The sequence below is a fragment of the Onychostruthus taczanowskii genome, unplaced genomic scaffold, assembly GCF_017590055.1.
Source record: "Onychostruthus taczanowskii isolate IOZ18803 unplaced genomic scaffold, ASM1759005v1 scaffold6, whole genome shotgun sequence".
NCBI lineage: Eukaryota > Metazoa > Chordata > Aves > Passeriformes > Passeridae > Onychostruthus > Onychostruthus taczanowskii.
Genome location: NW_024503679.1, coordinates 4674311 through 4890501, shown reverse-complemented (window position 1 = coordinate 4890501; position 216191 = coordinate 4674311). Strand labels below are relative to the sequence as shown.

The 216191-nt window shown below is 38.9% G+C and overlaps 4 protein-coding genes across 7 annotated transcripts; 3 read left to right on the top strand and 1 right to left on the bottom strand.

Annotated features, from left to right (window-relative positions):
- Nucleotides 1–10290: 10290 nt before the first annotated feature.
- On the top strand, nucleotides 10291–37864 carry AQP9 (aquaporin 9). Of its 2 annotated transcripts, none has more exons than XM_041418933.1 (6): nucleotides 10291–10543; nucleotides 21335–21461; nucleotides 24988–25125; nucleotides 27206–27324; nucleotides 28924–29141; nucleotides 34370–37864. In XM_041418933.1, the coding sequence occupies exons 1-6, from the start codon at nucleotides 10442–10444 to the stop codon at nucleotides 34530–34532; spliced, it is 867 nt and encodes a 288-aa protein (XP_041274867.1). In that variant the 5' UTR covers nucleotides 10291–10441; the 3' UTR covers nucleotides 34533–37864. The 2 variants fall into 2 exon arrangements, with proteins under 2 accessions (XP_041274867.1, XP_041274868.1); XM_041418934.1 differs by lacking the exon at nucleotides 10291–10543 and adding an exon at nucleotides 10555–10687.
- A 27435-nt stretch (nucleotides 37865–65299) lies between these two features.
- Nucleotides 65300–138033, top strand: LIPC (lipase C, hepatic type). Of its 2 annotated transcripts, none has more exons than XM_041419005.1 (10): nucleotides 65300–65396; nucleotides 82470–82582; nucleotides 121378–121565; nucleotides 123120–123299; nucleotides 125674–125791; nucleotides 127749–127982; nucleotides 129336–129578; nucleotides 132825–132945; nucleotides 133642–133860; nucleotides 134604–138033. In XM_041419005.1, the coding sequence occupies exons 2-10, from the start codon at nucleotides 82504–82506 to the stop codon at nucleotides 134707–134709; spliced, it is 1488 nt and encodes a 495-aa protein (XP_041274939.1). In that variant the 5' UTR covers nucleotides 65300–65396; nucleotides 82470–82503; the 3' UTR covers nucleotides 134710–138033. The 2 variants fall into 2 exon arrangements, with proteins under 2 accessions (XP_041274939.1, XP_041274938.1); XM_041419004.1 differs by having other exon boundaries at nucleotides 65304–65381.
- Nucleotides 138034–138948: 915 nt separating this feature from the next.
- ADAM10 (ADAM metallopeptidase domain 10) lies at nucleotides 138949–180881 on the bottom strand. The gene is made up of 16 exons (XM_041418589.1): nucleotides 180575–180881; nucleotides 172268–172418; nucleotides 160157–160275; nucleotides 158815–158973; nucleotides 152773–152876; nucleotides 150837–150986; nucleotides 149640–149732; nucleotides 148830–149013; nucleotides 147024–147187; nucleotides 145780–145963; nucleotides 144774–144924; nucleotides 144288–144471; nucleotides 143003–143111; nucleotides 142516–142736; nucleotides 141679–141805; nucleotides 138949–141227 (listed from the first exon to the last, which is right to left on the bottom strand). Exons 1-16 carry the CDS (start codon nucleotides 180627–180629, stop codon nucleotides 141133–141135), a joined length of 2250 nt encoding a protein of 749 aa, XP_041274523.1. The 5' UTR covers nucleotides 180630–180881; the 3' UTR covers nucleotides 138949–141132.
- Nucleotides 180882–182214: 1333 nt separating this feature from the next.
- Nucleotides 182215–214842, top strand: MINDY2 (MINDY lysine 48 deubiquitinase 2). Of its 2 annotated transcripts, XR_005953728.1 has the most exons (10): nucleotides 182215–182965; nucleotides 190539–190596; nucleotides 192778–192842; nucleotides 195354–195512; nucleotides 196349–196451; nucleotides 197002–197144; nucleotides 204482–204655; nucleotides 205595–205768; nucleotides 207153–207628; nucleotides 209734–214842. XR_005953728.1 is itself a non-coding variant. In XM_041418881.1 (9 exons), exons 1-9 carry the CDS (start codon nucleotides 182306–182308, stop codon nucleotides 207270–207272), a joined length of 1656 nt encoding a protein of 551 aa, XP_041274815.1. In that variant the 5' UTR covers nucleotides 182215–182305; the 3' UTR covers nucleotides 207273–214842. The 2 variants fall into 2 exon arrangements, 1 of the variants encoding a protein (XP_041274815.1); XM_041418881.1 differs by having other exon boundaries at nucleotides 207153–214842.
- The last annotated feature ends 1349 nt before the right edge of the window (nucleotides 214843–216191 follow it).

Here is a 216191-nt window from a genome sequence, read left to right as displayed (position 1 = left end):
CCCCCCGCGGCCCCGCCGCCCCGCCGTGCCCCGGTGCCGAGCGGCCCCGAGCGGGCCCCACCTGCCGCCGCCACAGCGCCATCGCCGGCCGCCTGCTGCCCCCTGCCGGCCGCGCCCGCCGCCACAGAGCGCGCGGGGAGCGGCGCCTCACGGCCAGGGCAGGCCCGCCGCGGCCGCGCTTTTCCTGACGGTTCTCTGCAAAAGAGGCTTAAAGGGCAGAATAATTTGTTCAAGCAACAGCCACCTGATGCCAGCTATTGGTTTTGGGGGGCCCTCTTAGCGGGAAGCCACGTCATGCAAGAGAAGAGGCTGGGCAGTGCCGTACAGCAGGTTACCGGGAAGGCAGCGGCCAATGGAGCCACATCCGAGCTGACAGGCATCAGAAATTCATTGTCAAAGCCCTACACGCTCCCTGGTCAAACCTTGTTGGCAGAAAACATAGAAAGATCAGGCCGTTTTCATTACCTTAGGCAAAATCAGTGAAGTTCTGCTTACTGATGCAAACACTGCCAGTGTTTTGAACCTGATCAGATGTCATGTTTTGAAGTTATCACATACCAGATAGATGAACAAAGAAAGGACACCAAAGCTACAGCTGTCCAAAGTTGGCAAAACAGAGCAACAAGAAATACACCACACGACCTTTTCATTGACATAGTCAAAAATAAACAATGGGATCTGGCCATGTTTTGATTTTGTAACAGTATTTGTTTGTTGATGCCCTTTATATTCCTCACTCCATGACAAGTTCACAGACAATTGAAAAGATTGTCCCAGCATTCTCTAAGTGTTTGTACAGGAGCATGGAATGAAGATTGCTTGGGCACAGACAGGCAGCACAGGGTAGAGAGAGCCAGTTAAGTAATTTCAGGGTTAACATGTATATTTCTGTAAATTTCCATCTCACTAATGAAGAAGACTGCAGATTTTGCTTTCTCTCATTTTCAGTCTTTTTTTTTTTTTTTGACCTGACAGAGGAAATGGATTCATAATATTCTGCTGTAATGTGACATGCAGAGCTGTCAAACTGTGACACTTGGGATGAGTGAGAGATTTAAACGTCAGAAATTCAATTTTTAATGGCACACTGGCAACATAGTCCTAACACTTCATCACAAGGATGACACCTTCTAAAAGCCATTTTAAAATAAATCAGAGTGGGGATGTGCTCCTTCGAAAAAAGAATGCATTTAAACAAGTTTCAGGAATGAGGAAACTGTATGACAGTTTCATTATTAGATCAATAAAATTCAGGAGATTTTGGTGAGAAGGGATTCCAGTGTGTGTGGAGATCCAGCTCAAACCCACACAATCTGGAGCTGCTTAAGTGACCTTCATCCACTTCTTGGTGTACAAACCACATTCCTCTTACATTTCAAAGCAATTCAGTTTGCAAAAGCCCTCAGAGACCTTTAGCCCAAGGGCTTGTTGGCATTCCCAGATGGAGAATGGGACTGCACTTACCATTCCAGGGGGTCCTGGTGTGCAGCCACCCTCAGAGGGCTCCCCACAAGACGTGGCACGCGTGTCCTTCTGCTCTTCCAGACGGGCAGGGACTGACTGGAGTTCTTCTTCCACCACCTGGGAAGATGCCAATGCTCAGTCTTTGGTGCCCAGGCCAAGGTGGGCTCTCACCAAGGACAAGAGCAGCTCTGCCAAGCAGAGTGAGGAATGAGGTCTTAGAGATTTTGGGGGCACTGATGGACCCAGCCTTGGGAGCTGCTTCCAGAGTCAGCATCACACTGGTTACTTTGTGATAGCAAATCGAGTCATGGCTTAAAACATGCAAGCAAATATTTAATAAATAATTTACCATGGAAGGGATTGCCTTGGACATTAGGACAATAACCCAGTAAAAACAATGAATATGAAAGGAAATTAATTAATTTGTGAAAAAAGGATGAATTAAGAAAAAGAAAATAAAGAACAGAAACAATACTCGGGGTTCAGTCCAGTGGTCCCTAAACACCTCCATACAACAGAAAACCACTTAATGCAGTGCTGTAGTTTCTGGTTTGGTTTTTTTTTTTTGTGGTTTGTTGGGTTTTTTGGTTTTTTGGGGTTTTTTTTTTGGGGGGGGGGGGGGTTGGGTTTATTTGTAAATTTGCAAAACTAAATCAACTGTCAATTAAGTCAGACTGGCTTATTCTCTCTCACATGATTGGGTTTTAATTAAAATTTTACTTAGACAGCAAATCAGGAAACAAATATGTTCTGTTTCAGATTGCAATGACAAAGTCTTCACACTTTGTGATGAAATGGTTGTCAATAAAATGAAGAACAACCAAGTGACTCTGTTTCTTGTTTCAGTCTTAGAATTTAAGCTAGTATACAGCCAATATCAAAATTGTTCCTGGAGGGTTTAATTTTTTATATTTGGTGCAATCTGAATGTATAATTTGAAGATAGACCTTTGTTACATTTAGAAGTCTCAATTTCTCCACCCATCCCCAACAAGTGGTATTATCTATAGATAAGGATACAGACCTGGCTTATACAAACACCATCAGGGAACAGGACCTGTGGTGGCCAGACAGGGTGAAAAGACAAAGCTGCAATGTAGAAGACAATAGAGATGTAATTAAGGCATTCCTGGGTTTCTCAGTCAGAGTTTTCTGGTCTATGTTACTGTGTACCTGTTGTCTAAAGGAAATTATAAAACTAGAGGATGAGGTGGAACTCTTTGTATCTCAGAACGTCTTTTGGGCAATTTAGCTGTGCCAGAGCACATATGGACACACCACTGGAACGGGCAGTGGATGCAGCAACTCCAACAAGGCTCCAAGCAAGAGCTCTTCGTTCTCGCTACTTCTAATCCGTGAACATTTCTTATGCTCCTGAGTGAGCTCCAGAAAGCACTGTCACACACAGGAACTGAGTCACATCACTCTATCAGACACTTCCAATGATTCCTCTCAAGATCAACTGCAAATTCTACCCCAAAATTATTTCAATATGACCCATAAGTTCTTTTATATATAACTTTTTCTCTCAGCTGTTCCACTACCATTTAGCAAGGATATTCCTGGTTCCTCATACAAATTCAGTATTGATTGAGAGATCCCACTCCTCTGTACCCTTTGCCTCCTGCTTCAGTAAATGTCTCTTCCTCTTTCTTGTGTGCTTTATAAATTGCTTTTGGAAGAAAAGTAGAGATTGAATAAAAACTTCCCCTAAGTTATTTTTCAGCTCAGACTTCCACTTAGGAAATCTGAACTTCATTTTCTGATCTATACATTAAAGCTTCAACCTCAGGTGTTCTATTTTAATTGCCTGCTATTTTCATTACCGACCATGAGGGCAGCAAATGCTCTTCAGGAGATACTTGTATTTTAATTTATCTGCAAACATAAATCACACATTATAGCACTTTTTTCCTCTAGGTTAATTGAATCAATTCTCTAAATGTCTCTATGCCTGACCATTGCAAAAGGCTCACTGGTTGAAATCTCTTTAAGAATTATGGCCCTTGAGCTGTGTGCAGGATGGGAGCAGTCCTTGCTCCAGACAAAGCTATGTTATACATAGGAAGTAAAAAGGTATTGTTATCCACCTAAGCAATATGACCTGTGCAGCAACACCCACAATGCTGTGAGGAGCCTCTAAAATATTATTTCAGAATTTTTCATGTATCTCAGTGAATCAATTGTTTTAGAATTATAAATCTTAGTAACAACTGAGCCTAGATATATCTTAAGTTATAAATAAACAGAATAAAATCTACTTCTACTTTCCTTATTTCTACATTACCTTTAACACCAGGAAAAATGCTGATATCAAGAACAATTATTTTATTACTGAATATTCAAAAATATCTAATGATGAAAACTCGATTTAACATTTTTCTTAATAAAAATTTGTTAAATTGATAATTTTTAGTAAAATGAGTCAAACAGATCATATTAGCCATTTTATATCCAGTAGAACTGTTAAATGCTGGCAAAATTAACAACTGGTAAATTTGCAAAATTTGCAAAAGGAAGAGGCCTAAAGAGCAGAATAATTTTTTCAAGCAACAGAGATCTAGATACAGTTAGTAAATTTACCAGTTGATGGCAAATTTTTGGTAAATTTAGTCCAAAACTGAAATGCAAATTTAAGGATTTAAGCAAGCTTCAAATAATTCAGTGAGAGTGACAAAGCAGAAAATGCTTGAAAAAGTTCCATGTTTGACTCATTTTATAAGTAGGTCAGTTTTAAAAATTAGCATTTTAGTTTAAGCCAGCAGCTGAAATGTCACCTGTCCCTCACTGGCCAGAGTGACCTCAGCAGTGCTGCGAAGAGCATGTGCTGGTAACTGTGAACTTATAGGGAAAATGTTCTTGGGTGTAGGGATTTTATTCTGAATTTAAATATATTAAAAAAAACCTTTGTTTTGAATTTCTCTTCAATTTACCTGTTGAAATTTATTATTTGTAAAACACATCAAGCCTGAAATGGATTGACCTTCTGCTAATGTATATCACCTAATGAATGGATGCAATTAACTAATTCATATTGGAATATTGCACTTTCCAGCTCACATTCATCATCACTAAATGTGTGATCTAGTTTGCAAGTTTAAATTTTTTATTATTACCCTTTAAACTAAAGAAATAAGTCTTGTATTTAATTACCTGAACTTACATATTCAATTAATAGCTTCATTACCTTAATGAACATAGATACCATGCAGAAGTAACAAAAGATTGCTGCTGGGGCTGCTCACAGGTACACCCTATAAAGGGTCAGCTGTGAAGCTCAGAACACCTTTTATTTATTAAAAGGTCTTGATTGTGGAGTTTCAAAGGAATTGGGCCTGGCAATCTAATATTCTTATACAGGGGCCTGAGATAAATGTTCTAAATATTTAACACATAAAAGGAATCCCAGAAACAAAACTTGTATCTGGAAAGACAGAGGATTCAAACAATCAAATGTGGATAATTCTGAATGAAAGGGCATTAAAAGAATGAAAACCAGGCAGACTGACAACTCACCTGCTACAGGATGAGGGATGAGTGGAACACAGAGTGAAACAAACATGCTCTTGTTGTGGGAGAGATGGGATTGGGATCAGCAGCTCTTACAGAATATTGTTCTCCAACAGAGGGTCAGATTGTGGCTGGATGGCTTCCTTGGAAAGCCAAGAAGAGTGGGAGACAGGTGGAAGTAGGTGGGTTGGTGAGTCAGGTACAGGAAACACTGTCACTTTCCCAGTGGAAATTAGGTTTTAGAACCATGAATCAACTCTCCTAGTTAGCTCCCTGTATTTGCCACATGCACAGCTTTGCTTTTGTGTGTCAGTAGAGTCAAATCTGTCATTATCTTTGGCTTTCATGTTACATTCCTTTTATCAGTTAGGTAGTCTCAGATCTCCTCCTCTTCACAACCCTACAAGTAGCCATAATAAGTCTCAGGGCTGCTACAGGGAACCTGTGCCCTGCAGAATGATGAAAGGTTTTGATCATGTATCCCATTCCGTTTAAGAAAACATAGGACTCAGATCCCTGAAAAGTCCACTGGATATACTTGGAGGCTTTCTTCATGCTGCATTAATGTATTTAGCAAGATGCCTTTTGTTTTTAATAGCAAAGCTATTTAAGAAAAGGGAATTTGCAGAAAAAAAGAGCAGGGAATTGGCTAAAACAAGGCATTCTACTGTATTAAACTGATCTACGCTTTAAAAGCAAAATTCTTTTTATACTTCAATGGTCTTTCTCTGGATGCATTCAGAAAGTAAGACTTGCCCATAGCATAAGCTACCAGATAAGCTCCTCCAGAGCTGAGAAGGCAGCACAGCCCAGTGCAGCTGATAACAGTGGTGCACATAAGCATGTGTCCAGCATTGCCCTGACACTTCCACCTGGTGCCAGCACTGACAGCCCTGTCACGGGGCCCTCTGCAGTGGAATGTTATCTGTGCCCCTCTGTGCCAGCACGGCTGCTGAGAGATTAACCTGGCTCACAAACTCTCAGGCAGGACCTGTGTTACACATACAACAGACTTTGAAATTTGCTATCATCACTGATACAACTATACATAACCTATACATGTGCAGTACCATCAGCCAGGCACTGAAGCCTGATGGTGTGCCCAGTCAGTCAAGAACAAAGCAAAATCCTGGGTCCTGCTTTAGAGAAAGTCCAGTTTAGTTCTCCCTGAAATCAGTGCCAGCAACAGCAGACATATATATGTCAGGCCTTAAAGATTATGAGCAAAAAGCCTGAAGTACACATATATGGTAAAGGTTTGATCTCATATTCATGATACAGAAATGTTTTATCTGGACACTGAGATCACAGAGAAGAAAGAACAAATTCTCAGGGAGTTCCCTTGTGTGCCGTGCCCCTTCTCCAAGGTGGGTTTAGCTAAACCTGAGCTGCACATTGCAAATATTTCTCACCTTGAGCACCTTTTTACCAGGGACTACAGCAGAGACAGAGGGGTGATCAGGAAATAGAAGAAATAAAGAAATAGAGGGTTTATGTACTAAAACACTTAGAATACTGAATTACAATGCGTTCAGATCTTCCTCACCTGAATTTTTCCTTTGACTTCCCCAGCAGAACCAATCTGTAAAACAGAGAATGCCCTTTATATACCATGCATCAGTTTCTGTATGAAAATTGAGATATAAATTAAGCAAAGGCATTTGACCAGGGACCTGAATTAGACGTACACAGTCAGAGTTAGTCTAATTCAACTAAAATCAGCAGACTTTAAAATAATTTGGCCCATATTATTACAATACAAAAAATATATGGTGTATTTACAACCTTGGTCTCTCCAGCTGTGTTGGTTTAGGTTTTATTACATCAGTAATAACAATTTATGTGATACTCTGAATAATGTGCTATTAAAAATTCAGTACACTATATATTGTTACCCATGGGATTTAAACTGTGGGAGCTATGTGCATTATTCTCTACTTTGCTATTTCTATAGGAGTGAAGATTACTATAAAAATGGTTAGGTTATATACATCATGTGAATTCCTGCTCTGCATGAATCCAGGTGAAGAGAAGAAATAGCTCAGTCCAGACTGCCTCAGGGGTAAGGGTCCCAAGAGTCTTAGTCTTGCAATCTAAGGTTACACTGCTCCCACATTCAAGCATGAAAATAGTATCAATGTGCTTTTTGATGTCTTTAAAGGATGCCAGCAGATTTGTGAGGCATAACCTCCCTTAACAGAATCCATTTGATGCTTCTACAGAGCACCAGCTTTATCTCTGTGTCTATTGATTTTATTTTTTACAGCAGTTCATCTGATTTTCCTGGCACAGAAGTCACACTGACAGTTTTGTAGCTCCTGTGATCACCTTTGAAGGACTCTCCTGAAGCACCAGCAGATCACTGGTACATTTCCTGTGTTCTGTTTTGCTGACCTTAGGATCAGGATCAGCAAAAAACCAACCCACTGGCACTAGCACTTGAGAAGCTGAGCATTTTAACCCCTTGGTGGAAATGCTGCATAGCTCCAGCAATTAGTTACTGGTTAATTTATCAATTTCTCTTGAAGTGTTTCCTGATAACAATTTATTTTAGAACAGTTGGTCACACTCAGCCCACCAAATCTAGCAAGGCAAATAATTCTTTTAGCTGTGGACACAGGCACATTGAATGCTTCTTCTGTGCTTCCATCCTCCATAGCTTTACTTACAGGCTCACAAGACTCCTCTGGTAATGGAATTTGAAAACATCTAGACTGTTACTTTCATATTCTTGGCAAAACCTTAAAATCTTTTTGGTGACCTTTCTTGTGGTTCTACATTTAATATGTATGCTCCTTACTTACTTATATAACTTCCATTTTTGGAAGATGTCTTCATTTTCTTCCCTCAGATGACACAGTTTCAATATTTATGGGTGGCACTGCTGGTATCCTTATCATTCTGACTCTGGCAGCAGGGCCCAGGTGAGGGAGCAGTAGAAAACAGTATTCACAGTGCATTTTCTTTCCCTTTTTCAACCAGATCTTCCATTGCATACAACTAAAAGGCAGTAAAACAGAGGATTAATCAAATAGATAGTAATTAAAGTCAAAGGTTTCATGGTGTTTATATTCACACTTTACTTCTCTTTCTTAAAATGCTACATATATTTGTTAGATTTGGTAAATATCTTAGAATCTCTTTCTTAAATATAAGAAAAGGAGAAACTGAATTCAAATGTTCTGAGCTGCCCCCTTTTCTCTTTGGAAAGTGAGGCAGTGCCTTTAAATTGCCACATGTCAAAAGCTGGAAGGATTTACCAAGGGAGCAGTCTTCCCCTGTGTACTCTGTTCTTCAATACTTTCTTAGAGCACCTGCTTGAGTCTCATTATGGAGCTGAGGAGAACCTTTGGTCTAACTTAGCATCCCAGTTCTTATTAATGGAGTTAAATCATTTGATTTTTATAAAGTATTGAAGAAAATCTGATAGGATCAAATGTGAAATAGATGCTGTTGTGCCAGTTCTCCACCCTGCAAAGACAGAAAATTCATATACGGAAGTCATAATGATCTGAACAAATGAGTATGAATTTCTGTCTCTGACATATTATCACCCCACTATTAGTTGAAAAATAGCATTAACGTTTTTATATCTGCTATGAGACCAAAGTCAGAGATATCTACATACTACTAGGTGAGCAAGACTTGCATCTGCTTAAGAGAAAGAATTGCTGTGGACAAACAACTAAAAATTGCTTTCATAAACATGTTTCTTTATTTATCATTTTCCTGAAAGAGAGGAAGTGGTTTAATCTCATTCCTGCTGTAATGGATGCCCTCCCAAGCATCCTCCCTCAGTTCTAATGTATACATTATTCTGAAAGAATTCTCTCACAGACATAACATACACTCTAGCACGCTGTGATAATTAAGGTCCTGAATAATATGTTTGTTCTTGGTGGTGTGGGGTAAAGGTTTTCCAGCTGCCATACACAGGCTATTTTCAGGGGCTCCCCAGAGGCAGGCCCAGCTGCCTGTGCCACAGGCAGGACCTGTGGAGCAGGACCTGGAGCTGTCCTGCAGCAGTGTCACCGCCTCCGCACGGGTGTCCCCGGTCAGGCAGCACCAGCACAGATGCTGCCATCTGCTGCTGCATCAGCTCCGTGCTGCTCCACAGGCCAGCGCCTCCAGAACCACCTGGGGACACACTGCTCTTTGGATGCAGAGGTAGAGAAAGGTGAGTAAAAGGACACAGAAAAGCAGTTAAGGATGAAAACTGGGTGGGGGAGAACTGGAGGGTTAAGGGATGAAGCTGGTGGTGGTAAGTGCTGCAGGGAACACGCATCAGGAGCTAGCTGGAGGCCAGGAGGAACACTGAGGGCATAACAAGTGGCTCATTGCCCTAACCCTGTAAGGCTCTGCCCTGTTTAGGACAGATACAAACCTCAGCTACAATACATGCCAAAATAATCTACCGGAACCGGACTGAGGTTCTGGTGTCAAGTCAAACAGCGGAAAATACCTGTAAATCAACCAGACAGTGTCAAGTCTGTATCACATCTGATAAAACTGATCAAGATGCTGAAGAAATAAAGGTGTCATATTTTTCTCTAGGAGGCGCAGTTCTTTGAGATATTTGGCAACTTCAAGTCTTAAGACCATGGAAAATAATATTATAATGCTCCATATTATAGCAACCATGCACTTTTAAGCTAAACATACAGGAAATATACAGTAACTCAGTGCTTCACTTCCCTGTTCTGCCTTGTAGGGAGCCACTGGACCAAAGCAGATTTCATTAAATGTTCTTAATTTATTCTGCCTCGTTGCTCTTTTGTAAACAGGGAAGTTCACTAGAGAGCAAGGCATTTAGTCCAAAAAGAGTATTGTGAGTGAATATGCAAATTCAACACACATCACCAAGGTAAGATTCCTCATTAGCCACTGAAATGTCTCAGAAGTTATGGGCTTTTGTGTGCAGGGTACAGCACAGCATTCTCCCAGGCGTTCGCTCTCTTTACAACTTCCCCTTGAAAAATTCTTTGACAACCAGTAGTAGCATGGTTTAAATCCCAGTCTAGGTCAGAGAGAAATTTGCAACTATATATTGGTTCCTTACTTTGTGGTTTATCTTTCTGCCTTTCTTTTTGATCAGGGTGATAGAAACAACATTTTATTCATTCTTACCAGGATTTAAAAAAAAAAAGTAACATATGAAAGGTAATGATTAATCCATTCTGTAAGAAAAAAGAAGAAATCTGATTGTGAACTTACTGGTATTATCTAACCAGTATAAATAGAAGTGCACTCAGAGAAGGCATAGAATGACAAACCCATGAATTGTCAGGGCATGTTGAGTTGGTTCTGTCAATGCCTGCAGTCAGATGATTTCACTGGCTGTACAAGATGAAATCTCATATTTCAGTGTTTAAGTAAAAGTGTCAAAGTTCAGCTGGAGCGGGGACGAATACAGAACAAATTTTGTGTGTATTTGTAACCAGGGCACCAGAGCAATAGAGGAAGCCAAAATGAGCCGGAAAAACAAAAGGAGTTTAAAGGAGAAATTTTCCTTGAAGAACAGCCTGGTTAAAGAAGCCCTCTCAGAGTTCCTGGGAACTTTTATACTGATAGTAAGTGTCAGCTGCTTTCCTTTCTTCCTACTAATCTAATGTTGGACAGTGCTTGAAAGGGGACATGTACGTTTTTCTTGTACTGTGCCAGCAGTGAGGTTACAGCCTGACCGTGCACAGCTTGAATGAATTGCTCCTATGATGGTAAGTTTGTAATTCCTTTCTTCACCCCATGTAATTATCACTGCCTATAAAAACCAGATTGTTTTATGTATTACAATTGTCTGATTGGCATTAGATTTCATCTAGGAGTAGAATTTCAGTGAAGGAGCACGCTCTGAACAGTCCAGATATGTACAATGGATGTTGCTAATACTCTCCTGGTTTTTAAAAACTCAGCAGCTCATTTTATGCACAGATTCTGTTTACATTAACAAACATATTGTACTGCATGTTTAGAAAATTTTAGTTGAGTTGTTTTCCTGTGTAATATAGGAATTTAGCTTTGTGATTTGTAGTGAACTTATTGGGAGTTGCATTGCCAAACCTTTGGAGATTTTGTAAGTTAAAAGTTAAAATTTTTTTGTTTAAACTGTACTATTTTTTTTTTTTTTTTGCTTGGTCCTATAGTACTGCTACAACTTAGATTAACACCTAAATTTCCCATTTTTATAACCCCAGATTTTATTTTCTTTTTTTACTTAATTTCTTGTGCAGTTTTTCTGTGCATTTTGCACTGGAACTGTGACTCACCAGGGGAGAGAGCAGGCTCTGTAGCAGAGCCAGAAGTCAAGCAACTAGACTATTTATGCCAAACTTTCTTTCTTTCTTCTTTTAGTCTGGACAAAGCAGTATTACTTATTGCTAAATATTTCATCATAGTGAAAAAGTGGGGGGGGAATAGCAGGCACAGTACTGACATAGGTTTTATAACTGTAACTATATCAGCTAAATTTCAAGTAAGTCATCTAAAAATTCCAGTAGCTCATAAAATACTGGAAATTATGGTCTTTACTACAGTTCAGCTGACTGAAGTGCACCGGCACTAAAATAACATTATTCTCAAATTTAATACCATCCATAAGATGTTATTACAGTAAGGAGCACATTTAGAAGCAAGGAGCACAGAGCACTTTACAAACATTAATGAATTAAATGTCACAACACCCTGGTAAGGAGGGGAAATGTCATTATCTTCATTTTGTATATTAGCAAACCTGATTACAGGAGCCTGCACAGGAAGCCTGTGGCAGAACTCTGAATATAACCCACATCACCTGACTTCCAGTACTCTGTCCTCACCACAAGATCCTCCCCCTCTTTCCATTAATAAAATTAAGCAAGAGAAGAAAACATATTAAAGTGCAGATTAGACTGCAAATGCTATTATTTAATATTATGCTGCACAAGGCTAGAAAGGAAATGCAAACCCAGATCCTATTGTCTAGTATATTCACCATATGAGTGTAGTAGAAAATGAAGCTACAAAATTGTTGTTGACAATCTGAGTTTTCTCATTTCTCTTACTCTTTCTAGTTTCAGTCTTGGTTTAAAGCAGAAAGAGCCTCACCTGGATTAAGCTGCAGTTTTCTCAGTGCTTGGATACCTCAGCTTGTGTTCAGACTGCACAAGTGACAGCAGTACCAAGTGTTTATTGTGAAGAAACTGCTTTTTCTGCTGTTGTCTTAAGCTGCGCAGGGGGAGTTTAGGTTACACATCAGGAAGAAATCTTCACTGAAAAAGTGATTGGGCACTAGAATCACCTGCACAGGGAGGTGGTGGAGTCACCGTTCTGAAGGTGTCTAAAAAAAGATTGGACATGGCACTCAGTGCCATGGTTTAGTTGTTGAGGTGTTGTTAGGTGATAAGTTGGACTTGATGATCTCAAAGGTCTTTTCCAATCTAGTTTGTTCTGTGATTCTGTGATTCTATTTATTGCTGTAGCTTTTAAACTGTATCAGCTAGTAAGCACTTAAAGCACAGATAAATATTAAACCCTTAATTTCAATTGGAGCTAATGAAAGAGGCACCCTAGTGAGTCAGAGGACAGAAATCTTTGAAGAACAGCATGTATGCAAAAGAAGCCATAGTAATAGGATAGTGGAAGAACTCTGTGTTAAGGCTGTTACAAATGGAGAGTTCACGGCCTACAGCACAGCTGATTCATGTTTTTGCTGAAAGCCACTTGGGGTTGCTGTGATGGTGTTTAGAGACTGTGGAGAGCACCTGTGCCACGGAGTGAGGCTGAGACAGCATTTCTGTTAGCTACAGGCTCTGTCTGGAAGCCAATGCTAACTGACCACACCTAAATCTGGGACCCACTGCTGGGAGTTAGCCGGGTGAAACTCTGTCCCTCCAAATCACCTATTTCTATTTTTTCTGGAAAATAACATGAGAGGCCACTTACTAATAGGAGCCTAAGCTACCATCTTTGGTAACTCCCAGTCTTGCAACATTATTTTCCAAACAGGAAATCTAGGAAGTGGAATCACTCATCAGACAAAAACCCAGCCTTCACCTCAGGGTGTGGTTTGCAATGTTAGACAGATTTGACACAACAAGCCTTGAGAAAGGCACTGGGCACAGAGTTTGGATAAAATCTCCTGGTCAGCCCTACTCAGCATACTGCAGTTTGCCTTGCAACATGGATTCAGTGCACGTAGACAAACTTCTTTCCAGGTGAAAATAAAGTAGAAGATGAGCTCCAGAATCACAAGAAATGTGCTGACCATTAATGGATGCTCAGTCCAGTGAATCAGACTGAAGATGCTCCAAATAAGTAATCCCTCCTGAGAGATCCAGAGTCAGGTTCTCAGGTGCTTACATTACACGACATGATAATACAGGCACAGCCCACATGAGCCACGCTTAGCAAAGCACCCAATTTTGGTAAGAAATATGAAACTCCAGGAGCCTGGAAGCATCCTGAGCTGGGAGAACACCTGCCTGTTTGCACCATGGTGGCTGAGAGCCCAGCCTCAGACAGTCTCAGCCTCCTGCAGCTGGGACTGGCCCCAAGGTTTCCCTTGAGGAAGAGCTCTCTAGGGAGCTTTTAGTTCTCCAGCATGTTTCCTGGTTCAGTGCAATTCCTCTGGGGACTTCTCTGAGTTAATCTGGGGGACAACACCTGTGTGCTAGCACAAGAGAGTCAGGAAGCCATGCTGCATCAGATAGATGGTTTATGTGGCTTTTTAGTGAGTCTGGTTGGAACTCTCCTATCCAACTGCCTCTCTGTTTTTAATCATGCTCCTCTCCATAATTCCTCTTTGGAACTTGACTGCATTGCTCTCAACCAAAATGGGATTTACTCTGACTTACACCATTAAGTATATCTGAATTGAAACAGTTCCAAAAGGAGATGCCAAATAGGCCATGTGGCTTCCTTTAACAGCTACTGCTCACCTAACACAGTTTCTATTTCATTTTCACTCTCAAAAGCATCTTACTGAACAGAGCTTCCCAGAAAGGAGCTGCACAGGAGCCAGGATCTCCAGAGGCCACAACAGCATTCACTTCCTTGCTGAGACAAAACACAGGCTTCCATTTAGCACAGAAATACAAGTGGGGAGTATATATGCTGCTAATAGATACCTACATATGTATTCCTATGTGCATATTCCTATAAGCCTGGTCTCCAACTGGAGGTGGGGAGCCTCTTGCAACTCCCATGGAAGCAAATGTTTGTGTGTGTTTAGAAGATTCAAGGCACAAGCATTAACTGAATACATGACAGCCCTGAAATAGTTCAGCTAATGAGGAAGGCTATTTATCATCAAAATATTTTAGTCTTGTTTTCATATTCTGACCACTTCATTATGCAAGTTATTTGTCCTGCTCTGTTGCAGAGTTGAGTTGCTTCAGAAAAATCTTCAAGATTGGCATTACATGGATTTGCTCAGTCCATAAGATTAAAATTTAAACCATTTTTCTATATCTACTTTTTGTGGCCCTACATTCCAGTGCACCTTAATTGCAATACCGCAGGGTAACATATATCCCTTATTCTAAACATGCATTAGAATTCTCATTGCATTATGTTACTGCATGAAAGAGAACATAGCTTTTGATCCTTTGCTCCTTAAATAAGTGTTTAACATTTAACACAAAACCACTACTTAGAAATTTTAAACAAAGATAAATCCCAAGCCCTAAATTTTTGTGAAAGGGAGACTTCTTTTTGTATAGGATGAAATTACAGCAAGTTTTGTCTAAGGTAAAACATTAAATATCAGCATGTTCTAACAGCTGTCTTGTTTGCTATCAGCAACGAATTTCCTGGAGTACAGAATCTTGTATAATTAGCTGTTAATGAACTTAAGTTTGTCAAAGCTAGATAAGTGGGTATTAAAACTTATTTATAATTGATATTTTGATCTGTCACTCAGCTTTTAAAATATTACATAACGTTACAAATACCATGAGCCTTAGCAGTGTTTGCACTTTGAAGAGCAGCTCTTATGTCAGAGATCCATACATTTGGTTCTCTGGCAGCACAAATATAGTACAACCAACAAATAATAGATGCCACTCATGAATCTAATGTTATATAGTTGCATATATTTTGATGGCATTACTAATTTTGCTAATTATTCTGGTGAAGACATACAAACTCTTCTTCCTTTTGAAACTGTATTAAATCAGCATTGCAAACAGAAGATGAAGTTGTTACAAATACCCTTAGTTGTACTGAGGTTAAGGAGGGGTTTTGCATACTGTTGTTATTTTTATAATCTTATTATTATCAGAGTCAGTTTTTTTTTTCTGGACAGCCCTTCTGTTTTAGAAGTCATTCTTTAATTCAGCTGAATATTAAGCAGTGTGAAAGATTTGAAAGGAAGGTTAGCTAATTATTCTTTTATCCCAAAATATTAATGCAGCAAAACATTCTGAAAAATCATGGGAATCTTTTGTTTTCCATCCAAACTTAGGTTCCTCAGTATATGACATTTCAAACTTTTAGGTGACTCAGATGTTGTGTTACACAAAAGCTTTGAAGAAAATTATTTTCATTTCTGCAACGTCCACCCCAGCACGTAACTCAACACTCATGGTTTAACCAAGAGGTTTCAGTAAGTTGAACTAAATTTCCCAAAACCTTTTTCTGTGGATACCCTTCTCCCCAGAAAGTTTGCATCTATAGGACTGAAGCATAGGCACCTCTGCCTGAGACTTACAGAAGACTTGCATCTCTCCAACCTTCAACTGTGAGTGCAAAACTTGAATTTGTGTTTCACAGACACAAATTTACAAGGTGTTTTTTCAAAAGTTTCACCAAATAAAAGAAAGGTAATAAAAGTAATAACTTTTTAAAGCTGTCATAAACAGTTGGAGAACAGAATAAAAGACAATAAATGTAGTTTGTGCTATGCAGTGAGTTTATATCTTTGTGATCTCAACAATTCCATAAACCATTCTGGTTGAAAGTGAATTCTAGGGAGCTCTCCAATCCATGTTTAAAGGCAAATGTGACTCTGTTCCTCTAACCCATTCCTCACAGGTTTCTTTACTATTAAGAGCATTCAGATTTCTTTTTTTTTTTTTCAACAGCAAACAGCTTAGATTTTAATTACTCCTAACCATGTACCTCTAACCATGAGGACACAGCAGAGATCCAGCTCCCCTGTTTCTGCAGGCAAAGGAAGGAGTAAAAGAAAAGGAACAGGCACCCTTATACTCCAAGGAGAGGACAGAAAACCTCCTTTCTCTGAGTCTGCAATGCACAACTCTTGCACACTTTCTCAATACTAAGTTCCCTGAGAATTGGTGCAGAAACTAAACATATTTTAGGAGTTTAGAAAGGTTTAAAGCTTTTCAGCTGGGGTAGGAAGCAAAGCATCATAGCTCAAGAAGAAATGAGTAAGGTGGGAGGGAAGCAACACTGAACAGGTTCTTTTTCTCTTCAAGGCTGCTAGGTAAGATTTGGTTCCTCTGCCTGGCCTTTTCTTTCTAGCCCAACAGGCAATTTTTTACTCCTGAAAGTTTGCATCTGAATATTACATTTTATTTTCTTATGAATTTTTAGAAATTCAGGAAAGAAAATGAAAACAGCTTCAGTGAAGAAACTGACTCAAACCAGTTGCCCTCTATAATTCAGGAAAGAAAAGCATTTAGCATTTCAGGATGGAGTGTGCAATATTGATCATAACAAAATATGAGAAAATGCAGACTTTTGCATTCTCTCTAGGTGACTTCAAACTTTTATTTGTCTCCTATTGTATATGCAAAAGCAATCATAAAATTTAAAAGCATCAGTTTATATAACACAGCATAGTCTGTCCCTCAATATTTTCACTATTTTTTTCCCACAAAGCAATTTGAACCTGATATTTATATGTTTTTAAAGCTTTATATACACAAATCATCCAAAGTTTTATTAAATTTACAGTCATGTCTCCAAGTAGTAATGTCTCCTTCTGTCACTAGAAAATGGTTTCAAAATGCCAATAATTTGAAGGCTTATGTCTATACTACTCAATTAACTAAATGTAAGGGCTTGGGGGTTTTCGCACTCCTTATTTATGAGATAGCAAGCCTGAAAAAAATTAAAATCCATCTGAACTCAAGAGGATATTGGTTGTTTCCCAGAAGAACATCAGGAGAACGGATATAGTGACTTTTTATTACTCTAAGCTTGATTAAATCATAACGTACAGAAATCCTCCCCAACTCACCAAAACATTTCATTAATGATAAAATAAGAGCTGTGACTGGTAAGCTTGACTGGTAAGCTGTATTTTTTATCTCACCTTTAAAAGTTTAAGTACTCTCTGATTTAACAAAATATAGCAAATATTAAACATTAAATTGGATGAGGACTGGTCTTTCCTGAAAGGGTTTTCTTGTAACCTGAATTCTTGCAGAGCTAATGCCCTGAATTTTAGAAGATCTAACATGTCTCTGTTTTTGTTACTTTTAGCATTACTGTCCCTGGTGAAAGAATGCTTAGAAACCCTATCTGAATTAAGATCCTATGTAATACACAGCAAAAATACATCTATGTATGGAAAGAGTTTCTAATATTATAAAACATCTTATTATGAAATTCAATAGGTAAATTCTTAATCAGACTTGCTTTGTAAATGAAAGGGGTGGAAATAAAAGTGAGTTCTAAAACACACTCCCCTAGGAAGACACCACCAATTTAGCACACCTCAAACTGAAAAGCTTATTTACTACTTTTTTAAGTAGCTAATTCTATTTGGAAATATTAATGTTGGGTAGGGGAACTGCACAAGACTACAGTACAACATGAAGAATGCTGTAAAGTTTTCATAGGCACAGATCCCTACCTGCACAGAAGGGCAAGTACAGACACTATTTTTCTAGGATTTCATGACTGAAGTGAGCAGTTTATGATTAAATACTAAATTTTTTTGCACCTGCTGACTGTATTCCTTATAACACACTGAGTTCCTGTACTCATGCAGAGCATCATCAGCTGTGCAGCCATGGAGGCCACCCTCTGCCTGCAGGGACACCTGTGGAACCCACTGCATGTGTGTGTCTCACCACAGCTGGAGCTGGGGATGAACAGAGTCCAGCACTGCACAGCTCATTGCCTCCACACTGCTCAAAAGCTTGGTTGCCTCTTTAATGTGACAGGCAGAAGGTGTGGCTATAAATGCACACCACTTCTAGGACTGTGTGATTAGAAAGGGGCTTTTTATATAAGCATTCTTTAAGATGTGTAAAACTTTACTGGCCATGTAGAAAAATAGATTCCCTAAAATTGTAGTTTCTTGCAGAAATCCTATTTACACTGAAAAATGCTGTTACAAGCATTTGGAAAAATCCTGAAAATAGTAAGATGGAGGGAAAATGATCTTTAGTCTCTCTGGTGAATGGGATACAGAAAGTCCTGCAAGCTTCCAGACAGTAACAGGACCTTACCCTCCTTGAAGGCCAGTTGTTTTCCTTTCCTAACATTAGCCTTGTTATTCAAGACAAAGAGAATGATGTAATGGGCTATGAAGCAAGTTTTTTTGGTAGAGAAGGTTCAGACAGCTACTCCACACCCAAGCATATTCTTCAGGGCAGTAATGACTTTATGAACAAAAAAAAAAGTCAGTGCTGAAAGTACTCCAGTAATTTTAAGCAGATCAGGCTATGCACAACTGCTAAGAGGAAAACATGGCAACATAAGATAGACCAGATAAGATAAAGAGATCTGGCTATATTCTACGTAAATTAAACTCCCATTTACTCCATGTGCTTCAATCAATGAGTGTTGTGGGTGCAACTGATGGCTGAGCTTGGCCTAAAACCTTAGAATATTTAATTACAACTTAATGATCTAGTTGGTCTTAACGCAGTCAAGCAAAGACTTACAAGGTATTAAATTGTTGTTTGTGTAATTACATGACTAGGTGATAGTTTCCAGTTGCACCAACCTAGCTACAGTAGGTATGAGGCAACTCTTTTCTCTCCTTCTTAAAAGGTCAGCAAAAGGAGAGAGTATTACAGTGACACAGCTCAGACCTGCAGGCTCAGCTCCCAGTTTTCCCATTCCTGGATGGGCACACACTGACTGTACCTGCAGCAGCATTTAGTCATTGTACATGAGCAGGTTCACCGAGTGCAGCTGTGTTCCAGCTGGCTCACATGTTTTCTCTGTAGAAGAGAGACTGGTTAGCACAGAAATGGATCATCTGTAGTTGTGTATTTCCCTAAGACATGCAGAGCAGGAGCTACAATGCAAGAGGACTACACAGCTGTTCTGTATGACTCTCCTCAGTGCTGGTAATAAAGAAAGGGAGCCCACAGCCTCCCTCCATTATTTCCTTCCCTTCTCTTGTGAATTAGTAGTTGATATACATAGATGTTGCTATTCCCTATCCTTTTCTATAACCATCTTCTCAACCCTGTTCTCTTTTTCATCGTCCTTACAGAAAGGGGTAATGTTTTCAAAAGAATGGCCTTTGAATCTGCAAAACTTTGCCTGTGCCATTTCAGAACACAAGTACACACTATACTTGTAGATTGAGCTGGTTGCCTGAATTCAACCTGCACCCCAGTATGTGCAGGGGCCCAGAGCAGCCTACTGAACTTGCTCTTCATCTGAGTCATATCTTTCCCAAAATCTGCAGTTTCTGGAACACTCCTTTTAAGAAATCTGGAAAGTGAGAACTAGAGCATGTAAGGAATCTGGAAAGTGAGAACTAGAGCATGTTAATTCCACATCCTCTAGATTCTTATGAATTCCAGCAACCCATTCTTTCCATTTAAACATACAAACGCATTATGAATTGTCTCATATGAAGTTTAAAAATAGATGTCATTTCAGCTGTGACCAACTCCAATGTGTGATATTTTGGTTTGCTATCTGTATGTGCATTTGTGCTTATCACGTGCATTGCAGGTTAGAGCAGGGCTAACGCAAGCGTGGCTTGTCTGTTGCACAGAAGCTGACTGGAGCGTGCACTGTGTCCTGGAGCTTTTAATTATACAGTCCAATAAACTGTGGCTATCTAACACCACCCTACCCTTACATAACCAGAGCTGCAACACTCTGGCACCAGTGAGTGTTTTGTTTGCTTACATGATTATGACCTCAAGGCAAGAGCTGCACCTGGGCATGACACAGTCTCAGGGCACTTAGAAATGCCGTCTGCATTCAAAAGCTGCTTAAGAGTGTAATTTTATTGAGAGCTTTCTGTCACATTTTGGTATTAGCTAAAACCCTTGGGGAAATAATGGAAACAAAAGTATGATTTTCCTGTTTAAATTGCATCTATTTTAGCAGAACTTGCCTGTTAAACCTCAGTCACCAAATCATTTTGGTACAGTCTATTTCTAAGGCAAGACAGATTTTCCCATTACTTTGCAGTTTCTGAATTCAACTGTCTTGCAACTGAAAATAAGCAATAAGGTTGCTCAACATATATCTAGTCACATCCCAGAAACTGTAGGATTCACATCACTTACAGCTGCAGAGAAGCAACAGTTTTCAGACTACAGACATTATTTGAGAGCTTCCACAGAGTATTGGCTCCTTGTTCAGCAGAGCACATAGGCATATATTTAAAAAGCAGATTTTCAAAGACACAGAAATGAATCAGCTAGTCTATCTCAAACGAAAAGGTTTTTGTCCCTTTGAATATCTTTCCTGTCATCTTTAATAGGCTCTAAACATATGCTTGAAGGTAAACAGAGGCTTTCGAACTGAATAAACATCATCTTGAGCAAATATTTAAACCTGTTACTGAACTTTATTCTGAGGAGAACCAACAAAAATCCCAAACTAGTTTAAATCCATTTAGAGTTCTTCAATGTGAACTATTTCGATATCTCCACTTCAGTTAATTCTTCAAGCTGCAGAACCAGTGAAATATTTTGCTAGAGAAATATATGATATAAAGTCAGCATAATGATACAACACAATGTAAATACCAGAAAGTTGTCTCAATCCATAGTTTCAGCACTAAACATTAGAAGCCTTTTGAACTACCTTTCATAACTTTTACAGTAAATTTGTCATCACCTATCGCATCAGTCTGGAGCTGAGAACTTACCTCACAGAATTAGTTTAACTTTCAGATGCTGAGTTTTGTTGTAGAGGCAGTGCAGTCTTGTTTGGCTCCAAGTTCTGATCAGCATCCCCTCATTGTGCCTGAAGAACAGCTTTCTGTGTGGAGAGAGGTCCTCATTAGCAGACATTCTTCCCTGTGACAGAGACAAGGAAAATAAAAAGCAAATGTGCGTTGCAGCAAAGGCAGCAGTGGCACACATGACAAATCCCAGCACTGTTTCAGTATTCAACAGCATTTGCAGCTATACCAGGAGAGCAGAAGTCCCAGGCAGTAACACTTGACAGACACAGCTGTGATTTCACACTTGTCTTTCCCAACGCAGGCTCTGGGCTGTGGCTGTGTGGGCCAGGCCGTGCTGAGCCGCGGCGCGCACGGCGGGCCCATGACGGTGTCGGTGGGCTTTGCCATGGCAGTCACCATAGCAGTGTACGTGTCCGGGGGCGTTTCTGGTAAGTGACTTATTTTCTTACATAGCATTTATTGCTGCAGTGCCAAGACTCCCTTGTTGAAGGGCTTCCACTTCATGGTATAAACAGTCATGAATTAGGAGCAGTAAGCACCCTTACAGCAGAGTCCACACCAGAGTTTTGCAAGTGAATCTTGCATGTTCTTATTTCCCTCTATTCTTTCTGTTTGACAAAATGTCCCACCAAATTGTGAACTCAACTACAGTGTGAAAACCTTGGCAGACCTCTGGCTTTTATGGAAAGTGTTCCATTTAAACCAGAAATCTGCTTGGTGTTGCTTTGAAAATTCTGTCAATAGAGATGACCCTGGGCAGAACAGGCACTGTGTTTAAAGAAATAACCACGAAGAGCAATCCAGCAGTCACCAGATAAAATGGTGGCCAGCTACACAGAAAGCACAATGACCCACTAACAGGTATAATGAACAGGATCCACCGTACAAAGTGCAATTTGTTTCTTCATGTCCTATGACAAGCAATAGCAAGTCTGTTCCTGTCTGATTATTCACAGAAGCAGCAGATCATAGAAAGCAGAAACAGCAGAAAGGTTCAGTACCAGAGATCCATTCAATGACACTGTCAGTGTACTGTCCTTTCCCCCTTATTTCTGCTGTAACACTTGCTCAAGCTGTATTGGTCAGGAATCTCTCTTTAGTTGGGGCTAAATTAGCTGGGCTAACTAACCAGTGCCCACAAGTGCCATGTTGGAGACTGCCTTGCCTCCTAGTTCCACCATTCAATTTGGCTAAACCAAGATTGGAAACATTAGCATAAATGCTTTTAACAATTAAAGCCTTCCTTTAAAATAGAAAATTATGTAAGAACAATGCTGTGCATGAAAATACACAATACTTTGTGTTGTATGCAGAGTTTATATTGGCCTTTAAAGCACATTGTACTCCAGGTCTCACAGAGGCATTTCTTACCCTTCATAAGAGGGTCAAGTTGGTCTGGACAAATTTCTTTAAGTATAATTAGGACATTAGAAATAGTTCCTGTAACAGAAATTACTGTGGCCATTTCTCTTCTCTTTACAAATTCTTTTAAAGAGGCACCATGCAGAAGGTTTCCATTAGAAAGTCTCACATTAGAAAGTGCTCCAGGTTCTACAAAACAGGCAGTCTTGTCACTGCCATTGACACAAACCAGAACTGTTCCTTAATATCACACAAAATTAATTCAGCAGCACATTCCTATTATCTGAACAACTTTTAACTACAGCCCCTGGTTTACATGGAGGCAGCTAAACTCTTCTAATGCAGTATCATAAAAACAAACCTGTGAAGACCAAGCCTACATTTGCACCTTTAAGGGATATTCATCTCCATCATTATGTAGAAAATTAGAGTTCAATCCCAGCAGGGCAGAGCAGTTGCAGATGTTGCAGTATTGTGCTTCCTGTGTTTTTCCCATGACAAAGGATTCTGCATGCAGTGCATTTTCTCTGTGAAAAAATAGGAACAGATATTTCAACAGGCTGTTATGATCCAACACATGATTACTAGTGGACACTTCAAAATACAAGCTCCTACGTAGAATTTTTTAGCAATTTCTGTGGCTCTTGGGTCAAATTCTCATTTTTAGGTACCGCTAAAATATTTTTCATCAGTTCTCTATGTAATTCTAAATTAATGCTAACAAAATACATATTCTGCATGCTTGGTGATTTTGAGCTTTTTATATAGGAAAATTCCCCTTTTTAATTTTCCTCCATCCAGTTTTTCTCAATATCTAGATAATTTCCCACTATATTATCCAACTTAGCATTTCAGAGCCATGACTGTGATCACTGCAACTACAAAAGGAGGAACACACTGTCCGAAGTGAATTTTTTTTTAAATCGGTGGAATGGGAATCAAGAATCTTGTAACCCCCCTATGTCAGCCTGAGGGCCTTCAACTAGACTTTACCTTTCCATATTTAATGTTAATCAGGCCTCTGTAATATTATTATAACTTGTCCTGGCCATCACAGTCACCCTGTATTATATACAGGTGGGGAATAAAATCAGGTGTTGAAAGAAAGGAAAATTATTAATTCCAGCCAGAGTAAGGAACAAAAGACAAGACAACAATTAATCAAAATTCACATGAAGGGCTGTTAAATTAGGTGCCATCTATCTATTTGCTCTGTGCTGGAGAATTTGAAACACAGTGAGGAATTCAGCTTTTAATTTAAGACTGGTGCTACTTGGTCAGCATTTGAAATGCTACAAAGAAGGTTTTATCCAGCTTGTTATCTGTGTTTGTCAGTTCATTATGTATCAAAGGTGCCTGGATTTCATAAGATAATGACTCACTGACCTGAAGTGCAAACAAACACAGAAACTGTACATAGAAACCCTTTCTCCATCACTAATCTTTGACAGATAAAGGACATGCTCTTTCAGTTATTTTACCAAAGACAAAGGCCATTTTTTTCTGATATTCCTACAGACTGAAATGAGACCTTATCTGGAAGATAAGCACAGGTTCCTACATACTTGCAAAATTTGAGGCTTTTATTTTTCAGTATTTATTACAAAGATGTACCTGTTAATTTATTTGGCAATTTGTATTTCTTAAGTAGCAACCATGTATCTGTAAGCAATGAAATTTTCCAAGAGCATACAACACCTTTTTTGTTGACAAAAGATGTTGAGCGAAAAAACCATATGACGTAATAAATATATTTTAGAAACTAAAATTGTCACAAAGAATTCCAATGCTACTGAAATATTTTTCATGCATGAGTTCAGATGTAGCTACTCCTGAATAAAAAAAGGAAGGAAGTTTCACAGGAAACTGAACTTTGTTTCAGCACAGATATTTTATCAGTTTCCTTATTATGGATCTTTCTGGAAAGCACAAGAACCAGATAGAAACATGGTGAAGGACTATGCACTGCTGCCCCCAGATTCCATCTAGGCACAGCTAACAAACAGCCAACATGAAACTGGACAGCTCTAACATTATTTGATTTTGTCTCCATGAAAACTGAGTTTCTAAGTAACCCCAGGTTGAAGACAGGGACACAAACATGACTTGAATCCAGGGCACTCCAGAACTGTCTCAAGATACATGCTCAAGCCAGTAACAGTCCTTAATCCTAATATGTGCTTGGGATACTAAAGGAATGTTCTTCTGCCCCAGTTCTCTCCTAAAAATAAAGCCAAAGGCCTCGAGGAGAGGAAATATGTGCAGAATAAGGGACCATCCCATCACAACCAAGGGTTACTATTTTTCTGGAAAAGTTGTCTATAAGTTACATACTGCAGGACTGCAGTCTGATAAAGAGCACAGTCCACAAGCATCAAGACTAAAGATGGATCTTAGTGGCTTTTGCCCTCCTTCCTCTGGTTTCATCCAACTTGTTTCAGTTTAATTGCAGTCACCATTTAACTGCAAAATAACATCTAGAAAACCTTGTACTGCTCTGGTATTCAAAAGTGCCCACATTTTTACAAATCCTTCACCTATTCTCATGTATCTGAGTCATCCACATGACTTAATTTTTGATTTATTTTTCAGGTGGTCACATAAACCCAGCTGTTTCATTAGCCATGTGCGTGACTGGAAGATTAAAATGGACCAAATTACCAATTTACATATTAGCACAATTCCTGGGAGCATTCGTTGGAGCAGCGGCTGTCTTTGGGATTTATTACAGTGAGTACACCTTAGACATGTTCACAGGACAAACTAGAGGTCAGGCAGTCTCTAAGGCCCCAATTTTTCAATGAATGTCAGGCAGGCAGAGGACTCTTGTTCACACAGGGCTAATGGCAGGAATGAAGCTAAAGCTACAAAAGAAGAAAGGAAAGAGCATAAGGAGTTTGAAGGGAAAAACAATGGCTTGAACATTCCAGGTACCCTACAAATTTACTGAAACACTTAATACTCCAGGAAACATTCTGGTATTTAGAAAAATTATTCATGGGAAATCAGATACTCTGAGATCATGTATTTCTCAGTAAGGATTTTAAATTACTTAATAGCCAGGATATAGGGCTATCCATCTTCCAGGCAAATTAGAAACATTAAAGACCTGCTACAAGTGCCTGTAGGCAAGAATCACCAACATCGTTCATTGAGGGTACAGGATATGAGATCAAGTCCCTCCTGACCAAATCTGAGACCACCCTTGAGAGGTGACTCTCCAAGGCAATGAACTCCAGGTACAGTGATAAACAGGTTACATATTTGACAGGGAAAAAGAAAAAAAAATTCCCCCTATCCCTGAGGCACAGGGTTTTTTATACAGTGTGCTAGAAAAGGAAAAAACAGTAACTGACTGACTGAATCCACTCAGTTGGATCACTTGCTTCAAGCCCCTGCTCCAAAACTCTGCTTCCACTGGCCCAGCCCATCTCCTCCAACATCTCCCTCCTGTGGGCATTGTGTCTGCAGACTGTGCTGGGTCTAGGTACAGCAGAGGAAGAACAAAAATGGAAATGCCCCTCATATGTCTGCTCAGTACCCACAGTAATCCCAAAGAGGCAAATCTTTAGGAACAATGAGAACTGTTTTGGGAAGAATTGTTTCCTTTTTAAGGTTAGTGTTAGAATTTGGATACTGGAATTCTGGAACAGGATTTTCATCTGAATTTAAGTCCTCCTCAAGGCTGACAGCGAGAATCAGGGCAGTGGCCAGGATGCCGCAGTGTGTCAGCACGTCAACATGTACATAGGGTTGACAGGGGAGTCACTGCATTCTGCCACAAGGGCAGCAGTAGGGCAGGGAGCCAAAGCAGGAAGCTTAGGTCTAGGTTAGGGACATCTTCCTCATATTCAGGAGTGCAGGATTTTCTCATATCCCTATCTCTGCTCAAGTCCTCCTCTTGCTCTAATTAATTTCCAAATCTCTTCTGTAGCTTTTACTTCCTGCAACTTGTAGGACTTTCATGTACCCTTTGAGGTCCACTGAGAAGCAGTCACTGGTAGAAAAACAGACATAGGAGATCATTCCTTCCCCCCCCCCCCCCCCCCCCATAATATTTAAATGCCGCAGAATTATCTGACACTTCAAATAAGAGCTTGATCTAAGTAAACTCTCTGCACTCATGTTGTGACTTTAAGCAAAGCTAGAATAGACAGAAACAAAGAGAAACAGATTTGTCTGCTAGGTTCAGGAGGAGCTTATCACCCTCACCATGACTTTCATGGGAGATGGGGAGCTATTTCTTTATTCACAAGTATCATCTCATCACCAGATCCACTAATAGAATAATGGATTTGAGTTTGTTACTCATGTCTGTATATGAAGATTTGAATATTCTTCCTATTTCTACAACAGCACAATTGTCAAATGGAATAGCAGTAATTCCTGGTGGCTGGGAATCCACAACTGCACAGTCAGGATGCTGTGCATTTCTTGGGTCGTTATGAAAAATGTAGCACCTCTTCAGAATAACACATCTGTATTCAGAATCAGAAAGTGCTCCTTGGCACTGTTTGGAGCTATGAGCAGGGGAAGATCAGCCCCATTTGGAAAGCTGTGGTACACAAAACAAGGCACAGGAGGAGAAATGAGACAGGAGGGTAGGAGGAGTACATAACTTCAAATCCAATAATGGTGCTCCTAGGGAAAAAAACATCAGAGAATCACAAATGGTTTGGGTTGGAAGGAACCTTAGAGATCAGTTTCAGTTGAGAATGTGAAGTGCACAGACCTATCACATATATTCTATCCTAGAAAACATAGAAAAGTTTATGGAGAAGTGCAAGCAGTTGCTGGCTTTTTTCTACAGATGCCTTTATGGAGTACAGCGACGGAAAACTTGAAGTCACAGGACCAAATGCAACAGCACAAATCTTTGCAACATATCCAGCTCCATATCTGTCCCTTGTAAATGGATTTGCAGATCAGGTAAGTGCACTTGCTATCTTAATTCTACAAATTAAATGTAAAGAAACCTGAAAAGCCAAGCAGTAAAACACCACATAGATCTAAAAAGTGTGCCAAACCTCACCATTTTGTACACCTCATCTTGTACAATACAATGAGAATGCAGTGCTGTTTGCAGGGGGTTATATTTTAGTAATATTTTACAAGCAAAATAATTTCAAGTTGTTCTTTCTCATACATCATCTTAATTGTTGCACTCAAAATGTCTTTAAAGCAATATATGTAAGAGGTTTTGCTCAGCATAAATCAATGTTTCTCCATAAATCTCAGTAGTCATGTCCACTTACATCAAAATCCAGCCCATTTTGTGGACCTATTATTCCTTAAATAATGCCTAAGCAGACAGTTTAACATACCCTGAACAACTGAGTTTTCTACTTCCACAAGCCTCCTCTCTAACTTTCTTTTTTGCAGATAGATTTGTAGTATTTATTTTTCAAATGACTGAACCTGAAAAATCCACAACTTCATTTCGAAGCTTTGTCCTTTAATTCCAATTACGCAACAGCACAAAATGAAGTTTCATATCTTTTATACACTTCTAATCAACTTACCCATCTTCTTCAGGAATACATGAAATAAATACTGCATGAGTAAGGGATAGAAAACAAGGGATGGCCTGAACACAGAAATTCATTACGTAAAAGATTGTGCAATCTGGCTTGAAAAAAATCTAAGCCTTATTTTGAAGTTTTGTAAGAAAGACAGTTTTGATCTTTGGATCAGTCAAATGGTAAGATTTTCCCCAAGCTATTTTTTACCCATGCAAGTTTCAAAACAAACTTAAAAGCAGACGAAAACCAAATAATTTTTAAACCCCTCAAACTTAAGCTTCTTCAAATCAGTATAGAAATTGAATGTTTTGACATCACTGAAGCTTTTGTCTGTTTTCCTATCAAGTTAATTATTAGCAAAATCAACATTGACAAAGCATTTGATTTAAGCAGAGCTGTACTTGCATTGAAGTAATTCCAGGAAAATTTCCTTCAGTGGCTCAATTAGCATATGCAGTACAGAGTTCATGGTACAGTTATACATGCAACCCTAATCTGGTACTTCCTAATTTTAGCTGCTCAGTTTTGACTTGACAGATTTCACTTTTTCTTCTGATGTTTTACAATACCTGGACAAAGAGATGCATATTTAGTCTAAATTATCAGCATAAACTACAGTCACATAAAACACTTTTATATCAATGGAACTGCTTTAGCAGCAAAAATTGAGTGAATAAAAGGGTAAAATTGACAGGGAAAAAAAAGTGGAAACAAAGCATTAGACCTCACGTAGGAGATGCCTTTTAAATCTTCTTGGTTTAGATTTTTTTTTTTCAAATTTCCTCAGCACATTTCTTGTCTTTGTCTTTCAGCACAGATATCACAACTTCTCATTACTGTGAAGCAGAAAGGCACTGAGTTCCAAATTTTGCTATTCTGTATAGTGGGATAAAACTAAATACCAGCTCTAAGCCACTCCAATCCACAAAGCTGCCATAGCCCCTCTTTTCATTATTGAAAAAATCTACATATATTTATTCAATATTCTTTTCTTTGCCTTGGCCAGGTGATGTCAACAGCTGTTCTTCTTCTGGCTATATTTGCTATTTTTGACACCAAAAATAACAGCGTACCCAAGGGCCTGGAGCCAATTGCAGTAGGACTTCTTATAATTGTTCTTACTTGCTCCCTGGGAATGAACAGTGGCTGTGCCATGAACCCAGCCAGGGATCTTGGCCCAAGGCTCTTCACAGCCGTTGCAGGATGGGGGATGGAAGTATTCACGTAAGTATGCCTGGAGATGAAGTCAAATGCTCCTGGCAAAAAATGTTTCTAGGAAAGTAAGATCCTGATTCAACATGGTACCAAGTCATACTTTATATACATACAGGTAATTCTTTACATACCAGAAGCAGCTATTCATGCACTTTAAGCCAGATATCCTCTAGGAACTGGGCTTTAAAAAGGATTTCCTGCTCCTAGGGCAAATCAAACATGCATAATCTCTAATATCAATCATTGTTTCAAGAAGACCTTTCCCAAAATATAAGAGCTTTCTAGAGGTCACTGAAAATATGAGTGCTTTCTTCTTGTGTACTGCAGCTTTCAGGGGGAAAAAAAAATCAGGAGAGAATTAGGTGGAAATATTTATTGGGTGCTGTAAAAAACAGAGACATATCAGATTGATTTAGCCTATGATTACTTCTGAGTTACTGCAGAAATGTACAGCAATCTAAAAGCCTGACTTCCTGGCTGGGAGGGAAGGAGTGAATGGAAAAGCTCCCTTCATTTTCCCACATTTCAGAGCCCTCTCAAGCCCCTGTGTGCACACACACATGCTCTTGGCTGGCCTAATGCACAGCTAATTAGTTGCACATCAAATCCACATCTTACACGTAGCCAGGGTAAGAGGCACTCTGGGGTATCTAAGCAAGAGAAATCTGTCATCAGGAAGCAGATATTTTGGTTTATTTTTGTATTGTTTGTTTTCCCAGTTATTTACAAGCAGGAATCCCCAGTAGTACTGTAGGCCACTGGAGAGCTCTGCTTAGTAGAGATTTTATTTCAGCAAGAAATAGAAGAAGCACAAATAATCTCTATTTATTCAGTATGATTTCTATTTACACAAATCATGTACCTTATTTGAGGAAAGCAGTAGCAAAGCATTTCTCATACAAAAAAAGCCAGGCATGGCACAGCTGAAACAGGCACACAGCCACAGCACAGGCCAGAGCCAAGGCTGGATGTAGCCCAGCTCTGGTCAGCTGCTGGTGGGAGATCAGCTCATTGGTCTGGCTACATCCAAACTTTTCCTCCCCAATAGCTCTTACCACTGTACTGTTTTAAAAAACAAGGACACACAGAGCAACATCCCACTCTCAGGATTCTCCTTTCTTTATACCTGCGTAATCACAAGTAGTTGTGGGCTGTGGTATTAGCCATGGTGTCATTCTATAACTGATAATGGATTATGAAGTTGGCTATTACATTCCTGAAAGTTTGGAAGCCTGATTGTATTGCGATCTAGTCACAGAATACTTGTGAACGCGCCTTCTCCCAACAAGTATGGCCATACATGAAAAAAACTACAAGAAAACTCTACATCTATACCAACATGGACTCTTTCCTAGTGTAGTTTAAGGTTTCATGTAAGAGAGGGAATGCAGTCCCACTGGAAAGACCTTGTTAAGAAATTTTAAAATGTGAACATAAAAAAATAACATACAAGATCTCTGATCCTTGCCAGAACTTAAAACAATATAAGGGATGAGAAAAATTGAGGAAGAATTCTTCCTCCCTGCCTTCAGTTAAAAGGCTACAGCTATAACCATGTCCAAGGGAATGATACAACAGGAATATGTTATTTTTTATTTACTGCACAGATCCAGGTGAGACTTAGGAAGAATCTGAGCCTTGTTAGGTAGCTGGAAGAGCCACGGGAAAAGCCTGAATGATTGTAGTTAGGATCCTAAATTGCCTGATGCTCTGCTGTACCTGAGCAACTTAAAGTGGTACAGCAACAGTTGACAAATACACCTTGGATATCTTCATTTAAATGGAATTCACAACCTTGAGACAGGTGTTCACGCTCTGTAGTAAAGGCATGTTCGGGAACTGGGGCCTGAGCATGAAACCTTCACAGAGACACAAGGGGAGTGCTTACAAACCCAGCAGCAGGAAATGCTCAGGAGACACTGAACCTCCTTTGGAGGAGGATGGAAGCATCTCCCAAGGCAACGGAGTCCATGTCAGTGAATGTTCAAGCATTGCCTACAGAACAGCCAGGACTGCCATGAAATCCTCACTTTGGAATAGATCAGATAAATAACAGTAAGACTTTCTACACTGCTCCCAAGCAAATACTCTAAACATTGAGAAAATTACCTCTCAGTAGAGAAATCCCCTCTACCCTTCTTTGTGCTTGAAGGTACAATAAATGCTGGTTTTATCACATTCTCAGGCAGGGAACTAGACTGGAAGGGAGCCCTTCTGCTGGACCATGGAATTGTCCAGATGATAGGAATGCATCTGAGCAGGGATTTTCTAAATGTTGCTGTCACTATATTTTGCACAAAGACACCTGAAGGAGCATTTTCCCCAAAACCAAGCCCGAAGACACAAGCTATGGTTGTTTTAGTTAAAGGCTCCCATCAGAGAACCAGGAGTCTTTTTTAAGCACATGCTTAATATTGTGATAAGCTTAAGAAAATTTTGAGAAATCCAGCAAAATTAGCAAGTTTTTAGGTTGGCACCCCACTGTTGGCCAGTGTGAGTAGCTGCAAACAGAGGCCATTTTCCATGGGGAAAAGAAGTCATTTCCCCAGGCTCTGGGTATCATACATCTCAGAGGTGGCATTTCTGGCTGTAAGGGAATAAAGGGTACTACTTGCAGGTAGCTTAAGTTTTGGAGAAATGCAGCAAAGTTTGCAAATTTTTAGGTTGGCACCCCAGTGTCAGCCTGTGTGAGTGGCAGCAAACGGAGGCCATTTTCCATGGGAAAAAGAAGTTATTTCCAGGAGTCTTTCTTAAGCACATGCTTAATATTCTGATAATAATTCTTAAGTAAAGTTTGGGGAGCAAAGTATTGTCTGTAGTGAGAGAACAGCCAGAGCGTTGAATCCAAATACCAGACTGGATTTTGACAAGCAAAACCGAGCATGAAACAGCAATGAGAGAGAGAGAGGCAGGGCTCTCCAGAGCAGTATTTCGTGCCAGCGTTCCACGGCAGCCCGGGACAGCCCCGCGCGGTTCGGCGCGGTAACGCTGACACCTCGTGGCCGCCGGCGCCGGGGACGAGGCGGCAGCGCTGAGCAGAGCTGCACTGCGGGGAGGGCCAGGAGGGAATCTCCTGTCTGCACAGGCATTTGGGTGGCACTGCGGCCTCAGGAGCATTTAGCATTCTCCCCGGGGTGCAGCCCTGCAGCCCGGGTTACCTCACGAACAGCGGTATCTCCCTTTCCCGCAGCAGCTGGCTAGTGAAAGGTGTATCTGCAAGTCTAAACGGGCCCAAGTTCCAGTCCCTGGAAACTACAGCTTAGACGCTGTAGTTTCCCGGGAATTCCCGCAGCCAAGCTCAGTCCTGCGGGCCAGGCCCTCCTGCAGCGGCGGCCGATGGCAGCGGCGGGGCTGGGTGCCCTCCTCAGCCGGCAGCAAAGCTGGGCCCCGGGGCACAGCCAGGGGCTGAGGGCACTCGGGCCTTTGGCCATCTGTGCTTGGCGCAGCGAGTTCTGGCTCCTGTGCCAGTGACACAGCACCGAGTGCCATAGAAACCCCTACTCGGCTGGGTCCTGACTGACCCCATTGCAGTTTTGGCAGCAGCCTCTTCAAAGGCTTTGCACCCAGCATCTCGGCACAGGCTATCCAACACAGCTGACTGCAGCTGCTGCAAACACAGGCCGTGATTTGGAGACGGTCATGCAGGAGCTGACAAGGCACAGGCCAGTTCATGGAACAGGCTGAGAGAAACCGGCCAAGAAACACCTTCATTACACACCCCTGTATAAACACATCACACAGAAGAATACATGCAAGTACTTGATATAGCTTTTGTTCTGCTGATTAATTCAATAAAATATTAGTCCGTGCTTGTTCCAGAAATTCAAGTGCTCAACAGCCATCCGTGATTCAAAAACAAACAGATTTATAAACTCAGTAAAACAACATTAGAAGTTACTTTATATCCTCAGGGCAAAAGAGAAATAATTCTAAAGGTAAAACATACACACGCAAGGCATTTCTGAACGAGCAGTAATAGTATAATCAACAGGGCACCAATGTTCTCCCAGTTCTATTCTTGCATTGTGACAAACACAAGCTCACTTCTGCATAAAGCTATACAACTGAGTGTTGAATAATTATCCTGACAGTTTAAAAGTTTCCCTGCAGCTTCCTGTAAAGTTCCTCTTACAGATTAATTTGTCCCTTTGTATTTCTGGGAGAAAAAAAAATCTCCATTTTCAATATGCATGAAATTGAGGTAGCTGAATTTTCACTGGAGATTCACATATTCAATTAATATAGCATGTTATCAAATCAAAACACCTTAATGCATCAGTACAGTCAAGAGACTCTGTGCTTTGACATGCATACTCAGTTATTTACTGTCTGAATGTGGACCTCTAGGAAAAGGAAAGCAATTCTACCAGCCCAATATTCCTGCATAAAAAGGTTGTTATTTACTGTTTTATACAGTTCAATGGTGGAAGTCTTACTTTAAATATGCCTATAAATCTACATATTTAATATTAAATCCTAGTAACTGTGCAAATGTAAACATTTCAGTGGAATCAGCATGCTGGACTTTCTTAGTGAATACAAAAATTCTAAGATTAAGTTTTAGGTGTATAAAACTTCTAAGCATTTATTTGCCTCTTGCTGAAAGACGCCGCATTTTAAACATAGAGATAAGATACTGCATCATGAAATATGAATCTTGACCACTCCAGTTAAGGATAATCAACTTTACAGTCACTCTGTTTTATTACAGTGCTTAAGGTAAATATACTCAAAATTCAGTTTAATTTATTACATTTGCCAAGAGGAAGATAGTATAAACTATTGCAGGTATGAACTTGTGGCTTATTTCATGCAGATGAAATAAGCCACTTTTGTAACATCCTGAAAATCTATTCACAATCTGGGGACAGCACAAGTGAAGATTGCTGGGCAATAAATACGTGCCCTTTCATTTCACTGCAAGCCAGTGAAATGTGCTTTTCACAAGGGAGAAATCATCCTCTGTCCCCAAACAGACATGCAGTAAAAAGGCCTTATTTTCTAAAACACAGCAAGTACAGCACACAGACCACGTCTGGTGCTTGTTATTTAGCGTTTCAATCAGAACCAGCCTGGGCAGAGCAGATGGGGGTGTCACCCATTTACAGAAATGTGAGTCAAAATAGAAAGGTCTGCAGTATAGCAAGTGGCACACCACTGGATCTGTTCAGGGGCTAACTCACAGAAAGGTGTTCACCAGAGCAACAACACTAATTCTTGTTCTTTTTGTCTTACAGGGCTGGTAATAATTGGTGGTGGGTTCCTATAGTTGCACCTCTGCTGGGAGGTGTACTTGGAGCAATGATCTATGTCATTTTTATTGAAATTCATCACTCAGATCCTCAGTCAGGAGAAGAAAATGATGTGCATGCTAAATATGAATTGACCAATATGGCATAAGAAGTGAAGAATTTTCTCTGTCATTGTGTTATGCAGTTTTTATGCAAATGGTTGTTTGGACACTATGAAACCCATATGTCTCAACTAAAAATTCACCTTTCAAAGCAGAAATTCTGTATAGAAGTTCAAAACTGAAGTTTTTCCATGAAACATTGGGCTGATCACATTCAAAATTGGTATCTTGAGTATGGGAAGGCTAAATTGTCCTTTTCATACGGTTTTTAGGTCAAGTTATCCTAGATGCAATTGTAGTGAGATGATGCACTGACCTGTTAATTCAACTCATATGATCTTAATCATGCTGTCTAATTAACTGAAAATAGTTGAGATATTGATACAAAACTGCATAGCTAGTTAATGGATTCAGTGCTGAATTAATATGCAAGAGCAGCATTCACTTCTTAAGAATGGCTTGCCTAAACATTTAAAAGAATACTCAAATTGGCTAAATGGTAATTGAAACAGTTTAAAATAACTTTGCTAAAGTTTATGGAGCCACTATTGATCAGCAAGAAATCAACTCCTCAGTGAGTAGGTTTAGTAATTCACAATATGATCACGAAAGGTAAAAACTGCTTGTTGTAAGATCAGCACCAAAGAGAAAAAGGGTAACTTCTGCACAGGGTCTTCATAGCATTAATGCTTAGTTATTTTTAGATTATTTACTTGACCTTTATGCTACCCAATATTAAAAGCCTTATGTAGAATACTAATCTGAATCTCTTCCGCTGTGCTTTCTGGATACAATTCATTCCTGTGGAGATGGCCCAGCAAGGGGCTGATGCTGTGCAGAAGTCAGCACAAAGCCTAGGTCTGTATAAGATTTAAAGAGTCCTGCTGCTGCTGCTGATTTATATAGGTGGATTTCATCTGCATTGTGGGAGCAATTTTAAATGTGGGAGCAGTAATTAAAATTAGAAACTGGTCTCAGAGCTAGTCCTAGATCTGAATTCCACAAGGAAGTTCTTATGTATCTCTCACTAAAGAGAAATGGTTGGACATATACCCCTTCCTAAATATCCAGCCTTGAAAATGAAATTATTTCTGCTTAGTCATTGTGAATTGAATGTATTCAGTTAAAGCAAAGTTTATTTCTATTATGTATACATCTATCCATGGTTGGTGGTGGTGATCATGAATAAACAGACATCCAATTCAGCAATGCTCCTGAGCTACTTTCATGGCTAAACTTCAGAGCACCATTCAATTCACTCATTTCAGGGTGCTCTTTCCTTTGGATTCCTAGAACTCTGTTCTCTTAAATTCCACACTGCATTCCTGATTTAATTCCTGAAGTGAGGAGCCCTCTATGCTGCCACTAATAGCCTGTGCACTTCCGTGCAGTATCTGCAGAAGATGTTTACAAACCCACCTCAGCATCTGGAGCAATCAGGCCTTTGTCACTGCTTGTCTTGATCCCACTCCCTGGGATGCCATGCCAAATTCATGGCAGCAAAGGGACAGAAATAGCAGGTCAAGCAAAGATCTGCTTACTGCAGCTCCAAGTCAGATCTTGCAGCATACTTGGGGGAGTATAATTCCAATTTTAATTATGTTTTTAAGAAAACTTACATAACTGTAATGAACTCAGGCTGTCCAGAGACATACCAGCCCTTTGCAAAATGCTCATTTAATTCAGTGTCTCCCTGGGTTAAATTCTGCTACATCCATGCACATTTGACTGCACCCTTGTATCACTGGCTGGAGAGTCTCAGGAACAAGAAGGGAGAGCTTGTAGAAACAGTTCTCAGTCTGAGCAGAGAAAAATCAAAAATAAAACGTGAAAATTAGTTCTAATTTTAAGCCTTTCATTGGCAGCAGAGACAAGCTAGATCCTCTGTGCTGTGTATTGATAAACTGTACACATAAAGCAAGATGGGGTGCAAATGCAGCTGCAGACTGATCCTTTTTTTACCCCACCCTTGCAGTGAGCGCTGTCCCTCACCCCTTGGCCACCCCTTGGCAGGAGCAGTCCCAGGTGGCTGCCAACCCTCGGTGTCTGCAGAGGGATTACAGAGGTAGACCCAGTCTGAGGGCTCCCTCAGCTCTGGAAAGCACTTACTCTTCCACTGACACCAACATCTAATATGAAATACCTGTGCAGAAAATAAAAATAAACAGATAATTAACCAGAAGTAATCAATGTCATCCAAAATGGTAGGGGGAGGTTGTCACTTGTGTTAGAATTTTGCACAGTCAGTAGGCTCCATATGCATCACTATATTGCTTCTTCAATCTCCCATGGAAAACATGGGAAAAAGGAGAATCCAGGTCAGGAATGAGAAAAGGACAGTTTATTTATACAGCCTACTCAGGGACTAGCCCACACTCACTGTATGCCTGTGCATTGGCCAAGGTACATAAAGTTGTTCATTTTCTCAAAATCCTTTTGGTCACAACATGTTCTGTCTATAAAACATAAAATCTTGTTTCTCCTACTCATGCCATTCCTATGCACAGAATTTCTGTATGAGTGACATTTACTTGCCTGAAGTTATTAACATGCAAATGTTAAGCAGTGACACACTAGTGTGATAGCATAACAATGTCTTAAATATGCTCTCAAATTGTTGTCAATTCTGTGCCTGCTTAAAGAATTTAAATTTTAATTAATCATTCAATATTTTGTAAATTCTTTGGGGACACATGGTATTAATACCACAATTCATCCTGGATTCACAAAAGCCAGAGTTTCATTCAGTAACAAGATGTTATAAACCTGTCTGTGATTGACAATTTAAATTTCAAGGAATGAATTCCTGCTTTCAGGACAAGCCTCAGCTGATTCTTTACTACAAAAACTTAATAATGTAATGGGAACAATAACAATCACCTAATTCCATACAGACTTATACAAACTTATACAGACATTAGCTGTTTTATAAAAAACAAAAAAAGTATTTTGACTTTGCATGAACTATGCAATTTCCTAATATCAACTGATATTCAGTAGTCACACTTATGTTAAAGTAATAATAATAGTTGGCAACAATTTTTTCTAGCTGAAAGATGTTTGATCAGTCTTGATTTTAATGTTGAAAGAAATTAATTTCAGGGTATTGTTCAACTTTCTTTTTGGATTTGGGGTTTTTTTTGGGAGCAATGTGTTTGTTCTTTAGGGCTAAACTTAGTACTGGAGTAATTTGGGAAGCTGCAAATAGTACTGAGTTAAAAGTTGGCTACTGCATGTTGCTTTATTGAAGTCAGTGAAATTATTCACAATGGGTGGCAATATGGGCAAGGATAAGTGATCAGAGATCCAAGCTCAGTATGGTAGAAATTGTACTTTCTTGGAGTTTTGTCTATGGATCTGGATGTTCAAATATCGTGGTTCAAAATAAATACAGTCAATTCCTAATAAATGCATTCCACTGCTATTTTTATATATATAAAGGAAACCTCCCCTCTGGCACCTAAGGACTTAAGAAATAAATAGCTGCCTGTTATGACCTGCAATGTTTTACAGCCTCGTGCTGGAAGAACAGATGGACGAACAAGCTGGATTCCCAGAGCACAGCCCCTGTGGCAGAGCCTGCAGCTCAGCAGCAGTGCCAGAGCAGAGCAGTGGGCAGTGCCAGGCCAGGAGGCACCCACAGCACCAGGGCCCCCTCCTCCCCTCAGCCTGCCCAGGAACACTTTCTGCCACAGCTTTCCCACTGCTCTAACAACAGCCAGAGCCCAGGTGGGATATTTTGCTGAAGTTCCTCTCCAGATTGCTCTTAGGCATACACGGATTTGGCCTGTAGGGCTCACAAAATGCCCCTGGCTAATTTATCCATCTTCTCTACAGATTTGCAACAGGGGCATGCTTTGCTTGTTCATTAAAAAAGCACAGGAAAACCCTGTGCTGTGGGAGCAAGGGAAAGGATAGGTGCTTCAAATTTACTCTGAGAACCACAAAAGAAAAACAAAACAAAAACAAAAACCCAAACAAACACACAAACCCCCAACAAAAGTATATGAAGTGGCAGCAGGCATTTTGTCCTCTATCCATCCTGATGAACCTTAGCAGTCTTGGGACTTTCTGTTCTCCTTCCCCTCTTCTGCCAGCACTGTGTGCTGTGCTGTGTCTCCATACAGCACATACATCTCCAGAGATTTAAATACAGCCTGCTTTCCTCAGTTACTTATGAATCTTACAAAGTTCTCATGAGAGCACATTCAAGTTTCACCTCACATGCTTGTTTTTTTGGCAGTTGCTTGCATTTTTTCCCCACTGTTCCCACCAAACAACCTTGTGCTGGAAAGTACAACAATTAACTGTAACTTCCAGTAACAGCTGCTATTTTTCTGCTTAGCACAATTCTCTGCATCAGAAAATATTTCTTTAAAACATGCACAATTTTAAAAGACTTCTTTTTCAAACCACTATTAAAAATAAATCAGGATCATCCAGGAAAGAAAATGCAGCACCCATCAGTTAGTACTTTGGAATTTCATCTTTTATTTTGCAGTTATAACTTGTTAAACAAATATATTTAATTATTGTTCTGTGAGTGTTAGTGCCTTTTCTTGTTTGCACAGTCTAATAGCATAGTCTCAGAGGAGAAAGTAGTAGGTAAATATTTTTACCACGGAGTTTCTTTGTTTATTTGAATCAAATATTAGAGAAATCCATATCGTACTAAGCTGGACATGACACATTTATATAATTTTTCTCTCTTTGTTGACTTCCTTCCAAAGGTGTCTCCAAGATAAGGAATATGAATAACCAGCTGCTTATATCAGCAGTGATTTCTGATCACCTCTCAGACACACATCTCGGGTGCAAATTCTGACATTCTCAGTACCATTAAGAGGACCAGTTTAAGCACATTAATACCATTATTTCCCCAGCATTAGGCACATAAGAGTCTAATAGGTGAAGAATACTTTCCACACCCTCAGAAATAACAGTACTTTGTTTCACTGCACAACTCTTCTCAGGAAACCTTGCCTGCCTTCCCATTATAAACACGGCTCTGAATGAAAAAGCAGCAAAGTAAACAATATGTTAAGACTTGAAAAGTCAGCATCTGAACAGAAGGAAATGAACAATCTAGCCAGAACTGAACAGATGCAACACTTTCTGTAGCATGACTAAGGCATCAGATAACAAACATGAAGCCCAAGCAGCAGCACATGCTTGGCAGCAAGCACTGCTAAGTTAAAGAGGCAGGTGTTTTGTTAATGCCTCTTAAATAGACTTACAAAATTAATTTATTTTAGAATAAAAGGACTAAATTGTGGTGGTGGTGTTTTCCATAGCAGAGGAACACAATTTGATGATTTGAACATCTTTAAATTATTGAAACAAGGGGGGAAAACCAAGGGTGGGGCACAGGGGGAATCTCAGTGGAGAAAAAGGAAAGCACCATAGTAACTCACTCAATAGTTATAAAGACAAAAACTTTCATCTTCATTTCCATCTCAGATGTTCAAGACATTAGCAACTGATGGCTGCACTCTGCAGGAGACTTCTGCTACACACCCACTCTGCCACCTAAGGCAGGAAGCCTGTCTGGCTTCAGTGCAGAGAGAATGTCATCCCATACACGTGTATTCCCCTGGGGGGTCATGTTTTTCAGGGTATAGAATCAACAAGTTCCTGAAGATGCTTGCACTGTGGAACAGTTATCAGAAACACAAATAAAAAGAGTTTAATCCAGCTGCCAGATTTTCCTGGAAGCTCAGGGCATAAAGCAAGTGCAAAGGCTCCTCCAGTCTTGGAGGAGGAAAGCAGAACAGAAAAATTTTGATGCAGAACCACATTGTCTTCACAGCTATGAATGCTTCAGAGTCACAGGCCATTTGCAAATGTAACATATGCAAATACCCTTAGCACCTCAGAGGCTTCTAATCCAAGAAAATACATGATGGCTGAAAACAAAATATGGATATGAACACACACATTTCAATCTGTTCTGACACAAAAAGACAAAATCCTTCCTTAAAATGGAAGCCATTTTAAGCCCCATTTGCTATCACAGGTGGTTCTCTGAAATGCAACCACACATGTTAAAGCATCTAAAAGCTATGTAAAATATTCACCACACCTGAAAGTGGACCTGTAGCCTTTTTTCCTTCCAAGTTTTTCACCTGCTTTTCTGATACAGCTGGCAGCAAGCCTCTGCATCTCTCTTGGGCTCCTGTCTTGCATAAGTCTTTCACACCCACTCAGCATCAGACCCCACACAAAATATTCCATTTACATGAAGAAAAAATAAACAATTTTGAGGCAGATTTCAACATACATGTGGTTCCATGCAATTTCAAAACATATACTGCTAGTAAACTGGACTTCCAACAATTCACATGGCAATTATGCTCCTTTCCCTTGCCTTTGAACAGATGTGTTGCTTACAACAACCTGGCAGAACAATAATTATCTCACTAGGGCAGATCTGCACTACACAGGATTTGGATTTCCTGCTAGGGAAATCCTAGAACAAGAGACATAGTTCAGGTATTGGTGGATTTTATTTGTGGTAAAAGATCAACCCTGAAAAACACTGTATTCCAGGATATGATGCATAAATCACAATCAACTTGCCTTCTAGATTTGGGAAAAAGTGTTTAGGCTGAACAGAGTTCTTCTTTGTGCATCTGGCTTCAGGTAGTTTCATTAGCAATTAGAAAGCCAGAGGCAAACATATTCCTAAAAGATATTACGTGAACTTCAGAGTACAGCTATCCAGGGAGAACAAGGAGTGTCAGAAGCTCTCCTCACATGCAGAAACTTAACTGCATGCCCAAATAGCAGCTGTGTGCAGCTTAGAAAAGTGAAAAGCTGTAAAAGAACCATGACCTGAGCCTCTCTGGTGTTGTTTTAATGTTACCCTGACTGAGATAACCATACCCAAAAATAATTAGCTTGTTTTACTCTCAAACTTATTTTTTTAATAGATTTGTAATATCACAGTCTCTGGCTATGAACTTTGCTACTGTCATAATTTTCACTGAGTCCCCTGAAGGTGTTCTCTGTTCCAGCTCTTCAATATTTATTTTTAAATAAGCACAAAGGAGGCCCTTTCCTGTGTGCTTTTACTAGGCCTGATAATAAACACATCTTCCTTCATGATCATCTCTCTCCTGTGCCCTGGTATATACAGTGATGCTCCCCACAGGCATGTGGTGTGCTGGGCTGTGGGAGAGCAAAGTGTCACACACCAGGCTTCTAAAAAAAAAATGCAGCTGAGTCAGCTCTCGAGGGCTTCATCCCACAAACCCTTCTCCTACAGGGACTTTGGGAAGTTTTTCACTGTCAGAACAATCCTTTATTCTGTAGGGCAGCTTTATCAAAAGCAGTCTAGCACAAAGGCTCTAGTGCTACCTCAGTTTCACTGCTATGGAGGAAGAGGACCACCAGCCCACCTAGGAGGGGTTCAGTGCTGACTAAAGGTGTGCAGCTGATCTGAGGGCCAGATAAAAGCTTAGACTGGAAAAAAAAATCTATTGTAGCATTTAAGCATAAGGTGATTCCTCAGGCATGTAACTTGTCTGCTGAGCATCTCTGGCTGACAGGTATTAAGACACGCACAGAAGTGAATGTAAGTTGTCAAGGCTGTTGCCATAAGCATTTACCCGTCAAAGAGAAGCTCCTGGTGAAAGGCAGCCCTTTAAAGAACACTTTTTCCAGAGTATCAACACTGCAGCACCATCTAGATTATTTTATCTGTTGTGCATCAACAGCCACAGCACTTGTAAGAATTAATAGCCCCATACTCACTAGTAGACTTTTTTTTAGCAAAGCCTGTTTTTAAGTTTCATTTGGACAGGATATTGTTTATCACCACTGCTTAGTATATTATTTTTCAAGACTGTGACACAGTGCTACAAATGCTAGAGAAACATTATTTTGACATAAAATATACATTGTGAGTGTGATGAGTATGGCAAGTTCACATTAATTCTGAACATTTTGTTTATCTCAGTCTTGAATACATGGACTAGGTGTTCATCTGGCTGCTTGCTTATTTGAATGCCTTAATTAGGATATTTTGAAAATCTTAACGGCTCTTAAAGTAATTTGTAAGAATAAGGTCTATTGTGTTGTCACAGAGGTGTGGCTTCTGTAGTCGGCAGCAAAGTGTGAAATGGAGTGAGCAAATGCAATGCACATAGGAAATGGCACCCTTGGGTCACTCAGGTCCTCTGTGCCCAAGCGGTGAGGACAGTAATTGGGATGTAAGGACCGAGTGGTTACATTTTTTGCTACGTGTTTGTGGGATGTTAAGCACAATGATGAGGACCTATAGTCCTGGGATGATAATGACCACAGCTTTCCTGTGCTACCCCATCATAATCCTCAATCCTGAACTCAGCCCTCTGGCTGATATATTAACCTGCACCATTTATGCAGTCCCTGATCTCTCTGAAAATGCTAATGTAATAGAGTTTCTAACTCTATTGCTGAGTGTGAAGGCTGGTTTTGGTGACTGGATGGATTTCCAGTAAACTGAGATCACCATGATCCAGGCACACATCTTCAGTTCCCTAGAGAAGTACATAGCATAATCTTACTAAAAAAAGAAAATTATTCTTTACATTTTACACTGAAAGCACAAAATTTAGTTCTATCCAGAGATATAAAACCCTTGCACTAATTGTACTAATAGTTACAATGTTGGAAAACTGTGATATACTTGGAAAGGCCATCTGAGCAGGACTACAATGTCCATACCCCATTACCAGGCCCAAAGTGCCCTAATTACATTGTTTGTGTACGCCTGAAAAACTTCATGCTGCTTTTGGACAGGATGACGAGTATCTCTGGGGAGCACCATGAAAAGGTCATGTGTATCTCACAAGACCATCAAAAATCCCTAGACTTTTAGCAAACACATTAATTCATGTTGAATAGCAAACACATTAATTCATGTTGAATAGCTCACATTCCAGCTATAGTTCTATTTTTAGGTTATTTGTTGTGCTTATATAAAGAAGCACCACCAGTTTTGAAGTATTTTTAAAGATGCAAAGGTAGCTGTTCTGTTCTATGCAAGAGGCTGTGGGGGAAGAGGCTGCTTCCACTACACCACCAGCTGCTAGCTAATGGAGCTGCAGGGAAGGAGCCAGAACATGGCAAAGTGACCCGTGCTGGAGTGTGAGCTAAATGCTCCACAGTGAGCTGGGGAGCTCTTTGTTAAACTGATCCATAGTTTTGTCCTCCTGGGAACCTTAAAAAAATCCTGATAGCAAAGCAAATGCTCATTACTGAAGGAGCACATCAGAATATCTCAGGTCAGCAATGACCTGAGCTAATGGTTTACTCCTTGGTCAATATCTGAGATTTTCCTAATGGATAACTACTTTTTTCTATTGCAGTGTTGAAGGGCCAAAAAGTTAGAGAGGCAAGGTTTGTCTAGGAAAAACAGAACAGCCCCTTAAAATTATTTACATATCCAGAATACTGCAAAAGTACTCTACAAAATGGTGGCGACAGCCACCAGGCAGAGCTGTGATAAGGATTTCTAATGGGCACAGACAAATTGCAATGACACTTTCAATTTGGTAGCCAAATTGTGGAAACCCACACATGATTGTTTTCCTCAAGATTTGTTCCGGAAAAAAAGCACTTTCCAATGAACCCTGAGTGACGTTTTTCTGTATAACCACATTCAGAAGAGATGAAATACAAAGCAGCAGGGATAAAGCAGGCTGCTGGCATGAATGAAGTATATGGAAGCATGAATGTTTAAATGATAGCTAGGCCAAAATTATGGGCTCTACTAAAGATGACTTAAAACTGGGTCTTCATCCAGAATTATATGTCTTTTATTCACTAGAAAACACCACAATAAACCAAGACCTGTTCACTGTCCTCTTCAAATATTGAAAAATGAAACCATTGTCCTGTTCAGTTCTTCAAAAAGAGAATACTGGAACTGTAATGTGGTCAAATTGTCCTCTTTTGAGCCTCTGATAATAGAATTAAAACACACCATGTGATATTTTACACTTTTCCCCCATTAATTTCCTCACTACCAGTCTTGCAGACTCTGCATCTTCTCAGTATTGAAGTAATTGGCTTAAAACAGTAGAGGAAACATGAACACCACATAATGAAGCACAAAGTATTTATAATATGCCAAGGTATTGATATTTTCTGGTTTCTAGGCAGTTTATAGATAGGTGTTACAATAAGCAAATTTAGGAGCCCAGGATTGTAAAGCAAGTCCATCAAAAAGTCACTGAATTAAACAATAACACATGGCCAGAAAATAGCTTCCAGAGACCAAAGAGAATAAAAATTATGTAAACCAGGCAATGAAAAGAGATCACTTGAGACATGTGTTCTATATCCCTGTCAGCTTAGGAGCACTATGAACATGAAATATTACCAAAATACTTGATTATACCATGAGAAAAGGTAGCCTAATTGTGCAGACTAATACCAGAAGCTGTATACAAATGTATAATCTTAGCACGTTGCCCAATGCTGCTACAAATGGTATTTGATCTTGTGGGACCACAAGTTTCTTGTCACTCTAGCTCCTTTTTTATCACCTCATGATTTTTAACCAGAGCAATGTTTCCACGGTCCCCTTTACCAATAGAGAATTATACATACCCTTAAGCATATGCTTATGAGAAGCAGCATATCAAGCTCATCACTTAATTACTTGATAGAAAATTATGTTTAGACAAAAGATATAATGACAAACTAATGAGTTCCCAGGACAGCTGAAAATAATGGTGCAATGCAACCTGCATATTTGCGATCCAGAAGTTCATTTTGGTTTGCCTTATGTTCAGAGCAAGACGTAAAACTCAAATCAAATCACAGTGGTTCTCACAAATTTGGCTTAACTTTTATAACAGCGATTAAAAGCAAACATTCGTGATTTGAAGTACATATAAGAGTAGGAAAGCATACTCCAGAATTCTCTGAATTCTGCAGATTATAAAAAATACACTTTTCCATGGTTCAAAGCTCACAGCAGAAAATAAAAACAGTGCTCTACAACTTGAGTCAATATCAAATTGACTGAGTATATCCCCAAATTCAAGACATGCATTAGAATGTTTAGTTTCCCTAAAATCTGCCCAACCATTTGGAGCTGACTGGAGGGTGATGATTTTGAACTGCAGTCACAATTTATTGACTAGGCCCATATTTCCTATAGAAATTTCTACAGTGCAATAACTTAGGATTTTACTACCACTGAAAGCAAGCTCACTGACTTTAGTGAGTTTTGAATTGAGTTCTCCATGGGCACACATAAATCACCTCTCTACTTTATCTAGCTCAATACTTCCTAGGATATAACTACATTTTCTTGGGGATTTGCACATTTCAAGAATAATTCCTTTCCTACTAGATTGTTCTGATCTAGACTTACATGAATTACTTGCATACTTCAGTTGTGGCGTGCTTACAATCATGCCAACTAAAATTATGGAGTCAATATTTAATCTGTTTATCGCATGGTAATAGCCAACACTGTCAGCAGTAAAGAATGCATTAGAACAGGGTTCTTCAGTCAAACTCTTTGGAAATGGACAATACTTAGAGTAGTTGCCAGCATTTCTATTGGCAAGCCAGATTTTGAAAACTATAAACAGAGAGGGAAACATTTTTAACAGCTAACCTTCAGCAGATAGCCCTCACTTGAAAGCAATTTGTACCTTTTATAAACATCAGCCCATAAAGACATGATGACATGTTTTAGTCTCAGTGAAACACGTTGCAGAAAATCTTGACACAGTTTACTTAACTCCTCTTATGTATGTAAACCATATTTGACCTCCTCCAAGACACTTCCAAATACCACATTCACTCTCTCACTGGGGAGAACACCCAACCAGTACTTCCAGGATTATGAATTGATTTTAATTTTCAGGTATTTTTGAGTTCAAATTCAAGAGACCTAATCAATTCAGTTTTGAAATACAAGTGCTACAAATTTATATCTCATTTTCTAGTTTGAATTGATTTCTAAAGACTAGCCTATAGCTTACTCTTGAATTCTTTCAAGTTCTTCCAAAGTCAAGATTGCAAATCAAGTAGCGTCTGTTCTACATGAAATGAAAAGCTTATCCCAAGCTGTGACTAAAAATTAAGTAATGTGGACACTTTTTCAAGTCCTACCCATTATCCAAGAGCAAGGGTGAGAAGAAAATAGAGAAGTCTCTTCAATGCTTGAGTGCCCATATTGCAGAAGGCAAGTCACAAAAAGGAGTCACATCTGGTAAAATCTATAGGACCTGGAGGGAAAGAAAGGGATCCCTAAAACTGTGATAGCCTCTGAAGAAAAAGCTCAAAATCTGTCATGTATTTTGAAAGAGCTGTGAGGCCATACAAAGCCAGGGACACACAAAGCCAACACCCCCATAAGACATGGCAGTTTGGTGAAATCAGGAGACCTCCTCTCTGCTTTTTCAGCCTCACCAGCCACACGTGCTAAAATGCAAAGGAAACAAGATGCAGCTGTGGCCAAAAGGGAAAGAAGAAAACTTGGAGCAAAAATTCTTAAAATTGGAAGTGCTAAAGCCTTTGGCTGAGTGCACATACCTGGATCCTCAGGCAGCTGAGCAGGATTTGCCATCTAAAAAAAGCTGCAGTTCTCCAGAGACACCACCACACTCCTTGCACACCTGGCTGAAGATACTGGTTTGGGTCTCAGCAGTTACACAGACTTATCAACAGGGCTTCAGCTGGGGCTTGTGAGTCCCACCTGTTCTTGCAATTAATTGGCCAAGGAACACCTACTGGCACCCTGCCCACACCAGCCTTTTGCCCCAGCTGGGGGCTGGGCTGTCCTGAGGTAACTTTTCTGTTCCCATCACAAAGTACAAATCCTGTTACTTGTTGGTACTATTTATAATTCTTGATTAAGCAACTGAAGGCTGAGTAATTGCTGATTCCAGCATGTGGAAGGTCTCAGCCCTGCAAGGATTTCAAAACCAGTATCACAGATTAAAAGCCCCTCTCTGCAAATAAATCTCATTCCCATGAAAGCTGTTTTTTCTGCAAATTAGCATTTGCTAACTGCCACAGGAGTCCTGCAGCCAAACTTCCTCCCTTGCTGTCATCACCATGGCCTACTGAAGGGAAACTTTATGATGCTTTAAAATCAAATTTTTGGTTGTCTCAGAGAATCTCAAGATTTTCAAGCAATTCTGCTAGTTGAGTGGCAGATTACACATAGGAGAGCTTAGTCCTCAAAAATTCCTGCCACAGGTTTGTTTTTCTGCCGGGGTTTGCCTTGAGCAAAATACCCCTGCACCTGTCACAGTGTGAGCACACAGAGCTGGTTACCTTTGTGCTTAAGGTGTGCACAGTGTTAGAGCCTGAGCTGGTCTCGCTATGCTGGCAGGAACTTGTATTTGTTGAACTTAAAACCACTACAACTAGGCTGGCAAAAGCATTTCAGTGTAGAAAAAGCAATTTCAGCCAAAGGAGATTAAAAAATAGCCAAGAGATAGTTCCTAAATTCTCTGTATCCTTAATGTTCATCAACTGTTGCCTGCAGTTGATACTGCTATGCTTTTTTTCTGGGCAAACATATCAGGCCACTTTTTGCTGAAAGATGTTCAGTCAAATTTCAGCCAAGCAGGAAAATGTTTTGACAAAACTACACAAATCTGCAGTGGGGAAAATGGTCTCATGTAGTGAGCTATCCTATTATTAAACTTGGGAGCAAGCTACAAAGCCTTGTGTCAGAATTTGGCATCACTGAAACTTCACAGAGGCCACAGACCTGCCTGGTAGGTTGTCAGTTTTTTAAAGAAACACATTCCATGTGCCATAGATGAGTGAATCAACACAGATCTGCGGCCTTAGATGAACTCTGAATGTCCCCAAAACCTTGCAAATGCAGGCCAAAGCCCCAAGTCACCAGAGAACAGATTTAGCTTTATGTCAACCTGACTTACATAGTATTTGCTGAATAGGAATAAGCTTTGGAAAAAAGATGAGACTCAATGTAAAAGACTGTGCCTTCATCTGGCATCTGAAGATTTCACAGGATGGAAATCTGGACAATGTCTTAGAAAAATCATAAAAATTAACAGTTTGGCATCATACGGACAATGTTCTGCTGGGACTGTGTTCGTGCTTCTTACTCTGTTTCCAATTAACTTGATTTTAGAGCAATGGATGCTCTCCAAAAATTTACATAAATAACAAATACATTGAAAAGTACAGATTTCCTTGGGTGTTTTAATTTAACATTAAGCAGATGCATTTGCTATAAAGGCTAAATTCAAAGTTTGCTGCCTTAAAGCATTTAAACCATTTACAATGGAGAACTTCCTATCTAGAAGGAATATGCCCCAAGAGATTAATATGCCTGCTTGGAACTATTCAATATGGCAAATATTTTAAAAGCTTATAGCCAGGTCAAGTCCTGTGGTGCATTCATCCATCGTTGGTATGAAAATATGGTTATCAGATTCACCAAGAAATATGTATTTATGAAATGTTCCCATGAGCATAACCTGCAGGGCCTGCTCAGGTACAAAACCTGTTGAAATGGATTTCTCCCTGAAGGAGGTATCCTCCTGTTTAGTTACCCCCAGTGCCTTTGGCTCCTAAATCTCCCAGTGTTCCACAGTGGTTGGGGAGCTCTTGCTGAAAGGGAAAGCACACACAGGTAAACTGAGCCAGGGAAACTGGTGCTTGGAAGAGCACAAGCAAGAGCAGGGCAGGCAGAGATGGGGTAGGGAGCCCAAGCTGCTGGGTCATGCAGGAATAAAGGGAAAAACATCTCAGCCAACAGGAGTTTGGACAGCAAAGGTAGGGATGAACTTTCATAGAAAGAGATACAAATATTCAGGTCTTGGCAGGCACTACTTTGGAGATTCATCTTCCCCTTCAGATGTATCTACATGACTAGTCTTTTGGCATCCTCTTAAATAATTTCAAAGCAGACTAGTGATGTACTTTGCATGCAAGCCAGGATATTATACACTGAAAAAGGGAGAGTATGTTTTAGTAGATCCATGTGATTCACTAAGAATCAGTAACTTCTCATGGAAAACTCTCGCTGAGTCTGCTGAGAGCCTGTATTTTTTCCTTCTCCCTGTTGTTCATTTATTAAGGAGATTTGGATGACAGCAAGGTTATTTTTTTCTTGATGTTCAGTTTCTTCTCCTTCATCTAAAACCACAAGCTGCTGACTGTGAAATTGCAATTCCTCATGATGAAAGAGAGAACATTTGCAATAAGACAATAAAGGAAGGCTGTTTAAGGCCAGAAGGAAGCATCAAGTTTTCAAAACAAGCAAGACATGGTTCTTGAAGGTATAAAAAATATATTCTCTGAAGATTTGTAAGGATAACTGGATCTTTAAACAATGCTGGTATTTTCTGGCACTTTTCCTGCAGCTTTCTGCAAAATCCTTAACACTGGGAGAACTCTCTTGATTTCTTCTAGGGTTTTCTGGTAATTACACCAGTCCATTTTATCGATATTCCTGATGCTTTCTAAGAATTCACCTTCTGCTTTCTAAAAATTCATTCACTCCTTCCTAGGAATTTTCCCACTACTTTCTAGGGCTTCCTTACATTTTAGAGATTCTGATACTTTCTAGGAATGTCCTGGCTGTTTTCTGGGAACTTTTCCTACACAATTTTCAGAGAGTGTTCTAGGAATTCACATGCTGCTTTCTGGGGATGTTCCTGATGTTTTCTAGTACTTCTCTCCCTGTTTTCAATTACTTTTTTCCATCTTTCTAGAAATTCCCTAAGTCTTTTCTGAGAACCTCCTGTCAGCAGTAAGAGAAGGGATGCTCCATGAAGGAAGCTGTGAACAACCACAGTGCAGACAGGACCGGGCCCCATGGCAGCTTCTTGGGGCCAGCAGAGCAGAGCTGGGACAGTGGCTGTTCCATCAATGGGCAAGGAGCCCAAATGCAAGGAGCAAGTGGTGTCCAAAGTCAGTCCAGAAAATCCAAATGAGTATTCAGGAACAGCAGGAAACAGGGTTTGAAACAGGCACATCTCTATGGTGTAGCTCACACAGATACATTTTGGGAATTAGCAAACATTCTCGTTGAATAATTTCTGCATTCAATGTTTTGTACAATAACTTATTAGAAACTCTGTATTCCCTATACAATGATTAATTGCTTTAAATTTTTTACACGAAGAATTCTGAAATGTTAATTTCAGAATTTTCCATTTATAATCCATTACAGAATTGGGATGTGGGCTGTTTCTTTTTCCCTTTGGAAATGCATGAGAATTTATTTTGATGCAAAATTATTTCATCATAAACTCAATTTAAGGGTATGGCTTCTTGAGCTGTACTTTCTTCTGTTTGCTACATTACTTATTTACTGGTATTAAAATATTTAGACCATGCACTAAAAGTTATTTTCATAATTCCTGTCCATGTAGTAGAAAATAATTATGAGGGGTACCACTACAGGACTCATACTTGCTGAAGTTTGAAGTTGATGAACACAAATATTTGATAGGAGTTTTATTACTACTGATGTGTTACTCAGTTCCTTTCCTATTTATAGACAGCTGGCCAAACATTTTTCAAAATATGTTTGAAAGCCCTTGGATTCACATGGAGTCCAAGTTGATACCTTGTGTGGGAGTGAAGAATGAATTTTAAGTGCAGTCTTGACATTTGAGGTGTATCCTCATTGCATAATAAAATATGAGGCATATATTACACAAAAGCACATTCTTCCTAAGAGCTTCTATTTCTTTAAATTCCATTTTTTAATATTTCATATGTAAAAGGTGGGAATCACTAAGTATTTAGCACATACACAGACAAGAGAACAAACCTTCCTACACATAATTTGCCAGCTGCTACACAAGCTGTTAAAATACTTGTGCATATAATTTTCACTGCTCTGTGTTGGGTGCTAAAGGTTGGACATTCCTTACTACAAAATCACTACTAGAGACAGTTCTACAGCAGAGGACATAATTATTCACTGCCCATCAGTCTGAAATACACTGAGAATGCTCTTGTAACTCAAGTGGTGAAGTAGAAGCCAGGACCCCATAAAATTCCTGTGCCCTAGCCTGGTTAGTGGAGATGTGTTATGCACTAAAACCATTTTCAAAAGATACTTGCCAACATCTTTAGACCTCAGACTCTGTGAACTATCTAACATACATGTGATGTCCCCCAAATGCTGTTAGGATGTGAAGTATAAATGTGCTAACAAAGTTTTGCACTGCTTGTGAAGGACCTGTTATTTCTTTCAACCCTATTGTAATATGAATTTGGACTTTTCTCTTTCACATCTTAAGAACATAAAACAAAAATGTGATGTATGTAGAAGTATTTGTTCTGGTAACTTTGATGCTATATTCTTGGGGGCAGCTGTTCATACAGTGTGTGGGAAGGTGTTTAAACTGTTTATGTAGCTCTGCCTTAGGAGTCATTCTCACTGAGCTTCGCTACAGGTGCTCTAGGAGAGACAAAATTGCTTCAATTCAGCTTCTGTTTATGGCCATCTAGAAAACCATGGAATGGCTTAGTCTCATTATCATGAGGCTCTTGATATATTTGCAAAGGCAGTTAAGAAAATAATCTTTAGTAAATACAATTTCCAATTTCTAAAAACCCCTAATTTCCACCTCTTTGCAGACCATTTGTATTAGTCTACAGCAGACTGTAACCTGCAGCACCAACCAGCCAAGGTGCCAAATAAGTTATGCAAAATGTCTTCAAGGAACTGAGACAGTTTTGAAATTTATAATTGTATTAGTATTCTCCTAAGATTATGGCTCTGCAACTAGGTGAGCAACCTACCAAAAATCAGTGAAAGTCTGCAAAATCATATAGACCTGATGCTGCTTTCATTTGCAATGTGATAAATCAGGAGTAAGCCCAATGAAAGCATTAAGGTTGCACTAATGCAAAGCTCACATAAGTGAAAGGAAAATCAAGGCAGCATTTCTACTGAATTGTGCATTTTTCTCTTCAGAATGCATACTAAGAATACTTTTAAGTTTCCAACATGTACATATGAAATAGCTGCAATACCTAATTTGTAATCCTCAGTTTTTATATTCACATGACGAATCTACATTGTCACAACAGAATAAATGTCCACAAACACTTCTGAGTATTTTTTGCTGTCTACAAAATTCAGAAAAATGAAAAGGAGACAAAACAGCATTTTTGGCATATGAATATGCTTGCCAGGATTTAGGACAAAACATTTCCTTGCCAAACTCTGCTCCTTTCCCAAGTCATAAACAAACATCATAAAATAGCCTTACATAACTGCCAACCAAATTTTCTTTTTTAAATCTAATTCAGTCTTTTGTGCTATGGACAAAACCAGTCTGTTTACCACGTGTCTTTTCATCCTTACTGAATTTGATTACATGACAAGCTCCTAATTTAAAGACCACTGAAATCCATAGAAACATTTATATTCATTACAAACTATTTTTTTCCATTTGAATTAGAAAAACGGAGCAAGAAAATCTCATATAGTGTGGTCTTCTGTAGATTATCAGTGCAGCCAGTGGCAGATCTGTGAAGAATTGGGTGCTCCTTACTTGGGACCATGTAATTTTACATAATTTTAATAATTTATCCTGGGAGAGATGGAGCTGGCCATCTATTGCAAACAAGTACTGCAGGATTTGACCAGTCAAAGGGACTTTTTGTTTGCTTTCCCTGTTTGTTCTGTAATGCACACAGTGGTTGGAAGATGGAGGGGTTTCTGTAGGCTTTGAGAAATAACATGAGCTACAGTGGCCTGAGAGGCTGCTGCCTTCACTTCAATAAACCTAGACACCTATCAGCACATAAACTGAGCCTTCAGCTGCACCTTTCTAAATAAAAACTTTCTTTCCACACAGTTCCAATCAGCTGAAGGGTGATGCAAAGAACTTTCCAGGAGAGGAGAGTTTAAAGGAATGATTATATTCTCTGTTTTCTCTTTTTTATTTTACAGAATTAATTATTTAAAATTCTGCCAACAAATACATTATTTTCCCCTAAATTTTAAGATAAATGTGTAACCATTTTACTTCAATTAATAGATTTCTAACAGCCAGTTAGATATCACAGTCCATTATTAATTAGTGAAAAAAGGTATCTTATGCAGAACTTAGATTATCTGGAGCATCAGATACTGATTTAAAAACTAAAAACACCAGAGTACTTACTTTCTTCAAATTTTACAGGGCAGGGTTACAGCTTCAAAAGTCATGGAAACATTCTTCAGAGACAGTCTCCAAGAGACAACACTGCTCACCAGAATGGGAAATAATGCTCTGTATTTCATAGAATCACAGAATGGTTTGGACTGGAAGGGGCCTCATGATCTCCATGTTTCAACCCCCCTGCCATGGGCAGGGGCACCTTCCACTAGGCCAGGTTGCTCAGAGCTCCTTCCAGCCTGCTTTTGAACACTTCCAGGGATGGAGAATCCTCAGCTTCCCTGGAAAACCTGTTCCAGTGCCTCACACTGAAAAGATGAGGTAAAAAAAAAAGTGTTCAAAGTGGACTTTGTAACAAGAGTCTGGGAAAAGACCTTAGCTGGTCCTGTGGCTTTGGCCTACTCAATTTTCCAGAGCAGGCTTTGATCTGGGCTTCACAGAAACCAGCATGAGTGAAAAATTACCTCCCTGAAATTCAGCTCAGTGTCTGCTGGTTATAAAGCCCAGGAAAGTCAAAGAGTGTGGATGATTTTAATTTTAAAGAATCCAAAATTAACTTCTCCACAATAGCAATTACACCGCTGTGATCACTACTGGGGTGATTTATGTTTGGATTTGCCTCACAAGAAATATTCAGCAATCAGGAAAGTCTCATTTCTTTCCTTTTTGGAATGGGAAATAAGATGGTTTTTCACACATAACAGTGCTCTTTAAAGTTGCTGTACCTGCTGTCCCTGTCTCCCAGCAGTTGCTAAACACAGGCTGTGATGCAGCACAGCTGCTTAGGAAGGGCAGGTAAGCGGCAGCTGCTCCGTCCTGGTTCCTCCACAGTGCCCACAAGAAGTGGGACTGCAGCAGCTCAATCCAGGCTTTCTCTCAGCTGCTTTGCATTCCAAGAGCAGCAGTGTCACACCCATCAAGGCAGGCGCTGCCCTGTGCCAGCCCCTGGCACAGAGAGGCTGTGTGTGTGCAGGCAGAGCCCCTGGTGCAGGCTGGCTGCGCGCTGTCCCCAGCGAGGTGCAGTGAGAGCCTGCCAGGACCCCGAGCCCCTACACGGATCTCTTCCACTGGCTCTACTGTCATGTAAGTGAGCTGGTACCACCAAAATGTCAGGGAACAACTCAGATGTTGACTCTCAGCATCAGTTAACGCAATTTAAAATACGTGGATTTATCTGCACATCTAAAATAGAATTTCTTTCAGTGGATCTATGAAGATGTGACAATCTAAATAACACATGGAGAAACTTCCACTTCTGATGAGTAACTGCAGCTGGGCCAGATAGTGTCCTGATCCTTTCATTACAAACAGCTTTTCTCTCCACAAAACTTCAGGATGATACTTATCCCTTTGTGAAGCATATCCTAATTTACCACTTGGCCAGTGGATGGATAAGTATTTTTTTCCTGTCTTATTCATCCTGAAGTAAAAAAGAACACACCCACCAAACAACAAAAACCAGAAACACATTCTCCTGATTATAGCAACTTCCCAACATGTGCATGAATGACAGACAGTGGACATTATTCTTTGTATTGATCTATGATTAATATCTCATGCAAAATATAGGCTACCTAGGAGTTTCACTCTTACAGAAGACAGAAATGAACAGGCATTTTAAAAGGTTGGATTTAGAAGTTCTATATGGTAAAAAAAAAAATCTTGTCCTAATGAATGAAATGTAATTAAGGAAGAAAACCAGAAACAACAAACAACAACAAAAAGTTAGTGAAGGAACCATCTTCCTCAGAGAAAGCTTTATAAACAGAGTAGTTTTTTGAAAAGAAGGTTTGGAAACATAAAAAAGGAGTTTGTCTAGTGTATTGAAGAGAACAGTGTTTTGCCTACATTTTTTGGTAAATAAAATGGACTTAACCAATTAACTATCTGGCTCCAGAATCAATCTCATTTTGTCATGGAAACAGCTTGTAAAACGCTGAACATATGGAGAGCGCAGGCTGATGTCTGAAACTTTCAATAAAATACTTAGTACTGTTGCATCTGAGAACTGCATATTTGCCAAATGACAGAAAACAAGAAAATGCTGCTCCCTCTTGTTTAAGATGGATTGTGAAGCCTGGATTGTGAGATGTCCTTACTTGCCCTATCAGGCAATTTGCCAGCATACTTTGAGTCCTTAACACAGTAGTCATTGGATTTCTGCTTTATAGCAATATTTTAAAGACTTCTGATTTCTCTGTGTTTTCCAGCCTTAGATTATTCTCTGGCCACCACAATACCACATTCTTTAGATAGTCTTTATAAACTGATGCCCTTGCTCTGCATTCATAGCACTTGTTAAAAGTGAATGGGTCACTTCACACTCCAACACATCAAACTATGGACCAGAGCCAAGAATTAAAATTGATGAATTAAGTCTGACCCAGACTTCTTGAAGAACAGGGGTTGGGGCATTTGCTTAGACTCAGCATGAAGCCTTTGTTTCCTTTTATAATCTGACAGTGGATGAGTATTGGAGAGGAGAGGAGAGGAGAGGAGAGGAGAGGAGAGGAGGAGCTGGGGGAGGATGGGGACATGGAAAACCAACATGTCTCTTGGATTTGCACTTGCAAATAGAAGTCCACACAATTTGGATTCTCATTTCTGCAAAGTGGGTGTTTTTCTGATTCCTACATTCTTACCTCTAAAACACCATTGATTCACAGTTGCATAAAACACTTCAAACTGAGCTAAAGTCTGAATTTAATTACTGATCAATTCTGTACAAACACAAGCTCATCAGTACTATCAGGAAATCAGCTCTCTGTCCATAAAAAGGCACAACTCTATTTGCTGTCCTTAAAACTTACAGTCAGACCTTACTGAGTAACACTGAAACTCACTATGGGAATAATACTTTTTTAAAATAAGAGATGTACCATATAAACCACAAGAAATTTTTATGTACTCCTTATTATGCAAGGTTGTTCAATAATATTTTGGTCTCTAGGGGAAAAAACACATGTTTTCTTATGGAAACTATCTTCAGGACAAACAGAGTTATGTTATACAAGAACAGCAAATTTAATAAATGATAGTCGTGTTTTTAGTTGTTTAACAGCCCTGGTATATCCATCTCCTTCTCTTGACAGCATACAAACATCAGCGCTCCTGGCAAACGTGACTTGGTAATGGTAAATTGCCATTGCTGAACTGATTCTGAGCTGATGAATGTATACAGAATGAAATAAAACCTAATAAAGATCCCATGTGTTCAAACTAAGGAGTACAGACATTTCAGATATTGCTGAAATTTGTACTAATTCAGCACTTCATGTCACCAAATTCTACTCTCCTTGTATTCCTTGAGGCCGGAATTACATTAAAAAACTTCATTTTTTAGAAAATACAAATCACAAAATAAAAGGAGAAGGGAAACTTTGATACATACAGAAACTGCCAAGAGCAACAAAATTTGTGCTAACGTTTTAAAAACAAAAACATAAAAATTAATTTTTAATAAATCTAGAAGAAAATGTTTTTCGGCAGACTACAAAGATGGGGAGCCTTCCTATTCCTGGCAGCATTCCACTGCTCCGTGCACTGATGAGAGAAGCAGCACCAGTGTGGGAAGGGAAGGGAAGGGAAGGGAAGGGAAGGGAAGGGAAGGGAAGGGAAGGGCGCTGGCTCACAAACGCCATCTGAGCCCGTGGCACAGCTGGGAAATCAGAACTGGCCCCTCGGAAGTCTGTTCAAATGCACCACTTCTGAGGGAGAAAGACTCTGTTTAACTGTTTTAACAGTACTTGTGTTCCCTTTCCGGGATGCACTGTTCTGAGGGACAGGTGCCAGCTCACACAGAGATTTTTAAAGCCCTATTCCGGCTCTTTTTCCTCCCAACCTTTACGGCGTTTGCCCGGCCCCTCCCTGCGCACAGGTTCGGCCATGGCGCTCCGCAGGCACAAGGTGGCACCTCGCGAAGATTTTTTTTTTTTTTTTTTTTTTTTTTTTGGCTGGTCCATGAGTTTTATTGCTTTTATCAAACAACCTCTGCATTTCATCCTCATTTCAAATAGCTTTAAATTTAAAAAAGAAAAAAAAAAAAAAAAAAAAAAAAAAAAGTGATGGTGGCGAATATTTACTAGTTTAATTCAAAAATCCGAACTCTAAAAAAATTATGTTTAAAACACCCCATTTCTTCTGAGCGTAAATTAGTCAAAATTTGTCTATCACGTTTGTAATGTTGGATCAGAATTTCAGCCCCCCCTGCCTGCCCCTCCCCCCATTCATATTTTTGCTTGTTTTGTAGGTCTGCTGCAATCTCCAGCCTCAGAGAACAGGAAACTCCTGTATCCCAGTGAGCAGGGGCTGCATGGAAGGAAAACACCAAGCTGGGCTCTCTGTTCCCATTCCTTGGCTCAGTTCATACGAGGAGTTAGAAATGAGCACCAGAGACTGTAAAGCAGAGAAACAGACAGGCTGAGAGAAAAAGGCAGCGTCATTTGCAAAGCAGACAGTGTCATTTTGGCCTGCTGTAGTAACAGAGATGCTGTGATGGACAGCATTTATGGCTTAAAAGCTCTTTGTATTTCATCTTCAGGGTGATAACTCTTTCTGATGCTTTTGACTTTGAACTTGGAGTAAAAGTTGAGCCTTGCAGAGGGTGACCCAGTTTGAAAAGCATTCCACTCTACAGCCAGACAGAAAGCTTTGCACAATTTTGGTACCAATATTAAAGGAAGCTGAAATCAAATGAGAAATAATAGTCAAAAGTAAGCTGAGTCCATCTTACAAGAGGAGGCTCCAACACCTTTTCCTACCCTGATAGTACAAAAAGTATTGTTTTTTTCTTTAAACACATCAGGGTAAGAGGTAAAAACCTGAGCAGAGAAGAAGCTGAAAAAAAACGTCCCCATCTTAAAGTAGGGGACAGTCAGGAAGCTAGAAGAAGGTTTCTGCGTGGCAAGCCAGAGGAATTCCTCCCAGGAGAGTGCAAGATGCAGGAATCTTTATTCATTGTTAAGCAGACCTTGATAGTTACAGCTAGGAGAGAGCTAACAGGACAGAAATGCCTGCAAGGATCCAGGGACAGCATCTGTTCCATATTTTCACCTGATGACTGCCCAGACACCACTGTGAAGAAGGGCTGGCTTGGTGATTTAGTGGTAAACCGTGGGGTTGGCAGACAAGAGGAACATAAAATATGAGGAGAAGCTATAAGGGCTGTAGTATATTCAAAAGACATGCAGAATTAAGAGATCCTATGCTACTTTAATGGTTTATTCCAAAATATTATGTGCTTCAAAGTACTGACTATGCTAACTCTTCTAGTTCCACCCTAGCAGCTGTAAACTCCTTTCTAAAAAGTTTGTTGTCCTGTTTGCCTCAGTTTAGCTGATTATTCTAGTTTCTAGTAATTAAGATTGCATTTCATGATTCTCAGCCTTATTCAATTAATGTTTCCAGTTTTCCATGCTACAAAAATAATACTTGTAATTATTTTAATTAAATTATTCATAAATGGCATTGGTTCCACTTCAGATACATATATAATGCAAACAGGACCATGGAGACACATAATTCATCATAAATTTTTATGTATTTTTATGTTAATTGAGGATACATGGAGCTGTTCACATTAGATGCAAATCTTTTCAAATTATCTTCCTGCTTCTTTGAGAAAAAAAATCCAACAACATTTCTTCAAGCTAAAACAAGGTAATAATTTTTTATTCATCTTTATACCTCATTTTAGTCAATTTTTTTCCAGTCTTGACATGGTTCTGAGAGTCTCCTTGCCCAGCTGCTGTGGTGTGCTGCAAAACACACTGAGGATAATGAGAAGGCTGCTTTTTTCTGCAGTTTTTTTTTCACACATACACTGTCAGCACTGTGGCACAAAACATGATTAAGCCTGATATTCTGTCTTGTTACACTGCTATCCAGAGCACATCCCAACATATGTAAACTTTGGGTTTTTAATATTATTCCTCGCAGCTAGAAGATTGACTGTTTTAATAGCACAGTAGTAAAGCAGTGGGCCAAATTCAGTCATTCCACTGACGCCAGTAAGGCTTATCCAATTTACAGTAATGCAACTGAGCCATTTCTGACTCACACCAGGGAAATCAAGGCAAATTTGACCCATGTCCAAGTGGTAAAATGTATTGGGACATTTTCTTCCCTGCAAGTTCATAATCTCACTGGAGGAAAACAGCTCAGTGCAAGCCCATGCTGGGGAGCACAAAGCTCCACTTCACAACAGGGTCTGCTTTGGGGGGTAGGAGAAGGGACCATGACTGGGCCAGAGCTAAAAGTGAGTTTGTGACCTGCCTTGTTGATTTGTTGTGGGACTGGGACAAAGCATCAGAAAAGCATCCCACCTGCACAGTTAGAATGTGATGCAGGGATTTGCTGTCCTGTTAAAAGTGGAGGGTGGACTGCCTTAGAAATACACTAAAGTATGATCCAAATTTGAAAGAACATGAAAAGTTTTGCCTTGAAAAGCTGGATTTAGAATTGCTCCCTTTCCTTTCTGAGCACACACAAAAAATGCCTCTGTTATGAATAAAAGTAGTAATCTTTCTTTGCTCCTTCTTCCTTTTCAAAATCTAATTTCCACTCTGATGTCTAGTTTAGGTCCAAATAGTTGCAGTGAAATTTCCAGGCACAACCCAAAGGAACAGTCCAACTGGATAATGGAGAACAGATTGCTGAGTGTTAAACAGCTTTGTTGTGGATTTAGTCAAAAGCTTTGCTTTCAGGGGTCTTAAAGCAAAAAAGTCTCCAGATACAATGAGGACAAGATTTAGCACAATGTAGCACAGGGGTGCCATCTAAAATTAATACATGGTAGTTGAGTTCTTACATTAGAATTGATCATTTTCACTGACAGTGGCTAGTGGGAAGGAGGAAGGAAACAAAACAAGTGTCCATCTCTAAAGAGCAAAGCTACATACACATTTACACACATCGCCTAAGAAACTATAACAAAAAATAAAACCAACCCACAAATATCTACAAATTCTAGGCAACACCAAAATGCATGGCAGACTCTTCATCTTTTTACCACCAGATTATTTCCACAGATAATGAATGAAATGTACCTTCTACAATAATTCACTGCATAGTTTAGCTGCAAAATCTCAGGCGTCTGTCCACACAGATTCCCTGAGCAGGGAAGTTATCCTGCTACTTGCATTCTTCATGTGTTTCCATGTCCAGGTAATCATTAACCTTTGCTACTCCACTCTCCTATTTATTGATAATCACTTTGATGCTAGCTAATCAAGGATGCTAGAAGAACCTGTAGCAACCTGCATGTAATTTAGGATGAAGGGAGCAATAAGGAACACGTGAGAATGCTAGTGGGAAAAGGGCCTGGGGCTGACAATGGGGAACACCGGTCATAACATGAAATTTGCAGAAAATTAGGGAGAACAATTAGAAGAAGAGCTGTAAAATCTCTGTTTCCACAGCCATTTCAGATTCATGTATTTCATGTATTTCAGATTCTTTCTTTTCTGATACAATTGGAATATACAGATCATGGCAATTTGCAAATCATATTTTTTCCATTTGGAATCCTCTTTGGAAAGAGTTGCCAATATCCAACCTTCTTTCCACAAACCAATCATTATCAGATCATATTCAAATACTTGTACCTTCATTTTTTGTTAAAATGTTTCCTCAGTGATTAACTAGGCCCATCAGGGTATGTTGGGTAGTATTTTATTGTGTAATGGATGCACTGTTGAGAAATCATGACTCACAACTGAAACTGATTTTTTCCACATTCCATTACTAATTTCTAAGGGTATTGCTCTGATTCTGGTATTCTACCAGCACCCTTTGCCTTTTCTTAAATGTGAAAGTCAGAGCAGGGGGTGGGTTGCCAAAAAGTGCCCATGAGTTTTTCCCTCTTGTAAAGCTGTAGGAACTCTGCCTGGTAGCAGAAGCATGAGCTGCTTTGTTCTCTGAATTCCTAGAGCCTGTTCAAGATCAGACTGTGGTTTCTTATGGAAAAGAAACTTTTGTTTCTTTTGTTCTTTCTGCTTTCCTAGTTGTCTATCTTAGACAAGAGTACATAGCTGTTATTTGTGTTTGCCTGAACTGAAGGAAAGGGGCAGTCACTAACAAGCAGAAGAGGATTTGAAGAGACAGCCAGGGTCACGTGGCCAACAGGCCTCATCACATTCCGTTTCACAGCTCTTGTTTCTTTTATCTGTTGCTTTTCTTGAGATTTTTTCTTCAAACCACACACAAATGAACTTCCATCAGTTCACCTCTCCTAGAAGGGATTGTGGGAAATGGTTCCTAAGATCTGCTGTTGTTTAGATCTCTTTTCTCCTGTTCTGATAGCAGGACAACAGCATTCAGTTGGATCTGTGATGTGAGCATTTTTTTCCAGCCCTTGCTCTGCTGCAGCCTGCTGGTTAAATTATTTCTTCAGACAGAGTTAAGGCAATTTGATGACATATGAGTGCAAGGAAAGGTCAAAATTTAGCTCCCAAAGTCTACAGTAATAATAATAGTTAATTCTTACCTAGTGGTTGTAGCTATATAAGCACTTTACAAGGGAATGTCAGTATTACTGTTCCTATGTGACAGCCAGCAAATCAGAAGGAGCATGAGCGTGGCCAGGCCAGGAGAATGCAGAGCTCTGGCTGAGTGCCCTCTCCATGTTGCATTCTAGTATTAGTTAAGGCAGCAGCTAAAGCAAAACTCTGCCCAGCAAATGACTGGTGTAGAAGTATTTAGGCCACAATTCAGCATCAGACAGCACATTGCTATTTACATTTAGAGTTACATTTGCTTATACTGCAGGCAGTGTGAGCCTCGATCCCTGGAAAACATGGATCTTAGTTCAGCAGCACTTGGGTGCAACCCAGCTAAGAGCACAAGGCAAAAAGAAGAGGGGACTGTGAGAGCCAGGCAATCCTGTCTTTTTAAGAGAGGAAAACAGCCCGCAATCCTACAGAGAGCCACGACCAGGCTCCAGTGGGTTCCAGTCAGTTCTTGCTCAGACACTGCAGGGGGGATGGGGAGCACAGGATTGCCCTGGGATGGCACTGCCACCATGAACAGTCACCTTCTGCCACATTTCCTTTATGCTTCCAGGCAATTCAGAGCTGCAAAGGACTCATGCATTAGAGACAAAACTCTTCTAGAGATCAGTGAAACACATCCAGCACATTCTATAGTTAGGGGGAGTTTTAATTGAACTGGTGACTCGAGTGCAGGAGCCATGCCTGAGAGAAAGTGGTGCAATGCCACCATCCCCAAAGCCTTTCCCTCTCTGTTCCAGAGATCTGACAGTGCTGATTATGCCATTTGTTGGAGATACTGATTTTCATTATATAACCACCTATCTCCTGTGTACAGGTCTGAAACCACCCACTCATTCACATAAGCCACAAACAGAACCAAGAGACATAAACTCAGAGAATAAAAAGGTAAGAAACTGGCTTTTAGATCATAGTGCTCTTAGAGCACAGGGGCTGACAGTCAGATTAAGAACTGTTGTTCTAATGAAATAACAACAGAATCACATCTGCACCGTGCGTTTTTAGTCCAGAACAGTAGGATTGCTTAAAACATCCTGAATCAGGTCCAAATTATGATGTGACTGCTTCACACTTCTCCAAAACCCCAAGTGTAATTCTTTTGTGCTTCCAGCACAGTTTCTGTGCTGGAACTACGACCACACGAGGGCAGTGTAGTGGGGGAGTAAAATCCAGGAATGCAAATTAAACTCTAAGCCTGATTTTCCTGCCTCTTCATGAAATCTGGAGGTAGAACTGTGTCTAGAGAGTAGAGTGGCCTGCAATTACCCCACAAACTACAGAGGAAATTCTAACACTTCTGTTCAGCCTCTTCTTATCACTGTATTTTGTCCTGCTTTTATTTCCTTCACCACTGCTCTGAATATTCTCTTTCCTAGAGCTGTGGGTCTGAAGTGTCTCAGAGGTTGAGACTTCAGTACACTCTGCTCTGCAAACATACAAAGATTGGGCTCCTAACAGAAGGGAAATTGTAAGAGATGTGGAAGGTCAGGCCTGCAGTTCAGTGAGGTGAACATTTTGTATTGGAGCAAAATCTCCAAAACTGTGCTTAAACACCCCTGGATTCCCTCATCTAACCCAAACCACAAATTCTCCTGGGAAAGCAAACAAGACCACTGTGCTTGAATTTTGATAAGTATAATTTTCATATTATTTCACTAGGCCAGGAAATATATTCTTCAGAAACTCTTAGCTAAGCCTCTTTTCCCCTCAAACCCTCTGCAGGGTTCAGTTCCCTAACTCACTGACACAGCTGCTCAAGTAATCTTTTTCAAGATGAAAGCAGCCAGAATTCTTAAAATCCTCTAACTCAATTTTACTGTGAACATGTTCTTAACACATGCAATATGTACTTATGTAAACTTGAGATTATGAAGTTTGTCTGCATTGTGCTGGACTGATCCTTTAGCTCCTCTATAAACTTAATAGATAACTCTCCTAGGACATAGTTGTATTCTGCAATTTCTTTACCTTCAGTTTTAGTTTCATAAGCAATTGTTTCTTTGAAAATTGATACTGATTTTGCTTTAAAATTGATATTGCAATTCTGTGTAGTTAAAGACGTGATAAACAAGAGCTCACTCTCATATCCTTAGGGAAACATGCAATTGTTTAATAATCCCACTCTCCTGTCCAAAGATGGATTTTTATCCATTGCATGCTCTTTCTACTGCTGTGCAATTATTACTAAGGCATAATAATATCTTCTTTCTATTTCCACAAGCACGGCATTACATGCTTTGTATCACTCAGCCACAGCTGTGATAATGTATCCTTGAAAGGCAAGAAAACTAATGAGGCAAAACCTTTCTGTCTGAAATCCAGGATTATTTTCTTCCACAAAGTTCTGCTTTGAAGGGTACTCCTTCATGAAATCCTGCAAAATAAACTTATCATATTCTCAGTCACAACTAATGGTAAGATAAAAAGCCACAAACCTTTTCCTTGAACAGCGGTTTTGTATTTTACTGTGTATCTGATCAATTAAATCCCATATTAGGGCTTCATTTTCAATCCTATTTCCTTCAAAATTCATATCAATTACATGGACCTGTGTTCTAGTACAAGATTCAGTATATAGAAGACTATTTTTCACTTTTGTTGTTTTTTTTTAAACACACCAGTTTGTGTATCCTTGGTCATAGCAGGAAATCTGATCTCCTTCATACACAATTCCTTATTCTTTCAGTCAGCCACAAAGCCAGCTTTAGAGTAACTGCTCATTACAGGCAAAATACTGGTGTCTCTTAGGGAATGAGAGATCAGCCTTTGATTTAAAAATGCCCATGGTCTGGGCCTAAATCTTCTCTGTCGTTCTCTTCTTCTCTGACAGTTTGCTATAATTTAAGGGAAGCCATTCTGCTGAATTTGGGTAAATAAATGTTATGGTTGTCTCACAGAGAGAATAGCATTTAGGTCATAATAGAGGCTTGTTATTTACAGTTTAAAAAAGCCAGTTCTGAGTCCTGTCCTGGATGCCTAGCTACACATGTGACTGATATAGTGCATTTTGTATATTTTGGCACAAGAATGTGGTACACAATGATCTTATTTAGCAATATTTTGAAAAACATGCCAATTTGGAAAAAAAAAAAAGCCTTCAAATATGTGACAGAGCTGTGCCTTCTGTGGCAGAGGGTATAAAATTGAGAATTCTTGGCTTGTGATATAACCTCTCCACTGTTTCTAAGGAGAGAGTCTTCATTAACGTCTATTTTCAATTTTCATTTTATAAAATAGTTGATGCCAAACTGGGACATATCATCAAGTAAGGCCAAGTTGGGTAAGCACATGTTTTTTGTATACAATGAGAAGTACATTGTGGTCTGAATTCTGTTTAGACTGAAGTTTTTTACTAAGCTGCTTTTATACAGAGGGGTTAGAATGAAGGCTTAGAATTAACATAAGATCTCTTGTTGCTTATGACTAAGAATATTAGTGAAAAGACTAATTGGTTTGTATGAGAAGTTTAGAAATCTACTTTTATTCTTAATATCCAGGTCCTTCAAGTCAAAAAGAACTGACTCATCCTGTGACTCAAATATTGCAGTGTTGGTTTCCATTATCCGGCACATCAGAACAATGACATGCAGAAGTACATTTTACTTGAGTTTTACTAAGTTTTCCAATATAATTGACATCAGTGCACTGGACTATTATTGCAAGGCAGGAGAAAGCTGTGGATTGTTTCTGTTTCAATTTTAAGAAATGCCGATTTTTCTAAGTGCTTTAGATGTCTATATTCTACAGAAATCTAAGTGGGAATTTGTATTTCTGTTGAAACCGGTAATGATGTACTCATTGTGTTTCCATTTTTCTTTTATTAATAGATTTCTGTGTTTTCTCCTAAAGTTCTGCAAATTATATACAAAGCTACAAAATCCAAAGTGAGACAGTTAAAAGATGTTCAGGCACAATTGTAAAGCTGTTTCGTAATTCTAAATATTTAACATCTTGTTATAACAGCAATGAATAGATACTTGGCAAGGTTGATTAAAACAGATGTTGAAAGAAGAAAACTAGTAACCATTTAACTGTGCAAAAGGGCTCAAACAGGATTTGGAGCCCATGGGAAATGTGATATGAGTGGTTATTGTTGTGTCTGCCAATTAAATAAAGCTCATCAAATTATTCATAGCAAATAAAATCTGTTGCAAAACAAACCCGTTTGACTCATAGCAGACTGTTCAAAGATGCTTCTGTTTCTCTAAATGTACTTTTTCTTCATTTGAAAGATATTAGGAGACCATCCACAATGGTCAGCAGTTGCTTTGATTGGTGATGTGCATGACAGTAACTGTTTTTGTTTTTTTCCTTGATGACAATGTTGATGTTTTGGAGGCAATAGATACTTTCCTATTTGTAAAGAACACTGTACTTTCAGTACACTGTACTTTCTCTCTTACGAACTTACAGTTCATAAGAGAGAAAGTAAAAAAGAAAGAGCACTAATGCATCCAGACAAGAAAGAAGAAGTCTAAGAATAAATCCTAGTAAAGTATTTTGAAGCATGATCACAATAATTTCAGTTAACTAATGAACTGAACACTTCTGGTATAAATGTTTCACTGTTAGGAAAGAATAAGTATAGGGATTTAGAGTTCTGGTACCAGTCACACAACAACTAAGTGATACTGAATAGTCATACTCAAGTTTACCATGAACACCTGAATATAGCACACTGCATAGAGCACACCAAATGTAGCACCTTTATTCTGAGGCTCTGACTTCTAATACAATAGAAGTATCTTTTAGTAATAGCTTTTGTGCTGGAAATAAATTTGCAATTTTTCCTGACTTTGAATCTGCTACCTAGTGAAAGAACCCACTTACTCTTAGGAGAATGGGAGCACAGTTCTGCTTTGCACTTGTTGAACTCATCTACAGAGAGAAAATTGCCCAGCCCTACAGTATAGTCTGATTCCAGGCTATATGAAAGGATCACACAGTGTTTCTACTTCACAGCACAGAGACAAAGGTTAATGAAAACCAAGACCTTGGGGTTCAAATCTGTTCCTTGCTTTCACTGTAACCGTCCTGTGGATTAGAGAGCTTTTCTTGCCATGTGGCTCTCCCACAACTGGAAGAGTTTCCCATAAACAACATTTTCAGTTAGCTGTTTGTGTTTAGACTATTCTGGTTTGTTGTTTTGTTTTTTTTTTAGGAACAGCTGTGCAGTTGAGCATCTCCAACTAAACTGGTCATTAAAACCACTTTAGGCAACTAATTCAGGCACTGTACAACAGTGATAGCACTGAAAAGCAAGGGTGATGCTGTAGCTAAACAGCACAGTAGGAAAATAAAGACTGTAAAACATCCTGCCCATATCTCACACTGTTTCAGGTTTTCCCTCACCTTTTAGCCAGTGTGGATGCTTTTAAAAGAAGCTACAGCATAATTAGAACAAAATATAGAGCCTTAAGGAACCATGCATAGAATGTCTGGAATATTTTATTGGACTTAACAATTTAATCGTTTTTACTTCTGAAAAAAACACAACATGCATCTTGCTAGCTAACCTCATTATCCAGAAACACATATCCAGAAAGCACTGAGCCTCTGGTTTTAGTAAATCTCCACTCTCCCTTTGCTTCCCATTTTGTTCTGTAATTTTGCAATGCTTCTCAATGAAACTGCCTTTTTCATGATTATCAGTGGCCACAAGCTTTCCAGCCCATAAGCAAACACCCTCTGTCCCCAAATAGCCTCTGTCTTTCACCCAGCTACCTCACTGAATGCCAGTAGTTCCCCCTGCTCAGTGAACACACTTCAAGGTCTGCATGTTCTGGGCCTAAAATTATTTCTTTGATAGCAATTATATATACAGCACCTTTTGTCCCACAGCCTTTGAAACAAGCTAAAGATATACATGCTTTGTCCAGAGGTCATTTAATCATGGAAATGCAGCCAGCCTTGGCTGGAAATGCAGCAACAGTTAATAGTGCATGGCCATATAAGAGCACTTTAGGTCAGCAAACTATGAATGCATTTGTTTCTAATGAAGCTGCTGCTGTAATTTAGGAAAGAAGCAGAATAATTATTCAGTTTGGAGTTTGGCCAGGAGACCAAAATGAACAGCATTCAGACTTCAGTAAAAATGCTCAAGAGTTGAAAATGGCCACAAATAATGTGGACCTAGGTTTTAAATTTCATTTGAAAGATGGATGAGCAGGTCATTTTGCTGTCAATGGGTCTCTAATTGGTTTGCCTCAGAGCATTTTTTGATCAATACTTTCTACTTCTTTGTGTAACAAAGATTCTGCATTCATCGTGTCTCAATATTTTTACATTCAATGCTTTGCAATCCCTTAGTTATAAACCCCATGATTTAGTAAGGCCAAAGTGAAGAAACTGGAGTAATTTTTAGTATAGTTTGCACATTGAAAAGCCTTGATTTTTTAAAACTAGTAATTTTGTCTTATAACTGTGAGGAAAATCAAGAACTTTCCATCTAATGGTTTTAGACCAAATTAGGTTTCTTTTAGGAATTGATTTTTCTGCTTCTTCTGCTTCCTTACCAAAACAAAGATTGGAAAGAAAAGGCTCCTTTTTAATTTTAACTTGATGACTCACTGGGAATTTGGCTGGCCTAGAACTACAAGTGGTTGTCCCAGGTGAATAATTGTTTCTATCCCTGTCCCCTGTTACACAGAGAATCTTATGATTATTCAACCCCTTCTCCATGGAGCAGGGCAAGGGCTTGGCACATCCCTCCTGGTTCATCTGCTGAAGGCTTCTCTGGTCACCAGTCAGAGCTGTGAGTGCTTCAGACATGGACATGGAGCAAACTGACACTTGGCTATTTGCATCAGGAAAAGCTGAGTGCAGAGAGGCAGTTATATGGACAGCATTTCTTTTCCAGGGAGCAGCTTTTACTCACAGCCAACCAGAATATGCTGCCTGCACAGGAGTGCCATGCTCTTTGCTAGGATAGCACATCAGCATTGATGCACCAGCAAAGCTGTGTGAGTACAGCCTTAGCCAGGCCTATAATCTACTTTTGATCTGGGCAGTAACCTCCCACTGACATAATTGATAGTCTGCTGTCAGTCATGGACTTCACACAACCTAACATTTACACTCTGACCCATAATTATATTTAGAACATACACACACCTCTTCCTGCACAGAGAATAAAAAGCTGCACAGTACATCTTTCAGGAAGACTGTAAAGATTCCACTCATCCATCCCTAAAGACAAAAGTCCTTTCCAAATTTTTCCATCATGCTGTGCAATAGTAGTTAACGTTGTCAATCTCCTATATGTGTCTTACAAAGAAGACCAGAGAAATAACTAGGATACAATTTCATTATTCAGATGAAAAATGCCCTTCCTTACAGCAATCCAGTTACTGAGGATTACTATATATTACCAAGATATATATATATTTCATCAAATATAATGAAGCTGGAACAAACAATGTGAGACTTAACATATCTATGACTTTTTACCTCAGGAGACCAGCACAAAGCAGAAGGTTTTATCAAGTTATTTTATTATAAAAATGAGTGATATGCATGCTTAAAACATGCATCAAGGGAATGAGAGACTGCAAAATATTAAAGTAACCCTAGACCACATTAGCATAGCCTTGATCTGCAAGAACAGTACTGGCAATAAACTTTAGTTCAGTACTGATCTTTTTAAACTTCACTGCAGTTTCTTGTAATATCCTTTGTTATGTCAAATTTTAACTTCAAATAAAGTGAGCAAATTGCCCCACGTCTGGTCCTGATTTATACAAAAGACACATTCTCTGTCTTCAAAGGTTGACTGAACAAAGTCCAAGAACTGTACTCAAAGGATGCTTTTTGGTTTCAAGCTAGCAGTTGAAGTTAAAAGATGTGATGTTTATGTTGCCTTTACTAAGAATTTTATACCACTGTAATCTAGAAAGCACTCCATAACAGCTCCCTAGCAGGTCTGCAATAGAAATATAGATTAGGAGTACTTTTAAAGGCCATCTGATTTGTCATAACCAAAGGAGCAGGATCAGTGTTCCTTCAAGTGACCAAGAGTGCCTGTCCAGGGAAAAGAACATACTCACTCCTGAAATGTTCCATTTCCCATTGATCTGAGCTTCTGTCTGTCAAAACAGCACAAGTCTTGAAAGAAATGGAAAAATGAACCCTATTTCCCAGAAGGCACTACACTAACCACTGCAGCACATGCACTTTTAATAGATTTATGGCTTATATGTATTATAGTAGTTCCTTTTTTGGCAGCCCACATTTTTAAGAAATTTTATTTACCTTCTTCTGGGACTGAAAGTTTTTCTCCTCATAAATCAGCCTGTTGCAGAAGACAATCATAATGGCATTTTGCTGCTGCTTGGAAAGAAGGTGACCAGAGCTCTGCAGTCTTGAGGTGCAGTCAGGGACCAGCTGCCTTCCCAGGAGGAATGAGAATTGGAGCACGCTCTGCAGTCTTGAGTCAGGGACCAGCTGCCTTCCCAGGAGGAATGAGCATTGGAGCACTGCTGCACCTATGGCATTCCAGCACAATTCTCCAGCTGCATATTGCCTTCAGTCCTTGGGACACAGGGTTTAAAAATCAGGTTTTTGAGAGGTTTCCTTCTCTGCACCCACTACTCTTAGTGCACCCAATTTCCCTGGACAAAATCCCAAACCAATTTCATTAACAGAACAGCAACACTCCTATTCAAAGGCCTCAGTGAAAATAAGCAGCCTTGCAGGGGAGCACTTCCTTCCAGAAATTATGGTATACACAGATATTTTACACATTAGGATACTGCCAACACTATACAATGCCAGCTATTGTCACATCTCTAGTAGCTGGGCCCTGAAGTGCATTACCAGTAGCTATTTCTATGAAGCCAAGTACTCAAAAACAACATTGCTTATGGCTTTGATTTAGCACTAAATGAAGAGAAAATGTTGTCTAAATCCTTATTTCAGAGTCATTAACTAGTTATCATCTATTACTTGTTGTCATATTCTGTTGTATTCATTTTGATAAGCATTTAACTTTTTTTTCTTCTAAGTAATGGGATCATCTTCTGCCAAAAGCAATTCCTCTTTGCTTGCTTTTTTTGTTTTGTTTTATAAAATGAAATCATCACCATGTAATCCAGACTAATCACTGCCCTGACAATCTGTCAGCAAAATACAGGGATACATGGCTCAAAATATAATACAAGCAAAATATGGCATGTCAAAACCTGCCTTCCTTGGGCTGTCATAATTCCTGATGAAGACTGGCTATATGTGATATGCTCCACAGCAGTACTAATGGCTCTCTAAGGACTACAGCTGAAGTGATTTGCCAGTGATACAGCCCAGATATCCCTTGCTATGAAATCTGAAAAATTATACACTTTCCTTGTAATTCCAAGTAAGAACTTAATTTCATTATGTATTTTGTTCTTCTCAAAGGGAACATGTATTACAATGCATGAAACAAAGCCTTGAGAAAGGGAAAAAGAATATCAAGACCCTATAGCTAAAGCAAAGATAATCTGGAAAACACACTAGTTATTTGACTAAGACCAACCTGCCTAAGTACAATAGAAAGAAATGGAAGGAAGGAAGGAAGGATTGGCATCCAGAGGGACCCTGACAGGTCTGAGAGGTTGGTCTGCATGAACCTCACAAAGTTCCACAAGGACAAGTGCAAGGTCCTGCACCTGGGCTGGGGAAAGGTAAGCACAAATATAGACTGGGCAGAGAGAGGAGTGACAGCAGCTCTGGGGAGAAGGACCTGGGGGTGTTGGTGGATGAGGGGCTGGACATGAGCTGGCAGTGTGTGTTTGCAGCTCAGAAAGACAACCAAATCCTGGGCTGCACCAGAAGAAGTTGGACCAGCAGGTCAAGGGAGGGGATTGTCCCTCTCTACTCTGCTCTTGTGAGAGACCTGGAGAGCTGCATCCCGCACTGGGACTCCCAGCATAACAAGGACGTGGACCTGCTAGAGCAAGTCCACAGGATGGTCCCAAGTATGATCAGAGGGCTGGAGGACAGGCTGGGAGAGCTGGGCTGTTCAGCCTGGAAAAGAAAAGGCTTCAGGGGGACCTTACAGCACCTTCCCGTGCCTAAGTGGGCTCCTAAAGAGCTGGAGAGGGACTTTGCAGGGACAAGGGCCTGGAGTCGTAGGACAAGGGGAAATAGCTTCAAACTGAAAGAGGGAGGAGTTAAGTTAGACATTAGGGAGAAATTCTTTGCCACGAGGGTGGCTGGGCACTGGCACAGGTTGCCCAGAGAAGCTGTGGCTGCCCCATTCCTAGAAGTGCTCAAGGCCAGCCTGGATGGGGCTCCGAGCACCTGGTGTGGTGGAACCCCACCATGGCAGGGCGTGGAACGAGATGGTCTCTAAGGGCCCTTCCAACCCAGTATTATGATTCTGTGATCTATGCTTATGCATGACCTAATGCTCCTCTTAATGAGTAATTCTTGTAAAAACTACCTGGGGAACCTCTTCTTCATTAGAAATTGATTATTTTCAGAGGAGATGAATTAGAAGACAATTAAAATCAGGAATTACAGCTTCTTTGAAAGCCAGCCCTTAGGTTATGCTGGTTGAAATATTTCAGAACTGTTCTTAAAGTTTCATTATTTCTTTAAATGTTCACAGTTTTTGCTACTGTGAAATTTTCTAAGATTAATTCATAACAGAAATTATCATCACCTCACTGGGATCCCTAGGGACAGTTGTAGAAGCTTTTAAGCAGACTTTTTTTTGCTAAAAAGAATTATGGAAAAGTTCTGCACCCATTTCAGAATTCACATTATATATGACCTATAAAAATATAATCTCAACCTCATTTCTTGATTTCTTATTTCTGCATCAAAAAGGAATGCAAAATCTGATAATAAATGTACTACTTAGCCCTAAAGTTTGAGTAAATGACATATATGAATTTTTGCATTATCTCCTGATAAATACCATACAGAATGCACTGGACAAAACGAGGTAGCATTTTGCAAAATTTGTTTGCTGCCATTTTCAGACTGTCATTTTCAGAGCAAATGGAAAACTTAGTTTTATCTCTTTTTCTTTAATAAAAACTGATGTATTTAAAGTGCAATAACTTTTGTAGAATCTCACATGGTAATTTCACTAATCTGGAACAAGCAGCCTGGAAGACACATTTTTTCAATACAACACTATGATGGTCACCAGAAACACAATAACTTTTTCTAAAAATATTAAGAGGATTAAAATGTTCTGTAATAAATAAAGGAAAAAAATCCTAAATTTTTAGTCACAAATTACTATCTGAATTGTTTCTGACCTAAGATTCATGGTCCTGAGCAAAGGTGCATATTTGTTTTATTTTCTGTATCAAAGGGAAATTACTGTATTTATGATAAATTGTGTATTCCTATAATGTGCCACTAAGACAAAACAATCCATATAATATTCTGCTTTTTTATTCCATTTTTTAGATGACTTCCCAGGGTCCATGATGAGAAACATATACATGCAATTCAGTAATATTTTATAAATTTTGTACAAAGATGGTTTAACCAGATAGAGAGCAAAATTTGACCTAACAAATACATAGCATAAAGCATTTATCCAATGCTTTGCCAAAGTTTCAAATACATATTATTTAGTGCAATATTTTTCAATCTTTTTACTTCCTTCTCTTGTTTTCTAGAGGAGATGAAAGTCCATGAGTAACAAATTCAGACCTACCATGAATGGGTTTGCTTTTCTCAGTCACTTTTAGGAAATTGCCCTAAGCCAGTGGTGTAAGTATGAAAATATTGTTAGTGTACTGCAACAACACACACAGTCCCAGTTACATCTCAATTTCAGTGTTATCTTCTGCAGTATACCTTATACCTGGAAAACACACTCTTGACACCTTTAAGGAGAACAGAGACTGAATTCCTCAATTTCAGGGTACAGGGCATAGTTGAGGTGCTTGCCTGAGGCTGATGCCAGAACCTGCATTTTTAAATGTGTGTTCCTACACTGCCAGATTAACTAGCTGTCAGGCATGAACTGCAGAGCAGATTGGACCATCTGTGGGGCAATATGACAAGACAGATTTCTGTCCAATAATTTGAATTCTTTCTTTACAGGAAATTTCAATGTAAGATGCCAAATGGAATTTGGAAATTAAAAAGAAATTAGTAATAATTTTTAAGCCATAATTAGAACACAGAAAACCAAGGAATACAGAGTAGGATATGGGGCTATTAAATCTCCATGGAAAGGCCAGCTGCCTGCCTCTGTGCTCTTCCTAAGGGTGGTGTGAGGGTAGTGCAGGCCAGTGGTGGCTGCCCTGGATTTCATGCCAGAGTGAAGGAACACACACAGATAAGGAGGTACAGGTCCATGTGCCACAGGCAGTGTGGGCTAACAAGGTTTGCATCCCATGGATGAGGCCCTTGCAATGGCACTGCTCTTCTCTGTAGCAAATACATTTTAGACTCCTTGCCTATTCCCTAATCACCACAAACCTAGGAGTTAACTTGAAAATTCACTAGACTGACACCTGTGCTCTGTCACACAGATTATTCAGCAAATAAAACAACACATGTTGAGGTTTTGGAACATTCAACATGGAATAAACTAAAGAAACTTGAGAAGTTGGTATAAATTTTGTAGGTTTTTGCAATGCATGTTATGGTCAGAGTCACTTCAATGCTTGCTTCCTTCTTCTTTTTTGTCTCCCAAGCAAGTTACTCAAAGATGAGCTTTACCATCATTTTATTTGAGTGGATCTGTGACGGCTCTCTGGGTTATTGACTTTGTTACTCCCACAGTGCTCATCTGGTCCCTCAGCACTGCTTACCTCCAGCCCTTCCCTCAACTTCCTCTTCAGAGTCAAGGCACTTCTCAAGCACTTTGCTGAACCACAGCTACTTAAAAGCCACAAGCACAAACTGGTCATTTGGCAAAGAATATTATTCTTACCCAGCTGACGTAATGAGCTTTTCTCAATCAGCACTCATGGATGCAGCATGTGCTCCAGGGCTGGTTTGCAGTGCACTTGGCTGCAATAGGTGTGACCCCCAGATGGAGAACTAGCTTTGTCTTATCCAAGCTGCCACCCATGAAATGTTTCCACACACAAATGAAGGAACACAGCTAGGAAAAAGAAAAATTCAGCTAGAGAAAACACCCTGATGGGGTTTCTTTTTAATTATATGCCTATTTTTTTGCCTATTCCACAATGCTAAAAATGAATACCACAGATGGAGGGTGGGTGTTAAAGGCCCACTGAACACTGAAATTTTACTGATCTGTTATAACAGGAAACATCTGTGCTAAATACAGTGTTTAGTAGCTCTTCCCATTTCAGCTGTGGAACATCAGTATTTACAGGACATTACCAAGAATTTGTTTGAACTCATGGTCACAGTCACTTCAAAACTAATACTGACTGATTTGTTGCTCTGAATCATTTCAACAACTATGGATTTTGGAATACCAATGTATTTAATCAATTATCCTATGGTTTATCCAGACATCAAAGATTTGCAGTTCCAGAATTAACATAGAAAGAACTATTTCAATTCTTTCTAGTAGACTACATTAATTTCTATTTTTGTGAACAAAGTCCATAATTCTTTTACCAATCTGTAACATTTTCAGGCAGTTTTTCAGACCAGATTTTCAGAAAGTTTGGAGAAGATTTTAAATGCATGTTTATCCTAACTGATGCTTAAAGTACTAAGGCTTCTTCATCCCTCAACTAAGCCAATTTTCTCTCTTACAATCTCCTCTAATCTTTTAGTAATGTAGGGACTGCCACAATACATCAGATCCAAGGGTCTATCCACGCCAGTATCTAAGTTCTGCTAGGACTAGCAAGAGCTGTGTCAGGTCCTGGAACAAACAAAACATTTAGGGTTGATAATTAACCACCTCAAACAGTCTGCTGCCCCCTCATCTACTCTGAGTATATGAATCCTATTCTTCTTCTTTGGCTTTATTGTCTGTTTGTTCTTCCCTTTTCCTGAAAACTCAATTTTAATGACAGCAGCTTCACAGAGATCTGGGTTTTGCTCCTGTGAGCATGTTAAGTTCTAAGAGACATCATCAATCAGCCTTTGAATGTTTAGTGTCTTTCAAGTTTCTTTACTTTGGCATGGCTCTTTGCCTTTTGCATAAGTGCCTTCATGTGTATCCTCTTCAAGTACGTTACCTACAAGAAGCTCTGGTTGTCTTGTTCTTGCTTCCTTCTTTATCCATAAGAGCCATCAATCAATATCTGAAACAAGTCTGCTTTCTATTTGTTGTTACAAATTCTCCCTCCTAAATACAGTAGCTTGAAGCAAGGGAGAGAGCCCTATTGGTTTTCCTCTGTACTCATCTGTTTCAGATATGCTTCTGTTTGATGTGGGGAGGTGAACAAGCAAGGCAGCTTCAAAAGGCATTGCTCTTGTGTTGGTTTTGCTTAAAACCATAAAGCTCAGTCCGCAGGGGGAAAGAGATGGGCTGGATCTCAGTCTTCCAAGGAGCTTTGTTGCACGTGTTTGGCTGTTTCTTACACAGAGCAGTGAAGGGAAATGCCCTTAGCAGGCACACTGAGGTTTCCAAAAGCACATCTGCTCTTCGCAGTTACATCTATTGACACCCCAGTGCTGATGTGGGGAAAGTTTCCTATGTGTTACAGCTCTGTGCAAAAGCTGCTTTAACAACAAAAAATTCAATGCAAACATTTACAGGTCATCCCTGAAACAGGACACTGACAACAGTGAATATCCAAAATAAGACAGAATCCAGGTGGATAAAGGGTCTGCAGCTGCACTACCCCTTCCAGTAGTGCATAATCATGCAGAAATTTAGTCCTGCCTGCTGAAGAACAGAACTAATTGTAACAGGAGGCAGGGAGTAAGCCAGCTCCTAACCTGTTTTAAGGCAGGGGTAATATGCAAACTCCCAATATTCTTCACATAATGGAAGAGCATGGGCAGTCCAGATATATTGTTATTTGTTCTCCCCTTTTATTTGGTTCATCAATTCTGTGCTTGTCTGATCTGTCAAGCTTTCGGAGACATGCACACATGAACACAATGTACACACAAGAAAGACAGACAGACCCAGAAGAAACAGCAATCTTCTAAGGCAATTAAACAAGTAATGCTGTGTTATGAAAAGCACTCCATGAACATTGAAGTAAACAAAAAGTGCCTTTTTAAAAGAAGTTTGAAGTAGATGACCCACTTATTATACAATTATATTTATGCTTGGCAGTTGTATTTGGGTTCTCTTCTTTATTTACAGCTGTTAATGATAAGAATTACTCAGTGCAGCACATTTCCAAAATTACTGAAAGGCACAAATATATAAAATCTGCTAAATTTGTGGGAAAACTTGAAACTGCAAGAATTCTACTCCTAGTCCCAAATGTGCTTCCAAGGAAAGTCAGATAATATTCTGGGTAATGAGTCATGGAACAAGACTACCTTATCAGGGGATACAGAGTATGAAATGCATCTTGTATGAGAAATTCATATTTTACAACATTATGTTCATGCAAATTAGTGGTTTTCTTTCATATCAGAAAACAAAGTTTGCTGATCAATTATTTAGTTTTGAATTTAGTACTGAAAAGTCTGATGGCTCAATAGCTACTGCTGTAAAGGAAGTTTCAGACTCATGTGCAGCTGCTGTATGTTTGACATAGACCATGAATCTACACACAAAAGTCCATCTAAAAATGTCTCTTCAGAGTTATTTGATATTAAAAAATCCTAGAAAAGATCAAACAGGCAGAATAAATTTTGGATTTAAAAAGTGCATTAAAAATTCAACCACATAAAAATTTTCTTGCTCTATAACCTCAGATGTATTAGCATAACCATCACATGAATCTTTTTTCAGATGCTAGGGTTATTATAGGAACACAGGGCGGATCCTCAGCTGGTGAAAATCATTAGAGCTGCACAGAAGCCAATTTATGCTAGCTGAAGTTCTGGCCCATAAAATCTCTTCCAAACCTGAAAGAACATCTTGTACTGCAATATAACAGGTCTTCAGGTGATTGAAAAGCATCCTGATGAACAGTGTGGTTTCAGGGAAAAAAGCAGGACTGTATGCCTGACAAATTTCTGCTCTGTGTTCTTTTCTTTAACTTGATTAGAAAGATATATTCAAGCAAAAACTTGCCTGGTACAATGCATCATTAGTCACATGCTGCTTCCAATAGTGAGCCATCAATTTTATTTCAGATGTGAATATGTGCAAGAGGTCTAACTGTAACTGGAACATTAGCCAGGAAGCAGATGGGGACTGTGATTGAGAGTCTACCTCCTGGGTATATGTTGTACAAGCAGCAGCTCAGCAGAAGAGAGAAGGTTATCAAGCCCCCTTACAGTGCATGCAAACTACATATAAACACAGGGACATAAGCTACAGATTTGGGGTTGACCACTGTGTGTTTAAGAAAAGATTCTATTTCATGTGAAGTTGGCAAAGCAGTAGCCTCCGTGCAATATGAAACGTGTTCTGTCTGTTTCACAGAGAGCAGTTTGGAATATCTATTTCTAATTTTGGAATCCAGATCACTACAGTAGGTATGAGTGATTTCAATGCAGAAAATGAAGTAATTGCAAATGCTGGGTGTTATGGAAAAGAGAGATCATATCTACAGAACTTTTTAAAAATGGATCCTTTAAATTTAAAGATTAGCATATTTAACCATAACCACATTTAAACCTTAAATTTAAAAAACTTCATTTCAGACGTTTTTTAAGAATCAAGATTTTTTCAAATACCAAATTATCCACTTTCCTTATCCAGAGCATGAGTAGCAAATATATCCAATCCGAAACTTAAACTTTCCACTCACTCTTGAAAGTAACATCAGGACACAGTGCAGCTTGCATATTCCAGGTGTCATTTTCCTACATCAGCCTCCCAGCCTTTGTTACAGTCCCTGAGATGTCTGTTCCCTGATTTTCTAGTACCTGTGTTGTACATTTTGTCACTGCCAGTGGTGCAGGATTGCAGCAGAGCAGCCTTGCAGTTCATAAGGCTCTGGCAGAACACTGGGAGTGTCTCAGGGGTATCGAGTTTCACCATTCTTACGGGCAAACAGTGGAATAATACGAAGACCCAGAGAACCCTCGTTTTCCCAGAGGATTCTCTTTTTTCTGCAGCAATTTTCACCCAGAATATTGCAGATCCCACACACTACACCTCATGCAGATTCAAATGTGGCTGAAAAAAGCCATTTTAGTAAGTGATACAATATACTGCCAGTAATTCTGAGTAGCAATTGCACAGTTGCTTCTGGTAAATACCTGGCTCCACTTTTTCTATGCTCATAATGTGCCAAAGACTCTTCTTGTTATGCTTTTTGCATTAGGGTAACTAATTTCAAAAACAATTTAGGTTATATATTCATAGAATATTATATGTGCAATAACAATACAAATGGTAATTAACCCATCTAAGAACCTATCAAGCAAAGTAGTTATCAAGTGACCAGACAAACATGTTGAAAATGGCAAAGGTTATCATTTCAATATTTAGATTCACAGGAAAATTATTTACCAGGAGTTTCCTACCTCTAATGATCATTACATTTGCAGAAGACCCATTCTTTTCTCTTTGAGCAGACAATAAAGGTAATTGGAATTACTCGTGTAAATCAAATGGAGAAGAAAAGAAAACAAAAAGCACACTCAGAAAACACATGGTGTGACAATGCTGTCAAGGCCATCGGGAGCAGCTCCTTCCTCTGGAACACAATCACATCTGCTCTCTGCAGACTAATGTGCCATAGCAGGCAATTCAGTGCTACATAAACTCATCCTCAACATGCTCTGTGAAACCTCTCATTCAAATCGCTACAATTATTCCCACAACACTGCTTAGTGTTCTCATCACTATTGCTGACATCCTGTGAATACTGGAAAGACAAATAAATACCAGCAATAACTGATACAGAATTGCCAGATGAAGTAAAACCTGCCAAAGGAAGGCAAGTTCCTCCGCCTTTTTTCACAGTTTTCCTTTTACCACTTTAAGCAATCTTTCATAAAATGCTCATAATGTCATCCTGGATTCCTATATGGGTTCCATAGTGAGAAGTAAATCCAAACATTGATCCCTGTAGACTTTATTTTCAGGCAATCTCTTCACAAAGATCCAACAGCCAGTTCTGTCCCTCACAGATCTACCACCTTGTTCCAGAACCACTCCTGTCTGCAGAAAGTGAAACTTGCAATCTTTCTCCTCTAAATGCTCTCTACTTTCTTGATTACTGTGCTGAGTGTCACCATTCAACCTGTCAGTCAGACCTGTCATCTTCACATAACCTCCAGCCAACATTATTCTAAGTTCACTGCAAAATCTCTGCTTAATTGCTGTCCTGATTTAGCTGTGCTAAATCACACTAGTAATTTCCACCAGTCTTAACTTCACTAAAATACAGCATTTCCTGTTCAGCATCAAAGCCTAAATTCTGGTCCAAGTTCTGTCTTTTGTCTCCTTTTCTTGCTCACTAAAAATACTGCTGTGATCAGTATTTTTCATTTATCAAGAGTATTTTTGATCCTATCACCCCCTTTTCTGTATGTCCTCTTTTTCAGTATACTTTCACACACACACACTAATCAATCAGTCTTGACAGTGCTTCAGATGTTACTGTGCCAAGATCACTGCCAGCTGCAGGGACAGGTCTGACCTTAGAGAATGCTTGAGGGTTTTCCAGCTGTCTGCTGTATCCTGGACTCACAGCTGCTTGGAATGAGCAAGGAAAGAAAGTGATCTGCACTTTTCTCCTGCCTTCATGCAGCATCCAGCAGTATGGACCCCTCCCCACAAAGCCTGCTCTCATATGGCTGAACAATGCATCAAGCAAGACAGCAGAATTTCCCTGCTGAGAATACTTTCTTTTTTTTTTTTTTTTGTCTAAACATCAGTTCTGCTACAGCATATTGGTCATACGAGATTCAGTCTTTAAAAAAGGGAAAACTCTTTTATCTCGGACAGTTTAAAATAGTTCTTGATTATAAAAACAACAGAAAAATTCAAAATTCCACAGGCTGGGATGGTATGGCTATCATTTCCTGTAATTTAGATTTAGTAATTAACATAAGAGGCTTCATAAAGAACCTGGGGTTCACTGAATGCTCAAAAGATACTTTTTCAACTTTGTAAGCTCTGTTTCAGTCATTTAATTTGACACAGAACTAAAGTTCTTAGAAAATTGTCTCTATATGCTATTACTATGAGCAAATCCATAATAAACTAAGTTTAGCAAATTTACACTATCACCCATTCTTGTGCATGAGGGTTTCTTAATGATTCAGAATGTGGGAGAAAGTTTCCCGTGCCTGTTTCTAAGGAAAATTCCACAACGGTGCAAAGCATGTAAGTGAGGTATGATACACCTGTCTGGCTAATTATACCTTAGCTCAGGTGGGCAGGTAGCCATGGAGGTTTGCAGCACTAACCCACATAAACTGGCAATGGAAATGTGACCCATGGAAAGCAGGTGGATTTGCAGCCTGTGCTAAGGCCTGTGCTGCCATGGCTGTGTCCTAGCTGGCACTTTGTTCCTTTAAAATGAGCCAGAGCATTCTCAGCTCCCTTGACTGGTGTGGCAAGTCTGTGATGCTGCAGACTGATCTACCACAGGAGAGGCCAGCATGGTGTCCTGCTCCTGTGGGAAATCCAGCTGGGTGTGATCCCTGCTGCCCATCCAAGGGCAATTTTTGTCCTCTCATGCTTTGCAATATGTACCTACTTGTTGCATACACACACACAGTGCTGTAATTAAAATTCTGCTCTGATTTCCAATACAAACCATACTATTTTAGTAGAAACCTTTCCTCTGAAATGACTTACATTTAGTACCTACAGTTTCTTATGATTCTTTTATTGGAAATGGAGAGAGATGTTGGTTAATTGTATTAGTTAATATCTTATGTGTTAAAAATTGTTAACTTGGTTTGAAAGAAAAGACTGTGATTATCCAAAATCTGGTACTGATTGAACCACTGAAAGAAGTGTTTAATATATGTAAAATTTTGATGATTGCCTTGCTGGGATTTGTCTATGTTAATGAAATATTTAGATGAACCTCTTGCCCTTATTTTGCAATGTGTTCAGACCGAGCTGTCGACCAGCTGAATGCAAGCTGGTTACCCTGGCCTTTAGCAGCATTTCAGAGAACAAATGCCCTCAAGTCTGTGTTCAGAGCCGAGCACTGTTGAGCAAGGTAAGAGGATCCAGCTCCAAATTATTTTTGCCGCACGTGGCATAAAATAAAAATGAAGAGGTTGGAAATAGGCAAATTCCAATTTCCCTTCCATAAAAGGAAAAACCGGAGCAGGGGACAGACGAAATCAAGGTTAATGATTAATAGGCAAAGAATTTCTTGCAAAGCATTGCTAATTCTTTCCTTTTTCCATCTCTTGGCAGAATTTAGCAGAACTCTCATTCAAAGAAACAAAAAATGAGAAGTTTGCAACTTTCATTTTTATTGCTTTCTTGTATCATCATCTCAGCAAATACATATGAAGGAAACAAAAAAGGTAATATACTATTAAATATAAATACTGATCATTAACTTTTTAAAATGTTTATGCTATGAAAATGTAGTAGTATTGACTATCTGGTCATTAGGATGTTGGGTTTGGGTGCTATGTTCCCTAAAATATGGCATTTATACCTGTCTGTATTTATTGGAAAATGTAGTTGCTCATAATTACCACAAATATTTCCCAGGGGGAATCCACACATGTTGAGGTTACAGAATTAAGGTAATCTGACCTTTAACAAAGCTTCTGATTAAGCTCATTTTAAAATGTATTAATTTGAAAATATTCACTGAATTGATAATGTTATAATCTTCTTGGGCTGGAATTATTCTGTGTGACAGATTTAGTCTCCTACTATGAATCAAAATTTCCAGCTACCTGACAGTGTTTAAGCTTTCATTTGCTGAGTTGCCTTATGCAGACTGCCTTTCATCTCAAGTGGATGAATATCTTCGAGTTGAAGAGATACATCTGCAGTAGGTTTTGTTGAGCAGTACTGGGAAAGGTCTTTATCACTGGCATGGTCATAGAACCATTTCCTACGCATTTATGACGCTGATGTACTGTCAGTATCTGTGTGACTGTTGAGCAAGACAGCACACCAAACAACTGCATTTCTTAAAACCTCTCTGATGTGATTGATAAAGATAATGCCATGTTTGACCTCATTATTGATGTGTACAAAGCAAGCATTAGTTTTCCTTCTTATCTAACTGCATTTCTAATACTCTAAGTCTGGAGGGGATAAACGAAGTTTTCTCCTTGGCTGGAAATAAAGCAAGATATGCACATTCACAGAAGTATGGCCCCTTACATCAGCTGTGTTTTGTATTTTTGTTAATTTATATTAACAGTTTTAGAAACCATTTGCTACACAAATGCTTTGTATGCAAGTCATTGTGACTTCAGTCTATAGGAGGAAGGACCATCTTTCTTTGAGACTGCACATTAAATTTCCCCTTGGGTTTAACTTTGAACAATATAAAATACCTGAATTAAAACACTGTGAGAAACTTCAATTAATGCCACAACTTGGCCTGGTTCACCAGACAAGGCCTGCACATCCTTCACAGTCGCTGAACCTTAGAAAGCTATTTAGAAAAGTTGACAAATTCTGTATCTTTGAGAGAACCTAAAATAAGAGCACTAACTTTAGTTTGAGGCTTCTCCCATCATCTCTGCTAAAATCTATTCAGATTCCCCTGTGTGGTTGAAGTTTAGCTCCCCAGAGATACACAAGGCAGAGAGGGGAAGTCACTGTCCCCCTGTTCTTTCACAGTCACAGGTCCTGCCTCATGCAGCTCACATTCTCCCACCCCATGACCTGTGGCACCATTTACAGCAAGGTCAGTCCCTTCACTCTCTCCATCCCCTTTCCCCTCATGACCTAGGACTCCTGTATCATGGACTTCACTTGTTTGCTCATTGCTTCTGCAGTTTGAAACCTTACTCATGGGCCACAAACAACAGGTCACATGTCATATTGGTACTAGCAGATATGCCCAACTCATAGTATGTTGAGGCAACAGACTGATTTCAGAAGCAAAGAAGGTTTATTTCTAAAAATGCAAAAAAATCTACTGTATTTTCTTCTAGAGGCTCCCCACAGCCTAACTAGATCTGCTACAGGGAGTAGTTACCAGGCTAAAGACCCTGGTATTTCATTATGCTGAACAAAGACCCTCATCACTTGTCACTTTTAAATCAGTCCAGTTCCATTCCAACTGCCCATTTGTATTAATGAGTAGTTCTGCATCTTTCACTCCCTTGGTATCCTGCTCCAATCCAACCTCAGCCACACCAGCCTTGGCCAGAACATAATTTAATTCCCAGATCTCAAAACCTTGCCTTATTTCTGTAACCATTTGACTTGTCAGCCAAGCTCTGCTTGTTCTGTGAGTGCTGGCTGTACCTGGTAACCTCGGGGAGTCATTTTCCTTATTTCACTTCTCAGTGAGGCAGATTCTTTCCCCACAATGGCAGATGCACATGACAGTAAGGTATCACCTCACACTAAGGAAGGGAGCAAAGCTTTCAGCTCTGCATAAGAGGCCTTTTAATGCTGTCAGGTGGAGACAGCTTTCCATGAGCATTGAATCTGTTTTACCTGGATATCCTTCTACCTTGGAGCTCACTTGTTCTTGTTTTAGCAGGAACTGCAGCATAGAACAGCACAACTATCAGGACTGCAAAGCCTCCTCAGGGATGAGTGTCTGGCACATAATTCTAGAACAAGCAATTACCTATGAAAGAGCCAGTCTCTAAAAGAACAATCACTGTGTAAAAGTCCTACTCATTCATTTGTATCCAGAAAATAAACAATTGCTTCAATTTTTTCTTTCTGTACTGTTGTATCCACCTACACAGTAAAAGAACTCACATTACAAAATCAGAACTTATAGGAACTAGACTGCAGCAGGTAAATCAATTTAGATACGTGTTTGTAAATATTTTTGGTCAAGTTATGTACAAAAATATATATTGTAGGTTCTTATTTTATACTTAATTATGTAGAATAAGATGGAGTGCATTACCAAGCGAAAACAACACCAAATTTAAAACACACACATGGTTATTCTTTAAAAAACCACAGAGGGTTTCTGAAATGCCATGGTTTTCTTGTACATTTATATAGCAGGGAAGAAGTTTGGCATTTTTGGCAAAGGTTCATTATCTATAAGCAGAATCCCAGAATGAGAAATAAGCACCTAAAAATAACATCTCTGAAACTGAGCCAAGATGATTCTTTCTACAAGCATGTGAAAAATACATAAGCCCTTATTTATTTTGACTCTTCTTCTGTAAACATAAAAGTAGGTGGGAATATTTTCCATTATTCCACTTCCTTGTGCAGAGCAGAGTTAGACAGTAGCTGACATGAAAATGCATGCTGTTGAGCTAGCATTTTTTACTTAATAGTCTCACAGCTGGCAGAAGAGCTGCACTTTTTTTTCCCCAAAAGAGAAGGTAACATCTTAGCTGTCATCCAGTTCTGCTATGTTTCAAGTACTTCAGTGCTATCATCACCTCAGTATTACACACAGGCCATAGGAATGGACTATACAAAAAGGTGAATAGCTGTTATGTTTTCTTCATTCCCCAAATGGATTACAGATGCAAGAGATGTTTGGTATAGCAAATATATATCAAAGGCTATATAAAATTTCTCAACAAAATGCAGTGTGTGGGGTATATCCTATCAGATCCAAAAAATTACCAAAATAATAATTTCTACCTCTTATAGCGGAAAAACTCTTAGAAACACAGAAAGCATAGAAAATTCAAAAGCCATTTAAACTGTAGAGATAAAGAACTAAAGTGAGCCCATAGAAACAAGTCTAAAAACCATTAGTATTTCTTATTAACTTCAATGGACTTATTGATCACCTCTGAAGTTTAAATTCACATCACTTCTAGTTAGATCACTTAAAGAGGGATTCAGGAGCTAAATTTTGTGACATACAAAAATAATGGTCCAAGAAGTCCTGGAATTTGAAAGTTCATACACCAGTTACACTAATGATCTATGTTATGATATTCTAAGGAAAAGTTTTGCAAAACTATTTGCTGCAATTTTCTGACTGGGTGTGTTTAAAATTTGCATTGCTCCCACGAGTCTTAGAATTCTACCAAAATTTCTAGGATCTAAACCAGTTATTTTTCCTTTTGTCACCTGGAAAAATCTATGACTATAATTTCAGACATAAATTTTCACTACAGGATGCAAAATATAATTATAGTTTAACTAACAGAAGGCCCTTTGCTTTTCCATGAAAAGAGACAATAACAGGAACACAAGTGACAAAGGAACTATCCATGCACGAAACAACTTTCAATATTTCTGCTAAAGCAAGTGACTGAACATCTTAACGAGGAGCTTAAATTCACCAGTGGATTGCAATTTTTATTATGCATTACATTCTTCTGACTATTGCTGCCTGAATAGTGCTTGCATATGACACTAGAAAAACCTGAACATACAGAGCAGCTCTTGGTAATGTGGCACTGCAATCAAACTGCTTAACTGATTGTCTTTCTCAAACTAGAGAAGGCTAGAATTAGTTTTAAATACAAATACACAGTTTCAATGGAAAATGAGTATCAATAAAAACATACTGCATTAAGCACTGGGATCCTCAGCACAAGGAAAATGTGGAGTGTTAGAGTGGGTCCAGAGGCCACAAAGATGATCAGAGGGCTGGAGCACCTCTCCTGTGAAGTCAGGCTGAGAGAGTTGGGGTTGTTTAGCCTGGAGAGAGCTCAAGGGAAACTTCCCTGCAGCCTTTCAGGGCCTTAAGAGGGCTTGTAAAATGGAGGGAGAGGAACTTTTTACATGGGCAGATAGTGATAGGACAAGGGGCAGTGGTCTTAAACTGAAGGAGGGTACTTTTACATTAGATAGTAGGAATAAATTCTTAGAGCATTCTAAGGCACTGGAACAGGTTGTTTAGTTGAGTTGATCCTTGGAAGAGTTCAAGACCAGGTTGGATGGGGCCCTGAGCAGCCTGACCTACGAGGGCCATCCATGACCATGGCAAGAGGGCTGGAACTAGACAATCTTTAAGCTCCCTTCCAACTCCAACCATTCTATGACTCAGTATTAAAGAGAGCATTTTTCTTTTCTTCTGATTTTGTGGTTCACTCTAGGTTTATATTACACATTTTCGTTTAGAAAACCTAGTTATGCCAAGTCTGTGTGAACTTCAGGGCTATTAATAGGGTTGCATCAACAGCAGTGCAATAGTGATGATGTAAGTCCTACCACCATATGGTCCCCTTGAGTGGCCTTAGCACAGTGACCTTTTTCCTATGTTAGATGGAGATAAGAGTCTGTTTGCTGAAGCTGAGTTGGACTCCTTACACAGTGGAATAGCTTGGCAGCAGGGGGATGGGCCAGCAGCCACTTCCAAGCAGCATGATTAAGATTTCCTGGCAACATGAGCAATAACTGGCAAAAGAGACAGAAGGGACCATCTATCTGCACATGCCAAGAGTGGGTGATGAAGTTCACTGCTTTGGCCATAGGCCAAATGTGAATTATGACTCTTGCAAAAAATTGTTTGATGTCTGTGCTCCAAGTTAAAATGACCTCTTTCACACTTTGTAGCCTTTCTTCTAGAAAAATATACTGGTTTTAACGTTATATTACTATGATACCTTTCTTGTTTGTTCCTTTCAATATTTAAAAAATTGCTACAGTTGCTAATATCCTCAGAAAGCATTTAACTGCATAGGATTGCACACCCTTCCACATACCCATTATAATCAGCCAACAAAAGCTTTTGATGGGGCTAAAATGCTTCTAAAACAAGATGGTTGCACAAACAGGAGTTGTTGGCTAAAATTACAGAAATTCTCTGGTTTGCCTGCCCAGTCTAGTAAAACCTTTTGAATCTTTTATCAATAATACTGTTTATATTTGGGTTCCTATTTGGCCTCCAGAATTCCTGGTGTTGCTCCAAGTGCAACAAATGACAAAAAAGGAGATGTAGAAATATTGAATATGAGGAAACAAGGTGTTTATACATATAATGCTCTCCGGAATTAGACCAGTATGTCCAATCTGAAACCCCAAATTTTATGAGACAAACCTTCAAACTTCTGCTGTTTTGAAATATTTGATCCAAAAAGCATTTTCTAAATTTGTGTATTGCTTACAGAGAGAGGCACTGAACCATGGAGGAGATGATGACAGAGCAGGTCCAAGGACAAAAATAAAAACATACACATATGTTTGATTTGGCTTTGTGTCTGGAATTGACAAACTGCCCTAAAATTCTGCTACACTGGCATGTTCTGCCATATCTTAATGGTACCATTGTAAACCATTAGATAGAAACACTGCTGAGAGGAAATTTTTCATTTTAAAATCTATTCTATATTAGATCACTTGTGCTCTACTTTATGCATCTCAGGCTCAAAGTAATCTGTAGTGTCAGAGTGAAGAATTTACTTACTCTTTCAAGCACCACTCTTCTCCCTTTCTGCAGCATTAGGTCATAAGGGATGTTGGAGGACATCAGTTAAGGCTTAACTCTGTGTTTGCCAACCTGCATTTCCAAAAGTCACTCAAATTAGAGATTCTGTCAAATTGGGGTGGCAGTGCTGTGTATGTGTGTTCCTTAGTTGTACATATATATATATATGTGTGCGTGTGTATATATATATATATACACATATATATATATACACATATACACACTATCAAAATATATTCTAATTTATTTACCAAGCAAATCACTGTATAATTAATATACTGTCCAGGTAATTATCATGTCTTGAGACTAAAACTTGTCCAGAACCCACCTTTGAGTGGAATTCCATGAGCTGTTTAAAAATACAAATAATTAAATTATGTGGACTTTCTGACAAAAAAGGTGTTAGAAAATTATATACATACTGAAGAGGCTAGTGTTTTGGTTTCTTATATTTCCATTTTAAATTTTTTGTGTGTTTTGGTGAAACAGTACTGCTATTTTTCATATTTATGTCACTTGTACTTTTGACTTAGGATGACAGTACAAATGCCTTCAAGGTTTGCTTTTTAGGGTTTGACACTAGGAAGGGAAGGGACATGGAAAAAGCTCTGATTTTCTTTTTGAGGAGGAAATGTTTGGGCAACATTTTTTCACTATTAAAAAGATATTTCAAGTGGTATTATCCAGGTAATGCTTTCACTAGAGAGCTTACAATCATCAAAAAATTGTTTTAACAGTTTAATTATTTGTAAGAATCTTGGAGTCTATTAAAACCCTTATCATTATTTTCAGAAAGACATGAAAACTACTGCATTTCTGAAACTGATTACTATTTACTGAAGCAGAATATTACTTTCAGTGCCTGAAACATGAGGAAGAAATGACAATATGAATTAGCAGTGCTCTTAGGACACAAGGACATGACTTAACCTCCAGTTTGTCGTGCCAAATACATCTCTGTAAACTATTCATCTTTCTTACTGAACTACATTACGTAAAAAATGCCCCAAAACCTTCTAGAGGTATTGAATCAAGTCCTTAGTATCCACTTGAACTCCTTTTTAATGTCTCATCCTAGACTCCAGTCCCTATTAATGCTTCAATATCACTCTTCTAGGAGTCACTAGAGCCAGCACCTTAATGACCTTTCAAATATCTGAACAATTTCTTAACTGATCCTGACTAAAATAGCTTGTCTATGACAACATATAAATTGCCACCTACACCACAGTGCTTAGCTAAACTACAAGGGAACCTGACAGCCCTAATTGCATTTAATGTATTTATGCAAACGAGAGTAAGCAGGATGAAGCATGACCCAGAGCAGAGGTTCACCCTCAAGAACATGACTTTCACAGACTATATCCGTGCAGGATTCCTCAAATCTGCTTTTCAAGTTAAGGACCAGATGCAACCAGGAGACAATTAAGAGTCTTCTCTGAACACCTGAAAGTAACTCCAAAGCAGTTTCTGTATGTTTTCAAGAAACAGAGCAAATGGAGGGAATTGTGACTGGATTAAAATTAGTTCTCTGCCCTGCTCTACTGTCAGTACAGAAGTGGACTGTAGAATTAGAGTCTAGACATAAAAGGGAGAAAGAAGGGAAAGGAGAATACTCAAATATAAAAAAATGCAGCTACCAGCACAAAGCATTAGTGAGTGGATCCCTGCAGCACTAGAAACTACAGAAAGCCAGCTGGCACATCATCTGAAAATCTACTGTGGTCTCTATCCATCATGCTTACCTTCTGCTTACCCAGGAATAGAAAGTAGAGCTTGTTCTTTTAATTGGGAACAGGTTTTTTGTAAGGAACATCATAAATCATTGTTTTCTTAGTAGATGACATCAAATGGTCATGAAAGCTGAGATACTAATGAGGTGTTTTGACCAGAAATCCCAATAAAGCTCTGGAAAGGTTCCCACACTAAACATTTCAGTGAGCAGAACTGAAGTTACTCTTCTGGTTTTCATTCCCACTACAATGCAATTCAGTCATCTCTCCAGCTGGGCAGTGAGTGCCTCGTTATGCCCAGGCTCCATGGCTGAGTGCAGTGCTCTGCCATGGAACAGTGACAGCAGCTGGGCCTTCACCACCAAGACAATTCCCCTGTTCCAGCTGACCTGTACTTACTGCTCTCTGGGCCACACCAAGGTAGGAGAGAAAAAAGAAACCCTGAAAGCATCCTCTAGGCAACAGCATTTCAAACACAGTGAAATACAAAGAGAATGTGTGCTAAGCATGAGATTTTGCTTACTATGCTTCTGCCTCCATTCTACACCAGGACAAAGAGCACTGTGTGGTTTCCACATGTTTCTTAGGGCACAGAAGCCTTCAGGATTCACTCTTTCCAAAAACTTAATGTGCTTTCCCTCTCTGTCAGAACTCTACCTCCATCCCAAGAGCAATCTCCACACTGTTTCCTGGAGAGGGAGTTCAGCCTGATCCTGATGCATGCCATTAAACAGCCTCAGTCTCTTCTCACATGCTCTGTGACCACAATGTGATCTTTTACTTTAATATGTTAATTTAAAGGAACTGCAACTTTTGTAAGAAGCTTCAGCCAAGAAATGTGTCCCTCAGAACCTTCTGGCTTGGTAGTGTCAGTGTCATCCTAAAGAATGCAAGGGAGATTTGGACCTAGAGCAAACTTACAGTCTTTGATCCAGCTCCCAGAGGAGACACTTGTACTGCGTACTATTTTAATCTCCCTAAATCAGCTCACAGGAAGTGGCAAAGGGAAGGGCAGCTGAACACATTGTGTTCTATCTGAAATTTCAGGTAGCAGAAATTAGCACAACTATCACTGAGATTCTTAGAGAATAAAAATAAAACCAGGAGTATAATGTACTATTCCATCTGAGAGGAATTTTTGCACATCCCTTCTCCCAAACCCATCTCTGGAATTTTAGTAAATTCGTAGGATTTAGGCCTTGGATTAGAATTTCTCTTATGATCCCATGCCCCTTTCTATCTTTCTATTCTAGGTTATGAATATTGTGTATATTAATTTAAAATGTTCTACTTTACAGAACATTAAGTGCTAGTCAATTAATTCCACTGGTGATAACTGCTTGGCCTTAAGATGTCTCTTGCTATTCATTTCAATAAAATGTTACTCCCCTGAATACCATGAAAGAGCTGATATTTATGGGCCTACTAAAAATATTTAAATTATAAGTTATTTTCCATCTATGAAGTATCAATGCTAGTTTCTAAACTGGCTTTAGAAAAAAATATCACTTTGGATACTTTGAATATGATAATCCTGATGTGCAGGAGGAAACCAAATTCTCAGACATCTGCTCAGGGCCTGGGTACTCTGAGCTGAGAAGGATTTTTCACAGTACAGGCATCAGAGCAGCACTTAGCACCCTGCAAACCCAGCACTTCATTGCTTCTGATCTCCCTTTCAGACATTCTGGACCAAGTCCAGAGCAATCCAAACAGATTAATCTTGTGCCTATAACAAGTGATTGAAGGATCTTTTACAGCTCCTCTATAATCCACTTTGTCACAATTTGGCTACTGGCTACCTGTGTTTCTGTTTTTCAAATTCAACACAGCCACACAACTAAACTGTTGTACTACAGAACACTCTGGATCCCCAGAATCTCCAGATGGAAGGCTGCCTGTTTCACATATCCCTTCATTTCATTAAAATGTAGTAGCTTTCCCTGCAGACCTTCTGTGAGCTGACACTGCCTTGGGTGTTTCCACACTGGTTGTATATTGCACTCTCTGGGATGGTGTGGGTAGTTGGAAAATGTAGCAAACCAGTATTTTCCCTCTTGCTGTGCAGCAAGTTAGTCCCTCAATACACATCTGTGTTCCTGATTAAGCTTAATTGACTGTAATAAGGCAATCAAACGTGAATATTTTTTGCTCTTTGATTTCTAGGATACTCTTTAACAGTAATGAAAATGAGACTAAAGAGATTCTGTACCTTTGCAGCTCTGGGGAAAAGCAAGGCCTCAAATACTTGACTTTTTGTGCTTTGTACTTCACCAGTCCAGTGCTGGCAGACATTTTAATGTAAAGGGAAGGACTGGAGTTCACGGCCCTCGTGGTGACATTATCAGCTTCAGCAGCCCTTCCCTCTGGCCACTGCTGCCAGAGGGCTCCCTCCCCACTGTGCCAGCACAGCCCCCTGCAGCCACACAGTGATCACAATTCCTCTTGGAGCCAGGCAGCTTGGAAACTGATCCAGCTCAAAAACAATCCTGTTTTTTCTTGGTCATCCTACTTTTTAGCTGGATAAGCTCCCTGATCTTGTTCACTCTGCAGCTAAGGGACCAGTTGTGCTGGGGCAATGATGGGACTGCAGGAGGTCAGGAGTGGGTGGGTGGCAGCAGGGCAGGGAAGAAATCTGCTTGGAATTGCTTGGGCAGCACTGAAGCCAAATGTCTAGTTAGGAACAAAACAGCCACATTTTTTTAACTTCAATTTTTTATCCTGAATTTAAAAATAAATAAATCTGCTGCCTTACCAGTGTTTCCATAATCCAATTAAGCCTCTATAGGCATTTAAAAAAACCTTTTCCTCTCCTCAAATTTGACTGATTTTCAAAAATAACTTTAGCAAAAGAAAGGAAAGTCAGAAAACCCCCTAATTTATCATTCCACCTCATAAAGTGATTCATTTTTTCTGGCTAGCATTAATAAAAATTATACTAGATAGGTCTAGGGCAATATCCCTGAAAATACAATTGTTTTCTGCACCATCAGCAACCTATTATCCAGATGAAATAAAAATTTCATACTTTAGAGCTTTTTGTGCAATTGCTCAAATTACTGCTTTCATTTTCCACAGACCCTCCATACATATTTCAGCAGAGTAACCACAGAAAAAGTACCAAAATTAGAGAGACAAGGTTTAATTTTGACTAATCCAATTCCTAATCTAATGCTTTCCTATTACTATTTCTAGTTTTAATAAGGCTATTTAGACTAAAAGAGAAATCCCTTTAATAATGGAATTCTGGTGTAGTATTTTTGGGAGGTCTCTTTGCCTTTTTTTCCTCTTGATTCCCCAACATCAATCCCTTCTTTTTCATTCACACACAAGCACTCACTTGGTAATTTTATGTGATCACTAAACACAGAAACATGTAGGCATGAGTGTCCCTAATCAGACACACACAGAAACAAAATCTCTGTCCTTCAAGGACAGGGCAATTTCTGTCAGGCATTTTAAAGCCAAGGCAGGTCATTGAAGTTATTATTAGCACTAATTAACACTCCCACAAGCTGTTGAATTCTTCACCTGCAGCCAAAGGGCACTCAATATGGTGCACAATTTGCTCTCATCTTTGAAAGAATCAGAGAACTTGCTCCTCTTTAGAAACATGAGACTGCTCTATTGCATGTGAATGGGCCTTTGATAAAACTGCATCTGATCCATGTACCAAATTATCTGCAGAAGCAGAGATATGACGAAACTGTTCCAAAACAAAGGAATTCTACTAATGTCTAAACAGACTCTTAGTCAGAAAAGGAAGACATCTGGTCTTAATGTAGTGGTGCTATATTTAACCTTTCTATCAGGTTACAGATAATTCATACCCCACTCAGTCACAGTGCTGTTCTTTTAATGTTTTACGCAAGACTTTGAAGACAAGTCTGTATGAAAACTGAATTTTTGCCCTTGTGAGCAGCCTCCCTTTAGAATGAGATAGATCTGAACTGAATCACTGAGCTCCAAATAAAACACTGCTCCTAATTGTGACAGTGGCTAAGAAGTGATGAAAGCCCAGTGAGCCATCACTTTTGTATGTTAGGCACATTTCTAACAATGTGTCATAACAGGGAAGCCTGGCAGTAGCTCTCATTAGTCAAAAGCACTGCTTCAGAGCAGTTGCAGGATGTATTTGAAAGAGGGGAGAAAGAAATGTGTTAAAAACAGCTATTTTGGGTCTATGATATAACTGCCAGTATGACCTTTAGAGATAGTTTTTCAACAAAGAGTAAGCAAAATTGTAGCAGGAGTCAAAAGAATAACATATAATCCAAAATAAAACTAGCAAATATTTATTATAGAACTTGCTATGTGGGAAGGAGGTACCAAAAGGATTCACCTCCAAAAAGAAGTCACTGTCCTCTCTATGGCAAGAAGTTGCAAACAAGTGGAAGCCTCAAAAGACAATAGGCAAGATGTATCTCCAGCTACCAACCCTTTCAAAGTGAAAAGCACAGAGATACACAGAACAAACACTGCTTTAAAAAATCCAAGGCCCAGCTCAGTGCAGACAGACACGTGGCAGCCCTTCAGTAGCTGGACATGCAAGCCAGCAGCTGAAAGCCGACAATATCACCCAAATTGGGGCTGCCTGTGTCACTCTGAGCTGCGTTCAAGTTTGTGTCTGTCACAGAAGCTGCAGCTTCCCCAGCAGCTCCACTCGGCAATGCACTCTCCCACATTTTCATACAGCCAAATGTCAGCTCACAGAGTGGGAATAAGGCCCTGGGATATGCCTCAGTTCCTCCCACATGACACCACACATCAGCTTTGTGGCTGCACTGGTCAGCCAGCCCCTTTGGTTTTTATAGCATCCTTAAGGTAGCACTCACTATTTTAACAAACAACTGCACAATTCTGAAACACCAATAACATCAATGGTCACAATTTTAGCACGATCACTATGGTTACCTCTGCTTTCAATTAGACACCAAAAAACCTCTTGAGCCTCTAGCTACTTTGAGAGTATTCAGTGTGACAACTGGAATCCTTCTTTTTAGCCTCCTTGTCCCATTCTCTAATAACTTTCTTTGTCACACTAAAGACAGCAATGCGTTTCCTCTAAAACCAATAGACAAGTAGCATCAAAATTCTGGCCTGCACTCGCTCAGTGATGGTGCCATTATGAAGATGAACCAAGGTCACTGCTTTTTTATTTGTCTTGAAAAGGAAGTGCCACAAACTGAGACATGACGCTGACAACAGAGTATCAGTCTTTTTTCGTAATTTTCAACAATGCACATTTGTAGTGTTTTCGTTATTTAGACACTTGATTTCCTGACTCCAGGGCACAGCTAACAAGGTGTATTTTTGGGAATGCATAAATGACGTGATCTATTTATTTCAGTATCGTGCCAGCAGCTGAAGGGTAAAATAATTGCCTGGACATGCATTGAGTAGTTTCATTTTGTGAAGTAATTAGGATAATGGGAATTCTGGAACTAAGTCTCTGGACATCTGAGTAAAATCAAGCCTTTTAAACATTATGACAGAAATTAATGTCAAATGTACCAGGACCATTTTACCTCACAGAGACAAACTTCTCTGTGAGGTTTGTCAGAAACAAGCACTACTAACTCACAGTTAACTCAGAAAGGAAAAAAGAATAATTTTCTAACTCACTGTGATGATTCTAACCCAGATGGCTCACTGATAAATCATTTATAAGGTTACAAAGTCAAGTAAAGGTTGCTGAGCACTGACAGTATACCAGGGTCCTGGGATGCCTTGGATATCCATGTAGAGATTCTGTTTACCAAATAAACAGCTGGACACATTCAACAAATGAGGACAGTGCTTATTTTAGGAGACATTAAATATGTTTTTCAGCCTGTTTCAAAAAAAAAGTTGTACAAAATTAGAGAACTGAAAACAAAACTCTCTGTTTGTTGTTGTGACATAAGGGATTGTGATTCTGGTATCTCAGGACTAGAAGGCATGTGTACCACCCTGCTCACTGAAGAACTTTAAAAGTGAAATAATCAAAGGTACAATGCATATTTATAAGCAGCCAAACTCAGCTAAGTTGTGTATGAGCATTGGTGTTTCGCTCTCAATTTCACTTAATAAGGATTATTCACTTAAAATCACTTCCACTAAATTGAGAGCCATGTGTTGCTGTTGTATACCTGAACTTTTCCCATACCTTCTAGCACATATCAGTTCAAGGGTTTAAGACATTAAATATACTTTAGTAGAACTGCTGTCATCTCAGAGGAAGAATGAGACCCTATAAGAATCTGTTTTGGCACACTTTGCTGTTGGGCAGTACATCTCCTGGTGACCTGGGAGGGTCAGCATAGTAAAAGGAATGGTAAAAACCAGGACATTATAAAATACATAGAAAACAACCAATTAAAGAACTTCAGACTTTGCTTAATCTCTAATGTCAATATATATAGCCTGTCTTCATCACCAATGCAAAACAGAGGAAAACAATGCTGAGGTAGCCATGTTTAAAATAATGCTTTAAATTCTCTCTCCTATATCAGAAGAATATAATCTTAACTGCTCCTAGTGACATTTTCTGTTAGAAAAATCAATTCTCTGTTTTCATCAGCATTGACACATATTGTAATCTACTGTGCATCACTTAGATATGAGCCACCACACAAAGAAATGACACTGATCATTAGCCACTCATCATGGAACAAGATGGTGAGCAGGATTCTAAAAGGCAAGAATTGCTTGCAGTTTCCACTATTACTTAAATCAAATATTCCAATTCCTTACTTTTCAAACCAAAAATAATGTTTCCCTCTGATCACTTTCAGTTTCCCTATTAGGAGTTACACAAATTGCTTGATAAATTACGACCTTTTCTTAACAAGGTATCTTTCAACAGTCAGGAGAAAAGCATTCAAGAGCAGCAGACAAAATTTTACATAAAAGTCTACATTAATGAGTCTTATGTGATCACTCTGGTTTTCTGGATCTGCTCAAGCCTAGTGATTTTTGGCAGTTTGCTCCATTCCATAAAAATCACATGTAATCCAAACTTCAGTGACTTCACCATTTCTATCAAGTTTGTTCCTGGAAATAATCCCATCAGAGGCAGGAGACAAAAAGAGATTTGTTCAAGAGATTTAAATTTAGGTGGTTTTTAAAATTAGGGGTGTTTTTTAAAATATGGGCATTCCCTACAATCTCCAGTCATGACCAGTAAGTCAGAAAGCAGAAAGACAATTCTTGAACATAATATTACATGAAGTTTAGGCCCCTGAAATCAAGCTACACTCTTAACATCCCAACCAAGTTTGTAAATTATGCTATTCCCTAAGAAGTTTCTTGCTTTGGGAAGTAGTCAGATAAAATATTCATATTCTCAAATAGAACTGCAAATAAAAAAATAAGTAAGGGCAGGCTGTCAGTGGTGCTTGCAATACAGTACCAAAATATGAACGAAAGAAATAGAAAATGGCATGCCAAGAGGGGAATTTTAAAGCAATTTAAGAGATTTATTTCCTTCTTGTTTTTTACTTCTTCACTAGGAAAAATAAGTTCCCCAAATATGATAAGCAAGAAAAATAAGTTCCCCAAATATGATAAGCAAGAAAAAGGCCCCAATATTCAATTAATAAAAACACATTTTCTTTCTGCTTTGTTGCACACTCCAATGCAGTATTGTGACCAAATATGAAAACAGAACAAAGAATTTTGTATTTAATCCACGGCCTCCCTCAGCTTCCAAGAGAGTATAAAGTTAAATACTAAAAGACTATGGCATATAAGAGAGCAGAAGTGTGTTTTATTTAATCTATTATATCTTCTTTAAAGTATTCTCTATTTGCTCTAGCTACTATTTCTTCTTCACTGGCAGCTATTAATCTTGCTATAGATTATAATTACTTCATTCACCACGTTTAGATCATGTCACTGCAAGATGTCCTGCAGTGCAGTAGGAGCAGTGAGACATTTGGTGTTAAACACCAAGGTGAGCCCACAGAGGCCTCTGGGGCAGGGGAGTGCTGGGAACCACTCTGGACTGGTTCTGCTCTCGTGCTGGGGATGAGGATTCATGGGAAGCTGGAGCTCATCAGCTGCAGTCTAAAAGCACAGGCTTTGGTGTGGATTAGCTTTAAGGAGGCTGCTTTGTGTGCCCAGATCACTCCCCAGTACAAACCAAAGCATGGGGAGATGGGGGGCTGCTTTCAAGTGCACTCCTGGAGAGTTCACTCATCCTGGTGTGAACAAAAACCTTTCGTAGCTGCATCTCACTTGTACTTCCATTTGAGCAAAATGCCTCTTCTCCTATCATGACACAGACAAACTGTTTGCCCACGCACTTGCTCTTTTCATCTAATTGGCTTGAGACATAAGAATAGGCTTATCTTTCCAATTATGAGGAATTAGTAAATCATGAGTCTTGAAATGGAAATTGAAATGATGCAATTAAATTCAGATAATAACTTTATTTCCAGACATATTTTCATTCAAAAGCAACTTTAAAAGGTCTCATCGCTAAGATGAATGGCTAACAGCCAGGCTGAGCAGGACTTTCACTTTTAAAAGGATGATATGTCAAATCTACATAATTATGTTGGTTTTTAAAATGTTTTTTACAATGTCTAAAATTTTACACTGTGGCTGAAACATATAACAAGCAGCAATTAATTGGATACAATACAGTTACATAGCACTGTGAGGTTTTCTGAGAAACTATCAATAACAGAAAAAACTTTTTTTTTTTCCTAACAATAATTTGTACAGCTTGTTTCCTTTTTTCTTTCCCTTGATGGTATGTCTGGCAAATTTTTTTTATAAAGAATCCCCTCCATCTCCTTGAAGGTAAATTTTTGTTTGAGTAAATGTAGCAGAGCTCTCACAAAACTCAATGGTTTCCCACCAACTCTGTCTCTTTGCTACTCTTTGTTCCCACACCAGGCCCAGCTCCCACTGCAACCTGCACTGCAAAACCTTCCTCCCCGAACCACAAACCAGCCAACGGATTCCTGGGAGTCACCCCCACTGATGGATGCACTTTTCTTTCCAGGGAGGCTACTTATAACACTTCTGATGTAAAAAAACCACCACCACAAAAAAAAAAAAAAAAAAAAAAAAAAAAAAAAAAAAAAAAAAAGGAGGAGGGAGGAGATAAAAGCTCATTAACAATGAGATCCCTTGACTGCTGCTGCAGTTCTGTGCCTGCCTCCTGCCACACAGGCTCTCTCCTTTCATTGCCTTTCATTGCAGGGCTGGAGAACACCTGGTGCCAGAGAAAGAATGGACAAAGTCTCCACACTGAAGGTTTAGGCTCCTTTAAAATAACTTTGAAACATGGCTGTATCCATAAAAATCTATCTTAGATTTATTTTATAATGAGCTCAATTCTTCCCAAATCTATTTATAAATTCCTTCATCTTATGCACACTGAGTATCTTGCTAACAACTTTTTATTTTTAGAAGATTCCATTGCCTGACAATTTTGCAGACTCTACTCAACCAGTCTCCTGATAAATTCAAATTAAAAACTTGATAATTAAATACAGAGAAGTATTTCATCCTGTCATAATGGCTGACTGGAACATCAGAAGCTGTTACAAAGAGAATGGTTTGTCTCCAGAGCAAAAAAAACAAACCAAAAACATACCAAGCCTGAGTTCAAGAAGCATTTGGACAGTGCTCTCAGGCACATGGTGGGATTCTTGGAGGTTCTGAGCAGGGCCAGAAGTTGGACTCAATGATCCTGCTGGGTCCCTTTCAACTCAGCATATTCTGTGATTCTATTAAGCTTGTTCTGAGCAGGGCCAGAAGTTGGACTCAATGATCCTGCTGGGTCCCTTCCAACTCAGCATATTCTGTGAGTCTATTAAGCTTGACTGCTTTAATTAATCTGTTGCAAGACCACTTTTAGAGGAAGGCCCAGCCACCTAGGCAAATTTTAGGCATCCTCCATAAGGTTTGGTGTTTGAAGAGATGTTTATTCTCTCATTTTGCAGTAACATTGACTCACATTCCAGCTCTCTTTCTCTTCTTGGCCAAGGTGCTGTTTTCCCCTCCACCATAGAGACTATGGTCCTCAGCTAACAGTTCCTGTGCTGTGTGACAAATTTCTCTGTGTACTAATATATTTTATCCACAATTTTTAGGATTTGCAGTTAGATTAAAAGACAAACAGAACAATACAAATAGAGAATCCCCCAAACAAAGTCCTTATTTGCTGAGCAATACTTTTATCAGAGATCTCATAAGTCACTTAAAGCTTGTCTCTGTCTCCAGACTTCATATTTCTTTCTCCACAAGATACTCTGCCCTCCTTTTCAATACAGTCTGCACAGTCCTACTGAAAGTTAACTTTATATTCAAGCTGGCAAAAGGTCAGCTCTGAATACTGCTTTTATCTGACAGGTCTATGAGTCAGCAACATCTTTCTTAAATACTCACTTTTAGTGTCACATGCACAACCACTACAGCCTCTTGTTCAAATGCATGATGTTCAGAGAACATGCCCTGGGCATGTCTAGTCCCAAACTAATACAGCAGCAGCAGGATTTAAACTCATAAAGGCTCTTACACATATCTCAAAGCTACATTGACTTTTAATTTCTGCCTCCAGCCAGAGTTCTCTCTCCCAGCTGCAGAGAGCAAAGCACACCAGCAGTTCAGTGCCAAGCTGGTAGGTGTGGGAAGGAAGGAGGCGGCGCAGGATGCTGCTCTAATGCAATCAGCGTTTGCACACCTCCAGCACATCCCCTGCAATGCAAAGTGTGCCCCATTGTCTGGGCATGTTCCCTGCACGCTGGCCAAAGTCTATCTGCTGACACATCCCCATCCTGCAGAGCCAAGGAGAAGATGAAGAAGGCTGACTCAACTCTAATCTGTGCCTGGGAGGTTTAGGGTGCCTCAGTGCAGGGAGCAGCTCTCTGCCCTAGGCTGAGATGCCACTTAGGCTTTGTATGTTTGACAGCCAAACTACACTCAGTAGGACAGAGCAGCTCTCTGGCTGAAGGAATAGAGGAATTAGAAGCTGGTGGCTGCTGCTGCCCCACACCTCGCCCTAGGCTGTCTCTGCCCTTTGGGATGATTTTGCAGACACACCATGGACCATGCTTTGTGTCCAGAGGAATACACGCTCCAAACAGAACTATAGCAAGACTATGACTCAAACAGTTTTAAGGTTTTATTAATAACCTGTTCAAGAAAAACAATGAGGAATCTATGAAGATTTTTTTTTTCATAGTTTTGCCCATTCAACTTCCATTCCAGACCCAGCTGGGACTGGCCCGGGGACTCTTCTTTATTACAGCAGATAATAATATGCCTTTAAAACATGATGAACCAATTTTGGGCTATACTGTTTCCACCTGGACTTCAGAATAGCAGAAATATAAATGGATGATCAGAACTCCACTGGAAACTTTTGACCTAATACAAGGATTGTTTCTCTCAACTTTATGTCAGGGACAAAAGAGATAAGTGAATGTGGACTAGAAATTTTTCTCATGGCAGGTTTATGGTCCTTCTATTCTCCACTTCTCTAATAAGAATGAATAATTTAATTAGATCTAGAATTTAAAGGGAAATATTTAAATTATATTTATTTTCTCTTCCACATATATTTCAGGCATATATTTTGGATAAATAACATTTTATTATCTATATTTGCCAGGAAAAGCTGAGCTCAGACAACTCTATTGGGAATAAATAAATTATTCTGCATATGTGAAGGAAACAGAGACCATTCTGCAAATCACTGAATAGACTCCAACAGATAAATAACAATAAAAACGAAATTTAAAAGTCACACATTTTTGATAAATTCATTGTTACTTCATTTCCTCCCAATTCTAGTTGGAATTTCAAACATACTGAAGCACTGTGAGAAATACTGCCCTGCCCTTGTGACCTCTCTTAGGATTTCTGGGATGCTTCCAGCATGTTCTGAAGTTCAGTCTGATACACCAGGAAATACATATAAAAATATTTTGATGTGAAAACTGCAGCTTAGTTAAGTGTGGCAGCCTAGCAAAGTTCAGCTGACAAGGGTGGCTGAGGATCTCTCAGGACAGTTTTATAAAATGAACCACTATGACAGAGGTTGTACAAACAACTGCAAACCTTTTATGTAACCCAGTTATTCTACTTGTCCTGAGGAGCTCTGTCCAGACAGGGTGGCAGCTACAAAACATGTGTGGAGCAGAGCCTGTCCCCAAAAATAATCTTATACCAGTGTAAGAGTATTAGGTTTAATAAAAGTTAATAAAAAGTTAATAAAAGCCAAAACATCACTACTTCCATTCCCAAAAAGCCCTTGTCCAGGATTAAGTAAATTGTAAAGCTGCTAACAAAAGAAGCAATAAAGCTGAGAGACTAAGAACTATGCTTGGGACAAAATGAATATCCATTTTAAGGAATAATTCTCCCCATATTTCAACAAATGTAATCCCAAAGATGGCTACAACACAAAGCACTACCTCAGGTCTGCACAGCACCATAGAAATTAGACTAAGTGCTGCTTAAAGTTAAAATTCAGAATACTTGGAATATCAGCCCTGTCATTACACAGAAGCATAATTACAGCTAATTACCTTAAAGGTTAGGAAAGAACCTGTGCAAAATAAAGGAAGCTCTTTCTTCTGTTAATGGAAGGTTTGGCTAATAGATTTGTCAGGTCCAGGTAGAAGAACATGTATTTATCTTTTAAAAATAACATGCCCTTTATGTGAATCTATAGCAGAAAAATATGGGAGTTATTAAAATCACTGTAGAGGGGTAATAGATGGTTCTAATTCAAAATGAACTGAATAGAGTATGACTTTTGCTGCTTGCAGTGGAAGTTGTTTAGTCTAGGCAGTCTCCCATAAATCTGAACAAAAGCCATGACAGTGCTGCAAAACAAAATGAATAAGAAAGGCAACAAAGAGCTTCACTTTCATTTCTAACAACTGAGGCAGCCCCATGGAAAACATGTGATGTATCTCCAGCTGACAGACACAGGGCCTGAGAAGCAATAATATACACCAGCTATCAGCACAGTTCCATATGGATTATCTATTGTCAGAGAGACATGTTTAAAAAAAAAAAAAAAAAAAAAAGCAAAACTGAAACAAAAAACCCAAACCCCACAAGATAACCCAACTGGCCAAAAAAACCCCAAACAACAACAACAACTCCCAAAACCCCAGACCCATCTGACAAACAGCAAAGTCTAAAATGTCAATTTAATCATTGAATGCAATCACAACAATGCCCCATAAGCAATATTAGACATGAGGCTGGAAAGTTCAGAACAGAGGCAGCTGCCCAATGCTGTGAAAGACAGCAGCCAAAGTGTGCCCCACATTGAATTTGATTATAAATTCTCACTTTGTCTGCATTGTCCAGGTTGCACCAGGAATACTCAAAATAGGGAGGACACAATCACAACACTGAACTAAAATAGGGATGGAGTGGTGTTGGGGGGGTGTTTTAGCTTTTTTCTTTGAAGTTCTCTTTGACTTTCCTTTCATCAATTAGCTCAGTATAAACTGGGGTTTGCTTTCCATAATTAAATAATCCTAAACCATCTTCTGGCACTTTCCACTGGCTTGTCACACCCTCACTGGTTGATTGAAGTTATTGATTTTTCTTTCTTTCTTTAGGTTAAGGTAAAGTCACTATAATCACTAAGGGTTTACAGAATAAATAGTTATAGAAATTACTAATTTAGTACCTTTCTAATATTTTGACAGAAATACAGAAGCATTTTCATTCACAGGAAAATAAACATAATTTCTCAGTTGCTAATGAGAAATATTTACATAAAATTAATAGAAAATCATTCATTCTATAAACCTATTAATTCAAATATTCTATCAGGCTGTTTACCATAGCTATAGCTACCATAAACTTTATTAGGACAAAGTTGGTTTTTTTAAAATTTCCACACCAGAGGCAAGTTATTACTTGGAAAAAAGAAAAGACAGCAGTAAACTTACCAAGCTAGATCTCATGTCTGCTGTGTCACATGGCCAAACTCACATGCTCAGTCAATACAAAAGGACTCTCTGACCGAGATTTCCCCCAGTATCCTCCCAATCTACTGCCCAATAGTTTCAGTCTAGTAAGAACTATTTCTGTGACAAATTTATTTTTTTGCCAGAAATAAATTTTTCAAGTGTCTGATCAAGCAGTAAAAAAAATATTGCTGGCAACATTCTTTCCTTTATTTTTATAAGCATTTTATATTTTATTGATCTTGAACAACAGTTTTTCTTAAATTAAACATACTATGTTAGCTTTTAAGGAGAACAAAACAACACCCATAACTGCCTGGCTAAAAATCATCCTGTGTTCATTTCTTTTCTCATTACAGAATAGAAAGAAAATTGTTATAGTTATTACAACTGAGGTACACTATGTGCATCTTTGAGAGGGAAAACTCAGCAGCACAGGCAAGAGTCTGATGTGCTGTGCCAGGGAATGTGGATGCACAGACCTTTGCCTCCCTGTTCTCATTAATCCCCACATTGTCCCAGATATCAGGATGGACACACATTGTCCCTCTCCATGGCTGTAGGAAGAGCACAAGAACAGTGAATTGACACAGAATATTCCTGCTGTCAGTATACCCTGTCAGTAAAGCTGTCATTATTCCCTGTCAGAATGCAGTTGTTGACATTTCCTTAACTAAAAATTGTGTCCAGCTGTCCATGCTGGTTTTGTTACACTTATGAGCCTTTTTCTTCAGCTAAGCCCAAGAAAACCATTGCCCTGTTGGATTTTCCTGTACTTTTTTTTTCTGCATTTTTCAACAGAGGAAGGAACAGTTCTCAGGAGAGCCTGAGAACTGGATGGAGAGGACTGTGGCACATGCCCCCTTGTCACAGTGCTGTGGGGTTCATTCAGCAGGATTCACTGGCCTAGCAGCAGCTGCAAGGGAATTTGGGGTTCATTAGTATGCTGGCGATGCTCAGCTTATTTCCTATTTTTTACCAGAAATGTCATTCTCCAGCCAAGATGCAGACATGAACGAGAACAAACTTGGCTGGAGCTGACTCTGCTGTGGACAAAGGCAGTGCTGGCAGCTGGCACTGAACTGTTCACGTTATTCCAGCCTAAAAATCAGTACCCACTCTGAGATCACTTCTTGCATCATGCAGACTTTTACTGATGAAGTTAGCAGAGGTGATGATGAATTTGGTTTGATTTTTCATTGTCAAGTCATGAAGTCATTCAGGGAGACTGGAGAGTCTTCAGCTCTAGAACTTGCTCTGATGACAGGATGGATGTCCCATGTGCAGCATTACACATGTCACTGTGCTATATTTAGTTGCTTTGCTATATGACAGGGGAGATTTGAATTGTCTGTCTGGGCATGTGGATTTTCTCAGTCCATATAAACAGCACAATGCAATAGGAGGCTATATTTTCTAAAGCAAATATTAAACACAATGTGTTTTTAAAAATTAGGATCTGATATGAATGTTTACTGGATATTATCGGAGCTTTGAAGGGATGGTCCAGAGGGAAAAGGAAATTATGCAATGAAATGGAGAGGGGAGACATAGAAAACAAAATGTTCTGGCAGTGTATAATACATTATCACCTTCTGTGACTTAGCCACATAAACTATGACTATTATAGCTTTGTTTTTATGCAAAAACTTAGCTCTGAGAATTCTAGGTTGAACTCAAATGTAGTGCCAAATAACAAGGCTGATAAATTCACCTACTTGGTGTTCCAGGCATGACATGAAGAGGCAAATAATTCTGTTTATCTGTACTGTTTATCTTCTGACTGTACTACCAGGTTGGTCACTAGAGATTAACAAAATGATGGCTTAGAGATGAAAGAAAGCCTTGGGATAATTAGAGAGCTTTCTGTTGTTCAATAAAAGCGAACAATTAGAAATTATTCCTGGGCACAAAAATTTGATAAATTGATATTACTGCTTGCTAGAAGATGACAATAAAATGCATGGGTTCTATATATTTATAGCTAATTTCTGTATACTTATACTATAGTGAAAAGATTCTCATGTCCACAGTAAAACTGAGTGAGCATCACACATAAGCCAATATACCTGATCTCCACCTAAGTGTAAGGAATGAAGAACAACTATCAGCAAGGCAGTTTTCCAGAAGTTAGCAACTGATTGCATGATTGCACCTCAGGCCATGAACAAACATCCTTGGTCAGTCAAGGAATACTGCACTCCACCCACTTTATCATTTCCTGACAGCTACCACTTTCATCCAACTCCTGTAGGAGATCAGGTCACATAAACATGCCCAAATTTCTTTCAAGCAATATAAATTAGACCAGGTTAAACAGTTAAAACAGGTGATGTGAGGTAACCTAGCTGATTTTCCTTGCAGTAAATGGGCAACATTGGAGCACTGACAACAGAACAGTAAGGGTGGTAATTTCTGGCAGGTGGGAGGTGACAAAAAGCTGGAGGTGGTAACCTCTTTGGTGGTACAGATGGATGCAGACAAGGATGCCAGTCCTATAATCTAAATACACTCTAAAGCATACTTAGGTTCTTACATACAAAGGAAAGTCTGCATCCAAATAGTTTTGTTTCTATTGTTACACAAGTTTTTTTTTTAAAAAAGAGAGAAAAAAAATGTTTTTAAACTGAAAAGTGAATTCATATATAGTGAAAAAAGAAGCCTTCTGGAAGAACCCTAAACTACTGTTTTACACAAGACTCCCTCCCATTTTGTGTCTTTAATTCTCTGCATATGAATAGCAGTTCCACTTTCTTTGCATTACAAAATATGACAGATTCTAGATAAAACATGCCAACCAAAGTCAGAAGCATGTGCTATGGTGTTAAGTGCACCACCTATGCACAATATGGTAAAGCAGCTTTTGACAAACTTGAGTTGCTAAGAGAACAATGCAGAAAGGTGATCTTTGTGCACTCAGGTTTCCAGCTCCCCAGTTATTGCTGTGTCCCCCCATTCCCAGAGCTCCCAGAGCTCCAATACTTTCCCAGAGAACCAGAGCTCCAATACTTTGATCTGCAGCGGCACACAGCTGTGGAGTGTCCCTGCCCACAGAATTACAGGAACAAGCCCACATTTCAGCCTTGCCCCTTCCTACTGTGGGCTCTGATGCAACTACTTGACACCCTTATGTGTCACATCCATACTTTGCAGAGAAGGGCTGGGAAAATCTGCCACTCTGACATGGTCCTGGTGCTTTTTGTAGGTTTGCTGTGTTCAGCAAGGGCAGCTGCTCACCAAGCAGTAAAACTGGCTATTTGGCTGTTCAGTTGAGCCACTGATCTCTCTTCTGGGCTGGTGCATGTGAGATGGCTGTTTCTGGACTGATAACAAACTGTTCCTTTCCCCCACACTGCATTCATGAGGCTTTTTGGCTGTGCTGTGCTCTCAAGCACTACAGAGGAATGTCTCATTAGGTTTTCTCAGCCACTTCATAGAAGTTTCGCATTGTTGCCCAAATACAATTGGTCGGAACTATTTGGAGAATGTTTAACTTCAGAGGCTACATACTCTATGCTAGGCAAATGAATACAGGAATTATAAAACCAGCTTTCCAGGTACTTTCAAAGATACCTTTTCTTATGCTAATAGAAAAATAAGAAAAGGTATAAGTGGGCTGTGATATTTTTCACAGAACAATCTTAAGTAAATTAAAATGTAAATTTTTCTACAATCACTGCTTTTGGATGACAAAGCTTTCGCTTAAGTCTTTAGATGCACCTTGCTTCCATTTGGAGGTTTTGGAAGAATTTGCCTGATCAGTTCTGTGATCTCTTTTCTTATTCCTTATGCTGACTTATGCAGTTTCTGCAGGAGTCTTTTTAGCTTGCGAAGCCAACAGCAAATGAACCCAAAAGAAAGAAAAATTCATTTTCACATAGTGGCTGAGTGAACTGAATCCAAGTGCAAGAATCATGGCTGAACTGCTCAGCTATGGGGAGCTGGGTCCTCTGAATTTCTCACTATCACCTTCATGGATGTACAAATCCCGGGACCAGGCCTGCCCTGCCTTGGGAGCTGGGGTTCCTCCCTCACCAGCAAAATCTTCATGAGTCTCATGTGCCTACAGAGCAAAGTCTGACAGTGCAGGGCCTGGCAAGGCTTGCTGTCACAACACCCTACAAGAGGCAGCACAGCACCCCTGCACAGCAGAGCTCAGCAGGGATCCTCACCCCTGGAAAGCTGCAGTGCCCACAGCACCCAGCACCCTGAGGAATGGCAGTGTCTCACTGAGTGAATGCCTCCACCCTCAGTCCTGTACGTCTGCTCCCACTGGGGTTTGGTACATCCAGTCTCACTTCTTTTTTTTAAACTAGCCCCAATATGTCAGCCAAACACATAAGATTATCTTAAAGATGTAAGATTATAAACTTAAAGAGTTAAGAATATAAACTTAATTTAGAGGAACACATACCTAAAGACCCCAGAAGAGAAGTTTAAGGACATGAAAAGGACACAAGTCAGATTCATACAAAATTCTGCTAAATCATTTTGATTCTCAGGAGAACAAAACCTGATCCCCTAATCTTGGATGGTTGGTAGTATTTGCCACAATGGGGCTCCTATCCTGAACAGACCTCTAGGTACAAGTAGAATGCAAATAACAACTCTCAGTTATTAGATTTAGGGGAATTACTCTGCTGAACTAATATGTACATTACATGAATTATTTATATGAGTCCAGAAAGTCCTGTTAAATGAACAGCTTAAAACACAAGAAGAATATAGATAGGCTCAATCTACAAATTAACATTTAGGAAGAACAAAGTAGCATAAACACATCCATTTCTTCTTCACATTGCTCATAATATTTTAAATTAGCCTCCTCAATGAGAAGTTTGCAGTCTTTTTGTTAGCCTTGCTGTTGTGAGATCAGTTCTGAACATCTTCCCTTGTAGCATCTGGCAACTGAATTCTTGACTTTGCTTGTGTTTTCCAGACTGTCAGATTTAATACATCCATTGTTTAATGATTCCATTCTCACCTTTAAGTTTATGGAGGATTCTTCTCTTTTAATCCCAGCAAATATCACAGTCAAAATCCCTACTCCTAGAAGATGAGGCCTCACTTAACAAAATAGACACTCCTTTTGCAAAGGTTTAATACCTCAAACTTAAAACCACCACAAGCTAATAGCAAAATTTAACATTGCCCACGGTTGTTGATTTTTTTCCACTAAAACAGATCCATTTTGCTTTGCTAAGCAAACTTGGCCTCAGCACACTTTCATGGTGCTGCCCTGTTGGATTCTGTTGAACAGCTCCTGGTGGCAGAACACAAGGCTGCTTCATTAAACATCCACCAGCAAATCTAATATGTGAAAAATTTCAACAACTCATTCATAGTTCAGCTAGTTTATGATAAATTTCTCATCAACAAGACATCACAAGCAGAGATCAAAGAAACTCCAGGGAATGATTTCTCTTCTGATATTCATAAACTTGTGAAGGTGGAAAGTCTAAAGAGAATGAGCAAGGGCAGCTGATGAAATAAGAAAGTTTGTATTTCCAACTATGGAAACTAGTTATAAAATAGAAACTCATCCCAAGCAGGAAAACAAATCAAAAGGGGTGAGAATATGTACTTTTTGCTTGAACTATAGTATTTAGCATCAGGAATATGCTGTTCACAAAAAGGGTTTGACTGACTGGGAGACTGACAATTCCTGTTCACAGACTAAAACCAGCATGAACAGAAGCATCTGGGGTTGTTCTGGCCTGGGTTGTTCTACCCCTGAAGAACCCCTTGTCTGTTCCTGGCTTTCATTCATTCTGCTGTCCATTCCTGCTTAGTGCAAATTATTGGGAGAACTTTTTGGAACAGGAATTCCAAATTTCCAAATAATACTTGCAGATCATACACTGATTTTCCCAATTGTTTGGCAATAGGTTTAGCACAATAGGTTTAGTTATGTATGCTTTCAGATATCCTAAAAATCAAATACATTAACAATCATACTGTTCACTTTGGAACACAGTGATTTTGTTCATCAATTTCTTTGTGTTCAAAATGTGGAGACCAACTTAAATCTTCCCAGTTCATTTCATGTCAGTCTACAACTGCTAAAAAACCCCATATAAATTAAAAATGAATGTTAAAAATTTTCATTCAGTGTGACATACTGTTGCAAAATCCAAATACCTAGGACTACAGGAACTGAAATAGAAGATCTAACCAGAGACACCCTAAAAATCTGGTCAGAGATATATCAATACTGAATGGTCTAGAAAAAAAAATTAAATATATCTTGAAAATTTGTGGTTGACTTATGTCTTGAAGCATTTTGAAGGTTATCCAACCTACTGCAGCTGTTTGGCTCACATGTCCTTCATCCGCCTCAAGAACCATGCTCTGGGCCTGGAAAAAGTGCTCAGCAATGCACGGATGCACAGCAAAGATTTAGAAATTGGATATTTTATGTATATGGTCTCTGAATATTAAACACTTGAGTCTTCTAAGACAAATGCCCAATATAATGTTTCATATAGCATTCATATTAAATGCTATAATAATGGGGGAATGTCACATGCTTTATCAAGTGCATGTAAACATTGTAGTATTTATAAACAGCATTTAACAACTCTGTATATATTTTTTTAAATATACACTTTCTATTTGTGTACGCACTTTACACAATACTAAGGTTCATAACTGTCCATTATAGCTATGTAGTTTATATAATTATCTTACAAATTATACTGTAACACAGCATTATGCTATTACATAGCACTACTTTGCTGCCCTCTAATAAATATATACTTCCACTGGTTTCCAGAGTTTTGGTCCCAGAACATCTTAAAAACCTACAAATTTTCAAGTTACCAGGAAAAAAAAATTAAACTTTTTTTTTTTCTTTGCCCTTCTCAAACTTGGAATTCTGCACCCAAACCTCAAATTCTGCCAGAGGCCCAGAAACTGAATTCTCCCTGTCACTGCAGTAATAGGTTAAAATTGCAGCACTGCATGCCCTTGCAGTGCTGCCAAAAGGCAGCTTTATTTCGCTTGAAATTGAGATTTAAGGCTTTGAGTGAGACACAAATCACATGTCTAGCAATCTAACTCACTGGACCTTAGCATCATGACTTTTAAAAGCAGTTTTTATCATTTTATACATATTTTCACTATGACTGGAATCACAATGTGCAAAGGTACCTGGTGTTATGGGCAGAAGGAATAAAACTCCTATTAAAAGTTCTCTGTGCTGTTAATACTTTTAGTAGCACTTTGCATTGTGCTGTGCAGACAGTATCAAGTATTCCACAAAATGGTATCTTCTGTAACAGTTTTCACAGGACTCCTGGAAAGGCCTGCAGAGCTCAGCAACAACTTTGCCCATTTTAATAATGACTCACCCCAAACTTACAGAGACACATCTTTGTAGAACACCATTGTGAGGCCCCTTCTACTAGAAGAGAGAGCTGTAATAGAGCACTAAACAAATGTGCTTGAGAAATTCTTTGTGAACTACGGCTCAAGTGATGGCAATTGTTATACTCTGGGCTCATCTATACAAGGAAAATTGTAACAAAAATTGCATGACAGCATTAATAAAAGTTCTAAGACTAGTTCTGTACACAGAATGTACTTAAAATATGTCCCCAGTAAATTCTTCTTCCTCTGAAAGAGTTTAATTTGAAAACAAATTCATAAGTGTTTGATAAAAAGTCTAATTTCTAGACAGAATTGCATGGAAATAACTTTTGTAAACAGTGTGCACTGCAGAGGTTTTAGAAGAAATACCTACAGGCATCTACTGTAAAAGATCCGTTCGGAGAAATTCAGGATAAACTTAAAATTGTCAAAGCCTTTTACTACCATATGAGTGAAACCATCAAACTCTTGCTTAGATGAACACACTTAGTGATTGTCAAAGCAAAAGGTTTTTATCTGCTGCAAAAACAGGATTTCCCCTCAGTTATTTTGGTTTAACTAAGGCTTTCAGACAAAAAGAGTGAAAGAAAACAATTCTATTATTTAAAAAATAATTATCAAAAAAATCAAAGGACATAATGGAAAAAAACAGGAACTTATTGGAGAGGCAAGAGAAAAGGAGACAAGAAGAAGGGGAGGAGAGGGAGATTAAAGCAAAATAGAACACATCCTTTAAAATTCTCCCAATATTTCCTCTAAGACACAGGTTTCTTGGAAGAAGAAAAATTTTAAGGAACTAGATGCCAAATCACCACTCAGACTGAGATTTTTGGATGCTTAGTCCTCTTCCCTGAATGGAACAAAGGCCACTTTGGTAGCCTGAGATTTATACTCAACCCAGGCAGATTCCCCCACTTAACAAGGTTTGAGTATCCACTTGCCCTTTTCTTCTACTTCCTTTCCACTCAATCATCTTCCAGGCCCTACTGACCTCTCATTTCCCCCACTGCTGGCACCAGAAAAGTGATTTCACTGCAAGATCACAACAAAAAATGTAAGGCCATAGGAAGAAAATTAATTCCCACTTCCAGCATAGCTACCCTAAAATACAACTCCAAAAATGTCTTACCTATTGCAAGACAGTCTATTTTATTAATTCAAAATTTACACCTGTCATGAGAGTATCAGCATATGGGAAATGGTTCCAAGGGATATGCACATAAGTAATAGAGGTGTTCTCCTGGTCCCATGGAAATAAAACTGACAAAAGCAATATTCTAAATGATGATGTTATAAGCAAATACACACAGAGTTTTGAAACCTTTGATCTAGATTTCCTGTTTACCTCTTTGTCCATCTCTTCCAGGGTAAAAGCTGACTTGACTTTTTAAGAGCTGAGCAGGATAGTATTTTCATATCCCAATAACATTTTCCTGCCCAAACTAGATAAAAAGCCACAACTTTAACAGCAACAAACTTGCAAATTAAAACTTCAAAGATTTCAATAAAAATTAGCCCAAATATGCTGTTGGTCAATTCTGATTTCAGCATTATTTTTTAGTTACTTGAAATTAACAACTATTTCTAGATAATTCATAATTCTGAACAGCAAGTATTAACATTGATAATCTGGATGTGAAAAGGAATGAAAAGTTTTTTCAACTGACATATTTTCAAAAAGCTGTTATTTTTCACAAGTTTTTTGTTTTAAGAGCTAGCCAAAATGTAAGTCAAAAGTAATGCCAAGTAGAGCTCTACATCAAACTTAAGAGTAGCTGATGTGATGAAACCCAGGCCCTCCCAGTTCAACCCCCAGGAGTGGCTGCCAAAGTAGGTGCACACTCAGCAGGGAGAGTTTATACACACAGCACTTCCCCCAGGTCAACAACCATTCCCAGCTCCCAGATCTCCTGACAAAGCAGAGCTGTTTATGTGCTCAGTAATCCTCACTGAATTTCTCTTAGGCACTTCCCAAGCAGCTTCATACAAATGCTTCATTCCCACATCACACCCAATGAGGAATTCCACAGATTAACTACATGTCTCAAGGAGAATCATTTCATCATTCAGGATTTTAGTTAAGAAAATTCAGATTAGGTCAGATTAAAGCACTGGTGCACTAACTTCAATTTAGGAATTCTGCATTATACAAATAGCACTTAAGGGCTCATATTTAGAAGTATTTGGCTTTAGATGAAACAATTAAGAGAAGAGTGTGTCTGACACCCCACAAACAATGTGATTTGTGTGGCTGGTGCCTCCTCCTGCACACTTTTCAAGAGAGGAGATTTGGATGCATGTTCCTGCTGGGACAGACCTGAGCTCTCAAGGGGCACTGCTGCTTTCAATGAGCACTGGTTTCCCTGTTCCTTGCAACAACAATCTCACAAGTTTATTGATTATTGTATTTAAACCCATGTTTTTAGTGGAGATTTAAATTATATTTACAAATTACACAATGAAGGATAGAAAATAGGAAAATGTATTGATCTCATTTAATCAGACAATCAAATAGGTAGCAAATTTTGACAAACAGCATTCTTCGATGAAGTTTTCACCTGATATAAAAAGACAAAAGCACAGTTAACACTTTGGAGGGTGGGTGTTATTTCTTTGCCTTCTGTTCTAATGTTCACTTCAATACTTGATTCTAAATAAAGGAGATGTGAAAAATAAGTTTTGAAATTTCACACAGCAAGTGGGGTTTTACATGGAAGAGAAAGAGTAAAATAATATGGCACAGGAATCAAAGAGAGGCAGCTCTTTAGAGAATTTTGAAACAACCCATGTTCAAAACCAATGACAGAAAAACAAATTCAGGAAGAAGAGGGCAAAAATACATATTCTAATACTCTAATATCTATAAATAATAAATAGATAAATCAGAGGAAAGCGAAAGGATAACCTACTATTTATTCTCTAAAAGGACATGTTACACTGCATTTCAATCCTCCCTCTTGAAGGAGTCACTTATTCAAATGCATTATTCAAATGTATTATTTGAATCATGAGTGACTTGAGATACATCTCTAGTTGAGACACAGAACAGCAAGTGGAAACCAAAACATGCTATTTGATCTGCTTTGCCATCCTTTTCAAGGTTTTCTAGCAAGACTTTTGTTTGATGTTCTCATTTTATTCTCCAGATCCCAAAATGCTCCCAACTTAAGGCACTGAGGAACTGAAACAGTTCCTGTCTCCATCACCTGACCAAATGCATCCAGGAGAGGCAATTTCAAATAAACAACAGCACAAGCTGCCCAAGTAGAACAGAAAATTCAAAATTAACTGACAAAGTTCTTTTATCAAATTCTTTGATATAAGCAAGTTGTGAAAGTAGGTTGCACTCCTTTATGTCTTAGACCATCAAGCAAACAAACTGTACTAAACAATGATCTGTACTGAATACTCTGAATATACTTTACAGTTCTTGTATATGCTATGAGCACAACACTGGGTATTTTTTCAAATTACTTTTTCTTTCGGAAGCATCCTAAATTTTAAAAAAAGAGGGAGAAATATCATCTAGGTCTAAACTCCTTGTTAACATTTTAACAACTTCTTAAAAACCATGATTCTGCTATTACTGAACAAAACATCAAATTCTCTTTCTCCAATTCCATGCAACCAGAAATTAATTCTGAATAAAAGTAACTAGAAAGTGACAGGGGTATGGATCTCTGCTGACAGTTCTAACAAGGTAGCTGATAAGCACATCTACAAACAAATTTCCAAATTCCTCACCCCTCCTGCAAAGAGTCCAGGTAAATATAGAACACAGACCTGGGAGATCCAAGGAGAACAGAACAGAACAACCCTTCCTTTGTTCAATAGTGGGATGAGTTTTTACAGATTTGCTTCAAAACATGAGAGAAGTGCCTGATAATAAAAGACTTTGTGAAAGATCAGCAGTATTTAGACATCAGAAAATGGAGATTTGCCCATGCTAATCATCTTTTAGTAAAGAATTCAAAATTTGGCTTCTGGTAGGCATTGGATGGGTCTGATTTTCCAATAAAACAAGAAGGTATCCTCTGCTGTAATGGTAAAGAATCACAGCCAGCCAGAATCACCCCCAAGATGCACAGAGCTGGTTTCTGACCAGCATCTCACACACCTCCCCTGAAGGTGCCATTGCCTCCCTAACAACACCTCAGTACCAGCTGCAGTGAATTCTGGATTGGCCTCTTTTCAGACACATCCTTCTCCAGTGCCAAGACTCACTCATGCCACCTCCCAGTAGCACTGCCTGGATGGTCTGAAAGCCAGGACACACTCAGAGAAAACATCCAGTATGAAAGGTGCAATTTCATGTGTTCTCCTCTTGGATTTCCCAACAGAGGGTTAAAAGTGTGTTATCAGAGGCTAAAAACAGTCAGCTAATCATCTCTACTCTCCCTCTGTGGCACTTTGGGTACAAACTACACTCATGGTGAGTTTAACTCACCTTTGAAATGCCTGCATGTACACAGGACAAGAGAAACGGGAAATGACAGCCCACAATTCTTTTCAGATAGAGAATCTAATTATTAATATAATACCTGTTCATATCTAATCTCATCATTCATTTAAACTTGAAGAGAAAGGGAAGCTTTTTTCAAAATCTCTTTTTCCAAACAGACCTGCTAATGTTTAATCCAATTGTCAAAGCTTTTTCTTGCTTTCTTGCTTTTTCTTCCATTCATTTTTTGCTAAGTGATACCTACTTTTCATTTGGCAAGGTGAGCCAGTTAAGGACAGTGAAACACAAAGGAACTATATGAGGATATGAAAAAATTTAAGCACAACAGACCTTAGTTTTTTGAGGAGCAATCCTAAAAAAAGGCCTAGGATCCCCCTTCCCCACCCTGCCCCAAAAATAAAATTACATGGTATAGAGTTCTCCCCTAAGAACTACATGAGATAGAATTATCAACTGTTAGTTTATGACATCCAAAAACCTTGAAGTGACAGGATAATAAAAATCAACTAAAGAGAAAAGCTCTACAGGAAGTATTTGTCAAATTGAGAAACCTGAATACTGACAACACATCAGCTCTTAAGTGATAAAAAAAAATCTTACTATTGGAAATGAGGGAATCTGTGCTATATTCCACTTTCCATGGCACAAACAAAAATTATTAACACATCACTGCCTTTGTGCAATTTCACAACAGAATTCTCTGGTTCTAGGGAATTGTTGTGTCACTTGTTTCTGAAATATGTTGGATACTGGTGACACTAAAATATGATTACAATACATAAGCACTCTTGGAAACATTTCCCTGTAAGCAGGAAAAGCCACCCAAAAGATGCAGGAGGTTTATCAGGGCTCAAACAAATCCACTCATGACCATGAAGGAAAGCTGCTGCTGGGTTCACAGGGTGCCAGGACTTGGAAGCAGAGGTGTGTGTTCACATGCTGACTTGTGTGACTTTTATGTGTCCTCAACACACCAACAGCCCAAATTTCAACTTCTGTTCAGATCTACTTAATTATTTTTTCAACTGTCTAAGATTAGGTGAGAGAGCCACTGAAACATCCTCTTCAACCCAAGCTCCATGACAGGAAGAAGGATACTGAACATTATTTTTCTTAAGTGGAAAAACTACTTTCCTTACTTGAAAATGACAATTTTACTCAAAATTTTTAGGCTTTACTGTAAGATGAATTTAAAGTGTATAACTTAGCAAATACTAAAATTTTGCACTTAACATTAGATAGTTCTAACTATACTTCATTCTCATGACTTTACATGTTTAGGCATTTTTTGTGCTATGAAGGAGATATTTTGTAGCTGTATTTTTATACAATCAGACATAATACATAAATATATTTAGATTGTGGATCTCTCTCCCAGAAAAGCACAGGATATTTATCGTTTCAAACCCTGGACAGCATCTAGACCTTCGTCTAATTTCCAGTACAGCTTTCATTAACAAGTTTAAAGCAGTGCCATCACATCTGGAAATTTCAGATGGGACTCCACACTTCTATATTTAGGAACACCTTCTTATCTTTTGGGGTGAGTCAATCCAAGTCAGTCTGCTGAATTAACCTGCTTATTTTGTTCAGCTGGGAATCTCTCTTCATTTTACTTTTCAGTAAGAAAACATTATTATCTCAGGTTTAAAATCTGAAATCTAAAAATGCTCTGGTTTGTCTGCCCAAAACTAACTCCAAAACATTTTACAAGAATCTGCTGTGTTGCAATGAAGTGGTGTTTACAAACCCAGCCTTCAGTCTTTAGTGCACCTCACAGAAACATCATTAATACAAAGTAAAGGGCTGAACCTACTTTGGGGTGTCAAAAATTCACAATAGCCTTTCTTGCTTGTGATTTCTGTGCTGTTCTGTGGGAAGGTAATTTATGGAAGCACATAGATCAGTGTGGCCACACTGCATTGCCCTTGCTGAAAGAATTCATGTCAGAGCAGGATATTCTGAGGAAAAGGAAATTAATCAGCAACCCGCTCACCTGGTATCTTTCCAAAGCAAAACTGTTTGGAGGCTCAGAGAGATCTCTGCACACTTAACTGTAATTACCATGAAAAAATCTTTAGCAGTTGAATTGTGTTGTTTTTGCAAAGTGACCCATGAAACTTCCCAGCTCCCTGTGGCCATGTCACTGAGTCACTGGTACTGCACTTGCAGCAAGAGTCTGTTGTGGAAGCCTGGCTCTTCAGACATTATTTCCTTCTCCAAGTCATTACACAGATTAACAGATTGAAGCAGTTCCTTGTTGAATAACACATCTGATCCTATAGGAACTTCTAACTTTTGACAGCCAAGAAGAAGTTCAAGAAGTCTTTTTAATCCCCTCTCCCAGATTTACCAGCAAAACAGCTCCCAGCCATTAAAGCACCACAGCACTTTCCAGCCAGTGTCTAAAGAAAACAGCTTTTTATCAGACTTGTTTTCTGTACTATGTACAAAGAGCACAGAGTGACAAAGCGCCTTTGCATTGCACAAACACTGAGAGAGCAAAAAGAAAATGAAAACAAGGCATTAAACAAAGAAAGGATGTGTACAATGGAACAGGCACAAGCTACATTTTTTTTGTTTGTTTTTCTTTTTGTGCTAAAAATAGAACACAATGCTTATTTTTGTGTAGAGACTACTCACTAAAGGCTGAATAAACCAGCCAATAAGAATATCAACATCATTAAAGCTCTTTCTAATTTTCAGTTCTTTATCTAGATTCACCCTTTCCTGATATTACTTACTTCAGAAACTAAGTCCTCTGCATGAGGAAAAAAAAAATCCAAAAGTTCTTTAAAGTGGATATTGTAAGGGAGAAGTGATCAGACTTAGTCCTATGGCAATTAAAAGTGTCCTGAAAGGAAAATGTTAGACACTGAAGCTATGAATTTTATCAACCAAACCTTCTGTAACTTTGAAGCTTTTAAAATTCCAACTCTTGTACAAGGCTGAATAGATTTCTTCAATAATGTTTCCCAGCAATGAAACACAACATTGCCTGTTCATTGGAATGAACAATAATTAGGAACAAATAGAAAACAGTGCACATTCAGTGCAGGTCAGTTTAGGAGTTTTCTTCCAGAACTGCTACACACTTAAACAAATTAAATATGCTGTTTCATCTGTCTTATCATTACACTGAAATTAAACCTTGAATAATGTTTGTAACAGAACTGATGTGGCAAAAACACAGTCTGACCTAAACCCAGCACACTTCCACACTGGGGTTATTTGCATTGTGCATCACAAGATGCTACTACTGCAGAGATTTAAATCCAGGAGCTTCATGTCACAACACATCTGCAGGATAAAGACACCCCTGTAAATGAAGCACAAGTTCTTTGTAACCTACCAAATCTCATCAATGCAACAGCATCACAGAACCCTAGGATAGATTTGCCAATACAATAGAGAAATGAATACTCTATGATTTTAGGTATTTTCTAAAAACATTTACAGACATAAGAGTTTCAATGTACAAAAAAAAAAAAAAAGAAAATAAATGTGTTGTCTTAGAAGACAAAATACAGTCTTTCTGACTTTCTGATATTGTTTTATTAAGGAACTTTTATGCAAGAAAAATAAGAACTGAAATTTTACTAATTTCAGTGGTGCTGCTACTACACAAGTAATTTTAACTTCTCACTGAATAAAATATTTGATTTCACCTCCAGTAATATTTCATTTCTTGTTGGGTCTAATTAAAACAAAAGCCTCCTCCCTGACCATTTCAGTGGTGCTAGTGACCAGCTGTTGCAGATGGAATTGGTGGAATTGGTAGCACCTGAAGTACAAACTTCATTGAAATGAAACTACCAGTATAATTTCTCTGATATATTCACTGCCAAATATTTACAGACTTCTTGAAAAGTGCCCACAATATCCCCACATCTTTCTCACAGATGTGCCTGGCAACAAGAGCTACGCACACTGTTCTGGATTAACAACTGCCTTTACTTACAACTGACATCCTCTCTTCCTACCAAAACCATCTACCTTAATGCAGCTTGGAATTATATTTTCCTTTCTTACAGTCAAATGGTAGCAGTGACTCATGGTCAGTTTTGTTATTGATTACTTCAGTCATGTTTTTTTATTGTTGTGCCACTTCCAAATTATGAGTCCAATTTATAGAGAAATTCCTATCAATTATATGACCCTGCACTTCATAGCAGGAGATTTCTACCAGTTTCTCTTGCTGTATTTTCAAGTTGTCATCTAGCTCTTAATATTTAATGGCTTGGTCTTCTCAGCATTAGCAAGGGCCTCTCATGTTCTGTCAATCTTGTACCTTTCCTGCTGCTTCTTTAATGGAAATATTAAAACAAGATTAGCCAAAAAACAGTCCCAAAGGAACTCCATTAGTAAAACCTCTCTAATCTAAATGTTTCCTCTCCAGTACTAGAAACAGTAACCTCTTTTTTACCTAGCTCATCACATCTTCTCTTCTACTAAACCCCTTTTTTCTAGCTTAAATTATATTTATTATATGGAGTTTTTTCAGCTAAATAAATACACTGAAGTCTCACTAGAAACACTTGCATGTCACAAGGTGCTTTTTGTAAGCTTCTGCTTTATTTTACTCTATTCTTCTGCAATTGCTCTATATTTAATGTTTTTTCCTTCTAATTTCATGATGTAGTAAGACCACAGTTCACGCTGCCCCTACTTTCTTACTTAACAGACACTTCTGAAGATGCTGTCCTAAATGCACTAAGCTATTGTACCTAAAAACAAAATCATCTAGAATATTACAACTAAAATAAAAACATTTCATTTTGCCTTTTCAGAGGGAAAAAAAGAAGTATGATGTGGTCTAATAGTTTTAAGTAGTCACCCAGGTCTCTAAGCAGTTACAACCCTGAATAAAATGGTTATTTTAATGTAATGATGCTTGCTCAGCAATTACTAGCAAATGCACATGAGTAGAAATGCTCTGCAGAGATAAGAGCCTCTGAATGTTCCTGTCTGTGCATGCACTCCATGGTCAAGTGGTAACACCTGTACTGTGATCTTACAATCCTTGTGCATTTATAAAAGCCAGTAGCAATCAGATCCCTATTTCTGTGAAACTGTTATTGTTCACATAGAGGGACTCAGAGGCACATCTCGACCTCTCAGACTTTCAAAGAGATCACTTTTTTCACCCAAAATGCACAGCTTAGGCCCGATGGAACAAGAAACAATTATACCTAGGAAGAGTTCCAAGCTTACCCATTTACTGTTTTACAAACTGTGTTGCACTAGTAACTTCTTCAGGTTTTCCATTCCTTCCTAATTATGACTGTTGTCACAAATTTCATTTCAGAGGCACTGAGATCACAGCGTGAACACACGACAAGAAAGAAAGACCAGCAAAACTTAGAAACCAGATTTCGACTCTACACAGATAGAGCTGGAGGCAGCTGCCAGATTTTTGTTAATCAGTTGGAGACTCTTGACAAATGCCATTTCAATGCCTCTCTTCCTCTGGTGATCATAGTCCATGGCTGGTCGGTATGAACTCACATTTTATTTTTAATTCTTACTAATCTGGTTTTATATACTTTCCTTCTCATTATGCTACAGAAGCAACTTCAGAAGTAAGGCTGTGATACAAAGATGATAGATTTCACTGGTACCTATCATGGCTAGAAAAAACTCAAAGTGGATATTTCTGACAGATTCTGACGGAACGGTCTACAAGCAATTTTTCACATGGGACTCCCGTGCCAAGGATTAAATTCAGCCCTGGTTTAAAGCCAGCAGAGCTTGAACAAGTAGCTGAATTAATGTGCTATGCCCTGAAGAGCAGAACACCATTCCATTTCTTTGATATGTTCACTGCCAGATATTTACAGACTTCTTGAAAAGTGGCCACAATATTCCCATATCTTTCTCACAGACACACCTTGAAAAAGAACTTCTCCACAAGCCCCTTCAGTTGGAAGCAAAGCCTTCAACATCAATTATCACTGAACTGCTTCCAGTTAAACTATAAAAAAACAATTCACCATAAAAAAAGCTTTCTCAAAAGCATGCCACTAGTAAAAGTGACAGTTTATCAGCTTCTCAGCTGGAAAAGAAACAAAAGAAAAGGCAGGATAAGAAACAAAGTAATTTTAACAGATCCTTGAATTCTTATAGAACCAATGGAATCATATAAGGTGGCACAATGGATCTTTCTTGCACATCTGCAAATATGCAGAGAAACTCTAAACACCCCCTGTGATGCATGTAACTCCCTTAACAAATGAGAGAGATACATTTAACTCCCTTAGCAAACAAAAAACAAGCCTCACCAAAAAAAAAAAAAATGTTCAAAACCTATGGGCCTGAAGCTGCTGCCATTGAAATTCATCATTCACATTAACTTAATGTACAGAGATGTTGGACTCTTAGAAGAGTGTGTGTGGAAACCCAGACCTGAGACCCCCAAATTCTAATACACTAGAAGAAATAAGGCTGTTTTATCAATTGAGGAAATACATACAACGAGAATAACAATTAAATCTGATTGATTAAATAATAATTCTAGTCCATAAAATCAGAATGCAAGAAAATTGTACCCAGGTATTCAAAAAAGAATGACTCAAAACAAGCAGCTCTCAAAATGGAATGGCTAGAGATGACAAATGCCTGCTGGCCTGCAATCCTCCAGTTTCCCAATTTTTTTTAGCTTATACTTATAGGGATAGCTGCTCTTGAATGAAATCAGACATTTCCTGCTGTCTGTCTTTCAACCAGTACTTTTTAACCAGTTATCTCTGGATGAGTTAAAGTATTTGGGGACATAATTTTCACCTATAAGACTTCCTAGAACAAAACATACACTGTTATACCCTTATTATATTACTCTTTTTTTTTTTTTTTTTTTTTTGGTCCACCAAAACCTACAGATTCTCAGCACTGAAGCAGGCTGGGGCCCCTCAAATCTAGTTATCAGCATTAATCTGTCCCCGTTCACACTGTGGTTTTTGTTTCATGTTTTTCACAACAAATATTTGGCAGAGACTGCTTTCCCATAACAATGGTTTTCTTATTGTTTGGGGTTTTTTTCACCTGTAACAGGTGGATGGGATATTAGAAAGCTGGATTTGGAAAATGGCAGCAGCTCTGAAGTCTCATCATGACCCAATGAACGTGATCATCGCAGACTGGCTCACACTGGCTCACCAGCACTATCCCATTGCTGTACGGAACACACGCACCACAGGACACGAGATAGCACAGCTCCTGGAGTGGCTGGAGGTGAGAACTGCCACACCAACACGTTTCCCTGGGAAAAGATGCATTTACTTGTTCTCATACTTTCACAACCTTTCTGAAATACTATGTTTTCTAACGCTTTCTTTTCCATCACTCACATTTCTTTACTGAAGTGCACGTTTTTCTTCCATAAACTTTCATATGACTTTGTAAAAATCTTATCATGCAGGAGGAAAAAGCAATTGGTCTTGTTTATGAAAATATTTTCATATATCTTTGGAGATGAGATAGTTTCCTGCTACTTTGACTTTTCCATTAGCATGTGTGTAGGCAGCTGACACTGTTCCATATGTAGAAAACAGGCAGACATCATCATTTGCAAGATGTAAGTACAGGAAAATGAGTTTGTTATCTGTGCTCAACTTCTGCTTTTAATGCAGAATTCAGTCCTAACACTGTGTCTGATTTTTGCTGCAGTTTCCCAAAGATTAGGATAAAATAATGGCTTAGAGATCCAGAGTGTAAAGGGAGACCTTTCAGGAGGACAGACATGCTTCACAAAGCAGATGACATGGAGGCAGCAGTGAGTACAGAGCCACACTAATGCAGTGACTATTTATCAAAACTCCTGCTACATGGGGAGCAGTGGCCATGGCTGGATTCTGAAAAGGCTGCAGCCGAGTCTGCAGAGGATCACGGGTCTTCAGCACAATTTAAGAAGCAGAAAGCAAACAGCAGAATGAGAATCACTCATACGAACTAGAAACTCTAAGCAACTCTTGTATCAATCTCTAACGTTAAGCTACTTAATCTGAAATGAAATTATACTTCTATACCTGACAATGAATTTTTGAGTACATGAAAGTACTAAGGTGGAAGAGAAATTTACTGCAAGGCTGAAAGGTTTGTAGCAAATACCACTAAAGGCCTAAGCAGAAATGGCAGGGCTAGAAGAAGCTGGCAAATACCACACCCTGTTAGGGACAAGAGGCACAAAAGAGAAGACAGGAAAGTCAGAGTCACTATTTTTCATTGTGATATTAGAAGAAACTCATCTCTTGGTCAAATATAATTTAACTTGCTGGAGCCCAAAGTAATTTTTTGAAGCTGTTTAATTATTGAATGAATCAAATGGTGGACTTTGATCAGTTCCCAGGAGGACACACCACATTGTCAACAATAAAGACATTCTGTGATTTCCTAGTGTCAACAAACAAAGCAAGGCTTGAATAAATTACTCCTTGCTCCAGTACTGTAGGTAGTTACTCTTGTACTGTGATGTGTTCCAGAATTTAAATATACCATAAATTTTTACAGCACTGAGTGTCTCCAACCAGTAAATGTTCCTCATATTGAGAAGCAACTCTCCAGAGTTTAACAGTTAAAAGCCCTTCATTCCAACTCCCACAACTATCTTCTGCTATGCTTCTGCCTGCTTACAGGCAGATAATTATTTCAAAGATTCTCAATGGATGTAACAAAACCTGTAGTGCTGCACAACATTTTAATAAAGAATAAACAATAAGTAAATATTAGTGCTCTTTTCCCAAGAATAGAGCATGATCAGTAACAGCCTCAATAGCATCCATTTCAGTATCATCTGACAAGAAAATTGGTCAGATCTTGTGATTTCTAAGAACTGTCTCTCACAAGAAGTCTGCCAAGTTTCACCTCATCTTCAGAAGAGATTGGTGTTGAGACTGCACAGCCACTCCACAAGGACAGGCAACATCCACGAAGACATTGAAAGTGAGGTTTGCCTTTCCTGCAAGCAAAATATGCCACATTTTTCTTTACAAGTCAGATAATCTTTTAGTCTTGCAGCTCAGGTGAAATGCTTAAGATGCACATAGCATAGGTAGAAAGAAGAGCAATTCTGCTTCAATAGGTTTGTTACAACTCAGACACACATCTTTGTACAAGAAATATCACTGCTGTATCATTTAACATGTCTGAGCAATATTTTGATCCCTTTAGTTTGCCTTGTGCTGGTATCTCAGGAAAAAAAAAAATAAGGGCACTTTTCATAGAGGATTATTTTACCCTGCAGTTAAAGAACAGATATCCATTTTATAATCACAGGAAAGCCAAATGCTGCCGACAAAAGGCAGTGAACATCTGCATCAAATGACTGAAAACAAACAACAAGAAAAATTCCACTGTGTTGATGGTTTTTCCGTGCATAGAAATAAGTGGCAGTGCCCAAATGTGTGGCATTTTCCTGCTGCATAAAAAAGAATCAAGGAATAACACTCATCCAATACAAATTTACTAAATGATTCATGCACATCATTTGACCACCATCAGCATACAAATTTCTTGTTTTATAATTCACAGTATTCCTAGTATGTAACAGATATTTCACTGTTTACTCTTCACATTTCACCATCTAAATCAAGTTGCCACTATTTTTCAGGAATCTGTTCAATTTTCCAGAAGCAATGCTCATCTAATTGGGTACAGCCTGGGAGCTCATGTTTCAGGATTTGCTGGAAGTTTTATCAATGGTACAAAAAAGATTGGAAGAATTACAGGTAAAAGACTTACAACATTAAGAAAAGTAACAGGCAACTGAATCAAGTTATGAAGATATTTGACATATCAATGCCATATCAACAACTAGCTGTTGAATAGCAATATTCAGCACAATTCAGAAGTTTCATCTCTTTGGTTTAGAAATTAAGATTTAGAAAACTTAATAGAAATATTTTTGAAAATTAGGTCTCATAGCATTTCTGTCTTTGATCTTTCCTACCTCAGTCCAAATTAGATCATACAGAATACACAAGCATAGGGACTAGAAATCATAAACCAAAGCCTCAAGCTGCAGGTTGCTTAAATTTATCTCTTATCCATTCCCAGTAACAAACTAAATGTTAGCCACTAACCTTGGATCTTTGGCCACTGTCTTGACCCAAAGTCATTAAAATACTGTTCATTGTTAGCGAGTAATTTAAAAAATATATTCAGAAAATTGTCCGACTGTGCTTGAGCTGTCAATTGCAGGACAGTGGCCAAAGAGTGAATTCAAAACAGCTCCCCTGTGGCAAAAATGAGGGTTCTGGATTACATTTTACAAGAAGCATATCATCAGAGTACCCCTAGTAGTGCTTAAAGTAAACTAAGTTAACCCTAACACTTGATTGACTAGTGACATTCTGAACCTTCTGTGATGTTTTGTAACTGTACTAATTATGAGTGTAATGAAAATACATTTATGATATTATTGATACACTATATACAGTACCTCATCTAATGCACAGTGACAGCTTAAAAAACCCAAACAAAATGAAAACAGAAGTGCATTTTACACAAGACCCACATCAGCTACATTTAAGTGATCAGAAAAAACATTTTACTTTAATCTGACTTAGGAGCGAGGCAAATACACATGGCTGTACTTTGAAGTCACCATTCTGATCTTGTTTTCATTGCCACATACCACAGTGTCTTACACAATCAGTCCTTGTGGCAGTGCCTGCATGCCAAGAAGCTGATTTTACAAAACATGTCATGATATTACACCAGTGTATGCACTGAAGGACTTCAGTTCCCCAGCACTACTTGCTCAAACCTTATGAGAACATAACACCTTGAAAATGGATAAACAAAAAAACTTAGAGCACATTATTTACTGTAACAGCTACATGCATTCTTAAGCAAAAGTTTTTCAGACTTGTAACAATAAGTTCCAAACACGGATAGTGATAAAAGTTATCGAAGCTAAAAAGAAATGTGGGCCTTTGTGGGCCTTCCCTACTTGCTGCCTGTGTTACTAGTCTTGTCATATATCTATGCAACTATATTATTCCACAATACCAACTGAAGAATATAAAATTTAGAAGCTTGTCCTCAAAGCTGAATGAACTTTAAACTAAGCACAAAGTTCTCTTCCTAAATCAATTCCCAATGAAGAAGACCAGCATGCAAAAAAGTCCAGAAAACAAAAATCAGCAAGACTCCCTAAGTGGAGTATTATTTCTCTGAATACTGCAATAATCTGCCTTGAAGATTTTTTAAGCTGAAGAATTATTATAAATAAAATCTAGCAGGCACGGAGGGCTCTTAAACAATTACTGGAGCTTTATAAAATTTTAGGTCCCGCATGTGGGCTAAAAGTCAATCTTGCTGTGGGACTGGTGTCTTCCAAAGGGCCTCTGGAACATACAACCTCCAGAGTTTGAGAGAACAAAATTACGTCAAGGTCCCTCAAGTGCCACTGGCAGCAGGCACAGTTTGTCTCTGACAAACATGTCTGTCTCTGGGCCTGTGTCCTTGTGCAGGTCCCAGTTAGTGTTTGTTACCGTGCCTGTGTTTACTTTAGGTGTAACCATGTACCCTCTGTGGGACAAGCCTTCTTATTGTTTCCATCAGAGAAAGACCTCGTAAAGTACCAGGTGCTGCCTGTTTTCAGACATATATCACAGGCTCACAGCAGTAGAACAGTCCTTCTGCACTACATGACAATGGGAATCTTTGCATTTATTGCAGGCCTTGACCCTGCCGGGCCCTTGTTTGAAGGAATGTCACCAACAGACCGTTTATCTCCAGACGATGCAAACTTTGTGGATGCAATTCATACCTTCACTAAACAGCACATGGGCCTCAGTGTTGGCATCAAGCAGCCTGTGGCTCATTTTGACTTTTATCCCAACGGAGGCACCTTCCAGCCTGGCTGTCACATCCTGCACGTGTACAACCACATTGCACAGCTGGGGATTGCTGGTAAGAGCCAATGGCACAGAGTGGGAGGCACCAGGGCAGCTGTACTGAGTCTGTCTGGGAAACTACATAATGGTGGTCTTAAACAGCATCTAAGGATTATTATTATCACCCTTATATGCAAGGTATTTTCTTGTTTAGAGATGAATTATCTAATTTTTACATGTCTTGCGTTCATATTGGTTTTACTGACTCCAGCAAGGAATTGAGCTGCCTAGCACTCCTGAAAATGAGGTCATGAGCATCCTGCTGTCAAGCACCTCTGAATAATTTAATGGTATTTGTTTCAGCAGTAGGAGAGATGAGAAAATTTATTCTAATTAAGCCAGATTTGTCTAGTGTGCCATTAATTATTTCAAATCAAATAAAACACAGGTCTGTACTACTCACCTCCATAGCTCACCTCTTCCCAGCTCCATGTCCTTTGGCAGCACAGATGATGCTCTCTCTAGGACCCCAGTGCCAGTGTTCCAGGCTAGCTTCTATTTATAGAAGCTTATTTGCAATGTACCTAAACACAAGCCTATAGAGAAACTGATGCATGATACTGAAAAAGGTCCTGATGTTCAGTGACAACCAGACGTGTGGACTGAAAACCCCCAATGAGCCCTGCTCACCCAGCACATGACATTGCAGAAGTATTTCTCAATTATCCTCATACAATGCCTAAATCTGGGCCTTACTTGTTAGAAGATAAATCATGACAAGCATGAAACCAAGCATCAGCTCAAAGCTTATCAATAGAGACATACAGCAGTCCATTGTAATACATCCCATTTGCACAAAATAATTTTTGTACCTTGATAGCACTTAAAGAATAAAAAGATACTTCTCATAATGGCAGACCTATTTAATATTTTTATTGCATTTAATAAAAATTTTGCTCCTTTTTTCCAAGCAGTAACTGCAAGAAAAATTCAATTCACTAAGAGTGGGTCAGTTTAATAGAAACAAAATATGGTGTTGCTACCTAAGCATCCAAATCCAAGAGTGTTCAGTCATTTTAATGTGGCGTGATCTGAAACACAGCACATCAACTCAGGCTGAATTTGCCACTGACAAAAACAGCCAGAACAATGAAATCAAGGTTCATATTTAAAGTCTGATACAGTCAGGCTAGAGCAGTTTAAGCAGAAAATTATTTATTATCATGGAAGTTCAGCCATTCTATTTTTGAATGATCCCAAAAGAAAAATTGCTACCATGTATGATTTCTGAGGCAAAACCATGATGCGAAGGGTAGGGGTGTGTGGGGGGAAACAATTTCTTGTTTATAGTTGGCTATGGCACTTCTCTGCAGTTGAAATGGTAAAAAGAAACAGGGGCATGTAAAATTTTGTTGTTGCATTTTTTCAGGCATCACTCAAACTGTGAAATGTGCCCATGAGAGGTCAGTTCATTTGTTCATCGACTCTCTGCTGCACAAGGACAAGCAAAGCACAGCTTACTGGTGCAACGACATCAACACGTTCAACAAAGGACTGTGCCTCAGCTGTAAGAAGAACCGGTGTAACACCCTGGGCTACAACATCAGGAAGGAAAGACTGCCCAAAAGCAGACGACTCTTTCTGAAAACAAGAGCATATATGCCCTTCAAAGGTTTGTGGGAATACTTTATACAGTGTCCAGATTGATCACAAAGCGGAAGTCTGAGCCTAAGCTTTGTGATCCTATTTACTCATTCATTAAAGCTTATAAAATCTGTGAGAATAATCAATTTGCTGAGACAACGGAGAATCCCAGTAGGCCATCTTGATGCCCTTTCATCCAGATCCTGGCTCTCACATTTCTGTGGGAAAAAGCACACTGCCTGCTTGCCCCAGGCGCTGCGAGCTGAGGGCTCGCAGATGCCCAGGGTCCTGATCTGCAGGGTTTTCCTACAACTGGACTGCAGGTTTGTTGGAACATATGCAGGCATACAGCCAAGCCAAAAAAAAGCTGCATAATTACTCTGGGAGGCCTATAAAACATCCTGTTCCACATTTGCTCAAATTTTATCCGCAATTAGACCATGAAATGACATATAAATTACTACTTTCCAAACAATGGACAGAGAACAGAATAGCACGGACTTTTGCAAGGCTGAAGTGTAGCAGTGAAATTAAGACTGGCACTCTGGCTTTTGCCTATGTTACTTTATCGAGTCAGTGTGGATTTTTGGCTGTATGATCAGACAGAGGGACCATGGCCTGCCGGGGGCGCAGGGCTTTCCTACCAGTCTCCGTTGCACTCGGCTGCCAGAGCCCACTGTTGCTGTCAAGCAGACGTTCCCTCGCCACTGGAAACGTTCATGTACCTTTTTAAAGTGCGAACAAGCAGGACGATGTGGGACAGTCCTCTCCCGAGGGGCTGTCGGTGGAGGGGCTCCGGGCGCCCGGCTCTGCCGCTCCCCGGCTGCCATGAGGCGTGTGGGGAGCAGCGGCGCGGCCGGGCGGGCAGGGCGCGGGCCGGGGCCACACGCACACGGAGAGGCTCCGCTCGGGCTGAGGCGCTGCCTGTCCCCGCCACAGCCCCGGCCGCGGGAGTCCCGCACCCCGCAGCGGCTGCCGGGGCTGTGCCGGGCCAGAGCCTCCGTCCTGCTGGAGGGCTCTGCCCCCGCCTGCCCTCGGCCTGGGCCTTGGCGTTGGGAAGGGTTCGCATGTTCGTGCAGCCTGGCACGGACACTGAAGGGATGAGGAGAAAAGCTTTAAAAGGCGGTTTGTATTATATAGCTGGTCTCCCCACAGTGCCCAGTTACTCAGATACATTATCACAGATTTAAAAAAACACAAAAAACCAAACCAAAACAAAAAAATCCACCCCAAAACAAACAAACAAACAAACAAACAAAAAACCACCAAAAAACAACAACCAAACCATACAAAAATTCGGATACTTTTAAAATAATTTTGGAAGTCATCCACTAGCACAGCTGTGAAATATTCAGTGATGACTCCAGAGGGATCTGCAGAGCCCTGAATGATACTTCAGCAGCTGAACCTGCTGAATTTCTTTGTAATACTGTTTAAAATAGCTCAGTGAGTAGATTTTAAAACTCCAGAGGCTGTGTCTAGTTCCTGATGTTATCGTGCTCCAGCACAGTCAGGATCAGGTCCTCATCAGAACCAGAGAATGACAGGCTCCGGGATGCCCGCTGCTCCCACACCGGGGCATGGAGATGTGATCACTGGGTTGTGTTCCTCTCTGGGGTAGAATATCTCTGTCCTATTGGCTTTGATTGCAATTAAACATGTTGCATTTTTATGCTTAGAACTGGTTTTGCATAAAAAACCATCCTTGGCACATATGTGGATAAAGTACCTCAGACAATGATCTCCTTTCACAGAAGTTCCCAAACAAAGCGGCAACTATGGGAAGATGCTTACAAAGTCATCTTGGTAATGCCTTTTTTAAAAAAAATGTTTGAAAATTATGCGAGAAGCACAAAGAGAAGAAGTTTGAGAAACTCAACATTACACTTCACAATCCTTTGTGTCTTCACAAAATCTAACATTTAATTTTCAAGCTAATGACATTATATTCTGGAGCATATATCAGTCCAGCTCAAAGAAAACCCCCAGTTTGTTACACATTTGTAATAAAGCTGTGATGGGACTCTGAGTTTTTTAATGGTTTTTCCTTAAAGTAAGCACCATAATCACAGCAAAACCTTAGGCTGTGTCTGATCATATACTGAAAAATCATTTTTTACAGAGAGAAAACCCAGAGAAAGATTAGTTATAAAAGTGATCTGTAAACAACCCTCTGCCTTGGTCCTCATCATGTTTCGGAATCAGCCATTTTGTTTTCTACTGAGGGACACATTTTCCAAAGAAAATAGATTGTTCACTAACTATACAACAACTATAAAACAATGAAAGGATACAGCTGTTCCAGCAAATACTTTCCATCATGAGCACTCTGAGCTGCACAAAAAACCCCCAACAACTATCTATCTGTGCATGTGCATAAAAAGATGATTCCATTAGTGGTGTGGGGAGCCATTCTCAGATGTAGTGAAGACTGAAGTGGGTAAAGAGGTTCTATTCAAAAACTAGCATGCAGTAATGTTCCTTCATATCTAAATCTATCAGTTTTGTCTAGAAAGTTGCTGGAAGAATGACCAGATAGAAGAGCTCTGGACATTCAAATGTGGCTGACAGTATCTGTATGCACATGCTTGAAATCTGTGTTGTTGGGGTTTTCTTTTTACTTTAAACTTTACTTTTCTTTTTATATTAAACTGATGACTTCTTAGGCATTTTTCATGCTGACAATACTCAGTTCAGACTTTCCTAAACAGTGTTGTTCTAGAAACTTCCCAGACCTTGAAGCATTAATTACATTGTTAACAGATGTGTGTTAAGCACAACCTATCATTATGCAGTCAAGGAAATTTTGTGAGTCATCTGTTTTGCAGGGCAATTTTCCAGTTGATCAGAGAAACAGCCTGACCACATTGCATAAGGTCTTTGATCTGTATCATACATCTCTAGTCATGCCCAGTCACAAGGATTTGCCTGGTCACTAGACAGAGGGCTTGCCAGAAATTCTGCCAACCAAACTTCAGAAAAGCTGAAATATTTCCCATGGAGGAATGTTTTATCCCAAAAAGAAACTCAACACTGATTACCTTTTTCTCCATCCTTTAAGTAAAGCAACAGGGCCACAAATGCTAACAGATTACACAGCACAGCAACAACCAGAGAAAATGACAAGGTTTTAATTTCAACAAATTAGCTTGAAAAATAAAATGAAATAACAGTCAACTTTCTATTCTGAAAGGCAAAATTCTTTTGCCCAAGAAATCTGTTGATTCTTTGACCATTCATTTTGCCACTTTTTGGAAATTCTTCCTTCCTACAGTGTATCATTATCAGTTCAAGATCCACATCATCAATGAAATCCAAGGCAAGCCGATAGACCCAGCTTTCACCATGGCTCTGACAGGGACTAAGGCAGATGCTAAAAACCTGCACATCCCACTGTGAGTATTGTATCACATGTAATTGTGACAAAAGATGCATGGGACAATTTGTATTATCATACCACATTGATAATCAGGCTATGAGGGAAATGGTTTAGTACAGCTAAGTGAACATGAACTGGAATTTGTCCTCTCTTCACTCATACTCCCTGAAAGTCATGAGTTCTTACAATGATGATGCAGTTTGTGCAGAAAAAAATTGTTAGGATACAAACAGTAAATGTGGAAATTTTTCTGTCCACTTGCTTTGGTCCATCCTATAGCTAAGACAGGGAGGTATAATCAATTAAAACACAAATGAAAAAATCAGCTGTAATTAAGGAAGAATTCTGGACATTTATCACGATGGACACTATGTGTATTAATGAAAGCAAAGGCAAGAGTGTAGGTCAGTATTTGCTCTAGCAGGCAGGAGTTGTAACATAGATGCTATTATGGGACACCTTTTCTTTTGCTGTCAGAAGCCACTACTGCTTCATCAGCTGTTCAAGCTTCTGCCACTTCTGCTTCTTTCCTAGCATGTTGTCATATTTCATCACTTTTTTGCACCTGAAGGAAGAACATTCTTGAGATATTAATGCTTTGTCCCTGGAAAAGCAAACATAGTTCTTTCTCTGGTTTTCAGAGGAAAAAAAATCCTGTTTTTTTCACTTTAATTCATAATAATTACGACAACATTATTCTTGTTTTCTGTAGAGCTGAAGGTATTACTGGGAATAAAACCTACTCCTTTCTCATCACCCTGGACACTGACATCGGTGACATCATAATGATCAAGTTCAAGTGGGAATTACCTCCACTTTGGGGAAATATCTGGGACACATTTCAAACCATAATACCGTGGACAAAGGGCACCCATCGACCAGGACTTATAGTGAAGGAAATAAGAGCGAAAGCAGGGGAAACACAGCAAAAGTAAGTGTAATGAGAGCACTCAGTAACTTCTCAGGTGTTTGGCACCCAGGTTATGCCAGTTCAAACACAAGCATGTGAGCCCCAGTGGTCACACCAATGAATGTAATTAATTACCTCACTTCATAAGGACCATATGAAATTTCAATGAAACAACATACTATGCAAGATAAATAATGATTTCAACATTAACATTGTGAAATATGCAGATTCCTACTTACAAAAAATATGCCAAGTTTTTATTATTTGACTTTCAATACTTACTTCCTAGAGAAACTCAGCCTCACCATTCTTGAAAACACTCATTAGAAGGATCATGTGCTGTACTACACAGTCCTCTGATTATTTTTGGTGTTCTTCTTTCCCCTGTTTATTGCTTTGAAGCTGGATCACCACGTCTGAGCAGCCTTGTTCTCTACATACAGCAATGCTAACACATTTGAAACTGCCTACTCATGCAGAGGAACTTCAGCCAGAAGACAGAATAAAAAAACTTATAACAATTCTCACTGCTTTAATCCTTTGAGAAATTTTAACTGAGCAGTTTAATTAAGGTTAATGAGAAAAGCACCTTACCTTTAACTGAGGCTCAGTGCTAGAAGGCAATTTTTCCTTGGTACATTCCCCTTCTTACCACCACAACTGGTGCAGACTTCCTGTGGAACAACTCTTACTGGCAGAGCTGCATCTCCTAACATTATGCTTTCTAACCAACATTGTACTCACATGCTGTCTTTTCTTTCCAGATACACATTTTGCCCCCAAAGCATTGACAACGTTCACCTTCATCCATCCCAAGAGAAGATATTTGTGAGGTGTGACGATCTCTTCCAGGGACAAAACAGAAAATGAGCAAGAACACAAAAAGGCAACTCCTCACCAAAATATTCAAAATATGATACATCTGGTAAAATGTTCTAAAAATTCACAGCTGCATCAAATATCCTAGCAGTTTCAGAGATGGTGAAAAAATACATTAAGATATTTAGTTTTTGTCATCCGACAGTAAGCTGAAATATGCTCTTTGTTCATCTAAGAGCATACTCTGAAAATGATCAGTGAGCAGCTTCATCAAGGCAACCGTCAATTTTCAACTGTTTAAAATCTGAAAAAAAATCTGCTCACCAGAAATAAAAATATTATTTGACAAAATCATTGTTGTAAGCCTTTGAAAAACTTAATTTTGTTGGATTGAAGGGAAAAAAAGAAATTTCATTTCATGGTAAATATATTGAAATATTAATAGTTACAACTATCAGTTAAAACCTTGCTAAATTATTTCCTAATGAAGGGAAAATGAAATAGTTCATAAAAGAAATTACTACCAAATAGATATAAAATAGAAAATGTTTGAGCTGTAATAACCATATGAAAACCCCAATAATAGCATCATCTAAAAATTCTATAACGAACCTTGTTCTCTGAAAATGCTTTGCAATTTAACTATTTTAATTAAAGAACTGATTTAAATTACTAGCACTTTAATTATTTGCATGATGCTTAGTATACTGCACAAAATTCTAGCACAACTAAGTTCAGTTAATTTTTTGCATTTAAATCATATTTAGCCATTCAGGTAAGGTCTGAGATTTTTAGATTCTAAATCTCTGTATACCAGATTTTGGCATGACTTGAAACTGCCAGAATAAATGAAAATGCTTAAACCGTCAAACAACTTCAAAGCATAAAACAAACTTTGTAAGGTGAAACATACACAATTCTCTTGTTTCCTATGTCAGAATATAAACAACAAAAAGGAACATTATTGTCTCAGACTGCTTTTATTCTATGGTTTGTGCATACTGAAACAGGAATCAATATATGTGTATTCATTTGTCACTTTAATGCTGAGCACAAGAGTAATTAAAAATCAAGGTTTCTTGAACTCTGAATTTTGAATGTAATTTGTGTTAAATGTTCTCTAAGTGGCAAAAAAATGTGCAAGAAAGTGCTAAGACTTGAAGCAAAGCATATTTTTTAATACCAAAATATTGCAGGGAATTTTTAATCAAAATATCCAGGTGTTATCAGGAATAAAGTGGGATTTATTTAGATTGCCCGACAAATGAGCAAGCTGAGCAGATCCTGCAAGCAGTGAACAGTGATCAGATGTGGAATGCAGGTATCTCTGCCAGCCTTTCAGAATTTAACTCCTTTTACAAGCTGTTTTCAATAACTACCATCCCTTTAAACAAACAGGAATACTCAATACAGAATCAGAAAAGCTCACAAACTACAACAGGAACTGAAGTAGACCTAGATCTCAAATGACAATTGTTGTCCATCCCGAGGTGTACAGAAACTGTTCCAATATTTAAAATGGCTCCTAGGAGTAGCATCTTGATTAGATAAATATTTATCTATTTAAATACAAATTCCATGCAAAAGTATCCTTGTTCTTGACTGAAAACAAAGGTTTGTGGTTTGAAATCTTCTGTTCAATGAAGCAAACTGGTTTTTTAAACATAAAAGTATTTCCACCTTCTGTGTCAAAAATTACAATTTAAGTGATAAATTTCATGCTTCAGGTTGCTATGTTGAATATTTAAATTTTGCAACATAATTATTTTGTGAGAGCTCAGTAATACATTCTGTGTTTGTGTTAAGAATCAATTGCTGAAGTACAATAGCTGAGTCAAATCAGGAACTTACACAAAAGGAAATTTCAGCCAAAAGTATGTGAGCGAGTTAGGTAAGCACCAAGGCCTTTTGTTTGATTTTTTACTTTTGCAGTAGCTATAATCCACTGGAAGGACTCAACTGCTAGAGACCCAGTGAGAGCATTTTTAGGGGCATTGAAGTTACAATGAACCATGTCCTGCACAATGACAGGCAAGGAACAAATGACAATGTGGCCATTTTAGGGTTCCAAAGCACAATGGAAAATGAAAGTAAACAGAGAGAGAAGTATGTGTGGCTAACACAAATTTGGCATCTCTCTAGATTGTTTCTAGAATTGAATTGTTGCTTCTGCAGAAAGCTACTGAAGACCTGCCACTTAATTCGGTTTGGGATTTTGTTTTTTCATCAAATACTTGTCTATTTAGAGAATTTAATACTGTCACTGAAATTGCATTTACATCAGTTATCACCAACTTTCTAAGCTATGAATTTTGTAAACTTTCTGAACCAAATCCTATCCCTACTCCTCAAAAAAATTTTTTCAGAACAAGTTGGAAGGATGACGAAGCAAGAGACAAAGGCTAAAAAGAATTGGGCTGTACTCCAGCAGTATAGAAACTACACTCTTAAGAAACATTTCAGACATCAAAATTGGCATTTCTTGCAAATGACTATCACTTTCTTGGTAAGGAGGCTGATAAAGGGATCTAAACTTCAGGAGAATCAGGCATTACTTCAGGAAAAGCAGGTGGAAGAAGGTTCAGGTGTCTACGTTGTGCTGAAACTCAAGAAATGGGCGTTTGATGACTTCTATTGTTTGTGAAAAAACATTCTCCAGCTCTCAACTAAGTGAAGATGGTATATCCTCAGATAAGACAGCTTGAAAGGTTTTAAAAAGGCAAGTAGGAAAATTAAAAGAACAGTCAGTATGTTAACTCTTGCAGCTATGAGGATACTTCTTCTGATGCCATTTTTCACAAAATCATTTGTTTGTTTCACAAACAAATTCTGTCCCTGTTTTGACAGCCATTACACTAATTTCTGATATAAACATGGAATAAAGACCAAGCTGTAATACATTCAGTCTCACCATGCCTGAAATAAAACTGAATTCACACCTACAATCTCAAGTGCCTAAGGTGGTGCCTTACTTTGTGCTCATTGGAGTTACTCCTGTCTCACTCCATACAGCTGACTTGAGACCTTGGAAGCCACCAGGTGCTTACTCCTGTCAGAGCACACACAGCTGAGTGACAGAATGGCTGCTGTCCTTTTCATCACCTCTCTGTAATAATGAACTTCCAATGTTCAGAAATAAAAGCCTCTTCCTTCCTTTTTGTGTGTTTCCTGAAAGAAATATTGGAACACTCATTAAAACCCAAATTACATCAATGGTATGGTATGGTATAAAGTTTCGTTGCTCAAGAGGACTTTGGTGCCTTTGCCATGCTCACACCATTCTGACTACTCTATGTATGCTTCTACATGAGGTGAATGTATACATTTAATAACTGATCATTAAAAATGCAAGATTAATAAATTAATAGGTACAAAGAAGATTATGTCAAATATTTGCTAGAAAAATTATGTACTGATTTGTTTCACTTATACTTTAAAATATACAGGCAACTTGTATTTGAGCTGCTTAGGCATTATTCCACCCCTCTGGGCTGTGTTCTTACAGAGGTTTAAACACAACCACCACCACCTCGATGAGGATTTGCAGGAGGGCTCTGCTCCAAGGGATTTTCTTTTAATGCCCTTTGCACAGACAGTGCTATTTAGCTACAGGAGCACTTCTATAAAAAGTGCTGGGGGTGGTGGGGGGAGCATTGTGAGGAAGGAACTTTGAGTATGCTTTGATAACATCAAAGTCCACCCTGCTCACTTCGGGAAACAGATGTCCAAGCAGGCCACTCTCAATAAACAGCCTGAAGAATGGAAGACTCACTGGCAGGACCTGGCTTTGAAAAGCAGTCTTATCACTTAAATCAGCCATACAACACACACAAAAACCCAGAGACCCAGCTTAGCAGCTTTAAAACACCATGCAAAAAGCACATTTGCCTTTTCTGTAACTCCCATCCACCAACTGTGTATTCAGAGTATTGTATATTAATTCAAATATTCCTTTCCAAATATACTGCCAAAGGTATCCATCAGTAATGATGATGCCAGGCTTCAACATCCCACCAGCAACTAGTTTTTCATTTTGGAGGTAAGAAAAGTTTTATTCCTGCGATCATGTAAGTAATTTAAAATTAATTTCATGGCTTTCCCTAAACAGGTTACACAAACACATTTATTCTTACATAGAACTGCAGGATGTTAAAATTGAGAGGGACACTTTGACAGAGATAGTACAACTACATTGGCATGACATTAAAAGCCAAAAATCAAGCAAAGTGGAATCTGTGTATTCCTCTTTGCTTTCAGGGCTCAAGAAGTAAATGGATCTTCAGAAGATGATTTCATCAAGTCTATTTATTAATGCATTTCAAGTTTCAAAAAACCTTACATATCTTTGCACAATACTTTATTTTTTGCATTTTTTAGTAAAAATTTCCAAAGTGAACAAAAAAGAGACTGTATAAAACACAGTGGACATGAAATCGACAGTAGTATTTCTGTTTCATTGTCTTGAACTTCCTTTCGGCTTTACCACATCTTGACTTGCAGTGGAGAGTTCAGTGCACATTTCTGTTTTCAAAAAACATTTAACTTAGACTCAAAATAAAATAGGGCAGCATTTGTCTGCCAAAATCCTACCACAGGATAACATTACAGGCAAAAAATTTACATGTTCCAAAGTCTACCACACTCAAGAAGTTACTAAGAACTCTTGCTGAATAAAAGTCACCATTTTAGAAATGCAAACCCACTTCCAATCTTTGCACAGTCTTAAAACAAATGTATTTAAAATGACTTAAAAGCAACTACATACACTTCTAACTAGTTAAGATCATTTAGAATTATTTATATAGTCTATTGGACTTGGGGTTTCATGTACAAAATTTGTCTCTAAACCATGTACAAAAAGCTGTATTTTGAAAAAGTTACCACATACTGTACAAGTTTACAAGGAAGAGATCCCATTATATTCTGTAACATTTTTGGCCTTGCTGGCTTGCGTCACATTATGAGAATGATTGTGTAAACCTTATACTCTTAAAAAACAAAACAAAATTAAAAAAAAAAAAAAACAAAAACAAAGGAAGCCTGTCCAACCCTTAGTAAATTTTCTCCTAAGCAAAGCCAGGAAAATTATAGCCATTTGCAGCTCTAATTAGCTTGGTGCTTTTGGAAAACAAGCAATAAATACATCACAAGCTTAAACATTTTGTAATGCCCCCTTTCATCTCCTGCATAGCAGTAAGCACCTTAAGACATCTTTTATTCATCTTCAAAAATGCCAATTATTTACATTCGTCATAAAAACTCTGGAATGGGACATTGTGCTGTTGAACTTCACTACTGGTATAAATGTGGGGAGATTGGTAGTCCTAACTACAGTTTTAACTCTGCCACAGTAGCCAGGCAAATCACTCTACTTTAGTGGTTATCAATCAACAGTATCATGCTGAAAAGTTATCCAAACACCTGATAAATTAAAAAAGAAAATAAAAAACTACAACTTTTTTTTTCCTTTCCACATCCCTTAGAACATGAACTTGATTACCAAACTGTAAGAATAACTGAACAGCCCAAATAAAGTGGTTGCAATTTTTAAAACAAATTAAATAACAGGCAAATTTTTCTAATAAAGTATGGAAATATTTGATCTAACTATTCATTATTTCACTGAATAATCAGACAAATTAAAAATCTTTATGCTGAGCTACAAGGAAGACACGTAAAACATTTTTGAAACATTCTGACATTTGCAAAATTTGCAGAACACCTGTTAAAACCTGTCTAAGACCATCCAGGCTTGTATGCTGAATCTTAACAGCTGTTGGATAAAGATGAAATGAGTGCTTGAAACAACTTTGATAATGATAAAAAAAGTGTGATTGGATTCAAAATTGCTGTGTAAAGCATCACAGGACCCTTGACCACTACACACCATCATCCTCTGTTATCCTGAGTATGTCAATTAAACAGTAATTTCTTCATTAATAGCGGAAAAGTTTTATAATACAAAGAAACATCCATATTGCAATTCTCTTGTTTACAATTGCACACAAGTACGGGTGTACGTTAGAAATACATGTCTGCATATAACAATGTATATACATTGACAAGTAATGTCTCCAATGCTGAGGTGGTCTAGCTTCCTAGCCTTGTCTGGCAGTTGAAAAATAGATCTTTTTCTCAATTCTTGAGTAAAAGTTTTACTACAGCCATATTTGCCTGCAAGTGAAGAAAATGCAGCAATGAAGAGCACAGAAGGGGGAAAGAATCATGATATGCTAGGACTTTGTGCCAGTAAATTAAAAATATTCAAGAAAAACACTTTTCTTCTTTTTGAGCTGGAAGATTCTCTCATTAAAAATTAACCACTTCCACTTGTTTTGAGGGCACATCATGCTTTTTTTTTTGTTTCCTCTTCAATTTTTGAGAGTTAGACTGGGGACAATGACTTATTAGGTTTTCTTTGGAGTGAGTTTTCCCATTGTAGGCACTAGGAAGAACCAAGGCAAAAAGCTGCAGTCAGCGTCTCATATGTCCCATCTGATAACTCTCCCGGGGCCTTTGCCGCTGTGGGGGCTGAGTGGTTTGTGGTGGTCTCCTCCTTTTTAAAGTGCCTGTTTCAAAGAAAAGTAGCCATCATTAAAATTAATTTAAGTTATTTCCAAAAGAGTTGCCCTGGCCATGCAAATTAAATACAGCTATTTGTCTGGAAGGCTTTGGATTTAGACCTGCAAAGTTTTAACTAGATGAGTAACTGCATGCAGTAACCTCAGTATCTCAACAGCACTTCCTTAAACAGGCCAATTCTTACAAAATGTAGCAAGGAATAGGAAATAAAGGAACTCTGATGCTAGAAAAAGTCTTTAAAGCTTTCTTCTCATTGCATATTATGTTATAGGAAAATAAGACAAGAATTAGATTTTCATTAATTGTTTCACTGGCATCAATTCCATTTGTAGTTTCACAGTGCCAGCCTGAGAACTGTAGGTTTAAATACCTGAAATTTCTCGTTAGAACTAAACACTGAGGAGAAAACCTATCTCTGTAATTAGCTGCATTACTCACCTGGAAGTGGTTTATGAGGAGGCAACTTTGGATTACTGCTTGGAGTATGAACACTGCATATCTTAATGAAGCCAGCCATTAACATGATCAATGCAATTCCCATAAGTAACACTGCCCACCAATAAGCCTAAAAAACAAAACCACAACAACAAAAAGATTGTGTGGGGGCTGGCACACATGCACAGAGACAGAGCACATTGAATGTGGCTTTTCACTGTGTTTTAGAAGTCAAACTTTCTGAAATCAAAAAGCTTTCTGAAACATCACCAAGAATATCCAGCCTAAGATTTGAAAGAAAGGTCCCCAAAGTTCTTCCACAGAAAAACCCCAATACTTCCATGCTAGTATCAGAAGGGTACTTCACAGAAGACACACTCCAGCAGAGCTGTGTAAGCCTAAAACAATCAACAGCTTACACAAAACTGCCTATGCAGCTCTCCAAGGGTGTTTCACTCTAGCTCCTCTTACAGTATATTATTATTATAAGTGACATCTAGCACAATAAAATGCTAAAGATCAAAATATTTAGCTCCTTAAAAGAAGTCAGACCATTCAAATATGAAGAGTCAAAACATGAAAAAATAGTAAATTAAAAATGTGAATGAATAGAGCTATTAACAGATCCTATTTATTTGTTTGTTATATGTTTGTTTCAATTTCCTTCAATCTAGCAATCGTATTTGTTGCACACAGGGTGCTTACAGTAAATCTAGTAAAACAAGGGCTAATTATACTTTGAAGAATGCTGAAGCACTCTGCATATCAACACTTATCAGCTGTGAATCTTGATTACCAAGAACATGTCGTATTAGACTTGTAATATAAAAATATACTTACCACAATCCATTCTGCAATATTTTCATATAGTTCTGGATTAAAAATTGCTTTCTTTAATCTAGCTAGAGGGCCATCAGCATCCACTAGCCGACACCTCATAAACACATCACAGTAGCCTTTGAAATCATTGCAGGGAGATCCAGGTTGTAAAGTGATGGTTTCCAGATGAAAATATTCCTGCCATCGGCTCGAGCCTGTGCTTGCACACGTAGCTGGGTCCACTGAAAAGTGAACACAAATTCATCAAACCATTATTATATTAAAACATCCGTGCATGAATACCCACCCTAGTGTTTAATTGATCAAAATGCTTCTCTAATAATCTGTAAAAACGCAGAATGTATTGTTTATTTCCTACACAGTGCAATGCAATGTCTGTCTGAAACCATGTTTGAACAAAATGCTCTCAAAGCTAACAAAAACTCAAGTGCAAACACCATGGGCAGGTTCCTGCTCTATTTACACTCATGATTCAGGTAAATCTTACTTTTTCTCATGCAGCAGACATGGCACAGTTCTCTATCATCCTTGCCATCTGAGCTAGCACATGTGCACTCCTCCAAGCCATGCTTCTCACAGATAGAGCCAGCACATTGCTGTGGGAGACAAAAGCACAGCAACACTAAAATCAATTTCACTTCTAAGTATACTGACATTACAAAAGATATTAACAATTAATACCTGAAAGCATAATTATAGCTCTAAAGATGCTTATCAGTAAATCAACTGCTTCAATTTTTTTTCTCATAAGCAAAAAATTATTACAGTTATTCAATGACAATATTTTGGCATATTTTCTAGTTTTTAAAAACGTGATTTGCTGATTTTATTTTTTAACACAGTATCTTCTTTTATAACCTGAGAGTACCCTGCAAAACACCCACAGCACCACAGTTCACGCTGAAACATGACTACTCAAAATCATGGTTAGAAAAATAAATCTTACACATCTATACACAAATATCTCTCTTGGAAAATAATAAAAAATTAATGGCAGAAAAGATTCTGTATTTAATTTCACTATGTCAGGATCCTTCAAACTCCAAGTTCAATTTATTTATAATTTTGTTTCAAAATCAGTAACTATATGAAAACAATTCCTCTATCTTTAAGATGGTTATAAATTAGCTGAAAAATATTACAAGCAGTACTTGATTAAAATCCTGGACTGTGGAAAACAAATTTAGAGCACAACAAGTTACAGGTCTTAAAGAGAATGATTTTTGCTTGTGTTTGCTTCCAAGCAAACACAGATCAATTTATGAGACTTCCCATCAATATTTTATGGCAACTACCACGTTCTCTTTAACCCAGGAAACTAACTGCAGTTCAGAATCATTGTAATTCCATATGCTTGCACATCAGTGCTATATGTACATATCTGGAGAAACTGTGTATTGCAAATAAGCCAAATTCAACCTCTACTGACAGTATATCCAGTTTTGTAAGACAACAGAATTATTGACCAAGACTGAAGAAAAGTGAAAAGGTGGCACTAGAAAATAAAACACTTTCATAATCCTGATTTTTACAAAAAACTCTAAGTGTGACTTTCTCAGACAGTACTGCTACCTTGGGATTTGTTATGCACTTCTTAATCCTTGATGTACCTTCACTGTTATTCTGACTGACACCAATAAATCAAACATCTGTACAGAAAAGGAGACTGAGCCTGCACTCCTGTGCAGTAAGTACAGAAACCACATCAATTCACAATGCAGTGCACTGCCATAAACCACATTAGCAGCTATGTAAGATTGTAAAAACCATACCCCCTTTATGCAAACTTGTGTGTTCCTGTTGCACACTGTGAAGTTCTCTTTGGGTTCAGATATTGGGCAGAGAGCACTGACACCATTGCACATTCCTTCCTTAGCACAGTCAGAATCATTCCGACACTTGTCTGTCCTCGATTTGAAATCACACTGGGCAGTGCAGCACGGGCCTTGGCTGGGGCTGCAAACAAACACAGACTGTGGATGCCAAGAAAAAGCATGAACCATTCCAAACAGACCATTCATCCTGAAACCTACTCAAGCACTCATCAAATTTCTGATTTGTCCTAATCAATTGTGCCTTGAAAATATTTTTTCTTATAGCATAATTACGCTTATGTACTTCTCACTCATCGCATAAAGCATTTTAAACAAAATCACTTTTATAAAGATGCAGGTAAGCAGATTCTGATTCTGAAATCCCCATTAAAGCCGTAATAAATGCCCAAAATTAAAGAGTAGTGTAACACATATGCACAATACCTGCAGTTTTTGCCTGGTCTTAACTTGCATTTTTTATCTTCTGGTTGGTTTGCATCATAACAGCAATCATCTTTACACTGGTCACTGTATCCACAGTCACACTGTTCTCCTTGTTCAACCAGTCCATTACCACAGATGGGCTGCCCAGACTCTGAAAAATGCCAGTATATTTATGTACAAAGCAGTACAAAGAATATACAAATACTTATAAACCTTAACAAGCATCCAGCTAATCATGACTGAAAGAGCCTGGTCAAACTGGACTTTAGACTAGGGCTCAAGTCACTTACATTACTCCTTGACACCCAGCTTAGTCATTCCCACAATTCAAGCCCCTAAGTAAAAGGTTTTGATTCCTAAGAGTGGGAGAAGAACAGGCTTTCTGCTCAGTCTCCCAGGGAGCTGCCTCCTTTGCTGCACTCCTTTAACAATCAGAGGACCTTGAGGAAAAGGCTGATGATACTGGAGTGAGCTGCTCCAAAATCCAAACCTACTGAGTAGATGTGCAAACCTATGTGAGCACAAGCTCACAAAATTTGTGAGAGCTCATACCTCAGACTCCAGAAAGAAAAATTCATATAAAATTCTTTTTCATGTCTAAATAGGATTTCCCTGCCATTTATGGGCTCCTTACCTCTAGTCCTTTCACAATGAGCATGACTGAAACCAGTCTGACCCTGTTTGTTTACTCCCTCCCACCAGGCATTTACAAAGACAGAGAAGAGCCTCCCCCAGCCTTCTCTGCTCCACACTAAACAGGCTCTCTTGGACTCTCCTCATATGTCAGATGCTCCAATCCCTTAATAATCCTTGTGGCCCTTTGCTGAACTCACTCCAGTATGTTCTGCTGTTTCTGTGCTGGCCAGCCCAGAACTTGACACAGTACTGGAGATCTCAAATTTAATTCTTTACTTGCAGAATCTTTCAGTAAATTACAAAAAAAAAATTAATTAAGCATTGCAGTAATATTTTAGCTATTCGGCTTTCAGGAAGATTAAATACATACCAACAAAACAATTATTTCTCTTTTTCTCAAGAACTTGGCTGATATTTCGAATGCTACAGATAGAGAACTTATTGTTGTTAAGTTTGTCCCCAGACGTAGCTCTTGCATACATGATATAATTGCCATTTTCCTTCTGTCCCAAGTTCTTGGACTCTCCAGGAGTGCACTCCATTCCAGAATCATGCTGCAAAACAAATATTTTACAACTATCTCAATGATGGCAAGTGCAAAAGTAACCTGGATTTGGTAGCCTTAACCCAGAATAAATAAAATAAAAATAAACCACCATCTTACACTCTCAGGCTCTTTGCAATTCAAAAACTATAGGTAAACCCAAGGTTTGATTTTGGGTTCTCTTTGTTCCATTGTTGTTTTTGTTTCCCCCAACAGTAGCAAGTATCTAATTTCTCAAGTTTCATCTTATTTGCATTCTTGGTAATTTACCCCCAAGTGCATGTCCTGGAATGAATACTGACTTGAACAAACTGCCATCTGCTAAAAGGAGTGGCTTTATGATCACAAAAGGGTAATCAGCATTCTGTGGAATAAAAGCAGGAGGAGTTAACAGGAACCACAGTCCATTCTTCTTGTTTGCTTTGAGGGAGGTACAAAGAGAACTTCAAAACAGAGCAGGAGTCTGTCAGCCAGTGACTACACCTACAATATCCAGCATGAGGAATGAAATGCATTACACACTGGCAAAACAAAAAGCCTCATGCTTTCAAGCTTACCACAAACAAGTTGCATTCCTACATGTCTGTGAAACAGTTCTGCTCAAAAACATTCTTCTTGGTATCCTAATTCCCTCCACTATTTTCTTAGATAAACTTGTAAGTATAAATCATCTAACAAACGTGAGCCACTTGCTGAATAAAATGTCATCTTAATCAATTTTGCAGTGCTTCTTCCTCCTCTCCAGGAAAAAGTACAATACATTTAACAAGGTGCATGTGACCCTACTCTTCATAAAAACAGGGAAGTGTTTAGGGAACAATAATAAAGTACCTTTGTAAGGGATTGAACTAATATAAGTAAACAATTCACAAAATGCACTGTTGCACCAGTGTTGTCAAATACTCACAAAAGGGCCCAGCCATCCATTTGTTTGTATACAATGTATGTGCACATATGCTCACGGAGTCAGGCTTCTTCTGTCCTTGTTTTTAAGAAGTAAAGCCTCCATTTGTAAACCACACCCTATGAAATGGCTGAGAGTGAGTTAACAGATCACTAGTAATACTTACAGGGGAACCAAAGTTGTGCCCAACCTCATGTGCAAAAGTAATGTGAGAAACCTTGGGGGGCACATGAGAGCCATAGTTCTGGACAGTGATGATTCCAGTGTTCAGAGACTTCTTCTTACCATCCGAATACAATTTGCTTTTCTCACATATTCCACCAGAGCTCCCTGCAGTCAGACAGAAGTGCAAGTCACACATTTAGGGAAAGAAGTGTTGTGTTACTTGTCTATTGACATCCAGAGCAACAAAACAGTTTGCCTCTGCAGGTTTACAGACTAAGAGCTCTCTATTATTAATATGAACACAACCTTGAAAGTAGATTAGATTTGTTCACACAAATGGTCTCATCACTGATTGGATACATTCACACAAGAAGTCAGCTGGTTTAGAATAGCCTTTGAGACCTATTTTGGGCACTCCCTGAATGGATGAGCCCTTACTTCATCCTACCTGTAGTACAAGACTAGCAGGGTGCAATGTCCAATAAAAGTAGCCTCAATCTACATCTTATCTGGATTTCACCAAGTGAAAAAGTACACGGTAAATTTGGAGACTCTCTTTCACAGCAAAAACATTTATATAAAAATGTCATTGTCAGAATAAGTACATATATATATGTATCTCATTGTCAAAAAGAAACCCAAACTAAAGCTGAAAATGCTTTTGATGTGTTGGCTAACGAGACCCACGTTTAGATGGTTGGCAGTCAAATGATCACACTTCCTGTTTGGAAAATACCCAAAATTTTGATTTTAATTTCACCAAATTTTAAAATAATTTGAGTTTCTACTGAAGCATTATTACTGTCCTAAAATTCAGCTATTCTATTGATAATGTAAATGATATCTAAAGAAGTTTTCCTTTCTCAAGTAAAATTTTGATTTAGTGACATATCCCATTTAATGTATGTCAGTATGTGTTAAAGGATGAGAATATCAAACATCATCATTTTTCTCAATTAAATTCAGTTTTGAAAGCAGTTTATGGACTGCACATTTCAATTCATCCTGCCCTTGCTCAGTGTATACACTAGCATGGTCATTACAGACCCAACTTCTCATTTCTATTCACCTTCTGGGCATTACTTTTCCTATGATTCTTCCACAGTCACTAAGATTAGTCCTCTAACATGCCAACTGCAGTCATGAGTCTGTGGATCTCTTACCCCTTCTATGAACAGTTTCATCTTTCTTCCACCATTACTCAATTCTGTTAAAGCTCTCAATAATGTTCTCATTAAGGTATCCTGACTCTTGCACAGTCTCACTGATTGAGAATTTTTACATCAAAGGACATACTTTAGATCAAAATACACAGCTAGAGTGAAACTAATGAGAAGCAGTTCAAGAAGAGTCATGCAGTAATTATTCTGTTATCTCCCAGAATAAGATCTCACTGATTTAAAAAAAAAATTCTTCCATTACTACCTAGAAAACCTGAAGGTTCTGCAGTGTAGTTCTTATAGTTGTAAGCTCTGCTTATATAGAGCAGAAATACTTGTTTCACCTGTCACTTTACTGGTCACTCACACCTACCTTAAATAAAAAAAATCCAAGTAATACCACCTTTGTATAATAAAATAAATATGTCATTATTTACTCTTCATATCCTGCTCATCAGAAATACAGAAAGATTAACTGAACTGGCACAATATACTAAAAACAAAATTAAGTCATACCCAACCAATACTGTGAAAAGCTAGGAGGTTTTTGTGCATTTGCTGTCAGTTTAAAAGGTGATTTCTACCTTTTTTCTAGAGCCTACCTACAGTACTTTATCTCATAGCACTGAAGGCTTGCATAGAATTACCTGAAGGGGCTCCAACCCAAGCCAGACCAAGGACTCCATCATCAAAATCACGGTCTGTAAACACATAGGCCAAGCAGTAATCATCATGGTTCTGTTCTGAGTTCAGTTCCAGAAACTTCTCCACACCAATGTTAGGAAATCTAAAGGGATTGGAAGAGTCCTTCTCATCTACGGTTGTGTTAATCTGAAAGTAAATTGAAACAAACTGTAAGACAGGATTCATTTCCACTTGCACACGCCAGCTAAGAGGCTCACTGTTGTCAGGACCTTGCTATGTTACATAGTTAAAGATGTTGTTTAAAATTTAAATGCCTTGATTGTAAATGACCACCCCAATAACTGGAAAACAAAGCACTACAATAAATGAAGAATTTCATTTGTGTAGTAAACCCCCATTCTCCTATTTCCTTCTTTTTTTTTTTTCCCATCAGTACCCCAAAATTTGTATTTATCCTCCTAAATTATCACTTTTACAAGAAGTCCCAACCTGGATAGCCATTCTCTACTTTAGCATTAAAGTCAGTGAAGAATAGCAATAGTCTATTCACCATACAACAACAGTGCTGAAACAAAGTTGATTCCTATAGAAAAACTGACCACAGCTTAATAACAGCAGTAGCGGGCTTTTGACAATAATCACTAAAACCAAATCAAATACATGGTTTAGGGCACCATTTCCTGCAGAGACACTTCTGCTAAAGAACTATTATAAAACAATAAACGGGTACAAGTGAACAGGAACAGCACATTTGAGGAATACAGCCTCCAAGCAGCACCAGTGAAGCTGAAAGCCTTTCCAGCCCAACTTACTCGGATGCGTTTCACCATGAAGCTGATGTTACGGATCCCTGAAAAATCTGTTGACTGGTAAATGGTGTCAATGGCTTTAACATGGCTGGAAATCTGTCAAAAACAAAAGTAGCTACAGGTCAGAGATCCATGCACTACACTATAGCTTATCTTAACAGCAATAACTGCAATGTCTACACTCCTACAATATGTGATATTGTGCTGTAGGAAGTTCTAACAGGCCTTTGAATTAAATCATGGCCCACAATGGAAATAAATCACTACCTACATCATCACCATGCCAGATACCACCAAAGGATTTTACCATTTGATTTTTTTTTTTAAACAGAATTCTATCAACTTTCAGACAGCTGTTTGCAATATTCTCTTATTCACTGCTTTGTATTCAAAGCACTGTATTTCTTTTTTGGCGAAAAAAAAATTACTTGTTATAGATTTATTCTTTCATTTCTGGTAGAACACAAATGTGGGAAAACCAATCATTTACCTTTTCTAAGAGCACACAGAAATGCTAACTCACTAAAAAGCTAAAGGTGACCAAAAGGTGACTTCAGAGCTTTGAAAAATACTACTTGAATTGCCTACGTACAGTGTGATAAACAGTAACATTCAGATCTGCAAGTGGCAGTGAAACTCCAGACTTCAGTAGAAGTATGTTAAAATGCTACATATATATTTTTAGCAAATCATATCAACCCTTTTCTCAGTTAATAGTATACTGACAAATGAAAAGCATCTGCCTTTAGCTACCACTGCTTTTTTAACCATCCACTCTATTAGATACTACAGCAATAGATCTCTGCATTATTAGCTCACAGTGTTTTGAGCTAGAATTTCAAAGGGACTCCCATGCAAGTGTTAAAGCAGAGGCTTGGCAGGCTGTCAAACAGGACAGAACTCTTCAGGAAATATTATTTTTCTGAGTAAGAACTGAGAACAGTCAGACTGCAAGTCCTGCTCAGAGGTGCTAAGCACACCACAGCTGCCATTAAAGAGACACAAGTGCCCAGGACTTTTGTCACAGAAACAGCATCTTTTTAGCAAAATAAAAAAATGCTGTTTCAATTATGTCAAGACCACTTTAACAAAGCAAACAAGCCATTATAAAGTAAATAAGCAAAAAGATAAGTTACATGAAATTTATCAGGACTACCCAAAGTAAAAGCAGGCAATTTAAAACAGAGAGGTTGAAAATACCTGTGCAATCACAGCTTCTCTGGTTCCATAATGCTTGTAGAACAAATGATCAGTCTGGATATACAGCTGACAAGTGTTTTTTTCAGCCTGAGTGGCACGCTTTTTTCTCAAAAGCTGTGGATCATCCTTCTTAGGCTCTTCAACAGGTTTCTACACAAGAAAGGAATACATTAATTTTGTTGTTCCACATGCTGCACTAGGTTACCTAAATTCATTCTTTTTCTTTAACTTGCAAAGTTCCATATATCTTGAATTAAGTACATTATGCTCAGTTTTCAAAATACTTGGAATGTAATCTTAGCAAAAGCTCTCTCTGCACTTCATTTTATACTACAAAAGGCAGTCAACGTTACATAGATGTTTTTTCATTCATGTGATCTTTGGAATTTTTCTTCTTTATAATCCTTTTCTAAGATAAACTGTTGGTTAGGAAAAAATCAGCACTGGTGGGACTTAACTGCACCTTCCCTAACACCAGTTATTTCAAACTGTAATTACCTTACTCAGCTACCTCAGCAGACAGAAATGTTTAAGCACTTCAGCATGGAACAAATGAGGCACTGAACAAGAAGCTAAAGGAACACTGGTTAGGCAGTGGTATCTGGTAGTGATGCCTTAAGTTTTAGCTTTCATATTTTCCAGCTTCTGTACTGCTATAGTATGTAACCCTGAACTTCATATAAAGTGTTAGCAAGTTCTCTTCACAGTTTAGTTAGATGAAACAAGCCTTTTCCAGCCCAAGAACCAAGGACACTGTTGCAGCTTCAGGCCCAAAAAGCATAAACAGCAGTGAATTGAGGAGAGCAAACGGAGAGGATGGGACTTCATAACTTGAAGCTGTAATTGGACAATTAACCCCAATATTTCATACTTATAAAAGTGTGAAAACTCATGACTCAGAGTTCATCTTGGACACAGCCAGGATCTTGTGCTGCCCAAGGTGTATCCTTTAAAGGCCCTTTAACAAATCCCTACTTTATTCCTTTAACACTGTCTGGCCTGTGTCCCAGGCAGCCCATCAAGGCATCCGAAGCACACTGGCCTTGCAGCACTCACTGGCTGATGGCCCTCTCTCTCTCCATGAAGTTTTACAAGCACGTTTTTGGGAAAGCATGTTATTGTTACCAATGCTGAAAAGTGCATTAATGTTGACAATTTCTGGAGTCACAACATAAATAAACTAAGTTGCTGATGCTGTTTAACGAGCCATATTGTATGCATAGTTTTCTGGGTATATATTTAGCTGACACCACAAAATTATGCCAAGACTTGGAAGAGCTCAAAACACAGCTAAGTCTAAAAGAAACTCAGTAACTTGCTCCTGGAAAACAAGTATTTTGTGACATGTGGTGCAAGCCTGAGTGCAAACCCACTGTGGGACTCCACCCAGGTACACAGGTTCCTGCCACAGGACACTTACCTCTCTCAGCAGCCAGTCTGTAATGTGCTGTAACCCCCACAAGCTTACAGAGCTGTTAGGAAGACACTCCCACCAATGTAACTTAATTTTCCACTGAAAGCACTCAGATATCCCAAGTGTGTTATATTATCATAACTTGAAAATCTAGAAGTTATTACTCTTTAGAACCAATGTATTACTTGGAGATCAAGTAACTTGAAACTCTTCCTTCTCAATTGCAATAAAGTATATTCCTCATTTCAAGCTTGATTTCCACATCCATCTAAAATTCTAACTGTAGAAAAATTTGAGATCACTTAGGATTCATTAAGGCTATAAGTGGCACATCTGGGCTACAGAAGCAATAAGAAAAATAATTTAGAAAAATTATGTTAAAAAGAAACCTCCAGCAATAATTTAAGTATCTCACAATGTGGAGGGATGATAGCTCACCAAAAGTAAAAGAGACAACATACAAGAAGTAGGAAGTTATCACACTAAGTACTAATCAACATAATCCATTAGCCTTTGTTGTACCTCTGTTGTTGGTTCTTCTATACCAGTCATCTGGTACTTCTGCATTCTTTCAAATACTGAATGATCTGCACAACCTCCTTGTGGTCCATATTTATGTGGATATTCTAAAAAGAGGAAGGCCAGGTTGAGTTTTCAAATTCCAAGTACAAGTCCAAAATATGGCTGCATCGGTGCAACTTACTCAGCTGGTGTCCAATATTGTGCATGGGGTTTGAGGGAAGCATTAGAAGATGCAAGGTCTATGCAGCTTTTTTTCATTAAACATTTCTACTAAGACATTAGTTTTACAAACAGAACAAAACTGATATTTGCTTCTTAACATTATTTTCTCAGGCAGTACAAGAAAATATGATAAGCAGTGCCTAACATAAGAACAAGAGCTTTTATTTACACATCTGTACCCACTTACTTCAGCTAAAAGCAGCCTTCAAAATATGACATCACAATGGCAAGTTATTAGATATCAAGTATCCTAAAGACTGCTTGGTAAGAGAAAGGGTTTTTATGCTACTTGGTAAACAAACTAAAAAACCTTGCCAACATTTTAACAGGATTTTATTATTTTATTCATCTTCCACTGATTGTTTGGAAGTTTTCACATTATGCTACTTAACTACCAAGACATAAGAAGGGAAATGCTAATGGATAGAACCATGGTTTAGTTAACCACTAGAAGTTAGTTAAAAATGCTGGAGATCCAAACTAGTGAGAAAATCCCACAATCACCTGTTTAACAAGGCCAACTCTTGCAATAGTTGCCAGAGCAGACCTCACTGCACAAGGGAATGTGTTTCAGACACACATGCTTAGCTTTTACTGCCAGTACCTACTGCAGATTTCTAACCTGTATTTGCAGAAGCTTCCTCTGGAGAAGTACTGAATACTTCTCCCTTTGATTTCTTTGCATATTCAACCCCATCATAAATTGGTGCCCAAGTAAGAAATAATGGAATACAGATTTGAATATTTAACAAGTCAGTTTCTGTAGGGCAAACCACAGTTTTAGCACCATCTCAGAGTGCCACTTTTGTCAGAAATCTACAAACTTTACCAAGGTTTGTTGTGTTTGGGGTTTTTTGGTTGATTCATTTATCTTTTTATTTCTGTTTGGTGAGGGAGTGTTTATTTTTTAAAGAGTGGAGATCCAAATTCACAGAGTAAATAGAACAGCTGTGTAAGAGTGGAACTGTAAAGCCTAGGCACTGAGGTCCTGATGCCCACATTCTGTGCATTTCAGGCGATTTTGCCCTGGACTAGCTCTAGTCTGGGCTGTGGAGTCAAGGCTTGGCAGTAGCTGGAGCACAGCAGATGTACTCCCTTGGAGTATGGGCTCTGTATGGTTTCATCTGACAGCTGCCTTTATTTATCTTTGACTCTTATGGCTGTTTCTTACAGTCATACTGCATGATACTGCTAAACTGTTTCAATATACAGCTTACTTTGTAAGTTTATTTAATGACTTTCTACATATTGGTTTCCCTCATTTCAATTTCCACCACCACACAACTACCATTTTTTGACTGCTATCTCATCACATTCCTCGTAGCACAATTAGTCCTAGCACAGTGCCAGAAGAATGGAGAGAAAAAGAGAACAATATGCTCTTACTGCAAGTCACCTCACACAATTTGCCCCAGTATGGTAGTGGAGTGCTGATTTGGCTACAACCAATATTAAACAAAAAGCACCACTCTGCTGGAGTCACCTTCTACTTTTGGGGATCCTGTTTAATATCAATAGATTGGAGTTATGAGTGAAGGACTGTAGATAGGATCCTTCCCTTCTCCATCCCCACCACCCTTTTTTCCTCCCACTATAGTATAAAAAATTCTACTGTCTTGTAGTCTAATGCAAATTTTCATTACTATGACCTGACTGCACAGCACCAAGAGTTTATGTCTGCAGCAAGAACAGGTTACCCAGGGACAGGAGCAATGGCCCATCCTGTCTTTGCCCCACACACTGCCCCTGCAGAAAACCACTGTACCCTGACAGAAACTCCTGCAGGAGCCCCACTCTGAAGCATGACAACTGACAGAACAGTACTGGAAATAAATGCTCTCAGTTATTACACAAAATGATCTGTCTTTTCCTTCTATCTTGTTTCCCAAAGATGTTAGGAAATCCCTTAGCACATTTTTTATACTGCCTGCCTGAAATTCAAATATTTCTCACTTCAAAAGTAATAATCTAGTAAAAAACACTTTAAAGCCATGACAGTTAAAATTACAAAAAAAAAGAAAAAAAGAAAAAAAAGAACACAAAACAGTCTGCAACAGCAATTGCCAAGATTCTGCATGTGCTGGAAAAGACAAATCCCCCAGAGGCAGATTTGAAACCACCCTGCTAATCACGGAGCCAGGTAATACAGGATAGTTCACTTTGGAACCATTTCTAACTTGCAGGGAAAGGTGAATATGAAGTTTGTATTTGCTAAATGTTGAACTGCCCCCAAACTGTGAAGTTTGTATGCCCCTTCTAAGATGATAAAGACAATTAAGTGACCATGTTAATTTTCTGGAAGGACTGAAGAGGATTTTCCTGTATACTGCTGATTTGAAGAAATACTGATTTTGTATTTTACAGTATGAACTCAGGGATACACTTGAAGCAAATATGATTTAAATAAAGTAAATATATCCTCATCCTTAAAGAAATGTTTCCTAAATATCTCAATGTAAACAGCAGTTTGCATCTTTCTAACTGTAAATTGTAAAACAGTTTGATCAAGACTGGTTTAGAAACTAAAATCATTCAACTTGTGTTTCAAGTCATGAATAGAAGGCTGCCTTCCACTGGTCACCAGATCCACTGTAACAGACAAAAGCTGCCTTATAAAGTTGACAATATAATCCCCATTTACAAAACAACTTTTGTTTAACTACTGAAAAAGAACTCATTGAGATGCTAATCATATGTTGCATTGTGGTTTCTGAAAAGCACTAAAAAGCATATTGTTTCAAAAGGCTGAAACATGGGTGACCAAAAAAATACCCAAATTAAAGCAAAGATGACTTTTTCCCTCAGTCTCTCCCAAGTCAGAAATGTGATCATTTTTGTTGTTTTGTCCTACATAACATAGTGGTGCTTTGACTCTGTTTCACCAGACCTAGCTTTAGATTAGAGCAGCAACAACAAATTAACAACAAATCTACTACAAAGCTCAGCTTTTCTGAGTTGTTGGGATTTTTTAGAGCTGCAGTTCAATGCAAAAATAGGTCTCATGAAAGACAAAATAATTTAGCTTCAAAAGCGCTCTTCAGAAGGAGACAGAAGCAGTTGTATACTCCAGATATTTCAGACAACAGAAATCCTAGAGGCATCTATGATCCTAAAGTGATACTATACAATCAGAACACAGACACATCAGACTGCACTGGCAGCAACCAAGAGGAGTGATGTGTTTTTAAATAGTGCTGCTTAGACTTTGCTCCAGGATGGGCTATTTTCAACCCTGCTGAGCAAGCAGCAGTGTTCACTCACTTGGCGACTTGGAAGCCATACTGTACTGCTGCTTTAATGAGCCTCACCAGAATGGATTTACACCATCCCCTCTGACAATCTGATTTTGTTTCTAACTGAGGGTTTTGATGCATCAGATTCAAGAGGAAAAATGATGTAACCCAGAATGGATTTACACCATCCTCCCCTCTGACAATCTGATTTTGTTTCTAACTGAGGGTTAGATGCATTAGATTCAGAGGAAAAATGATGTAAGACATACCAATACCACAACCAATACCTGAATAATTAAAACCACCCCAACATACCCTGCTCCCATTCATTTTATAAGACATTAGTAAGAACCAATTTCAATGTTACTTTTTTCAGTTCCCAAAACAATCCATTTACTCTTCCAACAGAGATCACTCCTAAAAAACAGCAATAGCAACTTTCCCAAAATCAATTTATCTGCTTCTTTAAGGCACAGTTCTATTTCAGTCAGTATTCAATAACAGTGAAGAGTATTTTTAGTCACTCAGTATTCACAGCATAAGGAACTGGGACATGAGACAACCTTCTTGCTTGTCTCAACCTTTGAAAACTGGGCACATCACTGCCTTATGCTGCTTACTTTCCTCCTCCCCCTCTTTTCAACAACAGGGTTAGTTAATAAAACCCTTTATGAAGCTGACAGTGACTTATTTACACGAAGTCCTACATAAGTGGAAGTCCAACATTTCCACTAGCAAGCAGTGAACTGTTCAGTGAGATCTGTAAGATGCAACACAAAACTCAGAAGTATGTGTGAATTATTCACAGAAATCTTATGAAAGATGTATCTTACAGCTCCACACCAGACTTTTGTAACTTTTATATTACTTTTCCCTCACTATTTCCTGCTACAGCAGCAAAGCCAGTAATACTCTAACTGCAGCTAACAGGGAAAACTGCCTTCTCCCCTTTGAACTGACTTCCTCCCAGCTGAACTGACCAGCAATGTTCTGTAGAGATGAAAATGCAGCTCATGCTGCAGCTTCTCTCTGAGAATCAAAAATATGGAATGTTATCTTGTAAAATTATTCTTAAGTATGAGTCTTGTAAGCACCGGGAAAATAAACACTTAGTCAGAAAACAAATACTGTTCACAAATCCAGTAAATGCTTTCGTTCACAAGCTCTTTAAAATTATGGAAATTCTATTTGCTTTTGGGTTAGTAATCATATTTACAGAATGAGATAACAGGAACAACAAACATATTTGCTAGCTCACAGCAATTTTAATATACTCGGAGCCAGCACACATACTGCCACTGAAAGTAAAATACAAAAAACCCACCCAAATTTGCTGAGTTTTTAGTGGAGAAAGATCACTTCTCTTCACTGCATTCACACAAGAGAAGTAATCAAGGAGAGTAATATGCAATAACCCTGTTTTTTTCACTGGCTTACAGCACCAAGAAAATTATAATATACAAAGTCAAATCACAGTCAGAAATTTTCCTCATCTAACTTCCTATTCTTTGACACTTCTTTTCACAATGCAGTCTCATTATGACATACTTTGAAAATGGTTTATACATATATCATTATCAGAGTGGTTCAGGTAATTTCTAGTGATCTAATCCAAGCCTCCTCATCCAATTCCAAATGAGATTTCAAACTCAAGTCTTCTAGGGTTTGCACAGTGGCCTAATGGGACATGTTTTTAAATGAAGTTATAGTTTAAATTGATTTTTAAGCAAGTGTGACATCCTGAAGTTAAGCTGGAAAGACAGTTTATTAGCTTCAATAATCAAAAGTTAAGTCTTAAACTGACACTGGTAACATTTACCTTTGATACCTCCTTGATCCTTGAAGGACTCAAACTTGGAATCACAACTTTATTGCAGTACTTCTGAGGCTCAGTATAACTTAAGCATCAAACAAAACTGATTTGTATTACATCTGAAGACTGATCATACATAAATAGGCAGGTAAAGTGTGTGAGAACTCTGGGGCATCAGTTCTGAAGACATAGAAGTATTTCATGGTACTTTTCCATCCTTCTGAGCATTTGCAACTGAAGCCAGATTTCTGGGGCTATTCTTGTCAAATTTAAGTACTATTCTCTGTACACTTCAATCAGCTGTTGTGGAAAATGGGACATAGTGGGTGCCACCATCTTTCTTAAGAGCTCTCTGAATGCACATGTAAGAAACGCATACAGGGGAAGCTTTTATTTCACACAAATGTCATGTAATTATTGAGTCACTTGAAGTTTAATTGTCTTGTATTTTCCAGATCACATGGAAGAACGATCAGTATAGATCATTTTAAGAATGTATTTTTCAAAGAAACTTGTATCCATTGGGTAGGAAATGTAGTGCTTGCACAGTTAAGCCTGACTACTACAGATTTCTTAAAATGGCAGAATAAAGACTGACTTTGGTTTGCCATAAATCTCTCTCACAGCTTAACTGTATATGAATCACTTGAGGACAGCATGATTTACAGTGTCATACACAAGCCAAAGTCTCATTTGATGCTTACAAATGGCATACAGGTTTTGACATATAATAAAAAAAATATTTCATCTGTGGCACAAAATGGAAGTACTCACTGATATCATCTTCATGATAAATGACAGAGTGGAATGGTAGGTTTCTGTCCTTTATGTATCTCTCTGCTGGCTCAATATAAAAGGTCCCACTGTGAGTTTGGATGAATCCTTCAAATTTTCCATCAATAACAGACCCATGAGTAAAACTTCCCTGCTCACCTGTTAAGGGACAAAGTGAATTAGCTTTTTTATACCCTTCAAAAATCCTTTTTAAGACTAAGATTATCCATCACTAAGACAAACAGTTACAGCAAAATCACAGTCACTAAGTCCAGCAGCTTCCCAATCAGGTGCATAAATGAAGAATTCAACTCTCTATTTTAAAGCTGGTACATACACAGCACGTAATTCTATAGTCAAATCCTATCCTTATACTTCCCTTCATACAATTAGAAATAGTAAATAATAAAATCAGAGCATATACACAACTTTGAAAGCTTTCAAAGAAGGACTTCCCTATATTCAAGACATCCATTTTTCTCTTCAAGCATAATCCTCTTAAAACTGTAACCAGGTTTAAATCTGCATAGAATGAATTTGTACTTGAAACAGTTACAATCAGGGAAAGTACAACTGCCAAAGTTTAATTACTGACTGCTACAACATGAAGCATCCCAACAGCCTTTCCCATATAAAGGATGAAAGATGATTCTGCTAAAACAATATTTATATACTCCTCCATTGAGGAAAATTCAGAATCACACTATCAAACAGCCTTCTGACCTACTCAAAATAACTGGTAAATTGGTCTGCCTAGATGCATATGGAGCCCTGTGTTTATTACTTTTCAAAGTTGAAAATGCTCACTTCAAGACTGCAGAAAATGGCTTAGAAAGACCTTCAGGAAAACCAAACAAACAGTACAAAGAGGGGAAGAGTAAATCTTAATCCATTTCTTCTTTCCATCTGTTTTTAATTCTATTATTCTACTTCATTTTTAATCAATTTTATCTTTTGTATTTACTAAAATCAGATATATTACCCTTAATGATGGTAACTCTATATTCCTTTTACTCCTTTAAACTAAAAATGGCACCTTATTTCTTTTTTCTTCAATGTATACAACTTTTCTCTCTTTTTTTTAAATGCATCAGACTTCTATGAAGAGTATGTTTCTAAACAGATTTGAAATTCAAGTTTTATGGGTATGAAAATTATTAGATAAAATACTCATTTAAGTGTGACTCATATATAAAAGCAGATGGGAGTTTAAATGTGTTAGATGCATTATTAAAGTTTAACAATAATCTAATAATACTGATACTAATTTTCTCCACATACTATTAGAAAATTCCTGTTTACAATTGCTACACTTTCATCCATTTTAAAAGGTTATACTTACCATAAATGTGTCCAGTGTAAATATGGGAGGTATCATAATCAATTACTTGGTTCGATATTTCTACTTTAAAGTCATCACTAAAAAGAGATGTATCTCTCTTCATTCGAAGGTTGAACTGTCTAAAATGAATAAAACAAGATAGTAAATTGGCTTTGAGCTTCAGCTACAAGAGCACTAAAAAAGGTACTTCAAAACAACATTTTTGTGCAAACAATCTGCAGACCTTGTAAAATTTATCTGTAGAAAATGTTTTTACTGTACAAGAAATAGACTTAAGCCTAGAAGGATTTTTAAAGCAAGATTCTTTAGATGCTTTTTATATAAGTAGCTAAGTTTACAAGATTAAAGCCAGAAAACACATTAGACTTAAACACATAATTCTAAAGTGCTGACTTGGACTATACACTTGCTCCCAGCTCTTCAGAAGACAATCAAGCAGCTTAGGAAAAATGCAACTATTTTACTTTACAGCACTGTGAAGCAGAACAGATAAAAGCAGCTTTCACTTATTTTACTTTTATTGATGACACCTAAGATTTAAATAACTTAAATGAATGTAGGAGAGTTAATCAAAGTTTCAAGTGAAATTCAAAAAATAAGACAGTCAACAACATCTAATAAATATACTCAAACTGGTAGAGTTACCTGAACAACAATGGAAACAGCTCTATTCACTAAATGATTGGGTTCAGTTGCAACACTACATACTTTAATGTAAATCCTACTGCCAATCTCTATATGACACAGTTTGCTTGATGACAACAGGAGTTTCATTCAAGCAAGCAACATAACCAAAGTGTTTTAAAATACCTGACATTATACTAATTCATACCTGTAGCAGCCATTAGCTTGCTTCAGAATTTTATTTGGTATTCTCTTAAATTTTGTACAAACATTTGTGCAAATACAGATCACGAAGTTGCTGAAACTTCAACCATTCCTATTTTAGTCTTGATTTTCTTCCTATATTTTTCCTTCTCCATTGATGAAATTGAAGGAATATTATAGTTATGCCACCAATTTGTTACACAAGAAGTAACTCTGGTAAGTCGAGTACTTTTGGATTAGAGTCTTCATCTAAAAACCATGACCAGCAGAGCTGACCTTCACAGTGAAAGTTAGTATCCAAGTATGCCACCAATGAAATAACCCAGGCAATTAAGAGCCATAGTGTAAAGTTTATTAAATGTAGTTACTTTTTACTAATGAGCTGAAGCATACACAAAGTGTATCTTCAGTTTCCACCTGCACATTAAATATGACACCACAGTTCTAAGTATTTTGAAACATTAAGATGCAAACTTCAAGATCAAAAAAAGTCTTGCCTACACTTAAAACCTGGGAAGGGCTGTAGTGACTCATGTTGACTATGCTATAATGCAAACAGCATTTCACAATCAAACTATATTTATTATTACTGCCAGTGTTAATAAAGCTTCAAAGCAAGTACTCTCCTCTGGCAGTGTGTCACAGGTATCTACTACGAGGTAATGAAACTCTGAGATGTGGCTTGCAGATGGGGAAGATTAAACTTCTGCAATTCCCTGAGACTCAGGCTTTGTGCCAAGCCCAGCAGTGCTCCTGCCACAGTTCAGTAGAGATGTATTTTATCAGGAAGATCCTCCTGTTACAAAGGAAGGAACAGTTCACTGTGCACCCAGATACTGGCATCACTGAGACAAGAAATAAGAACTACCGTTCTTCAAGTTCGTCTTTTTACTACCTCTGCCACAACAGTCCTTTGGCAACCCAGAGGTTCATGAGGAAGGGGAAAAAACAGGAACAAGCAATCCAGAGACACATGGCAGGACTACCCAAGATTACCCAAGAAGTTTTTTGAGGGTGGGGTGGTGGGCACAGCCACTTTATGCAGCCACTTTACGTGGCTCTCCTGGGCAGAAGTTAAAAATAAACAGGCAGAAAGAAATTAAACCAACACTGATGACAATATGATGAACTTCATTTAAGTACTTGAAAAAGTTTTACTCACTTTGGATGTAATACACTGCTCAGGGTGTTACACAGATTTGAGCTCCAGTTTTGAGCTTTCCCCGTAACTGAGCTGTCACACTGAAGGGTGAATCAGACTCTCAGTGCATTTGAACTGAAGTTAAATGGCAAGAAATCTGGGACCCATTAGAATCTCTCCTCTCTTCTCCAGTATTTGATAGAAGACTTCTTACCTTTCCTCATGAAAGGAAGTTTTTTTGGGAAAAAACCCTCACCCTATATAGCACTTTTCTTTCGGAAATGTATACACCATTTCTTTAAAATTACATTTTTCTGGTTGTATTCATGTATGTTGCAAAGAAAACTGAGGAGAAGCTGTCTCTTAATACTCAACTGCACCAGCAATTTTGTAACGCTTTGAAGTACACAGTGCAAAAGAATGCAGGACTTCTGATGTATTAACTCCCATCTGTACTGGCAAAGTGGGGGGAAACCCCAGGACCTGATCTCAGCCTAAAAGTTGGTAATTTACCAAGCTAAGCTTAGTGCAACCCCAAGACCACGGATGGATGAGCCCTAGGCCTGATTTGTGCAGCCACCCAGGGCATCCTCAGGGGCTGCTCTCACCCTTACAAACCAGCAGGACAATGGTGGTGCAGTCATGGGCTACCCTTGGTGCCCACCTAGCCATGCTTTAGAGCCAGCCTTGAGATTTGCCTACACATCCGACACTCCAGGGCTTGCTTTTGGGGGGAAAGAGGGCTCAGTGGAGTTTAATGAAGCTGGGAATGGTTGTTCCTTCTGTGGGATACCCTTCTGTCAACATTATCTGCATGTCACTTCAAAATGGACTCTTAGAAGTTAGAAGTAGCAAATTAAAAGTTTCACCAGTTTAAAGTTTAGGAAGCCTCTATTTATTCTGCTTTAATTTTTACCCTCTCCTTGCTTTCCACATTGCTACATAATAAACACTAAATATTCTAACTGACGTTGCTGATTATCTGTCTTTTAATAAAATGGGCTCTATTATTAGAGAATTATTACAAATACAAAAAAAACTCAGCTGTGCTTCACACTAGCAATTCTCTATTTGATTTCTTAACTTAGTTAAACTATTAGATAACCTGATCATCTCTCAGCTATTTTTAAACAGGTCTTTTCTTAGTCATTCAAACATGCTTGATGAGAACAGGATAATCTGTATAAACTGTTCACCTTCTTAATAATGAAAAATTGACAAATACTCCTTTACTTCTCCCCCACCAAAGGAGGGAAGAGACAACTTGGGACTGTGGGGAGGAAAAGGGTTGGGGAGGGTGGAGGAGTAAACAAGCATCTCTTCATCTCTACTTCCAATAATTAACAACTTTAGCACATCACCAAACTTCAAACATAAATTCTAACCCAGCTTAAACCCAGTAACTTCATGATTCTTCTGTGGACAGGAGACTCTGGGGAAGTTAAATGAATCTGTCTGTACAATTACTGAATATGGTTGCTAAATTAGCCACAATGGAAGGGACAAGAAGCTTCAAATAAGCTTTTTGACAATTACAATTTCTACAGCATGCACCAAATTCTTAGTGCAAGCTAAGCTATTCCTTAGCCTAGAAACACACCAGACAGAAGATTAATTAATTTCAGAAAAATAATGTCTCTTTTATTTACACACTTTCTACCTCATACAAGAAACTTCCCAGCAGTAGTGATCTCTAGAACAGAATTAAATCAATTAAGACTAAGTTTTGACCTTGCTTATTTGTTACTGCTACTGTTTTCCACAGATCTGAAAACTGATATGCTAAGGGAACACTACTCAGTTACTGTATGGTTGCCCACTTGGTTGTAGACTGAATTTTGGCAAAAACTTTTAAATCTATACACACATATAAAATTATATAATCTGCTTTGATAATAAAATACATTTTATATATTAATGGCAGTACCCAAAAGACTATCATGAAGTAGATTTTTATTTCTCTTTAGCTTACTTAAGGGGGACTATGGCCAATATGCAAGAAACACAGCAAATCAGTCATAATTAAAGAAAAATTATAGTTGAGGGCATCACACTTAGCTAAGACCCAGTACTTTCCCATGGGCTCAAGTTATGTCATCCTAAGCTCTAATCAGAGCAGGTACTTGAAAGAAAAAAAACAAAAAACAAACAAACCATGTTTATACACTGCCAACATTTGGTAAAGGGTGTATAAAGGCTTACATGCAAGAGTTAATGCATAATCTATTATTCCATTTCTTTTTAATGTTAAGAGTTACCTTCTAAGATCAGTGATTTCACCACAATGCAATGCCCAGTATATTGGGTAACTGGTACCAAGGCTGCAGACTTGCACACAACTGGCAGAAAAAGCTGATATCTGGCATACAAAAAGGACACTTGGTGCTCTCCCTTTTCTGCCTTTCCACAGTCAAACTGCTGTAACTGGTGACAGGCCCACAGAATCATTAAGTGACCAGAGGAGGTTGTTGAGAAAAGAGAAAGGGAAAAAACGAGTTGGAGGAGTCATTCCACAGCTGAAAGAAGTGGCTGGGGAAAGGAAATTGAAGGGGATGAGTTGGCAGCAGTATGTAACATGACTCCAGTACAAGGACAGTGTCACTATAGGACACGAAAAAACACAACGCGAACACACTGTTCTCAAGGTAAAAAGGGAAATTTATTTTTTTATTTTAACATTTATAGATTTTTAAAGGGGACAGTGGATTGGAGGGTGGAAGTGCCACCTCTCCAATGACACTGGACAAATCAACAGTCTATCAAATTTCTCCTCTTCTATAAAAGAATGCAAAACAATAAGTTATTTACAGAAAGCGTGTGAGAACGTTTGCTACAGGAATGCAAACATCAGAAGGCTTAGAAAATCTTAAAAAATCAGGGCGACAGGACAGTCCATTTTTAGGCTCACAGTCTTTTCTTCCCAGTAGGAACCAGAAAAATCCTCGCAGCCATGGCTCCATCACCCTCCTCACAAGTCAGCATCTAGAAAATACTGTTCTGCTTGAAGTGCAAGTCTCTTATCCTTACTTTTCCTACCTAAAAACTCAAAGACTCTCTTCTTGGAAAAATGGAAGGGTGATCCTATAAATAGACAGGGATAATAACTTGAGCTCTTCCTTCTAACTGCTTCCATGAGGCATCCCATAAAGCACTCAGTTCCCTGAAGACTGTCACACTCATTCCAGCTCTGAGCTGTAGTGAACAGAAGGCAGCTTACCAGCCTAATACTGGATTTATACTATCCACAATTCTACAGAACCATCATACTTGAAGGTTTTTTTTTTCACTGTTTTAACTTACAATTAAACCCACACAACATACTTTATCACTTAATTGATAATTCCCACAGTCCTGCTAGTTACACTAACTTATCTTTGAAGCAGCACATGATAGGGTCTCCAGGTTTATCACTCTCTTTGATCCACCTAGATGCACACAGAATCATCCCCTAGTAAGTGTTTACGTAAATCCCAATCTCTAGTGTTTCAACACTCAGCCATCCCAGCTAGAATGCTTGCAACTTAGGTTTGTTTTCCATTAGCACCTCTAGGATGGCACTTGTGGTTATTCAGATGTCTTTCCTGACCTTCTGAAGTCAGACTTGCTAAACCTGGTATTCTAGAACACTACAATGAGGATGCAGCCTTCACTCCAAAGCATTTCCCACTGATTACTCTTGATATGCATAGCTGCAAACACAAGCTAGCTCCGATAACAGAAACCATCCAAGTAGGATTACAAGAAGCTACATGTTGGCTAATTTACAATCGGAGAAAGTATCTCTCTGTCCTGAAGAGGACAGTGTACAGATTTTAAAGGCAGAACAGCCTTTACCCAAGGTTGACTTTTTCCCCCGCTCCTTTCAGTAAAGCTTCTTTGGGAAGTTCAGTACAGAACTGACTTCCCGGTTTCCTGTTTAGTGAAAATAACTTCTCATTTGTATTTACATCAAGTTGACTATTTATATGTAACACCATGTTCTAACAAAAATAAGATATCAAAAATCAGAAAACAGGTAAAGATGTACTAGAATACAAGCACAAGCAAAGTTACTACCTGAACTCAAGCTATGGAAGTAGTTAGGAAAGAAGCTTTCTTAGTTAAACTAGTAAGGACACAGAAGATAAATCCACTAGCTGATAATATGAGCACATAGCTTAGGTACATTCATTTAAATACACATTTTATGAACATGGCTTTCTCAGAGCATGGCTGTGTCTCCTAAAGCTTGCTGGCCAGGGAGTAGAGCTGCAAACCATTAATACCAATTTAAGCAGTACAGTGGAAATGCTGCACCTCAGCTGGGCTGCCCAACCAGTCCAACACCATTGTACCACGTGTCTCCCACACAAACCCAAGTCAATCATCAAATGCCTTTTTTTCCTGAGGGCTACACATAATCCAGCTCTCTGTATTTAAACTCATAAAATGCAAGACATTTAACCCACAGATTCAGCCTCCAGAATTTTTTTACTTCATTTCAGCTAAAGAATGTGTAAGAACCTAGGACCCTGCTTGCCAATTCTGTGCAAAATAAAACTGCTTTACCTACAAGCACCAGCAAAGGGTGGGCTTGGTTTTGGGGTTTTTTTTTTGACAAAACAGGTGTAGGAAGTGATACCTGATTCACAGGTGTCTTGTCTGACAAGTTATCTGTCAAGGTATAGAACTTAAAAGGTCCAATTGATAGGTAGTGATTGAAGAATTGCCACAGAGCAGTGAATAATACTAAAAAGACTACAGTAAGAACTAAAGATATAAAATTTTTTTCCTTTTCAAATTCAGGACTAAAATAAGTTGCAGTAAGTGAATCTTGTGAAAAATTCACTTAGTAAAATTAATAAAAACTATTTTCCCAAGTCTCACAAAGGCAACCCAGTAGGTTCTGTTTGATGATGGCTAAACCAACCTACTTTAGAAGCTGAGTTGTTTAGGGGTGTGTTTAAGTGCACATGGAATTGAACGAGACACAACATACATTTTCAGATTAGTTCAGTAATACTGAATTTGCTTTTTGTTCTGACAGGCTCATAGAACATAGAAGGCAGACCCATTTCATTAATTGAGCACTGTGCTGTATGGACAATTTAAAAAGTACTTAAATTAAAAGCCATAAAAAGAACATTAGTGTAATAAAAGCCTTAAGTTGACAATATAAAGTCCTCTTCAATGCAAGAGTAGCTAGCTCAGTTACTTCAGTCCATCTCAGCATGGCAGCATGCTCAGAACACCACTTCAAAAATTCAGCTTATTAAGTATTTCTCTGCAGGTATCCTCCTTTGTTTTCATAACCTACTCAAATATGGCAAACAATGATGTTCAAACACACTTCCCAGCTCTGAGTAACGAGGGCAGTATGAAGGATTACAGATTACTACAGAATCAAGAATTAAAAAAAAACCCCTCAGACTTAATTAAGAACTGAAATTTTGTGGTCCACAGTTTTCCTATAAGGACCATGTACAGACCATATGATCCTACAAACATGTCTGAACAACTTACAATATTTCTCAAAAAACAGAATTTTGGGTAAAATCTACAGAAAAAATGTAGCTAAACTGTAAAACATCTTAAAGAAATTATTGACACATCCTTAATTTAATAATAAGCAGGTGTTATCATGTGTTAAGTACCACTTGAAAGTTCAACTGTTCACTCAAGTTGTGTGGGCACCTTTCCCAAGCAAGAGTCATCAACTAATCTAGGGGTGCTGAAAGAGGGTGTGGATGGACAATTAACAGGATCAAGCAAAGAATTAGAAAGCATAAGTTATTAGTATTGTATTAAATAAAAGTCTGACTGAAAATAGAGTTAAACAATCCACAGACATATTTTTTCCCTTCTGAATGCATTAGCATCTCAGGAATTCCCAGTTCTGTCACTAGGTAAAGAAGTACAGTTAGAATATCAGACATCAAGTTTTTTAAGCTCTGTCCTCAAAATCACTATGAAGTATTCTGCATATTTCTGACATTCTACAGTGGATAGGAATTCAGATCAAGACATTCTATGATTAATATATTGCAAATATTTCTACTGAAAAAGGGAAGAAAACTTTCCATTTACTCTGCAGGGAAGAGTTGTGTCCAGTAAGTGAACAAGTGCAAGTGCACATTTTGTGATCAGGTGAAGACAGTAAAAATCCAATGTCAGTTTGAGTGATGTCTCAACTTCCTTTTTGAAACTACTGACATTACCTTGACATGCAAAAGGAAGTTACTCTATTTAAAATGCTTCACTGTATCTCAAGCCAGTGCCAAAGGCATTGTTCTTCTTTGAATCAATGCATGTATTTTGGGGAGTCTGTGCTGTATTTTGCTTTTTGGGGGGAAGGGCTGTGGGGTGTGTTCAAAAACTGTTTTATATTAACCAAGTTCCTGGTATTAATACTGTGCATTTATTAACTTTGTGTGAGCCTTCCCTGGACTCAAAGGGCACGGTAAATTAAATCACACTAGAACACTCAATATGAACTGGCAGGTGCAAGAGCTGTCATACACAACCAGGATCGTTTCAAACCTTCATATTCCTTCCAAGTTGAAGCATTACAGAAATAAACACATGTTACACCACTGGGGAAGCAATAATGCTGATTAATCTCATACACGGTTTATTATTAAAAAGAATTAATAAGGATTTGTAGCTCAGTTTCAGCAATTTTAGTTGTCCTACTAAGTTAGTATTTCAGCATTGAACAGTGTGCCTGGTTCAGTCTAGTTCATTGCATTTACCATAAGAAGTTGTATTTTATATTACCAAAGATTTTGAAAAATTTCTATTCTGAGCAGTATATTGTGTGGCATCCAACTTTCAGATGAAAGTTAAACAGAGGAAGTTTCTCAGTGATGGCACATTATACATTCATTTGCAGAAATACTAAATCTGGTAAGAAAAAAGGCAGCTTTGGGTTTAATTCCATCATTTCAGTATCTATTTCATTATTTAACTATGAGCCCATAGTTAAGTGGGCCCTTTAATTTGGTATAAATATGTAATATTTAAATGGTGTTTTTATTTTTTCCTTTTTCAACAGAAGGGTACTATGAGATATAGTTCTTAAATTTAAACAGCCCACTGAAAAGAACAGATGCTACTTACACAATCTTAAAATACTGGTAGCTGCCAGCCATTTTCTGGACAATGAAACTGCAAGTCTGAAGAATGCTTATCTGGCATATGTCAGCACTGCCACTGAAAAGGCTGGTACTGCATCCTCCCTCTCACCACGGCTGCTTAGTTCTGCACTCCTCCTCCTTAAAGCAAATTTGCCTCTACACTGAACAGAAGAACCAATTAACCTCACTGAAAAATAAGCAGCCAAATCACTTTCCCATCTTGACTGGCCATGTGAGCAGCAGGTGCTTCCTTTGGCACACACCAAAAGATGAAGTTTAAAAGTTCCAAGTGGTCACAGAGAGACAGCCTGAGAACCACTGTGGCCCAGCTTCACTTGCTGCTGCCAGCAGAGAACAGCAGTAAATATTAGGACAGCTTTTCCATTGTTTCCTGGCTACAAAACACAGCCATTTCATCAGAATCCAAATCAAAACACAAGCCTGTCATTTCAGTCATCGTACGTAGAAGCTGTTTACTGTATTTATTAAGTTAAGGGGATGCAATTTGGACAGCTGTGTGCCAATAAACCACTACACCTGGACAAACCCTAATGGACCATTTGGTAAAAGGCCATGCAGAAAAAGATCAGGTATAAGTTTTCAGAACCTCAATTCTCATGTTGACTGAATGCCTTTAAGTTTCACCATCTGTTTTTAAATGCCACGGCACTTTAAAAGTCCATGGCCTATATCTACATCGTTCAAGTGTTCTACAAAAGCTTTATTTCCTACCTTCACACAAAGTAACTCCAATGCCTGATAGAAAGGTTTAATCTTGTCCTTCTCAGTTATGACATAAATCACTTAGTTATTCACAATAAACCAGCTGCAACTGCAAAAAGCCAATCCTATTTATACAGCTTCTAAAACTGCTACACACCTTCAAAGCAATAAACAGACTCTGGAGTAAAACCAATTCACTTGATCCTTCCTAATTCATATTTAAAGCAAAATGAAAATATTTTGTAAGAACACATCCAAATTAATAAACAGGAACTTTGGACTAAATTTACATCCTGTCAACTACCCTCTCTTTAGCAGGAAGTGTTAGATGTGCCACAGGAAACTACCCAACTCCTAGATTATGGACTGGTTTGACCTTACAGTCAGTTTCCAATCAGCCTCCTCAGTTAATGATGGATTTGTGCCTCAAACCAAAGGGATTTATGATCAATTCCACATATAAACACCAACATTTTTCTTCATGCGTAAAGGTAGCTGTTACCAAAATATTTATAAACCTGACTGACTAAAGTGTGGTCTTCCTCTGTAAAGTAAGAGAGGAAATTTTTTCTAGACATTATCCCGGGTGCAACTACCATTTTCACAGGGTAAGGATTTCCAACCCACCCTCTCACCACAAAGAGAACTCACAGACTAAGCTAGCAGCTCTATCTTACAGAAGATTATTATGGGATGTTTACCAATGACAAGATGAACCTGCTCAAGTGGCCTGAAATGTGGCCTGGTCCCAGCAAGAGTGGTCTCATCCTTCTTCTATCACCCCTTCAAGTCACACTGATTTTTTTTTTCCAAATAATTTTTAGATAGATTCATTCCCAGATGCTATTCCTTGCATGGCTTTAACACTAGCAGTGTTAGCACAAGGATGATGCTGGGAATGTGGTTAGGCCTGTTTCTCTCTGCAGCAGTGCACACTCCAATGAGCTTAAATTATCCACCAGCCTGCAGCTTAGAAGTGGCAGCATTAGGCTCAAACTGTACTTCACTGTCTTGCAACCTTGCTGGAGATTTAAAAGTAGCAAGGTTTGCACTGTGGGGAGCCTCTGGAGCATTCTACTCTGCAGTCATGTTTATTAGAACAATTTAAAAGGGAAAACTAGAGACTGACAGTGAAGTTACAGCACAGAGAGCAGCACTATGACCCTTCTTTAAACAATAAAATTCCTTGGACTAAAAATCACACTTGAAAACATGGTTTTAAGGACAAGACTTCAAATTCAGGATTTGGGTTGTAGTTCTACAGCATTTAGAAATACAACCCTAATGCTGACCTTCCAGCAGCATGCACTGAAATTCAGTCATTACAGCAGAAACCTCCAGGAACACTTCATTCCCTGAAGAAATGACAAGCTGGCACAAAACCAAAACACTTACTCAAAAAAAAAAAATCCCAAACAGATTTCGGAGACCCAGGTTTTTTATTTTCTCTGTTAAACTTCTTTTGTTTCAACATATGGCTAACAATTATTTATCAAGTTCTAAATACTTAAATTGCAACTGAAATAACAAGAAAAAGAAGGGCATCACACATTCCTGAAATATATTAAGAGCGGTGCTGCAAAGGAGGGAGTCACAGAAACTAAGACACAGACACAAATACTATAACTTTCTTCCTGTTATCCTGGGTTATACAGAAAGCAGGCAATTCCAAATCACAATGAGATTTTCCTAAGTGAAAACCTAGAAATTATACTTCAGTTGGTCACACTGAACATCTTACTTTGTACTGGATCTTACATGTTAAATACAAGGCAAAGCATGTCCTGTAACAGTAACCATCTTTCCCCATGTCAAATAATTCCTAAATTTCGCAATAGCATAAAAAATCAGATATCAGTACACACAAACCAGAACATTTTTGGCCTATTTTGCAGCTTCAAATGCAATTTGAAATATTATTTTTCCTCTATTAAATTTTCTCAGGCAGTTTGCCACAATTCTTGAAAAAGAAAACTATGAAGAAAAAAACAATTATATGTGCAACACAAAACTGCATTATAAACTCAGATTCAACTACTACTCTATTCCAAGTATGATTCCATTATTTAAGCTTCCAACTGTATTAACAGTTACCATCAGATGTATGAAGAAGTGCTTGCAAGTAACAATTTCATACCTAAACAGGACATGAGAGAAAATACTTCATAGAAACTGCAAACAGTGCAATGTAGTGTATTGTAGCTAATGTTATTTTGGTGGTTGTATTTCATCCTTTCCATTTCACTACAACTAGAACACATGAATAAAATACTAAAAGCAAACACCTTTTAAAACATCACTGACCTTCCATGAGCATGGAAATCGAGGCGCAAAAACTGTTCTTCATGTGACACTGCTCTTTTGGCACGCTGGTGTTTTTGGTGTAACAAATCCACGTCGTAGGACAGTCCTTCATAGTGTCTAATGTACTTATTTAGAGGATTTCCATACTGGCCTGAAAAACAGAGACAAGCAAGGTTATAACCATACCACCAGGCATGGAAGACCTGTGCTGCAAAGCAGTTGGTAACAAGGACCCAAATTCCACATTATATTCATTTTAACTTCTTTTTCTCCTTTGTACAGATCAGAGTCATTCTACTCTAGTCCCACAGACAGGACACAAAATCTGCAGCTACAAGGGCATCAGATAGGCCTTGGAAAGCATCTTCCACTTGAATTTCAATCAAAACAAGTATAGTTCATTTACTCCAAAACTACCCACAATGCAAACTACATCACTGTCAACAGGAATGCTCGAGAGATGTTTTAGAAAAGCACTCCTGATTCAAAATAAGAAGTACAACAGCTGAATAACTCTCTTCAGGTTCCCTGAAATTCTGCTTCCAACTTCACTCTGCAGTCATGACACCACATATCTGCTCAGAATGTTTGTATTCTACATGTGAAATATCCAGGGAAATTAAGAGCAAATCATGACACCTAGCAACACATTTTGTATCACATGGAATGCTCTGCCACATGGAAAAGTTTTATTAAAATGTATCTCCAGAGATGTAGATTCAGTTCAGTCTATTTTGTACAATTCCTTCTAGGGTAATATTTATGACTTATGTTAATATGAGTTCATGGCAGAAATGGCAAAGATTTTTATCCTCCTATCCTGATGGAAGAGAGACTAATTACTAAAAGAACCCCAAAATACAATTTGTGGAGAAAACCAGAAGAACTCTGAATTATGCAAGAAGTAACAATACTATCTCATAAGGAATTTAACTTCAAACCAACCTAAATGTTAGTTCTCAGGCACTATGCTATTTTTCTTCAGATACCTAAAATGATGACCAAGACTTTCAAATGCACTGCTTGCATTTAGCAGCCATGTGCACAAGATTATATTGCTGTATCTGTTTAAAATTCAATTAATGCTATCCTGCAGAGAAATCACATTCAAATTTTCTCCTAGTACTGTAGGCTTCTGCAAATGTTGACAATTCATTGTTAACTGCAAATACAGTCCAATAACAAAACTTCATTCTAATTTTCTCGCACTCTTAGTCTCAAAATACATGTCCATTCTCTCTCAGCTTTTCAGAAAAAAAAGCGTCTTAGGCATCTTAAAATGTTTAAAATGTGTGGTTCAAGAAAGTCTGCATTAATTATAATCCCAGTAAGACACAGGAGGACCAAAGTTTCAGTAACTAGGAGTTTTGAGGATGAAGAATGTTGTCTGTGTCTGTTGTTTCTCTCATCACTTCCAACATAATCTCTCCAAAATGAACCTTAACACCTCCTATAACCCAAGAACTTCTATAAACCAAACCAAACTGCCTTGAGATCATGCACAATATACATGTGCCTGACTACAGATACATGTTTTGCAATTCCAGGCATATGACCCAGAAGTGTCAACATTTAAGAAGACAAGCTTTAAAATTCATTGATATAGGCTAAAACTTAAAAAGTTTTAATTGTTAAGTCAACCTGGATCTAGACTATTATATTAAAAACTCGCATTAAGAACTTGATAAAAACTGGAGAGTAAGTACACTGCAGAATGTGCTTCAGAATCATCTTTAAATTTTTTGTGGTAGGAAGCTTGTAATAATGCACTCCTTAAATTGTTACAGACCATTTTTCTTCTCAGTATTGCAAGATATACTTTGAACAGCTTCAGGCACTCAGAAAAAAATTTTTTTAACTGTGACAACTTACTGAAGACCCAATAATATTTGGCACTGGATCCAGGTCTCACGACCACGTGAAAAGATGAGAGACAGCATTTAACTGAGTCACAAAGAATAGTTTTTAAGTGCTAACTACTGTGACAAGACAGCAAAAGACTACTGACATTAGAAGTTTTATAACTGTTCTCCCTGCTATGGAACAGCAGAGAGTTTTAAGCAAAGATATTTCTTCTTAACAACAGCAACAAAAAATTAATACACTTGATATGATCACACAGGGAAACAACACTTTCTTTTCCCTTTCTCCAAAACTTAAATAACTCCTTATGTTTTAAGTACTCTCATAGCAAACACTTAACACAAACACTCCTGCTGCTCTCTTCTTGCTTAAGCAGAGCAGCTGCACACCACCTAGAGCATTATGGCTTCTCCAAAAAGGGACTTCATGCTTCAAAATGAACAGTTTCACTTCCAGAAACCTCATCAACATTGCTACAGTATTCAAAGTCTGCAACTGATCACACGCTCCTTGTAATCAAACCAGCTACCTATCAAAGGGATTGTCTTCTTTACAAAGGTAGTTTAATAAGTAGCTCAGCCTTGGTAACACAAGAATCCATAGAGGATTCTGAGGCAAAAGTTCATTAAACTGAGGTACGCAAGGCAGGTAGAACTGCTGGCTCCAGTTTCTGTAATTAGAAGAGTGCATCAAAAAGGAAGAACTCTTTCACAGAATCTGGAAGTGGCACACCACAAGAAGTCATTATGATAGCACATACCAGATCCCAACCTGTGTTACAAACTACTGCCGTTATTTTCTGTAAATAGAAATCTAGGGGTTTGGGGTTCTTTAACAAAGATTGCATGACAAAGATCTTTTCAATTAAGGATACAGGCAGGAAGGCCGAAGTAAGAAACACTGAACCATGAACACCTAAATGCAGTTTGTGGGAACCACTTCACAAATTCCATGTGTCATGCTGCCATCAGCAAAACAAAACAGCGCGATGCCTTCCAGGCAATCTGGTGGAATAAAACAACATTACACTTCACCTAAACACTAAGCTAGGAGACAGAAACCCTTTAGGATACAGACATCAAAGACTGACAAGGGGATGGCTTTTGAACTTGACAGTATAGTCTTCCAAAGACTTGCTAAACTAGATGTGGCATTTCCTGTGACAAATTCCCTGCAGGAACGAAGCTTTACTCTCACGAGCTTAGAACCAAACACCAGGAAGGACTTAAAACAGAATCCAGCAGAGCATTTAGGCAAATGGCTCAGTGTGTCAGTTCCTGTGAAAGATGTTTTGTGTATGAGGATATACAACTCTTCAGGATCCCTAGAGAGCTGTGAAGTATCTACAGTTGTTGTTGTTGTGAACAAACAAATCCCAGTGGACAGGTATGGAGTCTGAGGCATGTACTCTCACCTTCTAACCAGCCTTGTGCAAAGGCTAAATTGGATCATCCATGTGATTTTAGCTGTAAGCTTCCTGGCACAAGGCAAGCAAACACATGTAACAGTTGTCTCGTGGTATGTGCTGAATGATTCCCTGGTCAGTTATTTCCCCAGAGAAAACCATGAAGACCTTCCCCCCAGACAAAGCCTCCCCAGCAGCAGGAGAGAAGCAGCACCTGCAGCAGATGACAGGAGCAAGGGAACACTTCAGCCACCTGGATATACACAAGACCACAGGATCAGGTGGGATGCATCCAGGAGTGCTGAGGGGCTGGCTGACACCACTTCAAGGCTTCACCTTTCTAAAAAGTTACTCTTCTAGAGGGGAGCTCCTGACAAATGTCATCCTAATCTTCAAGGAGGAGGGCCTGGAGAATTACAGGCTGATTAGACTAATCTCAGTGCCTGTGAAGATTCTGGAGGACATTTTTATGGAAGCTAGCTCCATGCACAACTAGTAATAAACAGTACTGAAAGTTTACCCATGTAAATATAAATATCTATTAATTGTATACACATCATTATAAAACAGAATAACATTTAGCTTCCTTTAAGAGGCTAAATCAAGCATGCACTCTTCTAAAAGATGAGGTTTGCATTAAACCACTCAGATTTAAGACTTGCATGACAAACGCAAACAGCTCAAGCACAACTCAAGTTTGTTAGTGGGATGGAAAAAAGCACAGAATACAACTTGACAGAGTATCAGAAATTGTTCAGAAACCAAGCTAACTCACCAGACAAGTCTTATTACTGCAAGCATCATCAGTAATTTGCAGATTTAAAATGCCAGCATGCGATAAACATCTTGTAGAGAATTATTATTATAATTTCAATTAAGATAATCAAAGCAACTTTTGCATCAAGTTATTTTCAACATAGAGTTTATCTATCTTACAAAAAAAGCTCCATTTACATGGGACATTAAAGAATGTACACTGTATTTAGATTTAGCAAGGCAGAAATTCTACCATATACCTCCTGACTTGGACTCCTCTGAAGAATTTATTCAGGCTGTTGTTTCAAAACTGCCAGCAGAAGGGCAGGCCCTGCTGCCCTTTTACATCAACTCTGTTTCCATTCTTCCCTTGCACTGGCACTAGATTCTGCTGAAAAAAATATTCTCTCTTCTGGTCAAGTGAGTTTTTGGTGAAAGAAAAGCACGTAATCAAGAAGTCAAGTCAGGATCATTTCCTTTCACTGAGGCCTCCATTTAGGGCACGGTCAGACAGTATGGCAACACCAGGGCAAGCAGATGTCTGCTTTTTATTGACCTTCTTCTCCTCCACCCTGTGAAAGTCCCAGTTCTTCTTCCCCATCAGGCCTAGGTTTGCTCAATAAAGCAACTCTAGTTACACATCTGGCAGGAACTGATTAATTTTTTTTTCTTTGGATTGACTTCTCATGCCAGGAGGAGAGGTGGGAGTGCATGGCCATGGCAGGACCACCAGACAGCAGGAACTCAGCACAGCAGCTCTGCCATACTGCAAAAACGAAACTTTGGATCTTTTAAAAGTATAAACAAACTGCAGTCTGAAGCTTTTGGGCAACAGTACTTCAAAGCAATCACCTAAACACCTGATTTTATTTATTTTTAATTACCATAGGCATTTCTGAAACAACCATCTGACAGCTGTCTTGACTAGGCACTGTCTCAGCTATAATGTTTTTATTTTAAACTCCAAATAAATGCTGAAGGTTGAATGCTGCCATATTTATGAAGGCTACTGTTCTTCTCAATTTATAATAAGAACACAACTAAATCATTCAGATGCTGATAGCTCATAAATGCCTTCCCACAACTCCCCCATGTGTCCAGAAAAATAGCAGAATTTCTCCTATGTTCACTGGGAAACAGGCAGCTCAATATCCACCAACATAAGACACTAAGATACAACTTGGAAGTCCTAGCAACATAAAAAGAGCATGCTGCACCAGTGACAAGAAACTATTTATCACAGATTTGCAATGATAGCCAGCATTTTATCAGCTTAGCCAAAGCAAGGTCACTCTTAAATCCAAGCTTGTCAGAGACCTCAAGAGTTCTTCTTTGTGTTTGCTATTGCTCTTTCCTTTTTTTTTTTAATGACCCTTAGGTAGAAGGAGAGGTTAAATTAGTTATTTCCACTCCTCTACGAACATCATTATGTATGGATAATTAAGTACTGATTAATATACCTGCATGCATCTTCATCACGTGCAAAAAAGCATGCTGCAAAAAGCTGCCAATAATATTACCCACCTTAAGCACCACTTCACACACATCAAAATTCATGACAGCACCAGTGAGTGAAGAGATGCCTTAAGCGAGGAGTGTTGGGAAAATGCTGAGATTCACTTTCAAAAAAAGAATTCTTAAAAGTCAAGGTACATATATCCTATCTCAAGTAGACACCATATGCCAGAAACTAAATTCTAGCTTTCCCTAATTACTAACAGAAAGAAAACAAAATAAATGGTGTGGCTTTTTCTTCTTATACTATTTAAACAGTATTCAAACTGACCTGCTGGACCACTGGTTTTATGAAGGTGATATTTATGCAGCACAAGCAAAGAAAGCAGAAGAAAACACTAGAAGTGATCTATTACCAGAACCTGATCAAGAATGTTTCTGGGCCTATTAGGCCAAACTTCTGAGAACGTGTCTGCTTTAACCACACTGACATAACCTACCAAAAGCTATGAAGCAGCCCAAGACAGACTCTGCAGAACATTTCACAGTGCAGCAGCACTACTGATTGCTTTTGATTGCATTTCCTTCACATAATTTTAGGAACAATATAAACAACAACAGGAAATAATTTTTTTAAGAAAACAGAGATTTTACTAAACCTTCTCAAATAAACCCTACAAATTATGCTGCACCATTTTTCAGAAGTTGATTTTATGATTCATACTTTGCTGTGAGCTAACGTTACAGTTGGTTCTGTTAATCTATACCTTTACATCTAAAGACTATTACAATAGAATATGTGGAGTGTCTGCACAGTACACAGGCACAAGGCCTTGTGTAATTCTGAAAGAGTTCAAAGTTGTGTATCCCGTAAAAATACTCCAATCTTAGACCAAACATACATACCCCTAATTATTTTTAAAGTGCAGATTAATGAAATTTCCAAAATTATTACTATTTAATACCTATGTGGCTTAAAACCAGAGAACTTTACAGAGAAATGTAACTTAGCTTCAAGATCTGTGTAAGATTAACGAGACCAGATGCACTGCACATAAATGAAATGTAAATTGTTGGGTTCTTTTCAGTCCTTTCCAGTTTGCACTGCTCTCACAGTAACTTCTTTAAGAATCATGAATCTGCCCTTTCCACACAGATATTAATGCCGGCCTAGAAGGAAAAATATACAAATGAAGAACCCTATTTTTCAATAAATAAAGATATTGGCAGTATAGAAAAACTCTAGAAATGTGAACACAGGTAAAACAGACCTTCTTTAAACTTAAAAGTGTATTTTTCATTTAACACAGAACTATGGCAAATCATTCACAATTACATTCAGACTTTTACCAAAATTGTCCTACTGGATATTTTAGAGATGTGTATTGGCATTATCACTATATTTCTATCCAGCATTATTAATCTTTCTTTAAAGATTTACCTGCACTGCTACACACCAAGGACATGCACTTCTACCAGCTAATAGTGAGGTGCGCTTCCTAGTGCCTAGAAATGTTGAAAGTGCCCATTTTTCTGTCAACAAAAAGTTAACAGGAATTTCTGAAATACATTTCATGAACTTTCTTCTACACATCTAGAGGACTGCACCTCACATTTTTACTACGATTTTTAAGGCACAACTGCCTGCCTGGAATTATACAGTGAAAACAACCCTAACAACTGGTTAATTAATTATTTTGAGTTAGTTCTGTGCCAGCACCATTTAGTTCAGAAAACAAAGGCGCCTTGAAAGCATGCCAACAATTAAATCTGAAATATCTCGGTAGCTTACAAGAATTTACAAAGAAAAACCTAAATTCTTTTGTGCATCCCACTCCTAACCATATAAATAACAGGATGGCTTCTGATCATGCAAACCACCCTGCTTTTTTTCTCACGGTTAAGCCACAAGTACAACCTACCGTTTGATGTTACTTTTTGACAATGTGTGGAACAGCAGCATTTAGCGCTAACTTCTTTGTTAATAAACCTACATATTGATGCACACAAAGGCAGAGCCCAGATAAATCAGAGAGGTGCCAAATGAAACAGAGGAAACAAGTCTTTATCAGTTGTTCCACCCACAGTTCTCTAGAAACACCCTCCCAAGTCCACCCTTCCCGAAACTCTTTCTCTGTACAAAGTCGAAACTATTTTCCCTGCCATGATTTGATCAATTAAGCATTACCAGGAGCAGTGCAGAAACTGCCCAGTTCCTAATGCCGAGAAACAATTCCTAACGGGAGCCGATACAGTTACGCGGCCCCATAAACACAGGCGAGTTTTGTCCCGGCCTGGGAGAGCGGAGACCCTCCTGGAAGGCACGGTCACGCTTCGGGAAGAACCCGGGCTCCTCTTTTACTTCCTTAAGCCGAACTTTCCGCCTGCCCGTCCTTCCTGGTTTCGGGGAGAGAGAAGCGAGGGCGAGGGCAGGGAGCTGGGAAGCGGCCACCGGGACCGAGCGGGAAGTCCTGAGGGACGGAAGCGGAGCCGGGAGGGGAAAACAAACACAGCCGAGCGCGGACAGAAGGACCCGAGGGGGAGGCAGAGCGGAGGACAACTGAGCCGGTCCTCGGCGGGGAAAGTCCCGGGGCGCCAGGCCGGCCCCGGGCGGCGGGGGAGAGGCCCGGGCGGGCTGGAGCGGCGGGCGGAACGGGGAGCTCGGCTGGCGGCCCAGCCGCGGCCCTGGCACCGGGGCGCTCCGGAGAGCGGGGCCCGCCGCCCCCGGCCCCGAGCGCCGGGGGGGAGAGAGAAAGAGAGAAGAAAGAGGTAGAGAGGAAGGGAGACGGCCCCAAACCAGGGCCCCGCGAGGCCGGGCGGCTCCTCACCTCCAGCGCCCGCCGCGCAGGAGCACAGCAGGATTATCGTCCCCGCCAGATCCATCTCCGCCGGGCGCAGGCCCCGCCGCCGCCGCCGCCGCCTACCCACGGCACATCCGCCCCAGACCGGCGCCGGGCGGGATGGGGAGGGGCGAGCTGGGCGCCTCCCTCCGCTTTGTCCCCCGCCGCTCCGGAGGACTGTTCCCGCCCACGGAACGGCCGCAGAACGGCCGCGGATCGGCCGGGATCGACGGCTCTCCCGGCAGCGCTGCCCCCGCTCCCTCCGCTCCGCGCGCCGCCGCTCCCTCCGCCCGCGCGCGCGCCAGACGCCGGTATTCNNCCCCGCCCCGCGCGCAAGGGGGCGGGGCTCGGCGGAAGGGGCGGATCCTCATGGACACGCCCAGGGGCGGGGTCGCGCGAGGGGCGGGGCCTCTCCCGCCGCTTCCGGCGCGCCCGGGGCAGGCGCTAGGAGCCTTGGCCGCGCCCAGAGCGGGCGCACCCAGCGGGGCTGTGCTTTGTCCCTCACCGGGTACGTGGCTGCCCCTTGCACAGAACTAACTTACTTTTGGAGTTTTGCTCTGGTTTCCTTCATCCCCTTACCAGACACACATTTTTTCCTTGCACAAACTAATTTACTTACTTTCAGAGTTTTGTTTAAGTCACCGACTTCTCCCAATGCTCTACATGTTGTGAAGCGTTGCAGTGTCCCCACTGAGCAGGGACTTGTCATTCTGAGACTCTCTTCACAATTCAAGGGTACAGGAAAATCCTTCCATAGAAATACAAATGTGAGACATCTGAACAAAATGTTTCCTCTCTTATGCTGATTCTTCTACCAACTGTGCCATCTCAAAGATTTATAATTTATATTAGAGTTTGTGCCAAGTTTCTCAGTTTACTGTCAGCCCTTTATATTTGTGCTTTTCCATTCCTATTGTCGTGTCAGAATAAAAAACAACTTCCATCTGTCACTGATACGGGTGAGAGAAGGTGTTATGGAAATGCACATAGAATGTAAAATTACAGTCAGTGTACCTCAGGTAAGGCTGCAGAAGCTGATGCAAGTACTTACAGATTTCAAATTAGAGAGCTGCTGAGAATAAAATGAGAGGATAAAACCTTATCATCCCAAGACTACTTAAAATTTGTGATTAAAAGCTGAAGATTTCTGTAGGGAGAGGAGAGGTTCATTGGGGTAAAGCCTGAGTAATACACTCACATTAATTCTTACAGAATCACACAATGTTAAGGTGTTGGAAGGATCTTAAGGAGCATTTAGTTCCAGCCCCCTGCCATGGACAGGGACGCCTCCCACTAGACCAGGCTGCTCAAGACCTTATCCAGCCTGGACTTGAAAGCTTCCAGGGATGGCGCAGCTGCAGCCTCTCTATGCAACCTGTGCCAGTACCTCACCTCCCTCACAGTAAAGAATATTTTCCTAACACCTAACCTAAACTTCCTCTTTCGATTAGCCTATCAATCAAATTGTTCAAGTTATCTATTACACTCGCCACAGCCGTGTTTTTTATAGTACGACTGTATAAGAAACTGCAAGGAAGAGCCCCGAGAGAGCCGGACTCACCTGTTTCCCTCCCCTCCCCGCTGCCCGCCCCGCCCCGGGGCCCCCGCACGTCCCCGGCGGGGCGGAGCTGGCGCCGCTGCTGTGATGGCGTCGCGGGCGTTGCGGGCGGAGGCGCAGCCGCTGCGGTGCCAATAGAGAGCGGAGCGGCCGGGCCGGGCATGGAGAGCCTGGCGCAGCCCCCGCCGCCCCCGGGCTCGCTGCAGACGGGCGGCGGGGGCGCTGCCAGCCGGCTCCGCCTGGGAGAGGCGGCGGCGGACGAGGGCGGCTGCAGGGAGGCCGAGGAGGGCGGCGGGCGGCGCAGCCCTTCCCCTCCGCCGGCCCCCGCTCCCGCCGCGGCCCCTCAGACCGCGTCCCCCTCCCGGGCCGCGGAGGGTGCTGCGGCCGCGGAAGGCGCGGGGCTGGCGGTGGCGGAGAGTCCCGGAGCGGCGCCCGCCTCGGAGAGCGCTCCCGCGGGAGCCGGCTCCGGGAGCAGCGGCGCTCCTAGCCCGCCGGGGGAGGAGTCCCGCAGCCTGGACTCGCTGGAGTCCTTCTCCAACCTGCACTCCTGCTGCCCGAGCAGCTCCGAGCTCAACAGCGACGCCGACGAGGCGGTGGTGGCGGGGGCCTCCTCGGGGGGCCCGGCCCCGGAGCCCGAAGGGGACAGGCCGGCGGCGGGCTCCCAGCTCCTCTCCGCTTCCAAGGAACGCTTCCCGGGCCAGTCGGTCTATCACATCAAGTGGGTCCGCTGGAAGGAGGAAAACACGCCCGTCATCACCCAGAACGAGAACGGCCCCTGCCCGTTGCTGGCCATCATGAACGTGCTGCTCCTGGCCTGGAAGGTACCGGGCGGGCGGGCGCCATGGCGGGGCCGGGCGGGCGGGGCCGCTCGGGCGGCTCGTGTGGCGCCGGCAGCGCTCGGGGCTCCCGAGCCATCGCGGCGTGAGGGCACCGCGGGAAGTTTGCGCTGTTTAGGACAAGGACGTTTTCGAGAAAGCTGGAGAGGAACTTCTGACAAGGGCATGTGGTGATAGGACAAGGGAATGGCTTTAAACTAGCAGAGAGCGTGTTTAGGTACGAGGAACAAATTCTTCCCCGTGAGGGTGATGAGGCACTGGCACAGGTTGCTCGGGGAGCCTGAGCCTGTCCCATCCCTACCAGTGTCCAAGGCCAGGTTTGTTGGGTCTCTGGGCTACGTGGACACTACGTGAAAAGTGTCCCTACCCATGGCAGAGGGTCTGGAACTTGATGGATCTTTCAGGTCTCTTTGAACCCAAACCATTCCGTGATTCTTTCAAGAAATATTTCAGGCTTATTTCTGCTGTTAAGCACATGTCTCACATACAGAAGGACTTGGAAAACAAATACTGCCGTGCAGTATGTTGCCAATATACTACTTAGATGCTGCTGTCATATATAGACTTACCTTGTTGTTGTCTTAAAACAGAAATAGCTAGATGATGTTTACTAACCTGAACAATATATAATATATAAAAGCTTACTGATGTGTACAGGTTTCTAGTAAGTAAAGATTACTATTTATAGCACTGAGCACATAAGTGATATTTTTGGAAAATAGGTTAGTTTCTTATCATAAAGTGTATGCAGAATTGTACAAAATGCAGAATTGTACAAAATATTGATTTGTACGAGTAACTGCCTAATAGGGACACATTCATACAGTTAAGCAGTACAGATTTTATTTAAATTAATGAATAATTCAGGCAGTGGTCAAGTACAGCGCTGACACCTGGAAGTTCTTGTGCTCTGTAGCCATTGTGGATGTGGGCTTCCCATAGTCTTAAAATAATTTTTTCCCAGTCTTTTAAGTAATTAAAATCTAGTTATTAACATACCTCTGTAAAAGGAGCGTCTGTTGGAGGAAAGCTGTAAGGTTGTGTGCGTTGCAAAACAAGGATGAGGGGCACGTCTCAGGAAATGCTGGCAATCCAGCCCCGGAAGACTGAAGAGCTGATAGAAGAGAGTCCTGAAATAGGAAAGCTTCACAGGAATAGCTTTTATGTTGTAGTAGCAAGGGGAAGAAATTTGGTATTGGAAGAGTAAGAGATTGTTTGCAGTGTGACAGGTGACTTAGGAAAAGGTCAAAATTAGAATATGGTATGAGAAGAAATCTGCAGGTAGAAATTTGTTTAGATGCAGAAGATTAATGCTTTTGGTTGAGTTACAATTTCTACACATTTTTGTGAGAAGAATAGCTCAGACGTCAGGAGGAAAACTCTGGGTACAGAGATGCTGGTATTTTAGCATCAGTAAAAGCAGTAGAGGGAAGTTGTGTGTGACTTTTAGGTATTGCCTTATGTAGGTTCTGCTATCCTCAGGAGGGTGTGAATGTTGTCACAGGCTTCAGCATTGAACACTTGCTTTCTGTGCTCCCTCTTTAGCATCTAGAGGTGACTTGAAAAACTTGCCATTCCTTAGCATTTGGGAGGGGGCATTTTAAAAGAAACTGTTAGTTACAGGATCTTCCTTTTTAGTCTTTGACTTAATGGAAGATGTAAATGGGACAGCACTGGTCCTGTTGTTTGAATTCAAGTTTTTGGAGGTTTTGTTCCTTAACATTTTTCCTTTTCCCTCTGCTGGTGCTCTCCAACCAGAATTTTAACTGACATTCTGCTGGGATCAAATACTACATTAGTGAGAATTAAGGTAATACCCAGTTCTATAAATAGGCAGAAACCAAAATACCCTTTGGGAATGCCCTACTGTTTCTTATTGCTCAGATTACAGGAAGTTTTCTATAGTTCTGTCTGTGTAAAACCTCAGCAGAATTTACATGAGTTGCAGACAGGCAGCTAAACTGGTGAAACTGTCATCACAAGTTATTACTTATAGGCTTGAAGGTTTTCCTGTTATTTGTTTATATATTGTAGTTGCTTGTAATTGATTTTCCTAATTACTGCCTCTACAAATTGGCCGTTCTTTTCCCCAGTTCATAGTCAAGAACCACGTTCACAGTGGTTGGGGTGGCAGCTCATGTGTACATGTCTGACAGCAGCTTGCTGCATGTGAAGGCTGAGGATGGACATCCACCTTCTCACTCCTCCTGAACCAGCATGAACACTAGACTGGGTCAAGTAATTATAGTTTGGGAACAAGAAGGCAGACTGAGAGATGAAAATAGGCAAAAGTAGAATGAGAATACCATAGTACATATTAGGTGAAAAGAAGCTGTAGTGGGGGAAGAAAGAGCATAAGAAGGAGATGCGGAGGAAAAGTAGAATCACAACAGGGAATAACAAGTTAAACAGTTACACTCTGGGTTCTATTCCCTGTATCAGCCATCATTTTTCCTTTTTAGAACTTTTTCCTGACAGGGTTGAGAGTTCTGTGCATCCTGTGGATAGACCTGGTCTCAGCCAGCTTAAGTGCAGTACTGGTGTGGCAGTTGGGGTTTTGAAAATTCTGAAATAGTAGCACCCACTGTGACTGTTCAAATTCCATTTTGAAAATACCAGGTTTTGGAACTAAGCTTGTGATAAAACTGCTACCTGTTTTATCCACTATTTTCAAAGGAGACATAAAACTTTGAGGTGGCAGATTGCAGAAGCTGTATTTTAAATATTAAAATTATGAAATTACTTTTCTTTTGAAGTGTTTTTGCAGTCTGCCTGTCTAAGTGTAACCTGCAGTTTAGCCTATAGGAGGAAGAGCCAAGGAGCTCTGCTACAGGAGTGTTAGAGAAATGTTCTAAGAAGAAAAACAAAAGCACTATGAGATCAACTTGGAGAAGTAGCTGTTGTGCAGAACAGCTGTTGTGCAAAACAGTGTTGTAACCACTTAGACTTGTGTGATGAAAATGAAGCAGAAGTAGAGACTGAAACAAGCATTTTTAAATGTATGTACAAGCATGAGTTATGTTCTCTGATGTAGAATTGTGTAGCACACTGTTTTTCAGCTTATTTAAATCTGGAGATTGCTCAGTTTTAGCTCAGGCCTGTTGCTCACTATGTGGTTAAGCTTAGCAATGCAAAGTTGGCTTTTCTAAGTGCCTTTTATGATCTTTGTTAGATGTAGTACATGCAACACTTTCTGATAACTTCTGGCATTTCATTAAATGTAATTTGGGGCAGGGGGGATGTGGCAATCATCAGATGCTAAAAGCTTAGTGAGGGTGCCATGTGATTCTGCTCTGTGCTTAGGTAGGATGTGATTTCTTGTACCTGAAGAACTCTGCGAACCTTAACGTGTTGCACAGAAATTACATATCTGAAATGTCCAGGGAAGATTGTGAAACATAAAATAAGCAGAGGGAAAACTATACAATTAGAATATAAGTAATATTAATATTGTCTTGAAAAGTGAACGCATGTGGAATATCTTGTCCTTATGTAGGAGAACAGTGATATTGCATATTTGAAAATGTCTTTGCAAGTTTTTTGTGTCATAATCCTCTCAACAAATGGAAGGAGCTGTGTTCCCTACACACATAGTTCTACTAAAATTTTGGAAACTTTTAGGACTGTCTAAATTACCTATTTAGGTATCATAACAATTATGTAAGTAAATGTTATATAACCATTTTCTTGCTTAGATGTATCCAAACTGACGTGCAGAGAAGAGATAGAGTAAAATATTCTGCTTAGAAATTCTTGATGTTAGGTTTTCATTGAGATGGCCCTTTTGAGAGGAGCTGAGCACAGTGAGCTCCCTTGGCCCTTTTGAGAGTAGCTGAGCACAGTGAGCTCCCTTGGCCAGAGGCTGCAGTGGTGGTGCCAGCTCTGGGGGCTGGCACTGGCCCCTCACACGTGATGTGCTGTCCCTGTCGCGCTCTGCCCGTCCGTATGGCCGGAGTTGGCACAGATTGCTCAGCGGGGCTTGGCAGCCTCCCTTCCTCCAGCACCTGTGGGATGAGCTGAGCCCGCAGGTGCCAGCCTGGAGCCGTGCCAGGCCCAGCAACAAGGCCGCTCCCAGGGGCTGGAGGCTGCCTGGCTGAGGGGCAGACGCTGAGGACGTGGAGTGGCAGCACACGCTGCTGTGTCACAGGTTCATGAAGCTGTTCCTGCCAGGCCAGGGGCACTTATTTGCAGAGAATATTAATTGTTTTTTGTCAAAGCTGCTTGAAGCTACCCATACCACTCTGGAACACTGTGTTCAGAGGAGTTGCATGTTTTAGATAAACATGATTTGAGACTATAAGTCTTATATAAGACTTATTATATAAGCCATTAGAAATTTTCTTGGACCCTTTTGATATTCACAGTATTTTCAGAAGTGTTATCCTTTGTGCATGACTATATAACTTAATTTTTTTAAGCCCTTTTGTAGTGTGGAAGAATATGGTGGAAAATCAGTATTATATAGTTTTGGGGTTTATAGTCTAATTCATAGAAACTGTGTAAGTTTTATTAGACAGTCTGTTCCATATGAAAATTTGTTTACCACTGTTGTCTTTTAATTAAAATACGTCTCAACTGTTTGTCATGCTGTAATTGTGTGAGAAGGACTAAGTTTCCCACTCCTGAGTGTAGGAAGTAAAATGTAGCTAGAGTTAGAAAGAGCCATCAGGGCAAAGGACCAGGAAACTGGAGTAGAGGGGTACAGGAAATGGGTGGGAGTTGAGGAAATGCATTTTTCCTAAAATGTGGAATTGATGTAAAATCTAGCAACTAAACATTGAAACCTATCACAGAAATGTCCCTCAAAATAACAGATTGTTATGGACAACAGCAGCTTCTACTACTGTTGCTTACATTGTTTTCTCCTGTTGATTTATCTGGACAATGACTGTGGTTCTGTATAATGTTTTCTCTCCCTTAATTCTTAAGGTATTTTTCTCTCCCATTTCCTCTTTGCTGTGCATTTCCTGTCGCTTAAGTGCTTGCAATGAAGCTCTGAACAGCTGGGAAATGTCATGTTCTCTGTATATCCTTAAGTCAGCTCTGTGCAGAAGTACTTGGAACTGTGTTGGAACCCCATTAGCCCACTTCAAAGGTGTGATCAAGGTCCCACTACACATGCCAGCCCTAAATTACTCCATGAAGTAACCAATTAACTTTGCTTAGCATTTAATCAAGCAGTTAATTTTGAGATGTAGCTTGCTAAAATACCCAGCTTTGAGAGATCCTGAAAATATGAGTAAAACCACTTTGCTTTTTCTGCAGTAAAAAAATAAATGGTTAGCTTTACAGTTGTGAGGGAAAGTTCCATTTGTTAACCAGTGATATGAATAATATGTTGTGCTATTTTAAGCTCTATACATAGAGCTTAAATAGAGGTAAGCTTGTAATTGTGCTTTAGAGTTGGTGTTTGTCATGTAAGCATGCTTCTAGAGGTTCCAAATGTGGTGCAGAGCAGAACCCTCCAAGCAGTGCTGGCTGATCTGATACAAATAGTTTAAATAAATAATAAAAAGAGCTAACTTCAGTCCTGAAAGAATCATCACAGGAGCCCAGTTAACAGTCGAGGGAGTGGTGCTGATTTTCCTTCATATTGTAGTGGCACAGCTGTGCTGTAGCAGATGTGCAGCAGAGCTGTAGCGCTTGAGGCAGGGCTGGTGGAGGTGATGCTGTTCTGTGCCTTAGGAGCGATGATGAGCTCAGGGGTGTGCACAGCTAGTGTTTGCTAAGACTTGAATGCTGCCAGTCCCCACTGGGAGTTCAAGAAGCAGCTTTTTGAACTTGTAGTCCTATTGTTTCGATGGCTCAATAAAATGTATTTATGTGAATATTCAGTATGAATATTGTGAAAAGATCAAAGAGTATGAAAGCATTTAGCCTGTTGAGCATTAGTTTTAGGGAGAGTTCTGTAAGTTACAACCAGTTGTCATTCATTTAATATTTTCAAAAAACCATGTACCCATGCATGCCTGATTTTTTTCTTTAATTCCTTTCCCAGATTCCATTACTACCAGCTTCTTTATAAGCTCATCATCTCTGGGTTAATCAATTTGTGGCATATGTTAACTTTAACCCAAGTAGGGACATACTTCTTAGAGTATAAATAAGAAAACCATATTAACTTGGGTCTCTTTCTTCAAATTTCTTGTGAATTTGTATATTTCATACATTCACCTTTTGTCAAATATAACTAAAATTGGTAAGACAGATGTAGCCTACCTCATTTTCCCTGTAAAGGGAAATATTATTAAAGTAGCTCAGTTTTCATACTGAAAACCCTCTCCATCACAATGTGAACAAAGTGGTGTGTTGCTATACTGTATATTTGAGTTTGGGGTGCTGCATCAAAGGTTTTATGTAGATTGCTTTTCCATCTCCTGGTTTTCTACTTCCTTCTCCACAACCAGAAAAGTAGGTGGAACCTATTAAGTCTCAACCATGAGTTAACAATCTCGTGTCATGTCTTTCTGTATGTGTTAAGGACAGCAGTGATCAGTACTGAGGAACTTGATTTAAAAATTCCTGATATAATAAATACCTGTTGTAGACTTTGAATGGCGAGATGGTGGAGGGAGACAGGATGAGAAAATTAAAAACTGAAGAGAGCTTAGAGCTTAAAAATCAATCCCCAAGACAAACCAACCCAAAACCCTAGAAAAATAAAATTCACATTTATACAGAGAAAAATTGAGTGCACTGTGTTTAAGATCTATATCCTCCTGTGGTATTTTTTCAGATTGCCAGAAGCATGTCCTTGCATGTGTTTGTGCTTTGCCTGTTGCATTTCTTCCTGCAGTAAATAGAAGTGTTCAACCAAAGTGTTTACCCAGGATGCTGGAAGGGATGAGAATGCAGGAAGCTTTTAGCTCTGCCAAGGTGGTTGGTTTTAGCACATGATGATGGTGGGAATAGATCAGGGAAGAGAAGAATAGAATATTCACCACAGAGTTCTGTGTGTCTGGTCTGCTCTGTGTGGGGTTAAACCAAATGGTTAAACCTTGGAATGTGAACATGGGATGAGAGGCTGGGAGGTCATTTCCTTGTACCTGCACAAGTCTTTGGCTTCCCTGTCCCAGCAGCTACTGACACTGGGTCCTTTAGAGACTTTGTACAAAGGAACTTTTTGAGCTAATACTCAAAACGAATACTCTGAATGCTCAAGGCTCAGTTAAAAATTTCCATGAAGGTAGGGAGTCAGAGACTTGAGGGGAAGTTTTCCTAAAAGTTCCCAGTCTGTTAATTCTGAGTGCTTGTAGTTGAGCCACTGCAGCGAGTGGTGTGGGTGCCTGTGAAGTGGGGGGGTGCTGGAGAAATGTTTTGGTGGGAGAAGGGAGCAGTATGCAGGTGTGCACCTGGGAGAAAGTGCTGTGTGCATGTGGTTTCTCTAAAAACCAAAGTGCCTTTTTAATCTCTTCACGTGGCTGCTGTTTAGTAGAGGTCCAGTACACCAATGACCTTATAAAATGGTGAGGGAAATGTAATCAGAAGTCTTCTGTCTAGAAATGCCATGCTTTTTAGATTGTGGTGTTATAAAGAGAATATGCTTTTACTTTGACAGATTAAACTGCCACCGATGATGGAAATCATAACGGCTGAGCAGCTGATGGAATACTTGGGTTAGTAATTGCAATAAATTGCTTTCACTTGCATGTTGTACTTTGTAGTGTGTAGCAACATAGAACTGGTTTATGTATTTACTGTTTTATTCAGCTTTTTATTTGATTCCAGAAAACTACTTACAGTATTCAGTTACTCATGCTTTTCCTTAACTGTTTTTAGAAGTTTTATGCTCTGCTTTCCAAAGTGATTGGTCTAGTTGATGCCATTGGTATGGCTCAGTGCACCAACACATTGACATATTTAAAATTATTCATGTCTCTTACAGTTGTTTTATTGTAGTTGACAGAATGTAGTAATTCAACTCTGTCTTTAATTGTCTATAGTAACTCTAATCCTTGGAAGTCTGTCCCAATGAAAATAAAAAGAAAAATTGTGGTCCTCACAGTGATTGGGGTCTCATTTGCAGGCACTTCTCTGGTATCATATTCAGTGTTCAGCAAAACTGCAGCTCTTTGTATCTGACAGGGCTGGAGCTTTAATAGCCCTGATGATCCAGGTGTTAAAATTGCAGTTGTGATAGTATTTAAGCTGTATGTACCACTTTTCCTTCCCTTGTAGCTTGACAAATATAAAATGTTTGAACTTAATAGACTAGGTTTGATTTTTTTCTTAAGCAGGAGAAAAAGACCCTTATGATATTTTCTTTCTTTTTGCTTGTAAAGAACGTAGCTTGTTCTTTTCAGAAGTAAATTGCTGAGTCTTCTGGTTGAAGAAAAGAGTTACCTACATAATTTTCTCCAAAAACTAAGAAATCTTGCTCCCTGTGTCTGAGCATTTCTTATAATTGCATTGATGATGCAATACTGTCTGAAGTCACTACGTAATCCCAGTTGTCTAGATGTGTATTCTTTCTTGAAGGCATGTATTAACTTCTGGAATTATTTTACAAAATTGAGTAATAAAACTGTGTTCAAGTTATTTAGGTTCCTGTTCACTCAACAGGATTAGCCATTCTTCTGCAGCTGAAAAAAAAAACAAACCAAACAAAACAGCCTTCAACAACTTTCAAGAGTATAAATTAGGAAACTTATAGTGATACTTTTCTGAGTTTAGTAATGGAACAAGGGAATAAGTACAAAAACATTGAAATAAAATTTGGAGAGTGGATACTAGTCTCTAAAGATGCCATAAATCTTCAACTTCAGTGTGATGATTAACTATTAACTAATTTATTGCCTTTGTGTTGTAGACAAAGGTGGAATACAAGTGTGGTTTAAGCCCAGGCTGCCCCTTGCTCACTCCCCTGCCAGTGAGATCAGATAGAGATTGGGGAGGGTAAAAGCCAGAAAACCCATGGGTTGAGTTAAAGACTCAATATAGGGAAAGCAGAGCAAAACAGGGAATTAATTCACTGCTTCCCATGGGCAGGCAAATGCTCAGCCATCCCCAGGATGCAGCACCCTGTCAGACGTGGTGACTTGGGAAGAAAAACGCCATCCATCACTCCAAGTGTTCCTCCTTCTACCCCCCACTTTACATAGTGGGCATGATGTCACCTGGTCTGGAGTCCCTGTGCTCAGTGGGGTCACCTCTCCTGGCTGTGTCTCCTCACAGCCTCCTGTGACCCTGTGAAAAGCAGGAAGGGCCTTGGCTCTGAGTGAGCCCTGCTGAGCAATAACAAAAACATCTCTGTGCAATCAGCCCTGTGTTCAGCACAAATCCAAAGCACAGCCCCACACCAGCCACTGGGAAGGAAGTTAACTATATTCCAGTCAAAACCAGCACAACAAGTTTTGTAGACTTGCTGGCGTATAAAACATAGCAAAACATTCACTGTATCAGTCAGGATAAGTGGTTGTCTTTTTCAATTGTCTACAGAATTACATACCTTACTGTGAACAATTTGACCTTTTTATATTTTTAAGCTGAGGCACAGAGGGAAGTTAGCTTATGAGTAGTGAAGACGTTGGTATGATACCCCAAGAGATTATGAAATGTTGCTTTAGTAACAGTGTTGGCCATTTGAATTTTATTTCTTAATATGATCTTACTAAGTTTGTATATTCATATTTTACTCCATAATTATAATTCAGGTTATAAAACAGTGTGATCTCATTAATTTGGTAGAAAACTTCAGTTGTGGTATTCATTATCAGTCAGCTTCAGTCAGAAACATTCATAGAAATGTTGAAGCTTGATTGTGGAATAAATTTAATTTCATTTTTGCTTTCTTTTAGGAGACTACATTCTTGATGCAAAACCTAAAGAGATATCTGAAATTCAGCGACTTAATTATGAGCAGGTAAGGAGCTGCTCCTAAAACACAGTTGTTTATGTCTGAGGAAGCTAAAACTACATTTCTCACCTAGGGTTTGTCACCTTGTTAAAAACTAGAAGCATACAGACCATTGTTTGTGATTTGATTTTGTCTGGGCTTGATGTAGAGTAATAATTTTATATATGTGCTATTGGTGAAGAAAAACTCAGTATTTATTAACAGAAGACACTTCTTTTTCCCCTCTTATGAAATAACAGTAATGAAGTAAAACAGGTTTTATTGAGGAAGTGCAACACAAAGGTACTAATAAAAGTGTGTAACAGGGTGGTTGCTTTCTGAAGTCTTGTGTTGCATGTCCTTCAGTTGCTCTGTTCAGTGGTGCCTGCCAGAGTGTCTCTGAGAATGTAAACTGAGTAAGAGAGATCTGTGTTCTTAATGGGGATGGACAGAAAGATGTTGATCCCATGTTATGAAAGGCAAGGTTATTTGCACTGGCCACTATTTATGTCATCACAGAATTCTTTCTGTACTGAAATTAATGCTATTAGTTTTTAAAATTGTCGATTTAGTATATATTTTCCAAGCCCTGTCTGTAGTCATAGGTGATTTTTTGGTTACTCATGGAATGTGGATTTGAATTTTTAATAGGTATAAGGTTTCAAGATAGTTCTGTTTATTCTTACATCATTTTTTGTTGTTCTCATTTAGTGTTGAAAGCCAAATCGAGTAACTTGAGATTGATTTGTTTCACATTATAGAAATTACTTTTGTAATAATGAAATTGGCTATTTTTTTCCACACAGTTCTGTATTGTAGAAGGTTATAGCTATAATCAGTTTATAGGAGGGTGATCAAAACTATTATGCCTGGTGAAAGTACAACCTCTAGCTTTCTTATGCTCAGCTATATGGATTTACAACATAAATGTCACATACCTGAAGTTTTTAGCAATGTAATTTCAAAGAAGCCTTCTGTTCTAGAAATCTTCTAAGTTGCTTTGAAAGTATGGAAATAGTTAAAGTAGAAGTGATAATGTTGAAATTGTAGTGAGAGACTTCTGTGGTTTTCTGGTCTGTTTGATGTAATCCTGCTTTGTTTGCAAAGTAAACATTAATGAAATAAATGCAGCTATTGTCTGTAGATGTATGGTCTGAATTTGTGGATGGCTAGTGCTGACTTACTATGGACTTCTTATTCATTCAGCAGAGTAAGGCTATGGCAAAATTTCTTTCAAAACATCTCAGTTTTATATTTGATATCTGGTCCCTCTAATGACATGCTCTTGTTAAGGTGATTTGGTTTGCTTTTAAAATGATAAAAACTTAAAAGGTGAAGGCAGTCTTGAGAATTTCTTCAAAATCTTGCTAAATTCTAAACCTTGCGACAGCAAAGTTGTCAGTAAGGTGAAGCAACTTGTAGCAAGGTGGCGGGAGCTGTTCCATTCCTGACCATGGAAACTTGACAGAACAGTGCAGTTAAAGGGCTGCAAGCATCATTTGTAGCAGCCATGCTCAAGTGCAGATTCTCATCAGACAACAGAAGCAGCTGTCTTTAACCATCGGTAGTTTCAGTCTGTGAATCTTTGCTGTCTCCATCTCCTATCCAATCTGCATTTCTGGTCTTTGTCTCGCTATTTTCCCATTGTTGTAAGCTTGAATTCCTCTTAAAGGACAGAATGTTGCAAAACCCAAAAATCCCCAAACAAACAAGCAAAGTGCCTCCGTTTCCCCGAATCTTTTACACAGACTTTCTGTGACCATATTCTTGTGGACTTTTCTCACTTAGTGGAAAATTCTTTTTCCTGCATGTCAGGAATTGTTTTTATCTGTTGGTTCAAGATAACTGTCTCACAAAGCACGATTTCTTTGGCTCATCTTTCCTTTCTGTGACTGGAACTTCATAACTTGATAATTCTCTTAGGATTCCATTGGGATCACTACTCTAATAAGTGCTACTTTCTTGTCTTGTTTCAACAGTAGAATCTATAGGCCATTTAAAGGTATGCCCAAAATAAGATGGAAATTTTTAATTAAAGAAAAAAGTGGTGAATAATTAAGACTCTGATTCTCACTACTGAACCCTGATATTAAAGTCAGCAAGTGCATCTGTGAGATCATTCATTATGTAGTGACAAGTACTTCAGCCTGACTTGTAAGGGAAGGCTTAAAAAGGGAGAAGAAACCTCAAGAAAAGTCCCTTGAAGATTCACTTATAATTCAGTTTTCTTGCAAACATCTGGCTTGTGGCTTTGGGAAATAGACCTAAAAGCAATCAGAACTGCCTTAAAGTAGTTTATGGGTGTAAAAGAAGAAACAATCAGATAGAGGTGATAAGAGGGAGATTCTTTTATTTCATATATCTCCTGGCACAATGTGTAAAGTGATTGTGCATTGAAATATTTGTTTAGGTAATTTACCCTTTAGAAAAAATTTTTGAAGTGTTGAGTTGCTGAGTACTAAATGATGAAGGGTTGCAAGAGTAATCACTAAGTGTAAAGCTGTGTTGGGTCATCTGTTCTGTTCTTTCTATTGTCAGAATATGAGTGATGCCATGGCAATTCTGCACAAGTTGCAGACGGGTCTGGATGTCAATGTGAAGTTCACAGGTGTCCGAGTATTTGAATACACACCTGAATGCATAGTGTTTGATCTGCTTGATATCCCCTTGTACCATGGATGGTTAGTGGACCCTCAGGTAACTTAGTCTGTTTCAATTATTAAAAAAAAATGTTATCCTGAATGTTACTGGTGGGAGGGGAGGTATTTCTGAATGTTAACAAGTCAATAATGAATATGGTAATGAATTTTTTTAACCCAGTCATAAAAACTGAGGAGCGAATACAGGCTGTGTTTTTAATGCAGGAACTTTGCAGAGCCTGGGTCTATAGTCAAACTACTTTAAAAGCCTTCTCTGACTCTGTAAAGGAGAATTGTTTTTCTGAGGGAAGTAGCAGGTTGCCCCAGATACAGTGTCCCAGTCATCATTTTTGAAATCTTATTAGAGAACACTTGGAAGGAATACAAAGTTACTTTCCTCCTTTTTTAAATTCTGATTTATTAGTTACTGCTGTTGAGAAATGAGGATGGTAGAACTGGTTGGAGAGAACTGTATCTTTAGCAAACATGTAATTTATTTTTAATTATATTATTTAATAAACAATAAAGTGGTATTGTTTGCTTAGGGTGAAACTGGTGAGTTTGGCTGGAATAATAATGTCTAAGAGTTTTTCTTTTCATGCCTTGTTGGTAAGAGTTGCTGTTCTCTTACCCTGGCCCAGCTGATCCAACTCATGCCATGCTCTCCATCTGCCTTAGCTTTTGATGCTAAGGGTTAACTGAGGGATTTAAAATAGGATCTGAAATAGCAAATATGTAACACTCTGGGCTAGATGTTTTGGCCTAGATTTTTTAAGGGGGTGAGATCCTCTCTTTATTGAATTCTTATCATCTTACTAATAATTGCCACTGGCTTGCAGCTGTGTTCTGTTCTTCTCAAAGGTAAATTCTCCATGTTGTTCCTTCCTGCTGCAGGTTGCTGATATAGTAAAAGCAGTTGGTAACTGCAGTTACAATCAGCTGGTGGAGAAGATAATTTCTTGTAAACAGTCAGAAAACAGTGAACTGGTTAGTGAAGGTAAGTCATGTTTTTCCATATTTTATCGAAGTATGTGCCCTGCCAAATCTAAGTTAGATATTTTGCATGTGGGTGATGCTGAGTAGAGATACAGGTGGGAAGAGCTGCATTCTGTGTGCTGAGCTGCTTTCCCTAGGCAGGCACAAACACTGTGCTTGTCTTCTCAACTTCTCTGATGCATGCCTTTGATCTATTTAATATACTTTTTCAAAAGCTGGCAAGAACTTCCCCTGTTGTGGCAGCATTCAGATTTCAACTTAGCTATGTATCTGCTATAATTAGAATATTAATTATATACTCCATTACAACAAGTAAAAATATGAGTAATATTAGAAGTGAATATAGCATTTCTGAACATGGGAAGGTTTGTTTACAATGCTGTGGTTTTAGAACTTTGAAACTTGTTGTCCCCTCTTTTTATGTGTTCCCTAAGGCTTGTGACAATATGGGGACGTAGGGGGAAAGATAGGAAAAATACTGCCATTGTTTTCAGGTCTTACATTAGCACGTGTGTAATAGACACACCTAACAGTATGTTTTGCTTTTGTAGGGTTTGTAGCTGAGCAGTTCCTAAATAACACAGCTACACAATTGACATACCATGGACTGTGTGAGTTGACTTCAGCTGTCCAGGAGGGAGAGCTTTGTGTGTTCTTCAGGAACAACCATTTTAGCACCATGACCAAATACAAGGTACATCCAGCTTTTTGTCTTTATTGTTGTGTTTTGTGTTTCAAAGCAAGTCATGCTTTTTTACTGTCCTGAAATAGAATGAAATTCCAGGTTGTTCTATATAAATATGGCTTACAATGATTGTAAGGTCTGTTGCAAATGTTACTTAGGAATTATTGATTACAGTGGTTTAGTCACTGGGATCCATTACTACTTTAAATCTCCTTGTAGCCTTTCCCTTTATGTTCAGTTTGCTCCTTGTATTAACTCTTTGTGGTTAGGTGTAGTTATGTACACTTCTTAGATGGATTAAATTTTCTTGCAGTTTGTGGTTGGCATGAAAAAGGTTACTTTAATTAATTTCTTGTTTCTGAGGATCTAAAAGTTTGCATTGCATTTGGCCAGTAGATTAATAGGTCCATATGCAAAATTCCAAATGCTTGGAGAAGATGAAATGAGCTACAATATTGGTTCCCTTTGTTAGGGAAGAGAATTTATTTTAATTATTTTTATCTGTATCTGGGCAAAATGGCAGCAGTTGTGAAAGGAGTATTCCAGGATACAAAAAGCAAGTGTCATCTTGGTTAGTGCTTCTGGGACTCCTTCCTCCATGGAATGGAGAATCTGGTTTGGCAAGTTAACATTCATTTATGGAGCATCTTCATGCTAAAACAACTTTGCTTTTGCTAGGATGGTAGGGTATGGGTTTTTACCCTTGTATAGAACTCTTAAAATTACGTTTTGGTCATCTGTTATTTAATGAGACTTTAATTTCATGTATTCATTGTGCTAATGAATAATGGTAATAAAAGCAAAAAAAGAAGAGGTGTGTAACATGCAAAAAAGTTAAGAAACCCCTGGTATTGCCATTATATGATAATGTCATATACCTCATGTGAATGACACTCATTTGTTACTACTAGTCCTTTTTTCCTCCCTCTGTTAATCTTGACTGTCAGAGCTAATCTTTGGCATTTTGAGTAACTACTCATAAGCTGAGCTTAAGGTCTGAACAGTCCTGATAAATAATGACAAGCAGGTAACACATTTGATTTTCTGATTAGAGTACATCTGAGATCTGTTTCAAAACTGTGTATACGATGCCACTCACTTAAAGCAGTAGGGCAGGTAAAAGGCTCTTTCTCCTCCCTTCTTCCATTTAAATAACCCAGAGCTGTGAAATAAATCTGTGTGTGGTCAAATATTACCTGATGCAGCTCATTTAAATCACAATTTTGAGTATGGTTTTTCCCCTCTCTGCTTTTCTAAATTTGTTTCTTGGATTAGGTGGTGGCAGCTCGTGAAGCAAGCCTGTACACTGTTTTACACTTGTTACATGGAGTGGGGAGGGAAGAATAAACCCCAGCCTCAACATAGTTTGGTTTTAAAAAAGTAAAAGTACAGCTGTACTTTCTGGGTACAAATGGTATCTAGAGGTGCAGGTACTCTTTTACTTTGTTTAAAGGCCATTCCAGATAAAAACACATAAATCCTCCTGGAAATAACACATTTTTTGTGCTATTGTTAAATCCTTTACAATATTATTTGTATATTAAATACAGTCAATGAGTATCACTTAGACCTGTGGATTATAAATACAGATTAGTTTTCTAAAACATGGGCTCTTTGTAGTCTTTTGCAGCCCAGTATTACATTAAAGGGTAAAACCTGGTGTGTGTCTGTGCTTTATCAGCTTCATCATACTTGTAAACATTTGCTTCTCAGTTGAGATCCTTTTTCCTTATAGAAATAAAATGCAACACTTCAATGAATTAAATATCCCCAGCCAATATTAAAAGTACAGAAGAGGTTAAGGCAGTAAGTAAAAATCTGTGTTGAGTTTTACCTGTAAGAACTAAATACAAGTCCTAAGAAATATAAAGTTAAAATATTTGAAAATGAGTGTGGCTTGAATATTTAAGGTTTGTTGCTGCTAAGTCACAGTGATTTTAATCTTGTGCTTTTTGAGAATTCTTAGAAATCTGAAATGCTAAATTTTGAAATAGAGGTCATTATTCTTGTTTTTCACAGTCATTATAGGGAATGACCTTGTAGTTAGTGTTTCATTTCCAGTTATTTACATGTTTTAGTTCCTGAAGTTATTGCTTGTAAACAGTGTTCATTTTGATTTGGATTTCTGTTGACTTGTACATGGCAGAATTTGAGATACCAAGAAACTTTTTAATAAAGACAGAAGATAACTTTTAAATTGATGTTTAGGGGCAGCAGTAACTCTTTTGGCTCCTACCTACCCAGCTGTTTGCAGTAGCTATGCATCTAGGGGGTCTTTTGTATCAAGTCAGAAATAGACTTAACTTGGGCTTTTAGCCAAGATCAGCTCTCCAGAAATGTTTGGCCCTCCAGGATACTCATGTGAGTGCCAAATGCATTGTTGCTGAAGAGTTGAGATTTCTTTCAACTGCTCCACTGTTTCCATCTCCTGGGTTTAGTGCTCGCTCTGCAGATGGAGTTTCCCCACAGTTTGAGCAGTAGTCAGCAGTAGCTGGACTGTGGAGAAAAGCCCATCCAGTGGGAAAACTGGAGACACAACATATGCCAGGGAAAATGGAGGTACAGAACTTCTAGGGCAAGAATGATGCAATTATTTTTTCTTTTTCTCTAATATTGCCTTTGTCTCTTTCCCCTCCAAACCAACATATACATGGAAGCATATAAATAAAGCAGCTATAAAGTTAATCAAAAGGGAACTAACTTAATAAATGTGTATGTCCATGTAATAAAATCAGTGTATTTGTAGAAACTCAGCTTAAGTAATTAGCGATTATTATTCTAATTAAGCTAAGGCTTAAACTTTTATTTGGCAGCTTTAATGTACAGCTGATACAAGAACCTGTACACTGGGAGTATTTTTTAGGTGCAGTGTGGGTTTTTTAAGGCTGATATTTTAGTGAAAGGATTTGAATTTCCATACCTTGTCCATTTGCCCAAGTAATTTTTTCTACTTCCTGTCCCTTTTATTGCATACTAATAGTCTTGGCTCATGTGATTATACAGTAATAATTTTCAGCAGTTAAAAATGTGATTTTTTTTTTTGCCTTTGCTTTTCATTATGCAGATAATAAATACATCAAATGATAATTCCCTAGATCAAGGAAAAACAGGACTGTAAAGAGGGGATCAGTTTGGTAAGAAGATCTTAGTTCAGTTGGAATGTTTCTCCCACAGACTTGTTTGAATAGCACCTGTGTTCTTTACTGAAAAGTATCAAGACACTTACTTGTTTGGATTTTGAAGTATGTGTGGTTTCTACTTTACAAATGTTGTGTTTCTGCTTCAGAACTCAACAGATACTTTTATTCCAATACAAAGTGTATTTTATAATTGCACTTTTTCCTTGGACATTTAAGATTGGCACAGTAGAGGCAATGAATATAACTGTTTAAAAACATGTTTATTTTTCAGTTTCTTAGTAAGTGTACAGTTCTTATGCTGAGGATTACTCTGAATTCAATAGCACATACTGTCTTTAAAAAAACTTTTTAATATTAGTATATCTGAGTGTTTTAACTGTTAGAGAAAATTAAAACAACACTCATTCATCAATTTAAAACATCTTTACAAAAACGAAGGGATCTGATCCAGAAGTCCAAGAGAATATTTATTGACTATTCAAAACATAAGGCTTAAAATGTTTGTCTTTACTGTACAAAGCTATCGGACAGATGTTTGGTTTTCTTTTTCTGTTTTCTGAATTGCTGGAAATTTGGTAATTGGCATTAGAACAAGTAGTTTAAAAACATTATTTATTTAATCTGATTATTAAATTATCCAAGGAAAGGAGGTCTAGTAACATCCCCTGTAGCCTATATTTGTGCATTTCAGAGAGGGAGTTTTTTTGTGCAAACCAGAAGACTGAGAGATCCCTGTTGGGGAGAATGATCTTGCTTTATCCTCAATTTTAGTTCAAGGTTTTTATATGTGAAACTATAAAATCTGGGCATTGGTCTACAATATCTAAATATTGATTCTTAGGATAAATAATTAGTCATAACTTTGTTAGAGTAAACTGTGTCTACAGTAGTTACGCACTTGGGACTTTCACTGTTTTACTCCCTGTTGACGATAGTTAATAGTAGATACTTTTGCTGTCTACTACCTGCTGGTATTTTGGGGAGCAGTGTTAACCCATGAGACTGGGTATTTGTTAAAAAAAACCCACATTTCAAAACAAATCTAAAAGATAATCTGGTAGTGCTCTAGAAATGGCCAGTTAAGATTTTTCTGAGGGTAGAAACATTTTGTAAAGCGTGACATCTGTTCTCGGTGAGGGGCACTTGGGAGCCGTTTTTGTGTGCATTGGTTACCTGAGTGTCCAGAGCTGGGCCTGGTGAGCTGGGCACAGGCCGGGGCCGCGTCCCCGTCCCTCCCCCGGGGCCGCGTCCCCGTCCCTCCCCCGGGGCCGTGTCCCCGTCCCTCCCCCGGGGCCGCGTCCCCGTCCCTCCCCCGGGGCCGCGTCCCCGTCCCTCGCAGGCAGCCCCGGCCCGGGCTGTGGAAGTGCCTGCGAAGGGCGGCTGTTTCCTGGCCGCAGGCTGTCCTGGCTCCGGGGCAGCGCGAAGGGCGCTCGGTAAAAGCTTCTCTCGGGTCACGGGCACTCCTTGCTGGGCCTGGGTGTGCCCCTGAGTGTGGCCTGTGCCTTTGGCTTTGGGGAGAGAACGTGCCTGGCACGAAAACTGCACCTACAGAGCCAGTCTGTAGATAGGACACTTATTTTCTTGTTGCAAATGGAAGAACAAACCCGTGATGAGAGGCTACATTACAGCTCACAGCAGAAGAGCAACCTCCTCTTTATATGAAATTATTGCCAAAGGTTCCATGAACATTAGCAATATTGTGAGGGTCCTGGTTGGGGTTTTTTGTGGAATCCAATTTAATTATACTACTATGATGTAAAGATCAGAGAAGCTGGTTAAAAACAAGGGAAAGAAGGCTTTGGATCTCTGATCTGTGATTTCCCATTTTCCTTTAATTCCAATAATGTGAGCAGGAACTCTGTCCCTTATCAGGTACCTTATCAGGTCCTATGGAGCCTGTGTTTGTTAGTTTGCTAAGCTTTGTTCAAGTGAAGCAGAATGTTTGAAGGTATGCTGTTGGTATTGGAATTGCAGTGGTGGTGTTCAGGTGATGTGGTGATATGTAATGCAGTTGATTGCCTTTCATTAGGGAGCTGTGTTACATTTATTTTGTATTATTTACTCTAATGTGACATTTTTGCAATCAGTTTTTGACTGAGAAATTCTTACAAAGAATATGAATTGTATTTAAGATTTGAAACAGGTCTCTATTTCAAACAAATGTTAGCTTTAATCCATCCTTAGATGCTAGATTCTAATTCTATGAAGGCAATTATATACCTTAATATTTGTGTGTGGAAAAATTAAGCTTATAATAGTTTGGAGATAGGAAAACTAGTATTTTCACAATTTCAGTATTACTAAGCTGCACAGTTTATGGAGTATGGCATAATAGAGGAAAACCTGAGAGACACAAACCACCCCCTTTTTAAGGTTTTGTTTGTCAATGTACTGTTCAAAATAAAACTTAAAAGTTCAAATACATTTTATTTTTAAAACTCTGGGATTTTTTTTTAAATATCTTTTTGAAGACTTCTTGTATACAGAATGTTGTGCAATAGGTATTTTGTGCAAACTGGAAATGTTGCAAAATTACTTCCTTTTATTTTCTTCAGGTAATTTTAAGTGTCAGGAGTATCATTCATTTCTTAGGCAGGTTTCCAAGGGACAGATGATTTCTTAGATCGTGTTATGTGATCAGACTTGTTGCTGACTCTTCATTTATGTCTGTGAACCCCCCTGTGCTGGTTAACTCCCATTCCAAAGCTTGAACATACAGTAGTGTTACCTCTTTGGTTTTGGTTTGGGTTTTTTATCCACTCTGTTTGGCCTTGTGTATAAGTGCACGTTATGGTATTAGGTAATACTGGAATAATTACTGTATGTGAGTCTTCAAACAATATTTTTGTTACATCAAGTGACCTCCCAGCCCCAGCAGGGGCAGCTGTAAACAGAGTGGGATTGACGAGACGTGAGTGAAATTTCAACATCTCCCTTAGAGAGTTATTTAACGACTTCAGAGAAGTCAGGGAGCTCGTTCTCTATGTGTTGAGTATGGACAGAGTTTCCATTTCTTCCCTGTTTAGCCTTAGAAATCATTAGAACAGGATCTGCCTCTTGCTTTGGTACAACTTGAGCACAGTGATCTTTGAGAACCCTTTGTGTGCTGCTGGAACACAAATACCAAATTTTTGTGGATGTCACAATAAACTGCCTTGATTTTTACAGCTAAAGCACTGCTACAAATTTTGTATTGAGTGTCTTGATGTGGTACATTCAGTCATTCTAATGGGAGCTTCAGTCTTAATATGCTCTATGGTCAGTAACAACATTCTTAATTTGGAGTATAATCCTAAAACATGATAAAAAAGGTAGAATGAAATAAATGGATTGATTTAAATGGAAATTTAAACAAGCATTTTGTGCTGCTTTGCTGTGCCTCAGACATGCAGCACCATCTCCTTTTACTTGGTGCCTACTTCAGTTATTTCCCTTTGATTTCAGCTCCTCTCCTTCTCCTTCATCCTAAGCTTGCACTTCATCCTTCCAGTGCCTTGGTATCTGCACTTGTTAGCACTGTTTCCTTCACTCCAGACCAGCCCATTTTATAATTTCAGAATCTGAAATCAAGAAATTTGGTCTTATGGAACTGTAAAATTACTAAAATCCCAAAAAAAGCAATTATTGGTAACAAGTGATAGCAAGAATCTTAAATTTAGTGCTTTCAATTGACACAGACCTCAAATTCTATCAAAAGTCATTATGAAACATGAAGTCTGAGGTATGAGATATGGCCATTTTGAGGTAATGCCTCTTGGATTGTTTGGAAAGGTCACCTTTGTCTCCATATCTTGCCTTTGGAATTCAATGTGATTACTCCTAGGATTTAAAGTTTTCATTGCCAGGTTTTAAGTCCACTTCTTTGGTGTGTTTCTAAAGAGCTGTCAAGGTATATAGCTTGATATATATTAATCTATTCTTTCATGTATATATATTAATGTTTTATATTAATTTCTAATCAATATGAACTTCCATTAAGAATGAAGAGTTGCAAGATGGAATACAGAAATAGTGTGGCTGTTGATTTAGCAGTGAACACTAGTATAGTGGTTTAATGCTGTATGCTGATTTATTTAATTACTAAACGTGCTAAAAACTCTAAATGAATGTTTTATTGGAGTGCAACATTTGTCTCATTTGTGCTACTTAGATTGTAAAAAGTTTTTTTTTTTTAGTTTTACAAGTTTTCCTTGTTTTTCTCTATAGGGTCAGCTTTATCTGCTGGTGACAGACCAGGGCTTTCTTACAGAAGAGAAGGTTGTGTGGGAAAGTTTACACAACGTGGATGGTGATGGGAATTTCTGTGACTCTGAATTCCACCTGAGGCCTCCATCAGACCCTGAAACTGTCTACAGAGGGCAGCAGGATCAAATAGATCAGGTACTGGATTTCTGCCTTTCCATTTTAAGTTAGTACCGATTTTTAGTCATATTTATGTGTAATTCCACAGATGTGTGTATACTCATGCATATCTGGGACTGTAAAACTCCTTTAGGTAAATTAGATTGGGGTTCCCAAAAATGCCACTTGAATGTATTAATAGGGTTTTGAGGGAGGAAAAGTAAGACCAACTGCGTAGTTTGGAAAACGGGATTTTAATCTCTCAGAATCCACTTCTGGCAAGTCCTCACTCAGGTGAAATGTCACCTCTGTTTTGTTTATGGAAACAGAAGCAGACTGTGGAATTTCTTCCTACATAACAAACTCCCCTCAGCTCATCAAGATTGTCATAGCTGAACTTTGCCTTCAGCTGCCCACTTGGCTGAGTGTAGGACAGACCCCACAAGAGATTGTGTGTCATGGTGGGTGTTTGTTATTCTTGCTGAGACACAGAGTTTGAAGAAGTCATGTCTGAGGTGGGGCTGAGTTGTACTAGTTAATGCACAAGTGCAGAGCAAGGCTAAGTTCCTTGAAAATCTTACATTCTGAACAAGTTTATAGTGATCACCATTAATTTTTTTAAATACTGGGGGGAAATTAATAATTCTCTCTCTCAGAATAAAAATCTGACAGATAATTTGCGGCTGTCTAGGTAATAGTATTTAAACCTGAAAACAACATTACTAAAGTAAAATTAGTTTTTGTGTCTTCTGTGCTGCAGCTTAGTCATTGTGAAAGCAGACATGTAAAGTAGCTGTTCTCAGCCTTCCTGCAGTTGAGGTTATGGACAGGTTCTGAAACAAATTCCTGATCTCCATTTGAAGATAAGGCTGGAGAAAAGTGATGGTACTGTGTAGCTGCACATGCTGAAAAATTCACTTGGTATGACTTGACTCTTTTCTCTGTGAAAGAGCATTAATTCACAAGTTTACTCTTTAGGATTACCTGATGGCATTGTCTCTACAACAAGAGCAGCAGAATCAAGAAATTAACTGGGAACAGATCCCAGAAGGAATCAGTGATCTAGAGCTAGCAAAGAAGCTCCAGGAAGAGGAGGACAGGAGAGCTTCCCAGTACTATCAGGAACAAGAACAAGCAGCTGCTCAGGTCCAGGTAAGAAGAAAGTACTACAGAATATGATCATCAATTTCAGAAAGTATGAATAATTGCATAGATGCATCTGTGCTTGTACATATTTCAGCCTGAGGTGAACATAGGAATCTTTAGGAATACACTACAGTTGTTGGAGTATGCATGTAGATATGGCAACTGCAGACATTTATATACTTTAAAGCAGGCTTAACCTTCTAAATTAGGGTTTCATTTATACTTAATTCGGAATGGTGGTATGAACTAATATGTCAGGTTACAAAATGGTATTAGCTAGTATTTTACGTTACTTGCAGAAGTGTATTGAGCTAACCTTTTTGATAATAGTTGAAGCTTTGTCTTTATTTTGCCTTGCAAAAGTTTTTTGCTGTACATTTTTAGGTGATTCAGACTGTGATTTCATGTGAATCTATTCTGTTGTTCCAAATTAGGCACTTCAGTTTCTCCCAGTACACCTTTCTATCCCATACCCATGAGCAGCTGATTTCAGTCTTTTGAAAATGTAATTCATGCACATGTCTGTCAAAAAATGCAATTTAACTGAATCTTCTGTGCCAGATACAATATTTAAGTTGGTGGTTTGGATTTAGAGAGCTCTTAACCACTGAGGGCTTTCAGAACTGCTTTTATTTACAAATATATAATATATAATCTATATAAAGCCTGCATCTTTGGCCTGAAGTAATTCAGAATCATTAACTGATAAGTTTAAGTATGAAACAAGAATTTTGACAGGTAAAAGTTGTGTTATTTGCACTGTTTGTTGCTTTAATAGAACCAGCAGTACCTAGTTATGACATAGAGTCATATCTGCCAAAGGCAGAAGGAACTGAAGAACCTGCTGAACAGGATTAAGAGCCTGCTCATTTGCAGCTGTGAATGGGTAGCAGAGGGAATAGATGATGAATTAACAAAACTTATGTTGCCTTTGTATACCAACCTCCCTGCCAAGTTATTAAAAGTTTCTAGTCACAAAAAGCTGCTGCTGATTTACCATTATCTCGCTGCCCACACCAGCACTTTGACTCTGCAAACAGTGAAATGTGGATTATGTACTTACAAGAGAAACCAAGAAAAAGTTCCAGTGCAATAATACAGAAGTGCCAGAAAATGCTTGAAACCATATTTTATTGAAACTACTGATCAGTATATGTGGACACAACAGAAGGGACACATGAAACTTGAAATATCTTTTCAGCTGACTTAATTTTCAAGAAATAGACAACTTTTGTGGAGGTCCTGGAGTATATACCAAAAACCCGACCTGAACTCCACTGGTTTGCATAATACTTAAACTTTTTGTTTGTGAGCTTGACCACACAGGAAGAGTTCAGGCTGTATGTGCAATAGTGCTGGGTTTATTTCCCATGTTATCTTCCCCACACAGCAGGTACAAGGTGCTGCCTCTCCAGCCAGCACAAGACAATCCGGGAGTAACGAACGCAAACGCAAAGAGCCTCGAGAGAAGGAGAGGGAGAAAGAGAAGAACAGCTGCGTTCTCTTGTAACAGAACATGGATTCCATCTGGAGCCAAGTGCATGTCCTCAGAAGCAAAAACAAGGAGTAAAAAGGAAGACAAACCTGTTACATGCCGCCTGTGCCTGATTACCCCATGGATTTTGTTCATGTTCCAAGAGAGGATGGATGACTTTGTACCAATCAGACTTCCTTCAAAGTCATAGCGCGTGCTGCTCAAGAGGGAATTCCAAATCACAGTTGGATGCGGCTGTGCTTTGAGTTAGTCATAAGAAATATTGCACCTTGTAGCTGAACACACAACTCATGGCAAGTCCTGTGTCATAGTGACATCCATTACTCATTACATCAGTTAGTAAGCTATTTTATCTTCTACTCTAAACCAAGGTAATTCATTTTGTGTAAGGCTTTTTCCTGAAGTCTGTACACGAGCACAACAGAGTTCTATGTTACTTCCTTAGTATGAAACTATATCTTAGGCTGGGTATAGTCTCCACGACACATGAGCCCAAGTAACAGCTGGGCACTGCCTCCTCAGTGTGTCCAGATTTCTTTGCTTCTGGATCTGGTATGTTCTTTTTCTGAACCCAGATTTATACTTGTTACTGCTATCACTGCATCTCCTGGCCAGCTTTCTTGCCCCAAGAATATGTGACTTGATAGGCAGCATACAGAAATTGTCATGATGAAAATGGGGCATTTATTAAAAAGCAAGATGAATATTGTTTGCTTTTCTTGCAACTACAAACTGGGTATGGCAACTCAGATGTTATCAGGGTTAAACAAGTAATTTTATAGGTAACTTCTTTTTTCTTTTATTATTTTTTTTCCTCTTGTAGGTAAACTGGACCAGATAAGCTTTTATTTATTGACCTCTCCATATGATAGATGAATGATGAGAGGAAACTAAAGTCTATAATAATCGTTATTCTATATAAGAATGCAGAGTTAAAATAACTAACTATCTGCCTTTTATCCAGAAGTACCTTGAACTTCAACATGACGTTAACATGTCCACTTGTATATTTAAGCAAGTGTACTGTAGTTAGAAACACACTTTATTGTTTGTTTTATAAATCATGTATTCTTAAAAAAGCACACTTCTGAAGGGGTGAGAGAGGAGTGAAGCTGCCTCTCTGAGATGGATTGAAAGGTGATCAGGTGTAATATTTTGTTTTTTAAATCACTAATTTAGAATTTTTGGAAACCAGATTTTTCTAATTTATGGGAACCAAATAAACAAGTTGCATCTTGTAGTATTTATAGAATGCAGAAACAGAACACTTGATGAATTTTGAGGGAACCACAAATCTTCCTCCACTTCCATTAAATCAATAACAATTAGTTCTTGCTGAACCTTTTGATAAAAATTTCTATTTAGCGATTTGTAGATACTTTTGAAAAAGGCTGCTTCTCCTGGACAAGTTCTGTATCTGTGCTCTAAGCCTTAGTGTTCACACAGAATAACCTGGGCAAGCTGAGGTGGAATATGACATTCCTGCTTCCAGGTGTTTGGAGAATGTCTACAAAAGTGGGTGCATACCACAAGTCCACTGGTAAAAAGCCACTTCACAATTATTTCAAGCAGACTGGCTGCACTGATGGCAACCGGTCATCACACACATCTGTTACCAACCTAGAATGAAAATGACATAAAGGAAGAATGTCTTACCAACTAAAGGGCCAACTTGTATCACTTTTCTTCCATGCCTTTTCCTCTTTTGTTTTTCTTCCACTTTTGTTATGATTTCCCTTTTATAATGATGAAGTAATGAACAGTAGGAGGTCTCTAATATGTAAACTGTAAATTTTAAAATATCTTCTCTAGAAAAGTCATGCCCAGAGAAGTAATTTTAATACTTAATGTATGCAGTTCAGATAATTTTCTATGTCAAAGCAAAGGTTGATGTCTTTTTTTCCTTTGCAGCAGCCTAACTTCTTCAGAAATTAATGTGATGGAGGATCACCAACATAATGACTTAGCTACTTTAAGTAGATGAGAAACTATTCCAATAGTGTCAATAACAGAGACTTTAAGCCAGAATGTTGTTTAAAAACATTCTGTTACTAAGATTTTTCCAAATTTTGTGTATTTACATTTATTTATTGACCTTGAAAAATAAATATGTCAAGCTAAGTGTTTGTTATTATTTTCAGTGACAGTATTGCCACTTGAACTCCTTTTGGAAGGAATCTAGCTGTTGTGGCTATGGAGTTTATCTCTTTGGCTAAGATATTGTTCATATTAGAAGAATTCATGTAACATTTCCAGATTCAGACAGATGTTGTACCTGAAACTTAATATTCTGTAGTTAGAGGAATTATGGTCATTTGGTCACAGAGGAAGAAGAGTTAAATGCAATGCTCATCATGAAGTTGCAACTCCCAGATCATTCAGTTTCTTTCAATAGAGGAGTAAAGGTTCCAGGGTATTTGAGGTGGAAGGCATGCTATGAAAACAGTCCTCTGTTAATATCCTTTTTTCTTTACAGGTCTTGAAGCTTTGGAAAAAAGGTAAAAAATTCCTGAAATCTAGGGCTGCATGAGTTGAACTTGTTAGCGGCAAAAGTTAGAAGCAGTTGAGCTTCCTAATACCCAAAATGAAATTCACCTGGAAGCTTAATTTATGCCCCACTGGGAGTAACCATTCCAAAAGCACCTGTCACAGTTGGTATCTCTGACAGTATCTGAGGATCAAAAAACCTGAACAGAATTGCTTTTATGTATATGAAGTGAGCTTGGAAAACAATATTGCACAATTTAGTCTTGGAGTACCAGGAAGACAATATCTACTTCAGTTTACTTCATTTGCCTTTTTTTTTTTTCCTTTTCTTTTTTTTTTTTTCCTCCAGCTCATGTTCTGGCAAAAGGGTATAGATTTATACTTTAAATCTGTTTATACAATTTAGCATGTACATGCTCCAAATACCTACGTAATATATATGAAAGTGTCCAGAAAAGTAGAGTAGAACTTGTTTTCCACTAGATAAATGCTAGCACAGAAAACAGAATCATAGAATTTTTGTTGTTGCATTATAGTTGTGACATAAAGAAAGCTACATACAAGTATTCTTAAGATTAGCAAAAAACTGAGCACTGCCGTAGAGATAAATGTTTTTCTATAAGGCACTTTGTAAATGCTCAAATCACCAGTTTTCCTGTGACACTCATGGAATCTGCAACCCAGCAAAGCAGATCCAACAGAGGGTTGTAACACCAGAGAATGAAATCAGCGTTCCTGAAAATTCACTTAAACACCATGTAGAAACTACATTTTGTTAGCTGTCCATGTTGTTCACATCAGAAATGAAGTGTTCAGAGTTTCTCTGCAGAGCTGCTTTTGTGGCTCCCAGGAGTTCCCACGAGCTCCAAGGGAAGCACAGGCTCTGCTGGCATTGCCAGGCAGGCTCTGACGCACTTGGGATGTCACATTACTGTCATGTTTCTTCAAACTTGTACACACAAGCTCTTGAGAAAAGGTTTCCAGTATGTAATAAAAGGCAGTTTTGAGTTCTTGAAATGAATTTTCTTATGCATTCAGCAGGAAATACTAAAGTGAAAGGTAAAGCTGATGTATTTTTAACTGAACCATTCTTCATTCCTGCTCCACTGGTTCTGTAACAAAGTCAGCTGATTGCTTGGATCAGCTCTTTGCATTAGCATGCTTATTAGAGAATCTATATAAAGTACATTCTTCCATACAACATACTGAAGTATGAGCTTATTTTACCTAAAAGTAGATTTTTAAAGGTTGCAGCATTGAACAGGTGACTCAGGAAATGCACAGTAATTGATGGAGAATCCTCATTAGAAAACATACTACAGAAAAGCAAAAATAACAAGCTGTAGTTTGGTTGCAGTAGAATGCTCCCATTTTTTCCATCTGTGCTATGATGAACACCTTGGGAGCAAGAAAAATCCACCTCTCAAAAATGTTAATTCAGTCCAGGGATAGCAAATGTCACGTGCAAGGCCTGAAAATGACATTTCATCTCGACAAGTGCACATCCTTTTTTATTAAGCATGACTAGCCAGAGACTGTTGTGCTGAGTGGGCAAAGGGAAGAGGTGAGTGACACTTGTCACACCATGTCATGTACAGAGTGTCTGATGTTCAGTGCTCCTGCACAGCTCCCTCTTTTCACAGCTTGCCCAGTAGGAAAGCAGTGGATGCAAGCTCAGCTGTGATCTGCTTTCATGGGGAGGAAGTGCCCCAGGGGAATGCTAAGGAGGAAAGAGAGGCTGGAACATAAAAAGTCCCTATGCTACCTCTAGAGATTGTTTAAGTCTTTGTCCTTAATTTTGCTGTTACTTTGGACACAAATAGCTGTGGCACAGCGTGCAGTGACCACATTTTCTCACCTAGGTAATGCCCAGCAGGTTCATTTCCTGGCAGGTTGGCAGTGTCTGTCCCTGGACACACTGCTCTTCACTCTCACTGTGCTTTAAAGTCAGAACTAGCTGTGCTGATCCTCTGATAGCTCCAAATATTCTTATTAAATGTCAGTTGCCTACTGTTCAGTTTCGGTCAATGTCAGCTCCTGTCACTCTGAGCGCTCTCTACTGGAGAGTTCTCCCTTGCTGAAATCTGCCTTCCTCACTCCTTTTCTGGTTTGTAGGATTACTTGTGTTCATGGAGAAGCTTTATGTGCTGAAATGGGCAATTCCTTGTTTTTCAGGGTTAAAGTCTTTAAATACTCAATCATCATCAGAAAGTGAAGATCCCCTGTTTGCCTCAACAGCATAGAAAAACATGCAACAAAATAGTGTTATTTTTGGGAAATCCTAGGAAATGATTCAGATGAAGTTTTAGCACTCCCAGTAACTGAAATGTTGCCAGCTCAGTCTGCACAGTGTTTACAAACAGTGTAACACTGCTGCAATCCAAGGCAGCTGCTGCTCTGACGGCGCTGAGGCACTGCCCGTGCTGCCCTCCCGGCAGTGAATGAAATGGGGGTTGTTTGATAGTCCAACACTCAGCCAAATGTACAGAGACCTGAGGGCTGCACAGGGACACAAACTCAACTAAGTTTTATTATTTTTTTAATTACTCTCTTGAACTTCCTTCCTTTAGTGCTGACCCAGTTTCAGTTTAGGTCCCATCCACCATAAGTGATAGCTGTTGTGAAACACATGGGGATTGATCTAATAGTGTCTCAGGAGCCAAAGCCTTTAGCTGAGACAAACTGAGGTTCTCCATCACAGAGCTGGATGAAATAATGGGAGACTTGTCTGTCTTGAAGTTCATGCTCTCTTGCTGAAGCCTTTAGGAAAATCTGGATGGTCTTTTTGAGTTAAAACTTCAGCTGTAACTTTGAAAAGTTAAATTTATGCTAAGCAGTTTTGAAAATTTCATCTTAGGTTAACGTTTTTTAGATTTCTTCTGAATGTGTTTCCAAAAAAGCTGGGATAACTTGTATTTTTGTCAGAAACCCTGTGATGGCTTTTGTTCCTGCTTATTGGCACATGCCAAGGAAAAGGTCAAAGCTGCAATTAAAAGAAACACCAGTGTGTCTTAAATCACTTTAAAAATTTAAATCAGCTCAGTAATGGGAACACCCTTAGGTTTGCTCATCTCTTGTTTTGAGGAACTCCAAAATATCTACAAAAATAGACAATTTTCTCTCCAGTATTTTGGTATCAGGCCAGCAACAGGTCTGTTAATTTTAAGGCTGTTGTTATTGCAGATTAACCAGAGCCAGAAACTGGTTTATCTTAGTTGCTGTTGTGTTCACAATTGAAGCCCTTCACACTCAAAGTTTGAAACCAGGTTCTCTGTGAGGTAACAGTATTGGGACTTTGGCCAGTTGCATGGGTGTATATTACTAGTGATTCTATTAACTACAGAAAAAAAAGTATTGCTGGGGAAATAAAATCCTTCCATTGCTTGGAAAAGCATAGTAATAGCTGACATCTTCAAGACACTGCAGATGTATACAAGGAACCTGCTTGTGGACTTTAAACCATTTGTAATCCAGCTTTTGCATTTTTTATCATGAATAGTTGCAATAATTACATGTTTGTATTCCATATACTCGGGTTACAGCAGGTGTGCTTGCATTTCTGGATTTCTTACATGCTTTCTCTTAGGGACTGGCAAGCAAAAATAATTTTAGAGAATCCCTTAAAAAAGTGACCATAGATACAATGATTTCAAGAGACAAACCTATTGTCTCTTGGGTTTCTTCACTTGTATTTTGAGAACTCTTGCCATGACCAGTGCTGTAACATTCTGCTGGAAAGTGTGACTGGTGAGGGAGTTAAGGTGCAGACATTGATGCAATAAGCAGGTTCTGGTTTGGACAGGCTTTGTACTTGCCAAAGCATCCCCAATTCATGCAGGCTGCCATCAGATTGTACTGGACAGATCACAGCACCTGGGAATGGTTTTCCCTGTGTTTCTGCAGTGTGTGGTCACTGTTTACAGGCTGAGCCTCATAGAACTTCTCAGAACTACAGAAGTATCAAGTACTTGTCCTGTGCCACAGAAATATTCTCAATCTGTTAGTTCTTGCTCAGTATTATACTAATTCCTTACAGCAATTTCTTTATAAGGGAGTGAGAAATACTGTCAGCAGTTTCCCCACAATACCTTGATAGAGCTTTAATGTTAAATGACAGAGTTTAGTTTATATTACAGCTTTCAGCAAAACAAGTTCTTGCAAAGTTGGTTTTTTTTTTTAATAATTTTCAATTCTCCTTCTATCTGGTCACCAGCTGCATAGCCCTTACTTGTACAACTTGTAATAATCACCTTTTACACAGACACATGTAAGCTTAGTGAAGAAATGACTGATGGAACATACAAAAATGAATCTTACAGAAGTTGTCCCAAGTTCTCCAGTGCTAAGTCAAATATTTGTTGTCTTAACTGCCTTGACTGGGTGTTTTTACAATGAAATGTTTGTTTTAAAAAGCTCCCCCATAAAACCTGACATAATTTAGAAAAGTTCCACAATACTTCCAGATTAGTAATGTCTTCAAGATGCCACCAGAATTGTGCAATTCCTGTGTTAAATCAGCAGTTTAGCTGTGAGTCTGTTAGTCACCCCACACTTACTTGATCTCTCTTAAAAGGAAATGCAAAGTAAAGCTGATGCAAGTGACTCTGGATTTACCAAGAGAGGGGAGAAGTTAAATTTTTTAAACTTGTGTTTTAGAGGTGCATGACACAATTAAATCTAGTCATGCAGTATCATTTGTACCAATGTATGTGAATGAAATACTTTTCATCATGTGACACCATTATCCAGCACTGTAATGGCATCTACAAGTTCAACTACTGAATGTTTTGCATTTTAAAAGCCTTAATTGTTTATATTGTATTAATGTGTTTTTAAAGACTATAAGGAAATAACATTTCCTTGTAAATTGTTAAAATAATTTTGAACACAAATAGTTTTCATAGAAATCCAGTTCTGTAACTTAATACCCCTTTTTGTTTGTGTACCACAAAGCTGTTAAAATCTGTTACCTTTTAAATAGTGTCTCCTGCTATCAGCCTCTCTCTAGTTCAAGGTCTTTACCCAACTGAGATTTATTTTGGTTAACAGTCTTCTGAAACTCATTGTATGTAAATAAATTTAAGTGAGCAAACTTAAATAAATATTTCATTTAGATATTTAAATTCTTTCCTAATAATAAAGGTTGGATGATATACTTTAAAAAATATACTTAAAAACCCAACAAACAATAACCCAACAAAAACTCACTCTGGGAAAAAAGGATAGACTTCTGGTGCTCTTCAGCTTTTGATAAATTCAAAGGTTTCAGCAATTTGTTTTCAATCAGTGTTTTTTCCCCATTGTCTGAGTTTGTTTTAGTATTTTAAGTGAAATGATTACACCTGCACAATCACATTTTTAGTTTCCTTAAGTAACTGTTGGAATGCATATCTAGACTTCTACAGGGAACCAAGCACATCTCAAGTTTTCTTTTTGTATCTCTCTATAGCTTTGTCTTTAAGGTTATAAACTTTGAAACTGCCTACACAATCCATTAGCCACTATAAATTCATCTTGGAGCAGATATTTGTTGTGTGTGTGTTGTCACACGTGATGAAGCAGACTGCAGCCAAATGCACAAGTACTTTGGAAAATGCACTGGGAACTTGCACTTTCTCTTGGAAACTCCTGCAGCAAAAGTCAGTAAATTGAGCTTCCTAGATTTTTCTTTTAAGAATTGAACAAGATGTATTAAATATACCGAGGTAAGTGACACACTTGCTGAGACAGTGCATTTCTTTTGTTTAAACCCAAGTATTTGTCAGATGTGAATATCCATATAGGATTATTTAGAGACAAGGCTGTTGCACAGCAGGTTTCTCAGTTTCTCTCTCCTCCATCTTTCCTGAAAGGCTGCTTACTCAAAACCAGTTTAGCTGGACTCATTCTCTGCTCTTGATTCCCCTGGAACACTGCAGGTGCTTAGCAGTTCTTCCACACAGCAAGCAGAAATCAGCACCTTCTTACTGCCTCATGCCTTAAAAAATGTAACTTAAATCCTTCTTTCACAGCAGTCTGGATCAGTAAACCCTTCCAGCTCTTACTCAAGGACTATTTCCTCAACTCTTCTGTTCTGCAAGGAGTCCCCTGTTCATTTGGGTAACCCTCCACCACCCAGCTTTTCCAAGTGGCATTCGTTTGCTTTTCTCCCTTGCTGAACAGCAGAGCTGTACCTATACCCTTACCCTGGCTGGGTGATAAATGAGTGCTGGCCTGGCTGCTTGGCATTTCTATTTGGGCTTGGTCCAGAAAGGTTTTACACAGAGCCTTCCATGCTGACCCAATCCAAAAGGCTTAACAAGATGCAGCCTTTTCTCAAGGCCACATCAGGAGCAGCTGCAGGAGTCCCCAAGCCCTGTAAGCAGTTTGTGGTAGTCTGGTATAAAACCTCAGCTTGTTTCAAACTACCACAGAGCTTTGCTAAACACAAAGAGCAAACAAAAAATA

Excerpts from the sequence above, each read along its gene's own strand:
- AQP9 (XM_041418933.1), top strand. The coding sequence starts at position 10,442 with ATGAGCCGGAAAAACAAAAGGAGTTTAAAGGAGAAATTTTCCTTGAAG. Across the intron at positions 10,544-21,334 it reads TGGGAACTTTTATACTGATA|GCTCTGGGCTGTGGCTGTGT; the intron begins GTAAGTGTCAGC and ends TTCCCAACGCAG. Across the intron at positions 29,142-34,369 it reads TGGGGGATGGAAGTATTCAC|GGCTGGTAATAATTGGTGGT; the intron begins GTAAGTATGCCT and ends TTTGTCTTACAG.
- LIPC (XM_041419005.1), top strand. The coding sequence starts at position 82,504 with ATGAGAAGTTTGCAACTTTCATTTTTATTGCTTTCTTGTATCATCATC. Across the intron at positions 125,792-127,748 it reads AAAGATTGGAAGAATTACAG|GCCTTGACCCTGCCGGGCCC; the intron begins GTAAAAGACTTA and ends CATTTATTGCAG. Across the intron at positions 129,579-132,824 it reads AGCATATATGCCCTTCAAAG|TGTATCATTATCAGTTCAAG; the intron begins GTTTGTGGGAAT and ends TCCTTCCTACAG.
- ADAM10 (XM_041418589.1), bottom strand. The coding sequence starts at position 180,629 with ATGGATCTGGCGGGGACGATAATCCTGCTGTGCTCCTGCGCGGCGGGC. Across the intron at positions 145,964-147,023 it reads GGCACAACTTTGGTTCCCCT|CATGATTCTGGAATGGAGTG; the intron begins GTAAGTATTACT and ends TTTGTTTTGCAG. Across the intron at positions 144,925-145,779 it reads GAGAAATAATTGTTTTGTTG|AGTCTGGGCAGCCCATCTGT; the intron begins GTATGTATTTAA and ends GGCATTTTTCAG.
- MINDY2 (XM_041418881.1), top strand. The coding sequence starts at position 182,306 with ATGGAGAGCCTGGCGCAGCCCCCGCCGCCCCCGGGCTCGCTGCAGACG. Across the intron at positions 195,513-196,348 it reads GATGGTTAGTGGACCCTCAG|GTTGCTGATATAGTAAAAGC; the intron begins GTAACTTAGTCT and ends TTCCTGCTGCAG. Across the intron at positions 196,452-197,001 it reads CAGTGAACTGGTTAGTGAAG|GGTTTGTAGCTGAGCAGTTC; the intron begins GTAAGTCATGTT and ends TTGCTTTTGTAG.